At 45.7% G+C, this 287,752-nt stretch overlaps 2 protein-coding genes, 4 long non-coding RNA genes and 1 other non-coding gene across 18 annotated transcripts; 4 read left to right on the forward strand and 3 right to left on the reverse strand.

Annotated features, from left to right (window-relative positions):
- Positions 1–1,164: 1,164 nt before the first annotated feature.
- Positions 1,165–41,725, forward strand: LOC137443478 (uncharacterized). Of its 6 annotated transcripts, XR_010987901.1 has the most exons (7): positions 1,165–4,788; positions 5,571–5,658; positions 6,295–6,469; positions 9,349–9,435; positions 15,316–15,469; positions 37,246–37,467; positions 37,607–41,725. It is a non-coding gene; the product is annotated as an uncharacterized lncRNA (long non-coding RNA). The 6 variants fall into 6 exon arrangements; XR_010987896.1 differs by having other exon boundaries at positions 1,165–5,658; XR_010987902.1 differs by having other exon boundaries at positions 1,165–5,658; positions 38,095–41,725.
- On the reverse strand, positions 7,202–19,717 carry LOC137443470 (uncharacterized). Of its 2 annotated transcripts, none has more exons than XR_010987889.1 (3): positions 18,864–19,717; positions 14,045–14,368; positions 7,202–7,292 (listed from the first exon to the last, which is right to left on the reverse strand). It is a non-coding gene; the product is annotated as an uncharacterized lncRNA (long non-coding RNA). The 2 variants fall into 2 exon arrangements; XR_010987888.1 differs by lacking the exon at positions 7,202–7,292 and adding an exon at positions 9,393–10,424 and having other exon boundaries at positions 18,864–19,716.
- A 3,332-nt stretch (positions 41,726–45,057) lies between the features above and the next one.
- HMGB1 (high mobility group box 1) lies at positions 45,058–52,363 on the forward strand. The gene is made up of 5 exons (XM_068143224.1): positions 45,058–45,166; positions 48,017–48,179; positions 48,497–48,642; positions 49,584–49,758; positions 51,708–52,363. The coding sequence occupies exons 2-5, from the start codon at positions 48,030–48,032 to the stop codon at positions 51,882–51,884; spliced, it is 648 nt and encodes a 215-aa protein (XP_067999325.1). The 5' UTR covers positions 45,058–45,166; positions 48,017–48,029; the 3' UTR covers positions 51,885–52,363.
- Positions 52,364–80,438: 28,075 nt separating this feature from the next.
- On the reverse strand, positions 80,439–156,045 carry LOC137443525 (uncharacterized). Its single transcript, XR_010987910.1, has 4 exons — positions 155,889–156,045; positions 118,232–118,299; positions 94,259–94,386; positions 80,439–81,597 (listed from the first exon to the last, which is right to left on the reverse strand). It is a non-coding gene; the product is annotated as an uncharacterized lncRNA (long non-coding RNA).
- KATNAL1 (katanin catalytic subunit A1 like 1) lies at positions 155,806–204,458 on the forward strand. 6 transcript variants are annotated; one of them, XM_068143268.1, is made up of 13 exons: positions 155,806–155,902; positions 159,887–162,004; positions 164,418–164,501; positions 165,373–165,548; positions 176,773–176,933; positions 179,795–179,963; positions 187,706–187,830; positions 188,310–188,415; positions 194,173–194,331; positions 195,162–195,288; positions 196,245–196,379; positions 199,459–199,585; positions 200,925–204,458. In XM_068143268.1, exons 4-13 carry the CDS (start codon positions 165,387–165,389, stop codon positions 201,121–201,123), a joined length of 1,470 nt encoding a protein of 489 aa, XP_067999369.1. In that variant the 5' UTR covers positions 155,806–155,902; positions 159,887–162,004; positions 164,418–164,501; positions 165,373–165,386; the 3' UTR covers positions 201,124–204,458. The 6 variants fall into 6 exon arrangements, with proteins under 6 accessions (XP_067999369.1, XP_067999377.1, XP_067999386.1 ...); XM_068143261.1 differs by lacking the exon at positions 155,806–155,902 and having other exon boundaries at positions 159,552–161,233; positions 161,904–162,004; XM_068143276.1 differs by lacking the exon at positions 159,887–162,004.
- Positions 204,459–231,804: 27,346 nt separating this feature from the next.
- On the forward strand, positions 231,805–231,961 carry LOC137445190 (U1 spliceosomal RNA). Its single transcript, XR_010988356.1, has one exon. It is a non-coding gene; the product is annotated as a U1 spliceosomal RNA (small nuclear RNA).
- Positions 231,962–248,893: 16,932 nt separating this feature from the next.
- On the reverse strand, positions 248,894–266,852 carry LOC137442855 (uncharacterized). Its single transcript, XR_010987784.1, has 3 exons — positions 266,533–266,852; positions 249,480–249,662; positions 248,894–249,141 (listed from the first exon to the last, which is right to left on the reverse strand). It is a non-coding gene; the product is annotated as an uncharacterized lncRNA (long non-coding RNA).
- Between the last annotated feature and the right edge of the window lie 20,900 nt (positions 266,853–287,752).

Genomic DNA, 287,752 nt, shown 5'->3' on the forward strand with positions numbered 1-287,752 from the left:
CTGTAGTTGTCCTTTTCGGTCAAGGAACGGCTGTAGTTGTCCTTTTCGGTCTGATAGTGCTTTTTACTTATATCAGAGATGTTATTAACTAGTCACACTGGTAATTTTCATATAACCTGTGGTGTGTTAATGCAAATATTTCTGAGGTGCACTGTTGTCACATCATCTGTATACTGTTGTTGTTCTCTGTGTACAATACAGTATCATGGATGCAACTCCTTTCTTTTTGTTTGCATTCTAGTCAAAGCTGTCAGGAAGGTAGTTTCAGGCCTTGGTCAAAATTCAAACCCAGCTGTCTGCTTTTTATACAGCAGCAGCATCTTGAAAAGTTTGATCCTGTCTGCCTGTAATGGTTTAAATCAGAGCAAAATGGGTCAAACAGAACCAGCAGGTAAACCAGTCTGTTTTCCCAACAGAGAAGTGAGGGAAAAGTAACACACAAAAACTCAGGATTGAGACAAAAGGTGAGAGAAGAATGAAGTTTACTGAACAAAATCAGATAGATGTAACACAAAAATGCATAACTAGCTTAGCCTATTTGCAGAAAAAGCACAACACAAAGCCAGCAGCAAGCAGAAGCAAGCAAGCCAAAAGCCCAAGCCAGGAAACTACTCCCTGCTTGTGCCACTGCCCTGCCAGCAGTAAAGCCAAGAGCCCAGAACTCTGAAGCCTCCCATGTTACAATCTGAACTTCAAGCCCCATAATACTTTCCTCCAGCCAGTGCTTTCATTTTTGAAGCTGGCATGAGTGCAGCATGCCATGAATAACAGCATCAGATTCAACTCAGTCTGTGACCCTGTCTTTGCAAGATGCCCCAAGAGCATCTCCTTATAATTTGTTCACATTTCCCTCAGACAAGGTGCCAGGGCAGTGACTTGTTATGTGGTTAACAGGTATTGAGCTTCCTGTCTCAAGTAGAATGCCAAATACTATCCTACTATAAAAGGCTACCACAAACATGGCAATGCAGTTAGGGTTTTTGCAAACCCCAGTAGAAAGTAAAATTTTACTGTCTAAAACACAAAAGCAATATTGTTTGATGTTAAAAGGGAATTTAAATATCTAGTACAATCCATTATAAAATTAATACTTTAACTTTATTAATTTTTAGCTTTATTAATCAGAAAAAAATATTAAAGTTTGTTGACAAAACTATAAAGATATTTAAGGTCAACATTTTGCTGTTGAAAATACTCTGTCAGTTCAGGGATCTGTCTGAACTCTCATTTTTGTAATGAGAATTGCTTGCTTGATTCTTGTTTCTTGCTGCCTCCTACCTGAATCTTTCAACCATGTCCCCTTTTGTGGTCGTGTGTGGTTGATGCATGAGCACTATCATGTGACCTAACTTCTGCCATTTACATACTGGTGGGAAAGTTTGCTGAAAGGTCTAAATATAACTGGATAATGAAGAGTAAAGTTCTTGGAGTACCCTGTACTTTAAGAGCTAGTATATCAGGTCAAATAGGAACAGGCTCCGTATGCAGTCTAACATACAGGAGTGGCTATTAATGAATGCTTGGGGAAGGCATGTAAATAATGACTTGAACTGCAGCATTTGAAAGGTTTTCAGTGTGTTTTTAAAAATACTGGTGTTTAAAAATACCTTTCAGAAAGGCCTAAGACCAAGGTTATCCAAGCTCCTTAAGTTAATTCCTTTCTTTATATATATCCTCACGCTGTTTCTTGTTGCTGTTGTTATCACTTAAATAATAGCATTTTTATGGCTTACAGTAGTGCCCAAACTAAACTAGGAAATCCTAGAAAGTGAAAAAAGTAAATAAAAATATTACCTTCTTTCAGTTGTATTAAACTTCATAATTAAGTTGCATTAATATCTGAAGTTGTTTACAGTATCAAGCAATAAGCATTTAAATAAAATCACTACTCAGGTTACTTTTTCTCCTCTGTTTTGTTAGTGTGACAGAGTTCATGTATCACCACATCACTTAAACTCTTACTGTATTTCAGGCTTCAGAATAGAGGGAAATTACTGCACTAATACAAGACAAATTTCTTTTGAAATTCACAGAATCATTCAGGTTGGAAAAGACCCCTGGGATCATCAAGTCCATCCACTGACCCAACTCTACAAGGCTCACCCCTAAACCTTATCCCCAAGCACCCCATCAAAACGATCTTTAAACACATCAGGGTTGGTGACTCAACCACCTCCCTGGGTAGCACATTCCAATGCCTGACTACTCTGTGTGAGAAAAAAATTCCTAATGTCTGGTCTAAACCCTACCCTGTTGCAGTCTGTCATTCCCTCTTGTTGTATTGCTAATTACCTGTGAGGAGAGACCATCACCAGCCTCTCCACAATGTCCTTTCAGGTAGTTGTAGACAGCAGTGAGGTCTTCCTTTAGCTTCTACTTGTTCATTGATTTATAAGACATTTAAACATTTTTTTTTTCTTTTCATATTTGGATTCAGTGATTTTTATTATTATTATTTAATTAGCAATGCTGTACAATATTAAATTACTACTTCATGCATGAAAGCAAGCTGTAAACTTTAACACAGATACGTTAGCAGAGCAATTCTCCTTACCAGAGCAAAAGTGAAGGAACAAAATGAAAACTAAAGCAGAGATGCACAAACTTACTCTGATAAAGTTTGGTCACTTTCACTGATGACTGAAGGACTGTTGGCTGCTAATAGTGTTAATTTCTTTGGTGTAGGTAGCTCTGAGAGCAGGGCCTCTCTTCTGTTCATCAACCTGTGAAACACACCTGAAAACAACCCAGCTGTTCTTCCTGCCTTGCCTACTCATTTATCACACCATCATACCATCATCACACTTCATACCATCCTATTCTCATACATCCAAATCTACTGATGTACAGCAGACCTACTTCACAAATTGCACACAAACAGCACCTTCTCAAAACCCAAAAATGCTTCAAGTGAAATGAAAGTATGATACTGGTTAGAGGTGTAGCTGGGAAGCACTATAGTGTGTCACGCTTAGCAGTAACGTAGGGCAAGTAACTGGTGCCACAAACCCTTCTGCAGATAAGTAATCCTATCAAAGGCAGTTGAGTGCATTTGATGAAGGATTACATGTGATTAGTGGTTTGCAAGGTTAAGAGTACAATCTGCAGCGTTAATGAGTATTCACATATTAAAGCTGCTTGGAGGAGGCTGAACTGGGTGACCTCTGAGGTCTGTTCAACAAGAATGATTTTATGATTATCACATGTTATGCAAATAGCTATTTCATTATTAATGGAATTAGCTGGGTTGTAGCCCATCATTGCAATTCTATTACCTATTGCATCGTGTTGTAGCATGGAGCTGCAAATTTCAGCCAAGTTTAAGATTTGAACCACTGAGAGATATATGCCCATGCCTTTTTATGTATTGCATCAAATCTTATAGCAGATTGAATTCCTACTACAGGAATTCCTTCCTAGAACACAGCTGACTCAGTTCCAGAACTAGTTCAGAGTACAGTGCCTGAGTATCTGATGCTTTATGTGCAGCTGAGCTGCATGAATGAGCTTAAGCTTACTCTGCTGGCACTGAGACTATGGTAACAAAGCCATCGGTGCAGTTTAGCCATCTGAGAAAGGCTTAAGGCCCTAAAAACTTTCCAAAGCAAGGACTTGGAATGTGAGAGGGCATTCTTGTATTTAAAAAACCATGAAGCCCAACAAAACCCAAACCCAGCACCACCCCAAAAAACCCAAACCAGCAAAACCCTGCATTATTACAATATTCTGTGTAAATTCTGGATATATGTAGGTGCCAAGACACAACTGGTTGAGATAAGTAAATGATACTATTAATATGAACATTCTGTATCATTATTTAAGATGTCAGTATGATCCTTCTTAAGATATGCAGAGAAGTCATACGGATTTTCTTCCTGTGTTTGGATAAAATTTGAAATATTAATACCTCTTTAACTGTTCTCATTTAGATTCCTTACTGTTAAGCAAGATGTTGGTGAGGAAGGAGCAAATCTCAAAATTAACTGGCTATAAAAGGCAAATAATTTTCACATGCATGTGACCAGAAATGTTTGTATGTAACATTTTAAGCTTTCCAAATATTTAACCACAGTAATAGTAATGTTGTCATGTCTTACTGGTAACAGCACACTTCAGGAAAATACTTGGTTGTTTCTATGATTTTGTTTCAAAAAGAAAAGGAGGATGGTAATACAGTATGTAATGTCTTAAGAGAGTTGTTAGCCATTGGAATGGGCTGCCCAGGGAGGTGGTGGAGTCACTGTCCCTGGAGGTGCTCAGGAGGGGATTGGAGGTGGCACTTTGTGCCATGGTGTAGTAGTCATGGGGTCTTGGGTGACAGGTTGGACTTGATGATCATCTTTGAGGTCTTTTCCAACCTTACTGATTCTATGATTCTAAGGACTCGACAGGTCTCCTGGACTTTCAGGGAATATAGAAAGCAATGAAAACGAGTAAGAGGTGCTAGGATAGACCAGAGTCATTTCTTTACGCTACTCTTCACAAAGATGTTGTGAACATTTTATCCTTTTCAAATAATGTTGACAGGACATTATTATCAGATTTATATAATCAAAAATTAAGAGTATTAGAATAAAGTACTAAAGACCCCCAAGTCATGAGGACTTAATGACGTTCATTCAGTGGTCCTAAAGGATGAAGTGGTTGATCTGCTAAGAACACGTATCAATGGGAGATGCTATGCCAGGAGACTGGAAGCTATCAAGTGTTGTACCTATTGTACTTCAAAACTGAACACAAGGAACAGATCTGGAATTTGGCAACCAAGGCCTCACCTTTTAATGCCAAGTAAGCAGATTTGAAAACTAAATGGATTGTCAAGTAGTCCTGTGAGAAACAGGATCTAACAGTACCTAGTTTCTGAGGTACTTGTATCTTGGAGGTAGTAAGAAGTACTAGTTGCAGCTGGTGTACTTGTGTGTCTCTTAGGTGTTTTTTCTCTAACATCATGGGCATATGCTGCAGTCTCCAGTTTAGGCAGTTCATGGCTCAGTGCTATCTCTCATCCTACATGCCTAGTACTTGGAATTCTGTAGTCTCTGAAATCTTACTAAACAGTAAATGACTTCTGAATCTTCCTTGTTGACAAAATTGTTCAAACTCAGGTAGTAGATACAAGTTAGAAAGGGTCAGGCATAACCTAGGCTGGCACATTAAACAGCATTTATCTGTCTTTAGCAGTCTAAGCAGTGATCCAAGTTCTTTCTGCTATTAGTGGAAGAGAGAGGCACCGAGTACATAATCATGTATTTGTGCACTGCGTGTACTTCATCACACCTTAAATTCACAGTGCCTAGTCTCTGGCAGGAAACCATCTCAAACCCAGGCAATTTTGGTTTGGCTCTATAAGCACTCGATCTTGGTGGTTTGTGGGAATGGTGAACTCTTGATGCAGAGATGGAAAGAGAAGTTACAGCAGTCCACGAACACCCTATACTGCTTTCAGTGGCAAAACTATGATCTACCTTGTCATTTAAACTGGGGTGACAAAGGTAATTTGTGAGGTGCTGTCATTTGTGGCTAAAATTAGCTGTGTGCTCATTTCCTCATTTTCCCTCATGTTGTATTAGCACAGTAAGTTGTATTGCATGCAGTGACTTGGATCAGAAAATTGATCCTGCCTTCAAGAGGAATCGATAGCAAGTGGCAATTTTTAAGGTGAGTTAGTTGCCCAATATGTTATAGTGAGTGGGTCCACCAGCAGATACACCTGCACAGATGAGGTGGTGTCACAAGGATGAGAGCAGGAGCATTGTCTCTGAATTGGCACTTTTCCCAAAATAGATATTCATCAAATTATGTGTTTTGAATTATGTGGTTTAGAAAGGATAAATCGTGTCCACAAATAAGCAAAGTAGACTACTGCATTCTATGAAATCAGAGAAAGCTGTGGGGAACTTGAGGGCAATCTTGAAAGGCTGGATATATGTGCCTAACAATGGTAGATGTTACGTGGTGTTTGCCATTACAGAATAATTCACACTGGAAGGAATAACTTGAAACTACTTGAAGGTAATTCTGAATTACAAGTCAGTTTGCTGCAAAAATACCTGTTGCTATAGATGCCCTGGTGGAAGATGGTTTGCAGCATGCCCCCCTAAAAGAATCAGCCCTAAAATTTATTGGCAATGCTGCTCCATAATAGCAGTAAGTAAAAGTTCTCTACCTGGGCCTTTCTGCTCAAATGAACGGTTTTACTTAATTATCAATCACAATATCAATAATTATTTATCAAGTTCTTGAAAACTTCAGTAAGTTTACACAGAATAAAGCCACTGCACTTCTTGCTTTCAGTTCCATTTCTTCAGATTATCTGTAAATTTGCAATCATGGCAATACATCCATTCTGCCATTTGGAGGAGCCTGTGCCCCAGAATAATGATCTGAAGAAAGCTCACTCACTTGCAAGGAAGACTCTTCATTTAGGCAATTGTACCGATGCAGCTAAGAGGCGTTTTGTGAAGTTCAGGTAAGAACTTTCACTTTGTTATTCTTTTAATTACACTCACTTGTTTTTTGTAGGGTGGCATTTTGTTTACATCAGCATACATGCAGTATCATGTTGGAGCCTGGCAGCTTTTGTTTTGGTCATTCGATCCTTAAAGTATGTTGACATGAAAAGGCACGTGCAGCAGCACGCACGCTCTGGAGATGTGTGGAGGAAAACTGTTGTCTGGAAAATGATTTTAGCATAATTTATTATCACTGAAGTAGCTGTTGAGGATGGAGATTATGAAGATTGTAATGACACAATTCCCTTTTGCTCCATTTTTGTTCCGAGGTTGTGTATGTGCTTCTTTATTTTCTGAATTCGGTGTTTTGCTAATCCAGAGTTCCTGTTTGGGAGATGTTAAGAATTGAGTCTCAAATCCCTGACTGGAAATAAAAATTACTTCATGGTCAGGTTTTCACTGCTTGGAATACCTTCACATTTTCTGTTTTAAAAAAAATCAGCTTTTGGTTTTTCTGCCAGTCAGGATTTTTTCCTAAGCCTTGGCATGGATCAGGATTTAATTTTAGATGAATGGTTACTGTACATTACTTTTTCCTAGACATCCAGTTACTTTTATAACATAATAATGACTTCACAGCAGAAGTTGGTTTATAGTCATATTCTGCATGGGATGTGTATCCAATGTACATTCAATAGGAAGTGTTAGTAATATACTAATAATTATGAATATTTAAACAGGTACTGGAATTTCTTTTCCTGGGTTCTCATTTCAAACTGCACAGCTTCTCTTGCTGGTGATAGGTTTGATGTTCCAGCCAGCAGTCAAACACATGATAATCTGAAAAAAAAACCCAGCAACACCAAAATACCAATATTGGGTCACTTGTATATGAAAAAATATGTCTTTATAGATGCATATATAATATGAGAAACCCTAATAATACCATTTAGAATAGAATAGACCAGGTTAGAAGAGACCTTCAAGATCATCACGTCCAACCCACGTAAACAACTAAACCATGGCACCAAGCACCCCATCAAGTCTCCTCCTGAACACCTCCAATGATGGTGAGTCCACCACCTCCCCAGACAGCCCATTCCAATGGCTCTTTTTGTGAAGAACTTCTTCCTAACATCCAACCTAAACCTCCCCTGGTGCAGCCTGAGACTGTGCCCTCTTGTTCGGGTGCTGGCTGCCTGGGAGAAGAGACCAACATCCGCTTGTCTACAACCTCCCTTCAGGTAGTTGTAGACAGCAATAAGGTCTCCCCTGAGTGTCCTCCTCTCCAGGCTAAGCAACCCCAGCTCCTTCAGGCTCTCCTCATAGGGCTTGTGTTCCAAGCCCCTCACCATCGTTGCTCTTCTCTGGACATGCGCCAGCAAGTCAACATCCTTCCTAAACTGAGGGGCCCAGAACTGGACACAGTACTCGAGGTGTGGCCTAACCAGTGCAGTGTACAGGGGCAGAATGACCTCCCTGCTCCTGCTGGCCACACTGTTCCTGATGCAGGCCAGGATGCCATTGGCCCTCTTGGCCGCCTGGGCACACTGCAGGCTCATGTTCAGCCTACCATCGACCAGTACCCCCAGGTCCCTCTCTACCTGGCCACTCTCCAGCCACTCTGACCCCAGCCTGTAGCACTGCCTGGGGTTGTTGTGGCCAATGTGCAGAACCCGGCACTTGGATGTGTTAAATCTCACGACATTGGATTCTGCCCATCTGTCCAGCCTGTCGAGGTCCCTCTGCAAAGCCTCTCTACCCTCCAGCAGATCAAGTCCTGTCCCCAGCTTGGTGTCGTCCGCAAATTTACTGATGGACTCAATGCCCTCATCCAGATCATCAATAAAGACGTTAAAGAGCATTTGCCTTGCTAAAAATCCTACAGAATGAAAAGTTGAATACTATTTTATCTTTAGAATCCAGGGAGGTTTCTGTTCTGCCTGGTTTTGTGCACACACCTAACTTCTTATCAGGGCCATCCTGGTACAGTACTGATGCCAAAGAACTTCAGTGACATGGAACGAACAATACTTCTGAAGTGTAAGCCTTTACTTTAGCCCACTCAGAGAAGACATGAACATACTGTTTTAAATAAATGGTTTATAAATGTAATGGATAATTAAAATCAGAGACAGTTCAGAAAACCGTATGAACTGCTAGGGTACTCCAAAGAGGGACAGCACTAGTGACAAGGAGGCTGTTGCTTCAGGAAAGTTCTGAAAGCTGAAATGCGTTCCAATGAAACCATCAAAAAAGATAATTCATACTTCCTAAATTTTCTGGCCTTATTTTTGCAGTATGAATGCTATGATACCTAGATACCAATTTTAAACTGATTTTTTTAATGAATGCTACAGAATTATAAAAATGAAGGGTTTGATGCATCTGACTTTATTTGTAATATATGTAAAGAGCAATATTCTTAAATTTACTGGGTTTTCCTGTTGGTGGGAATGGATTCTGGTTGCACATAAAGCCAAATTTTTATTGGACAAAGTTCCAAAAAGCCAAAGTAGGGTGAGAGTAAAGCATAAAACAAGTTATCATAGTATCAGTCAGGGTTGGAAGGGGCCACAAGGATCATCTAGTTCCAACCCCCCTGCCATGGGCAGGGACACCCCACAGTAGACCATGCTGGCCAGAGCCTCATCCAGCCTGGGCTTAAACACCTCCAGGGATGGCACCCCAACCACCTCCCTGGCCAACCCATTCCAGGGCTTCACCACTCTCATGGTGAAGAACTTCCTCCTCATATCTAGCCTGAATTTCCCCACCTCCAGCTTCATTCCAATATGTTCATTAAGTTCTGTGTTACCCAGTAATAGCAGTGCTTATGATGTCTATAATTTGGATGTGGAGAGCAGTGAGTTCATTTTTCTTCTCAATCTTTCAGCAGAACTGTTACTGTACTTAGCACAACCTCCTGTGCATGGAAAAACAGTGGGTTTTCCTCAGAGTCCTGTACCTGAAGACTAAGAAGGTAAGGTATTTGAGATGATGTTATTTGAGTGAGCAATTAAAATTGCAGTGACTTGGGACATGCACAAAGTTACTTCATCACGCATCAAGAAATCTCAAATGGGTTGTATCAGTTTGTTTGTTGGAGATTTTTTTTCCTTTTTATCTCATAGTGGAATTTCTGAAAGTATTCAGCATATGCTTTCTCTGAAATCAATTTGCTGAGCAGTAATAAAGGCCGGTTTATCTTTTGTGAGACAAAGGTAAGTCATCATCAAGTGATTTTGAAGTCCCATCCTTGAAATACTAGGTCTTTACATGCAGTGGGCTGAGCATCTCAGAAGACTGACTACTGTGGACTGTCAGGCTACAGTTCAGGTAAATGATTTCTTTGGAGGAACTTAAAGGTTTCTTCTTTTCTAAATCATGACAATTAAGTAGGAAAGGGTGCAACTTAAAACTACAGATATTTCCCACTTGACATTTGCATTTAAAACAGATATGCCTCTATTTGTCAGAGGATTTCTTGGTTACAGTTTGAGCATTATATCTGTATTATAGCTAACATTTCAGCAATATTGTTTCCAGAGAGGACTTCTTCACAAGCACAGAACATGAATGTCTAGTTTAATTCCTAGGCACATTTTTGTCTTGTTTTCCAACATGTAACTGTGGGTGTGCAGCTAGGTCAGCTCCTGCAGTTTCCATTTTGCAAAGACAGAGGTGTCTTTTGGTAATGCGTGCATAATTTAGAAGTAACAGCTTGCTTCTATATAGGAATAAGTGGTAGGGGCTCAGTTTAGATCATGAGATTAACTTGGTTTTGTTTCCTGCTCCAGCTGGTCCCCACTTTCTCCAGGGAAAGGGTAGCTCAGTGTTGCAACAGCTGAATGTAGTTTGTAACGTAGAGCCTTAAAGCCACCCAGAACTGATGCTGCTTTACCGTACTCTGTTCTCGCAAAGTACAGTGGTGCAGCAGGTACTGCTGCCTCAGTAGTGAAAGCAGGAAACCTAGAGAGAAACAGGGTGTGGAACAGAAATAGGAACTGTTATGGCCATTTCCAGTAACCCATCCTAATTTGTCACCCAGAGTCCCCTTTCACTGTTTTGAAGGACAAAGAGGTGCAAAATAGTTACTGCAAATGCAATTGGTAGAAAAAGAAATTCTCCTGTTTGGAATAAATAAAATACATAAATTTCTTCTACATGATGATGTTTCAAAGAGAAAACATTAGAGTTTTGGGGATATTTTTTTTTCCCCCTAAGATTTACCCAATTTCAGTTATAGACTTACTTTCTTGCCTTCCTCAGAAACAAAAAGATACTGTGAAATATCTGTGTGTTGAGATCAGGAATAAAAATTGAGAGCATTTTAAGGAAAAAATACTACAACAAATCACATAAATAATTGCCTTTTAAAAATATGTCACTTCAATGAACCATTAACATCAATGAGATAGTTAGGGGTTCTATGTTCAGTTCTATAGGCAATATGGACTGTGAGAGAAACAGGTGCATCCTAAGTTGGTCATGCGATTTAAGAAAGTAAGCAACTATTCCTGCTAAGCAATTGGTTAAGTACAAGATTTGTCATAGGAGCTCTTTCAATTAAGTAGAAAAAAATATCACATTCTTGTAGTAAGTTGCATATTTCTTCAGGGGCAATGAAGAATACAGATGATCATTTTTTTCCCTAGACAATTTGGTAATTCCTGTAATTCTTCTCATGGATATACTAAACAATTGAGGGCAAACTCTGCACCTCTTGAATTTGTAAAGTTATATAAAATCTGAGCAACAGTTACTAAGATTTCTAGATAATTAAACAAACAAACCAACCAATCAAAACCAAACCCCAGAGCAGACAGCACATCGAGTCTTAAAGAAGTAGCTTTTTTTAAGAGACAGTCCATATCATTGTAGGTAAGTATGCTCCATTGCCACTGGAAATTAAAGCACGGTATCTGAGCAACACATAAGCTGTGCACATGCCTCTTTTTGTGCCTAACACACTGATGTATTATGGAATATCTTTGTTCCATTCCTCTCTAATACAATTAGCTTCCTCTCTCCTGTCACAGTATCACAGTATAGCCAAGGCTGGAAAAGACCTTGAGGATCATCAAGTCCAACCTGTCACCACAGACCTCATAACTAGACCATGGCACCAAGTGCCATGTCCAGTCTCTTCTTGAACACCTCCAGGGATGGTGACTCCACCACCTCCCCGGGCAGCACATTCCAATGACGAACGACTCGCTCAGTGAAGAACTTTCTCCTCACCTCGAGCCTAAACTTCCCCTGGCACAGCTCGAGACTGTGTCCTCTTGTTCTGGTGCTGATTGCCTGGGAGAAGAGACCAACCCCTTCCTGGCTACAACCACCCTTCAGGTAGTTGTAGAGGGCAATGAGGTCGCCCCTGAGCCTCCTCTTCTCCAGGTTAAACAATCCCAGGTCCCTCAGCCTCTCCTCCTGTGATACTGTAATTAGCTTCCTCTCTCCTGTCTCAGAGAACTATCCTACGCTACTCCTGGGGTTTGTGATCCAAGAATGTGCAAGGGTGCTCACTGGCTGTGAGAGCAGATGTGTAGCTTACCTTAGGGTTTAACAGCTATAGCAGGACTGGATACCACCCAGCACACTTTTCTGGTTTTGGTACCCAGCATCATGACATTCTCTGGAGGGCAGGTCCTGAAATTTGTGGTCCTGATCATCAGCATCTATCTTAAATACCATCCTCTTGGATCCCACCATTTTAATGTTGTCATATGGTTACATGGTTAGATGGGTTAGTTGATTAGGTGGTGTTGGATGATAGGTTGGACGCGATGATCTTGAAGGTCTCTTCCAACCTGGTTTATTCTATTCTATTCTATATTGAGCTGGTTGGTTATATTTTTGAAGGAGGCAACTCTTCAGCCTTATCTGCAGTACAGGTAAGGGAGTTTCAGGGTCTTCCAAGAGAGGGTATCTCATTCCTGACATGGTCACCAAAGGTGAATGTGTGTAGCACCTTGTATATTAAATTCATTATCCTACTGTGGAACGGATAATTGTGTATGTTATGGAAGTCCATCTTACAATGCAAGTACTGTACTTGCTCTCAAATGAAGTCTCCAGTTGGGACATCAGAGAGGCACAGTCAGTGACTTGAATTTCATTTTACTGTGAATACAGCAGGCATTTAGAGACTTGGCTTTGGGACTCCAGATACTTCAAAAGGACAGTGGTTCAGTTGAAGACGCTCTTAAATTAAGAAGCAAAGTATTTATTTCAGTTTGTAGATGGATGAAGTGCCCTCTCCTTTGGTTTAGTTACTAAGCCTGAATTTGCAGATGCTGTTTTAAACAACCAACCAAAGTATAAATGGCAGTGGAAGTACTATTGTGCAGCTGAAGTAAAGACATTTTGCTGGATAACTTCTTGTCTGTTATTGTCATTGGCAAGTCAGAGATGATTTCCAAAGCTGGAGCCTGGATGAGGAGGAGTAATTGCTTTTATATGTATTTTTCAAGCCAAAATATGCATTTTGGTTTTAGAAATGTTTTTACTAAGATTCAAAATTATCACAGCACTGTTGCTGAAATGAAAAAAAACAAAAGGAAAAAAAAGGGGGGGGAGAAAGTAATTTAAAAAAACTTCTGAAAAGAAGTGACACTTGAGTGGCACAGAAAATTCTTGTCAGCTGAACTCTTGACAGAATCTAGCAGAAACTCAAAGTGTGGTTTGTGTCTAGTAATTCCATTAACATTTCAAAGGTTGGTGATGTTCTGGGGATTACGCAGGAGGGATTATTTCTTACGTTAAGAATTAGTACTCTAATGCCTTGCCTGTGCTAGGAATATTGCAGCTGGCTTGCAGTAGGTAAATGGACTGTATCTGAAACACTAATTCCTCTATCAGGCATTTTGCTACTTTATCTCTTCTGTCATAATTTAGGGCTGTTCAGTCTGGAGAAGAGAAGGCTCCGAGGTGACCTAATTGTGGCCTTCCAGTATCTGAAGGGGGCCTACAGGAAGGCTGGGGAGGGACTTCTCAGGATCTCAGGTAGTGATAGGACTAGGGGGAATGGAATGAAGCTGGAGGTGGGGAGATTCAGGCTGGATGTGAGGAGGAAGGTCTTCACCATGAGTGGTGAAACCCTGGAATGGGTTGTCCAGGGAGGTGGTCGAGGCCCCGTCCCTGGAGGTGTTTAAGCCCAGGCTGGATGAGGCTCTGTCCAGCCTGATCTAGTGTGGGGTGTCCCTGCCCATGGCAGGGGGGTTGGAACTAGATGATCCTTGTGGTCCCTTCCAACCCTGACTGATACTATGATACTATGATAATTGAAGTCTCAGCCATCTTTCCCCGTAGTGTGAACAGAGCTGTATCAGTATAAAATTATTGGTAGCTTATTTCCACACAAGGAAACAAGCTAGGAGCACTGGCCCCATTCCAGAAAATGTTTTAAATAACACTGCAGTTGCTATGCCCATATAAACTATTTGTATTGGACACCTTGTACCAGAAGAAAGTGACTTTACTCTAGTTTGTTTGCCCTTACCCATAAAGGACCATAAAAAGTTACATCACTTCAGTTCCATAGGTTCAATTTGCCTTTGTGGGCAAACTTGCCCTTTACACCGACTTACCTCCATCTCTGCTGGAAGATAAAAACAATGAGTGTTTTGACAATAAAAATGTATCTTCCTTTCTGATGTAAGGCTCATTGAATCATTTAATCCAAGAACAAGTACAGTTTACTGTGAATGGTTAGAGTATTTCCCTCTAGCTGCATGCACTAGGGCCTATGGAGCAGCTTGTCCCAACCATGATTCCTAGCTTAATGTCTCTGTTGTTTGATGTGGAACGCAATGTTTTATGTACTCTGATCAAACTTGCAGCAGCTGTTTTATAGAGCAGTGTCTTGCCTCACTTTTCTGGTGTGTAGATGAATCTTGTCCAGTATGTGTTACCTAAGAAAGAAATCAGAGTATCAGAACATTGAAAGTTTGCAAATAAGGATGACCTGCATGTGCTTGCTCTAAAACTGGTAATGTTGAGCAGATTCAGGTGATTCTCAATTTAAAGCTCCAGGCAAAGTAAAAATCTTGATGCCATATTGAAAAGGGTGGAGGAGACGATTTGGGGAAAAAGACTGAAAATCAGAACAATCCTCCTCAAATCCTAAGACCAGTAAAGGACCTAGTCAGAGACTAACTAGCAGAAATAGAGCCAAAAGCCCAGGGACCTTTGGCTGTTCAGAGAACGTTCACTAGCTTTAATTAGCTGTTTTCTGTCCTAAGGTCATTGATTCTTTGTTCTATCCTCTTTCTGTCCTTTCTACCTTTTTATTCTGCTTCAGTCTTGCTTACTTTATATGCTTCCCCCCTACTCAATCTGCCCTCCTTACTCTGTATCTCCTTCCATTTTCTTTGCCAGCAGAAACCATCCCCAACATAACACTACTGTTATATTTACTACAATCACGCTGTTTGTGCTGTGTGTGAACTTTTTCCCCCAAGCTGTCTTATATGTTTAGACTGTTGGTTTTCCTATGATCAGAGACCTTTTACTGTTCCGTGTTTGTGAGCTGTCCAGCATGCTGGAACTTCAATTTTCATTTGTCCTTGGAAGGCCTTTAATATGATTCAGAATAATATTCTTCTGTCCTGCTTTTTTATAGGTAATCACTCATAGGCAACTGACTACCCTTAATGAGGTGGGGTGTATGAGATTTAACAGAAAAAGAGGAACCTTGCTCTTGTAACGTGATACTTTTAAATCACTACAACTGTGGTTATATTGCAGTCCAGCATAATATGATAAACACTTCAGAATTAGTTTTATATTGATTATGTTTACATTGCACGCGCAGTGGTTTGCAAATCTGATTTGTTGATTTGTTTCCCATGTTTCACAGCTTTTAAATTTGCTTTCTACAAACCATCTTGGTAGGTGCAGGCTGCTGGTCAGAAATCCATTCTGCAGCTTGAGCACGAAGTGAGCAGGGTACTAATGATGGATATGTTAAGGATAACAATGGATATGGCATCTTCAAAAGCAGTGGCATTCTGGTAAGAATTTGCGCGTTGGTTATTAAACAGTACATGATGCTTCTTGGTAAAATGTAGCTCTGAAAATTTGTCTGTTTAATGAAAAAATTCTTCTAAAATATAGGAAGTTAGGGTTGTGCAGTATCTTAAACTCTGAAACTGTGTTCAGCAACTTTAGTTTACTTAGCAGTGACTTCCTGCATATAAAAACAGTCTAAGTATCTTTTCTAAGAGTTATTTTAGAGTTAGTGGTAAATCATGGTTCATTGTTTGTGGGCCTGTTTCTCTAAATACTTAGAACTGAGTATTTTTGAACAGTCATTTTAAATAATCCTTGTTCACTCACAGCATGTTGTAACTAACCTCTGGTGGCATGTTTCACCACTAAACAAGTCACTGCTCAACAGGCATTACGTCCAGGAAATAGGAAGCATTTAGGTAATTACTGGCAAATTAATTGTGGCTGGAAACTTTTAATCTTTATATAGATTTAAAAAAAAGTATAAAGACAGCATGCTAAGTTACTAAACTGGTACTACTTTGTTGGAAGTTTCACAATTTGGAAATGCATAGAAACACCAGTGGAAGTTTTACCTCAACTACAGGATAGTAGAAGAGGTTCCTTTTAATTTAGTGTTTAGTTAGACCTGAAAAGATTAATGTAAGCAATCTCTTCATTTGAAACTAGATTGATAGGAAGGTGATTAATAGTGGCTTCTATTTCATATCCCTTTCTGCAGCACTCAGCTTTTCATTTTTACTTTCTAGATGGGTGGGAGATAAAATTCTGGCCTTCAAAGTGCTATGCATTCATTCCAGTGCCAAAAATACAACATACAAATCAGGAACTGTAAAGCCATACTAGGTTTCTCTAGCTGCACTGGAAAAGTGGGCATGCTAGATCTATAAGCTTAGGTATCTGCTTAGCAGTTAAAAGAACCTACTTATAGCTTTCAGAATCATAGCTATTGTAGTAACTTGGGATGAGGAAATTAGGCTGCTCACTTGTTGGTTTTTTTTTTATGCCAGGCTAATCCCTTTCACTCTGGTTCATTGAATGGCAAGTGTTTTGTTATTTATTCAATCTGTGTATTTTAAACCAACTTTTGGGGGAAGGAAGGGGTCAGAGGAGAGGTGAGATCTTCATAGTTTTAATCCCTCTCAAATTCTGAGGGTTGTTATCAATCAAGAAAAGCCTTGTTTCCAATTGCCATGTCATAGAAGTATCCAATCTTTGGTTGCAGTAGTTATAAACATGAAGGCTTGAGTGTCGTCTTCTGTTCATCTTTTCTAAGGTGACTACTGACTCAAATAAAAACAGTTAAAAGAAGTGACTGACTTGTAAAAGAACTGACTGTCATCCAGTGTTTAATTCCTCTTTTGCTAAATCATTTTTGTGATGTTAACTTTATTTGTGACACTTTAGTAGGTGGAAGCCTGAGGGGGAGAATGCTGTAATTCTTTCACAGTTCATTAGTTTGTGGATGTTTCTGCTATGCTGTTTCCACGCTGAATGACTCATATGCTAAATGAACACGCCAGCCTAAGGGCATGCCCTCAAAACTGCAGCCCACTGTGAAACTTGATGTCATTACATATTAAAAATTTGGAAGATGCTCATCCCCATTTTAATCCTTGAGAGGTTTTGTGCACATTTGGCATACGTGCTATCAATTACTTACTCAGTGTACTTACTTTCAAAAAGCTGTGCTTCACTATGTCTGACTGCTCTTTATTCACACTGCTGAGTCTTTGTAGGTTACATCTGTCTTGTCAGCCTAAGTTGGAATTGAGGGACAGTGATTGGTTTGGTTTTTGTTTTTTTGATTCTGCTTTTATGAAGTGGCACAGTTTGAGTATACTCATTTCTGGACTCTTTGAGAGTCTGTAGAAGCATTTGCTTTGCACTGCCACCTGTAGGGTTATTTTTTTAACGATTTAAACAGATTCAGAAACGCTTTTATTTGGGAATTTGATAGCACAGATCTAATGCTCTCTCCATATTGTAAAAACATCAATTAGAATGAACCAGTTGGCCTCTGGTTATCTCAACTGTCCTTGAATTTTGGCTTTCTTACCATTTTTTCTTTGCTTTAATAAAAATGTGAAAGACAAAACAGATTTATGTATTGACAACACATTACACAAATTATCACCTCAGCAGGTCCAAAACTGGTCTGGGATTGAGACAGATGTGTACTCAAAGCAGCAAGATGAGAGGAAGGGTTCTGAAAAGTATGTGAACTAAATGCTTTCAGATATTGTTTTGAATCTGTAGGAGGATGTTTCATTTTTTTCATGTGCTATATAGCAGTATTAATTAAAAGTCTGCAGCAATATATACATCTCTTCAGAATTTTTTATCTCTGGATGACAGACCTGTGGTTTTGATAGCAGTAAGACAGATTGCTGTCACAGAATAGATACAACATATCATGAGTCAGGTACTCCAGCTTTTAAATAACAGTCCTGTTCTACCATGCATAATATTTTAGTGGAGGAATTTGTGTCAAAGTGAGCAGCTACACTCATATTAAAGGAGTGGTATTCCCATGAATTTTGCACTTAACAGTACTCACAGCTGTATATTGTGTGTGAGTTTTTCAGTCTGTGTTCTTGATCATTTTCAGCAGAAGGCTGCTGATGCTCACCTAGCTCTAATTCCCCTGGATGTGGAGCTTGTCTGGTTTGGGCTGCAAGACTGTAGACACGTAAACAAAAACTATGTGCAGTCATTAACAAAATTATCACAATTCCCATAGGAAATACTGGAAGACACTTAAAAGTAACCATGTAAGTCCTATTCCTAATTGTAGCACCCTGGACTAAGTCATCTCAGGTCACTTAAGGATGTCTCACTGTCAGAGTATAAGTATAAAGACTTAACAGTACTACTAGTTTCATGTTCAAGTGGTGTTGAAGTATAGGTAAGGAGAGGGAGGAGGCAGGAAAGTGCAAATACATCTGGAATTGCCACTCAGGTCAGGATAATGTGTTTGAGAGACTGAAATGTAGATGCAGAGCCTTCCTGAAGAGCTGCATCTGCTTTTAATAAACCTAAGTAGGAACAGCAAGCCAGACAACTAGGCATGCTGATACATTCCACATCTACAGGTGTAAAAGCTGCCTCACCAGACTGTTCTTCCTGCAGATTCTTCTGTTCTGATTCTGGCTTGTCAAGGTCCTTCCTTCATTTACCAGGACAGATCCTGGAATCTTTTGCTAGCCTGTGCTAGAGTATGTATGGCCTTAGTCCTGCCCTCCCTTTCCCACCTGCTTCTGAGTGGCTTTTTCTTGTATTGTGTGATGAAGATGTGTAGCTCTAAGGTTCAGTTTAGGGGCTGAGTTTTGAGGATCTAATTAGGGTTTCTTATAAGCATAGGCAGGTTTGATGTCAAGTGCTGAAGGTACTGACCTTTTCTGTTGAATCCTTTAGTCCGTTTCTCCTGCGGCAATGGTTTCAGGCGTGGCTTTCTGCAGCTCTGGAACGTACTGGTGTACGTTCAAGTAGCCTTGGGTTCCTCGAGTCAAAAGTTGCCTTGGGCCAGATGGCTGCGCCACCAGAAAACTGTCTTCATAAGGATGATCAGGGCATCGCCGCAGTGATTCCAGCCACCGAAGGCATCTGCAGCAGCACTGCCGGGCAGGAGGTGAGAGGCCCAGCTCCTGCCCGGCGGCACTAGGACCCGGGTGGCTCCGCCTGGCCATAGGGCAGACGCGGCCGCCCGGAGCCAGCCGGGGCCGCAGCTGCTGGGGGACTAGGGGCCGCGGCGGCGCGCGGACTTTTGCCCGCCGCGCCAGCTGCTGCCTGGGGGCGGGTGGTAGGCGCGCCCTCCATTGGTTACCGCCGCCCTGCCCGCCCTCCATTGGCTGCCACCGCCCTGCTCAGTGCCCTGTGCCTCCCTCTCTGTCTCCTCGCTGGGCCTGGAGGTCCTCGTAAGCCTCGCTGCCAGCGCGACGTTTGTCACTGGCACTGCGTCTTCTCTCTCCCGCCTCCCACGTGTCCACTGAAGGGACAGGTCCCGTGGTGCTGCTGCCGCGGTGGCTTTCCGCGCTTCTTAGCAGTGGGTTAGCCGTTCACCGTAGTGCCGTTTGGTTTAGCCGTGAGCTCTTCAGACCTAGCGCTGTCTTTGAACTGTGCTTTCAGTTCACAGGCTCGCGGCTTGTGTTAGGGATGCCCTCGTACTACTGCAACATTGCCAACAATACCGTAGTTGTGCGTTTCCGCAAGGCAGATGAGGGAGCGCTGGGAGCTGCCGGGCGCTGGGAACGTGCTCTACGTAACGCTGGACGTAATGTTAAGAGTAGAGACACGCTCCTGCCTGCAGCTTCTGTGTACCTTGGGGAGAAAACGAGTAAATAGTGAAAGCACTTACAATGACAAGAAATACTTGTGTTCATTTCGGGAAAGTAATGTGCACAACGTACAGAGCAGATGCTAAACGCAATCTGGAAGCTTACTGCGAGTTGAAGTATCGCACTGCAAGGCTGGTGTTCTGTTCCTGCCACAACTACTGTGTATGGTGCTGATCTTTTTAATGTTTAAAACAATGCATTAAGAATAAAAGAATTCTGATCGTTACATTAAAGTGGAGCAGAAGCTGATAAATTATCAGACACTTGGCTTCAGTAGTGCCTTTCAGAAAGTAATGGCTCTCTTAAACTGTGCATTAATCATCAACAAGAAGTTCAGAAATGCCTGTTTCAGTCCAAAAACTTCAATCACCAAATAAGTAGCTTTTATGCTATTGGAACGAGGAAAGAAATGTCTTTAACAAGCAATTTCTTCACATCTAAATGAAGTTAGTTTAAACCTTCTCCCTCATGAGTAGTTTCCCTCTATTTAGAGGGAATAAAATTACATGGGGGGACTTTGCAGGTAAATGTACAGTGAAGTATGTTTCAAATTATGTATATTAGTACATTTTCTCCAACATACAATAGCTTTAGAAAAGGCAAATGTCCATTTTCTTTTAGACAGTGGTATTTGGTCAGTAGTGTGTTATTAAAACAATCATAGGCAAAAAGTAAAAACCCAAAAGGTAAATCAGGCAAAGGACAATTCTTTTACTCACAAAATCACAGCCTGTGTCATCTGCAAAACAAGGTTAAACAAAGGGAATGAATATGTTCCAGTTTCCTGCTGATTAATGGTCTGCTGATTTTAGAACATAAATGAAAGGTGTGTTGCCTTTCAAGCTCAGAAATTGTATATTGCCTTTCTGCAACCTGTTGGCTTGCTTGTATGTCTGACATTTTTTTCTGTTACTGTGGACAGTAAGGTCCTCGACCCAGAGGTGTACATCGACTGAAATTCCCTTCTCTTAACAGGTACCCGTGCTGCGTTTCAAGTGTCACTGCACAAAATTTATGCAGCTGTCTTTCTCTCACCCTGGTACCAGCTGCATTCTCTATCCTGGAATGAGTTCCCAGGGGATCTTTCTCGTTGTCTATATTGTTGACCTTTTCAGTCTTCATTTGCACTCTCTATTGTACTGTGTGATGCTTCAGCCATTTATTTCTGCTGTTTGCTTGAACCAAGCACTGACTAAATCATGAACTCCCATCCATGCATTGGCAGTGCCGGCAGTCTCTCCTGTTGCCTCACTGTTCTCCACTCATGGCCAGTATTATATTCTCTTTACCTTCACAGACCAAGCAGGAAAAGCTGAAACAAAAAATTAAGCCACATAGTTACACTCCCTTTCTTCTTTTTTTCTTTTCTTCCCCCCCCCCCTTGTCTTTCTTAATAAAATTAAGACTTTTCCCTCTTTAAGAGAAATTGCAGAAACTACAATTTTCTGTAAGTCTTTATAATAATTAATACAATAGGGTAATGTGTTTTCTAGTATGTGCTGTGACAATATGCATTTCAAACTGAAGCAGGATGATCTAATCAAGATAACCAAGCAGTGTAATGATGGCATACTACTTCTAATTCCCTTGCTTGTGAATAATCAGTAAGTAGTTGCTTTGAGGGTTTTTTTTAAGCAAGATCTGTGATGAGAATCCTCATTTGTTTGTTTGTTTAAATTGGCAAGGGGAAAGTTCAGATTCAGGTCTTCAAAAAATAGACTTATAAGAAACTGGCTGTGATTAGAAACCAGGAGAAATATATTCTAGGAGAAAATTGGTTTATAATCATGCTGATTTATTTTTTTTCCATGTGTTTGTCTAGTGCATACATAAGACCTTAATGTATTCAAACTTCAGTTGTTTCAGAATCTATGTTTTGTGTTAATCAGCTATTACTAGCATTTTATGCAAACTGCAGGAAAAGTTACTGGGAGATTGTGAATCGATGTCTAATAAAATCAAGTTGATATTCCTTTTAATTATTGTTTGTATTATACTTTAAGCCCATATGATAACTCCTATATAAAGTTTTGTGCTTCACTAGTAAATATATCCCAATGCTTCAGTTGATATTAACTCCAAATAAGTTTCTTCCTGATTTATGTAGTAACCAGTTTGATCTATGCTACAATTGATTATTTACATTAATACCTAAATTACCTTGATAGTCTATATGAACAGATTGCACATAATTTGAAAAAGGTTTCCTCTGATCAGTTTAAAATTTTCCACATTTTGGATGTCTCTGTGTTTTTTTTTCCTTGGGTTGTAAGATAAGTGTAGAAGTGTTTGATCTGACCTTTCCTGGAGCAGCTGTTATTTTACATGTACATGCATAATACTCCTGGTTTTAAATGTCCTAAATTTTTTTCATAGGATATTTTCAATGTTTATCTTGTTCACATTTGAGCCCTTTCTGGCCCTTCCTTTTGGGAAAGAGGTGACCTGTAACTCATGTTTGTTCTTTTTTTCCTGCTAAGATCACAGTGTTGATTTTTAAAATCTTATTATGCTGGCTTTTTTCCTTAGTCTCTTGTTTAAGCATCCTGTTTTATTATTTTTACTTTGACTGTAGTGGCATATTGAGCAGGGATTTTCATGAAACTGCTGAAGTGGTGCCCTGGTTCCTTCCTGAGACTGAAGCATCTGGTGTTCTTTCCTATTATGGCATAACTGATCTAATGAATGACTTCCATTGAACAGAGGCAGTCCTTCCACCTCCCTTGCACCTGACACTGGCATTCAGCTGCCTAGTGATGCAGTCTATGGAAATACACCCTTAAAAAAAGCAATCCTGCCCTTTTGGTTTGTTCCCTGAGCAAGCTTGCCAGTGATGGCTGTGGCTGTTGTTGCAAGAACAGAGGACAGCACAGCAAAAGGCAGAGGAGTTGGAAGCCTGGAGTGTGCCTTTTCTGCAGTGCTCCGCATCAGAGCGGTTTAACTAGCGTAACACTATGCAGAGTTGTAACAGAAGTATAAATGCAGGATGGATGGAAACACGTGTGTAAGCATATGTTGAAAGAGTGAAACAAAGGGTTAAAGAAATGGCCTGTACTGACAATGAAGGACACCGTTTCCAGGACACCATTCCCTGCAGTATCTGTGTGCTACAGCACAGATGACTTGCCAGCGGAAGACCTTGCATCCTAACAGCAGGAGGATGGCAACAAGGTTGTGGTATAGGACATTCACCATTCTTTTCCCTGTTAGCCAGACAGGAGGAGGGACTGCAGGCATACATTTCAGACCTATATTCTGGACAAGGAAAAGCAGACAGCAGGCGGCAACAGGACCTAAGATTTATGGAAGGCCAGGAGACCAAGATACTAAGGCAAAGGACTGTCTTGTCACAGCTGATGATTCCTGAAGGATGTCTTAAAAGATCTGCTCAAAACCATATTTCTTTTAATTGCTAATTATGAGCAGCCCCTGAAATGAGAAAAAGACTTAAAAGCTGATGGCCCTTACCCTCTGTTTTGAGTAAGCTATTCTGGGCAGACCTTCTGGACATCTGAGTTTCAGTGCTTGTAAGTAAGTGAAGATAAGAGTGCGAGTGAATTAGATCTGTGGGACCATGAATGTCAGTGGGTAGAGATTTTGTAGGTAACCATTACTTTGCCTAACACAATGAGTTTTATTACACCAATTTCCATACAGTTGCACCTTTTATTTGAACCCTCAAAAACTTTTTTCTCTTGGATTTGCTTTAGTTTGTTATCTATCATTATTTGGTCTTTATAGGGGTTACTTAGTTTGGTTAGATGAACAGTTTTCCATGATTCTGAGTAACCTAAATAACTGCAGATTTTTATGCCATGGTACTGACCTCAATTTCTGGATGATTAACAACTATTCCATAACATAGGACTAGATCCATTCTTTTGAGACACATTGCAGTTAACTCTTTGCAAGTAATGAAATTCATTGCAACTAAATCGATCATTCAGTCCAATATCTTGCCTTGTTTATTGTCATCAGGTTTTGCTCTATGACTGTGTCTTAGGTTTTGTTTCTTTGCTTCAGGAGGAATTTTCTGCTCACTTTGGGCTTTGAAAGGTCTTTATTTTCTGTGATCTGGATTAATAGATCTGGAGCAAGAACTAGACCATCAGCATAAGCAGTTGTTCCATTCTTTTGTGCATGATGCTAGTATGAGTTTTACTGATTGACTGTATGAGGATTAGATTTCCAAATTCAAGTGAGGCTGCCATTTGGCTAAGTAACTTCTTGAAGCTCATTGTTTTTTCACAATATTTTATTACCTATTTCCCAGAGATAAGCAGGTTTTTGGAGACTCAGGTTGTGAGGCATGAACTTCATATATATAAAGAAACTTCATATATAAAACTCCGTTATATATATATATATAAACTCCTTATATTTCTTCCTTTTACCTTACCAGTCCTGCATTTTACCATTTTCACACTGATTGTTTCAGAAAATAGCTTATGACATCTGTTACACACTTGACAAGGGTTTCCATGGTTTGTTTCCCCCACCCTGCTTCCTCTGCCAAAACTTCTGTATGCATCCTGGATCCACATATACCTTCCCATCAGTCTTACTTTCCCATCTCTTCTCCTGTGTTGAATTGTCTTAAGGATTTGCCCATCATTCAGACTGGGGAGAAAACCAACAGGTGCCAGCCATGGACACATTCCAGCTCTTTGTTATTAAGGAATTCAGAATACAGCAAAGTTAAACTTGATGCATAGTTGTGTATCTTCTCCCTGGCATGTGTGCACAGATAATTACCAGGTAGTGTTTAATAATATACTTAGTGTATTCTTGCAAAACAGTGCTATTTGGACATAGACTTTCCTGTGATGCTAAGCACCACACAAACATGGATTGAACAGATTATCTGCAATCCTAAATGTTTGCAGGGTAAATGTAATACAGGTGAAATGGTAAAATATACACAGAAGAGAAGGAAAACACTAGAGGGGGAACATTCATAGTTAAAGAATCCAACTCATGTGATTGCCTTTAGCTATTTCCATGGCTTATCCAGTGACTCCTTCAGAGGACTGCTAGGGATATTTTAGGAGTTTCTTCATCAAAATAGCTCTCAACAGGAGCCACCCTCCATTTACTGTATGGGAAGATCCATCTCCTACATCCCACACTTTCCTCTTTTAGATAGTTCAACATAGGAGGCATGTATATACATACCTTCTTATCACACATTTTGTTCATAGGAGCTGTAGAGATATCTTAGTACGCTGAATTCCAGAGAAGGCTTTGAAGAACAGCAGTGAAGTATGTTTTCAAATATTTCACAGTATCACAGTATCACTTAGGTTGGAAAGGACCTCGAGGATCATCGAGTCCAACCTGACACCGCAGACCCCATGACTAGACCATGGCACCAAGTGCCACGTCCAATCTCCCCTTGAACGCCTCCAGGGTCGATGACTCAACCACCTCCCTGGGCAACCCATTCCAATGCCGAATGACTCGCTCGGTGAAGAACTTCCTCCTCACCTCGAGTCTGAACCTCCCCTGGCGCAGCTTGAGACTGTGTCCCCTTGTTCTGGTGCTGGTTGCCTGGGAGAAGAGGCCAACTCCCTCCTGGCTACAACCACCCTTCAGGTAGTTGTAGAGGGCAATAAGGTCACCCCTGAGCCTCCTCTTCTCCAGGCTAAACAATCCCAGCTCCCTCAGCCTCTCCTCATAGGGCTTGTGTTCAAGGCCTCTCACCAGCCTTGTTGCCCTTCTCTGGACACGCTCAAGTGTCTCAATGTCCTTCTTAAACTGAGGAGCCCAGAACTGGACACAGTACTCAAGGTGCGGCCTAACCAGAGCAGAGTACAGGGGCACTATGACCTCCCTGCTCCTGCTGGCCACACTATTCCTAATGCAGGCCAGAATGCTATTGGCCCTCCTGGCCACCTGAGCACACTGCTGGCTCATATTCAGGTGGCTGTCGATCAGCACACCCAGGTCCCTCTCTGTCTGGGAGCTCTCCAGCCACTCCGACCCCAGCCTATACCTCTGCATGGGATTGCCATAGCCAAAGTGCAGCACTCGGCACTTGGACTTGTTGAAAGCCATCCCATTGGACTCTGCCCATCTTTCCAGTCGGTCGAGGTCCCTCTGCAGAGCCTTTCTACCCTCTAATTGACTAACATCTGCCCCTAACTTTGTGTCATCTGCAAACTTGCTGATGACTGACTCTACCCCTTCATCCAGATCATCAACGAATATGTTGAAGAGGACAGGGCCCAGCACTGATCCCTGGGGGACACCACTGGTGACTGGCCTCCAGCTGGATGCGGCACCGTTCACGACCACTCTCTGGGCCCGGCCCTCCAGCCAGTTCCTAACCCAGCACAGAGTGTAGTGGTCCAGTCCACAGGCTGACAGCTTAGTCAGCAGTTTGCAATTTAAAGCAGTTTCCCTAAAGTGTAAGGTATAAAACAGGCAAAGGCATAAGGTTTCTTTTAAAATGTGATGTGGGTGAGAGAGGAGCTGAAAGCTGGCCTCTTGACATTAAATGATAGGTGGGAGACAGGAGGGGAAGTATCTCTAAAGGTAAAGGTTGAGTAAAAATTGAGGGGTTTGGAAAGTGTTTTAGCCAAACACAAAATAAACATTTGGACAGTATGATCTAATGATCTTTTCAGCTTTATGTTCCATGAAAATTGGCCTAGCTTCAACTGTGATCAAACCACAGCTGGCTTCCTGTCAATGATAAAGAAAAGAGAGGTGTGGTGGTGATAGGCAAGGAAGGGCCTTGAAAGTGAAGGTAAGTAACAGATATGAGAGAAGTCAGGAAGAGCTGTGGAGACAAGTGATGCGTTCTCCCAGGGAGCCACTAGGAAAAGGGTCAGCAGTTTTCTGAATGAATGTGAGTGAGGCTGCATCTCTCAAAATCACAGAGAAAAACGTTACTGAATCAAAATGTGGTGATGATGACAGTGATAATAACCTGATTGAATGCTTCAGCTGATTGGAAGAATTAGAAAAATACCATTTTGGAAATGCTGCTCTGAAAGTATCTGCAAATTATGAATATCAGTCTTAACATTGGGAGTAAATTGTGGAGCTAGGGTGATGCTAGTTATGTGTCTGAGCATTAGGCAGGATGATGGTGTAGCTGCACAACTTTGTGTGTGTGACCAGCAATGAAGTCACAGGATCACAGGATGTTAGGGGTTGGAAAGGACCTCCAAGTCACAGTATCACAGTAGCACAGTATAACTAAGGTTGGAAGAGACCTCGAGGATCATCATTCATATGAAAATCTCAAATCATTATATGGAGTTCTTCTCCACATAATATTGGTTAGAATATTTCCCACCTGCCACCAAAGACTGGATGCTAATTGTGGAGTTTGATTTGTTTGCTGCAGTGGGGTGGCTAGCATGAAAAACTGTGTGTTTGCATTTCCTGGGAGGACACTGATCTTTTTCTTTAGTTTATAGTAATAGTGAACATGGGGTACAGTCATTTCTTTACAATCAAATTATGAAGTCAAGTCTTCTAACAACTGTGCTCCATAGTACTTCAGTAATACAGTTAACTGAGTCAGTTCTTATTCTCATCCTGCCTGATGATGGGAGAATTCTCCCCAGGAACAGAAAGGTTTCAGTTTGCTTGAGGCTTTTATAGCTTTGTCCCATACCAGCCACAGTCATCCTTTCCTTCCCCCCACCCTTTCAGCGAGTCCCAGAACAGGTTGAGAAGGGGGACTGGAGAGAGGGCTGAGGAAATAACATCTGCTCTTAGCTAATTTTCCACTGGCATATAGTTGTATGGGCATAGTAAGAAACAGTTGGGAATTGGAATTGTTTCTAGGCTTTTCTCACTTAAACCAGAGATGAAGCAGCTTTAATGTCAGGAAGGCACAACACAAAAAGGGAAAAAAAAAAAAAAAAGCTGCTTATTTTCTTTCTTGTTATTTTTACAATAAATACCTTTCCACCAGCTGTCAAAATATAAACTGTAAATGCATCTTTGCAAGAGGAAGAAGAAAGACTTAAATAGGTGTCTAGTAGTGTCCAAATTAAAATATTTAAGTATGCAGTAAGCCTGGGAAAGAGAAACTTTAATACTGCCTTTCCTCAGAAACTTAACTCTTTGGAAAAGAATTTGATATTAATAGCCTCTTGATAGTTCCAGGTTATTCAGAGAAGCAGCAGCAACGACCAGGTAAGTCTGTAAATGACCTTTTACTTGCTAATACTTTGTGAATTCATAAATTTGTGAGCAAACACACTTTGTGGCATGCTGGACCAAAAGGGCAGCGTGTCTGTGAGATCCCAGTGGCAGGATGCTCACAGCCAGTGGGGAGAGATGGAGGTGGGAGGTCAGGCAGCAGCCTGTTCCCTGCTGGCTTACTTGCTCCTTGCCTGGGACCTCTGCCTGCACCCAATGAGGCAGATTCCTGCTGTGGTGTGCCTTCTGTCCCTGCCCCAGTGTGCTGACTGAGTGGTAGCCAGGTTTTAGTCTGTAGCTTTCTTGAGATAAAATAACCAAAATGTGACACTATATTCTAAGTATGGTGTTACAGGTTCTTTCTCATGTATACTACATGCATGGCAGAAAGTCATACAAGTGGGAATTCAACATTAAAATGGGGGTGGGAAGTTTTTTATATCTATGCTGACCTGAGAAGATAAAATCATTACTTTCTCCCACAAATTTTGGAAATCACATCTGTCTTGCATATCCATGAATATCCTCATCTATAAGTAGTCTAAATGAAGTCAGTGTCACATCTCAGCAAACAAGGCATCTCAATGTCCATGGTGAATAGAAAACCTTGTATATAGTGTTTGGGGTTTTCTCTTACCTAGGAATACTAGAATTTTGAGTCCTTACCTCTCCATCAGTGCTATGGACTAACCAAATTCTTTTTCAATGTATTTCACATGTTCATGTCCTCACTTACAATAACTTCAAAACTTCTATTAATACAAAGGATTTTACTGCATCTTAGGCTATCAAGTTGGAGAAGTAAATCAGAGAGAAGCTGATTCTCATCAACATTTTTTTATTATTTTGGGGGGACAGAAAGTGTGTTTATACTGATTGCACAAAATCACAGAAATATTGAGGTTGGAAAAGATCCTCAGGATCACCAAGTCCAACTGATAACCCTATTCTACAACGTTCAGCCCTAAACCATGTCCCCAAGCACCACATCCAAACATCCTTTAAACACACCCAGGGTTGGTGACTCAGCTGCCTCCCTGGGCAGCACATTCTAAGGCCTGACCACTCTTTCTGTGAAAACATTTTTCCTAATGTCCAGTCTAAGCCTACCCAGTGGCAACTTGAAGCCATTCCCTCTTGGTTTATCACCTGCAAGAAAAGACCAGCACCAGCCTCTCCACAGTGTCCTTTCAGGTAGTTGTGGACAGCAAGGAGGTCTCCCGTCAGCCTCCTCTTTTTCAAACTAAATAGCCCCAGCTCCTTCAGTCTCTTTCCATAAGATTATGCTGGTTACATGCTGCTTTTTGTCTGGGTACATGCTGATTTCTGAAGGCAACTCTACAATAGTAAAGGGAAGAACGTTGTATTCCAGGACAGCCTAATACTGTATTTGGTCTGGCTATCTCAAAGAGGTAGTGCCAGTGAAAGTGCAAAGTACACGAGAAGGCACAGACCCCTTCGTGGGATGGATGATATGTGCTGCTGCTGAAATTCAGGTGACACAATACTCCACAATGTAGCCCATGGTTCACTATAAACCTATCCCTGTAATGTCTCCACTGCTGCTGTCACACATTCCTATTGTGTTAAAGCCTGAATTTCAGTAGGCAAACCTCCTTAGAAAGACTTCTTTTAAGATACTACATTTTCTCATTGGCAATTGTGTATGAATCTAGGTGTATGCTACTGTGAGCTTTGATGAGTATGTTAGAGAGCATAAAAAGTTACTTCCTCTAACACACTGCCAAGCTAGAACTTCTCACAACCTTCAGATAAGCATAAAAGTGAATCTTTTAATAGAAATAATACTACTTTCTGTCAGTGTCTTAAAACATGGTAAAATTATCTCAATTTTGGCCACATTACTAAGAGGCTAAAAGAACTATATGCCTAGAACTGAAGAGTTGGTGAAGATAAAACCACCACTTATACTGATTTTTAGACCATTCTCTTGTTTAAATAATAAAACAAAGTATGTAGTAAAGACACCCCAAAAAACTCAAACCAAAACAAAACAGGAACACAGAGGAGGTGAGCAAATGCATTGCAGGTACTTGTGCTTGCCTGAAGGGGAATAAACCGTGATCAATTACTGCCCTATAAATCTCTCAATGTAAGATACCACTGTAACCTTTCCTGTAGCTGCAGTGTTTACTGGTGAAAATCTTGTAATGGTCTAGATTGAGATTATTTTTCTGGGACTAGTTTGCTGTCTCTTTACTTAGAGTTAGGCAGTACGGTATCTGATCACATCCTTTCTCTATTTACATGTTTAGGCCCTAATCCTGCTGCTGGGTTTGTTCAGATGGGACCTGCCGGAGTTAATGGGACTCTGGATGGCTGCAAGTTTCTACTCTGAAGATCTGATTGCAGGCCTGAACTTAAATTTTGAGTTTTATTCCCCTGTCTATTTTCTTCTAATTTGTTGAAAACACTGTTGTCTTTGAGACTCATTCACATCTACTTTAGTAGCATTCAGATGCTGTGCTTGGGATGTTGTCAGGCATCAGTAAAATATTTCTGTTGTGTGATGAGCCAAAAATCTCACGCTTGCCATGATTATTATGCTATATTTTTACATTCAGTGGCTTCCTACCTAGAATGGAGGAGTTCATTACCTTTTTCCCCAGCTGTTGTGGTATTTCTCTTAAATCAGATTTCAGAAGTCAGAGTAACTGTTGAAAATCTATTCAGGTAATTTTCAAAGAAATGTTGGCAAATTTGGTTTTTATTCATTCAACACAAAGTACAACTATTTGTTTTTCAATATAGTGTCTCCTTAGTAGCTTACTGTTACTGACAGCTTTCAATATGATGATAATCTGTGATACAGACTAATAAATAAGTAGGTAAAGGCTCTTCTGTGGCTTTGGTTATGTGACAAATTATACAGCCAGTTACATGCTGATATTATTTAAATGTTTTTTGTAACCCAGAGAATATATTTTGCTTACAGAATGTTGGGGGTTGGACAGGACCTTGAAAGGTCATCTAGTCCAATCCCCTTGCCAAAGCAGGATCACCTAGAGTAGGTCACACAGGAATGCGTCCTGGTGGGTTTTGAATGTCTCCAGTGAAGGAGACTCCACAACCTCTCTGGGCAGCCTGTTCCACTGTTCTGTTACCCTCACAGTGAAAAGGTTTTTCCTTATTTTTACATGGAACCTCCTATGCTTCCGCTGGCACCTACTGCCCTGTGTACTATCATTGGACATCACTGAGAAGAGCCTGACTGTCCTTCTGACACTCACCCTCCACCTGTTTATAAACATTAATGAGGTCACCCCTCAGTATTTTCTTCTCCAGGTTAAAGAGCACCAGCTCCCTCAGTATCTCCTCTTAAGAAAGATGTTCCACTCCCTTAATCATCTTTATGCCTCTGTGCTAGACTCTTTCAAGCAGTTCCCTGTGCTGCTCCCTGTCCTATTTCATATGACCATGTGATAGTTTCACTGAGTACTGACATTAAATAGCCCTGAAAGAAGCTGAAAAGGGCCTTGTGAAATCACATTATTAACAGTTTGAGGGGAAAAATGGGTACAGCCTATCTCAATGCATGTAAGTGTAAAGCAAGTATGTAGCAATATAGGATAATGAATGAATAAAAATATCCAAAACTTTATATGTATGGAATCAGAAATATTTTTTTTACAATGATATTACAATGGTATCCAAGAGCTTCACAATATCTGATGATTCTTTTGCATTGTGAGCAACATCTGGCTCAGTTGGTAGTGCATAAGACCCTTAATGGGAAGGTCATGAGTTCAAGCCTGCAGTGGGCAGTAGTGTCCTCCCTACCCTAGTCATGAGGTCTGTGGTGACAGGTTGGACTTGATGATCTTTGAGGTCTCTTCCAACCTTAGTGATACTGAAATTCTTAGAACAGCAGAACAGCATCATTGTCCTGTTTGACCAAGGAGAAAACCAAGCCACTCATTCAGTCAGTAGGAAAGTCAGTGTTATTAATTGGGTTCTCCTGCCTTTTAACCTTGTGCCTCCAGCTCCATTTTCCCCTCAAAAGCCCAAGCTTCCATTATAATCAGCTGCTTTCCATTTCTGCCTTAAAGGCTCCAGGTGTTTCAGTTTGGACTTCAGAAAAAGAGAGGAAGACAAGGTTGGTGGCCACCTGCCAAGGTGCTTGGTCTGACTTGCTCCTTGTTCACAGACGCCAATGGCAAAGGCAGAAGGCAGAACTGAGTGTTCCTGTGTGGCGTTCAACTGCCTTAACCACATGCCCATTGCACCCTTCCTGTAGTTGTCTGTCTTGTTCTATGCACAACTTCTAGAGCAAACACATATACCAACCTATAAATACTCCAATTTTATACACAACCCTGATTCATTTCCTGAGCAGCGTGTGTCCTGCACACACAGGGCAGCCGTGGCCCTGTGGAAAAATTCAGCAGAGTGAACGAGGCCAAATATTAAGGCTAGGAAGTATGCAAACTTTGCAATGAAACAGCATTCTTTTAATGCAGTTTGTTACAGCTATAGCTTGAAGTATTCTTAACAAGGATCAGCAACAACAAAAAAAAGAATTCTTGTAGAGCTGGTTGTAACTGTTGCCCTGCCTGGCTGTGAAGTGAATATTCAGCTCAGTGAAACACAGAACATCAGCTGGTAGGAGGAGGCCAGCCACCTCCAGGGAGGAAGGGAAGGAAGAAGGCTGGGTAATAAACACCATGGGCATACTTGCTTTACTTTTGAGTCTCAGGGACTATCTGGGCAGAGTTAACCCTTTGCTTTCTCTTCAGCATTCTCAGCCAAAGACATTAGCTCCTCTAGAGTTTCTCAGTGCAATGTTGGGAGTTGCTGTAGTCTGCTAGTAGTGTAAATAAAGACGGAACTCAAAGGTGGGGGGTTTCTCCTATCTGTGTTTTTTATGTCAGAAAATAAGGCAAGATATTCCTCAGGTCTCCTTGTTTTCTCCCAGATTAATTTCAGGGACAATCCATATGTTTTCAAAAACTAGACAGCAAAAGTTTTTATAGTTAAAAACACTGCTCTTGGCTTGCCTCTTTAATCTGCTTCCCAGTCAAACCGTAGTGGCCTGTGGTATTTGTAAACTACCAAGAATGTTGTGTAGGCTCCAGTGCCAGAGCAGTGGTGTTGGGAATCACAAGCTCATGTATTTACTTTTTGTGTTAGACTTGATTAGGATGGTAGGGTTTTTTTAGAGAGATCTTGCCAGACTGTGGGCTAGGCTTCTGGTTGAGTTAATGTTCTATCTTATCCACGCATTACGCTGGAGATTTGGTGGCTGGACTACTGATATGCTATGAGGTAGACAAAGCAATTTCATGCTTTGTTTTTTCATATTGTTCTCTGGGGCTTATGCCAGTCTTTTCCCACAAATAATGCAGCAAGTTCAGATGTCCTGAAAACAGCACTGGAGATGATACTAAGAAATGTAGGTAGGAAGGAAAATTTTGGTCAAGCCATTCACTAAAATTCATAAAAAAACACTTGAGAAAGTGTACTAGTATTTTGTCATAAAGTTATAAAAAAAATGAAACCCCTGCTTTTATATTTAAATATGGATCCATTTTCAAACTCTCACAGCTGTAGAGAAGTTGTGGAAGCAAGAAGAATTATAAAACTCCTTTGTTTGGAAAAGACTTCTAAGATCACCGAGTCCAACCATCAACCTAACACCACCACGGCCATTAAACCATAGCCATGAAATCAGTCTTGATAGGGTAGAGTTCACCTTGAGCCAGTATCTCGGCATTTTGTATCATGAAACCATGGCTCAAATCTGCTTCCTGTCACATCAGATAATATTATAATTGATTTATCATGTTACTTCATTGTATGCATTGTTTGTAACCTTTTGGCTGGGATTGCTCTCTTCTGGGGGGTTGGTTGTGGGAGTTTTGTTGCTGGCTTTTGGAGGCTTTTTTGGGGGGTTGTTGTGTTGGCTTTGGTGTTTATTACTAGCACCTAATATGAGGGAACCCTGATCCATGACTTGGCTTCCAGGTACTAGGATTATACATGTAGTAATCACACCTGCTGCTAAAATTTTTCTGTCTTATTTGCATTTGTTTGCCTTCAGCTTCCAGTCAATGATTCTTGCTATGCCTTTCTCTGATGGATTAAAGAGCTCTTTAGTACTCACTGTTTTCTCCCCAGGAAGGTGCTTTTACCCTGTAATCAAGTTACAACTCAATCTTTTTTCTCTTTTCTTTTTTCCATTTCTTTCCTTTCTTTTTTTTTTTTAAGCTAAACAGATTCAGGGTTGGCTTTTTGTTTTTCATTTGTAGATTATTTTGGGGTCTTTTTTTTTTTTCTTTCTATCACTTCTCTAATGTTTCTATTAAAAAAAACAACAAACAAAACACCAAAAAGAATCCCAACCACCACCAAGACAAAATTGTATTGTATTAATCACATAACACACAAGTAGTGTTCCTTCACTAGTTAGTGCTGTGTTACTATGGTCAGATCTTTGGCTTTGCAAGGTCAAATAAAATAAACAAGGATTTAATAGGTCCTCCACACAGCTAAGTGTGTAATTATTAGTGGACAGAAAAAGATGGATCACTTTAAAAACATTTAAATGCTTCATAAACTTCAGAAGGGATATTAAGTCGGCAAGGGTGGGTGTGCAGGAGGAGCGCTGCAAAAGTATTTATGTTGAGGTTTTTAAGGAGATAGGAGTGAAGTAAAAATAATAGTCTTAATTGTAACATCAAAATGTTAAGTGCTGTGGATAACATAAGGGTGGTGAGACTCTGGAACAGGTTCCCCAAAGAGGTGGTGGAAGCCCCATCCCTGGATGTTTTTAAGGCCCAGCTGGATGGGGCTCTGGGCAACCTGGTCTAGTGGAAAGTGCCCCTGCCCATGGCAGGGGGGTTGGAACTAGATGATCCTTGAGGTCACTTCCAAACCTGACAATTCTGTGAACATGGTAATAAATGCTTGCCAAAAGTTTGTAGGATTGAATGCAAAACCTTTGTTAGTAACAGACTATCCAGGACACTGCAAATAGAGGCCGTGACTGGATGTGAATATATGCAATCCTTACATCCATTTAATCCCATGAATAGCCACTTGTTTATATTTGGAAACCCTAGAACAGTTATGGGATCTGTTATAATAAAAAATTACATAATATAAATAATTTCTTTTGTTATAAAACTTCTTTTCATTAAGTCATGTAACAATTCAAACTATCAGAATCCACAGCTTCAGACTGGCTCTTGACAATTTTACTGCTTTATTTCTTATCAAAGGAGTGGCTATTCATCTTGATTTTTTTTACCCCCATACTTTAGGACAAGTTAAATTTACCCTAAAGAGACTGATTAGATGCCTGCCTGGTCTTTGGCGGACCCAGTGAGTTGTATGCATATCAGCATTAGAATTGAACCCTGTGACAGGATCTGCACTCTTATCCCTCATGGAAACCATCAGATTTTCATTAGATTGAACTACAGACTGTTTCAACTCTCAGTGCTGCAGATTGGTTTAATGCAAGTTTGTCTAACATTGTGTCTTACACAAATCTGAGGTGAGCACATTGACTTTCTGTCTGAGCTGTCCTGCCTTTTGACTAAGAAAAGACTACGCCTTTCTGTTGTGGCAGCATCCCCTCAGTGAAACTTGGGGCATATTCAATAAGGGACTGAATTTGTTTCAGCAAAATTAAAGTTCATGGAAACCTGGAGGTGACTGATGGCAGCCAGCACGGCTTAACCAAGGGCAAATCATGCCTGACAAAGTTGATGGCCTTATATGACAGGATAATAGTGTTCATCAACAAGGGAAGAGCAAATGATGTAAGCTACCTGGACTTATGCAAAGTGTTTAACACTGTCACTTACGATATCCTTGGTCTCTGAACTGGAAAGACATGCATTTTATGGGTGGATTATTCAGTGGACAAGAAATTGACTGATGATCACACTCAAAGAGTAACAGTCAAGGGCTTGATGTCTAAATGGGGACAAGTTTCCCCAAGTTTCTCAGGGGTCAGTACTGGGACCATGGCTGTTTAACATCTCTGTTGGCAGCATGGACCTTGGGAGTGAATGCATCCTCAGCAAGTTTGCCAGTGACACCAACCTGTGTGGTGTAGCTGACATGCTGGAGGGAAGGGCTGCTATCCACCTTGACAAGCTTGAAAGGTGGGCCAATGCCAACCTCATGAAGTGCAGCAAAGCCAAGTGCAAGGTCCTGCACCTGGGTCAGGGCAATCCCAAGCATAAATACAGGCTGAGTGGAGAATGGATAGAGAGCAGTCCTGAGGAGAATGACTTGGGGGTGTTGGTTGATGAGAAGGTCAACATGAGGTGGCAATATGTGCTTGCAGCCCAGAAAGCAAACTGTATCCTGGGCTGTATCAAAAGAAGCATGGTCAGCTAGTTGATTAAGGTGATTCTCACCCCCTATTCCACTCTGTGTGACTCCCAACACTGCCAGCTCTGGAGCCCCCAGCACAGGAAGGACATGGAACTGTTAGAGTGGGCCCAGAGGAGGCCCATAAAGATGATCAGAGGGCTGGAGCACCTCTCTTACATAAACAGGCTGAGAGCGTTGGGGTTGTTCAACCGGGAGAGGAGAAGGCTCCAGGGAGACCTGTATTGGAAGGGGCCTACAGGATAGCTGGAGAGGGACTCGTTACAAAATCATATAGTGATAAGATGAGATATAATGACTTTCAGATGGAAGAAGGTAGATTTAGATGAGACATTAGGAAGAAATTCTTCACCATGAGGGTGGTGAGGAACAAGAACAGGTTGCCCAGAGAAGTTGTGGAGGCTCTAACCCTAGAAGTGTTCAGTGCTAGGCTGGATGGGGCCTTGAGCAACCTGGAGGCACTCAAGGAGGTGTCACTGCCCATGGCAGAGAGGTGGGAACTAGATGATATTTACAGATCTTTCCAACCCAGCCTACTCTATGATTCTAAATAAGGAAGAAATGCAAGTTACCATAATGTAAAAGAAATAAAATCCTCTAAAACTCCTGAAAAAAAGGAGTAAAGGTGAATAAGGACAGAATAGAAAAGCAAATGGGTGGTAATTAAGAAAGCACTAATCTTAAATAGATTTAGACTACAATTGTGTGTTAATGCAGAAGTAAATGCTAAGATTTTGGTGGGACTGTGTGACCTGGTATTGAATTGTTGCCCTGCAATGATGAGTCAACAGAGACCTTTTCAAAACAACTATCTGTTGCTGGAAAGAAATGAGAGAAGTGGGCATTCCCTTGAATGTGTTTTGGTATCACAGGCTTAACTGATATAAACTATGTTATTTCTTACATCCTAGGTTGCTTGGTTTTTTTCTCCTGAGTGTCCTAAGTCCTGGAATAGAACCCTTAAATAATGGGAGATGACAGCACTGGGAAAGAAGATAGAAGAAACAGGATGGTTATGATACAAGCTGAAGACAGTCTCCATAATGACTAGCATGACCTAATTTCTCTGAATGGCCATTTAAGAGGTGGTGATCCTCTTTCCTGAACCAGAATTGGGATGGCTGCATATAATGGTAGGTGTTTGACCAATGCAGCACCCACTGGAGTATAATACATACTGGATAATCATTCTGGGGGTGGGGGAGAGAGAGGTGGTAGCTAGAAAGTTACTTTTCCTTTAAATAATACTACTGACATTTACTTGGTGAGTAGGTACAGCTTCCAGAGTGCATCTTCCAACCTATCTTTGCACAGGAGTATGGGGAAGAGGAGAAAAAGGAGACAGACAAGAGAGATGGAGAAAGCATAACAGTCATTTGAGGCTGCTTTTGCTCTTCCAGGATATGTTCTTTGCCCTCCTGAAGTGATTCACTCTGATAACTTGTAGTACTTGTAATCTTCCTTGACTGCAATATCTCACTGGGCAGTTAACAGAGTTGCTGAATGTGTGGATGATTCTCCAAATGAGTGGGAACCAGTCTGTTGTTTGCCACTACTTGATGACAACCATAGACACTTAGCTTTATTCAGTGAAAAGGCAAGAGTGTCCTGTCAAGCAATGCAAGTTCCTTTCTGAAGCTGTAGGCAAATGGTTATTTCCTCCAGCAGATGCTGTGACTGCTTGTATGCAGAGTGGACATCACAGCAGATCCTGTGTAGTTACCAGATACTGATGTGCGCTGCATCCCCTATTTCTTCAGATATCAACATTAACTACAGCACAGGAGGTTCCACCTCAACATGAGAAGGAACTTCTTCACTGTGAGTATCACAGAGCACTGGAACAAGCCCCTCAGAGAGGTTGTGGAGTCTCCTTCTCTAGAGACTTTGAAGACCCATCTGGATGCATTCCTGTGTGACCTGTGCTAGATTCTATGGTCCTGCTCTGGCTCAATGTTCTCCAGAGGTCCCTCCCAACCCCTAACATCCTGTGATCCTGCCAACATCCTGTGGACTCACATTATTTTCCTGGTTTGTGGAGATAATACTACGCTAGGATTTCTAATATCAGGGACTGTGTGGGTGTGAAGGTGTCTTTTATCTGTTCAGAAGCAGATGGTGTAGCCTGTGTTGCAGATATGGATAGAGTCTTGTATAAAGGATCAAAGCACAGGTCAGAGTGATGTTTGTATATTGTGTATTTTCAGAAAAGGTAAGGAAATAGTAATTCTGTCCCAGCACTATACCCAGCTCAAGAAATCTGTCTAATTTAGCATGTAGCATTCTGTGTGTAGCTGTCTAAAGGACTGCTGTGTGTGAGGGAACATAGCTTGTTGAATCTTCTGGGCTGGATAAAATAGGAAGGAGGGGAATACCCAGTATTTTTCATCACCTCAGGTCTGGTTGAATTCTGCCTGTTGAGGTGCAGAAGTCTAATAGTGGTGTTAGCATGAGAGGCATATCTACCTCTAGACTGCAGTGAGAGAGGCTGAGTACTAATACCCTGAAAGGAGTGCTTGTGAAGGTGGACAGCAGTGTTTTGGCTTTATTAGAAGCAACTGATAAGTGTTAACCTGGTGGTGGACCTGACTGTACAATCACTTAGATGGTCTGGGGATTTTGAAGAGGGATTGAATATCTGATAGAGTGTTTCCAGAAAGTTGACTAGATAAGTGGATGTTGCACTGCATGTTGTTCTCTCAGCAAAGCAAACATCTTAACAGGTCAGTGATTTCAGAAACAGTGCAGTTGTGGAAAAGCATTTCCTGAACCCTTTTTGCTGTTGAAGCTGAAGACAGTTCCCATCTGTCTGAAACTCTGCCTTGAGAGCTTCACAGGGGCCCTTAAAGAAATTGTGTACTTATACATATAGAATAAGATGCTAAAGGAATTACAAGTCATAATAGTAAATAATTTCCATTACTGCTACCATGAAAAGATATTTTCTGTACTTTCTGTGTTGCTGTGAAAAAAAATGTTCATGGTGCAGTGACAAGCTACAGAAAAGTCTATACTGTTGTATCTTCATCAGTTTTGCCCACTTCATGTGCTGAACAAGGTGGGTATACACTTCTGCCATGAAACACATTTTCTTGGATGCTTGTCTACCTGTTAATTCCCCCAAAGGCATACAAATTTGAATGTTATCCATTCATACAACATTTTCATATTCCACAGGATAAAAGCACTGTGTAAGTAGTGACCCTGATTTAAGTACGTATCAGCTCTAGAAGTGATGGAGTTGTCCGCAGGGCTCACATGTCAACAAAAATCAGCTGGTTTGCACATGAAGCATGCAAGGAAATTACTGCAGCAGCACCGGTGCCATCCCTGCCCGCCTTTCCCTTTAGTCAGGGAAGGCTACCTTGTCTGGCTGCTGCCTCTCCTCAGTTACCACTTACTCACACATCTAGAGTAGCTAGCCCCACTGAAAGGACAAATGGCCTTCTGAAACCCTGTTCTCTAGACAATGCTCCCTAATAGAAGACAGCCAGCAATATATGCAGATTACTTGACACAATCCAAGCAAATCCAGCTGGAAAGGTAAAGCAAAGCACATTCCATGCATTGTTTTGTTTGCAGCCATTCTAAGTCTCATTCCTTTGAATGGAGTCTTTCTCTTCCACAAATTATTTTAAGAAAATATTTGGAGTATCTCTTGAAGATTTCAAGCAAGACATCAGAGGGAAAAAAAAAAACCAAAGTGGTTATAAATCTGCACCTGATAAGCAACTGAGAATTGTGTTCATCCAGCCTATGTACAGGCTGGCACTGCAGCCTCAGAGAAAGTGCAGCTATGGCCCAGTGCTCTTTCTACTGGGAATGGCCCATCCTCTGTACAGCTAGAAGTGTTCAAAAGCAACAGTGACAATCTAAATCACCAGCAGCTCCATCATAAAGACGTGTGCCCAGGTGCCTTTTCTCTGCAGATGTTTTGCTCTTGTTTTGAGCAACATTTTTGTTGAGAAAAGCTTTCAAATCTTGCTCAAAATAGCCTAATAGTAGCTTTGGATTTGACTGACAAGCTGGGTTTTATTGTAATACACTTTCACTGTAATGTTCTCTTCATTTTGACCCAAAAAACAATGATCTCATTCCTTAGGAGGGAGGACAGGGTGACAAAATCCGGAGGTCCAGTGGCATCACTGAATTTTTTCATTTAAAGCAAGCTATGACATCATCTGCCTTCCAGCCAAAACCAGCTGGGGAGTAAGCAATATCCATCACAGAGGGCAAAATTTGTAAAATAAGGTGGTAGCGTGGAGCATCAACCTTCTTCCCCCAGGGAATATCTTCTGTCCCACAACAGGTGTCTTCTGAATCTCACAGAATTGATCGAGATCCTTTTCTCACCTCTGTCAGCAACCACAGTGCTCAAGTGGGCAGAGACTTTCTAAGGTCTGGCTCTTCATATACTGTGACTCCCCTGAAAATTCTGCTGTTTTGTTATCCAGGGAGAATGAGATCCCCACTCTGCATCTACCTCTTGGTCAGGCACCACTGCCCACCAGGTGGTGTGTACTTCTTGGGATTCTCCATCTTTGTTATAGAAGTCTTCAGTTACACAGGGGATGATCTGACGTGAGAGGATAGTTTTAAATAGATGAACTAAAACTGGTTTAATTGTTCAGTTGGAACTTTTCCTACTTAGGAACACATTTTTTGTAACAGTTCTGCCTTTGGAAGGGCCTTTCTCTATTATCTCTAAAGAAAACAGGAAACAAAAAAGATGCTTTTTAAAAAGGGTAATAATATGTATAGCTGATGTTTTCACCCAAGTTCAGCTTGCCATGCATGGACAAGAAGCTGAACCAAAAAAAGCTTCTCACAAACACTTGTACTAGCTTTCAAGTAAGTCAATATTCCAATTTTTAAGATATCCTTACCCTGTGAAAACAAATGTCTAAGGAAAATCATAGTGTTACCCTGCAATAGGACATCCAATCTGTGTGACTTTTCCCAGAGTATGCTCTTGTTTGCAAAACAGCAAAATTACTAAACAGGGGTTTTGAAACTTCCTGTGCAGCGCTACACGCGTTGGGCTTTCTTTTTTTCGCCAGAGTCACATTTGAGCTGTTGCAACCCAAATATTCTGGGGGCCGAGCCTCTGTGCGTGAAGTCGACGGTGGCTCGTGTTACCCAAGTGATCTCAGTGACTGCACCTGTCATGTGGAGTATAATTTAAAACAGATTCGGACTTCAATAAGGTTTGCAGAAGGCAGCATGTTTGTAAAGTATCAGAAGGGATGTGGCACAGCATGAACAAGAGAAGAAACACATACTGCTTCCGTAAAATGCACCACTGTCTGCAACTGATGAGTAAATTCTCTTTATTTCTGTCATCAAGGGCTGCAGAAAAAAAAAAACAACACTGGGATATGGAAGCATGTACAGGCCTTAGTATGTAACTAGCAGAGATGAAGGAAAACCTTTAGAGGAATGTGTGGTGTAATCAGAACCTGTTCACTGCTTGCCTTTTACTGAAGTGTTGGCTCTACACAGCGGCTGGTCTGATTTTCACAGAAGAGACTTCAAGGGTGTTCAGTATGTGCAAAGTCACCAGCTACTACACAGCAAAACACGTAAATGCTTGGGCTTTTCACAGTTTTCCTCTGTTCCATCTTCTCTGTAAAGGTTTAAACAGAAAGGAAGAAAAAAGCAACAAAACCAACCAACCAAATAAAACCCACAAACCAAACCAAGACAAAACAAAACACAACAACCCACAAAACCCTTCCTTGAGGCCATGAGTGTTCCTTATTGTTAAGGTATTTTCACAAGTGCAGATAGCAGAACCACTGTTTTCATGTGTCCATCAGCGCTTTTTCACAAGTGAGGCAGTTGTATAATTAGGGTCATTACTCAGAAGGATATTTGACTTCCATAAAGCACCCCACCTCGACAAACAATTGGTAATTGAGAGAGAAGATTTGAAAATTGTTTGCCCTCTCACCAGTAATACCTTGAAAGGAACAGTTTGAGGAGGAAATGATCATAACCAAGTAGCAGCAACAAGCTTGGGCATTGGGTCCGAAATACAAACTACTGGACTCTGGATTAGCTGAGGAGATCAGATGAATACTGATACAAATATTCTCTCAGTAGGTGTGTAAAAGTGTGTATAATTTGTGGGGCTTGTTCCTCGGCCATGAGAGGCCCAGTTAAGTTAGGAAGACTTTGTGGAGATATTAGTGTTTGCTTGGATGAAAGAATTGCCGGAGGACAAAGGTAGAAAGTGTGAATGACACTCAGAAAAAAAGTGCAGGTATAAACTTCTTGAACAATAAAGTTGCCCTGCTGCATATTCAGGTGTTAACCTGGAGGAGGTTTAGATCTTGTGAGGCTGAAGAGCTCTCAGCCCAGTGTATTTTAACATGTGCTGCCAGCTTCCTAAATAAGAATCACAGTTCCTATAGAACCTGTATGTTACTTTCGTGATTCCTAATGGTACTGTGTGCAGAAACATACTGAAAGAAGTAAGCTGGTTTCACATCATTCATTATGATACACTTCAGACCAAGACTTGGAGTGTTGCTGCGCTCCATCTGCTAGCAGATCAGTACCCTTGGCCTCTGCTGTGGGATCTGCTTATTTGAAGCATACTTTGGTCATAACAGTGTTTTACAGACAGCATCTTACAGACATCTTGGAAATACTACTCCACTTAAAGAAGGAAGAATGAGCATAATTTTTTGTCTGAGGATCATCAGACAGTAAGCCAGTGACAAAGCCAATCTCTTGCAGCTGCTTCTGTGGCTTAATTCCTAGCAAGGAACCATATAAAGTGACCACTTGGCTGCATCCTGACAGGATATTATCACAGTTTTTCTATTGATGCAATTAAAATAATTCATCCACCTAATGTGGATGCAAGGAAGTAGAGAATGGAGCCATCCCACCACGAAGGTGTCCACAGTGAATTAATGCTAGTATTTCTTTAAAATCACATTCATATCTAAAGAAATAGCAAGCTAGTTTATTTAGGCCTGGATGCACTGGAAATAGCCACAATTATGACTTTAGGACATGAATTGTTAAAAAATTCAGGTATTTGTACAGCTTTCCATTTGTATAGGCCTAAAGTTAACAGACTAGTATTCTCTAAGTTTCTCGCCTACTAAGCAAGCAGTGTTGGGCTAAATGAAAACATGCATGGTATTACCATTCTTGGATCTACATGCTGGTTTTGTTTGGGACCTTAAGAATGACTTCCTAAGATTGGCTTTTCACTGTAGTTAATTCCAGCTACTGAATGCTATTAGCCATGGTCCTACCAAAGCAGTGACAAGAGACTTCCAAATTGTTTTTTTCAGATTAAATACTTTTAACTTCTATTACTGTTCACAAATAATCATGTGAAAATAGTTTGGGTTTGATGATCTGCACACACCTCCTCCCCCCCTTCCTCTCCCCCCCCCCCCCCTTCAATTATTCTCCTACCCAGTGAAGTTCTAGAAGGGTTTGTGGTCTGGCAAAGATTTATCCTATTTTCACATTTAAGTGGCCTGCAAAACTTGTAAGGATTGCACAGACCACCTCTTAATGTTACCTGCTACTCACACTGCCAATTTTACAGCAGTTGGAAGGTAAGAATGGTTTTTGATATGTACACCCATAGAGATCTCTCTCCATTCAAGTTTCCATTATTTCACTAACTGCACTGATAATGGCTTTCAGGGTACGCCTGTGGGTTTGGATTTATCGCAACCAGTGCTCCTCCCAGGGTCGTTTGCACCAGTAAAGCGAATACAAACAGCAAAGCTTGTGTTAAGGGGCATTCCTTCTGCTTGATAGTCCCCTACAAGTGACAATAAAAAAAGAAGAGTGGCAGCAAAAGGCAGGTGAGATGTGGCCCAGATGGCCACGTTTCCAGCCGCTCAGCCTGCCTCTAGCATTGGGATGCCTGGGCTGGTGCATGGGGCGTCATTCCTAAAGAGCAGAGAGCGAGCGGGGGAAAAGCTGCCTGGCCACTCCGGCCTGCTCCTTGTCGCCCAGTGGGTTACGATGAGAGCCGAGGCATTTCGATTTCTTTCTCACAGATAAATTACGCATTTATGAAAAAAATAAACCCGCCCCAAACTACCACGTAACGCAGCGCGCGTAAGCAGAATGATGTTCGCCGCGGAAGGCAGCGCCCGTGCCGGCTGATGCGCGGCAAGAAAAACCGGAAAACGCGAGCTCGTTTCTCCGCGCCCCGTTGCGCCCCGAGCCCCCGCGCCTCAGTTTCCGTGTCTGTGAAGCGCGGTGGCGCGGCCCGCCAGGGAGGTGCCGCAGGGGCGGGGGGCGGCAGCATCTCGGGAGTGCCCGCGGCGCTGAGCGCCTTGCGCCGTGCATCTCCCCAGGGCGGCAGGGGCCAGGCGTGCGAGGACCCCTAAAGCGGCGAAGAATGGCCCTGAAGGCGAGGGGACCGTGGCAGCAGGCTGTGCTTCTTGCAGACGGCAGTGCAATGCCGAGCTACAGCCTCAGAACTCTACATCCCGCCGCTACCCGACTCCCTCCACTCACTTTTATATTTGCGCGCCCTTTCAATCCTCAGTGACGTGTCCCGCGCCGCGCCCAATAAGCGAAGCTCTCTGGTCAGGACAATGGAAGGGCCTCGGCCAATCGGTGGGGCGGTTGGCTTGGCGGCAGCCAATGGGGATGGGGCTGTGTTGAGAGTAATGTTACCAGCACTGAGAGTGTGAGGAGGCTGCGTATCGATCCCGCTCTCACAGCCATTGCGGTGCACCGGGCTACACAGGGACCCAGGCAGCGCTGGGGCCGGGCGGGTGGCCGGGGTAGCGTCTCTGGGGCTCGGGGCCGAACGAGGGCTGTGTGCCGACTCTGACACGGGTGAGTACGCGCCGGGGGCCGCCGGGCCGGCCGAGCGCGCTCGCCCGCTCGCTCGCAGCCGGGCGGCGAGCCGGCACTACCCGCCACTACCCGCCTTGCTGCCGCCGCTGCCTGGCCGTAGAGTGCGGGGCAGTGCCGGCTCGGGCGCCGGCACACAAAGGCGACCCTGGCTGCGCCCGGGAGACCCTTCCCGGGCGGTAGCCCCCCGGCCGGGGCGGGGCGGGGGCGCCGTAGGCGGCGGGCGACTTGGGGAGCGGAGCGGCAGGCGGGAGGGAGGGAGACGGGATAAGGAAGCCGCCCAGGTGGGGGGGCGAACGACCGGGGGTCGTCCGCCGCGGGGGGTCGGGCCGCGCCATGCCCCACCGTAAGCTGCTTACGGTGCCTCGCCGTAGCTATCGCTGCGGCGGCGGGGCAGCCGACGAGTACAAGCGCGACGAGGCGGCGGCCGTTTCGGACGGGCCATGCCGCGTTGCCGGTCGCCGTCGGGGCCGCGACGGTCTTGGGGGCAGCGGGGGTACCGGCCGGGGAGCTGCTGGCCCCGCGGCCGCCCGGCTGTAACATGGCTGACGGGAGCCGCAAGCGAGAAAACAAGGCGAGCGGCGGCGGAGCAGAGAGGCGCTCGGGCGGGCGGGGGCGCAGTTCGGGGGAACTTTTTTTCTAGCCACTGCTGCTTGCTCAGGCGCGGGGCCCGCCGCCGAGGGGCTGTTACAACTCGACGGGGCGCGGGAGCGAGCGGGGGTCCCCTCCGGGGTTCTGCCCAGTCCGCGGGGCTCAGGCAGGCGCTGAAAGCGCGCTGGGCTTACCCCCAGCCCCCTCCCGCACCCACCCACCTCCCCCTTTCTTCCTCCCGCCCGCCCTCCCCCGGCTGCAATGGCTGAGCGTGTGCGCCAGGGTAGCGGGCGCGCTCACACAAAGGGAAGGGAAGGGAGGAAGAAGCCATGTTCTCTGCGCGGCGGCGAGCGCGGGCGACGCCAGCAGCGGCCATTCCGCGCCGCCCAGCCGCTGTCGCGCCGCGCCCCCACAGACCGAGGGTCGCCGCCCGCCCCCGCCGCTGCCCCTCGGCGGGGGTCCCGCGGCCTGGCCTCCCTGCCCCGCCCGCCGGGCCGCGGGGGGGGGGGTGTGGTGGAGTGGGGGGGGTGGCCCGCTTTCCTCAGCGCACAAAATGGAAGGAGCCTCGGCGGCGGGTGACCTCCTCCGCCAGGAGCCTGCGCCATGGCGGCCGCTCCCGCCACCGCCGCTGCGGCGGCGCAGGCCGCGCCTCGCCGGCCAGGCCTCATGGCGGCGGGGAAATCCTGGGAACGGCGCGCCCCGCCGCGGGGACGGGAGCGGCGACCGGGCGGGCGCTTTGTCCCGAGGCTGTGAGCGGCGGCCGGGACCCGCGATCGCCGTTTGCGGGTAGCCGCAGCCCTGGTGGCTGGCTCCTAGGCATGTGCTTGCAGCCCTGTGAACGCGCAGTAAAACTTGCACAGCTATTCCCTAATAACGGGACTTTTTTTTTTTTCTTCTCCCCTCTTCTCCCTCTTGCCCCCTATTTCTTCCTTCCACCCTTTAACAGGTCTCTTAGGAGACTTCTGAAGTTTTACTCTGCCCCCTCGCATGGGAAACGTCCAAAATGGCGGGAAGGAGGCATTTAAATGCCAGCTCACGGTTGCAGCGCATGGGTCGTGCTGCTTACTCCTTCCCACAATCACTTTAGGCATCTGCACCACTCATACCCCTGGCCCTCACTGCCTTCCACCAACACGCAGCCAGAAGTGCTCTCGCTGCTGGCTGAGCGCTGGGTGCCGGCTGGCTCTGGAAACGTCTCCATGGCAGGCAGGAGCGACTCCTGCTTCTTCAGCCCTCTTGTTTACTTCATAGAAACTTCAAACCGGACGTGTTTAGTCACAGAGCAGAAATCTGTTTTCTGTCTATCCGCCAAGCCGATAGGAAACGCTGCCGCTGTGGCAATACCGACAGGCACTGCCTGCACTCGCTGTTTTTTAAAAACTTTGTTGTTTTTTTTCTGTTGCTCTGCTGAAGAGCAGAGTGTGTGAGGGAGCGAGTGGCTTTTTCCAGGGAGCTATGAAGAAATACTCTGAATGTCTGACTTGGGTGTGAAAGTTCTAGGAAGGTATTTTGCATTCTGTGTCTCGAGACAGGGTCTGATAGTCCCTGCAGCGAGCACAGCTTTGCTAGTCATAGGTAAATGTCACACTTCTAGCGTCCTTGCCTTGGTTGTAACATGTTACACTCAGTGGGCTGTTTCATTCCTGTGTTTCTAGGTATACATATAAAAAGAGAGTAGTTTTTGCAGTGCACTTAAAAGAATTACCTGTCATGCAAAAATAATTAAAGGGAAAAAAAAAATCTTTTGCAAGTGAGCACCCAAGGCCTCTAGGGGAGTGAGATAGAAATACAGGCTTAAGGAAGAAGAAAATTAGCAGCCCATAAATCCAGCTGAGACAAGATACTCATGTGTTTTTTTCCCCTCTTTCTGATATAATTTACTCCTTCCAAGCATAGGATTGATCCAATAGCAGTGATTAAGGAGTTTAGTCTACACTGATGCTTGTACTTGCTTTCAGATTGGCTGGAAGGGATGCTTTTATTAGCATTAGACCAGAACTGCATTTTTGAAGGCCTTTTGAGATTTCAGGTTGCATGTGTCTGGTTCACCTCAAACAGGAATGGCAGAAGTCTTCAGTCAATTTTCCAGAAGAGGAAAACTACTTCCTGTTGTATGATTTCAGAACGCTTCCACTGGGTCTTGTTTGGCATGATCCTTCATCCTGGCTTAATTTCCCAACATTGGTTTGTATGATGTGAAAATTCTAAAGGTGTCTTTTTTTTTTTTTTGCTTTGTTACAGAAAATAATCAAAAATGGGCAAAGGCGATCCTAAGAAGCCGAGAGGTAAAATGTCTTCATATGCCTTCTTTGTGCAAACCTGCCGGGAGGAGCACAAGAAGAAACATCCAGATGCTTCAGTGAACTTCTCAGAGTTCTCAAAAAAATGCTCAGAACGATGGAAGGTAGGAGTGACAGCTTAAGCAAACCACAGAAACCTTAAGTGATTGTTTTGTCTGAAATACTATTGGAGTCGTAAGTTGGTTCAGTAAAAGTCAAAGTTGTAGGTAAATAGGAAGGACAGTTGTAAGATGAGTGGGTGAGTAGGAAGGACAGTTGTAAGGTGAGCGGTAACCATCTGTTATTTTTGAGTTAACTTTTGCTTGAGGGAGGCTAAATTTTGGAGTGGACCTGGATATGCTTTTAAAACCTCAAAATACCTTTTCAATTCTTAAGAGTCCCTTCCAGCTTCATATATTGTGTGATTCTAATTGCGTTCTAGACTATGTCTTCTAAGGAGAAAGGAAAGTTTGAAGATATGGCAAAGGCTGACAAGCTTCGTTATGAAAAAGAAATGAAAAACTATGTACCACCTAAGGGGGAAACGAAAAAGAAGTTCAAGGATCCAAATGCACCGAAGAGGCCTCCGTAAGTAGACTTATGGTTAGGCTGTCTTGTTTGGGGCCATCACACTGGAGTCAATCTATAAAATGATCGTTTTATCCACATTTAGGATCCTCAGAAACACAAGACTCTGGGTTTTCCTGACCAGTGGCTGAGTTACAAGTTTGATTTCAGACTGACCCTCTTTATCTAAACTGAAATAATATCAGCCTTTAAAAGTAGATGCAGAAACGGGCAACATGCAGTTCTGGCTTGAGTTTGCAGTTTCTTCATTCTGGTGCAAAACAGCAGTAAAAACATTTCAGGTCCAGCTCTCCTCGCCTGCTGGCTTGAGCTGAAGTTTTGATTTGCAGTCCATTTAAAATTAAGAGGCTTTTGCACAGAACAGGTGTGAGGGTGGTCTCATACAAAAAAAAGCCAAAAATACTTTGGAGATTTAAATGTCAGCCACTACATAGAAGCATGGACTTCAGTTTCTCCTGGTACTAGACAGTAGTACTTTGTAGCAATACATATTTTTCACGTGTTTCAAACTGAGGCAATGCTGAAAGGAACAGAAAAGTTCCTGTGTGAGTGGTGTTGGTATTTGGGTTGATGCCTTTACCTGGGAATCCTGATTTTCACAGGAAATACTGCGACTTCTCTGCTGTCAACAGTTCTGACGGAACGTTTGCTCCCCTGGCACACTCTCCTCTTCTAAGATTTCCCTCTACAGATGGTACATAAAATTTGCCTTCCTGGGGGTCCTGCCAAAAATGGGCCCAGATGTGTGTCATTGCTTTCGAGAGACAAGGATGTGTTCGGTTTTTCAAATAGTTACATTGAGTTCTGATACCTTCCATTGTAATTCACCTGTGTCCTCTTTCAGGTGCTTTTCCAAAACTCTATTATGAAAGAGTAGCCAAGTCACAGAACTTTATTACAGTAGAGTCCTAAATTCAAATTCTTTTTCTTCCCCTCCATAGTTCGGCTTTTTTCTTGTTTTGCTCTGAGTTTCGTCCAAAAATTAAAGGAGAACATCCTGGTCTGTCCATTGGGGATGTTGCAAAGAAACTGGGAGAGATGTGGAACAACACCGCTGCAGATGACAAACAGCCTTATGAGAAAAAGGCTGCTAAGCTGAAGGAGAAGTATGAAAAGGTAATGTCTACATTTAATGGGATAGCTTGAGGAGGTCAGGTCTCAATTTGGATGTGTTTTTTTTCCTTCTGTACCCTTGATGCCTGATAGTGCAAATTATGGTGTGCTAATGACGAACATCATGATACTTGTTGGAAAATACCCTGTAAGGGAGCATACAGTTCATTACCACAACACAAAATTGCAGTCCTCTGTGTTGAACTATGCATTCATCTGTAATACCAGACTATCAGTGATGGTTTAATAGATGCTGTGGTGTCTGCTGTGTTATTAAAACAATAGGTCACAGCAGTATCAGAGTTAAGATGGTAATACTAAGTAATGCCAGTAAAGAATAAATTGGTTCTCTCTAATTTTGGAGGTACTGATGAGCATCCCTAAATGTTAGAATAATTGACACACGTAGATGTTTTTGAAGAACTCATTCTTGGGATAATGTAAGAACACCAATGAGATACTAGGTACACAAAGAACACACATGGGAAACTGTTTTGTGTCCATCTCATTTTTGCTAGTTAACACAGTTAATACATATGAGGCAGTGTGCCATACAGTTTCTTGAATTATTAAAGCTAAATCCTGATTTCATAATTTGAGCTTCAGAAATGTGTTGTGACAAAAGCAGAGTCCCATCCCAGTACAGGGAAAGTAAGGGAGGAGAGGGGGTGGGCGTGTTAGCCTCCCCTAATGATGCTTTGCAACGGGTCAGTGACCACCTATAGCTAACGTACACCATGTATATCCACTTGTGTGCCTTGACCTTCCTCTGGGTATTTCTTTTGTTGGCAAACAAAACCTCTTCAAAACTGTAGCATTGTAGTGAGTAAGGTGGCCCTTTCTGAGTCTTAATGACATGTCAGAGAGGAACTGCAAGGCTAGAAGTTTTCCCTGTTGTGCTTCCTGTGCAGCTTAAACTCTTTAGCACAACGGTTGTACATATAGCCAAGACAACTTGTAAGAGACTTTTTAAGTGGTTAATCTTTATTCCCAGATATTTTCATCTTCACTGGTGTGTATTTCTTTACAGTACCTTGAAGTTCCATTTGTATTTTCAGTGTTTCAGTGCTTGGTCTTTGACTAAGTGGATATTGTATCTTCTGAAAACTTCATGCTAAGCTGTAAGGGAGTCTGAGGGAGCTGTAAGATTAGTAGTGTAATGTCTGCTGGGTGGGGAATGCTTGAACGTTTGGACTGTCTGCAAAAAGGTGTTGCTGTTTCCCTGTAGCTGGTATGTTTAAGTCCTGTAGATGAACTTTATTATGTAATTGTTTGTGCTACTTTGACACAAAATCAGGAAGTCTTAACCAAAGTTTCTCTGGCTTGTGCTTCCAGGTACAGTTTTGACTTCCCTCTAACAGGAACTAAATTTTGTGCATTATAAACCACTAGAATAAATTTATTGCATGCAGAAGGTGGCACTGTCTACCCTTTAATCAAGCCCTTGTACCTTTTATTTTGTAAACTTGAGTTATGCAGAATGCTGTGTAATTGCTCTTTGCTGAGGCATAACATTGGAAATATTAGGCTGTGTCACTCTAATGCTTTTCAGATGGCTAATTACAATTTTGTGCCCTAAGGATTTCCCTGTGCATTTCTTTAAGGCATTGTAGAAGGTAGGGCTAGAAAGGGACCTTAAGACATCTCTGTACTTAATTTCCTTATGGGATAGGGAGCTCAGCTATGCCTTTACCCATCTGAGGCAGCAGCTTTTCCAACCCGTTCCCACAATCCTAAGAGCAGAGATTGCTCAGCAGCTGTAAGCAGTGCACCAGTGTTAGAGGATTCCTGTTTTCTCTGGCATTGGTTCACCTTGTAACTGAATCTACAGCTCCTGGTCCTACCCTAGTAGATGTGGTGAAGGGGCCAGATACCTGGGTGGCTCTGGTTTCACAAGTTACTCTGAGATCTTCTCTGATTAAATCTGATTCTTCCTGCTTTTCTCCTCCAAGGATATTGCTGCATATCGGGCCAAAGGGAAGGTTGATGCAGGCAAAAAAGTAGTTGCCAAGGCTGAGAAGAGCAAGAAGAAGAAGGAGGAGGAGGAAGATGAGGACGAAGATGAAGAGGATGAAGATGATGAAGAAGAGGAAGAGGAGGAGGAGGAAGATGATGATGACGATGAATAAGTCTCTCTTAGAGCAAATTCTTTCTTGTCTATAAAGCATTTAACCCCCCTGTACACAACTCACTCCTTTTAAAGAAAAAAACAAAAATTGAAATGTAAGGCTGTGTAAGATTTGTTTTTAAACTGTACAGTGTCTCTTTTTTTGTATAGTTAACACACTACCGAATGTGTCTTTAGATAGCCCTGTCCTTAGTGGTATTTCAATGGCCACTAACCTTGCCTGGTACAGTGTGGGGGTTGTAAATTGGCATGGGAGTTTTAAAGCAGGTTCTTGTTGGTGCACAGCACAAATTAGTTATCCATGGGGATGTAGGTCGTTTCTCATCTTCAGTTGTCTCTGATGCATCATAAAAAAACAATTGTTGTTCTGTTAACTGAATACCACTCTGTAATTGCAAAAAGGAGGAAAAAAAAGAGAAAGTTGCAGCTGTTTTGTTGACATTCTGAATGCTTCTAAGTAAATACAATTTTTTTTTATTAGTATTGTTGTCCTTTTAATAGGTGCCCTTGAAAAATCATCTGTTTTCTTTTTTCTTTTCTCTCTGTTTTGTTTTGGTTTTGTTCTTTTTTTTTTCTCTTGAGGGGAACTCATCTTTTGCTTTATTGAATTACCCGTTTGGGATCACAGGAATATTACAGTTTTCATCTTTCATATAACCAGCTGATAAACAAAGCTTTGATCTGCATACCCTGCATAATCATGGTAGGGTAAGAAAAGAAATACATAGAGGCATATGATGAAAGGATATGTTCTTCCGTAACTGGAAAGAAGAGGGAAAATGTTCAATCTCAGCAGACTGATAGCTGTTCAGATTTTTGTGAAATGTAATATTCTGTCGAGTTGCATGAGTTTACCAGTCTTGGAGAGTTGAGAAGTATAGAGTTCAATTTTACAGAAAAGAAGTTAAATACTTTGGGGCAGGGTGTGGGATGGGGGGGTGGGGTGGGGTGGCGTGGGTGTGGGGGTGGGAGGGAACATTAAGTTTCGTCCTAGAAGGACCCATAGGAAGAGTGTATGCCCATCTAGTGTAGAGAAATTTACAGGTGTGAACTCCATTACCATGTAATGGAAGTTGGATTTGTAAATCTCTGAACACTGGCAAGCGATGAGCGTACCTAAAAGATGTGTAAAGTTAAAAAAGCAAAAAGCAAGCATGCAAATTAACCATATTATTTTTTTTGGTGACAGGTCTGGTGATGGCCACGGGCTTTATACCATGAAACTCTTTTCCTGGTAGCGAATGGCCCACAAGGAAAAACAAAAAAATGAATGAATTTTTTTGGGGGGGGGGGGGCTTGTTAGTTTGGTTCTGTTTGGTTTGGTTTTTTTTCCCTCCCCCTTCCTTCCTAAGATTTCTATAAATGGTACCATTATTCTTTGTTAAATCTATGTAAATTCATATTTGTATTCTTGAAATTCTAGTTTTAGCCCTTTGAAGCAAAGTTGTATATTGTCTCAAAAGCGAAAAGCCGAGATAAGATGTATTTTTCCTGTTAGGTTTTCTACCGCACTCTTCGCCGTTTGCCCATTTTTAAGTTAAGAGAAAAAAAAGAAATATAGCTGTGTATGGAAAAGTACATTTTATTAAATTTTGCATTTAAAAAAAAAAAAAACAACAAAAAAAAAGGTTTAAAAAAAAGAAAAGAAAAGGTTAAAATGTTTATGGTATACCAACAATGTCTAATTTGGTCAAATACAGTTCTCTTCCAAAAACCAAAGCTGAGGCGGGGGGATGGGGGAGGGTTGGGTTTATTTTTTCGTGGCATACTCGGTAAAACTTCGAGTGCTGGCAACTGTTAACTCTTTTTCACGATGTACCTGCTTACCAGTCTGGGGGGGGGGGGGGGACAATTTGGCAATTTTGTGGTTACACAATTATGGTTAATGCCAGTGTTTAAAAACAAAACAAAACGAAAAAAGACCAAAAAAAAAAGGAAAAAGGCAAAAAAAACCTAAAAATAAGAAACAACAAAAGCAACCAACCAAACGACGACGACAAAAAAAAAGGCATCCTTGTAATTTTACACGCTTTTGTGATGGGAGTATTGTTTTTGTTATACAATTTTGACTTTCAGATTCTTATTTCAAATTTGCATTTATGTATAACTTCAGGAGAAATATTGAACATCTGAATCCTGGATGATACTAATAAACTAATAATTGCAGAGGTTTTAAATACTCAGTTAAATGGCTCGCTTAATATCCTAAAGGGTTGGGGGTTGGGGTTTGGGGTTTTTTTCCCCCTCTGTGTGTGTTGGTGTTTTCGGAGGTGTACACCCCCTGCTTTCTATTTCAAACAGAAGAATGCTGTGAACAAGGCCTCAAGATAGAAAGCTTAGGGCACATAGAGGTTTTTTTCTTAAATGCCATTACCTATTCAAATGTTCATAACTAATCACAAATAAATTTTCTGTGCTGAAGGGGTTGTTTTGTTTCCCCAGGTCTTCAGAGGAAAGTAGCCGCTGTCTCTTGTTCTTGGAACAACCATGCCTTAATGAGATCCCTGTAATTTTGTGCCTTTGTTCTTGGTGCTTGATGTTGGCAGAAGTAACCTAGAGGATTCCACTGGTCTTAAAAGATGAGTAGCGAGCACTTACCCAGCAGCCAGGCATGGTGTTTGCTTTTTTACCTTTGGGGGTAGCAGGTTGATAACAAGCAGAACATGCCCGAGGCTGAAGAGGGTAGGTAGTACAGTAATTGTAAGTACTACTTTCTGGGAAAAGAAGCCCTGGTACTCTGTAGCAGAGGCTGGTGGTTGGGAGGTGTACCAAAGCCTCCTGAGTGCTCCAGGACAGAGATGGTTTTCATACAAGTAGTTAGTACATGCTTGTAAGTCAGCTGGACTTGCACATAGGTATCAACTCAAGTCTTGATTTGTGTCTTCTAGAAAACTATTTTGAAACAACCAAACTGCTATTTCTGGAGGGGAGTGCCATAGGTAGATGAACTAACAGAAAAGCTGAGAGTTGTAGCTGGAAAGGACTGCTCCATTCCCTAGCTATGCTCCCCTGCAAGCTTCAGTTTAATCCTTTGGGTCAACAGTGGCCTGGTTCTCAGCATTGATAGGTCATGCTTGACTACTTGGTCTCAGGTCAGTTTGTGCTGATGCTTTTGCATGAATCTGCCTCCCCATCATCTTTAGAAGTCAGTGCTTGCTGAGGGATAATGAACAGTGAAACTGCAACTGGCAGTGGTTCCCTACAAGGGAACTGGATAGCCCTGGCACTGGTGTTGAACCAAAAAGTGCTTCCTACAGCTTTAGTGTTCACATAAATGCTTGATGTAGGGAAAAGGGGAAAAGGGCTTTTCCTGTTCTAAACAAACAAAAAAGATCAATTTGGAGAGAACTTTAATGTTACTAAGGTAGTTATGACACATGAAGCCTTACCAAATTTACAATTGTTTATCTCAAGTTGCTCCTGAAAGGAGCTGTAGTTGCAGCCACCTGCTTTCTAGGTATGCTGTGTGATTTTGAGCTCAAATGTATAGGCAGTGTGCATCACTTCTGCTGTGCTTTCAGTAATTGCATCGGTACTGGCAAAAAGTTGAGTTTATTTAACAAAATGCTTCTGTCCAGGCAGATGGGTCCCCAGAAACCTGAAGTAACCAGTATCAAGTGGTTGAAAAGATTTCTGTAGCTTAATTAGGGTGATGCTGGCACTGCTGACAGTGAGACCCTTCACAGCTCCTTTTATCAGTGTAACAAGCCCATAGTGAAGGAGAAAAGGTTGAGTAATAGCTGGCTTCAGGCTTGCTAGAAAGCAGGAACACTGAGTAACTCTGCCAGAAGAGGAGCCAGGCAGACTACAGCCACAGTGTTAGGTCATCTAGATGGGTGACACGCTGAGCTTGAAAAAAGCCTTTCCTAACTCTTGCTAGCTGTAGAGTTATACCCCTAGTTAGAATAAGCATTTCCATTCTGCCTTCCCAGCTATGCCTGACAGGAGATTAAAGGAGTAAAGCCAATGTACTGCACTGGGTTATAATACGTTACTCAAAGAGCGAGTCTGTAACACAGACATGGCAAAACACAAAGGCAGTATTTAATACAGGAGGTGATTAATTGCCACCGTGTCCAGGCTCTACTGCTAGTAGCTGACCAGCTACGGGACACAAACGTCTAATAACAGCAATGTGCCAAGTTACGTTCCTTTGTTGCACTCTGCAGCTTGCCATCACGCTCTACTCGACTACAGACTACGGATCACATCTTGGAGGGGCTGCTGCATCAAAAACTAACTCTGTTTTCCTTCCACAGGCTGTGATAGACGTCGTAGCCCCTGAGGGGTGTTTTGCAAATGAGCTCATCCAATGACGTGCCTAAATGTGGGTGTTTATCAATAAACTCCCCCAGACTTTGCTACTGGATTGCATCCTGCATCCGAAAACTGCTTTGAGATGGTATTAATTTAGCCTAGAATAGGTTCACTTTGAATTAACACCAGCCTTTATTCCAAAGCGATGTATTTGTAGACAAGCTGTCAGACGCTCTTCCAATGTTGGAGTTAAAAAAGCACCAAAACAACAAACCCCCAGGAAAATAAACCTCTCAGAGTTTTGTATCGTTTTGCAGAAGTTGTCTTACATTTCCATTTTGTGTGTGTTGTACCCTGGCTTTTATTTTGACAGTACTTCAAGCAGAAAAACAAAAGATGGATTTTTTTTTCCCTCCCCCCCCCCCCCCCAATGAATTTGTTGGTAAGAACGAAGGTCAGATTGCTCTGAGGGCTGCTTTGCGCTGCTGGAAAGTACAGCGTGGCTTCTGCTTTGGGAGCACCTCATTTTGAAATCCATCTTGCTGAAGCAATTGCTATTAGAGGTGACCCACAAGAGAGACGAGGCTTCCCGTTTGCCACTTTATGATGGAGTAAAAGACTTCAGCTATAAATTAGCTTTGTCTACCTATTTGCTACATCCGAAGCTCAAGCCTTCCCTGCCGCAGGAGCCCTCGAGAGCGAGAGCTAAGCAGTGAGACAGTGGAGCAATGAGCAGCAAGCAAAACGGGCAAGTGTGGGGTTTTTTAGCTAAACCTTTTAAAATCCTGCTTGCATTGTTAAAACGTGTTTGACTTAAATGATGGGCACCTGGCACAAAGGAAGCTCATCCTACTGCTGCTGAGCAGCCTTTCATCATTCAAAGCGGCAAAAGCTCGAATCACAAATTTCTGACCTCCCAAAAGTTCTTCAATAGCAACAGGAAAGACCAAACGCTATAGCCTGAGTGCCTGGCAAGGACCCAGCTCCCTGCACACCTTGCAGCAGCAAGAGGTCACCATTGAAATGCTGTTGGCAAAGCGCTGTTCAAAAAAATCAGGCTCGCGGAGGAGAAACCCCGGCCAGGCGCTGCGACGTTTGGTGAGTCCATTTGTGGCTGGGAATAAAAATAACGTCTTCAAAGAAACGCCTGAGAAGAAAATCCAGCTGGGGTGTAGCATCCCCAGCACCTCTGCTCCTCCCCATGCTGAATTGTAAGAAAGCAAAGCGAATCCTTCTGTGGGAAAATGTCTCCCTTGCCAAAGTGCTGGGGTCCACCGCACTCTTCCTTAGCTCAGCCCAGGGGAACGATGCCTGTCCCCTAAACTAGCCCCAGCCAATGGCACTATAGATGCAGTCTTGAAGTAGTAGTGGGGTACTGATGGCAGCCAGGTGAGCTTCAGCAGCCCTTTCCTTGCTGCTGGCTTGCTGCTGGTACTGGGGAGACAGGCATGAAAGCTGCTGGGAGGAAGCATGGTGTTGAAAGGCTGGCAGGCTCACGGCCACTTTGCAGAGCGTAAATGGTGGGTGGGTCACTCCGGGCTGAGGCCTGGGTTTGAGATGGAGATACAAAGGGAGCAAAGTGGTGGGTTGCAGATAGGGATCACAGGCACCAGCCCTCTGAAGACTCAGCTGTGCAGTAAATCATGGCTCACTTTTACAGAAAACAACTCTGGGGTGTGTGTGGTGAGGATTCCAGAAGAGATAACTGTGTTGCAAAGTGTGCATTAGCAAATGATTGAACAGCAGTGACTCACGGTTTATTATCAGACCTGACTTCGGTGCGGCTCAGCTCGTTCAGTTCCGTTGGCACACTGTTCTACTGACACCTTCCAGTGAGGAAGATGTCCTCAGCAACCCAACCACTGGATTTGCAAACCCAGTGCCAGGAAACACAGGGGAGGACTGATCACAGGCCCAGCTGCTAGGCACAGCAGAAACTTTAAGGGTAAGTTTTGGGGATGGGAGGGTTTGGGTTTGGTATACCAGCCACTGATGGCAAAGTGTTAGTGGGTTTCTGCTCACAAGGTCTGGCAAAGCACAGCACCTCTGTGGGTGTTCTGCAGGACTGACCCCTTGGGTCCTACCTGGGACTGATAACTAGTCCCAGAGCTGCACTTCAGGATGTGCAACTGGCTTCCAGAAGGAAGCTGCCAGTGAACCTGCCTGCAACAGGAACCGGCCTGGCTGCAACTGAACCTCTTTCCAGTGCTGTTTCCTTTGAAGTGGAAGAAGGAAATTATCTATTTTGAGGGAGCAACTGTACCAGACGTTCAGTGATGGCAACATCTCAAGTGCTGCATACTCTGCCTCTGTGCTGGAGCACCCATACTGCCTCTGCTTCTGCCCAGTGGTCACCTGCCAATGCTCCTGCCCAGCATCCACTGGTACCAGCCCTGCTCCAAGGGTAAAGGTGAGTCCACCTATCTTGCAGCTGCTGGGGGTCCGATCTGTGCTCCCCAGATTGGACAGTAGGGTTGTCCTGCTGGCTCACCACTCCCCAGGCAATTGATGCCATTTGTGTGGTGCCAGGGGTGCATGGGGACACCCACCAAAGCACTCCTAATGCTGGAGGGAGCTTCTGCATTCCACAGACCCACAAAATGGGGGGAAGGCACATAATGTCAGTGCTGCCAGAGGGTGCAGCGTCCTTAGGATGTGCTGCTGCCCAGGATCAGTGTCCCTGGTCCACCAGCCTCAATGCTTCTCTGAGTCCTTGGCTTCTACTGACGTGGGTTTTGTTTCCATTGGAATCATTTAATATGACTTTGGAGCACAATGGAGCTGTGATTTTTTTTTTCAAAGACACCAGCCTGCAGGAAACAGAAGGTCTCTGAATAAAAGGGAGGCTCTTGTTACAACTTCCCTCTTATTTACTGTTCCCAGTAGCAGAGAAGTAAAAAGACAATGAATGAAATGGAGGATTAATCACGCGTAGCGCTGAAATATAAACACAGAGACAGCAAGTCCCAGGGCGCTGCTCCCAGGGATGACTTGTGCCCTTGCCCTGCAGAAACCTCACAGTACCAAGACATCCTGGGTTTCATGAGAAAGGGCAAAAGGCAGAGGAGACTCGACAGGCAGTTTTTCAAAGGCAAACATGCAAAATGTGGCTTCTAGGTGGATTTCTCTCTCTTTAGCCCTCTCAGAGTTGGTATCACCAGTGCTTAATCATTGGATTATGACTTTTGAGAAGGAAACTCCCTTCTTTCACATTTGTCTGCATTAATTTGAAAACAATAAGGGTTTGTGACAACTCCAGCATCCCACAGAAGACTTAGAAATGCTTCAGAGAGAAACTACTGTGCTACACAGAACCATAGAATTGTTAGGGTTGGAAGGAACCTCAAGGATCATCTAGTTCCAACCCCCCTGCCATGGGCAGGGACACCTCACACTACCTCAGGTTGCTCAGAGCCACATCCAGCTTGGCCTTAAAAGCCTCCAAGGATGGGGTTTCTACCACCTCTCTGGGCAACCTGTTCCAGTGTCTCACCACCCTTATGGGGAAGAACTTCTTCCTAACATCCAATCTGAATCTATCCATTTCTATGTTTTTCCCCTTCCCCCTAGTCCTATGGCATTAAAAAGTCCATTCCCAGCTTTCTTGTAGGCCCCATTCTGATACTGAAAGGGCACAATTAGGTCACCTCGGAGCCTTCTCTTTTCCAGACTGAACAGTCCCAACTGCCTCAGTCTGTCCTCACACGAGAGGTGCTCCAGCCCTCTGATCATCCTCATGGCCCTTCTCTGGACATGCTACAGCACATCCAGATCCTTCCTGTCATAGGAGCTCTGGAATTGGATGCAGTACTCCAGGTGGAGTCTCACCAGAGCAGAGTAGAGGGGGAGAATGACCTCACTTGACCTGCTGGCTATGCTTCTCTTGATGCAGCCCAGGATCTGATTGGATCTCTGGGCTGCAAGTGCACACTGGTGGCTCATGTTGAGCTTCTCATCTACCAGCACTCCCAGGTTCTTTTCTTCAGGGCTGCTCTCAAGCCAGTCACTGCCCAGCCTGTATTGGTGCTTGGGATTGCCCTGACCCAGATGCAGGACCTTGCACTTGGTCCTGTTGAACCTCATGAGGTTGTCGTGGGCCCCACCTGCATGCTGTGTCGCTTTGCATTGGGGGGCATTAGGCTTGCTCCCTTCTCCTTCTTTTGGGTTGATATCCAAGCACTGATAGATTACGTTCATTACAATCATGTTCCTTAATTATTTTCATTTCTTTAACCAGACATTTACCTGTATTTGATTTCCAGCTGTAGATTTACAGCATTCACACCAGCCTTTGCAAAGGTGTTGAGAACCTCAAGTTAATTGGTAATAAATTAACCTTGGGAGAAGCTGCAACAGAGCCACAGCTTCCAGCAGGTTGTTTGTGTGAGGCAGGTTATGTGCATACAGCTTTGTGAAGGCATTCGATGAAGCAAGACGCAGGAAAGGAGGTTGGTCTCTTCCCTCTGGTATCAGGTGATAGGATGAGGGGAAATGGGCTGAAATTGTGCCAGGGAAGGTTTAGATTGGATATTAGGGAAAATGTCTTTATGGAAAGAGAGGACAGGCATTGGAGCAGGCTGTAGAGGGAGGTGGTGGAGTCACTGTCCCTGGAGGTTTTCAAGAAACTTGTGGTCATGGCACGCTTCAGGATGTGGCTCAATGGCCATGGTGGTGTTAGGTCGATGGTGGGTCTCAGTGATCTTACAGGTCTTTTCCAACCAAAACAATTCTATGATTCTATGAATTCAAATTGCCTGAAATGTCTTTAATAGAAAGTTGTATCGAGTATATGAGTATCAGGTAAGTACTGCTCATTTCTCTGGCCTTTGGATGTTGCACTAAATCTGCAGGTTGAGGCAAAATGGAGAACATAAACGTGAAACTGATAGGGAAGTTGCTCCCAGTTACTATTCAGAAACTCAGATGCAGCTCTAACCTATTGCTCCTGTAGTTCTCTTTAGAAAACATACACCAAAAAGGTAATGAAAATATATTTGAGCCACTTGGAGTAATAAAATTGAAGTGACCTAAGTCTGAAAAGATCATGACAGGCCTGTAAGTGAATATAAGAAGATGGAGCATGTGATATAATTTAGCTAAAAAACAAACCAAAGTGCATTAATACAAGACTTGGAGCATTAGGTGACAGAAACCTAGGAAAGCTGTGGTGCTGCTTAACTAAGCCCTCCTATTAACCCTGCTGCTGAGCCTTTGCCTGGACCTGGGACCCTAGGGCTGGCAGCAGGCAGGCAGCAGCCCTACTGAAGGCTCTCCCTGCCTTGCCTTCTCCCTGCTTGGTTGGGGATTTTACAGATTGCATGTCTGGATTTATTTCACTTTCTGCTGTGCTGGACAGAGTTGTGGCTACCTCTCTCAGTTATTCATACTGTGTGCATGGAAATAAGGCTCTGAGGTGACCTAATTGTGGCCTTCCAGTATCTGAAGGGGGCCTACAGGAAGGCTGGGGAGGGACTTCTCAGGATCTCAGGTAGTGATAGGACTAGGGGGAATGGAATGAAGCTGGAGGTGGGGAGATTCAGGCTGGATGTGAGGAGGAAGTTCTTCACCATGAGAGTGGTGAAGCCCTGGAATGGGTTGTCCATGGAGGTGGTTGAGGCCTCGTCCCTGGAGGTGTTTAAGACCAGGCTGGATGAGGCTCTGAGCAGCCTGATCTAGTGTGGGGTGTCCCTGCCCATGGCAGGGGGGTTGGAACTAGATGATCTTTGTGGTCCCTTCCAACCCTGACTGATACTATGATACTATGAAATATTCTTTTTAATATTAGAAGATTTTTCTTTCCATACTCCTTCTAAATCCATGTTAGTTCTGCATTAAATTAGTGATATCCTTTTGAATGTTTTTCCTAAATAGCTTCTTAAAAGAGACAAGTGCATTTGCCTCTCTCTGCAGCTTGCAAGGTTAAACTTGGCAAAAGCAACAGCACCCTGAAGCAGCTGAGTGCCCCCAGCCAGATGGGGGAGTGTGACCCCATGGGTCCCACTGTCCCAAGTGACCAGCACTCACATGAACCTCTGGTTGACTTGCTTCCAGAAGCCAAATTTTCCAGTGATTCTCTCGGTGAGGAAAAAGAGTTGGGAATAGCTGCATGGGGTCTGCAGTCACAGAATCATAGAATGGCTTTGGTTGGAAGGGACCTCAGAGATCTATTCCAACTCTCCTGCCATGGGCAGGGACACCTCTCAACTAGATTTGAGTGCCCAAGGCCTCACCCAGTCTGGCTTTAAACACCTGCAGGGAGGGGGCATCCACAACCACTCAGGGCAACCTCTTCCAGTCTCACCAGCCTCATACTGAGAAACTTCTTCCTAAAACCCAGTCTAAACCTACTCTCCCTCAGCTCAAAGTCATTCCCTGTAGTGCTGTCACTAGACATCCTTATGAAAAGTCCTTCTCCAGCTTTCCTGTAGGCCCTCTTCAGGTACTGGAAGGCAGCTATAAGGTTCCCCTGGAGTCTTCCCTGGATGGAACAACCTGAGCTCCCTCAGCCTATCCTCATAGCAGAGGTGCTCTAGCCCTTCAATCATGGTGTGGCAGACAGTTCCTTCACTGCTTGCCTTGGATGTAATTTGGGTTTGGGTAATTAATATCAGAGAGCTCCTGAACAACCCAAATTTGGACAGTCTTTGGAGATCCAGATAATAACATTGGGAAGAGTCTTTTGTTCCTCCACCTGCTACAGCAGATGTTAGAGGATCTTGAGTAAGGATAGGAGTTTGCCACTGTGGCCTTCTAGGTCCCTTCTCTGACCATGATGGTGTGGCATCATCCCCTGGGCTGGGGAGACTGGTCCTGTCACAGTGTTATCCCAAAAATATGCACATGACAATGGCCTTGGGAGGTCAGGAGAGCTGCAAGGCACTGAGCAAGCAGCTGAACTATGTGCTGCCAACGCAGTGGCTGTTAAAAGCATGTTTTTACCTGGAAGCCGCACTTGTTTGAGGCAGTGCAACACTTAGACTGACGAAATCTTTCATCCCTATGAAAATCAAAGCCCTCCACCCCTCCAAGAAGACTTACATTCTACCAAAAATATTTTCATCACCTGCCAGTGAATCACTGCCTTCAGGAGGGTTGTGATGAAACCACCTGGAAGTGGGTGCTCTGGGCCTGGCACAATGTCACCTAAACCGGTGACACTGCTGGGAGGATTGGAGCACTGCATGGAGTTTTTGTACTGCAAGTGGGATGGAAGTCCCTTAGTTCCATGTTTTGTGGCTGTAACCAAGCTGCCAGATTTAACTTATTCTGTCTCTTGGGGGTTGATGAAAACTGCTGTGGAATGCTTGTGGTGCTAGATACCGAAGGAATTCCATGTGAGATGACCTGATTCCTGGGCCTTGCCACCCCACATCCCTGCTGTCCCCATGGCCATACCATCCCCATGTGTCCATCCACACATCCACTCCTGTAGGTAACTCAGAGTACACCACCTGCCCACCCACTGCCCATCCTAGCGTTACGATTTCACGGCAGGCTTGTCATATTCCACCACTAGGAAATACTGCTGGGTCCCATGGTGTTGGACCTCCTAGATGGACATCCCAGGGCTGTTACAGGCATTTGCCCTGGGGCTGCTTAAATTCCTGAGAATCAGGGGATGTTAAATAGCTCTGGATATGAACTGAAGTACTTCCATAAGATGCTAATAAAGAAAGTGTGCTGGAGGTTTTTTCCCCCATCTGCCCTCATCTTCCTAGTTTCAGCACACTGCTGGCAGAAACTCGATGAATAGTCATGATAAGAAGATTCCCAAAGTGTATAGGCCTTTGCCTGTTATTGGACTCAGTCATGACTGCTCCAGCAAATCACCTGGAAGTTCATGGAATCACCATAATAGAAGAGGTTTAAACAAAACCCAACAGATTATATCTTGTTATAAGGTTGGAGGGTCTGTCCCTGCCAAGGTCCTCGCAGGCTTTAGTCTCTCTGCCAAGGCTGCTGGATGCAAGACCCTGGCCATGAGCCTTAAACCTTACTCCTCAAACTTAAGGGGAATTTCTAAAAGGGAAAGTGAATGCTCAGTGTTTCGTCCAGCTGATGCAAGGAGGAGCACAGTGAGGGGGCACAGGTTGCTGGACCCTTGTGGCAACTGCCCAGCACCCTGCCTTTCTCCTGCCCTGTCCTCTGGGACGGGACAAACAATACAAGCTGCACACAGCAGTGATGGCTCCCCGGCATTCCGGGTGTTTGATCCAAGGAAATTGTCAGTGAGCCAGGAAATGTCAAGATTACATCACAGGCAGAATTTTTTTAGAGGCCTGAAAAAGAGCTTGTTAAAGCCTGTTTCTCTGCAGTGTGATCCCAGCTGCTTTCGTTTTTGCTTCACATTTCAACTTTACGGGAACAGGCAGGAAAATCCTCCCTCTGCTTTCCTCTCCCTTTGATTTACAGTGCTTTTGTTTGTCACAGTCTCTGCACTTGCTGGGGCTGGAGGAGCAAGACTTCACTTTGCTGGGCCTCTTCTGAAGGGAAGATGTGTAGCATGCCTATGGACTACATCCTGCAGTTGGTGCATCCCATTTCCCTGGCACCCAAAGCTCCCGTCTGAGCACAGTCACTGTGCCCATGAAGATGCTGGTTGGAGGACAATTTACCCACACTGGAACGAGACAGAGGAGCCATGGGAGCAAAGCCTTTCCCCAAGCATTTTCTTGTGTTCCGGGTGGGCGCCCCAGGCAGTACCAAAACTTCATAACAGAACTACACCTCGTTACTCCAATCATCCTGCAATACTGCTAAGGAGCATCCAGCAGAATATGTGACCCACACATGTTTAATTTCATTTGCAGTCTCTGTTTTGATATATGCTGGATGTGTTTCTATAAAATGAAGATTTATTGGAACCTGGAATTTTACAGCTTCAAGGTTCAATTGAGTCCAGATTTTGAGTTTCTCCTTTTGGAAGAGGAGAAGGTTTAAGAGAGCCCAAAGAAGCATGTTCTGCCTGTAGCTCTTGTGAAACTCTAGGCCAAGGCTGCCACCTTTTCCCTTAACTAATACTATAATGTCAAAGCAAAAATTTACCATCAAACACTATGTCTTCCATATGTGATGCCTGGCTGCAGATACATATTGTGGTAATTGTGTTGCTCTTCTTTCTTTAAAGTCATTATCCACACCAGAGGGAAGCCAGGGCTCAGCGCAGGAGCCAAGTAAGAGCAGCAAGTCAGCGCAAACCCAAACCATGTATAATTAATGTTAATGTGTCTTTACTTAAAAACATGGTGCTTGGCTTTTGATTTTTCTTGTAAAAGCACAGCACTGCCTTTGCTGGCCACAGTGCTCAGGGAAGCAGAGTATTTTTAAAACACATTTAAAGCTGCAGGAGTGTCTGTTAAACACATTCCATGTATTTATATAACACTAAGCACAAACCAAAGTATTCTCTTGGATGCTAAACATAGTTCAGTAAAGAATAACATCGGTTCAGATGAAAACTCAGGTCCTGTTCTGTACCAGTGAAAACCCCAAGTTTGCTCTGAGGATCTGCCCAAGAGGCGATAGAAGCTCCATCCCTGGAAACATTCAAGGTCAGACTGGGCTAGGCTCTGAGCAACCTGGTCTAGTTAAAGTTGTTCCTGCTCATTGCAGGGGCTTAGAGTATTGACCTTTAAAGTTCCCCTCCAACCCAAAGCATTCTGTTATTCTGTGAAGTAACTCCATTATCTCCTGTAATTTTGCCTATGTATCAGGCCAGGTGTAAGCAGGGCTGGGAGCCCTTGTGCCGTGGGGTCTGGGTAAGAGAAGGTCTTATGGCCAACCGCTCAGCAGCCTGCAGAAGCGGAAGTGTTCAGCATCCACGAGCAACATGGCAAGAAAATAATGAAATGCTGTTTTTCTGCCTCATTACCTGTGTCAAATGGTCTGTCGTGGTTTAACGAAACCAGGACACGGCCTGGAGTGCTCTGGCAGGAAGCAACCAGCATCTGAGGAAGCAGAGCCCGAGTCCAGCTCTCCGGTTACCAGGACGTAAGTAAACAAACAAGTTTATCACAGGCGATGGGGGCATGGTGCCAGTTTCAGTTATAATAATGAAACAAAAAAACCCTCAACCCCAAACCAACAAATTATTGCACCACAAGGAAAGTCCTGAATGGAAATGATCGTTCATGCAAACGCCAGAAATATATCTTGTCAAACTCAGGCCTCCACATCTGCTTCACCACCAGAGCATTCTTTATAAACAGCCTCTTTAATTTTATCTAACAGCCTGTTCGCAGACATGCAGTCCAAAAATACATCTCCTTTTCCTCCTCTCACTATCCTGAGCTTGGCAGGGCACCAAACATGAGGTTCAGCTCCTAGTTCAAAAAAGCCCTTCTTTAAGCATTGACTCTGAACTTGATTTAATACAAACTCTGTCCAGCTTTCTCAAGGCAGCCCTAATGGGATGCAGAGCCCTGCACCTCTCAGGGGCTGCTCTGCAGTGGGCAGAAAGATCATTTTGCAGTGAAGCAAAATTGCTCAGTGATGGAGCTGGGGAATGAGCTAGTGTTTCCCAGAGTGTCTTCTCCGAGGGATGCAGAGCTTTGCTTTCAGCTATGCTACCCAACAAAAATGGGAGAGAGCAGGCAGCACAGGAAAAGCAGAGCAGGAGCCACAGCAAGCAATGCCTCAAAGGATGCACCAATGCCATTGGCACCCAGACCCCCTCTGCTGACCCTGCCTCCCAGGGGAATGAGAGGAAAAGCTTCTTGTAGATGCTCCTGAACGAAAGACCAGCCATTCACCAACACACAGGAGATGTTACACTGGGGCTTGTTCCCAAAGAGTCCCCCCAACACCAGCAGCAGCACAGCCACCTTCACACCTCCTAACAGTGATGTTCCCAAGCATAACACTGATTTTCTGGCTATGTATTGCCTAGGAAAGCTGGAAGGGGTACCGGCTGCCTTTTAAACCTAGGGCAAAATTACGTGATGCCACTCTGGAAGATGAAGTGCTTCCCTGCTGTGAGGGCTGCACCAAATTATGGGCCCTCACTTCCAAAGAAATCAGTGCAAGAAACACCATGTAGCATAGCATTCACCACAATGCTGAAATCAGGACTAATTAGCTGGCTAATTGAAAACATGTAAGAATTATCCCATGTGACACACTGAGGAGTGGATTTGAAGCACTGCAATTTGCAGAGATAAAGCACTATGAATGGCCTGGCTCATCTTGATGTCCAGTGGAAGAGGATGCCTAACAGTTACTCCTTATGGCTCAGGTGTGTATTTAAATTACTTGGAAGCTAACCCAGCAGTAAACATAACCTGTGCTGTTGTGGGGTGTGTCTGTGTGTGTGTGTGTGTAATAGTCAAATTTTATTTAGCATTGCAGCAAAAGATGAAATGGAGTAAAATAAAGGTCAGGAGAGTTTCCCAAGCGTTCAGCAAGGCAGGTCCCATTGCCAAGACATGGAGGAGAATTAGGAGAAATCCCCTAGAACCCTTCAAGTCATTTGGTTCCCCTAACAGAGGAAAATTCACAGCACAGGTGTGAATAAAAGGGAACTGCTACTTTTGACAAAGGCTGCTGCAGGTCTGTATTGATGGCAGGTCTCTCTCAGCTGGTGTGGGAGAGGCTGGTGGCACACTAGGGTTTGCTGTCACCTTCAAGGAGGGACTTTCCAACTGGCCCTCGCAGTCGTGCCAGGGTAGCTCGACAGCTTTGTGTTCCTCACCTGCTGATGCCCTGCAACAGGGAGGTAACTAAGGTTTGCTGGAGGCGACCTGTGTCGTAGAGTCACAGAATGGATTGTGTTGGAAGGGACCTCTAGAGGCCATTCAGTCCAACCCCAGCGTATCCCCCCTCCAGGCAGGTACCAAATTTCACTTTACAAGGAGGGCCAGAATTCACCCCGTGATGCTCTACTGGTCTGAGCTTGGCTGATGCCTTTCATCTGAATTTTGGCTGAATATTTAGGAGAAACAAATTGAAGATGGTTAATTGAAAAGGAGAAGCAGATTTAGCTGACATGCTGCTCAGCTGTGAGCTGCAGTACACTGATCCTTCCTTTAATGTCCTACAGCAGGAATGTAATTCAGTTGGAAATTAGGTGGAGTATATTGGAAATCTTGCTGGTTTGTAAACCACATTTCAGAAGGTATTGTATTTATATGAGCATCCTCTCATTAGCTGTATCAAAATGCTAATGGCACCCATCTGTGCTCTGCAGGAGTTCCTGACATAACTGTATTTCACATCTCCATAGCAGGGATTTAGATAACACCATCTTGGGGGTACACAGGGAACTTCCTGGCATCCCTTTTTTTTTTGGCTAGCCCCATGGCCAGTGAGGCTGCATGGCAAAAAAAAAAAACAAACATTTTTGAGTGAAGAGGTTTAGAGGGGAGCAGGATGCAGGTGCACACAGGCACCACTGCCTAGGGGGATGGTGGATCTACTGTCTTTGGGGAGTTCCCAAAGCTGCCTGGATGAGGCCTTGGAAAGCCCCATCCTCCTCTAACGCCCTTTCAATCTCAGTTACTCCACCTGGAGCTTGCACACAGTGACAATCTGTCCATGAGCATCCCAGCTCTCACAATATGGAATGCCCCTCAAAAATCCCTCAGGCAGAGATGCTAAAAGCCTTCTCCCAGCAAAGCCCAGAGGAGCTGGCTAGATTGTGGTAGGAAGGAGGGTGGGAAGGAGGCTTGGAAAAGTCATGCCAAGGCTGCAATTTCCAAACCAGAGTGAGAGAACTGGATGCCTTAACAGCCTCCATCTTAAACACTTGATCTTGGCTGTTCAGGGAGTATGCCACAGATTTGGCATTTCCTTTACCTAATCAAGGAGAAATCGAGGATGGGTCCTGTTAATACCTAGGGAAAAAGGTTTTGTCAGCAGCGGCAATTCTTTCCCATGGTTTGCTGGTGGAAAACAGCAGCTTGTGGGCAATCTAAGACTACCTGTCCATCACAGGGTGTTAGGGGTTGGAAGGGACCTCAGGAGATCATGAGAGGATCAGGAGCAGGGAGGTCATTCTGCCCCTGTACACAGGGCCACACCTCGAGTACTGTGTCCAGTTCTGGGCCCCTCAGTTTAGGAAGGATGTTGACTTGCTGGAGTGTGTCCAGAGAAGGGCAACAAAGTTGGTGAGGGGTTTGGAACACAAGCCCTATGAGGAGAGGCTGAGGGAGCTGGGGCTGATTAGCCTGGAGAGGAGGAGACTCAGGGGTGACCTTATTGCTCTCTACAACTACCTGAAGGGGAGTTGTAGACAGGCAGAGGTTGGTCTCTTCTCCCAGGCAGCCAGCACCAGAACAAGAGGACACAGTCTCAGGCTGCACCAGGGGAGGTTCAGGCTGGAGGTCAGGAGGAAGTTTTACACAGAGAGAGTGATTGCCCATTGGAATGGACTGCCCGGGGAGGTGGTGGAGTCGCCATCGCTGGAGGTGTTCAGGAGGAGACTTGATGGGGTGCTTGGTGCCATGGTTTAGTTGGCTGGGTGGTGTTGGATGCGATGATCTTGAAGGTCTCTTCCAACCTGGTCTGGTCTGGTCTGGTCTGGTCTGGTCTATTCTATTCTATTCTATTCTATTCTATTCTAGATCATGAAGTCCAACCCCCCTGCCAGAGCAGGACCATAGAATCCAGCAATAGAGGAAGGCAGAGGAAGGGAGACAATATGTCAGGTGAAGCTGAGACAGTAAACAGAGAAATAACAGCTCTGAGATGTCTGTAGATCTCCTGGATTCATTTCCCTCCTTTCCAGCATTTTATTGAGCACTACAGGATTCAAATCATTATTATTTTAAGAAGATTTTTGGCTTTTCTGCCTGCAAAACAGTCATCACTTGTAAATTGAAGACATCACTGTCTCATCTGGCCTGCAGCCAGAGGGGATGGAAGCAATAGAAGAAGTGTGAACTTTCTCCTTCATCTCAGAGAACATTAACTTCAAAGCCCGTCCGTAAACTTTCAGATGTAATGACTATTTGTCCAAAGGAGAAACACATCAGCTTGATCAGTGACTGAAAGGTATAAACCACAGAGGTTACATTTGCTAAACACTTGTGAGATATACATGGTTACAGTTGTGGGCATGAGGGGGTAAATTATTATTGAATTATTTGAGCAGGGAGGCCCCAGAGGCAGAGTCGAGGATGTTGTGGCTTGTCGTAGGTCCAGCACGGAGTGGTTTCTGTCCCTGAGGAGGCTGTGCCGCAGTGTCAGAGCATTCCCCACCACGCCTTTAGGTGCAGACCCTCATCACCCAGAGGGAACCTTACAACTATCTTGGAAGCTGCACTGCTCTGACGCTTTTCCAAATCAGCTGTGGGAGAAAACATCTCTTTTAGCTGCTCGGGCAGCTTGAGGACCACCAGCACCTTCTAGTGTGCTCTCACTTGAGCTGTGTGAGCACAGACCGGAGGAAAAGCCCTCCTGGGTGCAGCTGCCTTGGCCCTGGCGTTGCAGACAATTTTGGTAAGATTCCCCACATATTTTTAAATTTTTTTTAACATACTTTCCCTTTCTCTGTGCAAACTTCCCTGGAAAAACAGAGAGTAAGGATGTCTTTTTGTTTTGTTTTGAGATCTGAGGGGAAGAAAAATCATATGATGTTACTTGCCCCCCACCTCCCCCAACCCAGGATAACCACTGTACGTGTTCTTCCTGAGAACATCCCTCTTCCCTCACCTGTTAGGGCTTGTGTGAGGAGCCCAGACCTTGTCTCTTACTGGGTGGTGTGTGTATGGTCCTTGTGCCCAGCACACAATGCTTGGGATTAATCAACTATTTGGTGGAAGTGTTTTTAAAAGAAGTAATGGGGAGGACTTGCTGCACTGGGTCCTGTTTTCTGGGGTTCTGGGGCCAGGGGGTGACATCCAGACCTGTGCGATTCCTGCCCAAAGACACAGAAGGAAGTACCAGTGTATGAAGAGAGGTTTTGAAAGGTCCATAACATCTTCTGCCAACATTTCTTTTCAGTCAGCTCCATGTGAACAAGCAAGAGCCTGGGAGAGCTGTGTCAACCTTGCAGGATAACATGGTCAGCAGGGAGTGGGAGACAGAGTGGGCAAGATAGGGTGGGGGGACTGTTGGCTGCTTGGTGCATGCCTGTCCCCTCAACCCTCTGCAGGGTGTCTAAATGTACTGATAGGAAGCCAAGGAGCAAATCTAAGCCCTCCTTGCTCACTACACATGCTTAAGACTCCAGATCCCTTCTGGAGTAGATGAAGTTGGAGCAGTGACCCCAGGTCCCTTGCTGTGCTGGCGCTGGAAGGAGATAATGGCTCAGCAGCTGAAGACTTTACTCACCCCTGGATGTGCTCTGGCCTCTAAGAGGTGAGTTATCAGGTGGCCTTCTCCAGGCCATGCTCTCTCTGGTGACCTAAACCAAGCTTCTCCCAGCACCCTGGGGAACAATCCACAGGCATGGCCATGAAGGGCTAGAGCTGGGGGTGGCAATGGGGGTTGAGGTGATATTTTGTAAATGCAAAGCACAACTGCCATTTGGTCACCCTCCTCCTCATGGCACATGGCCTTCTGCCCCCAACCTTGGTCCCAGTGGAGACTCCGGGGACAAGAACAGCTAATAGTGGGTAGTGGCATGGCAAGAGAAGCAACAGAGGGTCAGCTGAGTGATTTCTTTTAAGAGGCAGCTGGTTTTACCCAGATAAAACTAGTGCAATACCAGCAGGTCCCACATTCAGAAGATTCCCAAGGGTGTTGTTGGAGCAGTGCTCAGCTTCCCTGCTAATGCCAAGGGAGGGCAGCTGGCTCGGCTGCTTTTCCCCCCTGTAAAGCCATACCTGTGTTTTGTAGGTGTGTTGTGTATTTAAGTCTGGTCTTTGAAAAGGGATCCACCATAGCAATCCCTTTCTTGTGCCTGGAGTCCCATTTTCTACCACCACTGGATGAGGTCCTGGGCTTCAAAGCAGACGGGGAGCAGTGACCTGTTTTATTACATGGTCATAAAGCAATGGCCCTTCTCTGTTTCCATATAAATAATAAATAGTAGTTATGCTTGTAAATGGAGGCCTGCCAGAGACTTTTGAGTATGAGACATGAGGTTTTCCCTGGAAAAGGAAGAAGAAAGCAAGAATCCTGACAGCTTTCTACCCGGCTGTGCAGCTGTGCCGAGAAAGGCGCCCCGCAGATCAAAGGGAAGCCGCTCTTGTTCTCCCCAGGTGCCGCCATGCTTCGCCTATTAGGGCAGAGATTACTTATCAGGCAGCAATGCTATGAACAGCACAAATGTGCACTTTACTCTTCCAGTGCTATGAAAGCCAGAAGGATGTCAGATTAGATTTAGGAAAGCACATATGGATGCGTTGCCTTCTCCAGCCTTGCACCGTTCCTTCAAATCCTCTGTTGCTCTGGATGAAGACAGGCAGCAGGGCTGTGGACAGTCACAGCTGCAGAAGCATAATTGCAATTGCTGTCTGAGAGCTGCTTAGTGCTCCTGATAATCCTTGAAACCTCCAGTGAGTGACTGCAGTGCCAATGGAAAGTATTCTGGGGCAAGGATACAGAACATGAACAACTCTGAAGCAGGACTGAAAACCCCCACACCCCTACCCTTTCCATGCTTACGTTTCACTGAGGGTGATGGCACTCTGAGGCACAAGCATGAGATTACACTGATGTCCAGATTCCCCACTCCATGATTTTTGGTTCTTGGAAAACCTTCCTGAGGCAAAGTCCTATATATCATGGCTTACCCTGAAAGGCTGAGATGCCACCATAGGTCAGCTCTCAACCAAGTCACTGGCCAGAATTACACCAGCAGCTCACTGACAGCAAGTCCCACCAGTTCTCTTCATCTGTTCAAAGGAGGGGCAACAGGAAGGTAACAGCAGACAAGTCTCATGTCAGTGTCAGGAGCAAATGTGTTTCAGCAAAACCTCCTTCTAAACCCCATGCACTACACAGCAGATGGTACATCTGTTTCCATTTCCAGTATGATCTCACTAATCACTTTTTAAAGAATCTAGCATTCAGGGTTAATCAACATGAGCTGAATTACAGTAAAGGGAATGCAGCAATGGGAAAATCCTGTGCAATTCCCTTTCCCCAAGTTATCCTGTTGGATAGTGAGGTTTATCCTCTGTCTGAGTTCTGCTCAAAGCCCCATGATCCTTGCAAAGCCAGGGCCTCTCTCCAAAGAGGTTCTACCTCTTTTGTGTCTTTGTCTATCTGACAAGGCAGATCTGCTAATAGTTGATTTTTCTGTTCAGTAGTCCACCTAAAAGCTCAACAATCATGATATAGGTCAACCCCAAAATTCTCACAGGAATCAAAGGGCAGATTCCCAAGGAGTCCTTCTCTTCAGCCTCAAGGCTTATGAAGAAAAGCTATAGTCCACTATAATCCACTTCCTATGACACAGACTCAAAGCACATATGGCACAAGTTCAAAACCCTTCTGTTTCTGATACACAAAAAGAAGCAGTATCACAGCCAGTGTGCCAGGCAGCACCAGGGACACACTGGGGCAGGAGACTTGGCTTAGCCTGGTCGTGCCTCCACCACTCAATGAAAGCAGGCCAGGGCATAGTGACACTGCTGGGCTGGGCTCACAGGCATTGAACCCAGCGCTTGCTCCCTGAGGGGAGTTTGCAATGATCCAAGCTCGAGCCTCAGAGTTAGCAGAATCCAACAGAGAATGAGCAGAAGTCCTGAGCTGGAGTCCATCCCCTCTTTGCTGGAAACATAGACATACCTGACAAATGTGCCTGTGCTGCCAGAAACAATTCCCCACCTGCCTCATGGGTTCTTGTCCTTGATTGTCCCTATCACATCATTTCATGCATGCCTGTGCTCTGCTCTGGACTAGGAGAGACAGTTCCAACCAACCACCAAAAGCTGCACTGCTCTGAACATAATTACTCCTGGGACAGCTTTTAAGAGTGGCATGGATAAGCTCTGTCTCCCCTCATGATGCTCCTCCAGCATGGTCCCACCAGCCTCTCCTGAATGTTCTCATGCCTCAGTTCAGGGCATGCAACACACCCTGACTGTTTTACACTATGGAAATCCAACACTGGTAAGCTACACCATTATCTTCATTATCCTGGTCATTTTGAGCCAGGGTGAAACTCCCTAAAAGTACAAAACATGAATTCTGTCTTAGGTCCATAGGCACAACACTCAAGGCCAAGGTGAGACGGAGTCAAGTGCCCTGTCGTGCAGGCTGGCCCTGAACAGTGTGGACGCAACTGCTCCCAACCACTACCTCCTTGTTCCCAGGCCAGGTCTTTGGGGCAGGCAATTTAGCTTTGTAGATACTTCTGCTCTGTCTGGTCCAATGTAAATAGTTTATACAACATTATATCCTGAGCAGGAGGATTAAGGGAGTCCTGTTGCAGGCTGTCCCACAGCCTGTGGCTTGGACATTGCCTTGAGGACGTCAGTAAAATCCTTGCTCTAGCTGAAGCAGAGAGGGTCTTCAAACCTCTGTTCCCAGTGAGCTTTCCTGTGAGATCAACTTTAAAAACATGATTAAAAAATCAGAGCAAACCATTCTGAAGTTTCTAATTGTGTGGGTTAAATCTGAGGAATGGATTGCACACCAGCTGGCAGATAGCTTGGGTCAAGCAGAACACATGCACTTTTCAGTGAATAAACTGATCTTCAGAAATCATTTGCTCTACCTGCACCTCCCTTCCCACTCCCACAAGAGAGGGCAGGGACTTTGTAGGTGGATATGGATCAGCTCTGCTCTGGGTCCAATGTAGCCATGAGCAGGACTCACCCTCTGCCAGCCCTTCTGCTTGGAGCCACTGAGGATCTTCTGTAGTCTCCATCTCCTGCTGTGAGTAGCTTCTTCCTTAGCTGCACCTCTCCTGCTGCTGTCAGAATGGCCAAGTAAAGAGTTGGTTACTGAACTTAATTTCCATATTGGGGCTTTTTAGCTACTACCATTGGTGGGTTTATGTCCTTGCTTTCAGGGCTGTGGTAGTTTTAGGTTATGCCTTTAAATTTTTTTCACAGATCTTGAACAGAAAGTGGTAAAATAGAAATAAATCATTACTGGGTGTAAAGAGGAAAATAATGATAGTTCTAAACAGTCCCATTGCAGAGTTAGCTACCATAAGAGTTAGTTTGGTAAATAATCTCTCTCCTCACTTCCTCAGGCTGGGAGATACTAACTTGCTGCTTCTTGAGCTTGGCTGCACTGCTTTTGTTGTGACTGGTATTAACTTCTCTGCTTCTGTCTCTTGTCCTTTTTGTACAGGAGGGGAAGGGGAAGGCAGGGAGGGAGAAGCTAGTAGCTTCCCCTGGTCCTTGGCCAGGGTAGTTCTTGTGCTGTGTATTAATTGTAAATATCTGTCAATACTGTAAACACTGTATATTTTATACATATTCATTGCATTGCTTTCCATTGTAGACTGTAGTTTAGCTTGTAAATACAGCTTTCATTTGCTTCCAGCTGAGCTGGTCTGGCAAATTTAATGCTGGGGGGGGGGGAAAATTTCAACCCACCACGAGGTCACAAACCTTCAGGTTATGCCATCTCTTGTCTGTTGTATTTTCAACACCTCTGTAGGGACAGGTACAAACACAGCAAAGCTAGTTTTTGTTATCAGAACACACCACCAGCCTGGAGAAGTTATTTGAGGGCTGGGCAAAAGTGAGGGTCACTTGGAGTGTAATCTCAATTTCTCACACATGGCCAGGGAGTGATGCAGCTTACCAGGGATCCTTTCTGCTGCAGGGCTGCTTGGTGAGTGCAGTGCCTGTCTTGTAGGCTGGTGCAGAGCAGCACCCACCTCACATCACTGATAGCAGCCAAGGTGGACAAGACCAATCAGCTGGTGAGTTTAGAGAAGGTGGACTTCAGCAAGGCCTTTGTCACCGTCCCCCACAGCAAACTCCTGGCCAAGCTGGCAGCCCATGGCTTGGACAGCAGCACTCTGTGCTGGGTTAGGAACTGGCTGGAGGCTGAGCCCAGAGAGTGGTGGTGAATGGTGCCACATCCAGCTGGCAGCCAGTCAGTAGTGGTGTCCTCCAGGGAGGAGTGCTGGGCCCAATCCTGTTCAATATCTGTATTGATGATCTGGACGAGGATGATTTGATAGAGGGTGGGAGAGCTCTGCAGAGGGACCTTGCCAGGCTGGACAGATCGGCAGAGTCCAAGGGCATGAGATTTAACACATCTAAGTGCCAGGTTCTGCACATTGGCCACAATAACCCCATGCAGTGCTACAGGCTGGGGTCAGAGTGGCTGGAGAGCAGCCAGGCAGAAAGGGACCTGGGGGTGCTGGCTGATAGTAGACTGAACATGAGCCAGCAGTGTGCCCAGGTGGCCAAGAAGGTCAGTGGCATCCTGGCCTGGATCAGGAATAGTGTGGGCAGCAGGAGCAGGGAGGTCATTCTACCCCAGAACTCAGCACTGGTCAGGCCACACCTTGAGTCCTGTGTCCAGTTCTGGGCCCCTCAGTTTAGGGAAGATGTTGAGTTGCTGGAACATGTCCAGAGAAGGGCAACAAAGCTGGGGAGGGGTTTGTAGCACAAGCCCTATGAGGAGAGACTGAGGGAGTTGGGGTTGCTTAGCCTGCAGAAGAAAAGGCACAGGGGAGACCTTATTGCTCTCTAAAACTACCAGAAGGGAGGTTGTAGCCAGGTGGGGGTTGGTCTCTTCTCCCAGGCACCCAGCACCAGAACAAGAGGACACAGTCTCAAGCTGAGCAGGGGGAAGTTTAGGCTTGATCTTAGAAAGAAGTTCTTCACAGAAAGAGTGATTGGCCATTGGGCTGCCCAGGGCAGTGGTGGAGTCACCATCACTGGAGGTGTTTAAGAAAAGTCTGGGTGAGGCTCTTAGCGCCATGGACTTGATGATCTTGGAGGTCACTTCCAACCTGGTTGATTCTGTGAGTCTGTGATTCAGTACAGCCCTTTTCTTCTTCCATGGAGGCTGTTGCTGCCCTTCCTGCAGGACATATCCTCCCCCACTACTCTGTGGCAGGAGAGATCTGAGCCCCTGGAACCCCTCCTTCTCAGATGATGCCTCTCCCATTTGTTGGATGGTGAAGAGAACAACGCTGAGAGGGTCCATGAGGGTTTGTCCTGAGGTTTTCCTCCAAGGCACTTTGCTTTGTTTTTGCTTGGCAGAAGGCAGGACTCGCAGGAGGATGAGGAGCCTGCCCTGCCCTTTTACACAATGGAGTACCTCAGCTGCTGCAGAGGTGCCCAGGCCATCAGGCTCTTGTGTCAGGAGATCTCTCTTCATCTGGCCTCTGACAGCTCTCTGCAGCCAGGACAGAACACTGCCCCAGCTCATCCAAGTAAGCAAGCCTGGCCATGGGGTTCCCAACCTGCTGACTCCTCTGGAGACATGGTGACCCCAGCACAAGGACCTTCTCCATGCACCCAACTCCAGCTACCCCTCCAAGCTCATCACAGTTTTCCCTGACAATACTATTGAATAGAAGGTCTGCCAGGCTTTTTGCAAGAAAAGCAAAAGTAAAAACCAATGTGTGAAGAGACAGGCAACCAGACAGGAATAGGAAAAAGCTGCAAACACAACTGCCAGGGAGGGGAAACTAAGGAAGTCCAAGCAGGCAAGAAGAACAAGAAGCCCAGGTGTAAGGCAGAATTTGGTGTCCATCTTTTGAAGCTCTGAGCAGTGTTCTGTGTATTGGAAATATATCCAAGTGTAGAGATGGTGTCAGACAGGAGACATGCACCTGTGTGTCAGGAGACACACACCACTCCAACTCTGGCAGTTTTCCCTTTGCACTTCTTGAAACTCTGCTTGTGCCAGGCTCAGAAGACACAGCAGCAAGGCCACAAGACTCACAGTTTTGAACTCTTTGACCTGCCACCCACAAAAAGAAGCAAAATCCCACTTTTCTGTTCCTGTCAGCTGGCAATCTGAGCACCAGCTTGTGCTATCTGAATCCTAAAGACACAGCAAGGAGTTGTTCCAAATAGCAATAGACACTGATACTGGCACTTCCTAAAAAGCTCACATTTCACCTGAGGTAACTGAGGGGACTGTAAAGCAGCCAGCCAATAAAAAAGAAGCATGCTTTGCCTTCAAACCTGAACTTCTAGCAAGGGACAATGAGGGATGCTGCTTCCTGGGTTTTGGAAAGACCCACATCACAGATCCCTGGGGGCTTCCTGCTGAGCCCTACTGCCTGGCAACGAGGCACTGCACATTTGTCACCTTGCCGTTGTCTGAGGGTATTGCACGTGTTGAGGAGGGGCCAAAGCAACACTGTAGTCACTGCCAGGAAGGGTTCTGTCTCCCATGCTAGGAGTGACTCCTTTTTCATTGGAATTCCTGGAAGACAAGCAGCCCGTGAGCCAGAAATATGCCCTCGTCATCCAGCAGGCCAAGAGCCTCCTTGGCTGCGTTAGGGAGCGTCACTAGCAGGTCAGAGGAGGTGATCCTTCCCATCTGCTCGGCTCTGGTGAGGTGCATCCGGAGTGCTGTGTCTAGTTCTGGGCTCCCCAGTACAAGGGAGACATGAATGCACTGGAATGAGTCCCTTGAAGACGATTAAGTGATTGGGGCAGCTGACATATGAGGAAAGGCTCAGAGAGCTGGGGTTGTTGACCCTTGAGAAAAGAAGGCTCAGGGAGGATCTTATCAGTGTGTTTAAATACCTGATGTTGGGAGAGAATATAGAAGACGGAGCCAGGCTCTTCTCAGTGGTGCCCAATAGCATGGCAAGAGGCAATGAGTGTAAACTGAAATACTTTTTACTGTGAGGGTGGTTGAACAACAAAAGAGGTTGCCCAGAGAGGTTATGAAGTCTCTGTCCTTGGAGATACTCAAAACCAGACTAGGCACAGTCCTGTTGTGGCTGACCCTGCTTGAGCAGGTGGGCTGGCCTAGGCAATCTCCAGAGGTCCCTTCCAACCTCAACCATGCTCTGTGTGATTCTGTGAGATTTGTTTACATCCCCAGAATAAAGCACAGTTATTTTCAAGTGTTCCATCAGTTTTCAAGCACAAGAACACATTGAACCTTTACCAGACCTGTGATAGAGGAGTTCCAGGAGACTGTTAACAACCTAGCAGACCAAGGAAGCAGAAAATGTGCCATGCAAGTCAGAGGTTTCCTCTGAAACAACCATGTGCTGAAAAGTGTCTCAAGCCAAGCCATTTGCTGTCAGGACAGAGTGGAGCCAAGTCAGTGTGATTCAAGTTTTTAGAGTCAATTTTGTAAAATGTCAGAAGGAGTTACTTAGTGCCACCCAGTGTTGGCAGCTAGAAAAAAAGGAAGGTTAAATATGGTTACAGATGGGTGTAGCCTAATGAAACAGGGGGGGAAAAAATCCCTGCTCTTGCTTTCTTTATGAGGCATGAGTAATTCCAAAGAAGCTGTGTAGCACTGAGGGCCAGGAGATAGCTGCCTAGCAGTCAAAATGCGGCTTAGCTGTCTTGTTAAAGAAAACCTGGGACCTTTTATGTTCCATTTTCAATGCAGGTAACCAGTTTGAGATGCAGATGGCCTCTTCTATCTCAATATTTCAGTCTAACATCAGTCCAGAGAGAAAGCTGTGCTGACTTTTCTGGTTAGGTGTTCAGAAACAGCTGTAGAAGGTGTATCTCTTTCCTAGGGTAAGGAGAGGACAGTTAAAATGTCACCTTCCTCCCCCCCCCGCCTTCATCTCAGATGATGCCTATTGTCTACCTTCTCCTTGATTCAGAGTCATAGAATCATTTTGGTTGGAAGAGATGTTAAAGGTCATCAGGTCTGTTAACCTAGAACTGCCAAGTCCACCACAAACTCATGTCCCTCAGCATCACATCTCTATGTCTTTTAAGCACCTCCAGGGATGGTGACTCAACCAGTTCTCTGGGCACTCTGTTCCAGTGCCTCACAACCCTTGCAGTGAAGAAATTTTTCCTATTATCCAATCTAGACCTCCCCTGGCACAATTTCAGGCCACTTGGAAGCTTTTTAAGTTACACAGAATCCCACACATATCAAACATGGAAATAAATACTCTCTCAATTGTGACCTTTGGATGACTGAATAGTTGCACTCACCCTTTGGTTGTTCAAAGGACTGTACAAAGCTGGTTAGGTGTCATGGTCTCAATTGACAGGCATGGATAGTGAGGTGCAGAACTGGGTCCTGACCAGGAGGGGATGGAGGGGACTCAGAGCCCAGAACCCAATAAAGAGGGGAAGAAGAAAGCAAGATAGTGAAATGTCTCAAAGCCACCAGATGTTGAAGGGATGAGGGAAGCCCAGGATTGTGGTTTCACCTGTAGTGGCCATGGCAGAGAAATCCCTCTATCATTTTAGACTCCTTTTACTCTTCCCTGAAGTAGTCTCATTGCTCAGAGAAAACAAAACAACAGCGGTCTGAAGAGTTCTCTGATGGTTCTTTATTTCATCCACCTGAAGACAGAGGGCCAAGGAGTGACTGAGGCAGTTTATTTCAGACCAGTACAACAAAAGGACAATATTAAAGCAAAAGCTGGCTGCTCTCTGAAGCAACCTCACCTCCATGAAGTACCACTCTGGTGTTCCTGGGTGGGAGATGTTCCTACTGGCACTTGTACTTTTTTCTCCCACCCACAGAGCCATCTCCCAGTCACACAACTGATCCCTTGGATTTGTGCCTGCTGACAACAAGCTTCCTTTCTCACTTACCTTTCACCGAGTGCTGGGAAACAGGCCAGGCAGTGTGGCCACAGGTCACATGCTGAAAGCTCCTCTTCTAGGGCCAACACACTCAGGGAGGGTTTTTCTTTTCATGCCAGTCCTGTGAGGTTCCTGGAGGACCTGGATGCTGGGCTGGCTCTGCTGGCTCCCATAGGAGGGCCTCCATAGTCCTCCTTAATTAATTTGCATGTCTCAGTAGGGACTCACAGGTCCTAGGTGCTGTCCACAGCTATGAGATTCCCAGTCCTGCTCTCACAGAGCTCACAGTTAAAACCCAAGGCAGAAAATCACTAATTCCTGTGATGACTGCTCAGCTCCTGCCTCAGGAATATACCACAAAGAGAGTTTTCCCAAAGAGAAGCCACAGGACACAGCGAGCACAGAAAGAGCTGGGTGGAGGAGAAAGCATTCATGGAGAAAACCCACGTGCATCCCCCTTCCTAGGAAGGTTTACAATGTAGGTTACAATGAGAGACAGTCCTTGCTCCAGAGCTTTTAAAGTGCCAGTGATTCGGATGAAACAGCGGGAAGGGGAAAGGCAAAAGCAGGAGACCTGGGAGTCCCTGATTTACACAGAGCAGCTCTGCTCAGTTTGCAGGTCCGAGGCATTTTTAAGCCTATAAATAACCCGGGGATGTTAATGATGCCATTAATCTCGGCTGGCTGCTGTCCCAGCTCTTTTCCGTGGCGAGGTTACCTTGCCTCTCCCAGCATTAGCAGGTCTGGAGAGGAGGGGTCGGGTGAGCGGTGGGGATGGATGCTGTGTGCCCAGGGCTGGGCGATGCCACCTTCAGCGGGAGGACACTGCCGCCGTCCTTGGCAGCACACCAGGAGGAGGTGTCCCAAGTGCCAGCCCTCCTGGCTCCCGGCCTGGAGGGAAACACATGAGAACAGACGTCAGGTAATAAATGACGGGGAAAGGCAGAGTGCTGCCGGCTGCAAAGGGAAGCGCATGACTGCTCCTGCCTGCAGCCCGAGTGGTGGAGACACCTTCTTCATCTCCTCCAGCAAAATATCCCCGATGGAGACCTTCTCCTCCTCTGGACCCCTTGGGAGCCTGCTCCCCCACCTCTGCCTTTCTATGAACAGCAAATGGCAGGGGACAGAGCAACAGGAAAGCAAGAAGCCTGGGAGGGGTCAAACCAGAGGGTCCCAGCACATTAGCCCAAGGCAGGGAGTGACTGGGATGCAGGTCCCTGGGGAGAACAAGTTCTGCCCTGGAAGAGCTTCTCACCTATTACATCAGTAGTCAGTGCTTCCCTCAGGGGTAGAGAGAGATAGCAAAGGGGTCCTTTTCTTTTCCAACCAGGGGGAGCAGGAATGTTATAAACTCTGACAGTAACAGGTGCTTTTCCTCCTTCCCACAAACACCAGGGAGGGGAAAAAAAAAGGAAAGAAACTAAAAACAAAGGAGAAAAAAGAAAGGCAGTGGATGCATGTACCTCTGTCATTCTTGCATGAAGCTGATCTGAGGTAGGCCAATATATAGGTGGCAGAACACATCCTTGGTTTCTGGTGTGCAGTATGACACAGGAAAAGCTCTGTCTGCTCTTTACTAAGATTTTAGTATGGGATCCTCCTGTGAGGACACCACACCTGACAGGGTAAGAGTGGACCAACACAAAACCATAAATTTTGGGGGGGCTCAGAATGGAGCTTAAAGATCATTTAGTTCCAGTCCCCCTGCAAGGGGCAAGGACACCTTCCACTAGACCAGGCTGCTCAAAGCCCCATCTAACCTGGCTTTGAACAGTTCCAAGGATGGGCCATCCACAACTGCTCTGGGCAGCCTGTTCCAGTGTCTCACCACTCTCCCCACAGTAAATCCGCCTTCAGTGCTCACACTGCACCCAGAAGTGGTTTGGCTGTACACAGCACAGTCCCGAGGATCACCTCACAAAGGTACCATGCTTCTCTTTATTTTATGATTTCTGTCACAGTATGTCAGGAAAAATGAATCTCTCAAAGAAATTCAGGCTCACACTTACTGGCAATAGGTGCCTTTGAAAAGCAGCTATACACACTGCTTTCCTTTGACCTGCCTGCTCAGATCCCACCACATGTGCTTGCAAAAATAAATGTCCCTGTACCAGCTGATAACAATGGTGGCCAACTTTTTCATTTATCTTCCTCACTGAGCTCAAGAAGTTGAGACATATGCTAAGGAATATCACAAAGACTTGCTCACAGCCTGGTCCTAGGTGACATCTGCCTACTTATGCCCCTGACTCGGCTTCTGTCTTCTCAGAAAGTATCTGCTGGTTTTTGTTCTTTATGTGCTGAGTGTTGTTTCCCAAATTCTTAACACCTATACTGGCCTGGATGGATATTTGTAAAGTATCAACTAGGAACATTTGAAAGAACTTTGGATGTTTGTCTTATCTTAACAATGGCATTTTTGAGTCAGTGTCAGCAATTTTTCTGTGGAAGACCCAGTCCTCTTGGCCTGGCTTGGAGCTCATAAACAGTTTGACCTGTTCTCCCTCAGGAACTCCTATGAAATGTGTTTAATTATGTCCACTGGGCAATCTGAAAGTATTGTTAATGCTATAGCTCCCATCCTGCAACTGCTCTTTACCCTCTTTTAGGGGTCATGCAGAATACAGTCATTTGAATGCCTCTGGGGGCCTGTGCAGCATGTGCATGGCATAAGGAGACAAGGTTTGGGGCTGTGTATAGCCACTTTGGTAAGCAGAGACATAACTGTGCATTGGATCTGTGAAGGCAAGCTGTGGAGTCACATGCTGACAGTAAGATCTGAGGCACCAACCCCAGTATATCCTACTGTGCAACAGCAAGGAAGTCACTTTAATAAGCCTGCATAGTGTTAAGCCACTTTTGCAATGCTTCTGCAAAGGCTCTGGTCTCCACTGCCATTAATCAGTACTTTGGGAGCCTGTCAGCCTCACTGCTCACCCAGGATGCTGCCCTTCTGGACCTGCTGATGCAGTGTATCAGGGAGCAGGCACTGCAACAATTCTTTGACTCCACAGAGGCTTCTGTTATTCACATCTCCAGCAGTTTTGGCAGACTTGGTGCAGTTATTCTTAACTACTACTTCCTACTTGTGTGCTTTGCTGAGAGGTTGCCAGGATGGGAATTTTCTTTATCAATAGACTTTCATCATCTGGGTTTGCTTTCCATGCATTAGTTTGTCATATTTAGAGATCTAGCCACCTAAATCCTATTGGTACAAACTGGAACAACATCAATCTTGGTAGGGAAGTGTGGAGGGAAAAGCCCCTCAAAATCTGAGAATCACAGAATCACAGAATTAACCAGGTTGGAAAAGACCTTTGAGATCATTGAGTCCAACCTATCACCCAATACCATCTTATTATTTAAACCATGGCACTGAGTGCCTCATCCAGTCTCTTTTTAAACACTTTCAGGGATGGTGACTCCACCACCTCCCTGGGCAGTACATTCCAATGGCCAATCTCTCTTTCTGGGAAGAATTCCTTCCTAACATCCAGCCTAAACTTCAAAATTGTCTTAGAATCATAGAATTGTTGAGGGTGGAGGGGACCTCAAGGATCACCCAGTTCCAACCACCCTGCCATGGGCAGAGACACCTCACACTAGATCAGGTTGCCCAGTGCCACATCCAGCCTGGTCTTAAAAACTCCCAGGGATGAGGTTCCCACCACCTTCCTGGGCAACCTGTTCCAGTGTCTCACCACCCACATGGGGAAGAACTTCTTCCTAACATCCAGTCTGAATCTACCCATTTCTGGTTTTTTCCCATTCCCCCCAGTCCTATCATTTCCTGACACCCTAAAACCCACTCACCAACCCCATTTTCCCCCTTTTTCCCCTCAAATCCCAGAGCACCTGGGCTCTATTGGAGTCTCCTCCCACCCCAGGTGTGGCCACTTTGCCCTCCCTGCACACTCCCCTATTTAATCCCCCCAGGAAAGGCAGAAGCCCTAAGCTGAGCCCATCTGGGCTGAGGATCCTCCTCTCATCTCTGGTGAGTGCCCATGGTGCACACTGGGTGATGGTGGTGGTGACAACAAAGGCCGGGGGGCCTGGTGGCCCCCCGGTTGTTAGGGCAATGATTGATGACTACTCCAATATCATCCACGGGTGCTGGCTGGGTCTCCTTACTGGGGCTGAGCTCCTCTGTGGGGTATCTTGGCTGGTGAGGGTCTTGCCCCCAGCTCTGGGATGGGTGCAGAAATGGTGGTGGTGGTGGAGCAGGAGCTGTTTAGTCAGATAATATTATGCCAATTATACTTTATTTTACCTGGAGGCCCCTTGAATCTGCTCTCATCATTCAATAAATCTCTGCTTTTGTGCCTCATTTACAGACCATTTCTTCCCCCTCACTGCTTCTTTTCAGAAATAAGGAAGGAAGGAAAGGAGGAAAAAAAGCAATAAAGAATATCTGGAAAATGCATTCACCTATCAGTCAACTTTGAACAGGAAGCCCTCAGGAAGAGGGGCAGGGTGGGAAGTGAGAATCACTACTTACGAATCACAAGATAAATGTTGTAAAGAACAGACAGGACAAGACTGCATCTCAGTTTTAGTCCTGATACTCTTCACCTGAAGAAAGAGCACATCCAATGAGTCCTGTGTCCAGTTCTGGGCCCCTCAGTTTAGGAAAGATGTTGACTTGCTGGAATGTGCCCAGAGAAGGGCAACAAAGCTGGTGAGGGGTTTGGAGCACAAGCCCTATGATGAGAGGCTGAGGGAGCTGGGGTTGCTTAGTCTGGAGAAGAGCAGACTCTGGGGAGACCTTATTGCTGTCTACAACTACCTGAAGGGAAGTTGTAGACAGGTGGGGGGCTGGTCTCTTCTCCCAGGCAACCAGCACCAGAACAAGAGGACACAGTCTCAAGCTGCACCAGGGGAGGTTGAGGCTGGATGTTAGGAAGAAATTCTTCATAGAGAGAGTGATTGCCCATTGGAATGGGCTGCCCAGGGAGGTGGAGGAGTTGCCATCACTGGAGGTGTTTAAGAAGAGACTTGATGGGGTGCTTGGTGCCATGGTTTAGTTCATTAGGTAGTGTTGGACAATAGGTTGGACACAATGATCTCAAAGATCTATTCTATTCTAGTTTGCAGTTGCAATCTGGCACAAGACATACAGACATACTCCAGACAGACCTAACACTCACCTTGGGAGAGTGAGCAGCTTGTCAAGCAAAGGAAGTCATCATGGCCAGAGTGGCGATGGAAGGCAACTAATACTATCCATCTGCAGCATTAGGCAATTAAGGATTTAAAATATTACATGAAAGGAGAACTGAAATGTTGAGAAGAAAACTTACAGACAGAAGTGGAGACATAAGCCAGAAAAAAAAAATGCCAGAAATGTTTCATATTGGCCCCAAATGAGTAACAGCCTCAGATGAAGTGGTTAAAGTTTGTTGCATATGGTAAAAATACAAACTAAGCCAAGCAAATGATCTCAGGCTAGTAGCACAGGAGAAGTTATCTCCCTAGAGCAAAAAAAGGCATCTGTTTGTTTATCTCAGCTATGAAAATGTCCTTGTCAGATGTTAGCAGTGCTGAGCTCTCTCTGGGCAGGTCACTTACTACCTCCCAGCTCCAGGGGAGACTACTAAACTACTGCCTTGCAATACAAGATGCACCTACCCACCCTGAGCAGTCATCCCCACCCTTTGCATGAGTGCTGAGCATCCTGAGTGGTCTCAGAAGGCAGAGCCCTCCCCATGCCTGGAAAATCCTGCTATGGAAAAACGTGGCTGCTAGTAACAGCAGCACTGAAAGAGATCTGTGTGCTCCCCTGAAGCCTCACCTGAATAGAATCACTCTGTGGGGACAGGGTTACATAAAAACTGCATTTAATGGCAGTGTCAGATGATGTAATTCCTTCCTCCTGACCCCATTGCCCACTCATCCCAGAGCATGGCTCCTGTCAGTGCAGCCCTTCCTGGCATCAAGATGGGAGCAGTGAGGACCAGGGCCCAGAACTGCCTAGTTTTAAATAAAACCCAGGGGGAAAATAATAATAAAGATATTGCTCTTGGAATTACACCAAACAAAGAAAAAAATCCCTAACCTGAGGAGTCCCCTGCTCAGTATACCAATGAGGAGATGATGCGCTGCAGCTCAGAAGTAGGAGGGAGCAGCTAGCATGGGGATGGGCAATGCTGCAAAAGGTTACTCTCTAACTATGGTCAGTGTTTCCATCCTTCTGAAAGGAGGGAGAACAGGATGACAGTGTCTCAGATGGGTAATAGCTGGAGTGAGGTCAGCGAGCCCTTTGAATGAAGCATGGCCAGCAGGTTGAGAGGAATGATTCTCCTCCTCATTTAACAAGTCCAAGTGCCAGGTACTGCACATTGGCCACAACAACCCCATGCAGAGCTACAGGCTGGGGTCAGAGTGGCTGGAGAACAGCCAAACAGAAAGGGACCTGGGGGTGCTGATCGACAGCTGGATGAACATGAGCCAGCAGTGTGTCCAGGTGGCCAAGAAAGCCAATGGCATCCTGGCCTGTGTCAGGAACAGCGTGGCCAGCAGGAGCAGGGAAGTCATTGTGCCCCTGTACTCAGCACTGGTTAAGCCACACCTTGAGTGCTGTGTCCAGTTCTGGGCCCCTCAATTTAAGAATGATATTGAGACTCTTGAACATGTCCAGAGAAGGGCAACAAGGCTGGCGAGAGGCCTTGAGCACAAGCCCTAAGAGGAGAGGCTGAGGGAGCTGGGATTGTTTAGCCTGGAGAAGAGGAGGCTCAGGGGAGACCTCATTGCTCTCTACAGCTACCAGAAGGGAGGTTGTAGCCAGGAGGGGGTTGGTCTCTTCTCCCAGGTAACCAGCACCAGAACAAGAAGACATAGTCTCAAGCTGCACCAGGGGAAGTTTAGGCTCGAGGTGAGGAGAAAGTTCTTCACAGAGAGAGTTGTTAGCCATTGGAATGTGCTGCCCAGGGGGGTGGTGGAGTCCCCATCCCTGGAGGTGTTCAAGAGGGGATTGGACATGGCACTTGGTGCCATGGTCTAGTCATGAGGTCTGTGGTGACAGGTTGGGCTTGATGATCTTTGAGGTCTCTTCCAACCTTATTGATTCTATGATTCTATACTCGTGGCATACTATCTGGAGTACTGTGTCCAGCTCTAGAGCTTCCAACATAAGATGGAGATGGAATTGTTGGAATGGGTCCAGAGGAGGGCCATGAAGATGATCAGAAGACTGGAGCACCACTCCTATGAAGACAGGCTGAGAGGAGAATTTGGATTGTTCAGCCTGGAGAAGGGAAGGCTCTGGGAAGACCTTATAGCAGCCTTCCAGTACTTGAAAGGGACTTACAGGTTAGATGAAGAGGGACTTTTTATAGACATGTCGTGATGGCTCATATATTAGCCTGGGATAATGGGTCCTGGTGCCTTTCCTCCAGGATGCTCAGGTACACAGCAGTGGGAGCCCTTTGCTGCCTTCTGTAGGACCAGGATCATGCTGTGCTGGCCAGGTAAAAAAAATGGAGCTGCTCTCCTGATCCTAAGTGAGCACTGAACAGACTACAGGATTTAAGAACACTGGAAATGATCACAGCTATATAAATCTGGCACGTCAGGGTGCCCCAGAAGAACTGGAGCCTCGTACTGCTACTCACAGTCCACTGGATGACAGCTTTGACTTTCTCTTTCAGGCCTTTTCAGCTGATGTTTCTTTTCAGCTGCTTCACACTTGTTTGGACAAACTCATCTAGCAATATTTACAGAAACTAATGAATTCAGTCACAGCTGGACTGGGTGCTAGTCTCTTCAGTCCAGCACTGTTTTAAAACTTGGTTAGCTTATTTGATTTTTAAATCTCCCAGAGCTGCTAAACCCAAGCTGTTTTGTCACACACCATGATTGGAAGAAGATTCCTGTTTACACAGAGCTGCAGCTGTTGGGGGCGGGGGGTGGGGAGTACTCCATCTCTCCAGCAGGTAGCAAACCAACATATTATCCAGAGGAAGTAGTTCAGTTCACAGGCAAAGGGGCAAAGTTATCTGGACAGCTGGAAAAGAACAAGTCTTACTAATACAAAATGATGCAATGCAACATACACCACATTTCACAAGCATCTTGCACAAGTGTTATTACACAAATGCACCTTTCTCCACATTTTTGCAGATCCTCTTTCTGTTTCTAGCCTCAGAGCACGTCCTTAGCAGTCCAGAGTTGCAAATTAGGATCCTTATTTGAGCTCCTACATAAAATTAGTCTGATTTGTATAGATTCTGCCCTTTCAAGTCCCAAGATACTTGCAGGTTCTGCAGGTGTTCAACTGCTGTGACAATCAGGTCATTTTTTAGTTTGGCAGCTAATTGTGGGTTTAGGCAGATAATTTGCAGCAAGTTGATTTCCTGTCCTAAAATTTTGGCCTGAAGGTAGGCAGAAAATTGGACTTTGTAGCCCAGAACCTGGGAACACAGTAGTCATATGTTTACCTAAGTGCAGGCTGAGAAGCCAACACAGATGCAGGCACTTCACTTGTCAGAAGACTTACAACAAAACAGGAAGTTATTAATATCAGAGCCTGAACTGACTTGAGAGTCAGACAATATCAGACAGGTGTCTCCCTTTTTTCCTGTTTATCTCGTGCCTATTTTAGAAGCCAGGGGAGACAAAGAGTTTCTCAATTTGGTGCTGCAAGGCAGTGAAATAGAACTGGCAGACTGTGCATCATCACAGTAAAGATGCAGCTTTTCTCTGCTCAGAGCTTTAAAGCTTTTGCTGTACTTCTTTGGCAAACTCTTTGGTAAGGATGGGGTGGAACATGACAACACAATGCAGTGCACTGGCGTGCAGGAGTTTAGACACAGTGAACAATAAATGAAACTACAGGGGAGGGTAATAAGCTGGTTTAGGATAATTACCATAGGAAAGCATTGGAACTAAAGAATTTTCTCCTGAGAAAGTGTCATTTCATTTTTAATTAACACACATCATTAGGATTAGAGTTCCATGTTGTGTCTGGGTGATGGTTTATCAAAGCAGGATCGAATTACTGGCAGAATCCTGGGAGGAAGCTCTAGGGCAAAGTTAAAATATCATGCACGCTGGCTTACCACTACACAGTATAGAAGTGAGAAAAACCTGCTGGACTCATGGCCCAGCCTCATCAGCTCAGCACACGCCAGAGACTGCTTAGCACTCTGTTTTCCTTGCTGCTGAATGTGGTATTTTCTTTCAATTGCCTTTTCTGAAAGGGAACTGGGGGCAGTCCCTTCTTGAAAGGCAAGACTTGAGCAGGAAACCCTGTTCTGAGAGCAGAGACAGAGAGCCAGCCTGTGGGTCTCAGAGCTCATCAGCTGTTGGAACTCTTCTGTGTTTCCTCATCTGCCATGGAGGTGATGGGGCCAGGGAGCTCTCTTCCCAGCCCTGAAATTTCTCATGGCATTTCACAGGAGACCCATGTTGGACTCAGGAAAACTGGCACTGGACAGGAAATTAAAACCAAAACCAAGCCTATTTCCACTTAGAAGTGGGCAGATGAGACTTCCTAGTGTAACTTGACTTTTCTATAAAACCCAAAATGCAGAATGCTTAACACTGGCTGTAGATACATCAGCTCCCTTGGAGAGGTTTTCATTTCCTGAGGGAAGCAAGAGGTGTGAGGATTTGCTTGCTGGGCTCTTTCACTCTGTCAGAGTTATTTGGAGGTTTGTGCCTGTTTCTTTCTTCCCATCCTATCTTGTTGAGCCACTCACAGCCACCATATGAAATAAATTCCCAGAAGCAGATTACTCTCACAGAACCCCCTGCCTCTCAATTTATGTGAGGAAAACACAGCTTCTACCTGCTGAAGAAATAAATAAATAAATGAGGTGCCTTTTCTTTTCTGTCCTTGATAGGGCTTCAGCTGCACACACTAGGGAAGAGTCACACTGTTTTCTTTCTGCTGGGGTTGCAGATGTCTTAACAAAACCATCATGGATTTCATCACTATCTCAGGGAAATCTGGTGTAAATTGTTTGCAGAGTCCAGCACCTCTGACAAGATTTGCTACCTACAGCATTGATGCAAGCAGTATATTCTTCACAGGAAGGCACAGCAGTCAGTTAGCCCCTAAAACATTGTCTTTTCTCCCACGTGGACCACTTTGGGAGGGGTTAAGTAAAGAGGGGTATGGCATGCAGCTGCCAGGCTCCTAGCCAGGCACTTTTGTGATCATTGCTTCAGTCCATAGTAGACTCTTTCATCGTCCCAAGCTTCATCCCTACAAGGGAAGAAAAAAACTTGTTCTCTCTTAACAAGAGGGCACAGGAGCACAAGATGACAAAACGGCTGGCAGATGTAGTTTTGTGTTACAGCTGAGTCAGGCTAACAGCTTCTTGCTGGAGACAAGGACGGGCTCCTCTCTGGCACTGATCCCATGTTCCCACTCTTGCCTTTGCCACTTTGCTGACTCCCACCCTAAAGACACCATTTCAGGAATCTAAAGGAAAGAAAACTAACTTTGTAAACCTCCTAGATCTCCTGAGTCCTATGTTAATATCTTAGCTTCTAGACCTTCTTTCTTGTGAGAAAAGAAAAAAAGGTAGGAGAGGGCCTCTGCCACCTTTATTGAATTGACAGTGATCCTATACTTTTCCCCTCACTTCTCTCTCCAGCTATCCCTCCAGCAAGCTCCTGTTTTGCACCACTGCTCTTCTTGGAGGTCTGTCTCATCAAGGAGTCAAGCTTCTCTCCACCAATTAGCTCAGCACACCCTGTCCTGTCCTGCCCTGCATGTGCACAGTGCAGATGGAACCACTCACCCCAGCCTCACCAGGGCACTGAGCAGGTTGTAGGAGCTGGGAAGCACTCCCTGCTCTCAGCATGTACCTGTGGCCAGGCATGGCTGGTCACTCCTCATTGCAAAGGGTCTGCAAATCCTGGGATTTGTCTGCCTGCACAGTCCTAGCAGGTACCCCTGTGATGGGTGGCTCCTGCCTGAGATCATGGATGAGGAGGAGGAAGAAGTGTTTCAGACAAAGTGGAATGAGGTGAGACAAAAGAGTGGTTGCTAGGAAAAGAAAATGAATGATATAAAAATAGATACAAATTGTTTTCATGTTTTAAGTAAAAATTGCAAGAGACAGGTGAAATGAGGCAAAGCATTCTGCAGAGTGAATTAGAGAGATGTACAGCAGAACATTAGTTCCCTGTGTAGCTCAGGTCAAACGCTGCTTTGCATTTGAAAGTCAGCCACACTGAGTGCTCTGAAGGATTCCTTTTGCTGTCCAAGGTGTACAGTCAAAAGGTAACATGGAGTGAATCATTCCAGGGCATGATAGAACTCTCATACCATACATGAATGCTTTACAGGCTTTGAAGTACTAGTCTCATACACCTTGGGGGTATGGAAGTGCTGTTCTTCCTCGCAGAACGAGTGTCAAAAGGCAGAGGGGATGGGAACAGTTTATCCACAGGAGTCGCTGGCAAGGCAGTAATCTGTACACAGATCATCGAAGTTCCAAGCTAGCACCTGAACTTCCAGACACACCCTCTTCTCCCTCAAAACGTGAGAAAAGAAAAAACAAAACCAAAGCCACACCACAGTGGTTTAAGTCGTTTGAGAGCCCTGCCTGCAACCTCCCACACAGCAATCACCTCACAATCCTGTCTGGTTTCACCACTACCATCTTTCCTTTCCCCTCTCAGCTTTTCTGTTGCATTTTGACATAAATTGGGAGCTGCCTGAGGCAGAGACTGTTTAACTTTCTCTATTACTTTGCATGTGGATGGGGTAAAAAGCTCTTGAGATTTTTACTCCCAGAGTCAAACTATTTCATACTACTTGTGTCTGCATTCTGAGGCCTTTCCATCACTGTGCGCAGCTAAGAGAAGTAAAACTTGTCAGCAAGAGCCAGATACACATGCCACTCAAGTTTTACCATCTCTGCTCATTCTGAGACTCTTGATATTAGGGAGATTATTCAAGTTGCAGGCAACAGCTCTTGAGAGTGCCAAGAATCTGACTCATGCGTCAAAACAAGCCTAAAAGATCTGCACACAGCAGAGATTGCTTTATAGGAATGAGGCCCTGCAAATGAATTGTCTATGAAAACTCTGATATACAAACCGCTGCTGTGAAGGATTAAGCAACAGAGATCTGAGTATGTGTTCCTGCTGCACTACTGACTATTCTATGTACGTCCTCTTTCCCTGCCCTTCAAGGCTTTGCTCTGATTGTAGTAAAGCATAAGGATCCAGAGGGTGAAGACTTGCTTCAAAGGAGATCTGCAAACATCTGTTTGTACTTATGGCACAAATATTCAGCACACTACAGCACAAAGCTGCCTGTAGCTTCAAGGCAAACACAAATGCTAAGAGGTACTAAATGCTCATAAACATAAACAAAATAGTTAGGGGGAGGAATAGGTGGAGAAAGGCTCATTGCATATTTAAGACCCAGTCTTTTTCCCACTGATTTTGTTCCATGTCAGTAACAGGTCAGGGAGAGGAAAACTCTTGCGTGTTTTAGCCTGGCAGTTTGCTCAGAGCAGAGTCAGTCCTGACTCGCTCCTGCAGTGCCTCCTGCTTGCTGTGGTGTCAGGGTGCAAGAGCAGTCTCTCCTTAGACACTGTCTGAGCCAGGAGAGGAAGAAGGCAACCGCTAATGCCAGCATTATTTCTGACAGCAGTGTCACCTACTACAGCATGTTATTCCTATAGCAGAATGGAGATCACAATTGAAGAGCAAGGATAATTTCCCTGGCTGCAGAGGCCTTGATGCTTGGCCATACAGGAGCATCACAGGGAGCCTCTGGCCTCAGAAGAGCATTTGGTTAGAAAAAGATAAACAGATGAAGACATTAGCACCTGCTGTTGCTTGATACCACTCTACTACCAAAGGGCAGAGTGGAGCTGAGATACTGGAAAGAGCCTTGTACCATTGTCTGAGAAAGAGGTATCATGATGAAGCTGATAGATAGTGTTTTTGTCCCCTACACCCCCTCCAGGTGAACGAGGAGATCACCTGGCTGGTTGAAGTCTTCTGTTAGAAGCAGACAACCGCTAGTTCTGGTGCAAAGAGGGGTCAGAAACATGGTGCAGAAGCAGCAAGGACATGAGGCATGGCAGCAGCGCTGGTTTTCATGGGCATAAATTGTTATGGACAACATCTGGACTGAACATTTCAGTATCTCCAGTTCAAACTTCTGTCTAGTTTAATCCCACCTCCTTGGAGATTTCAACTGAAATGCCTTTTGGAGAAGCTCTGCCCTGGACATATGTTGTCTCCTGCCAGCTCTGCTGCAGGGACAGTAATCTTTGCCAGTGGAGCAGCAATAAACATCTGGGTGGGTCACCTCTTCAGTGACCTCAGCATCGATTGTTAGAGCTCGTTTCTCAGAGCTCTAAATCACAGTGCAAACACTAAAAATCAGCCCAGAGTGGCTATGTCTAAACCACAAAACCTGCAAGTTCCCTGAAAACATGCCATCTAGCCCAAAAAACAGTGCCTTCCCCAGAAGAGCTGCTTTTAGTTCTCCAAGCAAAACAGTGTCAACAAGAGAAACAGTTTTACACTGATATTTCTGGCAGTATGGAAACATCCCTGTATATTTCACAGTACTTACTACACGGGCAGAAGTTTCCAGTGTAGATCTGCACTCACTTCTGTGTTTCTGGAGGTGGAGAGTGCTTCTCAGTCATGTTGAGCTAATGCAACTGAGCCAACAGGAATTAAAGCTATGCTCTTTTCTGCCTGTTGAGACATGGGGAGAGAAAGCAGCCACTTTAAATCAAAGGCTCCAGATTCAGGGAGTTGCTCTAGCTGAAATCAGAAGGCACAGATACTTTGATAACTTGATCTTTTATCATTCCACGGGCCCCCAAGATCAGTTGGTGAGGGCTGGGTATTTGAAGGCAAAGCCAATCTCCATTTGATTCCCAACAGGCAAGCCCAGGCAGCTATAGCATGTTACAAAAAGAGGAGATTAAATGGAAGTTTTGCAGTGCTACTGTCTGAAAAGATACAATCGGCTCCATCATTAGCAGCTTAGGAGCCGGGACTTCAAATCTGATGTGGGCAGCTTTGTAGCACCAGTTTTGTCAAGAATATCCCATGTTTTGTCCTATCTTGAAAACTGAATTGTGTAGCTATTAAAAGAGATTAATGTAATCTCTGTGTCTACAAAATTGGATTTTTGAAGCTGCTTGCTCGCTGTGCCGTCTCCAGCGAGTGAATGAAACCTCTGCTCCTATTCACACTGCTACAAATTGTAGGACACACCTTGTTTGAGCCCAGTGTGTGCTGACATCACCAACGGGACAAAGTGCCTGGCAGGCTGCAGGAGGAAGCACATAGCCATCAGAGTGAGGTAAGCTGTTGTTACCTGGGGGGCACTGGTGACGTACAGCATTGTTTTTGACTCCTCAGTGCAAGCAGGCCCAGCAAGAGGGTACTGAGATGCTTAGGGTAGAGTGCATGAGCTAGGCTGAGGCAGCTAGGTGGGTTTAGCCCAGACACAGACATATTGAGGGGTGATCTAACAGGACCTTATTGCAAATCGTGCTTCCCTCAGTGGGAGTTATAAGAGAGCCCAATGCCTCCTGCAAGTGGCAGGTGGAAAAATGAGAGGCAAAAAAGTCCATGCTGGAGCTTGGGAGATAAAAATGGACCTTAGGGAAAACATCTTCCAGAGAGGGGGACTCTGCTTTGGAGGATTTCAAAACTCAGCTAGGCAACACCAAGGTTGACCTGATCTAGTGTGATAGTCCTGTGTTAAGTGGGAGCCTAGACAAGCTTGGGGCTCCAGAGACCCCATCTAGCCAACATTTCTGTTCCTATGTTTTTCCTAGAGAAGGCTGGTAAGAGGTCTTGAGCACAAGCCCTATGAGGAGAGGTTGAGGGAGTTGGGGTTGCTTAGCCTGGAGAAGAGGAGGCTCAGGGGAGATCTTATTGCTGTCTACAACTACCTGAAGGGAGGTTGTAGCCAGGTGGGGCTTGGTCTCTTCTCCCAGGCAACCAGCACCAGAACAAGAGGACACAGTCTCAAGCTGTGCCATGGGTGGTTTAGGCTGGATGTTAGGAAGAAATTCTTCACAGAAAGGGTAACTGGCCATTGGAATGTGCTGCCCAGGGAGGTGGTGGAGTCACCATCCCTGTTCATAAAGGATTGGACATGGCATTTGAAGCCATGGTTCAGTTGTCATGAGGTGTTAGGTATTGGGTAATAGGTTGGACTTGATGATCTCTGAGGTCTTTACCAACCTGGTTGATTCTATGTTCCTGTGATTCTATTCAGCTCCACAGATCCATGTCCTTTCATGCTAACTAAGGATCTGGCACTGCAGTCTGAAAATCCTGAAACCATGTTTAGAAATCATTTGAGAAAATTGGTTTGGAAACCTTCTTTCTTCTGCTTACGCATGGTCTATGACAGAAAGCTCTACAAATAGAAATTGTCTCAAGCATATGGCTTTGCAAAAAACACCAAGAAAAAAAGCAAGTGCAGCAGTTATCTCAGCTGTGAACCAAGCTCTCAGGCACACAGGACTGCACAGAACCTCCCATTTGGGGCAGTACCTGTTCTCAGAGAAAATCCCTCACAAAATGTGGGACCACAGTAGCTAGAATTTCAAACTACAGCAGGACAGCCTGGACTGCAGGAAGACAAACATAGTTACACAGGAGATGCACATGGGCACAAGCTGAAGTTCCATACATCCTCTTAGAGCAAGAGGTTCTTGTAGCCTCAAGGCTTCCCTTGAGGAACCGTACACTGAAGACTCTCCTTGAATTGACAGTAGAAGGACCGAAATGTAACCAAAGCTCAAGTGTACAAGCTAGGTGAGAAGCAGCACTGAGTCAAAGGGGCTCTGGCAGTTGTATCACTACATTATAGTTTCATAGTTTCATTCAGGGTTGGAAGGGACCACAAGGATCATCTAGTTCCAACCCCCCTGCCATGGGCAGGGACACCCCACACTAGATCAGGCTGGACAGAGCCTCATCCAGCCTGCTCTTAAACACCCCCAGGGACGGGGCCTCGACCACCTCCCTGGACAACACATTCCAGGGTTTCTCCACTCTCATGGTGAAGAACCTCCTCCTCACATCCAGCCTGAATCTCCCCACCTCCAGCTTCATTCCATTCCCCCTAGTCCTATCACTACCTGAGATCCTGAGAAGTCCTTCCCCAGCCTTCCTGTAGGCCCCCTTCAGATACTGGAAGGATCACATTGTCCCATGGCACAAATGTTCTCCACCATCTTCTGTTCCTTCCACAGGATAAAATGTGCTATCAGAAGTGGTGACAACAACCCACTCCATCCTCATTATGGTCTCCTTGCAAGGTATGCCCTAGGATCCCCAAACCAGCAATTCTGAGCTCTGTGCTGAGGAGGATGCTAGGACACAAGTTAGAAGTATGAAGAAGACTGATGACCCTACACCTGCCTTTGACAACTGGGATACTCGGAAAAGCTGCCTGTGAAATCTGTGAAACCAAAGCTGAGGCTGGTTCTAGTGAATCAGGGGCAGCACAGACAGGCAAAGCAGCTCGGTCAAGTGCTGCATGCTTCACCTCGTGCTCCTCCACCACATGTTTTCCTATTCTTGGCATACTGCCCTACCTTTCTAAGGAGGACAAATGAAAATGGGTCTCATTATCCATTCACAGAGGGGGAAAAAAAAGCAAGCAAAGTTTGCTTTGTTGGTTTAATAAGCTGGGAGGTTCCAAGAAAGTAATAGTCAAGATAAGAAACCTGAGTCTCTTCCAGCCCACTGCTGCCCTGGAAATGTGGCTTGTGGTCCTGTGAACATCATCTAGCCATGAGTGCTGGCAGTCCAGTCGCTTCACTCACAGGTAAATGGTAGGAGAAGAGATACCCCAGGACAGGAGGCAATTGTGGCAGGGATTTCTAATTGTTGCCAACTAACCATCCATCCTCACAGTAGCTTCTATCCACCACAGATTGACAGGTTGCTTTGGGTTGGAAGGGACCCTCAAAGGTCATCTTGTCCAACCCCCCTGCAGTGACCAGGGACACCTCCAACTAGATCAGGCTGCCCAGGGCCACATGAAGTCTCATCTTGAATGCCTCCAGGGACAGGGCTTCAACCACATCCCTGGGCAACCTGTTCCAGTATTTTACTGCTCTCATTGTAAAGAACTTCCTCTTTATGTTCAACCTAAACCTACCCTGCTCTGGTTTAAGACCAATGCCCCTCATCCTATCACTACAAGCCCTTCTAAACAGTGTTTTCCAGCCTTCTTGTTGGTCCCCTTCAGATATTGAAATGTAGCTATAAGGGTCTCCTCAGAGCCTTCTCTTCTCCAGGCTGAACAGCTCCAGTTCTTTCAGCCTGTCTTCATAGGAGAAGTGTTCCAGCCCTCTGATCATCTTTATGGCTCTGTCCTTCTTGTGTTGAGGGCCCCATAGACTAACACAGTACTCCAGGTGAGGTCTCACCAGAGCAGAGTAGTGGCAGAATCACTTCTGTCCCTCTGCTGGCCATGCTTGTTTTGATGCAGCCCAGGTTGCGATGGCTGCTGCAAGTGTGCATTTTTGGATCATGTCCCTCTTGTCATCCATCAGTACCCCCAAGCACTGTTCTGCAGGGCTGTTCTCAATTCCATTATTCCCCAGCCTGTATTGATACTGAGGATTGCCCCTACCTAGGTGCAGGACCTTGTGCTTTGCCTTATTGAACCCCATGAGATTCTCCTCAGCCTGCCTTTCTAGCCTGTCCAGGTCCCTGTGGATGGCATCCTGTCCTTCAGTCTTATCAACCACACCACTCAGCTTGGTATCAGTTGCAAACTTGCCGAGGGTGCACTCAGTCTCGCTGCCTGTGTCACTGATGAAGATATTGAACAGCACTGGTCCTTGAGGGGCACCACTTGACACCTTTCTCCTGGACACTGAGCCATTGAGTGCAACCCTTTCTATGCCATCATCCAACCAATTCCCTATCCACTGCACAGTCCACCCTTCATATCTCTCCATTTTGGAGGGAAGGATTTTGTGGGGGACTGTGTCAAAGGCTTCACAAAAGTCCAGATGGATAACGTCCATTGGTCTCCCCTTGTCCACTGGTGTAGTTACACCATTGTAGAAAGCCACTAGGTTGGACTTGCCTTTGGTGAAGCCATCCTGGCTGTCTTGAATGCCTTCCCTGTCCTCCACATGCTTTAGTACTTCTTGTAGAAGGATCTATTCCATGATCTTCCCAGGCAGAGACGAGGCTGACAGGTCACAGTATCACAGTATCACAGTATAACTTAGGTTGGAAAGGACCTCCAGGATCATTGAGTCCAACCCATCAACACAGACCTCATGACTAGACCATGGCACCAAGTGCCACGTCCAATCTCCTCTTGAATGCCTCCAGGGACAGTGACTCAACCACCTCCCTGGGCAACCCGTTCCAATGATGAACGACTCGCTCGGTGAAGAACTTCCTCCTCACCTCAAGTCTAAACCTCCCCTGGCGCAGCTTGAGACTGTGTCCTCTTGTTCTGGTGCTGGTTGCCTGGGAGAAGAGACCAACCCCTTTTTTTTTAAACTGATTAAAACAAGTTTTATTTATCAAATTATATTAAGAATACAGACTAAGTTATCACACAATGAAACTTCCCTTTGTAAAATACAGGAGGGCCACCTAAAATAAATATAAAATGTAGTAACATTCAATAAGATTAATGCACAGTAAATTCACTTTCAATAACCCAACGAAAATGCATAGCATCTTAGAAAAAAACCAACACTTTGCAACTGCATAAACGATTTCTCTCTTCCATTTGCACGATGACATCGACAACTCTTGCTGTTAGGAAATCGCTTCACAACAAACGACCAGAATATCCCAACTGTTTGGTTGCCCTGTGTTGAATGAATCGAGCAGCACCTTACTGAGCTTTCTCCCGAGCAGAGGAGCACCCTCCCTGCTGCCAGGCTGCCAGAGGTTTACGGCTCAGGGTAAGCAAGGCCGACACCGCTCGGCTGTCCCGCTGCCGGGGGCGGCTCCTGTCTGCCTGCCAAGGCTCGAAGGCTGAGGTAATTATCTGAACGCAGCCAGACCTGCCTGCCCTTCAGCAGGACTGTAATTTCCAGGGTCCTCTTTCTTATCCTTTTAAAATATGGGGGTGATGTTTTCCTTCTTCCACGTTCCTGGCTATAGTGACTTTACTACTGCTTCCATCCATGCACACCATTGCACAGGCACTTCAGCAGGCTCCTCTTCAGCTAACAGAAGCATCCTCTGTCTATCTGAAGCATTTTCTCTCTCTACCCAGAGACCAGCGACTCCATGCCCAGTCTTTGTAACATTTGCTAGTCCCATGCATCCTCTGAATGTCCTCTGTCAGGCATCCCTCTTTTGGGAAAAAGAGGCCTATTTGCTGAGTAAACTTATTGTGGCAGCACTGGCTGCAGCTTCTGACAAGCCATCCCTCTACACTGCTGTCCTGGGTGGGTAGTGGGTAGAAATAACCCCAGCATTTTAAAATGGCTGTTCTTTCCTTTTTGCAGCAGCTGAAAATATAACTTGTTTTCTGTCTTGCCCAGAAGTTTCCTTGGCTGCAGTGGCTTGAGAAGAACCCTGGCTGTAGCAAGGCTGCTGTTAATGACTGATTACAGAATACAGAATTAACCAGGTTGGAAAAGACCTCAGAGTTCATCAAGTCCAACCTATCACCCAACACCATCTAATCAACTAAACCATGGCAATAAGTGCCTCATCCAGTCTCTGTTTTAAACACTTCCAGTGATGGTGACTCCACCACCTCCCTGGGCAGCCCATTCCAATGGCAAATCACTCTTTCTGTAAAGAATTTCTTCCTAACATCCAGCCTAAAGGACACAGTCTCAAGCTGCGCCAGGGGAAGTTTAGGCTCGAGGTGAGGAGAAAGTTCTTCACTGAGAGAGTCATTCGCCATTGGAATGTGCTGCCCAGGGAGGTGGTGGAGTCACCATCCCTGGAGGTGTTCAAAAGGGGGATTGGATGTGGCACTTGCTGCCATGGTCTAGTAGTCATGAGGTGTTGGGTGGCAGGTTGGACTTGATGATCTTTGAGGTCTTTTCCAACCTTGTGGATTCTATGATTCTATACATCCTCTGGCACAGCTTGAGACTGTGTCCTCTTGTTCTGTCACAAACATTGCTCAAGGGCAGTGGACAATTTGGTGCTCCTGATACAGGGAGGTGGGCAGAAGAAAAAGAAGTCACATGAGTGAGTGCCTGTAGTTGTTCTGCTTCCCCTGATACATCTGGCAGACACAGCAGAGACGGCTAGATGACGAACTGAACTGCTTGTATAACACAGAGAGCTCCACACCCCGAAGCACCACAGGCACAGACCATGTCACCACCAACAGCAAGCTGTCCAACACTGGGCAAAGGGACAATGAACTAGTGCCTGTGTCCTCTGCTTTCAGGAAGGGGGAGAAAAAAGCCACAACAAACTTTTGCATTTTCTCTTTCTTTTGGGTTTTGTAAACAGCTTAAGAGGCTGTTTATACACAACTTGTTTTGCCTGGTTGGATACATCTGGGTTACTTGTTCCGTCTGTCTGTTCTCTCCAGTTTTAAATCCTTCCCCACTAATGTGCTTTCTTGATGAAAAGCTTTACTTTTGCCTTCTGAATTCCATATTGAACTGACAGCACATGAATACACAGCTCAAATACCACCTTCAATGAGTCTCTGGGCTCTGAGACGCCCTCAAGGCCAGATTCAAAGCTCAAAGTAAAGGCATGGCACAAAAGTGATGCCTCAGGGCTTCTCTCCTCCCAGGAGCATGCCAGCAGCCCAAGTGCCTCTACTAGCCTTCTCATCCCAGTGATGACCTTCTCCTGACAGCTGCATTTGTTCTCTTCTGGCAGAGAGCAGCCCCACAGCCTCTGCTCACTGTGCCAGGCACATTCACAGCGCCAGTCATTCTGGGAAGCTCTTTGCAGCAGTGGTCTTGGGGAAGCCATGATGGTCATAATCAAAACAGGCTGAATGGAGACAAAAGGGATGGCAGAGATGGCATCACAGAAGGGTAACACAAACAACTACAGTTTCCTCAGTGCTGTACAAGCACCAAATACTGCACCTTGCTGGAATGTGCTGCCATTAGACTGTCCACCTGCATGTACCACATTTTCAGGTGGCAGAAAGGCTGGTATGAGGGCTGGGGGTAAGTTGCAACACATACTGGGTTGCATGTATGCTTTGGAGCTGGAGGAGTACCCAGTCAGTGCTAGGAACCAAGAACATTTTATATGTACACACAGCTTTGCATAGTCTTACTGGTATCTGGACATCTGCTGCTCCTGAAAACACAGCATAGTCCTGACTTACCTACAGAGAAAATCTTGAGACCATTTTAAAGCAGTGGGCAGGTCAGAATCCAATGCTACTAGGAAAAAGCCTAAGTGAGCACTGCATGCTACATTTAGCTCTACCTGCTGCTGGTGTCACAATCCTGCCCATATCCACCCATTTTTTTCTTACAGTCAGCTCCTGTGGAGCATGTGTGTTTTGGTCTTGTACAGAGCCCAATGCAGCATGATTCTGGCTATGAATATTGGTTCCTGGGGACTGCAGCATTAACAAAGTTGGTAGAATCGCTCTGACAAAATACTTAGTGACATCATTGACGAAAGCAATCCACATATCTATCAAAGCACCACTTAATGCTGCTCTCTCTTCTGCTAGTATAGTGTAAGTAGGATATAATGCTAGGCTGCTACGGATAAGGCTTCCAGAGCGAAGAGTTAAATTGTATTTGCCATCAGCAATGTGGTGTTGAATGCATGAGCTCAAAACTCAATAGCCACCAGCCAACGACATTGTCTAAGCACCACAAAACATGGACAAGTTCTTTGACTGTGGCCCAACAGGGCTGTCACTTAGATATTTTTGAAATTTAATTGAGCAAATGCCATCATGCCTAACACAAACCATCTTGCGGTGAGCATGCCTTTGAATGCTCAGAGCAAAGCAGAAAGGAGCGCTGGAACCCTGAGGAGTTAGGAATTATTCCCATATTAGGTGCTATTTCCACAATGAGCTGCATTCCCAGGGTACCCATTTTCATTATGCAAATTCATTGCATGTTATGTAGTAGGGACATGTGTGTGTTTGAATTAAAACCTCGTTATTGTAGGTGCTGCATGGACAAGCCATGAGACAATTCCTGCTCCTGCAGACTCCAATGTAGCATCACAGTGACCTGAAAGCAGAGAAAAGGAGGCTCAGGGGAGACCTTATTGCTGTCTACAACTACCTGAAGGGTGGTTGCAGCCAGGAGGGGGTTGGTCTCATCTCCCAGGCAACCAGCACCAGAACAAGAGGACACAGTCTCAAGCTGCACCAGGGGAGGTTGAGACTCAAGGTGAGGAGGAAGTTCTTCACCGTGCGAGTTGTTCATCATTGGAATGGGCTGCCCAGGGAGATGGTGGAGTCACCATCCCTGGAGGTGTTCAAGAGGAGATTGGACGTGGCACTTGGTGCCATGGTCTAGTCATGAGGTCTGTGGTGACAGGTTGGACTTGATGATCTTTGAGGTCTCTTCCAACCTTGGTGATTCTGTGATTCTGTGATAAAGGATATGGACAGTGGGGAGAAGGTGCAAATTAATGTGCCCCGCAAAAAAAGCACAGTAGGCAAAATCTTGCTTTTTGGGACAAAATTTGTAAGGCATGAAAGTGCACATGAGCCATGCAGACATCTCATTTATATTTAAAGGTGGATGTAGTGTTTATGAAATGATACAGACAAATAGACAAAAAATTTCAGTCCTCTCCATCCAGGGAACAAATCCATCAGGTGGCCATGTTCCACCATGGACACCTGCTAAGCCTGAATTTAAGATTACCTGGGAAGGAGAGGACAGTTCAGGCTGTGTATCCATTCCAGCCTGAGCTGTCAGTTCCCACTGCCACTAGCTGCAGTGACTTCATGACAGCAAGCAGTCTCTCCATCCTCTGAAAATGGGGTTAGCAAACTAACACTTGCAGACCTCAGATGTGACAATAAACTCCCCATTGGCTCTCATGTCCTGCATTTTCCAAAGAGATTTAGGCATGGAGAAGCATGAATACAGAATAAACCAGGTTGGAAAAGAACTCAGAGTTCATCAAGTCCAACCTATCACCCAACACCATCTAATCAACTAAACAATGGCACCAAGTGCCTCATCCAGTTTCTTTTTAAACACTTCCAGTGATGGTGACTCCACCACCTCCCTGGGCAGCACATTCCAATGGCCAATCACTCTTTCTGTGAAGAATTCCTTCCTAACATCCAGTCTAAACCTCCCCTGGTGCAACTTGAGTCTGTGTCCTCTTGTTCCGTTACTGGTCACCTGAATGTCCCTATAAGCATGTGGAAGTCTCAAGTAAATGATTCTGCTCTGAAAATGGGGCCAAGCTATAAAGCCATGAAGGTGCTCAGGGTATACCTACACCACAACAAAGTGAAGGTGACCTACAGAGCCCAAGCTGCCCCTGGACCTAAGATCAGCATAGCCAGATCAGTCAAAGACTGACTGAACAATCTTTGCTCTTGTGCTGCTGGTCCTAATGCAAATATACTCCCCTTCCTACCCTCATCAGCACTGCTGTGTGGCCCTGCACAGGAGCACATGGTGATACCAGCTGGAAACAGCTGCTATGTTGCACAGTGTGGCATATCTGCAGGTGCTTACATCACCTCGTCTCTTCTGAGACCTTGCTCAGTCCTTACTTCACAGAGGTGGTCGAGGATCCATTTTGAAGGAGCTGGTAGAGCCTCAGGGGGCAGGTGAGCCAGAAAAATGATTCAGGAAGTGGAACATCTCCCTTAGGAGAGACTGAGGGAGCTGGGGCTCTTTAGCTTGGAGAGGAGGAGACTAAGGGGTGACCTCATCAATGTTTATAAATATGTAAAGGGTGAGTGCCAAGAGGATGGAGCCAGGCTCTTCTCAGTGATGCCCAATGACAGGACAAGGGGCAGTGGGTGGAAGTTGAGGAATAGGAAGTTCTGTGGAAACATGAGGAAAAATGTTTTCAGTGTGAGGGTGACAGAACACTGGAACAGGCTGCCCAGGGAGGTTGTAGAGTCTCCCTTCCTGGAGATACTCAAAATCCACCTGGATGTGTTCCTGTGTGATGTGGTATAGGTGATCCTGCTCTGGCAGAGGGGTTGGACTGGATGATTATTTGAGGTCCCTTCCAGCCCCTAACATTCTGTGATTCTGTGAAAATAGCATTAAATCCAGTGAAGGGAAGAAGGCAGCTAAGATAGCAAGCAGAGATGAGATCAGACACTGGAATCTGACAGTATAAAGCAACAAATTGTTAATGAAGGGACTTCTTTAAGTGTCTTGGTAATGTGGCAATGAGAAACCTCTTCTTAATGCTTCAGCAAACAGTACATCTGTAACATGGCATTGTGAAATCTTGGCATCTTTGTACACAAATACAGTTAGGAGAAGAATGTGATAAAAGGAAAACTTGGCCATCTGTCTTGATATACTCTCCTCTTCAGGAAATAGTGCTGACACAGCCAGCACAGGCCTGCTACATCCAACTTTTATGTCCTCATTCCTATGGTTTAATAATCATAACGAACTATGAGGGGAACGTAAATAGTCTTCATTCCACATCTCCAAGGATAACAAGAAGAAGGAAGAGATTTCAAACATTGGTAATGACTTATAGAGCTGCACATTGCTTAAAACATTGACCAGGAGCCAAGAAATACCCCTCAAGGCTGCAATCAAAAACAGTTTTTGGCTCTGCATTGTGAACATAAATTTAATTTGATCAACAGAGTTGTTGCAACAGACTTGCAGCTTAGAGGCTGGAATTTTGTCTCTAAACTGGCACCCTTCACTGCAGCTAAAGCCTCCTGCACAGCAAAGCTTCGGGTTTATGAAATGCAGCTCTGGCTACCAGCTTCAGGTTCACTGTGATGATGAATAAGGAGTGTCTTTGATGTATCTCCCTTGGCTAGCTTAGAAGTCTATGTAACTTTTCATGCAGAAGTAGGAAAGATCTGAGAGTGGCATAAATATTCCTCTCTCTTTTTGTGAGTAGATGATGCTTTGAGGGAATGAAATCAGCTGAACTGGGTTTTGTTTATGTGTGTGAAGAGGTTCAAGCTCCTGCTCTCAGTGGCTGTGCAAGTATAGAGGTAATCCCTGGACCATGGGCCTTGCAGACTGAGAAGACCAACAGACATATATATGTCCTCCACTGCCAGAATAAAACACGTGCCTGGCAGAAAATACTGGCAGGGAGAACAGAGAGGAACTAAATGTATATATATATACACACACACACACACTTTAAATTAGTTTCTTATAAAATTAGAGACCTTCTTAAAATATTTTAGGCATTTTTTGTTGACATGTAAAAAGCACACAAAATTTAAGTTGAAATTTGGAAAACTGAGGGTCAGTTATTCATATATATGTATATATGCCATCATAAATGTGATTCCTGTAGGTATTACTAAAGAGAAAGAAATGATTTTGAGAAGAGAGAGAGCTATTCTATTCTATTATATTCTATTCTGCTCTGCTCTACTCTGCTCTGCTCTGTTCTGTTCTGTTCTATTCTTAAGAGCACAAAGTAAATTTTAAACAAACAACAACAAGCTGTAATGATCTGCATTTCAATATCTGAAAGAGACCTAAAGGAAGGATAGGGAAAGACTGCTTAGAAGGGCCTGTAGTGATAGGATGAATGGCAATGGTTCTAAACTGGAGCAGGGCAGGTTTAGGCTGGACATGAGGAGGAAGATCTTCACAATGAGAGTAATAAAATCCTGGAACAGGTGGCCCAGGGATGTTGTTGAGGCCCTGTCCCTGGAGACATTCAAGATCAGACTTGATGTGGCCCTGGGCAGCCTGATCTAGTTAGAGGTGTCCCTGCTGACTGCAGTGGGGGTTGGACAAAATGAGCTTTGTGGGTCCTTTCCAACCCAATCTAACCTATGAATCTGTACGAAAACCAAAGAATGACCCTGGCTGCTCCTGAATACCACACACTGAATCTTACACACTGACAGTTTGGTGACACAGCAACACAGAACCTTCTCCAACCACGGGAGTAAGATTTATAAAAATATAATCACAGGTTCCTGTTCAGCAAGAAGAAGCCAATGAAGCACAGAGAGCCCTTACCCATGTCTGAGACACAAGAGCTCCACATGAACTGCCTGAAATCTTCAGGAGAGAATCAGGATCTTCAGACAAACATGCCATAAAAGAGAGTTGGGTCCTCACGCAAGCCGTGAGCAAAAGTGCCAGGATACAGCAAAGCTAAACAAGTTAGAAATAGACATATTCTGGGAGTGTGATGTACCCTGAATGTCACCTCAACACTGGAATTGGTTGCTCAGAGAAGTTGTGGATGCCCCATCACTGGAAGTCAGGTTGGATGATCCAGTGAAAGATCATAGTATCACAGTATCAGTCAGGGTTGGAAGGGACCACAAGGATCATCTAGTTCCAACCCCCCTGCCATGGGCAGGGACACCCCACACTAGAGCAGGGTGGCCAGAGCCCAGAGCATGGGGTGTGGATTAGATGATCTTTGAAGGTGTCTTCCAACCCAAAATATTCTGTAATTCTCTGATAACCACCAGCCACCAAAATGAGCTGGTTCTGACAGTGTGAATTACTATTCAAAGCAATGTGACTTTTCCAAGTATCATCTCTGATTTTTGTTTTAGTATTATTATCTTTTAAATAGAAAAGCACTAACACTGCATTTTTTGGGGGGTTTGTTTGTTGGTTGTTTTGATGGTTTTTTTTTGTGGTTTGTTTTTTGACAAAGAATGGGACAGCTCAAGGAGTTTGCAGTGAGTTTTAGAGTCTGTGACTTTCTTATTCAAATCCAGGCAGTATGAAAAGAGGTGATGATAAACTGTTCTGGTCAAAGATTTACTGTTCTAAGAAGAGGGAAGACAGAGTGGCAAAGTACACAAGTGGTGAAGGGGGAGGAGGAAAAGCAAGTACTTTGTCCACTATTGTCTCCAGGACTTTCTGTCTGACAGAAACAAACCAAACCACCTATAGGGAAATACTATGTTTATTTCCAGTGAGAAATACACAGTTTAACAAGCCAGCTAAAGCCACGTGGCAGTGGGAGAGTACAACAGTTTGTATGGGGTCAGAGTGGCTGGAGAGCTGCCAAGCAGAGAGGGACCTGGGGGTGCTGATCGACAGCCACCTGAATATGAGCCAGCAGTGTGCCCAGGTGGCCAAGAGGGCCAATGGCATCCTGGCCTGCATTAGGAATAGTGTGGCCAGCAGGAGCAGGGAAGTCATTGTGCCCCTGTACTCTGCTTTGGTTAGGCCGCACCTTGAGTACTGTGTCCAGTTCTGGGCCCCTCAGTTTAAGAAGGACATCGAGACACTTGAACGTGTCCAGAGAGGGGCAACAAGGCTGGGGAGAGGCCTTGAGCACAAACCCTATGAGGAGAGGCTGAGGGAGCTGGGATTGTTTAGCCTGGAGAAGAGGAGGCTCAGGGGTGACCTCATTGCCCTCTACAACTACCTGAAAGGTGGTTGTAGCCAGGAAGGGGTTGGTCTCTTCTCCCAGGCAACCAGCACCAGAACAAGGGGACACAGTCTCAAGCTGCACCAGGGGAGGTTTAGACTCGAGGTGAGGAGGAAGCTCTTCACCAAGCGAGTCGTTCGTCATTGGAATGTGCTGCCCAGGGAGGTGGTGGAGTCACCGTCCCTGGAGGTGTTCAAGAGGAGATTGGACATGGCACTTGGTGCCATGGTCTAGTCATGGGGTCTGTGTTGATAGGTTGGACTCGATGATCCTCAAGGTCCTTTCCAACCTAAGTTATACTGTGATACTGTGATACTGTATCACTGTCATATGGCCAATGTGCACATTTGCTTACTGAAGAGTGGCCCCCAGATGGACAGAGAAACATTTTTTTTGTACAGGGGAGATAGAGATCACAATCACGGTACCAGTTACACTCATTCCTTACTTCACAAACTGTGTCAGATCTCCATGGCGTGGCGGTGTCTGCAGGTACAGGCTAAGAGCATTGAACCCTGGAGAAAGAGTGGAGGGGTTACTTCAGGCTGCTAGGAACAACTGCATGAGTAGTTAAAGCCCATGAGAGAGGATGGCACCTACTACTGTGAACAAAAAGGTTGATTGTAGTTTAAGTCAAATCCCAGGCAAGGTTTGTGTTGCATCACTTAGTAGCACATCCAGATTCAGGGCAGACTGGGGACATTGGTAGCTCTGACAATGTATCTTTCCTCTTCTGCCTTAAAAAGTCACAAAGGTGCTAATTGGTAATTACCACCAGGGAAACTCAGACATTTTGCATCTCCTGAGCTTCCTCCATCGTGCTAAGGACAAACAGTGCAGCATTGATTCCCAGTAGTACTTCTGTGTAACCATGCACCTATGGCTGAGCTCCAGGGTCATAAATACTTCATCTGAGATCAGGTGCTGACCTGGTTCCAGGCCAACTCTAGCAGCAGAGAATAGTGAAAGCATCTCAAATGTTTGCCCCTTATAGAATATAGGATACAGAATTAAATGGCTTGGAAGAGAGCTCCAAGATCATCAAGTCCATCTGATCACCCAACCCTAACTAATCAACTAGACCATGGCACTAAGAGCCCCACCCAGGCTTTTCTTGAACACCTCCAGTGATGGTGACTCCACCACTGCCCTGGGCAGCCCAATGGCCAGTCACTCTTTCTGTGAAGAACTTCTTTCTAAGTTCAAGCCTAAACTTCCCCCTTCACAGCTTGAGACTGTGTCCTCTTGTTCTGGTGCTGGGTGCCTGGGAGAAGAGACCAACCCCCACCTGGCTACAACCTCCCTTCAGGTAGTTGTAGACAGCAATAAGGTCTCCCCTGAGCCTCCTCTTCTCCAGGCTAAGCAACCCCAACTCCTTCAGCCTCTCCTCATAGGGCTTGTGCTCCAAACGCCTCACCAGCTTTGTTGCCCATCTCTGGACACACTCCAGCATCTTAACATCTTTCCTAAACTGAGGGGCCCAGAACTGGACACAGTACTCAAGGTGTGGCCTGACCAGTGCTGAGTACAGGGGGAGAATGACCTCCCTGCTCCTGCTGGCCGTACCATTCCTGATACAGGCCAGGATGCCTTGGCCTTCTTGGCCAACTGGGCACACTACTGGCTCATGTTCATCCTACTGTCAAGCAGTACCCCCAGGTCCTTTTCCGCCTTCATTTGTAGAAAAGTCAGTCACTGCCACGGGGGCTCCCGCCATTATCCACCGAGACCTGAGAAAACCTCTTGACCTCTTTTATTGACCTCTGTTGAGACCTGAAAAACAGTTGGGACTTCATGGTTTAGTAGTCATGAGGTCTTGGGTGACAGGTTGGGCTTGATGATCTTTGAGGTCTTTTCCAACCTTACTGATTCTATGATTCTATGACTTGGTCCAATACTACGCACACTGGTCACAAGACAGCCCTACACGTAGGGCCACCGTTATTCCTGTGCTTTAAGTAGAAGGGTGTCCCCTTGCTAAGACCTGCCTTCCTAAAAAGGCTCTGCATCGTCCCTTCCATCCCCTGGAGTACCTGCCTGCCACAGATAGAAGAGACCTGGTTACAACATGGTGGTTCCCCGTGGCTCAGGAGAGCTGAGAACAAACAGCAGCGCTGAAGCAAAGAGCCCCGTCCAGCTGAGCCGCGCAACATGACTAAACAGATCTGCACAGGCACAGCCCTGCAGACTGCCAGCGGAAATCAATCCCAGTGCACACTGCAGGTTGGCAAGCACGCTCTGAGGCTGGATTGGGTTTTTTTTCGAGTTGAGGCTCATCGTTCCTGTTTATTTAAGCCCCTGTCCCAATGGAGAGAAAAGCAGGAAGAAACTACTGCCTCGTCAAGGGGGTCTTTCGTCAAGCTCCACGGTGCAGCTGGGAGGAATTCCGCCTGCTTTGCTAAGGACGAGCACAGCCCATGCCTTTGCAGAAGGACAGAGAGGAGGAGCCACGTGTGAAGGGAGAAGGCAGAGATAGGTAGGATGCCCTGGGGCAGGGAGAAGCTCCCCAGCTTGTGTAACTCGCCAGGGTAGAAAATTGCTCTGACAAGTTACGCAGGCTTCTGCAGCAGCCATGAATTTGATCCTATAAAACAAAGCAAACCAAAACCACCCAAGTATCAACAACTTAATACATGCCTAGGTCACATGGCAGCAAGAGCAGTACCGAGCAAGGAACCCTGATTTTATTTATTTATTTATTGGTTGGTTTTGATTGTTTTTTATAATGGAGTGGAAGCGAGGAGTGAAACTTGGGTGGGGCTTTCTACTACTCACTGAGAGGAAAAATAAGGTCTCTTTGCAACAGCTCTTGCCATGTTTTTGCTCTCCCACAAGAGCACCAGGCTCCCAGGGCTCTGCCAAGGTTGCTAATGCCACAGTTTTTCCAAGACTCCAGTCCCCAGTTTGTTCCCCAAACCAGACCAGCTTTGATACTGTATCACCAAGTCTGTTTGACTGAGAGGAGTGGGCTGAGGGCAGGAGCTTTGGCTTGGTGCCTGGTAAGACCATCCCTGCCAGGCAGCAGTACTTAGCAGGGGTGTGTTCAGGGAAAAAAAGATAAAGGTATCAGGAATGGAAAGTGAGGAGGAAGGCTGAGAGGAAAATCGTGCAGGACAGCTACGTGACTGTGAACCTGAGTCATGCCAATGCAAAACATCTGTGCAGTGGCGCAGCCCCCTTAGCCTCACTGCAGCCAGGAGTATAGGCTTGCTGAGGTGGCATGCAGCTGAAAGAACTCCTATAAGGACCTACCTGTTTCTAGCAGTGGTGTAAAGGAGATGCTGGCTGGTGCATGCATCCTGCAGCCAGTGATGAGGTAAGCCTCCCTGGAGTGGGAGGTTTCACTGGCAGCTCTGTGTCAAAACCAGAGCACTTGCTGCCTGGTCAGATTTTACTGGTCTCAGTTATTTTTTTCCCAAAGACATATGTCAAAATCATCTTGCATGAAAGTGTCTCAAAGTGAAACAGTTTGGTTTAACTCACAGAAACCTCTGGGGTTTGTACTGTGCTGTCTTCACCTCTCTTCATTCTCTTTGGTGGCAGAGACTCCAAAGACAATTCATCAACAAACCACTTTGTAGTTCTGACAATTTTCAAAGCACAACTCTGTCCTTTCTTTACCCACTTCTCTCATGCTATATCTCGTTATACATCTGCAGATCTTACCCTGCAGCCCGTTTTCAATACCCTTGTTCATATCAGACAGATTGTCACAACAGGCCAAAATAACATGTCAGCCAATGGTCTCCTTGCCTGTTTCATCACAAGGAGTGCAGCAAACCAGCCCTCCAGAACACAACCAAAGCTCTGCTGTCTTACACTATGAGGTCCTCATGTAGATACAGCTTTTCCTGGCAATGCTAAGTTTTACTGATGAATCTTATGTGCCCACAGGTAAAACTGCCTAAGTGTGCATACCTGAAGCTGAAAGTGGTTCATGGGGCCAGGCTCCTGCCTCCTCACACATGGCTCAGCCAGGAGGCGGCTGCAGTACACACTTGACTCAGCTCTTTTCTTTAAGCCTCTCTGGTGCAGTTAAAGAAGCACAGTCTCAAATGCAGCTGCACTGACGCTGCTATAAAAATACAGGAAAGGAAACCAGATTTGACAGAGTGTGGCACCTTCATACTAGCATAACTGTTCACACTGGTACTCGTACCAGCACCACTCTTGTTGTGGAAATACACATTTTCTCCCTGGTTGATAGTCCTCTATGAGCAGAAGCACTGTGGGGAGATGAGGTCCCTGTGCTACTTGGCAGGAGCAGTTTATGTCTTGCAAAGTATCCTTCTGTTTTAGAGGAACCAGAAACATAAAGGAGAATAATTGTTTTCCTTTGAAAAGTAGCATGTTCTAAGGAAGGGCTTTTTCAACTGCAAAAGGGTACAAGATGGAAGTGATACAGGACCTAATAACCCACCTGGAAATACTTCGTATGGAAAAGCAGCTCAGTGAATATGGGGATTGTGCCAAAGAATTATCAAAAAGGCCTTGCTAGATATGATTTGGGTTTGTGGGAAGCTTTTACAGCCCAGCAGGGTTTCCCAAAGCTGAGGTGCTTCTAAGCTGCCTGGCCTTTATTGCAGTCCTGGCTGTTGGCCAAAGCGATTCTATTTGTGAGAGTGAACAAGTTATGACTTGGAAGAAGCTCAATTCTTGCACACTGAGGACCCTGGAGACACAGAATGGGACAAAAACTGCTGAGAAATGTATCAGAACGTGGGAGCCAGTAAGAAGATGGCATGCTCCTGCAACTTCCAGATATTTAGGACGTGGTCTGCAGGCTATGAGACCACTCACATGCAGAAGTAGGTGAACCTGGATGCAGGAGAGTAAGATGCTTCCTGCAAGACCTGTGCTTAGCGCCCACTCCAAAGAGATTGCACATCAGTACATCTTTGTTCTGACCATAGAGTGGTGGATTCCAGTGGCTTCTCCACAGCTGTGACTCTGCACCTCACCCTTCATGGTCACAAGTGACAGGAGCAACAGCACAGTGTTTAAAAACATGAGAATTTTCAGAAGTCTATAGCAGAGCCTCCATTGTGCTCTCTTCAAGAGAAGGGAAAAACAGTTCAATCAAAAAGTAAAGACTGGGACACCCCCAGATGAAAAAGCACCACAAAAGTAACTATCCAACCTCCTACAGGACAGTTGAACTCTGATACCCATGGGGCCCCTAGGTAGCATTTCCAAACAAAAAATTATTGGGAGAGTGGGGGATACGGAAGGCAGAGGGGTAGGGGCAGAGGAAAATGGAGCAAAGAAGGAGAAAACTTCCATGGAAAGCTGCCATTCTTCATTGAATCAAACATAGAACTTCTTGGAAGTTTACCAACCAGGAATTTTTGTGTGGAAAACGCTAACTGTAGGTTGGGCACTGTCCAAGGAAAAACACACACCAGTTTTGGACAGGAACAGAGTTAGGGGTCTAGATGTGTTCACTCTAAAACACCTGCCAAACAGTCCCTGCTATGGCAGGATGTCAGACCCTTGCAACTCCTGGTTTGTTTTTTTTCCATAGCACATTATAGGTCTGTCTTTGGGTCTCTGACTGTGCAGCCACAGAGGTTTTGGGCCATGTTGGTGAGTTCTGGAGAGCAGCTTCTCCATTACAGTCAGCAGTGCTCCAGAGTCTCAGGAGCTTTTTTTCTGAGTTTGACCCCTGTACTTGGCCAGAAGCCTTGTGCCTCACACCACACTGCAGTGAGGGCGCTGAAGGGGAGGGATGTCAGGCTGTGGCTTTTCAGGGGTGGTAACATGACTTTTGTTTAGTCCAAGTGTCTTTTTCTGAAGACAAAAATCCATGTTTAGCATAAGGCAAGGCATAGAAGGAGCAGGAAACAAGCTGGGAAACTGACTATTCCCTGGTTTCTGATAGGACTTGACATTCGCTTGAATTTGGGGATTGCTAAATTGACATCCACCAAGGCTGGTGTTTCACACTTGATATTGCAACTTGCCAGGAGGGCAGTGGATGAAGATGGGAAATGGAGGCACATTTTCTAACATGGGGGCTTTCCTCCTCTCACTGAAAAATGCCCTTGATCTATATTCCATCTCATGCATGATAAGGAGAAATTTGATTTTTTCCCTAGCCCTCTTCAAACTCTCCTTCTTTATTCAATGCTTGTCACAGCAGTATTGGAGCACCCACCTTTTCCACCTGCTTATCTGCATACACCAGCCCATGCAGTTCCTTTCCCCTGCGTTTCACCTTGTGCTTAATGTGATTCTGTTCTCAGTGAGTCAAATCCAATGAGGCATCAAGATGACCTAACTTTCACCTATGGAAGGCACAGTGCTGAAACTCCTCTTTGGTTCTGCACCATAAGCAAACCCTTTGTCCGGATGGAGTTATGTTTCCTTGCTCTACCTGTCCCCAGTCTCACATTGTTGCCCTTGGAGCCACGGACTGTATGGACCTCCAGCAAGCAGGGCCTTCCACCTGGGGCTGCACTGAGAATACCTTATTGTTTCACTTTCGTTTGGAGGGAGAAGTTTGTTCCTATTCTCACCTGGGGTGCAGCACAGCTCTTGAGCAGGACTAGTATTTCTGGTTTCTTCACAATGCCAACTTTATCAGCCAGAAGAAAGCTGAACTCAAGAGTTTTCTCTGAGTGCTCAGAGATGGGACTGAACACGGCCACTGGTGCAAGCAATCTCTCTCAATCAGAGCACATAGAGCAGCTCAATATCCTCCATTTCTTGTACTTTCATGCTCCAGTTGTTCAGAGGATGACAGATCTTGGACAAGATTCAGTAGAGCAAATATATATATGTCCATATGTGCATATATGTATGTGTGTATCTGTTCATGAAAGGTAGGCTAAATGCAGTTCTTGCTTTTGGATAGTTGAAAGCTAGCATTTTTCCTGGTAAAGAGAAGGCACAGCACATCTGACCCCACATGGTGTCATCACTGACATAGCAGGAGAGTTGGCCTCAATAATACCTTTATCAGCTCAAAGCTGCCTTCCCTGGTGGAAGTCAAGTAAAAGGTTATGTGCCTGTTTGGCATCCTGTCACTTAGATAGGAATAAGCTCAAGAAAGACTGATCCAGAAGCTGATGACAAGGAGGAGACTGGGAATGTACTGAAAAATGCTCTGAGACAGGAGGAAGAGGGCATAGAGGAGCCAAGCCTGTCCAAGTGTTGAAACATTCAAGTTTGCAGGGACAGAGAGTCAAGTGATCTGTGCAGGGTGCAGGCACCTCCTCTGCAGAGAGAACAGATGCTGCACTAGGTCAGGACATCGTATGGAGAGAGGCTGAGTGCAGGCAAGAAGGATGAGAGGCTTCCAAGGAGCAGTACAATCAGTAGCTCTGAGGGGCTGGGACTGGCAGGAAGGTGTGAGCAGAGTGGGATTTTAGTTGCTCTGAAGAGGTAGAACATAATGATTGAGAAGAAAAATTAAACTAAGTGTTTTTTACTGAGAAAGCATTGGAAGGTGGTAGCTGACCCTTAGGAATAGGGTGAGTGAACCAGAAAGGAGTTGTGATAAGGGTGTGGAGGTGCAACTAATGTATTCTGTCACGGCTTGGCGTGTGCTTCCTCATGTCTGGGTGTCTTAAAGCTTAAGGAGCTGATTCTCTCTTCCCTTTTTAGGCTGGTAACTTATTCTGGTGTAGGCAGGCCTGTGTCAATGTTGTGGCAAAGGCAGAGGAGTTTTGGGCAAAATGGGGAGTAGGAAGAAGGTTTGTGAAGCAGTAAATGCATTTCTGAGGTGTGAGGATCGGCAAGAGTCAGCTGGGAATAGGTGACTTGGCTTCTTCCCTTTAGCCAGGGGCAGTAGGCACAGCTGAGCTGCTTACATCAGAAATGTTGCTATTGGTCTCTCCAGGCATAGAAGAAACAGGATGTCTGCCACCCTCAGGAGGTAGCTTCAGCTATGCCTTGAGTCAATTCTGGGTGCAGGAAAGGGAGACCTGCCTTTGGGAGCTCCAGCTGGGGCTCTTCCTTTGGCCACAAAGGCATGGTCATACTTGTGAAAGCTACTGAGATACTAAACACTCCTCCTTGTGCAGAGGACCCTGAGGGTCAGCAGGCTGTGGCAGGAGCTGTACAAAAGCTGTAGATATGACTGCCTTACCTCCAAAATGCCTGACATCCAGGAACACAGCAACTGAAGTACACCACCATAGGACAGTACAGGTCTGCTCCAAAGAGACATGTTAATTCTAGGATCTCAGCTGGGATCCACCAGCCACAAGGGGGGCATGCCTGCAGCAGGGCTAATAGCGCTTTTGCTGTTACCTGCTGGTGGAAAGGGCTGCTGCTGCCTGCCTGTCAGCCTCTCACCGGCATGGGGATGTCTATGCAAAGTGATCTTGCAACACTGCAGGGGCAGAGATATCCAAGCAACATGAGATAGGTATGGCATAACAGGATAGTGGTAAGACTGTCTAGTACATGCCTACACAGCCCTCAAAACCAGCATACTCTATACCAAATAGATTTACTATGGCTCAAAGGAGAATTATTTACTAAGACCACCTTTTTCTTCTTCTTTTTTCTTTTTTTTTCCCCTTTTTTTCCCTTTTTAGAGGAAAAAGTGGTGCCTCATCAAAAGAGTAGGGCAACTGAACTCAACACAGTAAAGCCACAAACCCACATTCCATCAGAACTAACCCATTTGCAGCTTTACATCCAAAAACATTAGTCCGTTTATTGCTCATTAAAAATTCCCTTTGTCTCCCCTCAGTTGTGGTGCATGCTCGAGACGTTAAAGCTGGCATTGTCAGTCTTCAACGCAGTGTTTGAGATCTATTGACTCATTAAATTCTAAACGCAGGGCACTTTCAAAACCTTTTCCTAAGGGCATCCTTGTGTTCTGTTTGAGAGAGTTACTGTTGTTTTCCCTCCTACCCTGAAGGGCTGTTTACTGTAGCATCTTTCCCTTTTAATCCTCTTTTCCTTTCATGTCTAACAGTGTTAAACCCAACACAGGGGTAAAAGGCAGATCTTGCACATCATAATTGCCCATAGTTAACTGAAGAAAAATGTTTCACAATTAGGGGTCACATGTCAGAAATTAGCACTCAAGAAGCTTTTCCCTACGTGTTTTCCAGATAAAACCTCTGTTCTTCCACGTCTTAGGTTTGTATGGATAGACTTCGAGAACTGATCCCGTGAGCTGATGTGCACTCTGTACAGTGACTGGGCTGCCACAGAAAGGACTTTTCTTAGGAGACCCTCCACAGAAAAATGTCTTGAGATGTACCCACTGGAATGTGGGCAGTACTGAGATGCTGAACTATGGCAGAGAATATCACGTTTCAAAACTGGCCACTGTTTCTGCTGTTTGGTGGTTGATTTTTTTTACAGGGTGTCATGATTTCTCTAGCCCTTTTTGCCCTATATCTGAGAACTTGAGGACTGTGAATATATTTATCTTCATGACTTTTCTGTAGGGTGGTGTGGGGCTCCACATTGTACAGATCTGAGAGGGTGTCACTTATTAGAGAATAGAATAGAATAGAATAGAATAGAATAGAATAGAATAGAATAGAATAGAATAGAATAGAATAGAATAGAATAGAATAGAATAGAATAGAATAGAATTAACCAGGTTGGAAAAGACCATTGAGATCATCGAGTTCAACCTATCATCCAAAACTATCTAATCAACTAAACCATGGCACCAAGCACCCAATCCAGTCTCTGCCTAAACACCTCCAGTGATGGTGACTCCACCACCTCCCCAGACAGCCCATTCCAATGGGCAATCATTTTTTCTGTCAAGAACTTCTTCCTAACATCCAGCCTAAACTTCCCCTTGGTGCAGCTTGGGATGTGTCCTCTTGTTCTGTTGGTGGTTGCCTGGGAGAAGAGCCCAACCCCCACCTGTCTACAACCTCCCTTCAGATAGTTGTAGACAGCAATAAGGTCACCCCTGAGTGTCCTCTTCTCCAGGCTAAACAACCCCAGCTCCCTCGGCCTCTCCTCATTAGGTCTGTGCTCCAAACCCCTCACCAGCTTTGCTGCCGAGCACTTCTTTCTGCAGCAGGGCCAACATAAGCATCCCCTGCTTTCCCCTTCCCCTCTCCCACCACTGACTCACCTCTCAGCTGCACCAGTTTCAGTGCTGTGTGGGAAACAAATCGCAGAACGCATCCAGGTTAAAAATAGCTGAGAAAAAGAGAGGGAGAGAAATTAATTCCAGAATCTGGACTGCTACATGTACATCCGAGGCCAATGCCCCAGAACTTTTATAGCTCAGGTTCAATCAGTCTGTCTGGCTCCATCAGTAATTTTTACCTGATTTCACGTAGGACAGAAAGGTAGAATTTTTGAAAGCTATCGACTTCCTTTCTAAATTGGGTGTGAATTGATGGCTGGATGAGGGGTAGAGATCTTAATTAGAGGAATGCAGCCAGCAGCCAACTGGGTAGTGAGTGTGTGCACACTCTTACTGACCCTATGCATGCATTGGCTGGTCAGACAATATATATGTACCTGACTGCTGCTTAATGAGGAGTTTTACAGCATACAGGGAGAGAAGGTTTGGGCTTGTTGCAGCTATTTCACTTTAGGAGGAGGGGAGAGAAGGGAAGCAACTATGAAGCAAGGATCGCAGACCCACAGGAAAATAAAAGCCATTAGTTCCCCCACTTAAAAAGGAATTCATTAAACAAACAAACAAACAAACAAAAACCCCACCAAAAAAAAACCCATCCCAAAATTCTACAAAATAAGATCTCTTCTGCCAGTGAGTTTGTGAATCAAGTGAATAATTTCTCATCCAATTTGGGTGAGAGCTGAGCCTCAAATTCCTGTCCAGACTCCAGTAACTACTTCTGCTTTTAGCACTCTAAACACCAATGGAAAGCGTGGACACTGATTTCTTTCCCATACTCAAATGTCACTTAAAGCTCTTGTTTTTCTTGAGTATCTCTTTTAAGCACTTGCTTGATGTCTGTTCCTACATGCCTTCTTTCTGCAATGGCTTGCCAAGAGCTCCATTCTCTTCTTTTGTATCCATCATGCCTCCTCGCTAACCAGTTAATGGTCTCCAACTTTGGGATAAGGGGCAATGGATATAAACCACAGCACAGAAAATTCCACCTCAACAGGAGGAGGAACTTCTTTATTGTAAGGGTCATGGAACACTGGAAGAGGCTCCCCAGAAAGGTTGTGGAGTCTCCTCTGGAGACTTTCAAGACCCATCTGGATGCATTCCTGTGTGACCTGCACTAGATTATATGGTTATGTGATCTGGCAGGGGGGTTGGACTCGATGATCTCTGGAGGTCCCTTCCAACCCGTAACATCCTGTGATCCTGAGATCCTGTAGTACAGGGTGGTAAACAAAATATTTGTCTTTGAATACTTTGGTGTGAACAAAAGTTGGCTCTTCCTGCCTGCATCTTCTTACGGAAAGGGGACCTTGTGTCTCCTTACCACTTCTGCTAACCTGCAGAGGGGACTGGGTGAGAAGGGAGCCATGAAGTGGAATGAGACACATGAGCTGTAGCCCACAGACAGAAGTGGAAGGGTCTGTATGTTGCTGTGTTCATGTAATCTTTTCAGCAGCCCTCCCAAATGAGGCTCTTGTCATCAGGTCTCCAGTGCTTTAGAGTGTGTGCCTGCTGCCATGCTCAGGAGACAAACTGCCAAGCATGCAGCATCTGCCTGCACGTGAGGGATGCAAGCTGAGCTGTGTGGCTGCTTGCCTCTTGTCTTGGAAAGGGAATAGCAGACTCTGTGTCAGAGACAGACACTGTCTTTTGTAGGGAAAGCTTTCATCAGAATAAGTCTCTGATAGAAACTGGGTCTGTTTCAACCACTCGTGGGCTTCTATAACCTTTGTTTTCTCCAGTAACAGAAATTATCATCACTATAGGCTGGTCTCTAGGTGGGAAACCAGAGATCTGGGGCAGGTGGGGATTTTCCTGTTGCAGGAAATCCCTGGGTAGCAATAACCCAGTGTAGTGGCCTCTGTGCCATCCCTGCTGCAGACATCCAGGAACATTACTGGGAGTTGCATCCAATGTGATTTGTTTGCAGATACTCCAATCTCACCACAGGAATGGAGGAGACTCCTGGGGGATATGCTTCTGTCAGTTCCCTTGTCATTACATAGCTCTGGGTCTGCTCCAGTCTGTGCACTGGGATAGCTGCTAGACATCAGCTCAGCTCCTGCAAGGAAAGTATCTTTATAGACCTTCCTAGCACTGACTTCACTTCCAGAACTAGTTTCTGTAAGCATTTCCCACTCCCTCCCACCCCCCAATAGAAGTATGTAGCTATGATGCAAAGGTGCCACTAGGGACCTGTGAAGGAGATCTGAAGCAGGAACTAAGGATGCCTTATTGGAAAGCAGTGCTAGACGGTCCCATCCACTCACCTCACCAGAGAGAGGAGCTTACGAGGTGCTGGTGCATCCTTACCAAGATGGAGTAACTTCATGCAGGGCACAGCAGACCTTACATTGCTGTAAGTGATATTAGGATCTGGATTTATCCTCAGGCAACTACAGAATTTGGGTGAGTGGTGGCAGTGCAGAATGATCACAAAGCTGGCAGAAATTGTGTAATTGCTTTATCAAAGGCCCTTCTCCTCTCCTCCAGTCATATTTTAACAGTACCCTGGTTTATTCCAGATGTCAGTAGACAACACAATCATTACTGATCAAACTTGCCTTAAGCAAGAAGATGCATGTGAACAACAAAGCACTAAGCCACACTTTCCAAAGCGTGTGTGCAGAAATGCCTCTTGTACAACAAATAAGCAGCATGTGGTCTGGATGTGGCAAGCAGCAACAGGAGAGGGAAAGGGGAGCAGATGGAACCTGTACATGAGTGACAAGAATGGATGTAGGCTCAGATCGAGTTTTGTAGTGTGCAAAGGCTAAGCTTTTGAAAAGCCTTAAATAATAACCACATCTTAAGGAGGACTGCATCAATGGGCAGGCAAATAAATGTGCTGAATGGTGAAACTGCAGAGGACACAGCAGTGGAGACAGTGATAGATACAGAGCATATGAAAAGTTCAGTCTGACACCCAGGCCATGAGTACTACCAAAGGTGTGCACATTGTGGAAATATCAGCCTCCCTGAAACCTCAACGACTTAGCAATAAAACATCAGGAAATGATAAGTCTGGGTCAGAAAGGTCTGAGAATTCCACACAGCTGAAATAAAGATTGAGCAGGAGAAATTAGCGTCAAGAAATGAGATTCAGATGTTTAAAGCTGATCGTCTGAACCAAGTTAATATGGTGCACCATGTTTCACTTCAAAATGTTTGGATCATGCAGCTGGATAGAGCTTCCCACGACTGTGAAATGCAGCAGCTCTCTGGATCTGAGAAGGATGGGGTAGATGCATCTGCCTGGATATGAGCAGGCTATAAATGATGAATGTGGATTACAGCCTTTACCACCCCAGCCCAGTTTTACCAATTCCCTGGATCAATAGCACAGAAAACAAGCCCAGCAGCAAGGCTGTATGAAGCTCCTATCTTCACATATTCTGGACTTGCACTCCCTCTCTCTATCCGTCTCTCCATGGACTGAAAATGCTCTCTATCTTGACTGTGAAACACTCTAATGATCAGCATCCCTTACTCTCTTACTTTCAGCATGTTTTAGTGAATACTTATCCAGCTCTCCAGCCATTCCAAGGGAAATTATCCTCAGTTTAGTGTTGGAGGTGAAGGCTCTAGAGAATTCTATTTACAGCCCTGCAATGGCATGTATGGGACAATTGCATCTTCACTTGTCATCACATATGCATAGAAGGAAGCCTTTATCCATATTAATGCAGTCCAGCACCATGACCACCAAAACCTGCACACTTTCAGTGCTAAACTTTTTATTCAGGCACATTTCAGATGGGTTCATATTGACTTGCAGATACACATTTTGTGTATTGTGTAAACTGCTTCAGCCTAGCAAAGTAATCTGAGAGTCCAAAAGCAGCCACCTGAAAGCCACACCCCCAGGAAATGAAAATCCCATGGGCATGAGGGGTTTGCAGGCTGGCAACTCGTTTCGTTCAGAGCTCTGATAAATTACACTGCTGGTGGGAGTAACTCTTTCCTGGAATGAGATAACACAATCAGTAGTCCTTGGGTGAGAAACTAATTAACTGGAGACAAGTGTAGATTCCCTAACAATACTCCTCCATGCTCATGGTGACCACTTCTTGATTGGGGTGATGGTGTACAGAAGGATGAGACAGTGCAGATACTAAGCTCTTGTATCATTCTTTGCTCTATTTACATGTGTTTTCATTGCAGCTAGACATGCAGAGTTACAGGCCAAAACTCTCTGGGCCATCCTTAGGGAAGCTAAATTCAAATTTGACACTATGATTTATGCTGTGAACAAAACAGACTGGGGTGTGTTCTCTTGCCTGTCAGCAAGCTCCACAGGAGAGCTCTTATGTATATGGCAAGTTCCCCTCCCACAGCCATCTCCCAAACAAGAAAGGGAGTTACTCTTCCAGGAGGAAGAGCATCTCAGGGAGGGCTCTGAGGTGAAGCTGTGCCAGGGGATGCTTGAACCTGGGCCTGAGCCTGTCCCCTCTCCTAGGGCAGATACAGCCAGGATACAATCACTTCTTTCATAGGGCCTCCTGCACTTGCTGATTTCAGTAGACTGCATGGAAAGCTCAGCATCTCCTATCACTTGAAGCTGAAGTGCAGGGCCCAGGTTTTACTCCCATGCTACAGGAAGCTGCTATTTCTGATGGCTTGAAATTTTCATTTGCATCTCTTCCCCATTCCTTTTTAAGACATACGTCATAAAGACCCAGAGAGGCTGCACAAATCTACCAAAATGGCGAGAACAGAGGACATTTGTTACCACAATGAATCTTTTAATGTACCTAGACAACAGCAAAGCAGCAGAGGTTGACCTGAGCAAGCACTCTCCAACATTCTGTCAGGTCCTGTAGATACAAACCTTGGTGCTGATAGCTACCTGAAGTCCACGCCCAGAGCAGTCATCCCTCCTGGTATGCCAGCTGGTGTACTCAGACATCAGCACCTAGGGGATGGGATGCATGCTGGGGCATTTTTTAATTGAAAATTTGCAGCATCACTGCTGCCTCACAGAGAACTGGGTCACTTACTTGTTATGGTGAAAGGGACTGTGTGTGTCCTCATATGTCTCCAACATGGGATGAGACCTTTGGGAGAGATCATGTGGATATATGCTAAACACATCCCTGATATAAACAGGTCTACTCCCATACTCTTCATGTGTGGGCCATGTGGGAAGACAGGACATGCTGCTTGGAGCCCATACTTCCCCACAAGCCTCAGTCCTGAGACATCCTAGCCATATGGTACCCAATGGTACCTGGCAGAGAGCTGGTGAAGCCTGTGGCACTGTCCCATTTTGGTGCAGCTATCACAACAGCTTTAGTTGTCTCCAGTAGCTCCTCTCACCCCACCATATTGGCACAGAGAGTGAGTGGTGCCAACCACATTGTAGAGGAACAGAGATGAGATATCTAAAACAAGGGAGAGAATTCACCACCACCCCCTTTGCTTCCCCCTTGCTCCTCCTGATTGCACCTGCCACTAGAATTACCAAAATGATCCAGTAACATCACTCACTGAAAAGTTCTTGCCAAAATCACCTGAGGAAACAGGCTTGTCCCAATGCTTAGAAGAACATCCCTGTCAAGTCACTTCTCTCCCAGGCCTGTGATTCACTCCCAAATCAGCCAGCACTGGCTGACCACTTCAGATACCTTGGGATAAGAATTAGAGTAGAGTAGAGTAGAGTAGAGTAGAGTAGAGTAGAATAGAATAGAATAGAATAGAATAGAATAGAATAGAATAGAATAGAATAGAATAGAATAGAATAGAATAGAATAGAATTAACCAGGTTGGAAAAGACCTTTGAGATCATTGAGTCCAACCTATCAACCAACACTATCTAATCAACTAAACCATGGCACCAAACAGCCCATCAAGTCTCCTCCTAAACACTTCCAGTGATGGTGACTCCACCACCTCCCTGGGCAGCCCATTCCAATGGCAAATCACTCTCTGTATGAAGAATTTCTTCCTAACATCCAGCCTAAACCTCCCCTAGCACAGCTTGAGACTGTGTCCTCTTGTTCTGGTGCTGGGGTTATTGTGTTATTCTTTCCTGTCCCTGGCTTGTCACAGTTAAAATCATCACTAATTTTGTGGGGGATTCATTTTCATGCACTTTCTTAGTAGGGGGCTTCAGTGGGGTCCACCCAAACCACTGAAGTAAGAACACAAAGAAATCAATAAACACCTTTGATGTGATGCTTTCCTTGCCCAAATTTGCATCAAGCTTTTTCACACCCAGTGGGCCAGAAGAAAAGCTTCATTTACAACACATGCTGTAGCATTGCTTGCTTCAATTTTAGTACTCAGCAACTTTGATAAATTCTTGATGCAGCTTGCAGACATAGTTAAGGATGTCTCTACCGCCTACCGCAGGAAGCTGGTCATTGTATCAAAGATCAAAGTTGCTCACACCAAGGCAGGAAGGTTATATACAAGCAATAAGGAACTACAAATGCTTGTATTTGGATGTAGGTTTGCCACTGTCCATGTATTGGTCTCTGAATTTGACCAAAGCCCACTTGAATCAATCCAGGGAAAAAACTCAACCAAATAACCACCAATTGCTGCACCACCACCCAGATTACTCACAGGCTAATCCTCCTGTTGCAGAGGGAAGATACTCCTTTATCAAGATGTTTGATATGACTTTGAAAAGATGGATTTGCTGAAAACCGTATTAGACACTTACATAGAATGTGATGACCTTAAGTAGCTGTGCTTTAAAAAAGGCTAACAAAAGAGTAAGTATTAGAATTAGAATTAGCATTAGAATTAGAATTAACCAGGTTGGAAGAGACTTTATCCAAGGCTGGGGAGGGACTTCTCAGGATCTCAGGTAGTGATAGGACTAGGGGGAATGGAATGAAGCTGAAGGTGGGGAGATTCAGGCTGGATGTGAGGAGGAGGTTCTTCACCATGAGAGTGGTGAAACCCTGGAATGGGTTGTCCAGGGAGGTGGTTGAGGCCCCGTCCCTGGAGGTGTTTAAGACCAGGCTGGATGAGGCTCTGGCCAGCCTGATGTAGTGTGGGGTGTCCCTGCCCATGGCAGGGGGGTTGGAACTAGATGATCCTTGTGGTCCTTTCCAGCCCTGACTGATACTATGAATACTATCTAATCAACTAAACCATGGCACCAAGCACCCCATCAAGTCTCTTTCTAAACACCTCCAGTGATGGTGACTCCGCCACCTCCCTGGGCAGCCCATTCTAGTGGCCAATAACTCTCTCTAAGTACCCTGCAATAGGCATATCTCACAGGGCTGTGTGTATGCTACACATACAGCACCTGCAGAACAGGTAAATGTGGAGCAGAAACTGAAGCTCATTGAATCCGTTAATTGTATCACAGCAATAAACTAAGAGATGGCTTTTTATACATCTTCAAAAAATCACAAAGGTAGGTAGGATGCTTTTGGAAGTTTTTCCTTAAATCAGGGTTCTCTGGGATAAAACATAGCTAGGAATTGCTGTTAAGCAACTTCTGTTGGGCTCTGGCAGTTTTCATGTAAACCTAACTGCTGCTGGAGTCACATGTGCAAACGCTGCAGGACTGCCACTGGAGGAAAGACCAGCAGGGGAATACAACCGAGTGTGTCCCTCCTCACTTCTTTCTCTGCCCCTCCACTGCAGGATAGGAAACCTGAGAAAAGACAGATAAACCAGAGTTTAAGACTGATCTAGTGGCTCTATCAGGGTTTTGCACACAAACAGGATTCACAAGCATTTTGGGTTGATTTCCTCTCATTTCTGATGTTTCTGCATCCCTGCTCTGTTCTGGTTTACTATTCTTCGGCTCCCTGTACAAACAGGATCTTTCTTCAACAATGTTCTGCCACATCATCTTCCTTCCTTTGTATACAGGCTGATACTGCATGTTACACACCATGCAGCTTCCTAAGGCACCTCATTTCTCAACACTGGCAAAAACAGGAACCAAAAGCAAAGCAGCAATCAAACACTAAATTCTCAGTGTAGTTCAGAACTGAACCCTGGAAAGTTTCTGATTCAAGATGACTTCCGAGCTAACGGATTTTTTCTGGTTTAGTGCTTTGGGTGCCACGCTGCAGAATATGTGCAAATGAGGGACTTACACTTGCTACCAGATTCAGCTGCCTCTCCAGAGAGGTCTGCAACACTGACCCAGGCTTTTCCTCCTTTTTTTTTTTTTCCTTTTCTGTTAAAAGTGAAGCTAGCTGAGCAAAGTGCACACTGCTTCATTGTTCACCTCTTTCCTCCTGTCTCATAAGGTTTGCTGTCTGATTTTTGTGCTCTGAGGAGATTAGATAGCATGTCCTCAGGGAAAGGAGAAAACCACAGGGTGCATTGCACATTGCACAAATGCTCTCATTACTCTGAGGCCTGAAGAAACAAGGAAGGAAGCTTGAGGCCGGTGGTTTGGCAGGTGTGGGGCCTTTTTTTTACACAGACATCTGTTTTAAGTGGTAGCTCTGGGTTCAGAGATGAGCAGGGAACGCCCGCCACCCCCACACACATGGCACAAGGGGGTTTGGGGTCCCAAAGAAGCAATGTCATCCATTTGCCCAAGCTGTGCTTCAGGACTCTGCTCTCTCTATTTGTGGGGCAGGGCTGCAAAAGGAGATTGTTCCTCCTTGTAAACTGGCAACTGGGTAGTGCAGCTGCTCCCCTGCTGCCAGAGACAGAGGTGCTGCTGCTGCTATACCAGCATGCACAAAATGGATGGGGTTAGAGTACAAAATGGCAGCCTTCCAGTATCTGAAAGGGGCTTACAAGAAGGATGAAGAGATACTGTTTACAAAGGCCTGTAGTGATAGGACAAGGGGCAATGGCTTCAAACTATAGAAGGGCAGGTTTAGATTGGAGATCAGGAAGACTTTCTTCAGTATGAGGGTGGTGGAACACTGGAACAGGTTGCCCAGGGAGGTGGTTGAGGCCCCTTCCTTGGAGATGGAGATGTGAAGCTCGACAAGACCCTGGACAGCCTGATCTAGTTGGGGATGTCCCTCAGTGGGGATTGGGGATGTTGGACTAGATGACCTTTGGAGGTTCCTTCTTGCCTGGACCATTCTGTGATTCTAAATACACTAAGCTTGATGCAAAGACCTGATGAAAACAGTTTGGGTGCTAAAATGTACACCACATCAAAATCAACTTGTAAAATTCCACTAGATTATTTCTAGCGGTTTGGGTAACACTGCTAGTGATCCCATTACAGTTTTGAATGAGCTGCTTCCTTTGGCAGGATGTTATGGCACACTCTCCACTAAGCCCTGCATCGCCTCTGAAGGAATTCATTAGTGCTTGACAGTTAATTATCCGTGGAATAACACATCTGGAATCCCCACCTTAGAAACAATCTAGAAAGGAACTGCAGCATTTAGGGCCGAATCCTGCTCTGCTAAAACACAGGTGGGGAGGAAAAAGGGGTTTGCATAATATCCTCTCCAGTGGGGATTCTCTGGGGCAAGTAAGCATTGAGCCACATTGTTATTTTAAATGACAGTTAAGTTCTTTCTCCTGTTGTTCACTGCTGACTTTAATGAACATTTAGCGACTTAATTATCTTTCAGACTGCTACTCCTCTGCTACAGATTGCTGAAATTGGTCAGTGAATTCAGAAGTTATTGGGGGAAGGGCAGACATGCAGAAAAGCACAGACTGAGACTGCCCATGCAATTGCAGACCCTCATTTCCATAAGAAATAAAGCTAAAGTAATTTCAAGGTGAGGGATAGTTGTTAATGCTTCCCAGCACACTCATCAATACATCCCAAAATGCGTTCTAACACATTGCCTTGCCACTGACAAGAAGACTTAGTCAAGGGCTCCTTTAGGTTGGGTAGGAGAGGAGCTACAGTTTCTGAATGGGCTTCGTGGGGACTGCTGGGCTTTATGGTTTCTGTGCTGTGCTGGCTGAGCTGGACTGGGAGAATCAGCTCCCAGGACAGAAAACAACCCTGTTGATGTCCACATCAGAATAGGGAAAAACCTGGCAAAATGAAGGGCTAGGCAGTATTTTGCTATTCTTAGCAGCAAAGACAGAATTTCTCACACAAAGCATCCTGCTGCCATGTTTAACATGGTCTCTAGAGCCACCCTGCCACTTGTGTTGGTCACCTGTGAGAAGTACCACGGCAGTGCTTACAGAGGTCTAATTTAATCTAAACTTTGGAGTTGGAGTCCAAACTAAAATTGTTTTGCTCTCAGGATTAAAAGCAAAGCTAAGAGAAGAAAGACACAAGGAAGCCTGATGTTCCAGCTTTGGTATCTTTTGTTTGGTTTTTTTTTTCCCTCTTTTTTCCCCATATCTGACAAGTATCAGTGTGACATCAAAGAGAACCTTCCCAGTTTACCTGGTGGCACAGCTTAAGTGGTGAATAGACGCTCTGCACTGGCGCGGGCCTAAAGTCTACAATTAACATGTGGTTATAGTCAGAGAACACATTCAGTGGGAAATGGCACCTTGTTACTTCCCAGATTATCTGCTCCCTATGGGGTAAATATTTTAAACATCATGCAGCGTTTCAGCAGCAACATTCCTATTAAAGTAAATGGGACTTGAGTGAGGGTAAACGCAAGTGTGCAACGCCGGAACGTTATACCAATAAATCTTCCGTGTCTTACGCTCGCTGCTTTATTCGCTGACACAAGACAAGTGTTTGCTGCCGTTGCAAGGTTCATAAAGCACAAAGGGAGGGGGTGTGTTCAGCATTGCTTCCTGCAGCACCGGCTGCAGCTACAGTGCAACAGCCCGAAGCAGGAAGGACTTGGAAGGGTTCCTCATCTCCTCTGCACACGCCGCAGCCTTACCAGTGGGAGGATTCTTACAGGGAAAGGCTGAGAGACCTGGGGCTCTTTAGTCTGGAGAGGAGAAGACTGAGGGGGGATCTAATACATGTATATAAATATATGAGGGCGGGGTGTCAAGAAGGAAGGGACAGCCTCTTCCATTTGTGCCCTGCGATAGGACAAGGGGCAATGGATGTACAGGAAGCACAGGAAGTTCCACCTCAATGCGAGGAAAAACTTACTGTAAGGGTCATAGAGCACTGGAACAGGCTGCCCAGAGAGGTTGTGGAGTCTTCTTCTCTGGAGACTTTCAAGACTCATCTGGACGTGTTCCTGTGTGGCCTATGATAGATTCTATGGTCCTGCTCTGGCAGGGGGGTTGGACTCGATGATCTCCAGAGGTCCCTTCCAACCCCTAACATCCTCTGTTCTGGTGCAAGGTGTTCAGTTAGCTTGTGTTTGCAGTTACACAGTGATAAAGGTACTTTCATAACCACAGTTACCTTTAGCCTTTCTTGAAGATGGACATCTTAAAATGAGTAACTGGAGTTTGAGAAAAATCACCTGCTCTCCAGTAGGCATCATTTCATGGCTTAATACAATAAATGTAACCTACATATGCATGGTATGTCAGGCAGTGTTCTTTGTTACTTCACTAGATGGCATGTGGACGTGCCTGGCAGTGGGGAGAGAAGGGAGAAGAAATAATCCAGTGTGCACAGCACTCCTGCCTCTGAGGTGCCTTTAACAACATGGATCTATGAGTTAACACCTCAGCGGTGAGAATGGAATTCCCAGGATGCCCAACTGAAAACAGCTTTGTTTTTTATTATTAGAATAACTTTATTATTAGAATAAACCAAACCAGGTTGGAAGAGACCTTCAAGATCATCGTGTCCAACCCATCAATCAATCCAACACACCTAAACAACTAACCCATGGCACCAAGCACCCCATCAAGTCTCCTCCTGAGCACCTTCAATGACGGCAACTCCACCACCTCCCCGGGCAGCCCATTCCAATGGGCAATCACTCTTTCTGTATAGAACTTCTTCCTAACATCCAACCTGAACCTCCCCTGGCGCAGCCTGAGACTGTGTCCTCTTGTTCTGGTGCTGGCTGCCTGGGAGAAGAGACCAACCTCTGCCTGTCTACAACCTCCCTTCAGGTAGTTGTAGAGAGTGATAAGGTCACCCCTGAGTCTCCTCTTCTCCAGCCTAAGCAGCCCCAGCTCCCTCAGCCTCTCCTCATAGGGCTTGTGTTCCAAACCCCTCACCAACTTCGTTGCCCTTCTCTGGACTCGTTCCAGCAAGTCAACATCCTTCCTAAACTGAGGGGCCCAGAACTGGACACAGTACTCGAGACACGGCCTAACCAGTGCAGTGTACAGGGGCAGAATGACCTCCCTGCTCCTGCTGGCCACACTGTTCCTGATGCAGGCCAGGATGCCATTGGCCCTCTTGGCTGCCTGGGCACACTGCAGGCTCATGTTCAGCCTACCATTAGCTGTTTTAAAACAGCTGAAATGTTTGCCTGAAAAGTACCCTTCAATCAGCAGTGGGGCAAGATGGCTGGAAAAGACGTTTATGATACCAACCTATTTCCCAGGCAAAACATGCTTTCAGAGATGTAAGCTCTTCAAATCTGAAACAGGCTTGAAAGGCTTATGGGTCTGTAAGGGTGTCTGCTGGTTTAGTAAAAGACCTTATCTCTTCCTATAATTCTGCCTTGCTTTATAACCTGACATCATCACCGCTGCAACGCTACCGAAACAAGGTCCAAAACTTTGTGTCGTTCTCCAAAAGGCAAGCCGTAAGGTTAATTTGTATTCTCACCTCCCCCGTTGTAAACTGTGGCATAGCTGTCCTCTTTTGTTCCTCTGTTAACTGTTTATACCTCCCGATTTGGAGGAGAACAAGACCCAGCCCTGCCCCGAGGCATTTACTCTCAGAGAACATTAAATCACCCTCACAGGGCATTTGCACCGCACAAGCCTTAAGAATCTGCTCCCTTCTTGCTTTGGAAAATGAGGATTAACTCTTCAAGGTCTCACACAGGAACTGCAGAAGTTCCTGGATCCGATAAAGGTGTCACTGGTTCCCTAGCAAACACAGCGACAGTGAAGCTTGCCACGGCAGCGCCTGGAGGGGCTGGCTGGCTCTGCGGCTGGTGAGGAGCATTCCAGCTCTCTCAGCAGCTCTGGGCCGGAGTGAATCTGCAGTTTCACAACTGGCCTAAGCTGACCGAGAGCTGGGCTCCTGCCAAAAGGCAGCTCTCTTCCCTCTGCTGACAGTTTTGCTCCTCTTGCTGTAGGATCACCAGGGCCTGATTGGTCTTGGTACAATTCTCCCCTCTATTTTTTTTTTTAACCCTTTAGGTAAAGTTAGTTTTTGGTTTCCTGAACTGGTTGGCCAGCTGGCCAGGCAAGTGATGGCACAAGGCGATGGTGGGGGTTGCTGAGACAGAAAATGCATGACTAGTCTTTCTGACAGCAGTGTGGACTCCAGCTGGCAGGAGTCAAGAGTCCATGAGGGCTGTGCACCAGAGTGGGCTTCTGCAAAGCTCCCCAGATGCTATGGGGGGCCAGGGCAGGCAGCTGCCTTGGGATAGGATGCAAACATTCCTCTGCTCCTTTGAACACAGAGAAAAGGGGTTTAACAACCATCTGTTGAAGAATGGTGCCACGAGGAAAACATAACTAATATACATGTATAAGTGAGGGATTTTCCTGTGGTATTTAGGCCTAAGGTGTTTGCTCTTTTAGCATCCAGCTACACACTGAGCCTTCAAGTGTGTTCAGTGTAACATGTGTGCTAGATTTAATTACCTACTCCATCATGGTTATAGAAACAAGAGCGGCTCATACCCTGGCTTTATCAACACCCAGTGCCACGACACTGGCAACACTCCAAGGTACAAAATTATGCCCAAGTGGCTTTCCTTGTAGTTTATGGCTGATGGCTGTTCCTGATAGGAGAGTATCTGTGGTAGGTGCCTGGCTTGGGGGAGAGTGTCTGGTGAAGTACCAGTGCTGCAGCTGTATGGGAAGCTGTGGAGAAGAGGACCTAGTGCTCACTGTGATATGGGAAAATGGGGGCAAACACCAGGAACCAGCTGAACAAGAGGCCCCGAGGCATTCCCTGAAACAAGAGCTTATTCCTCCCTTGTGTGTCAGGTTTGTGTGGCCACTCTAGGATTAAACTACATGGTAAGACATGTTCTGCCGAGTTTAACCCACAGCAGCCTTTCCACTAGCCTTCCCCTGAAGCAAAGGAGGATTATAGACAAGAAGTTAATGGGAGAGGAAAATCATGGGAGAGGGTCATAGCATGGCTTATAATCAGTTCTGTAGGAGAGGCAGGTTGCTATCTAACTTTCTTATAGATTTCCATGAAATGCATCTTCATGTGTTTGATCAGCTACCTTGGCCTTCAAGTGCAGTTGTCTCAGCTAACTCATTTGGTTCCCATTTCCCTATGCCATCACTCAAATTTAGTAAGTTGAAACATCTGGATGAACCAAGAAAGAGCTGCAGTGATATCTTTACTGTATCTATTCCAAACAGCCTGTGCTTTGAAAATCACTGTATATACAACACTCCTCTCACCTAGCCACTGGTTCCCCTCAGCCAGTCTCCTGGTTCTGGGTCCCACTCTGCTCTTCTCCCATTTGGTCACTACTGAGCTCAGAGGGTTTAAGCCTATCTTACTGTCAGTATTATTTTGTCTGAATTCCAAAATTGTTCATATACTTCTCACCCCTAGGAAACTTACAGCAATGAGTAAAGATCCCATTAAGAAAGAATTGTTTGGGCTGTAGAGAAATGCTGCCAACTACTGTAACAGGAAAACATTACAGCTCCCTTTTGTCCAAAAATAACATTTTCTTGCTGTGGGTACATAGCTATTCCAGTTCTTCTGGGAACAATAATCAGGGTCCTCTCTCTCTACAAAGGGATCATGCAGTCCTCCATCCCAGAGAGAAGCTCACTTCTACAAGGTGTGTCAGGATGGCATTGGTCTCTGCCCAGGAACTGGAGGAGCAGAGGCTGGGGAGACTGGCAGAGAGGAGGCCAATACGGATGCTCAGAGGAAGTTGGTCCTTCAAGAGGATCACATGACAGAAGCTAAAAAATTGTTCCCCACCAGAATGGCACTGAGAATAGTTTGCCTGGGGTCCTCTTGGCCTTGGAAGAGATCTTACTTGGTTTCTTCTCCCTCTAATCCATGCCATGAAACCTGTAATTCTGAAAGCAAGTCTATGTTGATGGATGTCAGCAGAGAAATGGTGTCTGGGGATCCACAGACCAGGGCTGTGTTTCATGTGGTGCCATCTCATTTCTGCATCTTGAGGCAACTCTCCTTGCTTTGCCATCTCCTTGCCTAGGTTTACTGCATGGGCTGGTCAGGAATGTTACACTGTGACTTCCACTGTTCTCAGAGCACCCAATAAACAATAGGTTCATTTCAGCTGGGCTTTCCAGGTACAAAATAATATAACTATAAATAAAAAAGGAAGTAATGCTATTTATTAAACCCAGTTATACCATGAACAGTAGATAAATAGGCACTATATTGAGAAACTAGTCCTTCAGTTACAGTCTGGTTTCAGTTGTGTGAGTTTTGCCCACAGGAGTCTCTTTCCTCCCTACAATGGGCAGGTCTTGACCTTCCTGAATTTATTGAGGTGTCAACCTGTAGTAATTTCAAAGCAGCTACTCAAGTTCCATTAGTATCAATCTGCTTTGAGATAACATTGGCCTCATTAGGCTTTGCTTCCTGCCCCAATGTTCATCAGCTAAGGGATGGCTGAGATAACACCTGAGAAACAATGCTGGTGCTTAGAGCAAGAAATCAAGACAAGTGAATCCAGTTACGGCTCTGCCGCCACTGATGAGAAACAAATCCTTGCCCCTTTTGTTTTCCATTTTCCTGTCTGTAATTAGAGTGGTTCTGATATCTCTTAGGGCAGAGTCATGACTGCTACTTCAATTTGTAGAACACTTTGAGATGGTCAAAGCACATCTCAACTAAAGCACAAAGCACTACTGGTGTTTCTAAAGCTTGTCCTGAACTAACCCTTTCTAACCTGACAATGCACATCTGGTTTCCTACCACATCTCCACTATAAAATAAACTGTGTATTGGGAGAACTATTAGAATAGAATAGAATAGAATTAACCAGGTTGGAATAGACCTTCGGGATCATCAAGTCCAACCTATCACCCAACACCAGCTAATCAACTAAACCATGGCACCAAGTGCCTTGTCCAGTTTCTTCTTACACCTCTCCAGGGATGGTGACTCTACCACCTCTCTGGGCAGCCCATTCCAGTGGCCAATCGCTTTTTCTGTGAAGAATTTCTTCCTAAGATCTAGCCTAAACCTCCCCTGGCACAGCTTGAGACTGTGTCCTTTCATTCTGACACAGGTTGTCTGAGAGAAGATACCAACTCCCACCCGGCTAAAACCTCCCATCAAGTAGTCAAGGTGTGGCCTAACCAGTGCTGAGTACAGGGGCAGAATGACTTCCCTGCTCCTGCTGGCCACACTATTCCTGATACAGGCCAGGATGCCACTGGCCTTCTTGGCCACCTGGGCACACTGCTGGCTCATGTTCAGCCAGCTGTCAACCAGTACCCCCAGGTCCCTTTCTGCCTGGCTGCTCTCCAGCCACTCTGACCCCAGCCTGTAGCACTGCATGGGGTTGCTGTGGCCATTGTGCAGAACCCGGCACTTGGATGTGTTAAATCTCATGCCGTTGGACTCTGCCCATCTGTCCAGCCTGTCGAGGTCCCTCTGCAGAGCCTCACCTACCCTCTATCCGATCAACACCTGCCCCCAGCTTGGTGTCATCTGCAAATGTACTGATGATGGACTCAATCCCCTCATTCTGATCATCAATAAAGGTATTGAACAGGATGGGGCCCAGCACTGATCCCTGGGGGACACTACTAGTGACTGGCTGCCAGCTGGATGTGGCACCATTCACCACCACTCTCTGGGCTCAGCCCTCCAGCCAGTTCCTAATCCAGCACAGAGTGCTGCTGTCCAAGCCATGGGCTGCCAGCTTGGCCAGGAGTTTGCTATGGGGGACATTGTCAAAGGCCTTGCTGAAGTCCAGGTAGACTACACCCACAACCTTCCCCACATCCACCAGGCGGGTCACCTGTACCGTGCAACTCTAGAATAATAAGAAAAAGCTTTCAAATGGGAATCTGCTTGGTTTAAAACCACTGCCTACTACAGATTTGGGCTAATTGAAAACACCAAATTATGGCCACAAACGGAGTTCGTGGAAGACTCTCTGACCTTTCATGCTTAGTGCAATATAGCCTAGATCCTTAGTGCTTCCAAAGACCAAGAAGCTGTGTAAGGTCTCTTGTCAGAAAAACTACTCATAACTCATGACAACAGCATGAACAAACGGGTTACATAACTGATCAGCTGGTCACATGTACCAGACATAAAACCATTTATTTTCTCGTTACCTAGAAATACAACTACAGATTATACCTGCTTCTTTCAAGTCTTGCTGCAAAATGTGCTTTGTCTGTGGATGCTATGGTGTCAGGTAATGGTAGCACTAGGGGGAATAGAAAAAAAATAGGAATGAGTAGATTCAGATTGGAGGATAGGAGGAAGTTCTTCCCCTTGAGGGTGGTGAGGCACTGGAACAGGTTGCCCAGGGACGTGCTAGAAGTCCCATTCCTGGAGGTTTTCAAGTCCAGGTTGGATGTGGCTCTGAGCAACCTGATCTAGTGTGAGGTGTCCTGTCCATGGCAGGGGGGTTGGAACTAAATGATCCTTGAGGTTCCTTCCAGCCCTAACAATTCTATGGTTCTATGTTCTTCCAGCAACACAGGGTATATTGTAGAATAGCACATGGCTCTGGATTCCTGCCATAAGGCCCTGGCTGGGGCTGCAGATTGCCACTGCCAGCTCAAAACAGGCTGTGCATTCCCACATGCTGCTGAACCAGACCACCATACGCTTTCTCATCTGCATCACCTTAGCAAAGCAACAGAATCTCCAGCTCCAAGCAGGTTAACCAGTCAAGTCCAGAATGGGTGTATTTGAGCAGGTCCTCATCACTGTCCTCTCTTCAGCATCACAGGGTGCTGTGCAGTGTGCATTGTTCCTCATCTCTGACAGCAGCATCTGGGGGGAGCTTCCATGGTGGGCCTGGGCACAAGGCCTGATTCCCCTTCTGCAGACTGCATTTACCTTAGGTCTTTTGGACATACAGAATGCATGTATCATGTTCCTAGCAGACGCTGCTGAAGCAGGAAATGCCTTGAGTATGCATCTGGCCTTGCACCATGCAATACTAGAGGCAGGGTCATCTGCAGCACACCAAGATACATATGTGCTCTGCTTATCCAGAACTGCTCCACCTTGTCTGTGCACATCACAGCTCTGCCTCTCCAGGGAACGCTGAGTTCCTTGTTACATTTGCCCACCAGCCAGAGCTTTGTTTTCTGCTCTGTGAATGGTGTATCCAGAAACTGGCTGCTATGCTTCAGAGAGCATAATTCTGTCCTTTCCCCTGCTGTTTCTTGTTTACTAGAGGTGCCTAATTTCTGACAAACAAAAGAGTTGGAGTCTGGGCAATTTAGGAATAATCAAGAGCAGGATGATCAAGATGGCTATACAATATGTACAGCAATGTGTGTAGGGCTGAACAAAGGCCACAATTCTGGGCAGCTTGTGGACACCAGGCCCTTAAGTTGCTGCAGAAATGATAACAGCAATGAATTTTGACTGCCCTGCAAGCTGCAGCCAGAGAGTGTAGAAACCTACAAACTAGCAACAGAACCACCAAATGGAAAGCTTATGGCATTAAATGCTTGAAAGAAAAGCCTTGTGACTAAGAGAAGGAACTGTGTACATTCAGCACAGAATGGATACTCCTCAGGGGACTATTCAAAGATCATTGACTAGTTTTGCCTGCTAGTGCAGCTCTGTCAAAGTCAACAGAGACATCAAAAGTTTGTGCAGATGAAATTTACACAGCTACACAAGAGCAGAGTAAGTCTTCACTTTGCTCAGTCACCTGGCTCTGCCCCTCGGTGCAGAAACCTTTCAGAGATCTCTTGGGGATGCTTTTGTCAGTTGATGGACTTGCCTCTGACAGAGGAAATCATGGCAGTGGAACTGTTCAACTGAGGTAGGGTGGTAATACTAGGCAGTTAGGATGTGTGTACTTGTGTAAACTTTTGTGACAGAGCCATAATACATGATGTGTTCCCTACCTGCAGTGCAGCCCCAGGTGCTCATGCTCCAAGACCCAGGCGGAGAACCCAGGTGATCTATCGGCTGCATTACACACTCATAGCTCAGAACTGCAAACAGCACTGCCCTGCAGTTGCTGGAGATACAGACCAGGCTGCTGTTACTTACCACAGCACATAAAGCATCCTGGCTCTCCCTCCCTCTGCATGCTTCTATCCCTCCATCAGCCTCCTCTGCTCCCATTCCGTGGTGTCCCATTTTGTGGTGTCCCACATCCCTCCCTCCTTCACAGATAGCCACCACTCAGCCTCCAACTCTGGCTGTAGCAGTGATGTGGACAGGGTTGTCAGCATAATGCACAGCCATGGTGGCAAGAAAAGGAAGATGATACAATAAGGTAAATACTCTGCACTCTCTAGCCCTCTTGCTACTATGGGGAGATAAGCTAAGCTGTTTCAACTAAATTGTCTTAGTCCTAGATACAGGGTGTATGAAGGCATAGCCTGAACACTGCAGAGAAACCTCTAATAAATAGTCTGCACTGGCATAGGGTGCTTGGTTGCATGGTTTAGTTGATTAGGTGGTGTTGGATGATAGGTTGGACGTGATGATCTTGAAGGTCTCTTCCAACCTGTTCTGTTCTGTTCTGTTCTATTCTATTCTATTCTATTCTATTCTATTCTATTCTATTCTATTCTATTCTATAAAGCTAATTCTGGAAGGCTGAGTTCATTGAGCAAATGTAGATGTTTAAACTGTAGGTGTCCATTTGTGAGTTAGTCACCTTAGGATGGTGTTTTAAGTCAGAGAGAAATAGACAGTTTTAGCATATGGTAGAAATTTACACTCAGCTGAGCTAAATTGTGCCTTGTAAGTTCTTGCTGCTCCCCACTGACAATACAGGGAATCAGGCATGACTAGCTCACAGGTAAAGGTCTGTATGACACACACCAAATGACAGATGAGATAAATCACATATCCTAAGGCCTTGTTTTGACATAGGGATGCTTCCCATTAGGGGGCTGCTAGGAGGGGGCTTCATAGGGTGCCCAGTGGGGCATGCTCTTGGCACTTAACAGCAAAAGCCAGGGAACCAGACTCGGAGGACAAACAGAGACTCAATGACAGACACAGCAAACCCCTTTGGGAACATAGCTGCTGAAGCAACCATGACTTCATTAGGCTTGCTCAAGATGCCCTCTAGCCCAGACCTTTCACCTCATTTAATGGTTTCTTGGCCTCAGTCCCTTATAATTCTGAAATGAAAAAAAAAGCCAACACACACCTCTTTTTGACTCTTATTTTCAAGCCAGGGCTGTTTGATTTGGAACACTGCATTGAAGTCTGTGCTACTGATTGATTTCAGGTTTATTATATTTCCCCCCTTTGAAACATGCTACAGTAAAAAAAAAAGAAAGAAAGAAAAAAATCTGTACACTTTGTCGTTTTTCATGTAACCCCCTTCCCCTCCCTCCCTCCCCCTTTTTTTTCCCCCCAATCTTAGCAAATGCTCAGTCTTTTCCACTTCAATAGCTTGAAATTCTCCCCTGGGAGCCCTAAGCTCTTTAAATATTTTTAGGTTGCCAGATTTCTTATGTTCTCTCTCCAGGAAGCCAATTTTGTTTCTAAGCTCTTGAGAGTAGTCCAGCTTCATCTTTTGCGCACTCGCTGCATCACAATAAAATGCTGCCTAATTGCTGCCTCAGCTGAGTCCCAAAGGTGCTGGAGTTTGTCTCTAGGCTACAGTTGTGGACAATAAACTCTTCTCAGGCTGGAGTTAAGCCTTTTTATTATTTAAAATCTGAGTCATGTAAAATTAGTTTACTAGCAAATAACCCACAAAGATCTAGTACAGAAAGAAACTCCCACATACTGTTTTCCAACACGAGGAGAGAATGATCAGATATAAGGATTTGCAAGGAGCTCGTAATACAGGATGTAATAGAAAGGTCAAGATTTAATTCAGCCAAAAAGATGTGAGAATGTTTCTGAAAGCCTAGGACTTGCTCTTAGATCTCATCTGTTTGGTGTTCTTCAGCTTGAAATTAAAACTGGAAGTACTAAAAACTCTGATTTTTCCCTTTAGTTCATCCAGAACCTGCAATACCTATGAAAAAGGAAAGGCAGCTGTAGATAACAAATTCCAGGCGAACCAGATCCTTCTGTTCTCAGTCTAACACAACAACCAGGCGAGTCAGGTTTCATTATAACATCACTAAGAATACGCCAAGACTGGGTGGCTGCACCTTCAACAAGCTTGAGAGGACCCCTGCAGCAAGGCACAAATGGACAGTACAGGGAGTGAAAATGAACAAACCTTTTTCCTCACCAGGACCATATTCAGCCACCTTCAGCAGCAGAAGACATCCTTACACTGCGTGCGCAGGCATTTTCATGTTTTGTTTTGAATCTGTATTTGAAAGTGTTCATATTTCTGTTGTAAAATATGGCTTGTGATGATAGTGCATACTCCATGGACGTTATAGTAGAAAGATTTACTGATAATCTTGTCAGACTCTAGTCCCTTAAGACAACAACTACTTTGGGTGCATTTGGTGCTGTGTGCCCAAACCCAGTTAGGCAAAATTTAAGCTGGAAGAGACCTTTAGATCTTCTCAAAGTGTTGAGATTGCCCTGTAATTGAAAAAGGTCAGACATGATAGTAGAGACCCAACAGAAGTCTGCAGTGGTGCTGGCAGCACATTTGCAGCCTGGGACACTCCTGAGGAAGAACAGCACACATCCACGTCAAGGCAAGCCAAATCAAACAGCTCTTCATATGGCTCCTTTCGTCAGCAGAGAGTGCATGCGTAACAGGCAGATGGATCCATCTGCACTAACTGCAAGGAGACGGTTAACCACACACCATACACTCATTGTGCAGAGACCCCTCCTGTTGCTGGGGTCTCCTGAATAAGGTTTGTCTTGATCACTTCTTGAGAATGCAATGGCAGACACCGTGTGCACTGCAGAACCTTCATGACTAATGATCACGCATGAGACAGGAAGGATGCACAGGTCTGAAGCTGATTTTGGCAGGCAGCAGGTAGAAAAGCTAGGATGCAATTTCAGCCTTATTCACATCAATAGGAATTTTGCCACTGATGTCAGTAGGACGAAGACTTTGCTCCACATGTCTGCCTGTAATCAGAGAACATGTATTCTGCAAGTCCTGGAGACTCAGTGAAAATGGGACCCCACAGAGTTCACCTTAGATTCACTGCTTGAAATACAACTATGTGGATTCTTTGTGCTCTTTTTATAGTTACCTGTAAACCAAGTATGATAATGCTTTGAGTGCTAAACAATACAAGGTGTGTAGGAAGACACAGTATCTTTTATTAGACCAACTGAAATAGTTGGGGAAAACCAGATGAGCTCTCAGGCTTGTCTGAAATGCTTTGAGATGCTCTGATGAAAGGTGTTTGAGCTGTGCAAGGGATCATTAAATTACATTCTTCCTCTCTCTGGAAATCATTTAGTGATATTTCAAAGCAAAGATGCCATACTGAAATAACTGATTTCTATTGCAAGCGCTGTCTGGAGCTAAATATCTTCCTTCCCCTCTCTTTATGAACTAATCTAAAGAAAAAGATGGTTTAAATTACCATGTGAAGAGTAATTTTGTGGTATACTGTATAATCCTGTGAAATGTTCTGCATTAAGGGCAACTCAGAATATCCCTTAAACATTATTTCATTATACAGAAACAAAAATGTCTGGACTTCTGCTTAAGGTGTTATGGCAATTCTGAAGGTATTGTTGTAAAGAAATTAGCAAGCATGGAAGCTCTGTGAAAATGGCAAGTGAAAAAGAAGAAAGGCAGACAGGAGTAAAACGTTACGTTATGCTTGTAAACACTGCCTAACAAGCTCCCACATTTTCACTATTGAGTGTGGGCATCGTGCCTTTGAAAGCTGTGAACCAGTTCATGTCCATAAAAGAATGCCAGAAACAGCAAACACTTAATCCCCTCTTCTCCCTGATTTACCAAGGTCAGAACAAACTGAGAGTTCTCACTTAAAGTTAGCCAGGGCTGACAGGCTAACAGTATTATGATATTGCAACTGTAAGGGCAACAAGATATATCGGTGCCATCACAGAGTCAGTAGACCACAGAGGTTACTGGGGGCCATGATGGGATGGGTGAGGGAAGGTTTAACTGTACATAAATCCTAGTAGTATCATTTTACTAGTAGCTTACTTCCTTGTCAAGACACAAACGGCATCAACAACAGAGAAAACTGTGGGAAGAATCCTTAAGTATATAAAAAAGTTGTTGTGAAGAAAGATGCAATAAAGTGCTGTCTGTGCCTATTAGAACAACAACCAGAGGGGATAAATTGCAGCAAAGGAGGTTTACATGAAACCACTAGAAAATCATTCAGAATTAAGGCAAAGTAAGCATTGGTGAAACTTTTATCATTGGAACACGTCAAAAGTGGCTTAAACAAACATCATCAAGTATCATTGCTGATGATCATCCACTGGAGTGGATAGCAGTCTTGGAGATTAACTTGAGATAGGTTACAATATGTGATGAGGTTTTTCCTGGATGTAGTGTCTCTTTATCAGTAAATTTGCGGAAGACACCAAGCTGGGGGCAGGAGTTGATCTGCTGGAGGGTAGGAGAGGCTCTGCAGAGGGACCTCGACAGGCTGGACAGATGGGCAGAGTCCAACAGCATGAGATTTAACACATCTAAGTGCCGGGTTCTGCACATTGGCCACAACAACCCCATGCAGTGCTACAGGCTGGGGTCAGAGTGGCTGGAGAGCGGCCAGGCAGAGAGGGACCTGGGGGTACTGGTCAATGGTAGGCTGAACATGAGCCTGCAGTGTGCCCAGGCAGCCAGGAGGGCCAATGGCATCCTGGCCAGCATCAGGAACAGTGTGGCCAGCAGGAGCAGGGAGATCATTCTGCCCCTGTACACTGCACTGGTTAGACCACACCTCGAGTACTGTGTCCAGTACTCCTCAGTTTAGGAAGGATGTTGACTTGCTGGAACGAGTCCAGAGAAGGGCAACAAAGTTGGTGAGGGGCTTGGAACACAAGCCCTATGAGGAGAGGCTGAGGGAGCTGGGGTTGCTTAGCCTGGAGAGGAGACTCAGGGGTGACCTTATCACTCTCTACAATTACCTGAAGGGAGGTTGTAGACAGGCAGAGGTTGGTCTCTTCTCCCAGGCAGCCAGCACCAGAACAAGAGGACACAGTCTCAGGCTGCACCAGGGGAGGTTCAGGCTGGATGTTAGGAAGAAGTTCTATACAGAGAGAGTGATTGCCCATTGGAACGGGCTGCCTGGGGAGGTGGTGGAGTCGCCATCGCTGGAGGTGTTCAGGAGGAGACTTGATGGGGTGCTTGGTGCCATGGGTTAGTTGTTTAGGTGGGCTGGATTGGTTGATGGGTTGGACGCGATGATCTTGAGGGTCTCTTCCAACCTGGTCTGGTCTGGTCTGGTCTGGTCTGGTCTATTCTATTCTATTCTATTCTATTCTATTCTATTCTATTCTGTTCTACTCTACTCTACTGTACTCTACTCTATTCTATTTTCCTTCTTCCTTTTTTTTTTTTTTTTGCCCCTTGGAAGATGTTGTTGAAGATTTTGTGTTTGTGTGATGATTTGTGATACATTCCTCTGAAAATATTTGCCTAAGATTGGAGAGGCCATTTAACTTCTGAAGTGCCTGTTCCTTACCACTGATCGCAGCAGCAGTTACAAATGACTGTCTTGGTGTGGACACCTACTTACTGAATCCATAAAGTCAGATGAGACCATTACCATCCTTAATGACAAATTGCATCCTTCCTGATATATTTCTGAACATAACACTAAAATCTCCATTCTTCATTCCAACTATAATTACTTCTTGTGCACATGTGAGGTGGCACCCATAACACATAACCATAATGTTACTTATTGTCCTGTATTAGTAATTTTATCACATTATATTTAGATGCCATGTTTTGTGATGAGTATCACCACAGAATCACAGAAACATTCAGGTTGGAAAAGTCTAACTGATAACCCTACTCTACAAGGTTCACCCCTAAACCATATCCCCAAGCATCACATCCAAATGAGCTTTAAACATATCCAGAATTGGTGACTCAACCACCTTCCTGGGCAGCCCATTCCAGTATCTGACCACTCTTTCTGTGAAAAACTGTTTCCTAATGTCACATCTCAACCTACCCAGTCTCAGTTTGAGGCTGCTGCCTCTTGTTCTATCACTCATTACCTAGGAGACCAGCTCCAGCCTCTCCACAACATCCTTTCAGGTAGTTGTAGAGAGCTTCCTGGTCAGAGAAGGTTTTCTGGGCAGGTGTCTGAAAGCTTCTAGATAACAATTAATAAAATCTACTCCACTTCTGCATTCCTTTCCCACTGAGACTATCACTGAAGTGCATGGCATTGCAGGAAGGAAAATGTTATTTGTAGATCTAAGAGCCAGGCAAAGCTCAGCCAAGTTGAAGGTGTAACTGCAAATGTAAACAGCTTCATTTGAGCAGCATGTATCAAAGAACCCCCCACCCCTGGAAGTTTGTAAGGCCAGGCTGGATGTGGTTGTGAGCAACCTGATCTAGTGTACCAATCCTATGGCACTGGAGTTGGAACTGGATGATCTTTGAGGTCCCTTCCAACCCTGACAGTTCTATTTTGTGAAACACTTCAAGTGCTTCTGATGTGTGGTATTAACCACGTTTTCAGTCTGTATACAATTACCATATGTACTCAGCTGATCTGGATGAACCTATGTGGCTATATTGGACACTGGACACAGCCCATTGGAATGGGCTGCCCAGGGAGGTGGTGGAGTCCCCATCCCTGGAGGGGTTCAAGAGGGGATTGGACGTGGCACTTGGTGCCATGGTGTAGTCATGAGGTCTGTGGCAACAGGTTGGACTTGATGGTCTTTGAGGTCTCTTCCAACCTTGGTGGTACTGTGATATATTGTACTCATCCCATTACAGGACTAAAATTGAGCACTTTAAGATGTCTACACTATGTCCTACATAGAGGCCAAGGGAAAAAGCCTGAGCACCCAGTGGTCCCTTCTGTTTGTCAGCCTTCTCCTTGGGGACCTATTTAAGTACATCCAATGCATGCAAGATAAGGCACAGACTTTGGGTACTCACTCTTGAGATTCGCCCAAATGGCAATAAGGCCAAGAATGGTTTGGTTCCTTCAGAGCCATGTTGTCTTTCAACACTATTCCTGCAGCTTACACCTTCTAGAAAGTGTAGGGGGAAAGGACACCACAAGGTGCACGTATGGATCCAGGGCTACATGGCACGGACGGAGCATTTTGTAGCAACACTAAGCAGCCTGGGTGGGAGTCAGCACATACCACTGAGCCTTGGGATGGAAAACTCTTCTCTTTCTTCTGTGGAGACACTTTGGGGTGGCATGGGGAGTCTGTCCATCTAGGCTGGCACTGCACAGACCAGTAGTGCTAGAAGGTTTTTCACAATGCAGGAAGGCTGCAAAGTTTGCTTCAGTAGGAGGGGGATTTTGGGGTATCTCATCGAAATGGAAATCCAGAATACGAATGGCAAAAGTGACCAAGAGAAACAGCAGAGGTTTACCTTCTCCATACTGAGAAAGCTACAGAACACTTTTGCTGCTGTGGTTTAGGAAGGGTTTTTTAAATAATTTCTGCTTTACTTTTGTCACCTGTAATTATGGAAACCCTAATCTTGTATCTTGTTATGCACAAGCACTCTCATCATACATGTATTTCTCCACTGTTGAAACGATGTGAAGCATTTAGGCTCTGTACTGGGTTTGGATGGGACAGAGTGAATTTTCTTCACAGACACTTGCAAGGGGCTGTTTTGGATTTGTGATGGAAACAGTGTTGATAACGCAGGGATGTCTGTGCTGAGCAGGGCTTGCACAGAGCCAAGGCTTTTTTCCTTCTCACAGCACCCACTCACCACTGGGCTGGGGATGCTCAAGAAGTTGAGAAGACACAGCTGGGACATGTGATCCCAGCTAACCAAAAGGATATTCTTACAATATGATGTCATGCTCAGCAATAAAACCAGGGGAAGAAGGAGGGAAGGAGGTGGTTCGGAGTGATGGCATTTGTCTTCCCAAGGAACTATCATGAGTGATGGAGCCCTGCTTTCCTGGAGATGGCTGAACACATGCTGGCTGATAGCGGTGAATAAATTCCTTATCTTCCTTTGCTTGCATGTACAGCTTTTGCTTTACCTATTAAACTGTCTTTTAAAATGCATCTAGCATGAAAATTAAATGCAACACTCCCCCTCTCCCTTTTAAAAAGAAATTATGGGGATACAAAATATTTTAATGAGGAAATGCACACAAGAAAACAGCAGCAAATACAGGTTTAGCCCAAGCTTAGTATATAGAAATTCAGCTTCAGTTATGCTTCTTTGTTGATATTAGCTTCTTCCTTACTTGGGGGTCAGAGTGGCTGGAGAGCGGCCAGGCAGAGAGGGACCTGGGGGTGCTGGTTGATGGTAGGCTGAACATGAGCCTGCAGTGTGCCCAGGCAGCCAGGAGGGCCAATGGCATCCTGGCCAGTATCAGGAACAGTGTGGCCAGCAGGAGCAGGGAGGTCATTCTGCCCCTGTACACTGCACTGGTTAGGCCACACCTCGAGTCCTGTGTCCATTTCTGGGCCCCTCAGTTTAGGAAGGATGTTGACTCGCTGGAGCATGTCCAGAGAAGGGCAACAAAGTTGGTGAGGGGTTTGGAACACAAGCCCTGTGAGGAGAGGCTGAGGGAGCTGGGGCTGCTTAGCCTGGAGAAGAGGAGACTCAGGGGTGACCTTATTGCTGTCTACAACTACCTGAAGGGAGGTTGTAGACAGGCAGAGGTTGGTCTCTTCTCCCAGGCAGCCAGCACCAGAACAAGAGGACACAGTCTCAGGCTGTACTAGGGGAGATTCAGGCTGGAGGTCAGGAGGAAGTTTTACACAGAGAGAGTGATTGGTCATTGGAATGGGCTGCCTGGGGAGGTGGTGGAGTCACCATCGCTGGAGGTGTTCAGGAGGAGACTTGATGGGGTGCTTGGTGCCATGGTTTAGTTGGTTGGGTGGTGTTGGATGATAGGTTGGAGACGATGATCTTGAAGGTCTCTTCTGGTCTGGTCTGGTCTGGTCTGGTCTATTCTATTCTATTCTATTCTATTCTATTCTATTCTATTCTATTCTATTCTATTCTATTCTATTCTATTCCTTAGGAAAGTTTTCTTTCTTGATTTCATGGAGAAGGACCAGAAAGAGGTGAGTATTTAGTCTAAAAGAAGCAATTAGCCAGGTTGATCTAAGGTCACAGATAAATACAATTGAACAATCTCTTCAAATGTCATTAAGAACTCTATCTGATGACTACTGTACTTCGAATATCAGCACAAGATGCTGTGTAAAAATTAATAACCATTAAAAATTATTAATGGCCATAACCATTAAAAATTATTAATGGCTCTCTCACTTCATTGAGTTTGTGGCCACTATTCCTAATACTTGCTTGTTTTAAAAGAACACTCTTCTGAAACAGGACAGCAAGTTCTGAAGTGATGTGAAATATCTTAACTGCCAGACACTGGAAAAGTGTCCTCATGGCAGTCGCTAGTGGCACCAAATCTCTCTGAACTGGCATGGCTGTCAATGATCAGAAAATGAATTTTTAGCTCATCACATGAGCTGAGTGTCAGTAGTTTCACCGGTTAGTACACTGTGGTAGGTTGAAATTCCCCACCCCCAAACATTAACTTTGCCAGACCAGCTCAGTTGGAAGCAAATGAAAGGTGTATTTACAGGCAAAACTACACTCTACAATGGAATGCAACGAATATGTATAAAAAATACAGGATTTACAATATTGACAGGAATTTACAATTGACAAACAACATGAGAACCCCTGGTCGAGAAGACCAAGGAAGCTGTCTCTCCCCACCACAAGGGAGAAAGAAGCAGAGAAAAGTTGTTGTCCTTAACCAAAACAATGCAGCCAAGGTCAAGCAGAAGCAGGTTAGTATCCCCTCCAGAGCAACGAAGCAAGAAGGGAAGAGATGAGAGGCCCCAAATTGTTTTGGTACAACCAGACTCATGGTAGATATCTCTCCAATGAAATAGTTATAGAATTATCTTTGTTTTCCTTTTTTACACTCAATAGTGATTTATTTACATTTTTCTACTTTTCTGCTCAGGATCTGTGAAAAATTTTTAAAGGCATAGCCTAACACTACCACATACACAAGGCAGCTGAACCTAGCCACTTGTAGCCTGCATTTCTCATTCTACAAGGAGCAGCCACGGAAGCTGGGGGTGGGATTCAGCTGGCCAAATGCAAATATTTCATATCTAAAATGAGTATTTCATGCAGTTCATGTGAAGCACCATCTCAAAGGTTAGATTTTCCCAACAATCTTGAAAAGAATCTAAGGCAAGGAGTTCATGTGCACTGCAAACCATTCGAGGGGGATAAACTGCATCTAGTGTGTCTGTTGAAACATTAACAGCTCGTGGTGAGGAACTTCTTAAGCTACTTGATGGCATTTGCTCTATGTCAGTGCTGTTTTTATAAAGTGTGGTATACCTTTTCATGGTACATTTTTAAATCCTAGAAGTTATATTGTTTAAATTATGCCCGTTTTCACATGGGTATCAGAGATATAAGGCTAGATTCTCTCTTACAGTGATGCAAACCATAATAAGCTTCCATCGTATTTGTGAAACTAACATTACAAGTATCGTGTATTTGAACTGCACGAGGATTAGATAAAAGACTCAGTCTTTTACTCAGTCTTTTACTCAGTCTTTCTTCTTCTTACACCTGCACCCCAAAGCTGAATCTACCTTTTTCATGGTGGCACACTTGGCAAACAGGTCCCTGAGTTCAGTTCCTGTGTCTCTAGCTACAGTTCATCACTTCCTCAGGCATGCAGGTTTAACTGTTTGCAAAGTCATGCGATAAACCAGATCAGAGGTGTGATCTAGGTTCAAAGTAACGCCTTTTTCGCAGTTCCTTTTAAGCCAGATGATTCACCAACCTAGCTGATAGTGCCACCACTAGCTGTGTCAACACTACTGTCAACAGCTGAGACAGAGTGATACTTAGGGCAGAGGGCAAGAGCAAGCATGGAGGGGTGGCGACCAGTTAAGTCAGTTTTGATGCCAAGGAAAAGATGCAAAGAATAGCACAGAACAGCATTCAAAGTTGAAGAAGCTCCTCCAGATGATAATTCAGAGCAGAAGCTTAACTAAGACAGTCTGAATTGCTCTCTGGAGGAGCCTCTCACTCCTTCAACTATGCAAGGCATCTAGGGAGACAAGGCTCCTAATTTAGGCATCTAAGTTAGATGTTCAAACATAGGCAGCGAATGTTCCCCCTGGGAATGTGAATGGGATGTTAAAATAATTTCAAATATGTTTAACTAAAGCTGGGATACCAATGGCTGTTCTTTTGTGAGAGACTCTCCTTTGTGCCACCAACCCTCTTCTGACACAACCATGTTTGTCATTTATTAGATAAGTGAACAACAGTAACAGAAGCGTGCCTTGTCCAAACACAGTCCAAATTCTGAAGTTAAAAAAAGATTGCCAATTTTATTCTTCAAATGTGAACCAGATTAAGTTGTTCACATGGAAACCACTGAATGTTCCCTGTAGTAATCACATTAAAGGACCAGAAAGGAAAAAGGAGATTCTTTGCAATGTTCAGCAGCATGTCTTATTTAACTTTCTTGCTCTCCTTACACATATTTTTGTTTAAGTTCTCAGTTAGGAACTTCGGCTAAACTTTCATCTATAATTACATCTTGACATTTAGTACACTGCTCCTACCTACTCAGAACTTTTTACACAGTCAGTGGATTAGAATCATAGAATGGTCTGAGTTGGAAGGGACCTCCAAAGGTTACAACCTACCCTGCAGCAAGCAGGGGCCTCATCTTGAATACCTCTAGGGGCAGAGCCCCAACCACCTCCCCAGGCAACCTGTTCCATTGTTCCACTACCCTAATGGCAAAGAACCTCTTCCTAACATCCAATCTACTCTTCTCTAGTTTGAAGCCATTGCCCCTCATCCTATCACTACAGGCCTTTGTAAACAGTCTCTCTCCATCCCTCTTGTAGGCTTCCTTCAGATACTGAAAGGCCACTATTAGATCTCCCCAGAGCCTTCTCCTCTCCAGACTGAACAACCCCAGCTCCCTCAGCCTGTCTTTGTAGCAGAGGTGTTCCAACTCCCTGATCAATTTTGTGCACCTCCTCTGGGCCTGCTCCATCAAGTCTATGTCCTTCCTATAAGGAAGGCTCCAAACCTTGATGCAGTACTCCAGGTGAGGTCTCACCAGAGCAAAGTGTCAGAATCACCTCTTTGGATCTGTTGGACACACATCTTTTGATACAGCCCAGGATGTGATTTGCCTTCTGGGCTGCAAGTGCACACTGTCTGTTCATGTCTAGCTTCTCATCCATCAGCACCCCCAAGTCCTTTTCCACAGGGCTGCTTTCTATCACCTCATCCCCTCAGTCCGTATTAAGTGAAGATTCTTCTGGTCCAGATGCAGAATCCTGCACTTGCTCTTGTTGAACCTCATGCAGTTGACTTGAGCCCACCTGAGATGGGGGTTTAAGAAGTTACTGACACATGACAGAAGTTCTCCAATGAATGCCCTCCAGTGTATTTACCTCCTGCCCTGGCACACACCAGAATACAAACTTTAAGTGCATCTTTCTCCAACATAACCACCTTCATCACAACACTACTCAAAGGACTGTTCAAGACACTCCTGGAAAGGGTTACCAATACATTAAAGAATGCTCTTTACATGCAACTAACTTCTCTTTTGGATGAATGTGCTTATAGGAGTGGATTGTTAAAGCAAATTCCTCTTGGAGTATCTCATACTGCAGAACTCGAACTAACATGCCTAAGAAACCAAAAATGCTGGGCAAGCCATTAATTTGGATTAGACTGTGCTTTGTTTATTCTAGTGGTCTGGGCATCCAGTGCGTGCAAAAAAGCTTCTCAACAGCTCCCTTATTTGACACTGCCACTTTTAACTCAGAGAAATATCTACAGGAGAAGGAGAGTATGTACCGATATCACTTACAATTAATGGCTATGCCTGAGTTAACAAACTCAACTGATTTGTTTGGTTAGAACTATGAAAACCTAGTATCCTGTGGTTTCGTATCCATTTCCACACAGCCCTCATCACTTCAACAAAACTGCCTGTGGGTCATGCACAGCATTGCAACTGAGGACAGAAGTGGGTGCAGGAAGCACAAGGCTGTTGGTCATTTTATGCACGTAGATTGGACAGTTTGTAGCCAGATTACATCCCGAACAGCTAAATTCTGCCTACCTTGTGCTCAGCAGGGACACCAGCTGAGTCAGTATTTTCTACCATGCTATTTACTATGAAACTAAAAGGAACTCAGCATTAAGACCTCCACCCTTTTGCAAATGTGGCTCCAACTCCCCAGTAAGGCTCAAAATGACTGCAGTCACAGTCAGCGTGCAACTCCAGAAGTGTCACATCTTTAGCAAACCAGCCTGAAATTCACACCCTACCATGAAAACATTGTACTGCCTGGCTTATTTTTTGCTTAATTGTGCACCACAGGAGATTTCTTCTCAGTTGTTCACCCTAGCAGGCAAATTAAGGGAACTTTCGGCCACAGGACTAAGATGATGTGAATAAACTTTTCTTTTCCTGTCCTGTTTTTCACTTAACACACAACTCCCTGGGCTTGACTCATATTTTCTGTAAGACTTCTGTCCAAATCTTCCTCTCTGTTTTGATTACTGTAAGCTACTTTCTTATTCATTCTCCAAAGAGCAACACTCCAACATATACAAAATGCTTTTGCATGTTAAGTATACACAGAAGAGAAACACAATTATCCTAGTTCCTGTTAATTCTTCTAATTTCTGTCCACAGATTCATAGCAGTACTGTGGGGTTTTTTTCAACCTACAGTAGACTTTCTTCAGCTCATCTCAAAAATGTGTCTTCTTTTCTACCTGTATTTTCCATCACCCTGGCACTGGCATGTTCTTCACCATTTTAATCAACCTAGTCATAACTGCCCTAACAGTTTTCTCTCCCTATGGCTCTAATAATGCAACAAACACATTAGGTGGGTCTTCTCTTATCTACCTTTAGGCATCTAAAGAGGCCTACAATAAACCCAGGAAGGGGCTTTTTTACAAGTGCTTGTAAAAAAAGGGAATGGCTATAAGCTTGAAGAGGGTAGATTTAGACTGGGTATTATTAGGAAGAAATTCTTTATAGTGAGGGTGGTGAAACACTGGGACAGGTTGCCCAGGGAGGTTGTGGGTGTCCCCTCCCTCAAGGTGTTCCAAGGCTGGGCTGGATGAGGGCATGAGCAGCCTGGTCTAGTAGAAGGTGTCCCTGCTCATGGCAGAGCAACTGGAACTAAATGGTCTTTAAGGCCCCTTCCAGCCCAAACCATTCTTTGAATCTATGAATCTGTGGTGCAAACACTTAATGTTTATGCTGATCAGCTGAGTCTGCTATAAGCACTGAAAAAAATAAACACATTCAGGGAACAGTCCACCTTAGAATCATAGAATCATAGAATCAACAAGGTTGGAAAATATCTCAGAGATCATCAAGTCCAACCTATCACCCAACACCTCCTGACTAACTAAACCATGGCTTCAAGAGCCACATCCAATCCCCCTTTGAACACCTCCAGGGACACTGACTCCACCACCTTCCTGAGCAGCATATGCCAATGGCCAATAACCTTGGTCAAAGCACAAATTGTATTCCCAAACTGTTTCTCTACCATAAAAAACATAGAAGAAAGCTAACTCAGAGACAAAGGTCTACAAGACAGAGGTTTACGTTTGAGCAGATAAATGCAAACACCCATGTCCATTCCTACTTTATCTCTCTTAACTGAAATTTCATTTGAAAATCAGCTGCTTTCCCTTGAACTGTTCTCTGTTAATAACGCACCACAGCATTTTGAGATGTAGCTTTTGTGAAAGGTGTTGGCTAAATCCTTCTGTGTTGCTGCTCCACAATTTCTCAGGGTTCAGGCTCTGAGGCGCACGCTGAGGAGAGAAACTGGTGGATGTATCACACTGATAAATATAATACCATAAAGATATCTATGCAGCAGAAAAATTACTCTGCGTGTAAGAAAATGAACAGCGTGCCTACTGATGCCTTCACTGAGTTGTGCATAACTTCCTTTGGAAGGTTACTGCTCATGAATATGTAACATGCACCTTCTTCTTCTCTATTGCTTCCATTTTGTTTTGCAGCTTCCATTATTACAGCACTTCTGAATGTAGCCTAAGACCTCTGGTAAAGAGTTATGCTTGCACGTGAGCATTAAATATTCTTATGAAGGCACAATAATTCCTGTAGTCTGGTTAAATATAATTGCAAGGGGAAAGGAAGGCAAAAGCAAAGGGCAGTTCATAATTCATAGCTATCTTGTATGTTTTCAAGCCTCTCCTGCAGAAGTTTGTGTGTGGGAGGAGGTTACAAATGAAGCTGCTGCTTTGTGCTGAAAGCCTGTGCCAGCCATCCAAGTTAGAGTCTGTGGGATTTATGTAATGATAACCAAATCAATTCAGAAAACAAGTTTTGTTAATCTGACACAGACCCCAAGATTGAGTAGCCTTAAACTTAGCTGGCAGTGTCTGCAATTACTCTAGCTGAAGAGACACTTTTGAACCAAGTCTAATGTTCACAGCAAAAGAGTCATGTTAATTTATATCCGCTTCTGATTGAACTGACTAGAATAAATCAGAGAGAGAGGGCACACAATCAGCTCTGCTGGCAGATTTGCAGATCACTGGGAAGGGGCATGGTAAGTCTCTGGGGCCTGGCTGTGAGTAATGCTCTCCTCCAAAACGCCTAAGCGCAGCCACTGACACCCACCAACATCACGATGTCTTACCCAGAACTGCTTGGTTTATAGCCTCTATCAAGTAATTAAAAGATGTAAGCCATGAGAACAGACTCACACTACAACAAGTTTCAGTGGCTTAGAGTGTCACACCCTCTCCCCGCAATTTTCTACCTTCTCTTTCACAGAGATAACTGCCTAACAGCAGGCAGTGGAATGAGACACAGGAACCAGTCCCAGCTGCTTAAATACAATCTCCAACAAATTAGCTTAAACTCTTGATAAAGATGACTTTAATGCCATCATTTGTATTAAATGCATTAGAAGATCAGTGTTTTCCAATTCAGGGGCTGTTGTGGAGACAGGAACTTTCAGAAAGGAGGCAGAATAAAATGGTCAAGGAAGCAGTACTTTTTGCATCACTTGAGTCAGATTTTCTATATTTCATCTGACTGCAGCAGCAGGGAAGGCCATGAAATTTCACACTCATGGCTACCACGCTTTTGCCTTAAGTTTACAAATTTCTGATTATCTGGCTGGACTAGATAACCACCTGAGGTCTCTTCCAATATGAATTATCCTATGACCCTTACATATATCTAGTATGCAGGGCCAGGAATCTGGAGATGTAGTTCTCTTCCTGCCAACTCAGTCACTTAGCAGACCTTGGCAAACTATGCAGACCAACACGAACCAAACTTTTCCTGAGAGCTCCAGCTTGGGTGATACTGGTATTGCTCTGGTGTTGGGCAACTACTTTCCAAAGGGGGGTCAGTGGTAGTATGGTACCCTCTGCCATGAGGAAGCAGCCCAACTTGACTCTAAATATTACTGAAAAAAAGGGATGGGGAAAAAAGATCTCAAAACAAACAAACAGAGACTAAGTAACCATCCTTCTCCGTGTTGCCATTTCCCAGCCTGGGATATGATCCTCAGACAATGCAGTTGCCTAATGTGATAAGAAGTACATAGTCTTGTGGGAAGGGATATATGGTGGTGCTGGGAGCAAGCTGCTTGTGATCTGCTATCTCCAAGAACTCTTTGGTGCTGTAAGGTCTGCACAGCATCTATGCTTTTGGGTACGTGAAAAACCAGCAGGAACTGAAGTCATGGGCATGCAACTCTGAAGAAATCTAGGAAAAGAGGAAGCCAGAGTTGCAGCTAGTATGAATTCATCATGATTTTGGCTCTAGCTCCAAAATACTCACAAAGGCGTAAGGATCTCCACGATTTTGAAGGAAGCAAGAGCTGCAGATATATGAATGACACATTCACACATGCTGTATTGTTTAAGAGCCTAGCTTTTAGTTTCAGTCTCTGCTCTTTCACTTGTGTCTGTTAATATTTCTGAGAACCTTATTGTGAGATACAACCTCATGCTGCTGCCTTCAGGTAACGAGAATGGACGTTTTCTGAAGAAATCATATCATTATTGGGAGTGATCACAGTATCATCAGTGGGCCACTCTCAGAGCTGTCATAAAGCAGTCTCAGCAGTAAGGAGTCACTGCAGTGGTGCAGACACAGAAACACAGCTTGGATCAGCCGGGCTCTCAATGCATCTGTATCTCCTCTGCCTTTTGTGCTTACAGCAGCTCTGCAGGGTCAGCTAGTTCAGGAACTTGATCCAGCCGAATATGGGTAATTTGTGGAGGGGCATAACTGACTTTCCAACAGATCAGATCCCAGGCATACCTTGCCAGATGGTAAAATAAGCCTTATTGCCATGCAAATAACAAACGGGGAGGCATAGCCATGATCAGAGAGGAAGCCAAGGCTGTCCCTTTTCGTGGCAATACAAACACAAGCTGGTTCGCATTAGCTGCGAAACGACGTCCTTAGAGAGGTTTCTAACTACGATGTTCCGCTCGCAGGGACCACAATGTTCGTAGGAACTGTGAGATACACGGTTTAGAAATGCTAGGTAGCATTCGCCCTGAGCAGAGGATACAAACTGGGTGGTGCCGTCCTGTGGGGCTGCCTGTGACCAGCAGGCATCACTTCATTCGAAAGAACAGACAAATTCCCAAATCTGTTCCTTTGCTGTTAAAGTAATAATTCCTGCTAGCAAAGATGGGTGTCAAGTACTCTGCCGTGTGCCCATGCAGGACAAATGCACATTTTCCCTTTCCTAGCCACTCCCTCAGCTGAAGTGGAAGCAGGTGAGGTTTGTATTCTGAGCGTGTTCATCCACTAAAAACTCAGTACAGCTGAAGCAGGCACAGAAGCTACAACCGGCACTCGGCAGCCATCTGGGGCGTCCTGGCGCTTGGCTCCTGCCCTCGTACCCTCCTTCTTCGCCAGGGACTGCGGCACTTCAGCGCCAGGCGCAATGGGCTGAGAGGGGCAGGCTCGCTGCCTGCCTCCTGCCGGGATGTTCTATACAGAGATCATCCAAGGCCTACGAAACACAGGCTTGGCGACAGGGATACGCAGCACCCACAACCATTCCCAGCGATGCAGCGGGACTTTTCCTTTGCTTTAAGGTCGCCGGGAAAACAATACCCTTTCCTCCCGGCCAGGGCAAGGCGAGTCCGCTGCCTGACCGGAGCGGACGGGCCCCGCCCGGGGCCGCGCGGCGGGGGCGGGGTAGCGGGATGCCGCGTTGTCCCCTCCCCGCGCCCCGCCGCCATAGCAACCGCCCGTTGTCGTCGCGCGCGCGCGCACCCCCTCCCCCGCCCGTCACCCCCCACATCCCCCGCGGCTCAACCCCCCTCCCCGGTATGACAGAGCAGAAAGGCTGTGCCCCCCTCCCCGCGCCGCTCCCGTCTGCGGACACGCACCCCGGCTCTCCCAGGTAACGGCAGGGCCTGGCTACAGGGCGGCCCCTCATGGCGCTGCCCGGGGCGGGCGGCGGCTCAGATCTCGGCCCATCAACCGCCCTCCCTCGGCGGCGCGGCTGCCCATCCCGCCGAGCTGAAGGAAGCGGCGGCGGCGGGGAAGGTGTGTGGGGGGAGGGCTAGCGGCGGGAGCAGCCGGCGGAGGGGAGCCCGCTCTCCGCGGAGCCTGCTGGGAAGTGTAGTCCCCGCCCCCCGCCGCGCGCAGGGCGGTGAGACGAGAGGCCGCTTGTGAGAACTACAAACCCCAGCGCGCTCGGCTGGGGAGGGGGAAAGATCGGTGCCGAGGATTTGCCCCTGTGGAGGAGACCGTTGTGTGGAGGGGGAGGTTCGCTGAGGCGACTCAGTTCTCGGAGCCGCCTCTGAAGGGATGGTGGGCTCGAAGGGCTGTGGACGGGGACAAGGGTCCCCATTTATCGCTGTCCGGAGCGGGAGGGGGCTGGAGGGAGGGGCAGTGTGGAAGGCGAGCACGATGTCTTGGGGGGAGGAGGATGGGCGCAGGGGCGGGTGTGTGGCACACTAGAGGGTAGATGGGTGGACCGGCGGGCAGGCAGGAAGGAGGGAAGGGAGGGCTGTGCCCTCAAGGAGGGGTGTGCGGCAGGCCGGACTCAGGGGCGTGGGGAGGTGGCTGCAGAAGGGGAGGCGCCTTGCAGGATGAGTGAGTGCAGGAGTGAGGGTGTGAGAGAGAAACGCGGGTGGGGGGGATGCAGTGGCTGAGCAGAGAGATGCGAGGAGGGAGCTAGAAGAAGCAACCGATTGAAGGCCGCGTAAATGAATGGGGAGGAGGCACCGGTCAAAGAAAACCAGGAGCTGGTGGCCCTGAAAAGTTTTCCTGAGTAGTTTATAGTTTGCAGTTTCATGTAACTTACCACACTTGGCTCTGTTGAGCTTGTTGGCACTAGGTGATCTTTTACACGAGCAGACACAATTTTGCTCCATTTCAATTGTGCCCACGTTTCTGTAGCGGTGTCAGTATTGGCATTTGTCTTTTCCCCCCCTCTCTTTCCTCTGATGGCAATTGTGGTGTTATCCTTTATCTTGTATTCTCCAAGAGGCATGAGGGGGAATAAAATTACAGTTCCTGTTCTATATCGTTTATACATATTTATGATTGGTATATTGGAGGGAGTTATTTTTCCTGGAAATCTGTATTTTAAAAGCATTGGTGCATTAGTACTCCCTTGTTTATGAATATTTAATGTCTATTCCTAATACAGTTTCAAATGCCACAGAGATGGGTTTCTTTCCTGTGGATGTTTGATGTTTATTGCAGTTGAAGGGTTTGGGGCAGTTTCTTTTTATCCTTTCCTCCATCCCCAATGTCAGACACACGCTAGGCAGGCTTAGGCATCTTGCAGCTCCTGGTGCTTACCTGACTGCAAGAAGTGAACATGGCTGTTGCAGCATGCTCCCGGGGTGCTTTGGTCTCGGAGACTTCTGAGCAGGCAGTGCAGAGGAATGGATCCCGCCCTGAGCTAATCACACTCTCAAGATAGAAAGCTAAAAGGAAGACAACGAAATAACAATAGGCCTTTATTTGGTTTTCTGTGTAAATAATTGCAAAAGAACCCCAAACAAGTTGATTCTTCTGAGGATGAGCTGAGAAATCTGAAGACTTGATGTCTGCAGCATGAACAGCGGCATGGCTGTAAATGTGTGCTTTAAAGAATATATACTATTCTTTAGCAATTCAAAAAAACGAATGCATTCCTAGTTTTAAAGAGACAATTATTTGGAATTCAGAGGGGAATTCAAAAGATGGAAAAGTATTCAGCCCTAAATTCTGACCTTATGAGTCAGGGTTATAAACACATGTGTGAGTCCATTAAGCCTGCAATTATTCATGGAAAGTTTATCTGGGTTGCAGATTGGCTGCGCTAGGAATGTAGCAGCACCAGAACTGAAGCTTTGTGGAGCTGACTGTGGTCTGGCAGTGCTCATGAGCTGCAGCGCTGTGGGAATGTGGATATGCTGTATCCAGGGCCAGGTGCAGGAGCAGTTTAACTGCCTTACTTGGCACAGTGCCCAGCCTAAGAAACACCTTTAACCCGAGCTGGCACTGCTCAGGCCCATCTTGTGAGCCTTTGGTGACATGTTTGCTCTACCAGAAGTGCTTACACATGTCATGTGCAGAGAAGCAAGTGGCTTCACAAAGGCCAGGGGAGTTACTGATTTGGGCCAAGCCATTTTGTTGAGCTTCCTACAGGCCCTGCAGAATCCTTCAGATACCTGAGCTATACATTCTGTCAGAGGAGGGATAGAACAGCTCAGGACTCTTGCCACCTGAACACTGTCCTTGGTTTGGTACTGCTAGAAGCCTTGGAGACTGTGGTGGAGAGAAGAGGCATGTGTGGAGCCAGCCTCGGTCCAGCTAGCAAGCCTCTCACTTCCTAGACTGGAGTTACACTCTCTAGAGTGCCCCATAGCATTTGCATTGGCTGTTTTCATTTTGGTTACCCAGCCTAGCTGATGAATGCCATAACCCTGATTAATGGTGATGTGACCGTATGGATACGCTTGAAGCTGGTAGATGAAGGCATCTGGAGAAGGGTATGTTTTGCAGTCAATTTTAGGAATAGCACAGCCACCTCTGATTCTCCTCTTTGTAATCCTTCAGAAAATCATAGTTCAAAGGCTTTGCAAATGGCCATTTCATTCTCCAGGGTGCTTTCTGCCTGGTGCAGAAGTATATTTTCTCTACTTAAAACGCTGATCAACCGTTTAGTGGTTTCTTAGGTATTTGTGTTTATTGTTAACTTGTGGTATCTTTATTTCATCTGAAGATTCTTCTTATTTTGTTTTCACTTGTTTTTAAAGTAACATTCAACTCTTCTGTTTCAAGTTAGCTCTCATAAGGTCCCCTACAAAAATAGTTTGAAGCCTGTGTGCATGCTGCTTCTTCCCATTTCCATACACATTGCTCCATTAACTCCATGTCTGTTATTTCAAAAGAAATTTCAGAGCAGAGAAGCCAACACACAGTTATAACAGCAGTTAAGTGAGCTGGAAGGTCCCTTGGTGCTGGGTTTCCTGAACCATGGTGTGTGTATGTTTTATCTGGCATGTGGGCTGCTTTGAAGTAACATGTCCAACGGGAAGTGAACACTAATGATGTTACCTGCTGCAACCCTGAGTGCCGCTGCTGCAGTTGTGGCCATTCTTGTCACTGCTGATACACACAGCAAAAGAGCACTGGTATAGCACACTTCTTGTCTTTGATTCAAGAGGGCATGGTAGGATGAACATGAGCCTGCAGTGTGCCCAGGTGGCCAGGAGGGCCAATGGCATCCTGGCCTGCATTAAGAACAGTGTGGCCAGCAGGAGCAGGGAGGTCATTCTGCCCCTGTACACTGCACTGGTTAGGCCACACCTCGAGTACTGTGTCCAGTTCTGGGCCCCTCAGTTTAGGAAGGATGTTGACTTGCTGGAACGAGTCTAGAGAAGGGCAACGAAGTTAGTGAGGGGCTTGGAACACAAGCCCTATGAGGAGAGGCTGAGGGAGCTGGGGATGCTTAGCCTGGAGAGGAAGAGACTCAGGGGTGACCTTATCACGCTCTACAACTACCTGAAGGGGGGTTGTAAACAGGCAGAGGTTGGTCTCTTCTCCCAGGCAGCCAGCACCAGAACAAGAGGACACAGTCTCAGGCTGCGCTAGGGAAGTTCAGGCTGGAGGTCAGGAGGAAGTTTTACACAGAGAGAGTGATTGCCCATTGGAATGGACTGCCCAGGGAGGTGGTGGAGTCGCCGTCACTGGAGGTGTTCAGGAGGAGACTTGACAGGGTGCTTGGTTGCATGGGTTAGTTGATTAGGTGGTGTTGGGTGATAGGTTGGACGCGATGATCTTGAAGGTCTCTTCCATCCTGGTTTATTCTATTCTATAAATGTAGTTTAAAAGCAAATCTGCTGGAACTGAACAACATTCTTAATTATTTATATTTTTTTAGCAGGAGTTGTGATCCTGTCAGGCAATGATTGTTAGCTTCTGCACCAGTGTGTGGGACCACAGCTGCAAGTTCAAAGACAAGTTAACAGAGAAAGGCTTGCCAAGTTCCACAGTCAAATCTCTCTCTTACTTGTTTGTATTTTATCTGTCAGTGATCTGTTAAAATGTTGGTTTTGTCATGTGAGCATAATGCCTGACAATTGTCTGCAGCATCAGTGATTGCTTCTGAACAGGGATAGTTAATTATTAGAAATGAAGACCAGTTGTTCTGTACTCAAGTCCAAAAATAAAAAGGGACAATCTTTCTAATAAAGCAGGCAAGACTTATTTAATTATATTTGAATAATTGCATTTTTAATAACTTACTCTTTAAAAAGAATCACCTAAAACACATTGAGCATATGAAAAAGAAATACAATCTGTATTTCAGTCAGAAAAGCTTCTAGTGGGAACTGCATGTCAAGCAGGGGGGGAAAAGTTTTTTCTTCCTCTGATAATGTTCCATTTAGGGTTGCAGTTTATGCTTTTCCAGGTTAAGATATTGCCATATTGTTATATGTCTCGATTTTGACAAGTTTAACTTTGACAAGAAGATGAGAAGTAGGATCATTGTACTACTTTAAGTGAAAATGTAATCAAAGGAGAGGAAGCTGTTTGAAACTGGTCAAATCTGGCTTATAGAAACAATATGGCCATAAGCTAAGAAAGGCAGATTTAGATTAATTGTAAGGAAAAGCTTCCAAGCAGTAAGAATTTGAGAAAAGAACACCTCCAGTTCATTGCTTAGACTCTGGTAACAGCAATGAGTGCACACAAAAATCAAAACCTCTTACACCGGAATCAGCTTCCTTGCTTTGTGTGGCAGTCGACCTCTTCAGGGGTTGTGTAGCAGCAGAGGGACAGCCTGGCTCTATTTTGTCTAAGTGGAAAACATAGTCATACCTCAGCACTGAATTTCAGCAGGTGGTGCCTAGCATTGTGGCTATCTGTCTTATGACATTAGTTGGGTCTCTTACGTTGCATGGTTGATTTACGTAAAATGAGAAACAGAGTTAGGAATCAATCTTCATCTGTGTATGTCCAGGCCTTTCCAGATGTTCATCTGCCTGGTCAGCAATACTACACAGCTGCTATGACATGAGACCATATGTCCAGCAGTCCTGGGGAGCTGTGGAAAATTTGTGGTCTATCTGGTTAACATTTCGACCGGGGAAAGGCACATGTCCATAAAAAGCCCAGATATTGCACTATCAGTGAGGAACTAACAACTGGTTTGGAGAAAAGTCTGATTAGGAGACGGTGACTAAGGCTCAATGTGACTATTGAAACAATGAGAGTAAAGCAAGAAGTAAGTAACTGCTGATGTAATGAATGTCATCCCTCCTGTGCAAGAGTTGAGAGCTGATGGAGAAAATGGGACACAGTTGTGTAACTGACTGTCAGAACACATAGGCACAAAAGACACATGTAAAGATAACAGAGGTGCCTTTCATTGTGGCACTTACAGAGCTGAATGTTCAGTATTAAGCAATAGCAAACCCACTGCTCCAGATCCCATCTACAGGGGAGGATGTTTGTTGCCTTTGTTAGCAACTCACTGTGCTGAGGTTAAGTGGGAGATAAGCTGAAGGGGGGCAGTTGTCCAGCGTTCCCACTGGTGTTGCACACAAGTTTGGAATAGTGTGCTAAACAAGCTGTCCCCTCTTTACCCACCATTCACTGTATCTGCCTGTGGATATGGCTCTGTGTGTATAATGCTTTAATGTTAAAATAGAGACTGTCTTTTGGATCTTGCTCAATTGTGTATTGCTTTAGTTCTGGGAGAAAAAATTCTTTTGTAACCTCAGATAGGGATCAGCTCAGCTTATGCTTCAAAGAATTGAGATTAATATCCCCTGTGACCTTTTAGCCTGTCTGCTGCAGGGTTTTTAACAAGTGGGTTTAAGACCCCATGTGTGGCAGCTATGCCAACATGAATGTCTGTAATACCTCTTCTTGTCAATGATCTGTGAACTAAGGAATCTCCAAGGATATCTTGACATGCCATGGAGCTGTTATGGTCTAGTGCAGGAAAGAACCACGCAGCGATAGAATGAAAAGCTGGTGTCACCAGGAATGCGTAAGTTGTTCTAGATGTACCTGACAACAATTGTCCCTGGCTGTGTATTTACTTAAAAGATATGGCTGCAATATGGCAGGAAAACAAATACTTAAACAAAACCCCCAAGCAACAAAAGCACTATTTATAACTTCTGTATTTCTGGTTCCTTGGATGTTTTCAGTGTTGTATGAACTCTATAATATAATGTAGAATAGATAATAAAAACCAAAACCATTAAATAGCTCCCACTTAGTTCTAGCTACTTCTTCCTCCCCAGCCCTGGTGCCAAAGAATGGAGCTGTCCAGAAGACAATCAAGGAAGGAATTCCCTACTTAAAATATTTTTCCTTAAATTTGGGCATACTTGTTTTGACTTGCTTTAGCAATTCTGAACTAATGTTACCATCACAGATGTGCATAAAAGGTTTGTAGTTTACTGAAATAATTTTAATCCATTACTTTAAAATAGCCACTGCTCCTTTTGCAGTAGGACCTCTGACAACTTTCTGAGTGTCAGGGGGAAGCACTAATTTAGGACTGAAGTCTACATTTGCAGTTTTAAATGTGGTTCAGGTGTATGTGTGATGTTATACTTACCATTTCAAGCCATATTACCCACTTTGGTGTCTAGGGTAGGTGATAAGTAAAAATAGAACCACCTGAATCCAGAAACCTCTGGAGGCATCATCTGTGCATTAGGTGCATATGTGTACATCCACCAGCCTCCCTGTGTGTTCTGAGTTTCAGTGCCTGTTGATGTTTAGAAGCTCTGCAGTGTGATGCAGTGGACATGAAGCTCTTGTTAAGCTTTGGTGTAACCAATAAGAGGCTGGAAGCTCCCAAACTCTAGGTTGCTGGAGGAAAGGGGAGACTCCCATTTGGGTTCCCCATGCACCATGACCATGTAAATTTCCCTGTCTCTCACTTCCCACCTTCCTGTACTAACCACTCTTCTGATGTAAGGGTTTTTTTTTGCTGTGCCTTGCCTCCCGCCCATGGGTTGGCCCAGATTTCACTGGAGATGGGGAGGCTGTCTTCTGTGGTTAGCAGGGCACTCTTTTGCAATTAATGGTAGCTGGATGCAAATGTCAGCCTTTTTAAGGCAAAAGGGAGTTAAACACATGCCTGCAGGGTGGGAACCAGCTGCAAACACCTACAAACTGTAGTTAGCTAATAAACAGATACAAGAGATTGCTAAAGTACTCTGTTCTGCTTAATGCATTTCCAGGGTTTGAATGCAGCAGTTCCTTTTTTCTTTTTCTTTTGATACATGTGGAGAAAACCTCCAGAGAGGACTGTTTCCCTTGTGTGGACAAGCTGGTTATGTGTCAGACCCTAACATGTATGTGTTTGAAGACAAGGCAATGGATTCTGCCCCAGGTGGTGTTCATTTATAAGTTGATTCATCAGAACTGAATGGGTTGTAAGCTATATTCAGTTCTATCTTTTTATCCATTTCCAGGGCAATGCAAGAGAAATTACTTTTTCCCATAGGTTATCATTGGTATTTTAGAATTAAATGTTCTTAATTGCCATGGAGCTTAATTGCTACATGTATGGCAGATGTATTCTGCCCTTCCACAGCACCAAGAGAAAACAAAATTAAGGTTGTCACCCATTCCACCTTAATTCTGCTCCCATCCAGAAGTTTCTACCAGCCCATGGGAATGATCTGCAAGCTGAAATGCATGGCACAGCACGAGGATAAATAAGCCCCTATGTGTCTTCCTGTGCTCAGTGGTGAGGCAGCAGTGTTCCTGCTCCTTCAAAAGTCTTCAGCTACGTGCAAGCTGTGTGGTCTGTGGGTTTAAGTGAAGGTAGCAGGGTTCCATGGCTTAGTTGCAGGGAGCAGGAGTGAAGAGGTGATGGAGCAGACCTGGTGTGCAGCTGCAGGCAGCAATAAGAGCTACCACTTTGGCACTGTTGAGAGGAAGAGCACATGTTTGCTATAGACAGCATTCAAGCAGGGCAGAATGAAGGTCATGTGGATATATGTTTAACTTCTTGCCAAAGGTTTGAATATTGCTAAGCACCAGAGAAAATAAAGGCATAAGATACATCCTCCTTAATGCCATCTTGATCTTGTCTGGTCTGTTCTATAAAAACTATTAACATTTTTATAACCTACTAGGCTGTAAAAGGATGTTACTCCCTGTTCTGGTTTCTCTCTGCTACCACCTGCTTCTGCTGTGTGCATCCCCATACCACAAGGCTGCCTTCAGCTGTGCAACCTGGTCTGTGTGCTGCATTGGGCACCACTCCCTGCTCTCTCCCCTGCTGTGGCTGTATCCCTCCTTCCCTGCTTCTTCACTAACTTGGTGTCACCAGCCCCTCAGTGCAGCAAGTGGACAACCTTACTGAGCTGGCCTCCTCCCCCTTGGTCAATGCATTGCATTGCTGTGAATTTTATTGTTAACATTTTTATTTCCAGAAGTTTAGATCTGAGGGAATGTGAGGGACCGCACCCATTCTGAGTCAGAGGACAAGGGAAAGAAGCTTAAGCTCTTTTTCTGTGGTAAGGAACTAGGCTATGGGTCATGTAGAATTTATAAATAAAGGGACAGGCTCTGCTTCAGTCTTGAACTTAAATACAAACCTGGCTGGTACAACATAGCTTAGTTTTGAAAGTGTCGTTTACTCCTGCTTGCTTGAATGGTTACTGGGAGAAGTTGGACCCTGGGTTTGTGGTTTATTACTTGTATAAATAAATCAGTAAACTCTGTGAATCTTCAGTTCTTTTGAGGACTAGAGGAAAGTTGTACTTTGGGAGACACTGTTTTAAGAAATCTTAACTTGGGAGTGCTAACTCTACCATAAATCCCAAAGCAACATGTTAATGACAAAAAAAATCCAAGCTGGCACGTCAGTGCTAGAGAACTTTGAAAAAATATTTAAATAGGATGAGGCTCTTGACTTTGTCTTTTGTAGAGCTATCATTCAACCATATCATAGTCTCATTAAGGTTAAGGCTCTTTAAAGTGCTGATGCTGGTTGGCACATTCAGGCTCGTATGTAATACAGCGGTATGAAAAGCAATTTAATGCCTCGTGTCATTTGTGATTCATGGGCTGATGGCTAATAATATATTGTGGGGATCTACAGATTAAAGTTTGGCTTGTTAGGTTCTGCATGGGCAGGACATTTAATTCTCCTGCATTAGTTGAGCAGGATTGGTACCAATGGCAGCAAAGAAGTTGTGATGTTATGATTCATGACCTCAAATCTTAGACTGGTTAAAGAGGTCCTGCGGGATGGGAACGGGAGGCGACGAGGCACAATTCAGTTAAGAGTTAAAAAGAAACAAACCACAAAACTAAAGTGTCACAGTCTGCATTTATTCCACAAGAAGTAAAATTAGTTTTTCTAATGGTTATGTTCTCTTTTAGATTTCAGAGAGAAGATGAATTTAGCAGAGATTTGCGATAATGCCAAAAAAGGAAGAGAATATGCACTCCTTGGGAATTACGACTCTTCTATGGTATATTACCAAGGTGTCATCCAGCAAATCCAAAGACATTGCCAGTCAATCAGAGATCCAGCAATTAAGGGCAAATGGCAACAGGTAGGGTAAAATAAGGTTGCCTTTATTCTATTACTTCATAGTATCATAGTATCAGTCAGGGTTGGAAGGGACCACAAGAATCATCTAGTTCCAACCCCCCTGCCATGGGCAGGGACACCCCACACTAGATCAGGCTGGACAGAGCCTCATCCAGCCTGGTCTTAAACACCTCCAGGGACGGGGCCTTGACCACCTCCCTGGACAACCCATTCCAGGGTTTCACCACTCTCATGGTGAAGAACCTCCTCCTCACCTCCAGCCTGAATCTCCCCACCTCCAGCTTCATTCCATTCCCCCTAGTCCTATCACTACCTGAGATCCTGAGAAGTCCTTCCCCAGCCTTCCTGTAGGCCCACTTCAGATACTGGAAGGTCACAATTAGGTCACCTCGGAGCCTTCTCTTCTGCAGACTGTACAGCCCCAACTCCTTCAGTCTGTCCTCATAGCAGAGGTGCTCCAGCCCTCTGATCATCCTCATGGCCCTTCTCTGGACACGTTCCAGCACCTCCACATCCCTCTTGTAATAGGGGCTCCAGAACTGGACGCAGTACTCCAGGTGGGGTCTCACCAGGGCTGAGTAGAGGGGGAGGATCACCTTCCTTGACCTGCTGGCCACACTTCTCCTGATGCAGCCCAGGATCTGATTGGCTTTGCGGGCTGCAAGTGCACACTGAGAGCTCATGTTGAGCTTCTTGTCCACCAGCACCCCCAAGTCTCTCTCCTCAGGGCTACTTTCCAGCCAGTCATTGCCCAGCCTGTATTTGTGCCTGGGATTGCCTTGACCCAGATGCAGGACCCTGCACTTGCTCTTATTGAACCTCATGAGGTTGTCTTGTGCCCACCTCTGCAGCTTGTCAAGGTCCCTCTGGATGGCCTCCCTTGCCATTTAAAACAAACCCACTATACTTCCCCAAACGTTTAGATGTAAAGAATGTATATTTCAGTTAATTTTACAGCTATCTTTAAATATTTTGTTGATATTTGTGGGAAAGTAACTTTTGTGGCATGTTCAAGAGGGATTCTTTTGTTCTAATAGGATAATTTTTGTTGTTGTTTTCACTTAAGATGTCTATCACTGGTCTTTTTGTGTTTGATTGAATACTTTGGAAAAGTGAGGACTTCTTTTGCTGTTCTACCTATTGACCATCTAATGTCTACTGAACTAAGTTGTGAGGGGATGGGTTGGTGTCACTGGCATGGTTGTCCAAGTGACAGTTAACTGTCATGCTATAGTGTTTCTAAAGCTCCAGTGGTCTTAGTCTGATTCTTGCACACAGCCATCTCCCCGTTGAGCTAGAGTGCTCTTGGAGGCAAAAAGTAATCCACAGCTGAAATGTAAGAACCTTCTGTTAGCAATTTCAGTATTTAAATCTTTCTTAAAATTTTTGTAATCACATTTTTCATTCTACAAAGCATGTTCCATACAAAAAAACTTGGAGGGTAAACAAATAGAAGTGTATTCTAGAATAAAGAATTCATGTTGCTTAAATGTTATATTTGGAAAGGAGAACATAGTTCCTGCAAAAGATATGATTTTGCAGTAGGTAGCTGAAGAGATGATTTCAAGAAGAGGTTTTCCTTTTTAGTGCAGCAGGTTCTTCGGTTAGACTTTTGTGTTTGAGACAACTTGACACGGACATGGAGTATTTTGTGTACAGAGAGATAGCTACAACACTGTTAGCAGTCATTTTGCAATGACAGTACTATTCACAGATGTTTATCATAGAGCTGTAGAAGTCTGTCTGCTTATTAAGAGCTTGCCTGTAAAGCATGCACATGTCCAAGCAGCAGTGGTAATGCCTAGCTTTCCTGGGGATGTAATATGTTGAATGTTCTATAGGAGATACTCACATTCAAGCATCTTTCTTCAAGCTCTTCCCCACCTCAGGGCACGCTGATACAAGGTGTTCATGCCCCATGCGTGCCCTTAGTTCCTGCTGAACTTGTAGCTGACATAAAGATAGAGCATGAGCCTTTTTCCTTGTTCTCCAGCTGCATCACTGCATTGCCTTCAGTGCAATTTTGTGTTTCCTCCAGGGGCATTGATTCTTCCATTAAACTTTTAACAGATCTTTCCTTGTGAAGGTTAATTCAAGTCTCATGATGTTGTGTGTTGTTTGAACTGCTGCAGAGGCCCATGCACCGTGGAAAGTGGAGAAAAACCTCAAGTAAATGAGGACCATTAACATGGTTTCCAGGCTTATTTCCTGGGGAAAGCAGCTGGCTCTTTAGCAGAGGATCTGAAATTTGCACCTTCTCAGAAATTACTCCTTTTAGTTTACCACGAGTCTCCTTACTTCAACCAGAATGGCCTCTGATAGTGTCCCATAAATACTTAATAGAGAGCCATCCCCAGAAAGATCAACAGCAGGTGGGGCCACGTCTGTCATGCCGTGCGCTTGAGTGAATTCTGAAACTTCCCAACACAGTGGTGGCAGCTGAGCTTTGTCAGGATATCATTTTGCCACTGCTGGGGCCAGTCTCAGCTTGGGGACAAACAAGAAATAAGAAATGCAACTGAAAAAAAGTCAGAAGTGTTTCATCCTCAGGCTTTTTGCCTTCTCATGCAATTGTGGAACTGGCACTGGGAACAAAACAATATAGCCCTGAGATCAAATGATGCAGCCCTGTAATCGCTACCTTTTCCATACCTTCACCTGAGTGTTTTGGTGTGACCTGCCAAGATAGACCTGGTCTGCTACCCCCACCCTTGATAGATAATTGTTATGCTTTCTCACTCCTTGAGACAGCCTAAGAGGGAGTCTGACGCTCTGGATGTTAGCACTGCTTCCCAGTCCAAACAGCAGCTACATCCAAACCGTCAGCCACATTCAGCAGCTGTCTTGACAGCCTGTTCTGAAAGAAAAATTAAACCAAAACACTGCATCACAGGAAACTCCTGTTCACAACATTAAAATAGTATTTAGGTATTCTTTTTAGCTCACACTCATGAAAGAGTTATGCCATATGCACTATATGTTTAGCAAAGCTGAGGTCTAACCCACTTGGTACCACTGATGTGCAGTAGCTAAAGATTCCTATACCTGCAGAAGAAGCAAAGCAATCCTTAGGTCATAGTTAAGGGGATGAATGCAATGAATTTTTGTTTGAAATTCTGTCTTCTGACATATGAAACTAGCCCTTTCTTTACATTCTTCAGTTTCTCCACCCTGTGAGGAATATGAAGAGGATAAAACCACTGGCACCTTTCGGAGGGGAGTTTATCTCTAGCACACACTGGGTAGGGAGAGCCTTCAGGAGGAAGTTTTACAGAGAGAGAGTGATTGCCCACTGGAATGGGCTGCCCGGGGAGGTGGTGGAATCGCCATCACTGGAGATGTTCAGGAGGAGACTTGACAGGGTGCTTGGCTGCATGGGTTAGTTGATTAGGTGGTGTTGGATGATAGGTTGGACACGATGATCTTGAAGGTCTATTCTATTCTATTCTATGCTATTCTATTCTATGTTGGGATAGGTCCACGGCATGAATGCCTGTATATCAGTGCTTGAAGGAGAGGACTATTACTTAAACTAGTTCTTTGAGATCTGCTGTCTGCATGCACATTCACAATCTTGAACCTCCTGAAGGATTCCTGAGACACTGATGTGGCAGGGATGTGGCAGCATCAAGCATGCCCTTCTTTTCTGTATGTTTAGTGGACAAGCTGGGTGTTTGTTCCACTTGTACTTCTGAGGTAGTGAACTGTGACCATTTTAGGCTGTGCCCTTAAGAAAGGGACATTTGCTGGAACACTCTGGCTGAATGTTTTGGTGTAGAATGAAAAACAAAGATAAAGTCTAAACGAATTTCATTGGTAGATAGGTAGAATGCAACTTGAAGTTTTAGTTCAGTTGGAATCTGTCTCAGTTCCAGTCTGTTCTGTCTCTTCAGCCTGTCTGCTTCTGAGCAGGGACCTGTTAACCTAGAGATAAGAAAACTAATCCTTGCATGTGCTTTGAAGCCTAACAAGAATTTTCTCCTTCCTTTTCTCTCTCTCTAACCCTTTTTGGATAAAAAAGGGAGGTAGGGGGAGAGAGGGGGTACAGGGGAGAAACCCTCCTCTGTCTGGAGGAGGGAGTTTTGTTCTGTATTACTTTCTTTGCTGTGTATTTCTGTATCTGTTGTAAATACTCTATATATTGTGTATACATTCACTGCATTTCATCCTGCTTGTAAACATAGCATATCCTTTGCTTCTCCGACTGAGTCAGCCGGGGTTTGTTTCTTTGTGAGGGAGGGAGAACTGAACCTTCTCTCACCACCACATGAACTCAGTTCAAGTATTTGTGTACATGTTCCCTTGTAAGATAATAATAATGTTCACCTGACTAACATCTCAAAGAATAGTTCCAGCCATGACGTTGCAGTTGACCAACTCATACTGGTTACATGAACCATTGTTCTCCCTGTCTGGTCACTCCTCTACAATGGGTGCTCCATCCTGAGTAAATACTTCAGGATTTTCCCAGCAATTTATTGAGCAATGGAGAGCATAGGTAAACCATAGAGTCATAGAATGGTCTGGGTTGGGAGGGACCTCCAAAAGTCATCTAGTCCAACCCCCTCTACAGTAAGCAGGGGCATCCTCAAACAGAAGTAGTTGGAATTTTGGGTCAGACTCCCAACCACTCTTTGCTGAGGAGTTGTTGTTTTAAAATTTCTACAGGTTGGTTTGGACAGAGTTAAATTCTGTGCAAATATTTGGTGGCTTGGATTTCATGTTGCACAGACAGCTTCAACTTTGCAACCGGGTACCCTGATTTCAAGGGCTGCTTGTGCTTGGAGCAGGAGGAGGAATGTGAACACAGTATCATAGTATCAGTCAGGGTTGGAAGGGACCACAAGGATCATCTAGTTCCAACCCCCCTGCCATGGGCAGGGACACCCCACACTAGATCAGGCTGGCCAGAGCCTCATCCAGCCTGGTCTTAAACACCTCCAGGGTCGGCGCCCCAACCACCTCCCTGGACAACCCATTCCAGGGCTTCACCACTCTCATGGTGAAGAACTTCCTCCTCACATCCAACCTGAAGCTCCCCACCTCCAGCATGTATTACCTGCTCCCCTGGGAACAACTGACTGGCTCAGTTCCACCTGATGCAGTACTGCTTCTGGAATATCAAAATCAGCACTGACCTGGGAAGAGGGATTGTGTTATTAGTCTGGCACAACCTGCAGAACTTTGAAAGGTCAAAAAATACACCAAAGTAGTGGTGTGAGAACATAAGAATTCCTCTAACCTTTTGGAAAATACATTGCCATTGATTGTCTGATAGCTAGATTGGCTTGGGGATATCAAAAGTGACCTGCTATTGAGACCTTTATTTGTTTTGCATCCAGGCAGCTGTAGTATTGTGTAGGCTGAATGTAGTTCCATTCTTATTCTCACTCCTAGGCCACTGAGCTCATTTGGAAAAGTTACTACTTTGTGGTGCTTTGAGGTTTGTCAGACATGTAGGCATATTCATCTATGTAAATACAGGCTGGGACTGGAAAGATTCAATATCAGGAGCAACTCAGGGGTTTTTTCCCTATTTTAACAACATTATAAGATAGGTTTACCCCCATGACCGCTGCTGTGAACTTTACTTGCCTTGACATTCTCCCTGTTTATTCTGAGAGAGTTTCTTGGCTTTAGCAGTCTTTTTACTAGACAGCTGGCTTGTAGGAAAGAGCTGCTCCAGTGACAGTTCAGCAGCTGCAGGATGACAGTAGAATGTGCCCCTGGGAGGTAGTCCTGGCTTACAACAAGGCCAGCAGCTGTCGAGCAAAACCTGCTGCATGTTACGACCCTGTGCTCTGTGTTGCACAATATCTGAGAGCACAGGAGCCTCAGACCGAGCTGGGGCAGGAGTTTAATGCTTCCCAGGGCACTGGGAGCAGCCTTTAAGGCACCTTTACTGACCATGGTCGCTGGAGCAAGTGATTAGGTGCACTGTATTCTTGCTTAAAGAATAAAGGATGATTTTAACCTTTATTTATTATTTTAAATACATCTCAGTCAATATGTGCTTGTGTTGGTTTTGCTCCATTATTAACACTTCATGAGTAATTAAGGAATATTCTGCAGGTAGCTCACAAAGAACCACGATTGCAAGAGCTGTACTTTCACTCCATGGGATTGAATTGGGTTACAGGATGTCTGTTCTGGGTATGGTTTAAGGAATTTTTATTTTCACTTCTTCAAAAATGGAGCCTGTTGGGTAACTAACAATAATTGCAGGTGGCAATTGCAGGTTTGGAAAGTACTTTTACAGAAACTTGCTTTTGTTCCAGCATGATATAAATTGAAAAACCCACCTGGTGTCATTTGTATTTACCGAGGTACAAATACCCATGCTTACTGCTAAGGGAAGCTTAAGCTTTAGCACAGCAAATAAAACCTGATGATGCCAATGGTACAACAGTTGCCAGGTTGTAAAATAACAGTGGAAGCCCCTGGAATGGTTTTTGGAACTACCACTAAGAAAGAGTGAATGCAGCTCTTGGTTACTGTGTTTTATACTCAGATGTTAGGATATGTTTTCTGCTTGGTTAAATCCTTAAGGCTGAAATGTCAAAACAAAGCTGTGGGCCCACCTCTTGGACTGAAAAGTTTTTCATTTGGCTTTCCAACATCACTCAGTGTCCATGATGCTGCTTTTGTGGAGGCAGTGATGTGGGTTGCAGGAGTGTCTGGTGCAATAGGGTGTTGCTGTAGGGAGCAGGCAGTTTCAGTAACTGAATCCAGTTAATATCCTGCCTTGGCCAGAGAGGCCAAGCTCTTCCCCCACGAGTCCAGAGAAGGGCAACGAAGCTGGTGAGGGGCTTGGAACACAAGCCCTATGAGGAGAGGCTGAGGGAGCTGGGGCTGCTTAGCCTGGAGAGGAGGAGACTCAGGGGTGACCTTATTGCTCTCTACAACTACCTGAAGGGGGGATGTAGACAGGCAGAGGTTGGTCTCTTCTCCCAGGCAGCCAGCACCAGAACAAGAGGACACAGTCTCAGGCTGCGCCAGGGGAGGTTCAGGCTGGAGGTCAGGAGGAAGTTTTACACAGAGAGAGTGATTGCCCATTGGAATGGGCTGCCTGGGGAGGTGGTGGAGTCGCCATCACTGGAGGTGTTCAGGAGGAGACTTGATGGGGTGTGTGGTTGCATGGGTTAGTTGCTTAGGTGGTGTTGGATGATAGTTTGGATGCGATGATCTTGAAGGTCTCTTCCAACCTGGTTTATTCTATTATTCTAGCCTTCACTCAACATGCACCAGTTTTTCTCCCTCTTCTGCACTTTGCCATTTTTTGTCCTGGGATTCACCTGATCACAAGATAGTGAGCCAGTGCACCCTGCTAACCTTTATCAAGACTCTGGCCTTTATTTTCTTTTTACCATCTTTGGCTAATTTTCTGCCATTTTACCAGGGTAGGCTTCTGTATTGAAGTGCCAGAATGGAATCCAGAAGAGCACTGGCAGAGTATGGTTGGGGTGAAGTGAGGGGAAACGAGATCTTCCTGTTTGATAGCAGTGAGCTGCTAACTAGGCCCATGCTATCTCCTGAAGCTACTTGAATATAAATAATCTAAAAGCTTCCTCCAGGTTCTCTGCAGCCTGAGCTGGAGCCCCCAAGAAGGCTTCAGCACCCAAGGGAAGAGTGTGACACGGGCAAAGGGACTGGGTGAGTCTAGACCAGTGATAGTCCTTGTTACAGCCTTCAAGGTTACTTCAGAGTAGCACTGATCACTCAAAGACACTGCCCAAAGACCTCTGTAATTATGGCATATCCCTTCTTGGCTCACACCTGGGTTATTGACATCTCAGCTGCACTTGTTTCATCTGTTTTGGTTTCTTTAAGGCCTATAGGAATTTATTAACTGTTTTTCCTTTGTGGTCCTGTTGTTTGAGTACATTGCAGGTGGTTTTTAGCTGGTTGTTTTGCCAAGTACTGATAAAGCATTAAAGGTGTGCGTTTCAGTTTGGACTGCTCAGGTCTGGATAAGAGATGGCCAGCAGTTGTTAGTCTGTTTTCAGCTTCCAAGCCATCAAAGGCTCACTTTCTCTCAGGTTTCAGATACCACCCTCCTTGCCGGTCCAGAAAGCTGAATGGCAGCACTTCTAGCCCTCTGTGCTAGCCAGTTGTTTTCCACCACCTTTTCTGTGTGCTCCAGAGCACTGGAGTAGGACGTGGGCGTCTCTTGTGGAGTGGTGCCCTGAAGGATTTATGCTGTATCATTCCTTTGTGCCTCACAGCTGGATTTATTTTTGGAAAGGAGGGATACGTGTTAGTGTGAAGGAGTCAAGTTAGTAATCAATCACATTTGTAACTCGGCTGGAAGCTCTTGCACTGGGAGATCTCTCTTCTGATTGTGTGATGAGAAAACAAAGAAAGCAAAGCCAGGACATGGGGCGGGTGTCATGTCAAGCACTGACTGTCTTTACCAGAGCAATCCTGCCTGAGCCGGATGTCCTGTGTCTTTGAAAAGATACAGCTACCCCATCTGGAACAAACAAGAAGGCTGCTTTGCCCTGTGAGATGATCAAGTTCTTCCTGTACCTAAGGCTTCTTTTGTACAGACACGTGCAGATCTCCTGGTGAAGTAAATGCAGAGTCGCAAAAGCTGTGCGGGGCCTTGGGGGTTTACCCTTTGCCTCTGTCCTTCTTGATAGCTTATTCTTATACACAGTTTAAGTCTGAAACCAGAAAATAATTTCTCTGTGCTGCTGAAATCTCCTATTTTGTCCTTGTGGTGAGAAAATTCCTGGAAAATAATACAGAGCTGAACAAAACATTGCTATGGGGTGTACCTGGTAGTGTTTTAGATCTGCAGCTTCCAGAGAAAGGTGTGATGTATGCTTGTTACTGAGTGCTGACCATTTAATCATTCAGTCTTTTATACACCATTCTCAGAAAACAGCTATGTCAGATAGTGTCTTCTGTCATGAAGTTGCCCCACCAAAAGTGGGGGTTGCTGCTGTTTTGAATATGTAGAGCAGAGTGGGTAAGGAAAGATGCTGTTTTGAGAGGGAAAATGAGAGCGCAAGAGAGAAACAGGAGGAGCAGGTGAAAATCAGTCTGGAAGAGGCATGATTCTGAATGTGTGCTGACAAGACCTTGCACCCTGTATGTATTCATCATGGTTCCTTTCCAAGCACACAGGGAAACAGGAATATATCAGGCTAGTGGCTACAGCTTTTCACCAGTAAGCACCATTAGAAAGAGCAATCATGATGTGATGCTGTTTAGTAGCTCCTGATCTGCTGCTGCCTTCCAGTATTTGAAGGGAGACTACAGGGTAGCTGGAGAGGGACATTTTACAAAGGCATGTAGTGACAGCATGAGGAATAAGCTATTACAGAGGAAGATAGATTTAGATTAGACATTAGGAAGATACTCCTCACCATGAGGGTGGTGAAGCACTGGAACAGGTTGCCTAGAGAACTGTGGAGGCTGCAATCCTGGAAGTGTTCAAATCCGGGTTGGATGAGGCCTTGAGCAACCTGGTTTAGTAGGAGGTGTCCCTAGCCATGGTAAGGGGGTTGGATCTTCAAGTTCCCTTCCAACCCAAACCATTCTATGCTTCATTTCCATATTTACAGCCTCAGCAGACAGCCTGCATATGCAGACTTCCATTCTCCTGATTGTCTTGATTACCCAGCATCTGCTCAGGATGTGCACAGCAAAGAGTCTTGGTTTCAGGCAAAATCACTGATATCTGTTGATACTGTCCTGAGTTGCCTTTCTCTGTTGGCCACACAATGAAGCCTGGTTGCAGCATCCCCAGGCAATACTTTTCCCCACTCGTTTTCATGTGGATGAATGACATGAGCGCAGCTGGGGGCCTGGTGTCTTTCTTTGGGTTTCTTGTAAGTTGCTTTCAGATCCTTGCTTTTTGATTAAGCCTTGCAATATATGCTAGTTGTAGCCTCACTCAGTAGTGTGCCTAGGGGCAGTCTGCAATAATCCTCACCATAGTGTTTCTTCACCAGAGCTGTTAAAGTCTATATGCCTTTCCAGTGGGTAGAAAGGGCCAAGAAGTCTCTGCAGCTCCAGCTGCAGTCTGTAACTGGCAAGATTCACACTGCCCTCAGGTAATCTTAGCTGCAGAGTGCCCATACTGGTTTCTAGCTATGCACAGCAATGCATGGATTAATTTTAGCTGTGCACCAGCACTTCAGTGAAGAGGTGATGTCTGGATGTGATGACCCTCAAGCAGGTAAAAACCAGAGAAAGCGTGGAGATTGATCCTGCAGGATGGAAAGCATCACTGAGCGATATGTGGTCAGATGCAGTACAAGTGCACACAGGTGAATCCTGGCACATCTTAAGCTAATGCGCTGAAAGCTTTTGCTCCTGAGCAAACAATGCCGTTTTGGGCTTCTGGTGTGTACTGAAAAACAGTGACCTTGCTGTACAATATTTGAGCTTGCAACGAGCCATATCTCTTAAAACTTAGGAAATTTCTACCCAGCTTTTATTTTTCCTAGGCTTCATAGAAGAAAATCCAAAGGAACAAAGGTCAGATAAGTAATCTTGAAATTGTCACACAGTAGTTCTCGTTCCCTGACTAGTGACAATAGAACTCAGCTGCATAATTCTGCAACATGATTTCTTTTTGAGACTCAATTTCCGCTCCTATTTTACTTACTTATCATTTGAACTTATGCCATGAAGTATTGAAGTTCCCCTTTTCTCTTCTAATCTTTGCAATCCACCAAAGAATTGCTTTATGCTTTGACTGTGTGATGATGTTGTGCCCCTCACAAAGTTAATTTTGTAATATTATATTTGAATGATCTTACCACTTTTATAAATAGAACCTTGCAGACTGTAATTGGGGAAGTTCTTTTATGCCAGAAGAGGAGCAAATACATTAAGGATCTGCCAGGAGTACCCTTACTAGTATGAAAGCTTGCCCATGCCTGCATACATGCCAGCATGCACACATAAATCTAAGCATCAGCACATGTTATGGAGGAGTGATCCCTGTGTTAGCAATCATGTCAGGTCATGACTTTGACAGACAGGAAGATGAACTCAACAGATTCGATTGTTTAGGCTGTTGTTAAAGATCTAGTGTCAGACTGACAGGTTTGGGGTTTGTGAGTGGAATGGCTTGGGAATCCTCACTTTTGAGGGTAGCATATGTTTTGAAGCACGTTTCTGTTTGTTTGTTGATGTTTAAATTTGAATTGTAACAAGTTTTAATTACATAATAACTTCTTTAATTAAATAATAATGTCTGTCTTCAGGTCCGACAAGAATTAGTTGAAGAATATGAACAAGTGAAGAGCATTGTCAGCACTTTAGAGAGTTTTAAAATGGACAGACCTGCAGACATCCCTGTATCCTGTCAGGATGAGCCTTTCAGAGATCCTGCTGTTTGGCCCCCTCCTGTTCCAGCTGAACACAGGTAACAAGAGGTTCAAGCAGAGGGAGTGGAATAAAGCTGGGTTGCTGTTAATGTTCTTTTTTTGAATGCATTTGTAACATGAAAATCACATTTCATTTACCCCTTAGTCCTTTGTAATAAAGCACAGTCTCAGGAACAAGAGGACACAGTCCCAGGCTGCATCAGGGGAAGTTCAGGCTGGAGGTCAGGAGGAAGTTTTACACAGAGAGAGTGATTGCCCGTTGGAATGGGCTGCCCGGGGAGGTGGTGGAGTCACCATCGCTGGAGGTGTTCAGGAGGAGATTTGACAGGGTGCTTGGTTGCATGGTTTAGTTGGTTGGGTGGTGTTGGATGATAGGTTGGACACAGTGATCTTGAAGGTCTCTTCCAACCTGGTCTGGTCTATTCTATTCTATATATAACTCATTGGGGGGAAAAAGGTAATTAAACTGCAGTTCAGACTTACTGCTGAAGCTCTAAAAAAGTCACTTTACTCTGGTAGGAATGTATCTAAGTGCCAGGAACTAGAAGAACTGGAGAAGTAAGTGGGCTTTTGGTGACAGTTGCCATTCTCATGTGTGGGGAGAAAACTTTGCCATTTCAGTTGATTTAAGCAGTTGATTTCATTGATGGCTGAGGAGTCAGTAAGGAGCTGGAACTGAAAGATCTTGAAAGCACATGGTGGTTCGTAGTCTCTTCCTAGCTACAAATAATATAATTTGTGTTTAGTCCAGTGGTTAGTTTCTCTTCTGTAACCACCTTCAGGGTAACTTTAGTTAACTAGTGCTTGTGGATTTTCTGAAATCTCTTTTTTCATCCTACTAGAACTTGACACAGATTGCTAGAAACAACAAATCCAATTTAAAACCAGCAATGTTTATCGTGACAATGTGTTTCTAACGTTATAATAGCAAAGAATTTTAATGTGTGTATACTTGCACAAGCAAAGGAACAAATCATAGAATCAATAAGGTTGGAAGAGACCTCAAAGATCAAGTCCAACCTATCACCCAAGATCTCATGACTACTAAACCATGGCACCAAGTGCCATGTCCAATCTCCTCTTGAACACCTCCAGGGATGGTGACTCCACCACCTCCCTGGGCAACCTATTTTAATGGCTAACAACTCTCTCTGTGAAGAACTTTCTCCTCAACAAAGTAAGACGAGAGATGTTGGTTAACAGAAAGAAATGACAAGTTTACTTGCAAATTGATGTGCTTTATCAAACAAATGAATCTTTGCTTTCAAAACACCCCTAAGGATGTAAGTGTAAAATAATGTTAACATTGATTACTTCTGTGAGTGACAGAAATCATCATCTGAATTTTTGTGGTAATGTTATGTGAAGTGTAAGATGTATTTATTCTTATATCTTTGTTAGAGGTAAAGGCCCAAGAGTTCATTCACTTTTTTCATGATGAAATTTAAGTGTTGTGCAAATAAATACAGAACATTAGCCACTCTTCTATGCTGTTAAGTATGATGAAAATGTATACAAAGCAGAGTGTAGCAGTTGTACACAGAAGTGTGTTTAAAGCCATATTCCAGGAAACTGCTGCTGGAGTTTGCAGATGTTGAGATAACTCAGAACAAGAATCAGTAGATTTAATAGTCAGGTGACACTCCTGCCCATTTATTTTTAGTTCTGTGTTTCAAATCCAATCCCTACAGCAAAATGCCTGTGACTCCTCGTCTTAAAACCAAATTCTTTGTCCTTGTGGCATTGCTGTGTGTTCTCTGACATTGTGGGTAATACACACAAGTTTAGCCATATTCCAGGAAGCTGCTGCTGGAGTTTGCAGATGTTAAGATACTCAGAACAAGAATCAGTAGACTTAATATTTAGGTGACACTTCTAGCCATTTATTTTTAGTTCTATATTTCAAATTCAATCCCTACAGCAAAATGCCTGTGACTCCTCATCTTAAAACCAAATTCTTTGTCCTTGTGGCATTGCTGTGTTCTCTGACGTTGTGGGTAATACACACAAGTTTAGCTATATTCCAGGAAGCTGCTGCTGAAGTTTGCAGATGTTGCAGAACAAGAAACTGCTGCTGGAGTTTGCAGATGCTGAGATACTCAGACAAAGAATCAGTAGATTTAATAGTTAGGTGATACTCCTGGCCATTTGTTTTAGTTCTGTGTTTCAAATCCAGTCCCTACAGCAAAATGCCTGTGACTCCTCGTCTTAAAACCAAATTCTTTGTCCTTCTGGCATTGCTGTGTGTTCTCTGACGCTGTGGGTAATACACACAAGTTTAGGGAGTTGCAGTTTGGTTCTGCTTGTTTTTGCTTTCAAGGCAATTTCTACATTTCAATGTTTTTACACAGCGGGGTGAAATCAGAGGTAGGAGGATTGCTTGCAAATTCTCCCTCCTTTGTTTTGGTGCTTGTCAAAGCCATTGGCCAGTTTCTGGCTTTTTGTTTGGTTTGCTGTGGGGTTTTTTTGGGGGTTGCCTATTTTTTTTTAAACCAGGATTGTGATCTGATTGAGTAGAACTTGTGCATATGAATGTAGCCTGATACAATCCCCTGGTGTGGAGTCAGAGGCAACTACAACATAAAGACTTCAACTAAATAGTTTCCTCTTTATTACACACATGCAGGTTTGCTGTAAGATTGGCTAGGAGTACTGATCTAATGGTGTTGTTCATTTTCCTTTTTTTCCACTCCTGAAACATTTCTCCTTTTGTATTTTTTTCCTTAACTTTAAGCATCATACAGAACTAGATATAGAGAGGATAAGACTTAAGGGCATCTCATCTGTAGTAATTATGCACTGAGGGAACTAATGAAATCTTAGTGTCTTTCCTCCTTAATGGTGCCTTCTTTTTTTTTGCTGTTTTTAGCATGTTTTTGTTGTGCTTGCTTATTATTAGGGCTCCACCTCAGATAAAACGTCCCAGCCGAGAAGTAAAACCTTTGAGGAAAGAATCACCAGGGCTGCAGCCCCGTGGGCCTGTGGGCAGAGCACACGCGTTGTCCAAGGGCGAGAAGTCTGCAGGCAGCCGTGAAAGGGAATCTAGAGCTAGAGGAAGAGATGACAAGGTAAGAAGTGGGAAAGAATGTGGAGAGGAGCAGTTATGAAGAAGTGGGAAAGAATGTGGAGAGGCACAGTTACGATGCGGCAGGTGGCAAAGGGAAGCGTTCTTATTTAATACAGTTAATAACAAAAGGCCACAATACTCCAGTGGGGAAAAAATCCTTGGTGCCTGCCTCTTGCCTGATGGACAAAGCCTGTGATGGAGATACATAGTAGCAATGGCACCGAATTAGGGAGAATTCTTTCTCCTTTATTCTGTCATGTTTCTAAAAGATCTTTTTGAGAGGGAAGAAGCATGGTGGCTTGTTGCTGGGGGTTTTTCACTATCTCAACCTGTGGGCTTGACTAATCTGTCAGTGTCAATCAGGTGTAAAGTCCCCTCTCCTTCCCATTGTTTCTGTTTCATTTTAAAGGAATCTGATTCCATTCTGTTGTAAAGATTTCCATGTAAAAAGTGCAAAGGTGAGACCAGTGCCCTATTCTAGACTTCTAAGCATTATGGGTGGAGTTCCACAGTGCCATTGCCTCTTGTAGTTGTGCCTAGAAGTCCAGAAGTTCTGTAAATGCACTCATGCTAGGTAAATCTATGCCAAGTTAATTGAAATCTGAAGGGGGCCTACAGGAAGGCTGGGGAAGGACTTCTCAGGATCTCAGGTAGTGATAGGACTAGGGGGAATGGAATGAAGCTGGAGGTGGGGAGATTTAGGCTAGATGTGAGGAGGAGGTTCTTCACCATGAGAGTGGTGAAACCCTGGAATGGGTTGCTCAGGGAGGTGGTCGAGGCCCCGTCCCTGGAGGTGTTTAAGACCAGGCTGGATGAGGCTCTGGCCAGCCTGATCTAGTGTGGGGTGTCCCTGCCTGTGGCAGGGGGGTTGGAAGTAGATGATCCTTGTGGTCCCTTCCAACCCTGAATGATACTATGATACTATGATACTTTGAAATTAGATGTTTGAAAATTATGTCAGGGAGATGTAATAAAAGTAAACTCTTAGCAGCTTTAATTGTCTTTAGTTTATGAAAAGGGCTTTGCATTTATTGTAGTATTTAGGCAGATGCTTCTCAGAAAGGCTTTGTTTTAAAAACAAAACCAGCAAAACAAATCAGAATAAGTTGGAGATTCTTTCCTCTGAAGACCAGTGAAAAGAAGCAGTGCTTAAATGAAAGAAAAATAAAAACAGTGATTCACTATCAAGTAGTGATGTCAAAGGCAGGAGTGTTATTGTGGTTGAAAAAATGTCTGTGTGCACATAGCTAATTCTGAAAGGCTTGTATTTTTTAACTGAACTGTGGAGTCAGTGCCAGGAACCCAGGGAATCTGTGGTATAAGTGCTACAAGTCAGAAGTGTACTGAAGTGGCTTTACTTTCATGACAGAGATAGGAGAAACCCCTTCCTATGGGGGCATACAGTGTATAGATCTTGAGAGATGACTAAGAATACTTAAGCCAGTTTTCTTCCAAATTAATTTAGTTAGCCACTTTGTGGCCTCTCTGTTAGAGGTTGCTTCTTCATAGTGCGGAAAGAACTCAAGATAGGTTTTTCACATCACAAATTGCTTTCCTGATGCACAGGAGAAGTATTAAGCAATCCCAGCCCTATTACCATCAATAGGTAGGGCCAAGCACACTTTCAGCAGTGCTGCTGAGTGACTGCACAGATCAAGTTTAATCATTTCAGAAATCTCTCTATGCTGGATCAGTAAGATTAAAAATAACAAGTGTGCATCCTGCAAGATACAAAAACCTTGTGAAGATCTGTGAAACTATTTACAGCTCTGATAGCTATGCAGGGAGTTGGAGTCACGGTGTGTGACAGGTTCACCAGTTGTGCTGGTATAAGGCAGCCTTCAAAGTCTTAGCACTAATGAGAGTGAACTCTGCTCTCAAAGCTTTCCAGTGATGAGCATTATAGGGCTTTATTATAAGCAGCCCACAACAACATGACTTTTACAATACTTGTCTCTGGGAGTAATGAGATTAACAACACTACTGCTGTCAGATAGAGGAATAGTCATGAAGGTGTTCCATTTAATGTGGTAGCACATTTAAAACACTAATCTGAATAAATAGATCACATTTAGTTACAAAAAAATGAGGCAAACCAGAAAGTTCAAACTAAGTACCCAGGTATCTCTTCTCTCAGAGTAAATGTGTCAGCTCTAGGGTGCTTCACTTGGACTACTAAGAACATGTAATGAACTTGGATGCCATACCCATTTCCCAAGATGTTTGTTGCAGTGTCAATGTAATATGCATGTTTATTAGTGATATTCTTTAACGTCCCTTCCAACCCAAACCATTCTATGATCCAATAAAGATAAATAGAGGTATAGTATGTATGCTTCAGAAGTGTTTTGCCTCACTTGAGTCAAATGCCTTCTTTCACTGTTTCTCCTCCCCCAGACCATATAATCTCTTCATTCTGACAGTAACTGTCTTGGGATAAGGAGTTTTAACCTGACTGTGCCTGTAAAATGACCTTTTGTAGTGCTATATAAAATAATCTTGAACTGCCAGCCACTGGATGTTTATCCACTAAACCCTTACATTTATGTGTTGCTTTTTCTGAAATACTGCTTTTTCCTCCTTAGTTCCACTGGAAATTATTAGGCTTGTTCTCAGGGAACCTTCTGCCAAATCATTTCCAAGAAATTTGCCTTCTGTTCAATAGTTCCTCTTAAAGAGGCAGCTTGAATTCTACTTGGTTTAGAAATTACATGATACTATTTGTAAGCAGTAGAACACCTTTTAGGAGTATTTGTTAGATTATTTCAGATTGTCAGAGGATGAGGATGGTGCACATTGCAAAGCCATGGGCTGTGCTGCCCTATCTGTGAAGTGAATGTTAAAAATCAGTGAAGACTTTAAAAATGTAATGTTTTTTTCCTTGATAATTCTGATGTGCATCATCATCAGATTTGAGATGAGGTGCCTGTATTTAGGTGGAAGCATAGACCTCCATGCATTGTGACTAGAAGGCTGCATAATCTTAACCCAAGAATGCTGAAGGAACTGGTAGGTGAAATTGCAGGGTTAGGAGCAGAGGTTTCCCTTAGAAGTTATGGTGTCTGGTTGTCCCATGTGAATATTAATGAGTAGTACTGAAAGAAAATATGTCAGTCACCTGGTGAATCATTTGTGGACTTCCTCAAGACTCGAGACAAACTCTTGTCTTCTATTTGAATTAGTGAACTTGGCGCCAAGAAAAAGAGGCATGTAGTAATTAAATTTGCTGATGACACTGAGCTGGGAAGCATCAGCACCAAAAGAGGAGAATGAGGCTGCTCTCCAGCAGGGATTGGATGATTCTGTGCTGGAGTCATTCAGTTGAGTGGGATAAAGTTCAGTGGTGCAGACATGTACTTAGAGACAAGAATTTCTTCTAGAGGCTGTGAGCTCAGGAGTGAAGGAGAAGGCAGGCATATCACACAGTCACAGCAGTATGATATACTCGTGGAAATTAACATAAATTAAAGCTCAGGCTTAGTTTGTTGAGATGTTATTAGCAAAGAGACACCCATTATTAGGAGGCTGCAGTGAGACAACAACATGACTCTGTTGTATGCATTTTAACAGGCGTGCTCAAGAAAGAGCTGTTAAAATTGGAAGAAAGAATATTTAAAAACAATGGTTTGCCAAAGTGAACAGGTAGTTGTATTCAGCTTATGTTCCAAGAGGAGACTTAACTTGGTTTGGTAAAAGATGGAAAAGAAAGGTCAGATAGAGGAACCTGGAAACTACAGGCCAGTCAGCCTGACCTCAGTGCCAGGGAAAGTGATGGAGCAGATTATCCTGGCGGCAATAACTGCGCACCTGAAGGATGGCCAAGGGCTCAGGTCCAGCCAACATGGATTTCGGAAGGGCAGATCCTGCCTCTCCAACCTGATCTCTTTCTATGATCAGGTGACCCGTCTGGTGGATGTGGGGAGGCCTGTGGATGTGGTCTACCTGGACTTCAGCAAGGCCTTTGACACCATCCCTCACAGCAAACTGCTGTCTAAGCTGTCAGCTCGTGGCTTGGACCACTACACTCTGTGCTGGGTTAGGAACTGGCTGGAGGGCCGAGCCCAGAGAGTGGTGGTGAATGGTGCCACATCCAGCTGGCAGCCAGTCACCAGTGGCGTCCCCCAGGGATCAGTGCTGGGCCCCATCCTCTTTAACATCTTCATCAATGATCTGGATGATGGGGTCGAGTCAGTCATCAGCAAGTTTGCAGATGACACCAAGTTAGGAGCAGTTGTTAGTCAGTTAGAAAGGCTCTGCAGAGGGACCTCGACTGACTGGACAGATGGGCAGAATCCAATGGGATGGCATTTAACAAGTCCAAGTGCCGAGTGCTGCACTGTGGCTACGGCAATCCCATGCAGAGCTACAGGCTGGGGTCAGAGTGGCTGGAGAGCTCCCAAACAGAGAGGGACCTGGGGGTACTGATCGACAGCTGCCTGAATATGAGCCAGCAGTGTGCCCAGGTGGCCAAGAGGGCCAATGGCATCCTGGCCTACATTAGGAATAGTGTGGCCAGCAGGAGCAGGGAAGTCATTGTGCCCCTGTACACTGCTTTGGTTAGGCTGCACCTTGAGTACTGTGTCCAGTTCTGGGCCCCTCAGTTTAAGAAGGACATCGAAACACTTGAGCGTGTCCAGAGAAGGGCAACAAGGCTGGGGAGAGGCCTTGAGCACAAGCCCTATGAGAAGAGGCTGAGGGAGCTGGGATTGTTTAGCCTGGAGAAGAGGAGGCTCAGGGGTTGACCTCATTGCCTTCTACAACTACCTGAGGGGTGGTTGTAGCCAGGAAGGGGTTGGTCTCTTCTCCCAGGCAACCAGCACCAGAACAAGGGGACACAGTCTCAAGCTGCGCCAGGGGAGGTTTAGACTCGAGGTGAGGAGAAAGTTCTTCACCGAGCGAGTCATTCGTCATTGGAATGTGCTGCCCAGGGAGGTGGTGGAGTCACTGTCCCTGGAGGTGTTCAAGAGGAGATTGGACATGGCACTTGGTGCCATGGTCTAGTCACGGGGTCTGTGTTGATAGGTTGGACTCGATGATCCTCGAGGTCATTTCCAACCTTAGTTATACTGTGATACTATGAACATCTGTGCTGCCAAGTACATCAGGATGATGGACCCAGCAGTGAGACAACTGCAGAAGCTAATTAATGCAGGGTTTAGTACAGGTGTAGAAATGGATGAATTTTGAAAATCAGACGTTTGCTGCAGTGGAGTGGTGCAGGTCTGATGCCCCTTCCTGACTGAAACCCAGCAAAGTTGTAAAATGTTTTTAAATCAGAGCTTGGTTGGCTGAGGAGAAGGTTAAGTGATGAGATTGCCAAGGGTAGGAACTCAGCTGTATACCTGCCTTTCAGCATATGCTGATGGAGAGAAGCCATCACAGCAGCCTTATTTAAAGCTGTTTCGGGAAAGTAGTTCCACAAGAGATGAGGCTGTGACTGGAAAATTAAGCTTATTCCTGCTGTGTGGATTCAGGTGACACTTTAAAAGATGTATTTTTTTTTAAGTCACTGCTCACTTACTGAGGATTGCATGTTGGACCAGTTTGGCTCCAACATAAATAACATTATTACATGTGAAAAGTGTAACTATTTTAAATCTCATGTTAGTCCTTGAACTTAAAAATTGGAAGCATTCACTGTCACTAAAATGACAGCCAAGGCGATGCCAGCGGCCGCCGTGTTCTCTGTCAGGGAGCCGGAGGAACAACGACTCCCGGGAAGCGTCAGCCCCGCGGGCCCCGGCGGCGAGGGTTTGGGGTTCGGCCCCGGATGCAGCGTGCGGGAGGCGGCCGGGCGGGGGGAGCCGCCGCCGCCCCTCCCGCTGCCCACCGCGCTGCCGCCCGGCCCTACTGCCGCCCCGTGGCTGCCGCAGCCTGCCTTGCCGCCGGGCCTTTCTTTCCCCTTTTGCTTCGATTCTTTTAAAAATGCTTCTTTGAGCAGCGTCACAGCCGCGCCCAGTGTCGCCTGCGCTGCCCGACCCGCGCGTTCACCGCCGCTCTGCTGCAGCAAACGGGCTGCGCGCAGCTCTGCCCGCCGGGCTCCGGAGCGGCTTGAGCAGCGGCCTCAGCCTCTGCCACAGTGCCTGCAGCCATCCGCCCGGCCCTCTCCTCTTTTTCAGCTCTGCTTTAACTCTCTTTCGCCCAGAAAAAAAAACAACCAAAACCAAATCAACAAAACACCCGATGTGTTTTTTAGACGTGGAGAAAAATTATTTTACTAGGAAAACCAGTTCATTGCAGAGAAACAAAAGTGTGTAACAACAGACAGCAAATACCTTTCATTTCATTGTCTTTATTCTTTTCCCTCTTTTCATTTTTTTTATGGTTACACTTGAATTCCATTTTCTCTTTTTTGAAAGCTGCCCAACTCTGCAGGGCTGTTTTCCTGTTTTGCTTTCATGCCAGACCATTACATTTTTGACACCAGCTTTTTGTCTAAACACAACTTTCAGCTTGTTTTCCATTGAAAACAAAAATTAAAAGGCAACCTGAACTGGCAGTACTGAACAACACAACGACACTTGGAAGCAAATAAAAATAGTGGGAAGATAAACTGCTCCCTCACAGGCCTTGCGAGCAAAAGGCCAGTAGAAGGGGTGCAATCGCTACCTTTTTCTACTGCGAGGTTATTCGTGTGTCTCCAGCTGCTTCTCAGCCTGCCTTTCTTTGCCTAGCAGCTTTTGTCCTGCCAGCTGGGATCCTTTAACTAGCTGCTGATAGTGTTTAGAAGCTGAGTTAAGAGTCCGAAAGTAGCTCCCCGCACAGTCTCCTTCCTTAAACCAGAGCAGCTGCTTTTCAGGCACACGCTGCCGCTGGGTTGGGAGAAGTGGTTTCCTTCTGTAGTAGGAAAGGAGGATCTGAGCCCTGATGCTTCAAGGGGAAAATGTTACCTCACCCTGATAAGCTTAACGGCGCTGCGGAAGTGTTAAACTGTGGGCCGTTTGGGGGCAGAGGCAGCATGTGGCTTGGTTGCGAACGAGCATTACATTACCGTGCTGCAGAAAGCGTTGTCAAAATCCCCTGAAGTCTCTGAATGACTGGGGAGCTCCTTCAGGGGTTTTGGTGCGGCTCTTAAGTAAGTATGGCCTTTAAACTGTTTATGGAGTTAGCCTGTGAATGCGAGACGGGAAATAGTTTGCAGGTGAGGAAAGGGCAGAAAGGCTTTCATTAAACAAGGAGAGAGAATCTTCTTGGGTTTCATCCATCAAAGACAATGGGTTTAACAGCTTTTGTATTCCTTTTCATTGATTATGGGGTGTCAGTTCTTCAGCTGCTAAAACTGTAGCATCTTCAAAATACACTTTAGATACTCTGGTCCTCAGCGTTAAGTTATGATGCAAGCCTGCTTTGTGAGGCTGCTTCTGCATTTGTGCCTTTGGCTGGCCAGGAAGTGTGCCACTTATCTCTAGCACTGTTAAGAGCGTCTAGTTTGCTGCTTTAAAACCAACCAACCATCCCACTCCACCCACTGTGGTATGTAACGAGCTCTGGTGAGGTTTATCACTGTGAGCTGCACCTATGAAGGAAGTGTGGTGCTGTTGTAGAGGCAACTACAGGTGTTTGGAGACTTGTTATGAAATGTTTGTTTTGCTGACCATCACGGTTCTGAGATAGCTGTCTTGAAGCTTGATGTCTTCCTCTGGCTTCTACAGAGGTGATCCAGGCAGCATTGCTCCATATTGTTAGTAAAGAATATGTTGAAAGTGTAATGTCCTTATGAGCCTGTATGCCTTTCACTTCTAGGGAAAGAAGATGCCTCAGGAAGTTGGTGATGGGGAAATTCCAAAATTTGATGGAGCGGGTTACGACAAAGACTTGGTCGAAGCTCTTGAAAGGGACATTGTATCAAGGAATCCAAGCATTCATTGGTAGGAGGACTTTCTCAGTTCAAGTGGTTTTGATGGTGTGGTGACTCTTACAACAGGTAGCCATGATAATTTCCCACAGATAAGCAAAATAAGGCCCTTTTGTTTTTAACAGTTTGTTACTTTGATTCCAGTTAAGCTTTTGTTGCTAACTGCTGTTATGTGCAGTACATCAGCTACCGGTACTGCTGAAATCAAAGTACAGTCTAGAGAATGTTAAAGCTACCTCTTAGGTGTTCACATTGTCCAAAACATTTTTTAATTAAGCAGCTCTGGGTAACTTGAGTTGCAAATATATTATTTTTTTCCCCTGCTTTCCAGAAGTGGTTGCAGTTTTAGGTCACAAGAGGAAAGGAGTGCTCTCATGAGGCATATACTGGCATGCTAAGTACTAAGTGAAAAGCTTTTCTATTTTTCTTGTGTAAAAATAGAAGAAATACTGTTGTATGGGAATCTTATTCCAGTTTCTTCATCTTGCACAGGGATGACATAGCAGATTTGGAAGAAGCCAAGAAATTACTAAGGGAAGCTGTTGTTCTTCCAATGTGGATGCCTGATTTTTTCAGAGGGATCAGAAGACCTTGGAAGGTGGGAACTTACTTGGTGTTTGGCTAAATGGCAAGCTGTAGTTATGTTGCTGTAATTCGTGTGGATTGCTGTAGCAGAAGGCTAAACAAGCAAATGGGACAGATCAGGAATTGGTTCATTAAATCCTCTCATAACGATTCGTGTGGAATGCACTGAAAGAACAGCTGGAAGTGTGTGTGGGCTTTACAGTAAATAATCTTTCTTTTGTATTTACTTAGTCATAGCTGGTTGACAAGCTGATACTTTCTGTGTATGGGCCTGTACATGTGAACGAGCATACAGAAGCAGAACTGCTTAATGGACGGCTCTGCTTAGGATTATAATGGCTGCTCTTCAGTGCTTTATGGAGGAAAGCAGTCCTTGGACTACTTTATACTGCATGTACCAACTGTCTCTCAGACTGCAGGCTGGATGGTGCAGGGAGAGAGAAGCCTAATCTGAGTGATGACTTAGCTTTGCAGTTAGACTGAGCATAGTTATGCTGGAGTGAGAGAAATTTAAAGTGGAAGAAGGAAGGACACAGGTATCAGACAGAGCTGGCCCGGCCGATGGACCAGAGGTGAACTCAGTCTGAGCCTTACTGAGAACTAGAAACAAAGAGGAGGGAGGAGTTTGCTGAGCATTTCTATGCATAGAAAATAAAATTACCTTGGTGGTGGTTGTTTTTTTTGGGGTGGTGGTCGTTTGTTTTTTTTTTTTAGCTGAATTAACACTTGTTTGGGGAGTAAGTAATCACAATTGAAGGAGTTTTTGGTTACTGGGAAGGATTACTGGGCAAAAGAGACTGTTGCAAGTTGTTATTCTGAGTCTGGGAGGCAATGACATGTGTAAGGAGTGCTGTGCCACGTGAGTGGTTTCCGTGGCTTAGTGTGCTGGCTCAGCAGCATATGTCAGGTCTTGTGTAACCAATGCTTGCCCAGTCTTTTCCTGCTTGGTTACTTGACTTCTCTGGCTTATACTGAGGTCTGACCCTCAAAACTGTCCTTCTCCAGCTGAATTTACAAAGCAAAGCCATGGAAGAGTTGTCATTATTTGGGCTTGTGCCTACAGTCAGTAAAAAGGGGAAGCCAAAGAATGGGAGCTAGGAGATTGCTGCTGGAGGGCTGGTCATGATGATTTTAGTGAGTTTCAGGGGGCAGCGCAAACCTAGAGGCAGGCCAAATTTAGCACCAAGCTTTTGGGGTTTAGAGTATTTGTGGTCAATAGCAGTGACTTTGAGGTTGACCTTAAGGTTAACCAAGCTTGAACAGAGGCTAGATATCATGGATTGAAAGTGTAGAGTGAGATTTTTAGTGTCTTTTGAATGGCTGAATCTTTCTCTTCCTTTTGGCACAAAGGAAGTCAATCAGTACCCTTATTATAGGCTGCAGGGACCTTGTCTGTCCGGTCTTCAACAACTTTTAAAGAAGTGAAGAGCTGCTGTGCTTTTTTTCCCCCACCTATCAACATGCCTGGAGGATGTAGTGGCCAGCTGCCTTGAAGACCAGTATCCCAGCAGACTGCAGAGAATGGGAAGAGTACCACTGGCCTTGTCTCCAAGTGCTGTGGCAGTGGATAATGAAAAAACAGGATGATCTTTTAAAGAGTTAAAGTCTCCATCTCTTTGTGTGAGATTATCTTTGCCTACTGAGCAGTATTGCCTTTGAAAACTAGGTGGTAGCTAACGTGAAAAAAATATTCCAATACTATTTCCTCTCTTCAGTCTGAAATGCAAATTGATTTCTGACAAGTCTATGAAGAGTCTTCATTGTTAGCCTTTTCCCTGGTGACTTGTGAAGCTGTAACTCTCCTGAATTTATTTTTCACACAGAACAGCATGTATTTTCCCTACTGTTGACCTCTGACTGTGCTACAAGGATGATAAGTTCTGAAGGGAAGGCTGTTTCTTGCAGTAATCGGCATAGCAGCAGGCATTTGTTGAGCCTAGGCATTCAGGACAATAATTCAGGGAAAAGGCAGCCAAATCTGGTTTTGGATGTTCATGCTCTCCTGAGAACAATTCCCAAGACAGCCCTCTCAGTTTGTGCCTGCATTCAGAGGGCAGTGCCTTGTATGAAGGAGCCAGCTGTCTTCCCTGATTCAACACAGGTGCTCTGTAGTTGCAGCCACGGGTTTCTGAGTGTCCCCAGGCTTACTCTTTCTTTTTCTCTGAACTGTTTTGTGCCAAGCAGGCCTGGTTGCTCGCTGTGCTTCCCACTGCTCTGCTAGTGATTGTTACAACAACAAGAAGTAACCCTGCAGTGATTTCATCAAAACACTTACTCCCTGTGGTGCATTTCAGCTTCTTATTGGAATACTTTGGATTAACAGAGCCTTAGAGAAAGAATAAAGAAGTCTTTGTGTTTGTCAAGGATTTTAGCTAGCAAGTAAGTGGCAGCCTCCTAGTTTTCAGAGAGAAAGAGCAACCTGATCCTACGTGTTTCTGATTGCAACCATGCACATCTTGTTTTGCTGAGAGCTCCAGTTCTTGATTTTTTTCCTGTTGTTTTGGGGTTGGATATTTTTGTTTGGTTGGTTTTTAACTGATATTTCTATTGTCTTTATCCCCAGAGAGGTGTTTTTCCCCTGGCTTTACAGCTGGTGTGGCTGCTTTGCAGCTGTGTTATACACATATATGCTGCTACTAGTATCACATGCAAGGCAAGGCTCACTGTGGTAGTTACACAGGAGGTGCAAAGCGATGGGATTTGATTTCATCAGTGATCAGCATGCATAACTGAAGCCAGAATCTGACCTTCCATCCAGAATAATGGAGGACCAGAGCAATATCCAAAAAATTACATTAGTCCCTTGTATCACCAGATCCTGCAGAAAACACCAGGGTCAACTTTGATTTGAATTGAGGTGCGGCTTGTTTTAAAACAGTGAATAAATATGTTTGAAATTCAGAGAGAACAGTAAGTCATCCCTGAACTCCATATCACAGGCTGAGTGATTTTCATCCAGTCCTCCAGGGCTGTACTTTGCCATATTATAATGTGCAGCAGCTGAAATTACAGTATATGTCTGAATGGTGATGGGGGGAAAAAAGAGTCCATTTACTTTTTATGTCTGCTGCTCTGCGTCTTAGGAAACCTTGGGCAGCCTGAGGAGTGACATTGGGCTGTGGGCTGTATGGATGGCGTGTGAACATTCCTGGCTTAATTTACCGATGAATGTATGTGGAGCTTGCATTAGCTAAGTGTTAAATGGCAATAAAGGTATTAAGAGTTAATGGAAAATGGAGTACAGAGAGACTATTGCTTTTGAGTAGTGCATTTTTGAATAATTGCATTCCCGGTTGATTTGTTTTTATAGATCTCTTCCATGTCATTCTTTGTGCATTGTGAAGTCAAATTTTTTTGTGTGTGGGGAACAGATGAAATCTAATTTGCTGTGTGGCTGGCATTTAACAGAGATTTTATTGCTGCATAACTTTATGTAAGTTATTAATTGCGATGCACGTTATGATGTGCTATGCTAATTCGAGCTAATTTGATTACCCTTGCAGCACAGTACAACTTCTTCAGGAAACTCTTGTTAGCATGTAATAAGATCTTGCAGTTAGGAGGGGGAAAAAAAAAGCCAAGCTGCTTGAGCACTGCATTTTCACAGTCCCACGCTTAAAATGACAATGCTCTGTTCTACTGCTGTGTAGCATGGAACAATGTATTGCCCCTCTCCAGCACTGCTGCTGAAAGGGTTGAAAAGACTGTCCATAAGAAGTATATTTAGAAATATTATCAAGAGTGGTTAACCAGGCTCAATACTACAGTCTTAACATGGGTCCTGAGCCCACTGTGTGTCCAGCTAAAAACCTGCTTGTGCAATGATGGGTGAACGGGCTGAGCTGCAGAGATATGTCTCTCTTAAGAGAGTCTCTTTAAGAGCAACAAAGTTGGTGAGGGGTTTGGAGCACAAGCCCTATGAGGAAAGACTGAGGGAGCTGGGGTTGCTCAGCCTGGAGAAGAGGAGACTCAGGGGTGACCTTATCACTCTCTACAACTACCTGAAGGGAGGTCGTAGACAGGTGGATGATGGTCTCTTCTCCCAGGCAGCCAGTACCAGAACAAGAGGACACAGTCTCAGGCTGTGCCAGGGGAGGTTTAGGCTGGATGTTAGGAAGAAGTTCTATACAGAGAGAGTGATTGCCCATTGGAATGGGCTGCCCAGGGAGGTGGTGGAGTCACCATCACTGGAGGTGTTCAGGAGGAGACTTGATGGGGTGCTTGGTGCCATGGGTTAGCTATTTGGGTGGGTTGAATTGGTTGATGAGTTGGACGTGATGATCTTGAAGGTCTCTTCCAACCTGGTTTGGTTTATTCTAAGTAAAGTTTTTTCTTTGAGGTAGACCACAGGTGGAAAGACACACATTATGGGTTTGTCAATGTTAAGTTTGCAGTTGGACTCAGTAGTCTTTAAAGATTTTTTCCAACCTAAATGATTTTGTAAGTCAATGATGCAGGTGCCAACTTGGGACTTAACAATTATAGTTTAGTGTTCTGGTTTAAATCTGATTAATCACTGGGGTTCATAGTAGGCTTTTGTGAGACTGAGATGTTGTCTACCTGAGCTACAGTTGCTTATCTGTAAAAAAAACCAACCAAAATAAATAAACTAGCAAGACTCTTGTGACATGAAAAAGTATGGTGAGGATGGTGCTTCATCCAGTACTTAAGATGCAGTAGTATGGCTGCAGAAGTTCTGAGATGCAGAGATTAAACAGTATGAAGAACCATTGTATTCAGTGAATGTTCCTGTGCTTATTTAAGTGTAAAAATCAAGCAGACTGATATGTACACATCAGCAGGACTTCTGGCAAAATGTTTTTTTCTACATAAAAATGCTCTAGTGAGGGAGCAACTTTCTGCAAAAGCATTTTGGTTTTTGTGCAGCTTTCTTTGTGAAGAGGCCATTGTTCCAAAAAAAAACACTGTCTTCATCTGCCTGTGCATCCCTGCATGAGAAGGCCTAAATTTATGTCCAGGTTCTGTCTGATTCAGAGCAAGGTTGTAAATCTGTTGCCTGTTTCCCAGGTGCAGCAACACTTAACTGGCTTTTGTGATTCAGACTCGGGTGAGGTGGTAAAACCAAACCACATTCTTCCACGCTGTTCTTGACAGCAGGATTCTTTTTTGTTTTCCATTGATGACCATTAAGTTGTCAAATGATTTAAATACATATCTTGTATCAAATTGAGATGCAATATAGAGCACTGTTGTGGGTTGAAATTTCCCCCACCACCACCATTAACTTTGCCAGACCAACTCAGTTGGAAGCAAATGGAAGCTGTATTTACAAGCAAAACTACATTCTACAATGGAATGCAATGAATATGTACAGAATATACAGTATTTACAATTAACAAACAACACAACCCCCCTGGTCAGAGATCAGGGAAACTGTCCCTCTGTCCCCTCATCCCTCTCTTCTCCAAGGGAGAAAGGAGCAGCGAGAAAAGTAGCGGTTAGACTTAACCGAAATAATGCAGCCAAGGTCAGCCAAAAGCAAGTTAATCTCTCCCGAGTGAAACAAGCAGAGAAGAGATCAGAAAAGAGAATTGTTTTAGTACAGTCTTGTAGCAGATATTTCTCCAATGAAATAGTTTAGAATGATCTTTAGTTTTTCTTTTTACCCCCAGTAGTGATTCATTTGTGTTTTTCTACTTTTCCGCTCAAAATCTGTAATGAAATTTTAAAGGCATAGCCTAAAACTACCACAAGCACCCATTGCAAAGTTTCTTTGTTGGTGTTGCTCACCTTTTTTTCCACCTTTCAGGGCGTGCTGATGGTCGGTCCTCCTGGCACTGGCAAAACAATGCTAGCGAAAGCTGTTGCTACAGAATGTGGAACAACGTTCTTCAATGTGTCTTCCTCTACCCTGACATCTAAGTACAGGGGCGAGTCTGAGAAGCTGGTCCGCCTCTTGTTTGAAATGGTATGTCCTCGATGATGTGATCTGAGGATCACTAAGGTGAGAAAGGACATCTCTTTTGGTTTCCTGCCCCTTCAGTAGCATGTTGGAAGCACGGAGTTCATTGAATTCACACTTCTTCAGCCAGTTAGGAAGATGCACTCTCTATGTTTCCATCCTTTGCTGATTGTTGAGGATTAAGAAGAAAGCGGTTGATCACCCATGTTTAGAAGAGCATTTTCCAGACTAACTGTAGAATGGTGTCCTTGACAAAAGTTCTTATTTGGTTGTGGGATAACAAGCCCAGAGGAAGTAGATTTGGAAGTGGAAGGGATTTGGAACTGTTGCTCTAGAAGCAGTGCGTGTTTTAATTGTTTCTGTTCCAAATGATGGACACAAGCCTCTCAGTGAAGTTGTGGGTGTGATCTGTCATGAGAGGTATGTGAAGAACATGCCTATGTGTACCTGTATGAGGAGTCATTCACCTCTTTGCACTGCTACAATACTCTGTTTAAACCTGTCATGCTGAGCTCCTTTCTGTCCTCTGTGCTTACCCCTCTGTAGCACAAAAACTTGGACGTGAAATCTGTCTGTATTTTGTGTTCCTTTTCCCCTTTGCAAGACCGGTTGCTGAGGAGAGCCAACCAGCAACACCTCTGATTTAAGGAGCACAATTTAAAGTGTATAAACGTCAGCATTTGCCAGACAGTTAGCAAATCAAGACTTTGAATTACATTCTTGGGGCAGGCAGGGAAAATATGTATGTAGTATGCCTGGTGGGACTGGGTCATGGTCTGATGAGGGCCTGTGCTTGTGGGTGCAGCCTTAATAGCAGTGTTTCCATTTGAATCAAGGCAAGGTTTTACGCTCCAACAACAATCTTCATTGACGAGATAGATTCCATGTGCAGCCGCAGAGGCACGTCGGACGAACACGAGGCGAGTCGCAGAGTCAAGTCAGAGCTGCTTGTGCAAATGGATGGTAACAAGTGTTTAGATCTGAGTCTGGGGCTGGGATGTTGTTACTTTACAGATGGGAATGTAAGAACTTGAGCAATCTAGCAATTCTGGCTTTGTGGATAGGGCAAGACTACTGCAGGACTTGAGAGAGGTAGTGTATTTTTGGAGTTTCCAAAGGCAGATAACTGTGAGGAGTGTCCTGCTTTGTTTTTGTCTGAAATGGCCATTTCACTGGTAAGTTGGAAATTGATATTTAAGAGACATTCTAGGAGAAGCAGATAATGGCGATTTGTGTAGTTTAATGCAGGTCTTTAATTGTGATCCACTTCAAACAACTTTCTCCCCTTCACTAGAGTCTCCAGCTCAGGGACTCCATTGTGAGGTGTGATTTTGCTGTGCTCTCTGGTGGCAGCTAGCTAGTACCATTTTAGCCAGATTTAGTATCTCTTCTCTTGTTATATAGCAGTGGTGACCATCTGAGGAATCAATATTGCATGGTGTGGTGGGGTTTGATAACCACCTCTGTACTGCAGATGCTGTTTAACTACTCTTTATAATGTCCTCTATCATGCAGGTTCATTGTCCTAAACTCAGGGTAGACAGCTTTTTGCCCCCAAATGATAATTTCTTTGCAGTCCTCATTTGGGAGGCCAAGGAGTGATTTCTGTGTCTTCGAGAGCCAGGATTGACAGAGATGCCCCTTTTGGTGGGACTGGTAGCGCTGCACTTACATAATGACTGTTACTAGCACCGTCAAAGAAATCCATCCTCTGACTCAACAAAAAAACTGACTGTCCCCCTCTCTGTGACAATGATGGCCTTGTCATACCTAAGCTATGGGAAGTTTGGAAAGGGACACTAGGGCTTTATAGTGCTGTTGCTTAGCTTTCTCCAGGCTTTTGCAATGCTTTTTCTTGGCAAGCATCTCGATCAATAAGAGGGGCGCATTGAAATTGCTCTGAACTGTTGTGCTTGCAGGGGTAGGTGGTGCTTTGGAAAATGATGACCCTTCCAAGATGGTTATGGTATTAGCTGCTACAAATTTTCCCTGGGATATTGATGAAGCTCTCCGACGGAGGCTGGAGAAGAGGATTTATATACCTTTGCCCACAGGTATGTTTGCTCTGAGCATTTTCCTTTAAAATGGCCTTTGCAGAGGCAAGCTTAGAATTACTGCAGGACTGCTGAGTTTTGAAGGAATCTTAATGTTTTTGTGATGAGCAGTGAAATTCAGGGGTTAATCATTTGGCTGGGTCACATTATTTTTAAAGAAAGTGAGAGAAAGGAGAAAAAAAAAAACCACCATAACAAAACCAACTACTAGCTTGAGGGCTTAAAAACAAAGAGCTGTGACATTTCATTGCAAGGCCATTGATGGCTGCTTACAATTGGAAAGAGAGTTAGTTTTAATGAGCCTAGCGTTATTTCAAATGTTTAACAGTCAGTCCTTGAGCGATCATCAAAGGCAGCCGTTGGACATGTTCAGAAATACTGCAACTGCACTCTCTGCCCTTGCAGACAAATGCAAAGAAGTGGATCCGTGAATTTTCACTCACAGGCTTAGTTCATTGTAAATCAGGGCTTGCTTGCCTTTGTGACTGTGCTTCCAGTCACTCAGAATGCAGCAGGCTGATTGCTTTCCTGCCCTACAACGTCTCAGCTTGCATTGTCTTCCCCAGCTGTCATTCACCTGTCCTATTAATTTTGAGATTCCTATCACTTGAAGTTTGCATAGCTTCCTTTCTTCTTGGTACAGTGGATGCCTCATCTCCCTGCATGAGCACTCAAGATAACAAGATGCGTGTTCATGGTGACAGCAGTGGTGATTGAATTTAGCAGGTATAAGGACACTTAATAGTTCTACAGCTTGTCTTTGCAGCTTACAGCTGGAAACAGCTCCTAACAGGATGCCTGTCTTTATGACCAATTAGTTTAAAATCCTATCAGCTCTTGCTCTTGTTTCCAATTAAACCAGGTTGTTTTTTGACACAGTGTGTTACACACTGGACAACATACAAGCTGGGCTCCAGTTTAATTTTCAGGATTATGGTTCTGTTCCATCTGTTCTGTAAATAAGAATATTAGGCTGTTCTGGGCATGTCTAAATGATACATTCTTAACTGTGCTGTGTGATTTGATATGGTTAGGCATGTTAATGGAGATATATGTCATATACCTGTGTATTGTGGAATTTGATGCAAGCATATATTACATCAATTCCTAGCACTGACATAGGCTGGGCAGCAACTGGCTTGAGAGCAGCCCTGAAGAAAAGGCCTTGGGGGTGCTGGTGGATGGGAAGCTCAACATGAGCTGCCAGTGTGCACTTGCAGCCCAGAAAGCCAATCACGTCCTGGGCTGCAGCAAGAGAAGCATAGCCAGCAGGTTGAGGAAAGTGATTCTCCCCCTCTACTCCACTCTGGTGAGACCCCACCTGGAATACTGCATCCAGTTCTGGAGCCCCTGTAACAAGGAGGATCTGGACCTGCTGGAATGTTTCCAGAGAAGGGCCATGAGGATGATCAAAGGGCTGGAGCACCTCTACTATGGAGACAGACTGAGAGAGTTGGGACTGTTCAGTGCAGAGAGGAGAAGGCTTTGAGAAGACCTTCTTGTGGCCTTCCAGTCTCTGAAGAGGGTCTACAAGAAAGCTGGTGAGGGACTTTTTAGGGTGTTGGGTAGTGATAGGACTAGGGGGAATGGAGCAAAATTTGAAGTGGGTAGAGTCGTGTTGGATGTTAGGAAGAAGTTCTTCCCCATGAGGGTGGTGAGACACTGGAATAGTTTGCCCAGGGAGGTTGTAGAAGCCACATCCCTGGAAGTTTTTAAGGCCAGGCTGGATGTGGCTCTGAGCAACTTGATCTAGTGTGGGGTGTCCCTGCCGATGGCAGAGGGGTTGGAACTAGATGATCCTTGAGGTCCCTTCCAGCCCTGACAATTCTATGATTCTATGATTATTCTATGTTTCATTTTCAAAATACTGCAATGACTTCCTTAGCCTCATAGCAATGATTAGAAGAAAGTTTTCTGATACAGGATGTTCCCAGCAGGTGTGCTGTGTGTACAGTGTGTTCTGTAAATAGTAAATCCCCATTTTATAGCTAGTGCCAACTGTGTGTGATTGATAACTCCATATTCTTGACAGTTCTGCAAAGCACACAAACCCAGCAGCTTTATACAAGCTTTATAATTTCTTTTGTATTTCTCCTCCCCCAAAAATTAAAGGAAAAAAAAGGGGTGAGGATTATCAATAAATAAAACATAACTGTGAACACTTCCTTAGGACTTTTAGCCTTTTCTACTACTGCTTAGGATTGTCCTCTTTTCTAGGTCATAAGAAATGGTCACTGTGGAAATAAAGATGCTGAGTTGATAGATTTTTTTGGTGCAGTGGAAGCCAGGGAAGCATTCAACCCCTGCTTGAACATCCCTGTGTAGAGTAACACTGAAGCTTAAGCTGTCAAATGTGAATTCCCTTTTTATAAGCCTAGGCTGCTGAACACATGCTGTCCCTGAATGCACAAATGCAGGTGCCCTCTACAAGAGCCGTGGCTAATGAGCTGTGTAAGTGCTCATTTACACAACTGGCTATCACTGTGTGTGCGTGCTGCATCCAGGTCTGAAAGTGGGATACCAGCAGATTTTGTGTTATAAATATATTAATATATATTTATTCTATGAATGTATCTGTTTTCTATCAGGCTGCAGCAGCTTTCTTGGGTCCCAACTGAGTAAAATGCTTAAACATATGCTTAAAGTTCAGCCTATTATTAAGGGGGTTGCGCTGTCTGAAGCTCTGTTAATAGAATCCTCCTTGCGGTCCTCATGAAACTGCGCAGTGAGTGAATCCAAAGGGATGGGAGAAGAAGCAGACATTTGTAAGACTGTGCTTTTGTGCCCTTGGGTAGTATGTGACCAAATGCTTTGTCACCTGAGACATAACCGGCATTTTTAATGACCTATGACTTTGAAATGTGTCTCTGGAGCATGCTGTCTTAACATGCAGCTTTTAACCATATACTTCATTGTATTTGATTGCGCAATTTACTGTGATGTATTCTGTCTCTTTTCTTATGTTAAATCCTGTTGTTTATATTTTTCACTGAAACATCTAAGTTGTGTTTGTATGTTTGGTTGGGTTTTTTTTAATGTTACCCTTCTAAGTCTTCAAACAACTCCTTTTGTGTTGTAGCAAAAGGCAGAGCAGAACTACTTAAGATTAATCTTCGGGAAGTAGAACTGGATCCTGATATCAGCCTTGAAGAAATTGCAGAGAAGATTGAAGGCTATTCTGGTGCTGACATCACTAATGTTTGCAGGTAGCTCATTGTCCTTAATTTGCAAATAAAACTGCAATGAAGTCATTGTTTGCATCCCATGATGAAAGGCAATACCCGCTACAGCTGAAACCATGCTGAGAGTGTTGAGGCTCAAATCTGTTTTACTGGAACCATGTTACTGCATTACTGTCACTGTGGAGTGGTCTAAAGATGATAGAGTCTCTCTGTGAGATGTGGTTTTCTTGGATCTGAAGAGGAAATAAAGAATTTTCTGAGCAAATTTCTTGTTCTGTATTCACTGAATTTGTCTGCACTGGTTAATGAAGTGCAAACCAGGTTTGGATTATTCCTTCATTTTTCAGATCCAATGAGTTTTAAGAGCTAGAATTTTGTGATGCAAAGGAACCTTTCATAGAATAATTCTTCAGGACTTCTGTATGCTCTGTGCTTGGTCAGCCCCCAGTCCCTTTCAGTGTCAGGGTCTCTGCCAAGAGAAATTGATCCTTTAAGAACATAGCTTGGGATTTACTTATTTTTTTTCCTCCCCCTGCTGCTTTGCTGAAATTATGAAACGACTCCATGGTTTTCAAAACTTAGTGTGTGTCACGCAGTGCAGTGGTTAAATTACCTGTTCTCCCCGAGGCTTCTGTTATCTCTTGCTGGGAAAAACCTGGGGAAAGAAGAAAAAAAATGTAATGTCAGACTGCATGTGGGCTGTGGTGTGAGAAATGAGCAGTGTTTTCCATGCCAGTGGGCCATGCTGGCAGCATCTGAGCCGAGGAGGAGTCACGAAGCAGGTAGAGCATGAGGAGCCACAGGCACTGGTGACCTCAGCCCTGCAGGACCATGTGATGCTAGTGTCTGATGCCTCCTGCTCTACAGATTCAGGTGCTTTGTGCAAGCAGGCAACAGAGCTGTGCTGCATTCCAGGCACTTGCTGACTGTCCTTTTGGGCTACACGGAGCAGAGAAGGCTGACATCTAAGAGGAACAGTGTGCAATAGCCAGGCTACCTTAAAAAGGAATAAATATTTGAGTGCAGTTCCTCTCCCACCCTGCCTGTTCCTGCACTGAGACTGTAACATTTAATCTCTATGAATCATTGTAAAAGGTTTTCAGTTTTATATTCTTAATTATCTCTGCACATTTATTGTATGCTCAAATGGATTTTGTTGCCAGTGCTTTCTGTATGTTGAATTAATGTAGTGATCTGGGAATATGGAAGCTAAGGAAGATGTGAACTGCATCTTCTAGGGTAAATAAATGCTCTCTTAAGTGTTCCTGCAAGTGGTTTCTAGCGAGAGAATACAGTCAAAATTCATAGGCTTACAGCACATGCTGCTAGCTATTAATTCTCTGCTATTGTCCTCTGTTTCCAGGGATGCCTCTTTAATGGCAATGAGACGACGTATTAACGGCTTAACTCCAGAAGAGATTCGTGCACTTTCTAAAGAGGAGCTTCAGATGCCAGTTACCAAAGGGGACTTTGAGCTGGCTCTGAAGAAAATCTCCAAATCTGTTTCTGCTGCAGACCTGGAGAAGTATGAAAAATGGATGGCGGAGTTCGGGTCTGCTTAATCTCAGCGACAGCTCCTTTGCTAGGGTTCTATGGCTTTTGTTGTTTTCACTTGCAGAATGAGTTAGAAGTCTTTTTCAAGGTTTAAGAAAAGGTCTGTCTGTGCTCCCATCTCACTCTTTTCTGATGACAAGATCTTTTAAACTCCAAGAAAGCTAATATTGTAAAAGATGTTTTATCTCCGAAATAGCAAAATAAGGCAAACAGGAAGGGAAAGTCATACTTGTGAGGATAATCTTTTTCCCATGAAGAGCAGTGTTACTTAACTCCTGCTGCAATCAATAAATCAGCTGGAGGATGTGACTCCAGAGGAGTTAACAAGGGTTTGCTGTACCCCCTTCTCTTAAGTGCTACTCTTCTGTTGAGCTCCTGACTCTGCCTCTCTTGAATGTGTCATCGAAGTTACTTACTGCTCTCTCTCTGCTGGGATACTCGGAGCAAAGCCTGCGGGTCGGTTGGCATTGCACAGAAGAAATGAGGATCAGTTTTCCATCAAGACGTGGGCTTGGCTGTCCTCTTATATACATCCATTTGGAACTGATGCCTCTTCAGACTGTACTGATGTTACTTGTGATGACTTCTGATGGAAACAAGAGGAAGAAAAAAAGGCCTTGCTTGCTTTCAGTCCACAGTTATGCTTGATTTCTGAACATAATTTGTACCTGTTTGACCAGCAGGCACTTTGACTTAAGTTGCATCTTGCACTTTTTTGCTTATGTACCATCCTGTACTTTGTCTGGATAACATTATTTAACAACCAAGAGCGTAGTACAGGAGAGACACTAATGTGAAGGCTGCCTTTAAAACGTAAGGCTGTCCATAAGACGTGTGGTTGTGGACTTCCACTTCTTCTGATTACACATGAACTGTTTCCTGGCTTTACTAGGCAATGGAATTTGCACCTGTTTGTGTTACAGAACTGTTCATGCTTAATTTTTTTTATGAAGATTTTTTTTTAAATGTATAAATGTTACTGATTTAGGGGAGAATAATCTGTACAATCTCTCTTACTTGTTTCTTCCCTTCCCGCATACAAGTGTAGGGATGAGAAGGGTTGGGTTAGAAACTAGCAGGAGAAATCCTCTCTTTAGAGTGTAACTGTCACACTGACTGTCCAGCTTTTCACAGACTCAGGCTGTGAGTCTGACATATGAAGGTTTCCCATGGTAGGAATGAGAAGAGGTCAAATTTACAGAGGAATATGTGAGCTCTCAACTTTTTGGTGTTTTGTTTTTGAGCTGAGCCTGAAGTATCTTGGTGGATGTGAGCTGCTGTGCGGTTCGGTAGATATTCTGCTCTTTGGCTCTCTGCTGAGGATCCTAGTGGTGTAGCCAGATGTGGCAGACTGCTGGAGTAGGAAACATATAACACCTCCCCTTGAATGGGAACGTGTCCTTATTTGCTCCTTTTTACTAGTACTTGGAAGTTCCCAATAATGTCAATAATTCCTCTCATTGGTCTCTTGGACCGTGATATGTGAACCACTAAGGCAAGTGCTGCTCAAGCATGTTTAACTGTTCAGTAGCAAGGACTGTCAGAGTGCATGCTTGGCAGCTCTGCAGCATCTCTCTGATCACAGGAGTGACTTTCATTGCTGCTTTCTCTGACAGTATTCGTTTTTTTCTTTGTATGTGAAGACCACATCTGAGATTGACCCTATCATTATAAAGGGCTGTCCAATTTGCATGGGGAAACACCATGGAGGTTCTGCCAGTCTTAGATCTGACATGAAGTTCAGTCAGGGCTTTATAGTGTCTTTCCATGGGTATGCCAGAATCTTCTGGGGCCTCTAGGCTGGTTGAAACACATCTGCTGTTTAATACCTTTCCAAGAATAGAGAATCTCTGCTGCCTTGCATTAGACCCTGTTCTACTCTGGGTCAGGGAAGGTACTGCAGAAAGATACCAGCTTGTACCCTCTTTGCCTACAGGGAGAATAACTGCTTCTTTCCTGACCAGTTTGTACTGACTGCACAGTAGATAGAGTCCTTGGGATTCACAGAACCTGTGGCTGTCAGACTAACAGGAACAAGTTCTCTCTGCATTGAAAGATGAGCAGGGTGAAACCATGTTGAATCTTTATACAGGGCTAGTCTGTGCCTCCCAGGGAGTAACTGTACTTTACAGAGAGAAAACTCTGCAGACATTGCTACAGTCTATTATTTCTTCCTTTGAAAGTTGTAGGATACAGCCCTTACTCATTTGTTTTACTGCAGTGGAAATTAGTAAAGCAATGTAAATCTTTTGTGGCCAGTGCCAGATTAGCACTTCATGCTCTCTCACTTGCGAGGCCTTTACTGCCCAGGGAGCTTAGTCTAGGCAGGCAAGATCTGGAAGGTAGTGGACACAAATACCACTAACTTGCAATGTTCATCTGCCCAGGAGCAGTGCTGAGACACAGCAGTTGCTGTTTAGAAGGATCTAAGTACCGCCCTGCTCAGTTTCGTATTGCACGCAGCAGTGCTCTTCCTCCTGTCGACAGCACAGCCTTTAGCAGCAGTGTTGTCATTTAGCTCTTTCAGAAACCTTCTGCTTTAAGTTATTAAACTTCCCTCTTGGATTTAAGCAAAATTCTCTGTACTGGGCATTAAGAAGAATTCTTCAGGTGCTGCAATCTTTAAAGGTCATGATTTGTATCCCAAATATTTTTCCTATACAGATCCGTTCATCCCTTCAGTGCTGCAGAGCAGAATAGTGAAAGTTTCCAGGCTCTAGATGTTTATAAGTTCAGTGGTTGTGCCCAAGCATTTATGCCTGTGATTTGGGCCCTGGTAGACCAGGCACCCTGCAAGACAGAACGTATCCCTTCCCTGCTGAGGCTTTTCAGTGTGGGGATGTGACTGTATGCTGACCCTTACGTGTTTAGCAGGTCATGCTGGTGCGCTCACCTAGGTGGGCTTGGAGATTGGGTTATTGACTCAAGGGGATAGCTAGCAGCGGTGTGCAGCAAGGAGCAACCAGGGAAGAAAGACTAGACCAAGAGTGGCAGCAGCTCAAGGCAGGATGAGTGTATGGCTCAGTCCATTTGTGTCTCAGTGATGGAAATACTCGTCTAGGGATGTTGGATTCCTCAGCCTGCTGTGACAATTTGTTCAGTCTGTGTGTGTATGATGTGTGGAGCTACATGCACACGAGCGTGCATGTGTATACATAGGCACACGACATGTGGTGCTTCAGTAGTTTCTGTCTCAGTTACATTAAACCCCGTATTTTAAAGCTGTGTTTACGTCACTCTTTCAGAACATCTGTGAAGGCCCTCTTGGGTGGCACTGTTCATTTTTGTACAATAAGCAATCTGGTTGTATGAAGTAATAAATGTACGTGCAGAGTCTGTTTCACTCGGGCTGGGCTGTCAATGCTTTGCTGCTAACTGCTTCCAAAGGCTGCCATACAATGCAGATCATTTCAGCATGTCACAGTGGTGTTGGACTCACCAAAGTCCTGGACAGAGAGCAGTTAAAGCAGAGTCTGGGGCTTTTTGGAAAGCGCTGTCAGCATTGCTTTGCCTCTTAAATTTGCCTTCCGTTGCTACAAGCTATAAAGTGGAGAATGCTCCAGTGCCCAGCACATGAAAGGAGGGTGGGGGAGAGGAGAGCAGAGGCCCCAGCAGATGTTCAGTGTTAGCACCTGATTCAGACCTCACAGAGCTGGGCAGGATTTTTTTTATTGCTTGCCCTTGGGCTGGAAGTAAAATCAGGCTGCAGAGAAGCTGTATCAGCAGCTGCCTGCTAACCAGAAGATTTTCAAGAGCGAAACTTCTGTTAGGAAAGAGCTTTCAAACTTAGAAAGAGACCCCAAGTCTCCTGGGATTGAGTTGATTATTTGAATTTTCTCACTAACATCCTTATGAAAAGAATGTGTAGTCTCCAGTGTTTCATAATGCCTCAAACATGAAAGACCAAGCAAGGGAAATTGCTGATCAAGGGATTTCAGGAGAGGTCAAGTCTTTGTGTAGAAAGTTCAGCTCACCCCAGTTTAAAAGACTGTGAAATAGCAAAGGTTCACTGACTTGTTCTGATCATGATAAAGATGAAAGTGTTTGTGTGCTGTAAAGAAGTCCTCCATCAAGCAAGCAGAGACTTTGATGCACAATCAGGCATGAGGAGATGGAAGCAGCAGAGGAAATAGTGAAAACATTTCTATGTCTGTTTTTGGGATAAGCCACCCTGAATCTGATTGTGGAGTGCATTTTTTGTTGGGTTTTTTGGTTGCTGTTTTGTTTGTGGGGGGTGGGGGTGGGGTGTTGTGTGTGTGTATGTTTTGGGGTTCTGTGGGGTTTTTGTTGGATCTGCAGTGATGAACTTGCAGGTGACACTGTGCTGTCAGGGAGCAAGCAGCAAGCCTGGGAGTGCCAGAGCGGCGCGCTGTGAAAAGTGGGTGGCAGGACCAGGCTGCGATCAACGCTGTAGGTGCAGGCTGCCGCCAAGCCGGGTGGAAGTAGTCTCAGTAGCCCCCTGATGGAAAAAAGACTGTGCAAAGCCATCCATGTTGGTGATAGCAAAGGCATAGAGATGCTGCAGTTCAGAGAATGTGTCACACAGTCTTCTTCCCCTGCTCGTGGAAAGTGTTTCCTGAGAGCACTGTGTGAAAGCTCGGCCATGGCTGTGCATGCCTCGGTCACTGGTCTTTCAGAGCTTGCCATCCTCACTAACCCTAGCTAATGGAGCTGCAGCTGCAAGTGGTGTTCCCACCTCCTACAGCACGAGGGCATTTGACCTTCTCTGCCTTCTAAGTCAGCCTGGTTTTGTCTACTGGTTGTGACCTGTTCTTCTGACCCACTTACCACACACAGGGTTCTTCAGTACCTATAACAGAGGAGCTCCTTTTGAGCAAAACAGAGCTGTCTTTTGATCAGCTAGAGTACTGTGCTCCTATGTGTCCGCACCTAGGTGTCTTGGAAAGATTCCAGGCAATTATTCCTCATCTCTATAAGGCCCAAACTAGCATTAAAAGCTTATGGGATGAGATGTCTTGGCTAATCTGGTTGCCCAATGAAAGAACACTTACCTCAAGAGCCAAGTAAGTGCCACAAGGAAAATTCTGGCATTGTTCTGAAGAGACAAAGTGTGGGGGGTATTTTCCTATTCCCATGGCATGGGCAGAGCTAGGGTTATATCCTTTCCAAGCTCTATTTTCTGGGTTTTGTGTATTTGTAACTTCTTGGAGTTAGGGAGAAGCCATGGGCTTTTTGTTCTGTGTCTAGGTTAGAGTTTGGGAGATCTCATCATCTGGTTGATATATAAAGCTGCCCAGCCCATTCTCAGCATGCTTAATTTTGGAGGAAGGTATCATGCATACAGTAAGCAGTATTGCATACAGTAAGCAGTATTGCTTTGTGCAATGCTGCTCCACTGTAATACTTACAGTGTTTGTCTGCCAAAGAGAGAAATGCTTACCACCAGTTTACAGCTGTGTTGCTCCCATTTGTGAGCAGTCTCTTGCTTGAGTTGTTGATTTAAACTGTCTTGGAAGTCGAAGTTTTTCTGAACTTGATTTTAGAGAGCAGGAAAGGTAGAAAAATACTTGCTCAGAGGACAATGCAAGACATTGAAAGCTGAAATGTCTTCCTTTTGTGGCTTCCCTTCTCGTCTAGAAGTTGCGCTGCTGGCCTGCGCTTTCTGGTTCTAATTTGCTTTGAAATAATTACCATTGTTCATCCATCTCTCGGACAGCCCTTGCAGATGAATTGGTTCCACAGAGCCCTCTTTTGCTTGGCAGTTGGTGTTCTTGCGCAGCATGTTGTGTGACATCTAATTGAACGGGCTGATGGCATGAGATCTTCCTTGTGAAGTAAAGGTCACCTGAATGGTAAAGGTGAGAGGAACTGCACTGAATACCAATTGGACTGGTGGTAGCAGAAACCATAGCAACTCTGCACAGGATTCATAAATATAACTGAGAAGAAAAAGGGAATAACCTTGAGGAGCTGCTGACAACACTGCAATATGCATGTTGATAAAAAGGTGGTCTTTGCATCTTTGCCAGTGAGGAGAACATATGTAAGAGGGTGGAAGTAGCTCGGTGAACAAAGGAAGCCAACTGCAGGCATTGTCAACAGGTTTTGTTGCCTAGCCTTGCTGCTTCAAAACATGCCAATCTCCAGGGCCAGCTTGTGATGGCCACTAAAAACCCTGTCTTTTAGGTGACCAAATTGGGCTTCCTGCCATCTTGAAATGCCTTTGGCTTCCCATCTTGAAATGTCTTCAAACTTCAGGATGTGCTGGGAATAGAGGGCTAAGAGAACAAGGGCATGTTAATGTTTTGGGGTCGGTGTTGACAAGTTGGACTCGATGATCCTCGAGATCCTTTCCAACCTAAGTTATACTGTGATACTGTGATAATAGTGGTTTGTGTCTGGAGGATCCTGGGGCTTCCTTGTGCTAGGTACGTTTTGGGTGCACAAGAGAAGATGTTGCTCATGCTTATTGAGAGATGAGTTGACAGAAGGATGAGGAGAGGTGCAAGTGAAGTCACTCGCCCAAGATCCTGGGATCCACAGAGGGTACAAAAGTGTCCCTTTGACTCCCAGTCCTGATCCTAAAGCATACAAGAGTGTTTTCCAGTTGCTTTTGATTTGCAGCCCTCTAGCACTTTTTCTGCTGAGGCTGAAGATCCCTGTCTTGTGAATTAAACACCATAAGTTTGTTTATCTGAAATACCTTCTCAGGCCCTTAACATAGCCTGTGGTGCTCCTGGGGGCTGTAGATGATAGTTTGAAAAGCGCTGGCCCGTGTCATCCTAAGCTTGCCTGAGTTTCTTATGGAAGAGAGTCTGTAATGGATGATGTTGATTTTATTTGCTGTTTGTTAGCTTGCTCAGAAGCATGATGCTCCCTGAATATGTGGTGCTTCTGGGGAGTTTATTTACAGTGTGGTTTTTTTCACACTGTAAATGCAGATTAGTATTTATCAGCATATGGCACAGCCATTTAAAATAAATATTTGGCTTTCCTTAATTTATGCTTGTGTAGAAAGGTCCCTGAGTATGCATATCTATCCCTCTGTTGTATCTAATTAGGTGTTTCTACCGTGGTGCTGGGGAACCAGGCTTCTTCCCCCTCACCCAGGAGCTGAGAACTCTGATTCATGCACTCCTCCCCTGCAGGACAGATCCAGGTCTCAGCTCAGGGGGAGCAGGGCAGGCAGCCCACCCCTCTGCTGCTGGGACTGCCAACAGCACACCAGCAGCACTGCTGGGCCAGCCTCCCTCTCTAGAGCCGGAGAATTTACATAGAATTACATAGAATAAACCAGGTTGGAAGAGACCTTCAAGATCATCGCATCCAACCCATCAACCAATCCAACCCACCTAAACAACTAACCATGGCACCAAGCACCCCATCAAGTCTTCTCCTGAAAATCTCCAATGACAGTGACTCCACCACCTCCCCAGGCAGCCCATTCCATTCCATTCCATTCCATTCCATTCCATTCCATTCCATTCCATTCCATTCCATTCCATTCCATTCCATTCCATTTAGCTTGATTAAAACTGGGAGCCTGCTTAAGCAAATGTGTGGTGCCTCTGCCACCCTCATCTCCTTCACCTGTCCAGGCAGCTGCGCTATTGCAACCCCAAGCGAAGCCTGCAGGGGCAAACAGCTTTGGCTGGGGAGGAGCATGAGGAAGAAGTCAGGCAGTGGTGGGGTTAAGGTAGCATGTTGTACTGTCCCTGTATGCCCATCGGGTCTGGGCACGGGCCACAATGATGATGAGAGGTAAAAATACTCCTTCAGGTCTGCAGTATGGATTCGGATGGGAGAAGAGCAGAAGTTATTTTAAGACAAAGGAACAAATCAAAAACTAATCAGTTCTAAGATGGAGTGAAGCCCACTGCAGCCAGTGACCCAGGAGGCCTTTTCCAGCTCCATGGCATATCCAGATGTTTTGTGTTCTCACAGATGATTTGGAAACTGTCTACTAGTTTCCAATCTAAGTTAAGTTCACACTTGATTTGTGTCCATCTGGTCTTCTGCTAACGTCATCTTCTGACAAATAGTTCTTGCTCCCTGACAGGTATCCTACATCCCTGAGTGTATTTATAGAAGCATCATATAAAGCAACACCTTCTGCTTTGTGAGACTGTACAAGCTCCCTCAGTCTTTTACAAAACAAAGCCTCTTCAGCAACCTGTCTTTCCACCTAAGCCTATTTGGGCTTTTAAACACAGATCACCAGAAGTGTGCTTGAGGGGTCCATACGTCGCACACAGCAAGTGACCCAGTAAGGCAAGGCAAAAAGAGATTGCCATCATAGTATGTTGCTGTAATCAAGCAAAGAAACCAAGTATTTGCTTGTTCAACCTAGGCCATGGCAGAAGGCTTTACTGTATTGTTGCACAGCAGCTCTGGCTCATGAGAAAGCTGAGGTGATGGTAGGCAGTGGGATACACAGGGAAGGGAGGAAAGGTGCAGGAAGTCTCAAGGCAATGGCAAGAGAAAAGATTTGGGTATCCTGTTCACAGGGGATGCAGCAAGGAGCACCCACACAGTTTGAGACCACAGCATTTTGGGGATACTTTAGAACCAGCTAATGAGCTCCTGGGGTAACATGCCCACCAGTAGCCAGGGATGAGTGTGAATGTGGAGTGGCAGTATGGATCACATCTGCAGTCTGCCAGTCTCTTCCTTTCTTCTGTGTATGTACAGAGAGCAGCCAGGCCTCAGTTACCCTGATGCTCGCACACAGGTCCCCACTGCCCTGAGTACCCAGATGCTGTGTGCAGGATTCTGTTGGTACGCAGTTCTCCAGCTCCTTCTCCTTTCTCTCAAGCTGTCCAGAAGGAAAATCAAACTGCAGCCTTTGAAAGGGAACTGTTAGGCATTTGGCACCAGAAACCCTGTTATGTAAAAAACAAAACCCACTTTGATTGAGTGTGTGCAGTAGATTCCCTGGTGGTCATTACAGCCAAGGTGGGAATAAAGCTCTTGTGCTTCTATTCTTCAGTGGCAAGGACTGTTTGTGGTTTTATGGTGATGCTCTTCTGGGTCTGTGTCTCGGTGTGCCAGCAGGCTGCAGTGGCTGTGTGTAGACACCCATTGCTTTTCTGCAAAAGTTTGGAGGCCCCAAGAACATGAAGGCTTCATCTCCTCTTTAAAGACCCAGCAACTCTGCTTCTCAAAGACTTCAGGGCAGTTTCAAGAAGACAAAAGGCTCTTTCACACTTGAAAAATCTGCCTGGACAGATTTGGGCAAGGATGGGAACAAGCCTGTGTCTGAGCACACAGGACAGAGGGCACCACATGCCTTCCCAAAAAGGGTCACACTTACTTGAAATGGTGTTGGACGTGATCAAGGAAGGACTGTGGGACAGGATGAAAAAGAAATTGGTGGTGGGAGTTCCTGCTGCTGGAGCTAGTTCTGGGATGATGATGCAACTGCCTAAGTTAGGATCCATGGCTGCTTTAACAGGGTGAGTTTGGAGCTCCTTTTGCCCAGCTGCAGATACTTAAGTGTGAGCTTGTCACCCAGACTCCCTGTACACTGGGTAGCAAGAAATGGTCCAGCTTAGAATAAGAGGATCAGATGAGCAGTATCTCTAGGGTGTTACTTATTATATAAGGGGTAAAGGAGAAGCAGTTTATATGATGAATTTGGGGTGGGAAGAACCTCTCTGTGTTGGTCTCTGTTTCCTCAGTTCCTCTTGCCCTCACTATTGCACCAGTGCTGCAGCTTAGTGGTTACTTACCATCAGAGGTTTCATAGTCCCTCAGTGTCTTGGGTGCAGACATAACACTTACACCTTTGACCACCATGGTATCTAAGTCAATCTCAAGCTGTGTCTTAGTGTGGTACTCCTTTGCAGACAGTTAAAACCCCTCCTCATGCCCTGGAGATCTCCCAGGGCCCAGCCTGGACAAGGGGGATTGGCACACTCAGAGCAGTGAGGCTGAACTGGTAGCATGGAAATGTCAAGGCAGTGCATCTTCATCCTGGCCCCTCCTGGCAAACACCATGAGTTGGGACAGAACACAAACATTTGTCCAGGGGAGCTGTATATGCAGGAGGCAGCAGAGGGAATTCTTCCTTTAGCAGGAGAGAGGAGGGCATGAGAAATTTGGGAGTTCTGAGGGGACTAGTGAGTGCTGAACATCCAGAGCTCAAGACTGTTGTATTGATGCTTCCTCCTGTAAGGTCTGTGTCATCTGTCCCTCAGATGACAGCACACCTTGGGTGCTGAAACAGAGTCATCTTTCCCTCCTGCCCAACAGTTGCCAGTGGACGTGCTGTGTGGATCCACCGGGCAGTGAGAAGGGTGGGGTACTGCCTGGCTTTCACTGTGCCTCTGAGTGATGCCACTTCACTGTACTCTGGTGAGACCTCACCTGGGGTACTGCATCCAGCTCTGCAGCCCTCAACACAGGAAGGACATGGACCTGATGGAGTGGGTCCAGCAGAGAGCCATGAAAATGATCAGGGGGTTGGAGCACCTCTGCTACAAAGACAGGCTCAGGGAGCTGGGGTTGTTCAGCCTGGAGAAGAGAATGCTCTGGGGTGGTACAATAATGACCTTCCTGAAGGGGGCCTATAAGAAGGAGAGAGACTGAGGCCTGCAGTGATAGGATGAGGGGTAATGGTTTCAAGCTAGGGAAGAATAGATTTAGATTGGATGTTAGGAACATCTTCACTGTTCTTTACTATGAGAACAGTAGAACACTGGAACAGGTTGCCCTGGGAGGTAGTTGAGGCCCCATCCCTGGAGATACTCAAAAGTGAGACTTGACAAGGCTCTGGGCAACCTGATCTAGTTGAGGATGTCCCTGCATACTGCAAAAAGGATTGGACTAGATGACCTTTGGAAGTCCCTTTCAACCCAAACCATTCCATCATTCTATGATTCTACACATGTAATATGGTCATGGTCCAGCCAGGGTCTGCAAGCAGCTTTCTGACAATACCCTGCAGTGCAATTGCTAAGCTAGGAGAGATGGTGAGAGATGGACACTGCCCATGCCTGCTCATTATTTGTATTTTCCCAGGTCATCTCTTCTAGCTCACTGTGAAACCTTGAACACCAGGGCTGTTGCTCACAAGACCCATGCTTACACCAAATGTACAGTGTAAAAGGGAAGGCTGAAGCCGAGGGAGGAATTAGCTACACATGGCAGGGAGCTTGAGTGGGAGACCCTGGGGAGGAGTGCCTTTACTATGTCACTCAAGCCCACGTCAGGGACAGGAAGAGCAGAAGTCTGTCATCTGCTTTGTCACACAAGGGCTGTGTCTGCTCCTTGCCACATGGCACACGCTTTGAGGAGAAAGGGGAGCACAGAGGAGATGCTGATGCTGTTAGATAACAGGCAGTTGGAGACATGAGAGAGATGGGAAAATGGCACTTGCTGGGGATCAACAATCTTTCAGACTCGCCTCCTGGACTGCATGTTTCTTGTGAGGCTGCCTGTTCCCACCCATCTGCCCTGCAGTAAGAGAAGGCACAAACCCACCAACCTCACTTTTCTCAAGGGAGGGGGGCAGAGTGTCCCATTACAGGGGTGTTGCTAAGAAAAGTGGTCTTCCTGTAGGCACAGCATCTCCTCAGACACCTGTGGCCTAGGAGCGGCCCAGTTGTGTGAGGTGCTGGGCAGGCATGCAGTGAATGACCACTCCAGCCTCAATGAGAAACCCAGGACACTAGTGAGACGAGCCGAGATGAGCAAAGAAGCAAGGGCAGTGATGGGGGATCCATGATGGATGCAGCCAGGGTGTAATGATGGTTGGCTGCTGTCCCTGATGCTTGTTACCAGACTTTTTGGATGGGGTTCTCCAAGAGTCCAAGATCAAACACAACCTTTTCTGAAGGAAGGTACCCCGAACACTGCCATGGGTTGGCTTGTGGCTTGGCCGGGCAGCTGCCAGAGCCAACAAGGTACTGTGGGGTGCAAGGCAGCTGGGCAGGGCTTTGTCTGCTTTTTGTGAAGACAAGTCTGGGACCATTTCCATTTGCTCTCAAAGAGAAATGACAACATGTCTCCTGGCTCAGCTTCCTGAAGGGTTTCTGCTCCTACCAGGATTTTTCAGCTGGTTTTGCTAATTGCACGAAGCTGGACCACCTATGCCTCCAGGAAGCTCTGCTTCCCACCTTCGGTTTTACCTTGAGACAAATTAATTTTTTCCTGAAGAGTGAGTTTAGCACACTATGAAACAAATGCTTCAGTACCTTCTCCAGTCTCTCAGGGCTCATTATGAATTTGCATTTAAGCCTTGTTTTTTTTTATTTAAGCTTCAGAGTTTTCTGTGTAATATTCCTGTGCAGAAAGGAATATGCAGATGGGTGTGCAGGACCTGCTTGCTCAGCCAGCACAAATCCTTCAAATGCAGCTTTATGTGCTGTGCATGCAGAGCTCCTAACCCCTTGGATTTGGGATTCCTTGGGATATGATGCTCAGACCAGATTGGTAAATATTGACAGTTCTTGAGCTGCACAGAAGCTGCAGAGCAGGAGAGATCAGCTGGAAGGGATTCAAAGGGCTGCTGAGTTCTGAATTCTTGAAGACCACTTGACACCTAGAGCCAACGGGAAGTTCATGAACACAGCCATCTGCAGGAGTATGTCCTTAAGACAGCAAGAAGCCATTGGGGAAAGAAAGGGTTCAAACTGCTTTTGAGATTTGTTAGAAGTTCTAAGAGCGAGAGTAGCTTAATAGTTGCTTTTCATGCCCAGCCGCTTTGTGTTGGTGAGTCTAGGAGCTCTAGCTGGGGGCTGGCAGCAGTTCCCAGCCTAGGGGCTGGGCTCAGGGCACGCAGCCCTTGCTCAGAGCAGCTTTAGCTTTCAAGCCACTGCAGAAGGTTGTGTGCAAAGTGCTGACTGCAAACATCCACCCCGAGAAAAACCAAGAGGAAAGTGTGTGTGTGTGTGCCAGGCTTGTTTAGAAACCGCAGATGATTTACAAAGTGAGCTTAATTGGAAGTTTCTCTTTGTGGCTTTCTGACGTGTCGTTTTTCTGATGCAGACGTGTAGGAGCCATTTAAAAGGTCTGTGTTTACTAATAAGGAGCTGTGTAGTTGGGGTATATTTATTAACTGTCCATGTGTGGGATGGGGAAATGAGCAGCAGTGCAGGGAAGGGTCTATCTGTCTCAGGTCATCTACAACTAGGTGTGAGCGGCTTGTGCCTGGCTCTCCTGGTGGAAGAAAGGGCTTTCTGTCCTCATCCCCTCTGCATCTGTCTTAAAGAGGACACGGGGGATCTGAAGGCCTTCACAGAAAGGCAGTAAGAAGCAAAAGAGCTGCAGAGAAACACCTCTAATGTGATCCTCTAGACCTTCCCCCAGCACTAAATGATCCTCTGGATCTAGTCCTGATGACTTTTGCCATGATTTTGGCAACCTTTATCCACTTCTGTATGCCAAAGACATGAGTACAAAGCCGCTTCATGGAGCTGCTGCTGGCACTCACTAGCAGAGGCAGTGGGAAAATTCAGTTTCAGGAGCCTGATGGCATTTTTCTCACCAGGCTGGATGAGCATCTCTGTGTATGATCATGCTAGCTAGAGCATTGCTGTATGGTGCTGGCATTCACCCCCCAGCTCTACAATCCTAAAGCTGTTCACATGGGAGCAGGCTTACAGCATGTATCCTCATAACCCCATGAATAGAATAGAATAGAATAGAATGGAATAGAATAGAATAGAATAGACCAGGTTGGAAGAGACCTTTAAGATCGTGTCCAACCTATCAACCAATCCAACCCACCTAATCAACTAAACCATGGCACCAAGCACCCCATCAAGTCTCCTCCTGAATACCTCCAATGATAGTGACTCCACCACCTCCCTAGGCAACCCATTCCAATGGGCAATCACTCTCTCTATATAGAACTTCTTCCTAACATCCAGCCTAAACCTCCCCTGGTGCAGCCTGAGACTGTGTCCTCTTGTTCTGGTACTGGCTGCCTGGGAGAAGAGACCAACCTCTGCCTGTCTACAACCTCCCTTCAGGTAGTTGTAGACAGCAATAAGGTCATCCCTGAGTCTCCTCTTCTCCAGGCTAAGCAGCCCCAGCTCCCTCAGTCTTTCCTCATAGGGCTTGTGTTCCAAACCCCTCACCAACTTCATTGCCCTTCTCTGGACACATTCCAGCAAGTCAACATCCTTCCTAAACTGAGGGGCCCAGAACTGGACACAGGACTCGAGGTGTGGCCTAACCAGTGCAGTGTACAGGGGCAGAATGACCTCCCTGCTCCTGCTGGCCACACTGTTCCTGATGCAGGCCAGGATGCCATTGGCCCTCTTGGCTGCCTGGGCACACTACAGGCTCATGTTCAGCCTACCATCAACCAGCACCCCCAGGTCCCTCTCTGCCTGGCTGCTCTCCAGCCACTCTGACCCCAGCCTGTAGCTCTGCATGGGGTTGTTGTGGCCGATGTGCAGAACCCGGCACTTGGATGTGTTCAATCTCATGCTGTTGGACTCTGCCCATCTGTCCAGCCTGTCGAGGTCCCTCTGCAGAGCCTCTCTACCCTCCAGTAGATCAACTCCTGCCCCCAGCTTGGTGTCATCCACAAATTTACTGATGTTGGACTGAATGCCCTCATCCAGATCATCAATAAAGATGTTAAAGAGCACGGGGCCCAGCACTGATCCTTGGGGCACACCACTAGTGACTGGCCGCCAGCTGGATGTGGCACCATTCACCACCACTCTCTGGGCTCTGAAAGCCCCAGTTCTCCCTCCCCAGCCTTAAAAGTGACCACTTAGCTTGCTAACAGTTTATTAATACACTGGGGGAGTGAGTTGCCTGCCAGAAGATTTTTGTCTAAGAACGCGATGAGCAACTGTTAAAAAGGGTACATGAAATGAAATGTGGAATTTCTTTTTTCCTGTGAAGCTGGATTCTGTCACCTCCTAGCTTGTACTCAGGCAAATTCACCTCGATTTCCATCCCCTGGGACTGCCTGCCTCTATCCTGGCGTGCAGATTTAGCATCCAAACTCGTCTCGAGCACATCAAGAGATGCAGCACCCATGACTCGCTTTGCAATGTTCTCCTGAGGGTTAACATCCTTATGGTTAAAAGGTATGCCTGATTGCTAATTCAGCTCAGTGTGTCCTCCGCTGCCCATCGCTCTCCATCTGTGTGCTCTCCTCAGACTAAATTTTTAGTACCCCCTTAGCATCCCGTATTTTCTCTCCACACATGTACTTACGCACATCATCAAATCACTTCTCAGTTTTCTTTCTGACAAGTTACAGAGTATGACCTCTAGAAGTCACTCCCTGTAAGTGGTTTTCTTCAGCTCTCAAACCATTTTTTATGGCTCTTTTCTTCACCCGCTCCAGGTTTTTGATGTCCTCTTTAAAATATGGCACCTCAGCAGGATGCAGTATTCTCGTGTCAATCTGACCAAGGACGTACACAGAGATAAAATCGCCTTCTATTCCACTTCACAGTCCTGTTGCTAATACACAGAAGGACCAAATTAGCTCTTTCTGCTACAGCAGACAGAAAAATAGGTCCCGCATTTAAGAACCAGAAGGCTAGATGGTGGTATTAAAAGGAGAAAAATGGATCCAACATGAAAGCAGAATTACAAACCAGGGCAGCATTAATAGCACAGTGTGATACTAGTCTGAACACATTAGTTGAAATGAAATGCTGAGAAAACAGTTTCTTCCACCTCAGAGCCTATTGCAAGTCTATGCTGCCCTGATGGCTACTATGTAGTGGGCAGGCTGTGCACTGGGGCTCCTGTCCATCTCCTGGGGCAGCTGGGGGTGCAGCGGGGAAGGTGAGTTACTCCTGTATTTCGTGGCTGCACTCAGAAGACCCTTGCTAAATTGTGCCACCAGGCTCTGTGGAGGTGTGAGGCAGCCTCTGATCATAGCTGGTGTCAGCCCACAGCTGGGTGTTGATAAATCAGCCCTGCAAAATGTATGGTGACATCAGAGCTCATCACACGCTCATCATTCCCCCAGCCACTTATCCTCTCAGTCTTCTGTATACAAATCTTTCACAAGTAGGGAAGTTTAATTCCTGTGCCTGCTGACACTTGCTGAATGTGGTCACTGTGTCATTTGCAGATGCATTTCCAGTACTTGTCCTCAGCACAAGCCTCGTCTTCCTATACTAGAGACAGTGACCTGACCACGTTTGCTCTGAAACCAAGGGATTCCCCAACGCAGCTCAAGGGTAGTACACCCTGTGCCCAGCAGGCAAATGTTCTTGTCTTTGAAGACTTTCTCTGAGTCAGTTCCTTAGTTGTCTTCTTCATTTCTAAAGCTGTGAAATAGGCCTAACAGTTCTGGGGGCTGCCAAGATGCTCAGATCCCATCCTGAGTTTTCCTGTCCAGGTGGCAGTTTGTGCCATTGCAAACCCTGCCGTACTGCTTCTGCTCTCACAAGAAGGGTAGCAAAAGCATCTCTTTCCTCCCTACTAACCTGCTGGTGCAACACTGAGTTTTGACCACTGATATTTGGGCACTCTGGCAAACTGGGGCACTCTCAGTCCTGTGCTTGCTGTGCATGCTTCTCTCTGGACCCATGTGGAACAGTGTCCTTCCCTCAGGGAATAAATGAAAGCCAAGTGAGAGACAAGTGTTGGAGAAATGATGGACTAGAGAGAGCCTGGTGGAGGGTCACCAAGGTGGCTGAAGGATGTGAAGTACCAGGTGATGGTGAGGGAGATGAGTTTATTCATAGGAGAAGGCAAAGGAAAGATTGGATTTTTGCCTACAACCACCCTGTGGAAGATAATAGACACTATGCAGTCAGACCTTTCTGGGAGGTGCATGGTGAAAGGAAGAGAGGAATTTCATTTGATTTAGATAGAAGGCATTAAGTTTGGCACTACCAGTGTGGTCAAACAGTGGTGTAGATTGTCCAGAGAGAGAGTAATCCATGGAAGAGTTTCTGTCCTTGAAGGTGTTCACAGAATCACAGTATCACCAAGGTTGGAAGAGACCTCAAAGATCATTGAGTCCAGCCTGTCACCACAGACCTCATGACTAAACCATGGCACCAAGTGCCACATCCAATCCCCTCTTGAACACCTCCAGGGATGGTGACTCCACCACCTCCCTGGGCAGACTCATCATGTCCCTGACTAGCTTGCTGTAACAGGACTTTCTTTGAGCCGTGGTGGTATCTTATGACGTCCAGAGGTCCCTTCCAACCTCAGTTATTCTGTCATTCTCAGACATGTTTGAAATAACCTGTAGGGCAATGGCAGAAGGGGGCAACAGCCATGATCTCTTTAACTCCAGGCTATGAAGGTGGTTTTTTGTCATTGGAATAGAATAAAATCTCATTCTCTTACAGTGTCACTTTTCTTAAAGAAAGCAGTGTAATCTCAGTCCATCAAGCAGTATTTCACCTTGGACAAGGTCAATGCATGAAGGAGCCAAAGAGTAGCTCTGCTGCTGATGGCTCTTTGTCCAGAGATGCTCTAGATGCTGCATGAGCACTGCTGAGAGCTCTTGTAAAGGCAGCAGCTGCACCAAGACCCTGTAGTTAAACCTGGATATTGATGCTCCATTGTTGTGACTTCTTGGCCTGTGATCCTTATTAATGCTCAAGTCACTGACAGTGTTGAATGGAAGATTAGTGAGCATTATTAGGCAAGACTGGGATAATGTGAGGCAGTTTATGAAATGGGAGCCATCTCACCTATCTTCAGCTCTCAGAAGCAGGGCATCCAGCCTAGCAGGATGACTGAGCTCTCCCTGTCATCAGCAGAAGATGGTGTACTCCCCTGGGATGATTCAGCTCATCTCAAAGAGTGCATCTAAGATTGACAAATTTATAGTGTTGATGGAGTTTACTGTTTTTCTTTACTGACTACAGAGTGGAAATACTCTGGGCAAAACAACCAGCTTAGACTTGACCAGTAGAAACCACCTGTTGTGGAGTAGGATACAGGTGTGTCTTATGAAGGTGTGTGGCTCCACAGCACTGTGGAGGGACCCAGTCCCTGTGAGTGCCAGGCTCAGCACCAAGCCCATGCCTTGTCTTTGTGGGATTGGGAATCAGAGTTTTGATTGGCTAGAACTAGGGAAGAAAATTAGGAATGTAGAGCTAGGAATGCAATATGACACTGTCCTGGACTTCTGATATTCATCATTTTGTTTGCTGACCTTACTTCCTGTGTTGGAAGACACTTTGTCTCCCTCTCCAAGCACAGCTAACACTTTACGTACTCCAGAGACAGCCTCATGAGGCTTCAGAAAGGCTTTCCCTTCCATTCAAAGACAGAAGATCATATCTCAAAAGCAACTTATGTTTGGGTCAAGAAAATAACTACTCTGGCCTATCAGTGCAGTAAAACCAAGAATAAAGTCAAGAATGCTGGGCTACACCTAAAAACATGATGTGCTTTCTCAGCACAAACCTGACAGATTTTGTATCTGGAAATCTCAGAACAATGTTTTGGAGGATACCTACAACTGTACAAACAAACCACTGCGCAGCAGTAGGCTGCTTCCAGAGGAGGCTCCATCTCCCTCAGCACTAGCAAAGCAGCAACACTGGTGCACTTGGCTCCCAACACACTCTGATTCATTGTAAAATCACACTGGTAGAAGAGCAAACTTGAACTTGTCCGTGGAGTACATGAAATGGTATGTTACATGCAGAAATGGTGTGTTATGTGCAGCACCAGAACAAGAGGACACAGTCTCAAGCTGTGCCAGGGGAAGTTCAGGCTCGAGGTGAAGAGAAAGTTCTTCACTGAGAGAGTCATTCGTCATTGGAATGTGCTGCCCAGGGAGGTGGTGGAGTCACTGTCCCTGGAGGTGTTCAAGAGGGGATTGGACGTGGCACTTGGTGCCATGGTTTAGTCATGAGGTCTGTGGTGACAGGTTGGACTTGATGATCTTTGAGATCTCTTCCAACCTTGGTGATTTTGTGATTCTGTGAAATTGTTCCACCAGTGCAGAGCCATTCCTGGATGTTAAATTTGTGACAATGCACCTCCAGCCCTGCACAATGTCATGAAGAATGGCAACACTTCATCTCTTTTTTGGTTTCCCACATCTTTGTAAAGAGGCAGTCTTTTGTTTGTAGGGCACAGGGATGGAGCCAGTGTCCTCTACCCACGAGACTGCTTGAAGGAGGGCAGAGGTTAGTTCATTTAGTTCAGTTACCAGTCTGTCTTCACCAAGACTTTATGCTCTCCCCCATGGTCCCCCTGAATTGCCACTTGATAGCACTTCAGCCCTAGGGCTTCTGCTCCATACCAATCTCCTAACTAAGCTGCAAGACTGGAGAACTGCATGTGTTGTGCTCCAGACAGCAAACTGCCAGTCAGTTCTGTCAGCAGCCTGTGCGTGGGTCTGGCAGGTCCTGAAGCCATAGGTCACATGGGGAATATTGACTGCCGGAGCCCAGGAACTGCTCCAGAGGTGGTGTCTCAAAAGTGGAGCCTAATGAAAAACCTCTCTTCTTGCTACCATAGAAACAGAACAGACTTAACAATGACTTGCTACTTCTCTCATCTCCAGCAGCTCAGCATCTGAAGTGATTTGACCTATGAAGATATTTGCATTAAGCATCACCTGATAGCTGGAGAAATGGAACTGAGGGAAAATGGAATTGAGTTAAAAAGGAAACTCCCAAAACTCTTGTGAAAGCCACTGGGTGAAGGGGAGGACTGCTGAGAAGTGGAGGCCTTTCTCTGGGATGAGAAACAAGGGAACAGAGAGACCAAGTCGAGTTTGTTGGCCAAGAGGAGTTCACCATGGATGTGGATGAATCACGGGAAGCAGAGTGGCTCTGAGCTTTGTTGTGACTCAGCAAGCTGCAGGACTGGCAGAGATTCAGGCTTCATAGGTGCATTGCTCCTGGACAGCTTTATCCACCCACCACTCCCTTTCTTTCTGACAGCCACAGCAGTGTGAATCTCCCTTCCCTGGTGAGCAGTGGCTGCTGCTGGAGTCTCACCTTGCAAAGAACATGTGGGATCTGAGGGTGTTTAGTCCCTTTCATACTAGTCACTGCCACCATTCCCAACACCTGCAAGAAGATCAAGCTAGCCACAGTGAGGAAGGGCTTTGAAAGGGAGTCAGCACTTCTGTGAGCTGAAATGCCTCCATCATTCAGCACAACCCCCTGCTGCTTATGCTTCCAGGAAAATTAAAATACCATTGAACCATAGAATGACTTGAGTTGGAAGAGACCTTAAAGATCATCTAGTTCCAACCCCCTTGACATGGGCAGACCATCTTGCTCAAAGCCTCAACCTAAATTTGTGGCCACACAGAATAAAGTGGCATCTAAAACTAGTGTTTGATCAGCAGCTGCTCCAGCACAATGTCTTTTCTCTTGGTGTCTGCTTGCCTTTTCCTATCTCAGTGCAGGTTCAGGGTGAAAAGGACAGCTGTGGCCACTGCTACCAGTGCCAGATGTAAGATACTGCCATGGGTAGTGCTTGGTTTGCAGAGTTGTGTTGCCTGCCTCCTTGCACTGGTGAGTAGTGAGGAGTACTGAGGAAAAGCCAAGACACTGCTGAGGGTTAAGCTCTGTGATAGCCAGTAGGAAGAAGGGACATAACCTGATTTGCTGGTGACATGCCACACACCCACAAGCCACCTGAGGTTCACCAAGTGAGGTTCAGGTAATTGCACCTGTTTCTTCCAGCCTTTGTGTTGATACCTTGAAGAGCAGGGATCAGCAGGAGTGGCTTGAACCCACAGGGATCCCCAAACCCAGAGAGTGCACAACCACCCCTGTGTTATGGGATGTGCAACTTGGTCATTGTAAAAGAATACAGAATACAGAATTAACCAGGTTGGAAAAGAACTTCAAGATCATCAACTCATCAACCTATCACTCACCACCATCTAATCAATTAAACCATGGCACTAAGTGCCTCATCCAGTCTCTTCAAACACTTCCAGTGATGGTGACTCCACCACTTCCCTGGGCAGCCCATTTCAATGGCCAATCACTCTTTCTGTGAAGAATTTCTTCCTAACATCCAGCCTAAACCTCCTCTGGCACAGTATTGTGCCACCATACTGGGAATACCACAGCAGCAGCACTGGCAGGCAGTAGTGTGCCCACAATCTGTGCTGTGGGCTGGACAGGAGGAGGTGGTGGTGGTGGTGATGGCAGTGACAGAAGATGGAAGAAGGTCTGAAGACACTTAGGTTCAACATTATACAGCAGCAGAGGTGGCTGTAGCAGGATATTGGGGGGTTGGGGGCTTGGTAGGGACTGTGCACTGCAGGGAGGCTGCCCATTGGCATGGTGTGAGTGAGTGCCTGTAACACTGAGAATGACCTGGAGAAGGGCAGAGATGCAGCTGCCATGGTGCTGGCATGGGCCTCATGTTTGTGAGCTGTGGGTGTTGCTCTATTTTTGGTTGGAAGAGCTCTCACAGTGAGATGCCTGACAGTGCTGGAGTAACCTCCAGCATTCACTGCAGCTCTTGCAGGATGCTGCAATGGCTCAGCTTCCCCTGGGAGACATTATAAAACAATGAGTTGTTGGTTTATATGTTTAATGTGGTAGTAAATTAGATGAGGAGCTCAGCATTTAATTGTGAATTTCAGAAAGCCAGATATTGTCCACAAGCCCTGACATCTTCCCAGAGATATTTTGCAACCCTGTGGCACAGGCTGGTCAGAGCCATTCTCTTTCCTCCCAACACATCTTTCCCATAATCAGAGATGATGTCCTGGTGCCAGCAGCTAAGCCCCCTGGAATAAACCTTCCCACCATGCCCATCTGACACCAGACCCCACCTCCCTCTGGCTCTTCCCACTCTGCTGTGGCTTTTTGCAGCAGGCACTGCTCAGGGCTCAGACGCATGGTGCCTGCTGGAGGCTGGCAGCATCCCTGAGAACTGCTGCGTCTCAGCACACTGATGACAGCCTGCAGAGCAGTCCAGAGGGGGCAGTTGTGCTTGAAACTTGCAGGGCTCTGAGCATCCCCACTTGTTCTTTAATGTTTTACTGTTTGCCCCACCTGTGCTCACCCACCCATGCCCTAAGTGAGGCTGGCCAGGCTGGAGCAGGCTGGATCCAGAGGCCTGATGAAGCAAGGTCACTTATATGGCTGAAGAAATTGCTCAGATGGGAGCCTTCTGCCACAGCAGCATCGCTGCATGCAAGTCCTGTCTTTTTGCTAAAGGCCCAAGACTACACAGCAGAGCAGAGCTGGTTTGGGTGGGACAGTGCAGGCAAGTGGGAATTACTGAGATACACAGGGCATCTTCAACAGGGCCACTTTACTGTGGCTGTCAGCTTTCCCCTTTGCAGGTCTCACCCTGCCTCCTTGAAAGAACACAGTCAAAAGCAGTGAACTCCAGGAGTGCCTTGAAATGTAGGCATCATAGAATTGGAGAATTGTGAGGGTTGGAAGGCACCTCAAGGATCATCTAGTTCCAACCCCCCTGCCATGGGCAGGGACACCTCACACTAGATCAGATTGCTCAGAGCCACATCCAGCCTGGACTGAAAAACCTCCAGGGATGGGGCCTCTACCCTCTACCCCTGGGCAACCCGTTGCAGTGTCTCACCATCCTCACTCCTTTCCCTCCCTGTGTTGTCATATGAATTTGGCCAGCAGCCCTGCTGCAGCAGGTGCTGGGGGGCTCAGCTGTGATGCCCTGGTTCAGTATCATGCTCCTGGACCTGCTCCAGCAGATTTTGGGATTTGATTCTGTGGTGTTTCGTGGGGAATTGTTAATTTTTGTTTTGCTTTGGATTTTATGTTTGGAGGTTTGTTTGGTTTAGTTTTCCTTCCTCCATCCTAGGGTGTATTTTAATCTCACTTTGAACTTGTTGGCACCTGTCCACAGCAGGCTGGGCATACCTGTAACAGAATAACCTCCTCCCAAGCTACTCCCACATGCAGTCTCTCTTCTGAAGCAAAATGATTTAATCCTGAATAAATAGGTTTTGGACAAAAACTGTTTTAACTCTGCCTATTCAGCCTGCCACTCTGAAACCACTCCAGTGGTGGTTGTCTGAGTCCAGTTTTCTGGGAAGATATTGGATGTGCAGTTTACTGAAGAATGGTGCTGGCACCACTCCTCCAGTCTCCTTCAGAGAGTTCATTTTTGCCCAGCAAATATGTAGGGTCTCCCACAACAGCGACTCCCAAGAGAGTGTCTCCCAAGCATTAGAATAGAATAGAATAGAATAGAATAGAATAGAATAGAATAGAATAGAATAGAATAGAATAGAATAGAATAGAATAGAATAGAATAGAATAGAATAGAATAGACCGGGTTGGAAGAGACCTTCGAGATCATTGCGTCCAACCTATCACCCAACACTATCTAATCAACTAACCCATGGCACCAAGCACCCCATCAAGTCTCCTCCTAAACACCTCCAATGATGGTGACTCCACCACCTCCCTGGGTGCTTGGGAGACCCCTGTCTTCTAGCTGGACCATGCTAGGAGTGTAACTGTAAGTGATTGTATTGTTGCTGGTTGGTGTCTTTCTTTTGGATCAAACATTAGAGGTTTGAGGCGTGTTTTTGGCATAGCAATAGCACTTCATAAGGGGACACAGATGACAGCTCTTTCCCTGTGTTGGCTTTGGCATGGGTCAGTCTTCCTCACAAAATACCCTCTTAAATTAAGCTAATGGGATTTCAAGCTAGCCAGGCTATCATGGCATGGAGCGGAGGGAAGGCAGAGGAGGATGTGACCCGCTGGCCATACTCAGTGGTGAAGAGGAGTGCATAGCAAACAGCTATACCAGCACACCACAATTACAGGCGAAATAATCAAGCCCAAGTCGTCCCTGCCAAGACCCCATCATGGCATTCTCTCCAAAGCTCCTGGGCTGGCATGATTATGTGGGAAAGGTTGTAGACATCCCACTGTTTTCAATCAGAGACCCTGCAGGGATCTGAAAGCAAGTGGGGAAATCCCCAGAAAAGGATGGGAGGTGGCAAATACAGCCCAAACCTCTACTTCTCTTTGCAGGGAGCTAACATCAGCCCACTGGGGGAAAATGCTGGGATGCAGAGCCAAAACCTGCAGCTGGTTGCTCATGTAATGCTTGGCATGTCATGGCTGCCATCTGAGGAGTGGTCCATGTGAAGTACCACAGCCCTGACACAGAGGATCATGCAGTATGACATGCTGGGCTTCACACATGCTTGTTTTGGGGGTCTTCAGGATATAGGACTGTGGAAGGGGAGAAATAGAGCAGCTTTAGAGGGCACCTGGCATCCACCAGGGTCAACCCACTGTAAGGACATGACAGTTGACTCTGTAGTAGTGACCAGAAGGTGCCCTGTGCTGTTCTCTGGCTCTGTAGCAGCTAGGCTAGAGTGGCTAAGCTCTCCAAAACAGAGTGGCTGCACTCAGGCTATTTACTAGGAAAGGTCCTTGTCTCATGGAAACTCCCACAGTGTCCTCAGGACAGACTTGGAGAATTGTGGTCAGCATGGATCACCTGTGCTGGGCCACTGAGGTCTAGATCTGAGGAATGCTGCCTGGCACACTTGTGATGCTACCAGGGGTGTAGCTAAATGAGTATCAGTATTTGAAGCAATACCCCAAATCTCTGTTCAGCATAGGTGCATTTTCACTTGTTTTTGTGACAACCATGACAAATACCAATGTGTGCTTGCAGAAGAGGTGCAAAGTGTGGATGGATTTGTCCCGGTGTGGTAGTTTTAGGCTGTGCCTAGGAAAAGTTTCCACAGATCTTGAACAGAAAGTGGTAGAATGTAAATAAATCACTCTTGGATGTCAAAAGGAAAACAATGATAAGGTCTAAATAACCCCATTGGACAGATTACCAACATAAGATAGTTGTGTATACTAACTCTCTCTTTTTGGCTTCCTTCACCCTAGCAGATACTAGCTCTGGCTCCTGCTGGCTTTGCTGACCTTGGCTGCATTGCTTTGTGGTGGCTGAGTGTTAACAAACAACTCTCTGCTCTTCTTTCTCTTGTCCCACGTGTACAGGGGGGTAGGGAAGGAAGCAAGGAGGGGGAAGCTATTAGTAGCCCCCTGCTATGTCCAGGGGGGTCCTTGTGTTGTATATAAAGTGTACATATAAGTGAATATTGTATATTTTGTACACATCCATTGCACTTCATTTCTAGATTGTAGTTTTGCTTGTAAATACAGTTTCATTTGCTTTCCCACTGAGCTGGTCTGGCAATTTTGTGTTGGGGGCAATTTTCAACCCACCACACCTGGCACCACAGATGCTGGGAGGTGCTGCTGGAGGGAGCAGAGCTCTGGCTGTATGCTAGAAAAGCAGCTCTGCTTTGTCTCAAACTCGGCAGAATCAGCCCCCAGCAGACTGTTACCATTACATGATAGGGAATTGGCCATCTGAGCAAACCACCCATCATCCTGTGAAGCACATCATCCTGCCAAGTATCCTTGAAGGCAGCTGAGTCAGCCCCTATCAAGTGAGTGATGCCTGAATCCAAATCCGCTGCATGTACCACAATGGTACCGTCATGCCACATGCAATTTTTTCCTGGAAAGCACCGTGGACTGCTGCCTGCCCTGTGCCCTGCCAGCACACAGCTTGGGAGGGCAGCAAGGGATGGGCACTGGCAGGGGCTGAGGTTACAAGTGTGCTAATTAATTTGTGGCAAATTAATTAGGGAAGAGAGGAAGACTGTAAGGGGCAAGTGATTGTGCCCATCACTCTGCCCTACCTCCTGGCAGATCTTTGAGTGCCTGGGAAGGGCTGAGCTCAGGCTGCTTCATTCAAGGTGTCCCCACAGCATCACACTTATTTAAAATCAAACCAGACAGACAGCAGAAGTGCTCCAGCAGAAACTCCCAGTGCACATAACAAAGCTCAGGAGCCGCTAAGTTCCACATGCCACCAGATGAGCAGACGAATAAAGAGCCCCATGGTGCTGGTGACTGGAACGCTACTTTTTCATGGCTGGAAAACATTCTAATGAGTGAACATTCACTCTACACTTGAGACCTAAAAGCTTCCTTTTCCCACCTTCTGTTGGAGATGTATCTACCTCCCTCCAGCATGTCACCAAGAACAAGCTGCCTCACGGGGGAGAGGAGCTTAATGACTCATGGAGATCTGCTTTTTGCTCAGCCTGTGGGCTGTAATGTCCATACAGAACAGTGCACACTTGCAGCCCAGAAGGCAAATCACATCTGGGCTGCATCAGAAAAACATGGCCAGAAGATGGAGAGAGGAGTCCATATCTAGGACTCTCAACACAAGAAGGGCATGGAACTGATGGTGTGGGTACAGAAGAGGGTCACAAAAATGATCAGAAGTCTGGAGCACTTCTCCTGTGAAGACAGGCTGAGAGGATTGGGGTTGTTCAGCCTGGAGAAAAGAAGGCTTCAGGGTGCACCATGGCCAGGACAGCATCACTGGGGACTTTTGTTTGGATTCAAAGATGCATAAGGATGCTCTGAGAGGCTCCAGATCTTCCCTCACCTCAGGGATGACATTGCAACATATCAGCCAACCTCCACATTCCCATCCCCAGGCTTGTTTGGTGAGTGCCTGGTCATCAGTTTTGGTCCTTTCCAAAAACATGCCTGACTTTAGGATTTCTGGTTGCCCCAGCTGCCCCACAACAGTCACCTCAGTTGGGCACCATCTGGGATATGGAGACAAGCACAGCAGACCCTTAGCTACAGGGGTATCTTCTCAGCAGCCAAGGGGAAAGGACATCTTCAGTGGGTCCATCTGCCAGGTAGGACCCCAGCTTCCCTTTTTGTTTTACTTTCTGAGTTAACTACAATGTGTGCAATACCACATGAGACATCCTGACAGCACTGCTCAGCAGAAGCCAGCCCATGGTACTGTACCCAAAGACCCTTTGTCCCAAAGTAGGAGGTGATGGGAAACAGGAAACTCCATCTGAACATCAGGAAACACTTGTGTGGGTGACTGGGCACTGGCATAGATTGTCCACTCTTGGAGATACAAGCCATCTGAACATGGTCCCAGGCAACCAGCTGTAGACAGCCCTGCTTGAGTAAGGAGGTTGGACCAGATGGCCTCCACTTTGACATGGACCCATTGAAGGCTGCACCTAAAGGGTGACTGTCAATGGCTCCATGTCCCAGTGGAGGCCAGTGACAAGCAGAGTCCCTCAGGGAGCAGTCCTGGGACCTGTCTTGTTCAACATCTTTGTGGGTGACATGGACAGTGGCATTGAATGCACCCTCAGCAGGTTTGCTGATGACACCAAGCTGTGTGGTGCAGCAGACATGCTGGAGGGAAGGGATGGCATCCAGAGGGACCTTGATAGGCTGGAGAGGTGAGCCCATGACATCTACATAAGGTTCAACAAAACCAAGTGCAAGGTCCTGCATCTGGGTTGGAGCAATCCCAAGTACCAATACAGGCTGAGCAGTGACTGGCTTGAGAGCAGCCCTGACATGGGGATGCTGGTGGATGAGAAGCTCAACATGAGCTCTCAATGTGCACTTGCAGCCCAGAAAGCCAATCACATCCTGGGCTGCAACAAGAGAAGCATAGCCAGCAGGTTGAGGGAGGTGATTCTCCCCCACTACTGTGCTATGGTGAGACCCCACCTGGAATACAGAGGAGTTGGAACTGGATGATCCTTGGTGTCCCTTCCAACCCTGACAATTCTGTGATTCTGTGACATCCAGTGGTTCCTTCCCACCTCAACTCCTTTATGACTCTAAGACAAGCTGCCTTGAGTTTACCAGAGACTGGATTGTCTCAGGGGCACACTGAGCTGGCATTGTTCATCCTCACTTGCACTTTCACAGCAGAGAGCTTGCCCACAGCCATGCTGCCACACCATCCTTGTCTAGCCTCACTGTAAACCAGGTAGGAACCTGCCATTACCTTGTGCTAACAGATGCAGCCTGATGCCTATTCCCTCTGAAACAGAAGACTCCACATTTTCATGTGAGCTGTCAGCACTGGGCAGACTGCAGCAGGGTGCAGAAGGTTGGTGATCCCCACCAGGAGGCTAGGCGACACCATGCACTGGAAGGCTGCAGAGATCTGCCCCAGTGAAGTGAAGGTCCTTGGTTTTCAGTGCTTCCCCAATACCGCTGGCTTGCATTGCTGCACAAACACACAGCCTGGCTTTTAAACATGGCACTGGTCTCTGTTAGGAAAAGCCACGTTGCAGCTGCCAGGTGCCTGTGCCACCGGAGCTGGCCCAGCGTTGTTGCAGCTGAGCAAGCTCCTCACACTGTGCTGTACCTGGGCTCGCTCCTGGCCGTGCTGCTGTGCCACAGCCTGGCCCATCCTCACCAGGTGTGTGACCTGCCCCTGGTCCCGCTGGTATGGATGACACCTCTGGAATGTGTAGTATTTTCCTCCCTCGTGTTTTCTCACAAACACAGTGGAGAAGCAGTGCGATGAGCTGCAGGTGTTTTTCTGTCCCGGAGGTGCAAAACAGCAATGGAAGCTGCCAAATTAATTCTCATAGTTAATTATTTTTCTCAGTTTAAACCTGCTTCAAGGGACCTCCTCCCTGCTGACTTATCAGAGTGCAGGCATGGGCTGTCTCCACTCGCACAGGGGAGTCAGGCTGCACGTTGCAGATGAAATGTGATGGTTGTGGTCACTGTTTGTTGTCTGATTGCTTCTAGAGTAAAACCCTCCTGGGAAGTATTGCACTTGCAGATAAAGCATGATGAAAGCCAGGAGTTCAATTCTGAAATGGACCTCAGGAGAGAGGAGAAAGAACACACCTGCAACAGAAGATGAACCCCAGCAGTAGATGCCTACCTTTGCCTTTGGGAAGGTAACAAAATTACTGCTGAAGCCAGTCTAAGTTTGTTTGCCACACGTGGGTGCTCATCACCTAACTAATTGTCTGGGTTCTGGGCACTGGGTGGAGAAAAAAAAAAGCTACAAATAATTTCTGGGCTAAGATTCCTACCACTGAGCTTCTTCACTGATGTTTCTGTAAGTCAGGACTCCTCTGATCTATTTACTGAGGAATGATTTGCAGCAAATTCCTCTAACAAGGTGTGCCCTTTCTTGTGGCTCTGTGATGCATGAGGAGATCCTCTTCCAGCTGACCACTTCAACCTGGCAGTGCATGTTTCTATGAGTCTGTGTTTTCAGCATGGGGCTGGATGACACCAGGGCAATCTTCACTGACTAGGGAGTTGAGCTTACCACACAAGGGAACATAGAATCATAGAATCAGTAAGGTTGGAAAAGACCTCAAAGATCATCGAGTCCAACCTGTCACCCAAGACCCCATGAAGGGCATTCACCTCATGGGTGAAGGGCATTCACCCAGCTTTTAGCATGACCTGCATGGACTTTTTTCAGGCAGTGTTCAAACTGTCCCCTTCAGGGGCAGGATGAGGCCAGCATCCCTGCTGCCCCAACGTCCACCCTTGGGGCTGGAACATCACATGAGCACAGGAGGGTAACATGTGCCCAGTCTATCCTTTCTTGCAGAGAGGCATCCCAAGGACCAGCTCAAGCCCTCACCAGGCAGCTGATCCCTACTGAGTCTCCAGCAGTCCAGGAAAACACCCTAGACTCCAGGACTCTTGTCACTCAGATCGAGAGGGCAGGCAGGCTCCACACTGCAAAGAAGCACGGAGGATGGGGAAGAAGGGCAAAAGACAGTGTCTGCTACTATATTCCCTGCGTCTTTTATGATCCCAGTGTGCAGGACTATCTGCCTCACCTTTGCACACAGCGTGTAAACAGCTTGTACTAGCAAGCAGCCTTTCCTGCGTTAAGCAGGGTGGAGCTGCCCTCTACCGTCTCCCTGCCATACGACTGCTGCTTGGTTATTCCTTGGCACGGATACGCTGCTCCGCAGTGAACAGGGCTCCTTGGGAACGTGCCAGGCCTCCCTGCCATGCCACATCTGCTTGTGGAAGTGTTCAGAAATGGCATTTCTGCTGTCTGGCAGCATCCCCAGGTTCAGTTGTCCATTGTGCAGTGAACGAGAAAGCAAAACTGGAGCCCTAAGTGCTGGGGCACCAGTGCTGCACAGAGACGAGGAGGACAGAGGTGCTTGGTGCTGATTCTCAGATGCTTCAGTGTCCCTGGATGCTACTTATGCTTCTGGATTTTCTGATGTTCTTGTGTCATCCCTGGCCACTTCTGCTCCCTGCAGAGGAGATCTGACAGAGAGCTGGTTTAGCTGGGTATAAATCCAAAGTCTCTGGATTAGAATTTAAAAACCACATGTAAATACTAGTTTAAGTAAATCTTTTGTCACAGAGAAGAATTGATGGATTCATGCTGATGTGTCCAGCAGTCAGTGTTGCATTGCAGGTTGTCTACATTTAGACCATCTCTGGGGCTAAACTATAGCAGCTGCTCTTTAGCCCGATGAGCCCTCTGGAGCAGAGAAGGGAGTCAGGAAAAGGAGACGAGACCATGGATTGAAATTAAACAAGATTGAATGAAACAGCAAAACTGACACCCTATTGCTCTCTACAACTACCTGAAGGGAGGTTGTAGACAGACAGGGGTTGGTCTCTTCTCCTAGGCAACCAGCACCAGAACAAGAGGACACAGTCTCAAGCTGCACCAGGGGAGGTTTAGGCTGGATGTTAGGAAGAAATTCTTCATAGAGAGAGTGATTGGCCATTGGAATGGGCTGCCCAGGGAGGTGGTGGAGTCACCATCACTGGAGGTGTTTCAGAGGAGACTTGATAGGGTGCTTGCTTGCATGGTTTAGTTGATTAGATGGTGTTGGATGATAGGTTGGACACAATGATCTCGAAGGTCTCTTCCAACCTGGTTTATTCTATTGGAATGATTCTAAAATTATGCTCAAGCCAGCAATCATAATAAACAGGATGGCAATACTTACCTGGCAGGGGAGACACCATGCTCAGGCAGGTGGTTTTCCCAGGGTGAGGCTCATCCTTTGCACTCCAGGTGTGCTGACCCCTGTGATTTCCCCAGATGCGGGAGACTCGGCTGCATCATTTGTGGTAGTGGGGTTTGGTTTTTTTTCTGGGGTCAGAGTGGCTGGAGAGCAGCCAGACAGAAAGGGACCTGGGATACTGATTGACAGCTGGCTGAACATGAGCCAGCAGTGTGCCCAGGTGGCCAAGAAAGCCAGTGGCATCCTAGCCTGCATTAGGAATAGTGTGGCCAGCAGGAGCAGGAAAGTCATTGTGCCCCTGTACTCTGCTTTGGTTAGGCCACACCTTGAGTACTGTGTCCAGTTCTGGGCCCCTTAGTTTAAGAAGGACATCGAAACACTTGAGCGTGTCCAGAGAAGGGCAATGAGGCTGGGGAGAGGCCTTGAGCACAAGCCCTATGAGGAGAGGCTGAGGGAGCTGGGATTGTTCAGCCTGGAGAAGAGGAGGCTCAGGGGAGATCATATTGCTGTCTACAACTACCTGAAGGGTGGCTGTAGCCAGGAGGGAGTTGGTCTCTTCTCCCAGGCAACCAGCACCATATACAAGGGGACACAGTCTCAAGCTGTGCCAGGGGAAGTTTAGGCTTGAGGTGAGGAGAAAGTTCTTCACTGAGTTGTTAGCCATTGGAATGGGCTGCCCAGGGAGGTGGTGGAGTCACCATCCCTGGAGGTGTTCAAGAGGGGATTGGATGTGGCACTTGGTGCCATGGTCTAGTCATGAGGTCTGTGGTGACAGGTTGGACTTGGTGATCTTTGAGGTCTCTTCCAACCTTGGTGATTCTGTGATTTAAAACCGCGCTGTTCCCCTCATGCTTTCTAACTTAGTGTGATTGATGGTAATTTGTCTGGACAGCTGCAATTCTCACAAATTCTTTGGTGTCATTTTGTGGAATGGGAAAAAAGTGTTATGTTGATTTGAGCCACAGAATGACAAGAGGCCACTGAAGTGCACAAATAAAAATAACACTTCCAGGGCAGTTTGGGATTGGAATAAGTAAAGGTGGCAGTGGTTGTAGAAATTGTAGCTGGAGTGATTTAATGTCAAGTATTTTAAACACAACTAGCAATTCAACAATGTTTTAATTAAAAGTGTCCAGAAGGAATCAATTATTTTAACAGTTCCAGTGGGACATAAAAATGAGGTTCTCACCCTTTTGTAAATCACCATACTATGCTGTGATAAGCAGGAGGCTGTTAAGGGATGGTCTTTTTTTCTGGAGAATTGAAGAATTATTCTGGGCCTAAAATGAGTGCCCCCTTCAGCTCCTAGGCTATGAGGCCAAGGTGTCCCAGTCTGGCAGTTTTGTGAGATGCTGCAGATCCAATATCTCCATGGTTGCAGCCCTTTGCTACAGGAGCAGCGACAGGAGAACCCTGGCAAGGAGACCCAAGAACCAGGTCTGGTCCAGAGACATGTATCAGCATCCTTCACTGCTGAAAATACATCTTCAGGACAAAATCCTTTTGAGGAGAAAGAATTACTGTCCTCTCCTGCCTGGTGAGTCTCCATCAACTCCTGATAGCCTATGGGTTTAGCGGCTGGCGGTAGCCTGCATGGGGTCTTGCCATCATCGTGAACCATAGGCCCTCTGATTTTACTGTTGCTGGAACCTGGCTGAAGCTGAGCATCTGCCTAAATGCAGCACTGTCCACATGAGAGCTGGAGATTTGCTTCACTCTTCAGACCTCACAGAGACTCAGCCTTCTCTGTAGTTATTGTGGCGAGTTGAAATTCCTCCCCTGCCCCCAACCACCTCAACATTAACTTTGCCAGACCAGCTCAGCTGGGAGCAAATTAAAGCTGTATTTACAGGCAAAACTACACTCTACAATGGAATGCAATTAATATGCACAAAATATACAGTATTTACAGTATTAACAGGTATTTACCATTAATAAACAGCACAAGAAACCCCCTGGTCAAAGACCTGGGGAAGCTACTAGCTTCTCCCTCTCTGCCTCCCCTTGCCCCCCTGCACAAAAGCGAAGAGAGAAAGGAGGAGAGAAATGTTAGACTTAACCAAAACAATGCAGCCAAGGTCAAACAGAAGCAAGTTACTATCTCTGCCAGAGCAAAGAAGTGAGAAGAAAAACAATTGTTTTGGTACAACCCGTTTAAGTTCCTTATCTGTCCAATGGGATTGTTTAGCATTATCTTTATTTTCCCTTTCCACACCCAACAGTGATTTATTTACAATCTTACTACTTTCTGCTCAAGTTCTGTGAAAAATTGTAAAGGCATAGCCTAAAACTACCACAGTTTAATAGAAAGTAACTCTGCATGGGGTTGTATATCCACCTAAATCTGGCAGTGGTTGCTGCTCTGTAAGAATGGATGCTGGAAAAGAGTCCTCATCCAAGCTGCGTTTCCCATCCCAGAGAGAACCATAACTCTCTGACACCATCTCTGCCTGGATAGCAACACAGCAAAAGCAGAAATGATGGGAGAGGGAACAAATATGCTATTATTGACGCATTTGTTACCCAACTCTTGTTTACAGAAGTGGGTATTTGTAGTCACTTCTCAGCAGCCCTCCATAAGGAGGCACCAATACACATCGCATGAGGCTCTCTCCACATGCCAAGTTCCTCACTCAGCTGCGCTCTTGCAAAGCCTCCTTCTTTTGGCTCTTTGCTGGTGCTGGCGGCTATGTGTAATGCACTATGTGCATAATTACCAACACAGATGCCTGTGCCAATGTAGCAAATTGCAGGACAGATAGCACATGACAGCCTCTAATTGCACTGTCAGCCTGGGCACCAGCGCCAAGGGTTTCTTGCATTCAGTGCTTGTATTGTTGCTGAAGAAGATGACTGTGGGGACAGGAAAATGAGGAAGGCTTTGATCCCCATTTTCATTTTCTAATGAGTTTGTTTGGCTTTGAAGAGGGCCAAAAGAAGAGTTGGGTGAGAGATGGTAAACTGCTGGCTAGGCAAGCACATGCTCGAGTTTCACTGCTGCAGCACAGCTGATCCTGTGTGAGCCTCAATGGGCTGCAGGAGCAGCTGAAAGGCTACAGCAGTAAATAAAAGTGTTCCATTCTTTTGTTCAAGGACTTGTGAGCTGTCATGCATTCTCAGCCAGGCAGTGAGCTGCAGGACAGAGAAGTGTTCCCCCTCCCCGTGGAAACCCCACCCTGAGCACCAAGATGTGCAGCCTGCTCCCCACCCCTAGCAAGGGCAAGTGGCAAGCAGTGGACTAGTCTAGTCTGGGGGGTAACCCAGCTGGCAGGGGCATGCCCACAGGGGGCTCAGAAAAGGTGGGAGAGGTGGGGAGGGGGTAAAGCTATGCAACACACTCCCTCATTCACTGGGGATCAGGAGCCAGGGAAGGAAATAGGGCGTTTTGGTTGGAGTTGGGGGAGCTGCTTCTGCAGGACTCTTCCTGCTACCGCTCCATCTCAGCCAGCTGATGGTGTGGGCAAAGAGCTGTGTGAACACACTCTGCTCATCCTGCTGTGTCAGTGAGATTTTTTCAGACATTCAGCCTACATTTCTACTTTCTTAATTCCATTCTTAATGCTCTTTGCTTAAGCCCTCAGGGCAGTAAATAGGAGGCAGGTTAGCAGGAATAGCTAAGTAGCTGTAATGAGATTTCTCTCAGGATGGTCTTGCCTCCGTGTTCATCTGCATCAAGCCTGAGTCAGCATCCCCCAGAGACATGCCACTTGCTGAGGTCTTCCCCCAGGGTTTATTTTTAGTTCTTTCAAATCAGAACCAATTTGCTCTGTATGCCTCTCCCTCTGTTCCCGTGTTTCACCTATGGCTGCTGCAGGTTGTTCAGCTCCTCGGAAGAACTGGACACCATAGGTCCTTCCCAGCTCGATTCTGCCCATCCTCAGTTACAGCCCCTCCTCATGGTGGTGTGATTTTCTGCAGTGTTTCCAAGTGTAGGAGGAGGGACACTGAGGTATTTGTTGGCTTTGGCATCAGCTTCTCAAGGACACGGGAGAGCTTTTGTCTGTCTCGAGCTTGTTTTCTGCTGTAAGAGTCACTCTGTCCTCTTTCTTTCCAAGATTTACAAGAGTCCTTTAAGACTCCAACGATTACTGCTTTCCAGTGACTTTATTTACTTTTCACTTTCGTCCTACCTCATTCTTTCTTATTTTGCAATTAACTTCTCTGCAATTAACCAGCTGCTCCTCCTCCCCTTTCAGGCTTCCTTTGTTCCTCCCAGGACTGAGGTGTTCACTGGAGTGGGTCAGCTTCTGCAAAGGTCCATGGAGACTGGAAATTATTTTAAGCCCTAAAATGTAATCCTAAATGAGAGCTAACATCCTGGTGGCCTCAGTTTCACCCAGCTGATGGGAAATTTCCCTCCTGAGCCTGCTCCAATCAGCCCACATTTTGCTATGCCATGTCAAAATTGATCCTCCAGCACTGTATTCCTGCAGCCCTTCTGCCCTCCGTGCCCCACAAAGGCCTTTTGCTGCACCCCAAGGCATGCAAAACACACCCTTGGCACCCACTGCTATGAGAAGGCACCACTCTAGCAGGCTGTGATGTGGATCTTCTTTTTAATTTCAGGCACTTTGAACTGGAAAACCACAGAAAACCAACAATTGCTCTTGATGATTGTGGGGACATGGTGCAAGGGCCAGCTCTGAGAGGCCAGGCCACCTCCCCATGGGTTGAGCACAGGCCAGCCTCCACCTGTAGGGATGCTCTCCCTATCACAAGGAGGAGGTCCAAGTGGCTGCTATCAGACGGTGAGGTGCCTGCATTTAAGAGCTCAGTCATGCTAAGTGATGCCATCAATATGGGCCTGAGCATCAAGAGCAGAAAGTCTCCTGACCCCATGGGGTGCTAAGATGTGCTGCCCTAGTTGGCTGACCTCACCTGAACCAGGTTCTCCTGCAATCTGCAGAGCCCTCCCAGGTAGCCACTGCTCCTGGAGAGCAGACAGAGGTATGGAGGGGCTGGGCTGGCAGCATAGCAGCAGGGAGGTTTGCTCTGCATACAGTGATGAGTACTAATGGGTGTGGTGTCATCCACTTCTCTGGCACTGGGTGACCTTCTCCTCACCTGCCACTACCTGAGTGCTGAGCACCCAGCTGAGGAGCAGGATGGGTTTGTTGAAAGGGGCTGTGGAGGGCAATGTTAATTATTTCTACTTCAACATATTGTTCTGGAACCCTCAGTTCAAGAAGGACAGGGAACTGCTTGAAAGAGTCCATCACAGAGCCACAAAGATGATTAAGGGAGTGGAACATCTTCCTTGTGAGGAAAGGCTGAGGGAGCTGGGGTCCTCAGCGTGGAGAAAAGGAGACTGCAGGGTGACCTCATTAATATTTATAAATATGTGAAGGGAAAGTGTCAAGAAGCCAGACCCAGGCTCTTCTCAGTGATGTCCAATGATAGGGCAAGGGACAATGGGTGCAAGCTGGAGCACAGAAGCTTCCATGTGAACATAAGGAAAACCCTTTTCACTGTGAGGGTGACAAAACACTGGAACAAGCTGCCCAGGGGGGCTGTGGAGTCTCCTCTCTGGAGATATTCAAAACCTGCCTGGATGCATTCCTGTGTGACCTTCTCTAGGTGGTGGCAGGGGCATTGGACTAGATCATTTGAGGTCCCTTCCAATCCCCAATGTTCTGTGATTTTCCTTGCTATTGCATGAGGTTTTGACACAATGGTGTGTTTAGCACAGTCTAGCTTTGAGGGCTTGGTTTTTTTGCTAGAGGTCTGAAGTTTGTTATAGGATGCTGGAAGCTTTTTATAGCCTGTGGGGTGTGAGGACATGCGAATAGGCTACCCTGGGGGTCTCTGTGTACTACCTCTGATGCATGTTGTCCCTTACAGGTCCATGCCTTTGCCATTGTGTTTTCAGCCTCAGGCCTCCTCCCATACTGTTTATCACCTCTGAAAACACCCACAGCATTTGAATCAGCCTGTTTGGGAGGTAATTGATGTTATCAGAAGTGTGTGTCAGTTGGAATTTGTCCCTGGAGCAATTAGGTTAGCTGGTTGTCTTTCATGGGATCTGTCTTGATTTATATAAATTGCAGTAAATATAGGCTTGGCCTCCTGTTAGTCAGGCTGCAACTGGTCTGACCAGGATGATTAAAAGCTCCTGGGTTTAATGTCTCTATGTGTTTTCTTGTAGGTGAGTTCCTGTATTTGCTGCCTGCATGTGTGCACAGGTGGTCACGGATGGTCCTGTCTGAGCCCAGCAAGTGGCGGCCGCACACTGCAGCGTGGAGCAAAGCAGTTTCACATCGCCCCTGAGCCATCGCATAGAGCCACAATGGACAGGCTTGGTTCAAATTCCTCCTCAGAGCAGCTGGCATGAGATGTCCTCTTTGGCTCTTCCTGCTGTGCTGCAAATTGGTGCTTAAGTAGTAAGTGATGCAAAATGATGCCCTTCCTGTGACAGCCACGGAAGAAGGCAGCCCTTGTCACATGCAAACAGGCCCTGATCCAGGCACTTCAGCCTTTGAGTCAGCTTATTGATGTACTTCAGATTTATCATCTGTGTTAAGTGCTTGGCTGGGTCAAACCCTGAGGAAATGCCTGGCGGTCCTAGGAGACAAAACAGCCTAGGATGTGCTGGGGCAGTGACCTGGGGAAAAACTTGCCCCGGGGCAAGATTGTGTACTGCAGCCCCATTTAATCCACCAAAATAGCTCCCGTGGATCCCAGGTCTGGAGGCCCTCCCCTTGCAATGCCTCTGCTCTGGGGGAGCAGGGAAGTCATGTCTCCAGTCACAGGGCAGAGCAAGACATCACTCCTCCAGGGAGTGCTTCTGGAAGAGCTGAAATCCTGCTAATCCAGAGCTAGCAAAGCCACTTTGCCCTCATCAGCCAGACCTCAGACCTGACCCATCTTTTTGCAAGCAGGCAGATCCCCTCAAACACTCCTTCTGTTGAGGTGCCTCCTGATGGTGACAGCCACCCCCTCCCATGTGGGAGACCCTACTTGCAGGTTCTCAAAGAGGTGAGCTGAGGTCTTCAAGTCTGTTTCTGCCATCCCAATGGCTTGAAGAAACACGAAGCAGGCAAAAAATGAAGCAGTGCTAAGGGACCTGGCTGCAGAGCCTGGGACAGCTCCAGGGGATGCACAGTGTCCCAGAACAGACCTACTTCCACCCCAACAGCCATTGTGATGAGACACCTCCTCCTTTAATTGTTTTCTTCTGCTGTGCCCTTCCTCATTACCCCTGTCCTCCCTTGTTATCCCTCCTCCCCTGGCCCACATACACAGCTTATGATGCCCACTGGCTCAGAGACAGCTTCAGGGGTGGGTGAGCTTGCTCCTCAGGACCAGGGTTTTTTGCACGGCCCATTTGCAGCGTGGAGGCCAATTGGCATTTCCACGCTCATGCCCTTCTTCTCTTCCTCCTGCCACTTTGTCACTCGTGGGTGCTCCCCACCAAAAGCCATGCCATTGCCACCAGATTAAACCTGGTGGCACTGATGTGCACGCATGCCCTTGGCTTGCCTGCTCGCAGCAGAAAACATTTCCATTTAAAGCGATCTGACAAACGCGCTCACACTGAGTTGGTGCAGCGCAGCTGACAGGTACAAATAACTTCCTGAGGTGCTGCCATCTGAAACACACTGGATTCCTTACTCAGGATGAAGAATTATAGCCTGCCCCAAAATAGAAATCTTGGCCACGGTCAAGTGACGCTGTAGGTGCCTCAGCGAGCATTGCTGATGGTGCTGCTCACATATCCTACTGCATCAGAAGATAATCTTTAAATGCCTAAGAGGTTGCATAAATAGATTTTTCCAGGCAATATTCATGCCTCACATGCAAACACAACTGTTAATCAACAAACAGCAGGTGAGTAAAGAGAGGGAGATGCCTGATTGCTGTCCTAAAGGACACTGGAGCTGCAGAGCAAACTGTTTTCCTCTGGTTTTGGCTCGAGGCAGGTCTTTGATTTTCATTTCCAGATTTCATGCATTCCTCTAAGGTAAAGGTCCTGAGTCAGGTGCTCCTTGCTCTGGGGCCAGCTAGAGACAGCAGAACAAATCCCTGGGTTTTTTTTTCTTGCTGTGACTATTGCTTGTGGGTATTTACCATTTGGTGTTTAATCAAACAGGAACATGCATAAATGTAATTATAGCAATAAGGATAAAACCCCAAACCCAAACGACAGAGCACAAGAAGGCACCAAATTAGTCTAAAATTAGTCAGACTGTCAAAAATGAGAAAAATGCTAGATGTCAGTGGAGCCTTAACTCCCACCCACCTCGGGCTGACACAGGTTGAGAGTCTGTAATTGCACTGTGACACACCAGCCTATTTGCAAGGCGGAGATGAAGGGTTTGGGGAAGAGGAAGGTATCAAAAGAGCAGAGACAAGCTTCCCAGTGTGGCACTGCCAAGCTTTGCCAGCAGCAGTGGTCACCCCAGGTCCCAGCTCCAGCTGAGCATCCTCACCTGCATCAGTCATGGGACTGTCTGGCATCTTCACCTCCTTCACTTACCTCCTTTCTGCCTTTACTGTTCAGCCCCAATGTGTGGCTTGGTTATGTGTACCCAGATAATCCCTGCACAGGCTTTAATCATAAAATGATTGGTTTCCTCACAGGTGCTTCTGCAGTACTGCCATACTGGCAGCAATCTGCAGCCAATAATGGTGGTGTCTCCTCTGTCCCCTTGCAGGCAATATTCCCCTCTTGGATTTGCAGCAGAGGAGCTGAGTTCAGTCTGCTTGTCCATCTGGGATGCTCAGGACGGGATATTTTCAGTGTGCAGAGCAGATTCCAGTGCAGTTGTGTTTGGATAGCTCTCCTCAAAATCATCCATCCCTTTCACTGCTCGCTGGGTGTCAGAGAGAGGGGGAGGGCAGGCCTCATTTGGGCTGATGGGCTGGTCACACAGCTTAAAAACATAGACTCATGTTAGGGTTGGAAGGGACCTCAAGGATCATCTAGTTCCAACCCCCTGCCATGGGCAGGGACACTTCAAAAAGTCCCTCACCAGCTTTCTTGTCCCCTTCAGATACCGGAAGTCTACAATAAGGTCTCCTCGGAGCCTTCTCTTCACCAGACTGAACAGCCCCAACCCCCTCAGCCTGTCCTCACATGAGAGGTGCTCCAGCCCTCTGATCATCCTCGTAGCCCTCGTAGCTCTGGACACACTCCAGCACATCCAGATCCTTCCTGTAATAGGAGCTCCAGAACTGGACGCAGTACTCCAGGTGGGGTCTCACCAGAGTGGAGTAGAAGGGGAGAATCACCTTCCTCGACCTGCTGGCTATGCTTCTCTTGATGCAGCCCAGGATGTGATTGGCTCTCTGGGCTGCCAGTGCACACTGGTCACAAGTTCAGCAAGGCAGAACCCCCATTCTGTGGCAGAGCCATCAGCTCCTTTAACCAGTCAGTTTAGCCAGTCGCTGCCCCTCTTCCCTTTCAGTCCTTTTCTTTCCAACTGCATCACACATGCAGGGATCCTGCAGGCAGGAGCCTTTCTTGTGCACAGTTCAGACACGTTGCTTCCTGTCACACATGGGAGCAAGGGTCCCAGATGATCCACTGTGTGACATGTAATTAATTTTCCTAACACACAGGTTAATTGAAAGCCACACAAGCAACTTTACTTGAATGCTGCTCAGGTACAGTTAAGCAAGAGTGAGAATGTATGTACTTGTGTACCTTAGACCAGGTATTTGTTATATCATATACCATACTGGTAGAAACATGTTCTGGAGGATGAAACACGTTCTCAAGGATAACTCTAGTGGTTTAAAATGCTGACATGTCAGTTTTTCTCAGTGCTTTGATTACTTTTCAGTTTCTGTTTGCACAGCACCACCTAAATCCAGGTTTCCCTCAGGTCTTAAACTGTAAAAACTGCAAACAAGCCCCACTATAAAGGGAGATCCAACCCTTCAAAATGTTCTTCAAAAAATGCAGTTGCCATGGGAGAAAGATTCTACAACTACCTGAAAGGAGGTTGTAGCCAGGTGGGGGTTGGTCTCTTCTCCCAGGCAACCAGCACCAGATCAAGAGGACACAGTCTCAAGCTGTGCCAGTGGAAGTTTAGGCTGGATGTTAGGAAGAAGTTCTTCACAGAAAGAGTTATTGGCCATTGGAATGGGCTGCCCAGGGAGGTGGTGGAGTCACCATCACTGGAGGTGTTTAAGAAGAGACTGGATGAGGCACTTGGTGCCATGGTTTAGTTGATTATATGGTGTTGCGTAATGGGATGGACTTGATGATCTCGAAGGTCTTTTCCAACCTGGTCTGGTCTGGTCTGGTCTGGTCTATTCTATTCTATTCTATTCTATTCTATTCTATTCTATTCTATTCTATTCCATTCCATTCCATTCCATTCCATTCCATTCCATTCCATTTCCTATCCTATCCTATCCTATCCTATCCTATCCTATCCTATCCTATCCTATCCTATCCTATCCTATCCTATCCTATCCTATCCTAGGTGACCCTCACCATCCAAGCAACAGTGCTGACCTTCATTAGTCCTTCCAAAGTAAGTAGAAACACTTCAACATCTTCCCCATCTCCAGCTCTTCCATGGTGGTGATTTCATTGTACAGCTCAGTAAACCATAAATTTAGCAGGAGAATTATCCACTGTGTAATGACACCTTCCAGACTGGTGACAGGAATCTTTCTGCACTTTCTTGTAGTGGTGTAAAAGCCACAGACAAGTCAATGGGATGTAGTTTTTTGAAAGTTTACTCATCAGGGTAAGCTCCTGATGAAAGGCAGCAGACCTTGTCTGCCAGAGCTGTAGGCCACCCTGTCAGTTCATGCCTGGATGGGGATCCTGGTATGAGCCTGGGTGGAGACAGGCACTGTGTGAGTGTAAATGTATGTAGGACAAACATGAAATTACTTTGTAGTGGGGACAAGTGAATAGAATTTAAAGAAAACCTTGTTGCTATCTGCCTACACTTAGGTCAGACCCAAGGAGCCTCTGTCGCTCAGTATGCTCCAGCTGACCACCTTCTGGTGGTCCAGCCAACCTGTCCTGCAGACCCAGCACTGTAGCCATGGATGAAAGGGTGCTTGGAGCTTAAAACTGCCCCTAGAAACAAATCCACCCCTTAGTCACAGGAGACAATCCCCCTCTCCTTCCTTCCTCACAGTGTCACTGATTCTCAGATTACACAGGGAGCAGTTTTTCATATTCCTGCAGCACCTCGTTGGCAACATTTGTAAGGGAGGCTGGGCACAGTCATCCCCTGAGCTGACAGTAAACAGTACCCTTAGCAACCTCTTCAGTTAAGACTCCTGAGAGTCTTAACATACCAATGGCCAAAGCTTCAGTGCAGCAACACCTTAATCCAGTGAGAGGGATCCTCATGATGAGTCAGACTCAAATGCTGTGGCCGCTCTGATGCACAATATTTGGGATAAATTCACTGATGGAGCTCTGTGTGGTCCAGACAGTGATTGCCAGGCTTCCTTGCCTTGTTCCCATGCCAGTGTGTCCCCTGCACTGTACTGCAGAGCTTCTCCATACATTACATTTTTGGATGAGCAGGTAAACTTGAGCCATTCTTTATTTGCAAACATACAGCTGGAGCCCAGCTGAGCCCGTGATGGTAACGGCCCACACGAGTATGACAGAGGCATTGGAGTGACTGTCCTCCAACCCTGGAATTCAGGGGATACCAACTGTGGTAGTTTTAGTCGATGCCTTCAAAATTTTCCACAGATCTTGAGCAGAAAAGTAGTAAGAATGTAAATAAATCACTATTGGGTGTAAAAAGGAAAATAGAGATAATTCCAAACAATCCCATTGGAGAGATAAGGAACTCAAACTGCTTGTACCAAAACAATGTCTTCATCTCTTCTTGCTTCTTTGCTCTGGAGAGATACTAACTTGCTCAGTTCAGCCATTTAGAGGGAATAGTCTCAGTTCAGATAGCAGCACATTTGGCTTCCATGGGGGTGTGGCAGGTCACACAGAGGCAGAGCTGGTGTCATCACCCCTTCCCTCAGCCACACAGGCAAATACTTAGAAACAGGCAATTGTGAGAGCTCAGTGTAGCTCCAAGGCATTTCTTCACTTGCTTTGCAGTAGTGAGCACTCATGTTTGACATGACAATCTCTTTGGATAGTTTTGCCTTTTTTTAGCAGCAAACCTTTAGTTTTTCCTAAGGGCCTTGGAAACACTATTCCTAACATCCCAGGTTCAGCTACCACCCACCAGACCTCAGTGATGGGAACAGTGGATAGTTGTAGGTGGCACATACCCTTGCTCTTCAGTCTAAAGGAATGGAGCTTGAAAGTGTGCCTGGGTAATGCACTGGCCCTTACATCCTGAGAGGGGTACATGGGGGTGTAGAGCACTTCATGCAGAGATGTCTCACTAGTCCAGTGCAAAAGCCAGGCCAATTTCCAGCCTGCCACCTGGCCAAGAATCCAACGTATCCACCATATTGCCTATTTTGGCTTCCCTCATTTGCAGCACTTGCTTCCATCCCTGAAATGCTGGTTTGTTTCTGTCAGGCACCAAGAACTGGCTCCTTCATTCCAAGCTGACTAATGAGTCACTGTTTAATTTGATGTGGGACACAGGGGAGCTGAGCATGGTGGAACCAGGGAATTCTGACCCTGTCAAGACTGCACACATAGAGCAGAGCCTACAGCAACTTTCTCTAGGTGAGAGGAGCATAGTGGAAGGGTAGAATGCATGAAAGGGCAAAAAGCAGCAGAGGAAAGCAACCTGGCACCATACAGTAGCTGTCCATGCTCCTAGCATCACTCTGTTAAGATAGTAAGAGTCAAAATTATTCTTAATAAATGGAGCAAGTTGATGGAGCTGCCAGCAGAGCTGGAGCTCAAGTGTGGTCTACCTTGTCTTGCCTGACTGGTGCATGGCTCCTGGGCAGCTTGTGCCACAACAAAGTCTTCCATCAGTGCATGGTGGGCTCTCAGCCCCATCTGGGATGTTTCTGGAAAGGGAATAGTGGGTTTATTGGAAGGAGAGGAGGCATGCTGGGGACTGTCCCTATACACTGTGATGTGGCTTCTCCCACATGCTTCACCATCTGGCCTGGAGCCAACTACCCCAGTGCTTTCCTGACTCACCTGCCCAAACCACCCCTTCCTGCCCTGCTCCTGCGAGGAAGCTGCAGTGTGAGGATGCAGGTTTAGCAGAGGTGTGATGCTAATAATGAGGCACAGAGCAATGTAAACAGGAAATCCTGCCACGAGACACCTTGGGCACATAATCAGGCTTTCAGAGCCAACCATTACCCCAAAGAGAGGGAGCAGCCCTATATCCACTTGTAGTGCTGGGTAGGAATGACGGCAGGGTGACAGAGCACAGTGCCTGACCCAACTGCTCTGCCTTTGGCAACTGCACCCTCCCAAAAGCGAATGCACGGAGGAGTCAGATGTCTGGCAAACCCAAAGGAGAAAGGTTGACTTGTCAGAACTATTTAGTCTGCTCAAGAAAGAGTTATAGATGCTTGTCTGAGTTGTGTCTACTATTAGTGGACCTGTTCCAGGCTGGTAGGAGATGTGATAGGGAAAAAAAGCTCTTCCATTTTAATAACTAATTAAACAGGCTAACTCAGCCAGGGACCTCTGCCGTGGAACTGCATCCAAAACTTCAGAGAAACAGTGGTAGCTATTGCCAGAAGCCTTACCAGTGAATGAGCGATAGAGCAAAAACATCTGTCCCTTGGAAGGAGGTCAGAAAAGGCCGATAGTCCTCTTCCAAATGGAGAAAAACCTCTCTAGTCTGGGAAATAAAATTGCTCCTGTTGGACTCGTGCCCCTCAGTCCTTCACAAGCCAGCCAGCATGGTGACAGATGCTCTGTCTGCTGCTGGGCTTCAGGCATATGGCTCTGTGTGGGCTGCGATGGTCAGGGGTTGTGGCTGTGCTGCTGTGAGAGTGGCCAGGCTGCTTCAGCCTGGACCTAGTCCTTCTCGTGGTGCTTCAGGTTTATTAAATCATTGGCTGAGTTGACAGCTCCCCGGCACCCTCACGGCTTTGCCTGCCAAGATGGCTTAATTCCTGGCCTCGGAACAGGCTGTGAGCATGGCGTGTGAGCATGTGCGGTGCTCAGTACATTCACTGGGGGAATCCTGCCCTTTCCCATGTGTGTTTGGGTCATTGCAGCCTCCCTCATCTGCCCTAGGGATCACACTCACCTAGGTTTCCTGAAGTTCCATTGACAACAGCTTTGTGATAGCTTTAGGCTATGCCTTTAAATTTTTTTCACAGATCTTGAACAGCAAAGTAGTAAAACGCAAATAAATCACTACTGGGTGTAAAAAGGAAAATAAAGATAATTCTAAACAATCCCAGTGGAAGAGATAAGGGACTAAAACTAGTTGTACCAAAACAATCTTGCTCTCTTCTTGCTTCTTCGCTCTGGGAGAGACACTAACTTGCTTCTGCTTGACCTTGGCTGCACTGTCGCGGCTGGTATTAACTTCTCTGCTTCTGTCTCTTCTCCCTTTTGCACAGGGTGGGTAAAGAGGGAGGCAGAGAGGGAGAAGCTAGTAGTTTCCCCCTGGTCAAAGACCAGGGGGCTTCTTGTGCTGTTTGTTAATTGTAAAGATTGTAAATACTGTATATTTTATACATATTGCATTGCATTGTAGAGTGTAGTTTTGCTTGTAAATACAGCTTTCATTTGCTTCCAGCTGAGCTGGTCTGGCAAATCTAATGTTGGGGGGGAATTTTCAACCCACCACAAACTTGTAGTGCAGTGCTCCCCAGGGAAGAGAGCATCCCATCTTCCTTGGGTGGCTGTTTTTACTGAATTCATACAAACATGGTTTGCTGGGTCACCTTTGCCTCGCCACTACATTTGACTGCAGTTGGGAGTAAGGTCAAAAATTACTCCAGAGAAGAGCAGAAAGGCAGGAACAGATGCTCATGTGTATGCATGCCCACAGGAAAGCAGGCTGGAAGTGCAAAGAGCAGTGCCAGGGTGCTGGAGTATCAGAATTCTGGGGTGCTGGGGTGCATCTGCTGGCATTAAGGGGGCACCAGGCCTGGGGGACCTGACAGCAGCAGCTACCAAGGGACAGGCAGAGAGCTCATCCCACCCGGTTTTGCATCCAGAGCTGTGCAGCCAAATCAGGTGGAAAAAAATTGCCTCAGCAGGTGCATTTGACAGCAAAATCCTTTTATTTTTTTCTTTTTCTTTAACAGGTTCCTGAGGCAAATCTGGAACAACTCAGAAAGGATGAGCTGACTGCAGTTTATGCTTAAAGTGGGCAGTCATCTCTTCAGTGATAGTGTCTTATTTCTCTCTGCGGGCACAGCTGCCAAGCAGAGCAATAAATCTTTCAGATGGAAGTATTTGGCATGGACCTAAATTTACTTTCCTTTCTGCAACTCTCTCAGCTGTGCAGCAGCAGCTCCTGACATTGCTCTAAGCCCAGTTACCTGAGCATAGACCCTTTTCAGGATGCTAAAATCTGGCGGCCTTGGGTCATGTTTAATGCTGTTAGTTTGTGATAAGGCAGAAAAAAAGGGAGTCTTCCTGCAGGAGTCTGGGCTGGGTTATTTGAGAAGGCCATGGTGCAGTGGCTGGGCTGTGCTCTTCTGCATGAGGGATTTGCGGTGTATTTGACTTGTGGATGCACATGGAGCAGCCCTGGCACAGCCCTGCTGCCGTGGGAGACTGGAACCACCTGGCAAAGATGCTGGGAAGCAATGCATCTCTGGGTGCAGTGCATAAGTGTTTGTTCCAAAACAATCCACAAGGTTGTGGTACTTTGGGACCTTGGAGCTGGGGTTTGCTCAGATGCCTCTTCTCCTGACCTCTGGGCTGCCAGGATAACAGCTTCTCTCCTCTTATCTCAGCTGATGGTATCACTCGTTCCTCCCATGCCTGCAGACACAATTTGTGTGGTAAAACCTCCCTCCAAGAGAAGCTGCTTTCCCAGCCTGCCATGATCCTTCAGCTTGGAGCAGGGAGGGAAGAGGTCAGAAATAGATGCTTCTCTCCCTTCTAAAGCATCTTTGATCCAAAAAAGCCTGCCCAGTGTCCTGCTTTTTGATCTCTGTATGAGAGCTGGTGAAGGAAGATTTCAGCTTAAATCCCTCCTAGTGCAGAGCGTGACACCAGACTGTAAATCTGAATCATTCCTGCTGCCAGCTCCCGTGTGAGGCTGGGCAAGCCTCACCCCAGCATCACCTTGGGGTATGGGGACAAGGGCAGTGGTGGCCCTGCAAATAGTGCTTTTCTTTCTTTCCAGTCCCTGCCTTTTGCTGTGTGGACAGAGACTGATTCTGTGAAAGCCACATGCTTGGGAAGCTGGTCTCTGGACTGGAGCTGGATATCCAGGTCATTGCCTCTTTTGCCACAGAAACAAGTCCCTGATTATTGTACAGATGTGCCCGCATGCACACCCCACACCCCCCCCCCCCCCCCCCTTTCATGTGCTCTCCTTCGCCAGTGGCACTTAGGGTTTTTCCTTAGACATTGGTATTTTGCTGAACTCAAAGAGCCCTGACAGAGAGAGCCTTGGCAGCATCATGCCCAAAGGGACACAGAGCCAGCAGCTGGCACCAAGGAGGGAGAAATGGCAGCAGAGCTTTCTGCTGGCCAAAAAGATGAGTGATTTGGGCTCTTCCACTCTCTGCTTTTTCAAATACAGTAGTGAGTAAGCCCTGTAATAACCAGCTCAAAAGACAACTCTGCAGTTAAAACAACAAAAACAAACAAACAAAACCCCCCTGAACAGTAGACAGCAGATTTCCTGTATATACTTCTTGCTGCTGTTTTCCTGTGTGCCATAATCACTGGGTGTATGTGTCCAAGACAAGCAGGGGGATGGAAGGTGAGCAGAATCACTCCTCATTACCCACCTAGTGGACAGTAAAGTCTCCAAAGATGCTGAAGCAATGCTCAAACATCCCAAGCAGATGGCCTGAGTGGCTTTTCTGTGCAATAGGATTTTAGAGGCTCCTGTAACACACAGGTGAGATCCAGGGCTGAGCACCAGCCTCTTGATTATAAAGGACACAACATCCCAGAGGGTTTAGGTGAAGGCCCAATGATGGCAGGGCTGAGCCTGGAGAAAAAGAGAAGGCACATTCCAAGCCTTGTGTAACCAACCCTCCTGGCTCTTCTTCAGCAGCCTGGTTAGGGGCTGTGCCAGTAGCCAAGGCTGCAACTGGTGGGAGCAGGACCACCACAGATGATCTTCTTGTACTGCAGGCTGACAGCCACCTGTAGAGAAATCTCCTGGGGTTGAGTTTCTCTCTCTCCCATGTGATGCATGGATCCCTCTTGGTTTTCTCACCAGCACATCACTTGGAGAGATGTGGGTTGCATTCCTTTGGTCCTGACTTTGTTCTCAATTTGACAGGGCTAAAAATAGTAGAAGAGGAAGAAAGGGAGTATGTGGGAATCATCTCCTTTTTATGGCACATCCCCCTCAGCACAGAGGTTCAAAGCAAACGCTAAAGAGCCCAGGACCAGGAGTCACTTGTGAGGTGAGCCCTTTGCAAAGAGACACCAACACAGAGGAGCTGCCAGGGCCCTGGAGCTGGAGGCAGCAGTTCCGTTTGTGCCTCCAGTCTGCCCATGCCCAGCTAGGGCTGTCAGGTGAGGCACACAAACCTTTCACTCCCCGCCCCACTGTGACTCACAAGGTGCCTACTCTGCCCAAGCTGCTGTAACTGTTTCAACACACACTGTAGTCTGACCTGTTTCTCAGGCAGGTGTCCCCTTGTCGGGTCTGTGGTGGTCCAGTGTCCCTTGCAGAGCCCCCTGCGCAGCATCGACAGCCGTTTGTGGACCAGCGCAATGCTCCTCCTAATGCCCTGTGTCAGCCCTTGTTCCTGAGCTCCATGGGGATGCTCTGTGAGCAGCTATGAAAGATACACCACCTGAATGGCACAGAAACAGAGCACAGGTATTGCAGAGATACCTCTCTGATTGCCCTGAAAACTGCCCTTCCAAATTCACAATCATCCTCTGACCTGTCCGGGCAATCGTGATCCTATTTTTGCCTTATTTGGATCTGTGCTGCAATGTGCGTCATATGAACACAGCTTGGCATCATGATAACTCTCTTCCTTTCTGATCCCTTGTCACTATGGATGGTCATGCACAAGACACTGACTCCTTTCCTGTGATGGGGAAGTGTCATACCTAAAGGCTTAGTTTCTGATAACCCATGGGAGATTCTTCCTAGCAGACGAGTTCCCTCCTCTTACACTTTCTGTCCTGAAACACACTGTTTTGGCTCCCTGCTCTCACACAGAAGAGACTTCCAGGCTCCTACTTTACTTTCTCTGCTACTCTCAGGACATTTGGTTGCTGAAATTATGCAGGAGTTTGCAGGAGCTACTCATCACTTCAGTGAAGCAGGGGACAGCTCCTGGCAGCAGAGACTAGCTAAGGGGAGCTATCATGAGAGGTGCCCAGAGGCATTATGTGAAGCACCCATGGCATGGGGCAGCTGAGCTCTCTGTGTTATCTCGCTGTCTCAAACATCTGAAGAGATCCACACTGTGGGATCTGCTGGGAAGTGGTTGGGGCGGGGGGGGTTCAGTCACCCCAGGCTCCTCACCATCTTAAACAGCTGATCACTCAGAAGGCTGTAAGGCACTGCAGGTATTCACACCATGCCTGTGCCTACATCTTCAGTGTGGCTGCTGAGGCACATGGTATTAGGAGAATCACAAACTGGTGGGACAGAAAGGACTTCCTGGGTTTGCACTTGCCAAGAGGCTGAGTGGAACTCCGGGACTTCTTCCAACACATCAGAAATGCCATAGCCCCCTGATAGAAAACGTTTGTCTAGAATAAAAATGCTCTGCTGGTGAGAACTTGTTTGTTTGAAAGCTCATGGATTAACTCTGTGTCACTTCACAGACCATCTGTCCCCCTGCAGCTGGTGCAACCCTGTACCACCTCCTTGGCTAGACTGGCAGAAATGCACCCTTGTACGAGCCTGTGCCTAACCTGCTGTGCCTAATGTGCTCAAATGGGTAATTTTGTTGAATTTAATGGTGACAGAGCCACAGGCTGGGATAGTCCACTCTTGGGAGCACATCTGATCCCTGCAAGATTTCATATGTTCTGCTTGAGAAACCTTTGGGTTTTCAAAGAGACAAGAGCAGCCAGAAACACTACCTTCTAGAGAAATGAGGGGTCAATAACCTTTTGGGAGAGAGGAACGCTTGAATCTGAATCACATCCCTGAGAGACTTCAAGAAAGAAAAGGATTATAAAGGCTGCTGTGAGTGAAGTTTCCTCCCTCTGAAGGCAGCCCGAGGACCTGGGGCACACAAAGGCACCAGGGGAGTTTGCAGCAGAGCAGTGGGAATAAAATAGCTTATTTGTAGGGGGCAATGCCCTTGGCTCCCTCTGCAAAAAAGACCTCACAGAGGGTAGGTGTGGGGCCTTTTTTCTGCATATAGGTTTGCAGTGGTAAGGCTGTGGTTCTTGAGAACACCCAAGATCAAGCATGAAAATCGAAAGGAGGCTTTATTGCAGTTCCAGGACAGAAGCAAATGAAACGCCACAACGAGCGAGCATTATCAGCTTCAAACCAGGTAGCTCAGGCTCTGAGCTTTCACAAAGAAAAGCAAAATCTATATTTGATATGTGTGAAGTTGGGGGGGCAGGGGGAGCAGAAGCACCCAGTGAGAATTTGAAAACTCATGAGGGGAAAAAAGTGCATCTGGTGTTAGGTCTAGAACAAACAATGCTTAGCTACATTTTGCAGGGTTTGTTGTTCTCAGGCACAGCAAGCAGCATGCTCATCAGACAGAATCATTTCAGAGCTGTGCTCAGGACTGCTGCTTTATCTTATTGCTGTCTGCAACTACCTGAAGGGAGGCTGTAGCCAGGTGGGGGCTGGTCTTTTCACCCAGGCAACCACCAACAGAACAAGAGGACAGTCTCAACAGTCTCAAGCTGCGCCAGGGGAGGTTTAGACTGGATGTTAGGAAGAAATTCTTCATAGAGAGAATGATTGGCCATTGGAATGGGCTGGCCAGGGAGGTGGTGGAGTTGCCATCACTGGAGGTGTTTAGGAGGAGACTTGATGGGGTGCTTGGTGCCATGGGTTAGTTGATTAGATGGTGTTGGATGATAGGTTGGACGTGATGGTCTTGAAGGTCCCTTCCAACCTGGTCTGGTCTGGTCTGGTCTGGTCTGGTCTATTCTATTCTATTCTATTCTATTCTATTCTATTCTATCCTAGTCTTTATCTTTGTGACCGTTTAGGCTGTGCCTTTAAGAGAAAGATAGCTGCAGAATTCTCTAGCTGAACAGTTGGGTATAAAAAGGAAAATAAAGATTAATTCTAAACTAATTTCATTGGTCAGATGTGTGAGGTACCCTAGCAAATATCTCTCCCATTCCTTTCTCTCAGGCACTCCAGCTTCTGTCTTTCTCTCGGCATGCATGTTGCCCTTGGACAGAGAGGGAGGGCTCTCATCTAGCGAACCTTCAGATAAGCAAAACTAACTTCTAGCAATGCTCTGAGCTAACTGAAATTCTCCTAACATATTCTGCTTTTCTCTTTTTCTTCTAATTAACTAGAGGGAAAAGGGGAGGGAGAGAGGTTGGGGGGAACCCAAGGTGGAAACCTCCTCCCAAGGAGGATTTCTGTGTTGTTTCCTGTTTGTAAAGTCTAGTGTAATATTGTAACTACTGTATATTTTGCATATATTCATTGCATTCCATTATTGCTTGTAAAATACAGCATCATTTGCTTCTCTGGCTGGGCTCAGCTGAGCTTTTTGTTGGTGTGGGTGGGCTAAACCGTCACACTACAACAATCTTTTAGTTTTACTATCAGTATTTTTTAAATAGACAACATTTACTCTCATTTTCACTTTTAAAATAGCTTTAACGTGAATAATAGATCTTCAGAGTTACAGAATGATTTTATTGGGAAGGAACCCAAGGCAGGGCTGGCTCCTAAGCTAGGCCTGGTCCTCAGGCCTTCAGTTCTGAGTTTCTCCAAGGACAGACATCACATCTTCTCTTTAGGCAGTGGTTGACCACTCTCATGGTGAGATACTTTCCTTGTATCAAATTAGAATCTCCCTTGTCACAACTTCTGACCATTGCCCTGGTCATTTCGGTGTGCATTTCTGGGAAGAGCCTGCTTCTGTCTTCCCTGTGTAATCCCTTTTAGGCAATGGACAGAAGCACTAGGTTCCCCTGCCCTGCAGACAGCAGTTAGCACACAGCCCTCAGACTCCCTGCTCCCAGTATGTCCATGTCTCCCTCGTACTGGGGAGCCCAAGACTGGACACAGCACTCCAGATGCAACCTCATGGGTACTGTGTAGATGGGAATTATGATTTCCCTCTATGTACTGGGTATGCTCTCACTCTAAACAAACAACAATGCATTAATTGCAGAGTTTGGAGGGGAAATGCCACCACTGAAGATTTCCTTAAGTATTTTACTTCTTAAGAAGCCTCAAACCTGTATTTGCTTAGAATAAGACTTAGAAGATGACTTGAGAAATGAAAAGAAGGAAAGGGACATAATCTAGTAAAGATATTCAGTCTTGGTGAAATGTATGGACAAATATTTATTGGGGGTATTAAACAAGTTTATTTTCCACTGAAGCCAAGTTTCTCCTACAGCCTAAGTGGAAAAAAACTAGTTCAGCCAAGAGGAGAGGCAGACCTACATGCCATTGCCCCAAAGTCCAGCCTGCTGCCCCTTGGAGCCCTGAAAGACCCAGGCTGAGACATATGCCTTCCTTTCCTCTCCTGTCCCTCAAAGCATTACTGTCCTGCAGGAAGCTGGGCCAGCCTCCCTTTCTGCAGGCTGCCCAAATCCCCAAACACCTCAGCACATACAGGAAATCTCAGCCTGACTTCTGGGCTCACTGCCAGCGTGCTTGTAGCAGAAAGTCTTAGGCTGCATCAGTCTTCCTGACAACTCATCCCAGCAAAAACATCTCTCTTCCTTGTGCTGTCTCTTAGTTTTCGTCTGTGCTCCAAATGTATGTAACCAGCTAGGCTTTTGGTCCACACGTGACTCTGTGACTAGCCAGTGATGGTAGGGCTGCTACACAGACTAGAGGGAGTTTGAAGGCCCATCATGCAGAGCACCTTGGAAGCACTCCCTCTTCTTCCTTCACACCACACCATTGTCATCACCTTCATTGCTCTGACACCACTAGAAATCTGGATGGGCTAGAGTGGCCATGGCTTGTGCTGGCTGAGTGGGGCACAGCCTTTACAAGCAGCTGGTGGATATCCCAACCAGCCAGTTCACAAACACACCCCTTTTTGTTCTTTGAGTCTTCCTCAAGCTACAGCAAACCCGTGACTGCTGACACGGCTTCTTGCTGACAGCTAATCTCCCATGCATCCTCCTCTCCCCTCACAGCTTGGACCAAAACTGCAGAGAGCGAGGCAGGGAAGGTAAGGCACATTTGGTCCCTGCTTGATTACAGGAAAGCACTAGTACAGAAAAGCCTGCATCTCCTATCACCCCTTCCCTTCCTTGCTAGATCCCTCACATCATCTCAGACTTAGTGTATGCTCCCCAGTGCTTCACTAAGTCACTTGAAAGCCTTCTGACAGCATATGCTCGTTCACCTAATGGGAGTATGTGGCTGCCTTGCCATCATGTGCTGTGCATCGTGACTCATGCCTGACTGCCCTCTCACAGAGGCATCAAAATGCCCCAAGGGGGTTCAATGTTGGCCCTCTAATTCCTGTGCCTTGTTCTTAGGGTGGCTGGACAGATTTTCAGCACTGTTTTCAGGTGTCATAGAATCATAGAATCAATAAGGTTGGAAAAGACTTCAAAGATCATCAAGTCCAACCTGTTACCCAACACCTCATGACTACTAAACCATGGCACCAAGTGCCACGTCCAATCCTCTCTTGAACACCTCCAATCTAGTTAGAAGTGGAGGCTGTCAGGAGAGTGTCATTGCTGAGCTATGTCCATGACTATGGAAATCTAGGACACATAAATCTGACTGATAACCGTTTTTCCCCACCCTTTCTTTTTGCATCAGGCAAAGGAAAATGCACACCTCGACCTGCTTTTCTAAGGAGCTGGACTGACAAATCTTGGCTGTCATGTAGCAGCTTCAGATATTGCTGCTGTGGGTAGCCATGTGCATGCTGATAGACAAGGGAAATAAATGCTCAGGGAACAGCTGCTTCAGAATGGGCGACAGAGACAAGCTGGAGAAGGCTTTTGCTTAGCTCGGACCTTATACTGCTGCTGGTGACACAAGACGGAAGTGAGGTCAGATCCTGGGTCTACTGCACCTTTTCTCCACCCCCAAAATAGGTGATCTTGCAACAGCAGAAATATTCCTTCCTAATTAACGATCTACCTTTGTGCCTACAAAGCTCTGCCAGGTATTTCACAACAAATACCGTTTGCACTTTGCAGCGTGCTATGATACAAGTTTTAAGTGTATAAACTTGATTTCCTCTTACAGGTCCTGGATAAAAGCAGTATGAGGCCTCGTTCACCTTCAGAGATGCCAACTGCTTCACAAATGCCACTGATTTGTAAGTATTACTCTTACAAAATACTCATACTTGTAAGTATGCAAGTATTACTCTCACTGCAGTTGTGTTTTTAACACACCCGTTTCTTTTGCATTGAAAGAGAGAGATCAGGGCACAAATAATGACGTGGCAAAGAAATAACCATTCAAACATTTAACCACAGACCATAAGAGAAGTGCTTAGGAAAGGGTTGAAGGTTTAAGAGTTTAAAGAAATGGCACTTTGTGCCACAGCCAGAATTTGGCTGCATGATGTCCTCTCAAAACAGAGCCTTGGCCAAACCTACTGGTTGTTGTAATGTGAGCCACAGCTGAAACATCCAAGGCAAGGAACCCTTCTGCCTTTCTGAAAATGTTGCTATTTGTTACACAAGTCCATGGTATCATAGTACAGTTTGGGTTGGAAGAGGCCTTTAATGGTCATCTAGTTCAATCTCCCTGAAGTTAGTGAGGACATCTTTAGCTAGATCAGGTTGCTTAGGGCCCAAACAAGCCTGAGCTTGAATGTTTCCAGCAATGGGACATCTACTGTTTCTCTGGGCCACCAAGCTCAGAAGCCATCCACTGGCTTACCTTGGTGAGTCCTCGCTCATGTGAGTGCCGCTTTGAATGTCAGAGGAAATGAGTACATGCCCAGCAGCATGGGAAAGCTTTGCACAACCAGGCCTAAATAGAAACTGGACATGAGAGATAAAGTCTCCAGTAATTATAATTGTGATGGCTTGGGGCCCCAGCCAGCTCATGTTAATGTCAAGGGGTACTGGTTCCCTGGCCATCTCCTGGCTTCACCTCAAATCAAACATACTTGAAATTCAGCCCATGGCTAAAACCCTTTTTTGGGGGTGTTGTTTTTTTTTTTGGAGTGGGGGCAAATTAAAAGCATTCTCAAGATATCCTCTAAAAACTGGTGTTTCAGAAGTGCTATGGAATAAGATATTGAGCAGCATGGCTCCTCCTCATATTTAGCAGCCAAGGCTGTCTTCCTATACACGTAGCAGTCAGGACTTTTATTGCAGCAGCCCACTGTGCCATCCAGCCTGATGTCTGGCAGCTGGTGGGATGCTCTGGCACCAGAGCTCGTACCTGTGTCACGTCCATCCAGTGTGCTGGGCCCCATTTGGAGAGCTGAAATTCAGCTAATTACCTCCCTGAGAGCAGGTTTCCAGAGCATGTAATTGAGCTCAAATTAAATTGCTCATCCACAGGTAATCAGCTGGTCCGCTTCATTTGATAAGTCATCGCTGATGATTTCCTGTGCCTATGTTTTGTTCTTTGACATGTTGCAGAATTTAAGGTCAAGGTGGGCAGCACTGACTGGCCTGTCCTGCATGCCAAAGCCTGGCTTCAAACTCCAGCCTCCAAATACCTTGAAATTACTTTAGGTTGGAGGGTTCATATACACATCATGGGTAAGATTGCTCTGGCACGCTCTTTTTCTGACACCTGTAGGAGACATTGCTTCCCAGACAGCTTTTTGAGCATCCCAGCTGCTGATCTGGCACAGTGTGATCATTTTTAAATACACCAGTGTCTGCAGTGATGGTGCTCAGGCTTTCATGCATGGCACTTGAAGGGTATAAACCTATGGCATTAAAGGATGGATCTAATCCTATGAGATGCTGTGGCTGTCTGATGGTGTGCTGATGCTCTCACTTACTCCTGGTGACTTCAGGAGAGGCTCCACATCTTTGTGGCATACAGGCAGCTAGCCAGGCTCTTAAAAACAACCCCAAACCCAAGCATTAAAACAATGTGCTAGTGTGTGGCCTGAGTTTCCAGAGGATTTTTAGGACCTTTTGCACTGGTTTCAGCGAGAGAAATATCATCTCACAGGGTAGCGGTTTGCAGGAAAAGCAGCATGGCTTGCCTGTGCATCCAGGCAGGGTTTCCGAAGCAATGCAGATCAAAGAAAAAGGCTTCAGACAAAGCCACAGCACCAGGCATGTTAATAATTTAGAAACAGTCAAATGCAAGAATAGTCAAATGCAGGCACTGAAGGAGTCACAGGGCTTTTGAGGTGAGTACAGCCCAAGGCAGAAGATGGGTACTAGTGCAGAGCAAAGAGCTCTTGCTGCCTGGCTTTTCCTGCCTCCTCACCAAGGGAACTGATGGATGGTCCTCCCCCTCTTGAGAAAACTTGGAAGCACGACATATACAGGTGAGCACTTCCTTGGGATAAAACCCTCTGCTTTTCACTGGATGTGTGCACAGAACCTTTAGAAAGTCTCATGTGCACAGACTGTGTCCCACTGCTATTTGTTTTGTGTGCAAGTGTGACCTGCCCCTGAGGATGCTGAGTGTGCCCACCTGATAAAAAGGCATTTTCTGGATGATGATGAAGGATCAGGGGGATGAACTGTTTCTTGGGAAATAAAGGATTTTTAATCAAGTTTTGCCTACCATGTGCCACAGGTCTTCTTTAAACTCAAAATAATGATTTTTCAGTGTGAATTTTATTCTTAGGTGATTAATGGGATATTGGAAAACTCACCTGGTGATTTTTGGGGATGAGTGAGAGAGGGTGTAAAAAAGCCTGCCAGAAAAGTGCTTATAATCATGCAGCACTGGCTGCACAAAGAGATGAAAATGGAGATCTGAAGTGGAGCTCCTTTGCAAACTCATCTCACAATATTAAGGTATGAGTTTTAGAGGCAGCCCACATAATGACTTTCAGCTCCAAGTCACGTGCATGATCCATTTTTAATGTCACTATTTTTGCTGTGGCACTTCTGACAAATGGTCAGAGAAATGTCAGCCTTGGCAGTCCATAAAATTAGCACAATCCTCCTAATAAAACTAAAAGTGGGAGCCACTTTCCAAATCTGTAAGGGCCAGAGCAGCCATGGGTATGTGGCATGGCTCAGGTTTCCCATTGCTGTAGGGATGGCTTTCTGTGGCACAGGAGAATCTCTCCAGGTCCTTGTGCCACTGCTCTTGCTCTTGCTCTTACTGAATGTGCACATCCTGATGCTCAGACCAAATGTACTCTCTTTCAGCTTAAAACCATTAACCCTTATTCTGTCCTTGGTAAAAAGTCTCTCTCCATCTTTCCTTTATGCCCCCTTTAAGTATGGAAAGGCTGCTATAAGGTCTCCCCCAGATCTTCTCTAGGCTGAACAACCCAAACTCTCTTAGCCTGTCTTCACAGGAGATGTGCTCCAGCCCTCTGATCATTTTTGTGGCCCTGCTCTGGACCTGCTCCAACAGGTCTATGTCTTTCTTATATTGGGGATCCCAGAGCTGAACACAGCACTGCAGGTGAACTCTCACTAGATCAGAGCAGAGGGGGAGAATTACCTGTCTTGACCTGCTGACCACACTGCTTTTGATACAGCCTATGGTACAGTGGGCCTTCTGGGCTGTGAGTGCACATCACCATCTCATGTCCAGTTTTCATCCACCAGTATCCTCAAGTCCTTCTCCACAGGTCTGCTTTCAATTTCTTCATCCCCGACCTTGTATTGATTATGGGGGCTTCTCTGACCCCAGTGCAGTACCTTGCACTTGGCCTTGTTGAATCTCATGAGGTCCTACTTCTCAAGCCTGTTGAGGTCCCACTCTTCAAGCCTTTCAAGTTCACACTGGATGCCATATCTTCTCTCCAGTATATCAACCGCACCACTTAGCTTGGTGTTGTGGTGCTATCTGCAAACTTGGTGAGGGTGTCCTCAATGCCACTGTCATTGGTGATGAGATTAAATAGTATTGGTCCCAGTAGAGATCCTTGAGGGACATCACTTGTTATTGGTTCCATTTGGGTATTCTATCATTGACTATAACTTGTTGGACATAGCCATCCAAACAATTCCTTAGGCATCTAACAGTCCATTCATCAAACCCACACCTCTCCAAATTAGTGGCAAGAATGTTGTGTGGGATTGTGTCAAAGGCCTTAAAGAAGTCCAGGTAGATGACATCTGCAGCTCTTCTCTTGACCACTGGTGTAAGTTACTCCATTGTAGAAGGCCACTGGATTAGTCATGATTTGCCCTTGGTGAAGTCACAGAAGGTGTCTGTGCCCACAGAGTACAGCAAACACTTATAGACTGAGAGTTTCCCTTAGACTAGCTGCAGCAGAGCAGGACACGACACCTGGGGGTAAGGTTTTGAAGAGTCCCAGACCAATGAGGCAGTGGACATTGAAGCTTCTTGATACAACTGGCTGCTCCATGTCACAGAGAGGTCCCTCATGGCCTCCTTGCACCTGAGCTGGGACTCGCTTTGCCCATGCAGTCTTGTAACCCCATACTTAATGCTGGTTTTCCCCCTCAACCACCAAAAGGACACTGGCATGTCTGAAATGACCTGCTGGAGACCCTGCCCTAGCTGCAAGGCATGCACAGTGGAAATGTGCCATCAGTCCTGGGCTGAGCCTGGGGGCCAGCAGCCTACGCAAGGCACTGTGCATCACCATGCTGGGTGCAGAATCAGCCTTCAAAGAGGAGGACCAGGCTGGGGGCGATGGAGGGAAATGCTTACTCAGCACACAATCAGGCCTTTTAGTTCAGGAGTTCCTTAAAGTACATGCCTACACCCACATATACTTATATATACACACATACTTTTATGGATCTCAGATCCAGAGTTGAAGTGCAAAGGCTTTAAAAAGCTTTAAAGGATTTAAAGACTTCTGCTAGGAGTAATGCTGACGTGGAAGAGGAGAGAAAATAAAGGTTGGCACTGTCTGGAAGAGCAAAAATGCAAAATGGTTGTCATGGGGAAACCCAGCATCAGCTTCTTGTCCTTTCTCATTTTTTTGTCTGCACACGCTGTGGTCAGTGGCTGTGAAATGGGAGGCACTCAGCCTCTTCACCACCGTGGTTCCTCGTGTCCCCTGCTCGCAGGCTGCCCCTCGGTGCACAGCACAGTGGCAATCCTGCTCCCTCACACTGCTGTGATAAAAATAACATGAAATAGCAGAAAATGGAGCTTGGGTCAATAGCTGCTGACTGGAGGGGAAGGGAAGGAAGTTTGGAGTGGGCTGGTATTGCACAACATAACCGAGAGCTGATGTTTCAGGAAGCTTTCACCAGGGAACATGGTGTTTGGTTTTGTGTCTTATTTTCTTTTTCTCTGGCTCTTTTCTTTTATTGATCTGCAAGAGAAGGGAATTCTGTGGCTGCGATATCTGAGAGCTTGTGGTGGTATCTTATGCCTTTACCCACAGCCCTTGTCTCCCTGTTTGTTTCTGGCTTCCTTTATACTGCACCTTGAGTTTGAGTTTTCTCTGTGAGGCCTTTCAGGTGTCTGAAGTTCAAGTTTCTTCATCATCCCCTCACCTGAGCTCCCTGCTTCCACTACTAACCAACATTTTTCTTAGCATCCTGAATCAATTCAGTATTTTCATTGGAAGCCAGGTGCTTCAGATGGAAAAAACCCACACTGGTGGTGAGGCTCTTCAATGCTCCCTTCAGCCTCAAGCCCTCCTTCTCCTCACTCAGCCCACGGGAGTCTGGTTCCATTCTCCCATGTCCTTCCCCAGCACAAGATGCAGGAGCAATGCTGCAGCCTTGCATTTCCCTCATTTCAATGGTGTTTTAGAGCCAGGAAAGCACTCACACCCCACCCCCCCACACCCCTTATTTCCTTACACTAATTTTTCTAGGGAAGTGTTTCCATATCAGTATCTGTGTGCTTGGAGCACAGGAGGGGAAAGTGATGCCCTGCTCCTCACACCATCTCCCCTCCTCTCTGAGCCTCTCTGTCTAGCCAGTGTGGGCTCACGACAGATGGCCGCTCAGTTTGCATCAGCGTTCAAGCCCAGAGACACCGACATTTCCCAGGCAGAGTGGAAAGTGGACGTAGGGATTACTCTGGCATATCTCCATGCTCAAATGAAGATCCCCTAATTAGGGAAATTACCTACAATGACACTTCAGACTGATCCTCCCCCTCAATTCAGGAACTTCTCCTGCACAGTATGACAAATTGAGCCACAAGCTAAATGTGAGGCTTATCCCTGAGTCCCCAACTGCTCCCACCTCTTCTGCGGTGCCCACTTCATATGCCCTTTTACCCCCTCTTTTCTCACCAGATGAGGCTCACTTTTTCACCTGGAGATATGCACACTCCTCTTCCCCCACCTCTCATCACCATGTGCTAGTTTTAGGCTATGCCTTTAAATTTTTTCACAGCTCTTGAGCAGAAAAGTAGTAAAATGTGAAAAAAATCACTATTGGGTGTAAAAAGGAAAACAAAGATATTGCTAAACAATCCCATTGGAGAGATATCTACCATAAGCTCTTGCTCCCAAAACAATCTCTCTTCTCTTCTTGCTTCTTTGCTCTGTGAAGAGATACTAACTTGCTTCTGCTTGACCTTGAGTGCATTGTTTTGGTATTAACTTCTCTGCTCCTTTCTCTTGTCCCTTCTTTTGTACAGGGGGGGTCAGGGGGAGGCAGGGAAGGAGAAGCTGGTAGTTTCCCCTGGTCCTTGGCCAGGGGGGGTTCCTGTGCTGTTTATTAATTGTAAATACCTGTCAATATTGTGAACACTTGAACATATTCATTGCATTCCTTTGTAGAGTATAGTTCTGCTTGTAAATACAGCTTCCATTTGCTTCCAGCTGAGCTGGTCTGGCAAAGTTAATGGCGGGGGGTAAATTTCAACCCACCATACATGAAAACCATGACTCTACACCTAAACTTTTTATTATCTACCACCCCTTGCTCTAATCCTACTGGAATCTCTACCAGGCCAACTCATACTAAAACCTTCCCTACTTTCCTTTGCTAAACTTCCATGATTTTTAGGAGACTTTATAGAAGAACACCTTAAGGCGGTTGCATGTGTACCTATTATCACAGAATCACAGAATCACTAAGGTTGGAAGAGACCTCAAAGGTCATCAAGTCCAACCTGTCACCACAGACCTCATGACTAAACCATGGCACCAAGTGCCACATCCAATCCCCTCTTGAACACCTCCAGGGATGGCGACTCCACCACCTCCCTGGGCAGCCCATTCCAATGGCTAACAACTCTCTCTGTGAAGAACTTTCTCCTCACCTTGAGCCTAAACTTCCCCTGCTGCAGCTCAAAAGGGACTCTTCTGGGATATGGTGAAGCCTCTATGCTCTGAGACAAATTAATCCTGGGAAGAAAAATAAAAGAAAGCAAACCAAATCAAGCTTGTTAAGTTTTACAGTAAACCACTGCAAATCTGAGGCATGATGTAATAGCTGGGGCTTTCAAAGGGCCCCAAGGGATGTGGACCTCGGGCTGACACTGAATTTAATTTGCTCTGTGCTAAAGGAGGCAGCTTTGAAGAAATGCCCATATGCTTACAGATTTCTCAAACAGACATTTTACCAGGTTTAGCAAGAATTGTGTGCTCCAGAGCAGCCAGGGAGTCCTCATACTGGATGGAGAGCAGCATCCAGAGAAAGGGTCCCTGCTCTGCAGTTTAAGGGTCCCTGCTCCACAGTTTAACTTTTAATAGAGAGATTGTTTTTTTCTTGGGACATATAATGGAGATTTCTCAGTGTACAGAAACAAGATAAAACATTTTATGGAACAGAAAAGAATAAAAATAAAAAGCCAACCCTCCACAAATTGCAGATTAAATCTATGTAAGAACAGGAAATGAATTTTCTGTGAATAATCCTCAAGGTTAACAAGGTCCTAAGAGCCAGAGGGTGAGAACGCTGCCCAGCTCTGACAGCTGCACGCCAAAGCACTTATTTATTTTGTGGCATTTTGTAATTGAATGGATTTCTCCTTTTTTTTGTGTGGCCAGCAGGAGCAGGGAGGTCATTCTGTCCCTGTACTCAGCGCTGGTTAGGTCACACCTTGAGTACTGTGCCCAGTTCTGGGCCCCTCAATTTAAGATGGACATTGAGACTCTTGAACGTGTCCAGAGAAGGGCAACGAGGCTGGGGAGAGGCCTCAAGCACAAGCCCTACGAGGAGAGGCTGAGGGAGCTGGGATTGTTTAGCCTGGAGAAGAGGAGGCTCAGGAGAGACCTTCTTGCTGTCTACAACTACCTGAAGGGTTGTTGCAGCCAAGAGGGGGTTGGTCTCTTCTCCCAGTGAACCAGCACCAGAACAAGAGGACACAGTCTCAAGCTGTGCCAGGGAAAGTTTAGGCTTGAGGTGAGGAGAAAGTTCTTCACAGAGGGAGTTGTTAGCCATTGGAATGTGCTGCCCAGGGAGGTGGTGGAGTCACCATCCCTGGAGGTGTTCAAGAGGGGATTGGACGTGGCACTAAGTCTAGTAGTCAAGAGGTCTTGGGTGACAGGTTGGACTTGATGATCTTTGAGGTCTTTTCCAACCTTGTTGATTCTATGATTCTATATGATTCTATGAATTGCAGGTGATGCTTTGGATGGCATAAGAAGCACTAAGCAAAACCAAACTGTAATTGAAAGAGAAGTGAGGGGAAAGTGCAAGACAACTTCCCTCTTTTGAGAAGCTTTCTTTTTAATGTGGGAAGACACAAACCAAACAGGAGGAGTTCACTCCAAAGGAAAAAAAATACCAAACCTAATTCAACTCCTGGCTTTAAAGCCTGGTTCCTTATCTATGCAGCAGGAATTTGTCATCATAACCATAGTCTTACAGAGAGTAATAGAATAATAGGAGTGCAAATGTATTTAGTGTTTCTAATACAATATTGTCATTTGAATGATTTCATCTTGAATCCCAGTGTCTGGAGCTTTTGTTAAGGATCAAGCTGCTGCAGTCATTCAGCTTTAGCAGCGTTGCCACTTTTTGTTGCAGCTTCTGTCTCTCCTGGATATGGGGGATGAAAGCTTGAAACCTCAAGTCCCAAAGATCAGGTTCCAAAAAACTTGTGAAAGATGTCTAGCTGCTGTGGTTTTAAAGCCTCAGTGTTCACAAGCATGATGAAGATTTTGAGGCCAACTAGGCAAGCGTCTAGGGCTGATTAACATGAGACATGAAGAAGCATTTGGGGAGGTGAAGCATCTTCATTCCCCTTTAACATGGAGAAGGCACAGAGTGGTCATGGGGCCATGCTGCAGGAGTGACATTCTGAGGATACATGCTCTTCTTCATGGCCTTGCTGGTTCTGCCTGTGGCTACTGTCCATTTTCTCTGCCTTTGAGGAGCAAAGCCACTGTGATCCTCTTTCTCCAGGGATCTAGCCCCAGGCTCCTGCCCAAGTAGGGAGGGCATGCATGCTGCCACGGGGGGCAAGCAGGACTGGGGCCCCATGCCCCCTGCATATAATGAAATTTGGAGTTTTGCACAGGCTCATTAAGAAAGCATCACAACATACTGGAGCTCAGAAGGTCCCTGTGCCTCTCAGTGAGCCTGAGTCAGCTTGGACTTTTGCTGTGCCTCCACATGGATTCCTTGCCTACAGGCTAGCAGAGCATCTCGGTTTCACACCAACTTTTGGTTCATGGTTTCAGGAGAAGAGTGAGATCATGCACTGTAACCAAAAAAAAACCCAACCCCACAATAAAGGGAGTGTCATGCAGGTGATTTTTTTCAAACAGCAGGGTTTTATACCAGCTTCATGATGGGCATAAAATGGCTGGATATTGGCAGATGACAATCCTGCCTTTACCCAGATTTGTCCTAAAACCAGGGTGACATGAATGTGCTGGAGTGGATAAGGTTTTGCCTCCATGCTGGAAGGGTGGGGGTTAGGTATCTGTCTTGCCTGAGGCAGAACTTTTCTTCTCCATTAACATCCAGATGCTGTTTGGGGGGCTACCATATTGTCTCTCTCAGGTAGTGATATCTCTCTCAGGTAGTGATGTCTCTCCACAACCAGGCAGGGCTTGTGAGCTGTCCTTGCCTCCCCCCTGCCAAGTAGCTTTGCCTGGGTTTGCTTTGTGATTGGATCTTTAACTAGGGGGCAGGACTTAATTTCATTCTAAATTTGCTTGGAAATGAATCCTTTTCATCGAAGCACCAGCTATTTGCAAAGAAATAACAATGTCCCAGGTTAGAGTAACTCTGGGGCCAGTGATTAGGCCACCAGCCCTCCCTCTTGCTTTGCAGGACACGCGATGAACACCACATTCTAATGTCAATATACACGGCAGAGCTTTCAAACCCACTGAGTAAACACTGGCTGAGAGCACACTGCAGATAGCCTTGCTTGCCAAGGGCTGTTGCCCCTTTTCTTCCTTAGCTGTGTTTAGCCACTACGTGGCTTTGTTTGAACAGAACAACACATTAAGAGGCACTTCATCTTTGAGAGCTCCTGTGAATGCTGCCTGCATTCCTGGCCAAGATGTTCACCGTACATTAAGCCACTGCATCTGTAGGACCCTCTGCTAAAAATACCAGCAGGCCAGCAGTGCTGCTTGGAGTAATTGAGGTGACTACTTGACTAAGAAAAGGCCACTTGTGTTCAGTTTTTTATTGTGCTTCTTTTTCCTTGGGTTTCATGTCCATTCTCCCATAGTCCATGTGCTTCCCATAGAGCCTCCAGTGGCCACAGCTAAGGCATCTGGGTTAAAATCCACAGTCACAGTTTTCAGGTGTGACTCCCGGGGTTGGGCTTGGGTTCCTTTAGCTTGCACCATGTGGTAGCTGATGTCAGCCTCAGCTGGACATCTGGATTTCATGTACAGTCAGGATCAGTGCCTGGTCAACAAGCTGGCATTCTCCCCATGCCCATTTTTCTGTGCTGACTGTGGACGGACACAGGATGCCTTACGGGGGAAGGAACGATGCTACATGAGGTGAACCCCAGCTATAAGGTTGCTCTGTTTTCAGATGTTTAAATTGAGAGGGGTCAGGGTGCCTGGCTTTTGCAGGAGGAGCACCAGAAGAAAAAGGGGGGGAAAAAAAGACCAAAAAATTACCTTAAATTGTATTGATTTTGAGCAAAGACACTCCTCATCAGGCCAGAGCCTCATCCTGATTAAGTGTATAGTGGAAACTTAGTTTGATGCTCTTCTGCTCAATGAGGTAATACAGATTTACAGCAGTGCAAGGCTTGCCCAGAAGTGAAAATTTACAGATGTAGCTGTTCCAGAAGAATTACACCAAACTGTCGCTCCAAAACCACATTACTCCATGATGTTCTGAAACAGACACTTTGGCTGCATGTAAGAGGCTGTCTCCTTAAGTTACTGAATTTGAGTCCCCAAACATCAGATCCACAGCCCCACAAATATCTCAGTCTGCAAAGGTGACAGCAAAGCTTCTTTCATTGCCTGCCAAACATGTCCTGGAAAGGGCTTCTGTCTGCTCCATCTTCCCCTCCAGAAAACCCTTTGCCCTCAGCCCAGTAATCACCAATGGTCGTGGACTTACTTGTTACTAAGTGAAATCCTTCCAAGAGCTCCCACTGTGAATGCTATGGAGAGGATCTCACACAATTCCCTCTGAGTTTAGGTACTGAGGGTAATGCACATGTCCCATCTGTAAAGAAAATAGAAACCAGAAGAAAACACAGCCACACATTCTTTCTAACCTCCCTTTCTTTTTGTGATCCCAGTTCTGGGATAATCCTCTCAAGCAATCATGGTTTCCATCTCCACCCAATGCTCTTCCATTCAGTCTGTGACACTTCTCACCTTCAATCACACCTTTTTCTAGTGATGAAAAAAAATATTTCCCTGTTGTATAAAAGGGAGGTTACTTTGTCTCCTTTTTAGAATAGAATAGAATATTTATTTAGAATAGAATAAACCAAACCAGGTTGGAAGAGACCTTCAAGATCATCGTGTCCAACCCATCAACCAATCCAACCCACCCAAACAGCTAACCCATGGCACCAAGCACCCCATCAAGTCTCCTTCTGAACACCTCCAGTGACGGCGACTCCACCACCTCCCTGGGCAGCCCATTCCAATGGGCAATCACTCTCTCTGTATAGAACTTCTTCCTAACATCCAACCTGAATCTCCCCTGGTGCAGCCTGAGACTGTCCTCTTGCTCTGGTGCTGGCTGCCTGGGAGAAGAGACCAACATCAGCCTGTCTACAACCTCCCTTCAGGTAGCTGTAGAGAGTGATAAGGTCACCCCTGAGTCTCCTCTTCTCCAGGCTGAGCAACCCCAGCTCCCTCAGTCTTTCCTCATAGGGCTTGTGTTCCAAACCCCTCACCAACTTTGTCCCCTTTGCAGGAGATGAGGGTGTTGAAGTGACTTTCCATGAGATGAGCTATACCCAGTGTTAAAGTTAACAACCACTTTTGTTGGTACCACAGCTTCTGCCCAGCAGGATGGGTTGCAGATGCCAGAGATGTCCTCCCTCCATCCAAAGCTAATGTGGTTCCTCATGAGACATCACAGATTCAAGGATTTAAGAGTCTTGCAAGAAAACTACATTGTGCCTCAAGACTTTCTCTTAATGTCCACAATGTACAAGGCACCTTGAACTAAAGGGGGAGGAGAAAAGGGCACCAGGCCTAGAGATAAGCATGCCCATATTTACACCAAAATAAATACTTTTAATAACAGAACTTGTCCTGGAGAAGGTGTAGAACAATTTGCTGGGCACGTTTCCAAAAGGAGACAAATCAGGCCAGCAAAATATATTTCCACTTATTTTTAGCAGAAGTGTAGGGAAAGACTTTGGAAATGAAGAAGCATCTATTTGCTTGTCCTGGAAAGATAAATATTTAATGGCTAGTGGCTCTGATTGTCAGCACCTCACCTGAAAGACTGCACAGGGCCCCATTTGCCAGGAATAGCATCTGAGTCACAGGATTATGACTTTGCCATGGGTTAAGACTGGCCTGGCCACTAAACAGATGATAAATGCTCTCTATCAAACCCTCTTCCCTCCCAGAAGGGGAAGAGAACGAGAAGAAGGGAGACAGGCTTATGGGTTAGAACACACCCCTAAACCAGCTTTAATGAATCAGTAACAATAAAGAGATAGTAACATTTGTAACAATGAAATATATACAGATATATACCAAACCAATATCAAAGAGTCCAGGCTGGACTTGGTGGCAGATGAGAACTGGATTCAGGAACTGGATTCAGGAACTAGATTCAGGAAGTCACAGATTGAGATCAAAGGCAGAAGAAGAGAGTCCTCATCAGATGCCAGCCACAGATTAAGAAAGCTTAACCCATATGATCCCTCAGCTTTATACTGCCTGTGATATACATGGAATGGAATACTTCATTTTGCAGGTGTGTGCCACCTGTCCTGTCCACTCCTCCCCACTGGTGTGACCTTTTTATTTCCTTATGACCATTTTACATGGTATACAAGATCTAGCAGTGACCTTGGTTTCTATAGGAGCAAGATGAGCAAGAGCCTTTCCGCACAGCAGTCCTTAGCAGCAACTGTAAACATCAAGCTTTATAACTTCTAGAAGGAGACACTCTTTGAAAAAATAAGCTCTTATCTTCGGCAAGTGCAGTCACTTAGGAGAGACTGAGCTGAAAAGTAAAATCACTGAAAGGAAAATTGGCTCTGCTCTAGCTCAAAGCAGGACAGAGTCTCCCCTGCCCATGAGAAAGACAAGCAAGCAAGGTGGTACTCTATGGCATCTTTCTGTATGCCCGCACAGATCCGGGCAGTGCTTTAGTACTACACAAACACTGCTGTTAGTTACAAAAGCAAAGTGCCCCACAAAGAACCAGTACTGGGCAAACCAGTTGGCCAAGGAAATGGAGGTTGTTGTAAGGAAAAACTTTGGTGTACCCAAAGAAAAGCCAAGAGGATCTGTCCCTGCCCTCTGCAAATGCCTGAGAGAGGAGGAAAAGCTATTTAAGGTAAACACTGGCATCAGAAGAAAAATAAATTATAACCTGTCTCCACAACTCAGGCTGCAGAGGAAAGATCTGTCACCATCAGAGTGTCCTGATGTCCTGTGAAGTCACTGATCTCCTCAGGGAAGTCTTGATGGCCGGGAACCTTTTGGTGAGCTTCAGCCTGGAGCTGCCGGTACGTGGCAGTCACTGCCGGGCAGGGGCTGGCACGTTATCACAGCGCTCCCTCCAATGAGCAGAGCAGCAGCTGCTTATGGCAGCAAACAATCAACCATTCTCCTGGAGCTGGCAGCCTGTGGGCATCCTCGAGATAAGCTGCTGGCTGAAACTGGATCCTGGACACTGATGATGTCTGCAACATCCATCAGACAATAAAATCAATTTATCTCTTTCTCGTGGAGGGGAAAATACCCAGAAGGATTAGGCCTGGGAATTGCCTCCCAGTGACATCTCAGAAAAGAGTCTTGTGGGCAAAAATAATGTAGCCCAGGCAGAGCTGTCCAGTGTGCAACACTAGAAGCCATTCTGGTCTCATTAACAAGGAGGAGCGAGTGAGAACCCAGAAGAGGCAGTGACCAGAGACGTTGCATCTGGCAAACCTCAGTGAGTCATGCAGCCCCTGAAGGTGCTGAGGAAGTGGGTAGAGAAATAGCAGCAAGTGATGCAGCAAAGGTTACCCCCAGAAACTACCCCCCACACCCTAGGATGCCTGGAGGCCTGATTTGGGCTGGTGGCTGCCTCCTGGCCATCAGCTTCCCGGGCAGATGAGCCTCCAGCCCACGCACAGGATCTTTCCTCTAACTTTCCTCCGTTTAAATCCAGTTTTATACTCTACAAACAGGCCTGGTAGCCTGCAGTCACGTCCTGGCCTTAAGATTTCTGGTGCTCCAGATACAGCTGTCGGAGGAGATTGCAGTGACCCTGGTTATTCCCTGGTTAGCTGTAGTAAAAATGGTATGTCCATGTCTACTCAGCTATACCTTTTTCTGCTGATGATTTTTCTTGCTGGAGAAATCTAAGCATGCATTTCTTCTTCCTACTCATGAGGGGTTGCCTAGTGCCGGGATAGTCTTACTGATGTCCATGGAGTGACAGATGGATTAGAAAAGTAAGAGTTCCAAGGACTCTTAGCCCTGCCAGGGTTCTCCACATCCTCCACCTCTTTTTCTTTTTTCCTGGCTGTACAGCATTGCTGGGGTTCACTCAGGCCTTCAAGGGCTGCTCTCTCTTGCAGGGAGCATGGCAGCAACCGTTGGGAGATAAGCAGAGCTCCGCCAGGAAAGATCCTGATGGGGCTGTGGGAGCTCATCTGCCAGAGCTCACCAGGCTCTACTCAGGTGGAAGGATACTCCAGGTGCCAGAGCAGCTAGTGCCTCCTCCAAGCACTGCTGTTCACCAGGACCTGGATTAGCCTGAGTAACACCTTTTATAGAGGACCAGCGGAGGTGCTTCATCAGACCACAGAGTGTCTAATGTATTTTTTGTCCATGTACACTCACATAATTATTGTACAGCCCAAGAGTGATGGAGTCAGGGTCCTGACCAGGAACTGAACCCACTTTTTCTAAAAGTAATGTGTTATGTGCATGCAGAGTGATGGCATACAGCACCACCAGAAATATTTATAAACTGAGTAAAGGACTGTGTTTTCTTTTAAATGAACTCAGCTAATAAGCAGAGGGATCTAACATTAATCAAAAGGAATTAAGTCCTTTCAGACAGTCATTTAGACAAAGTAAGGAGAGGGTAATGAAGGAGAGAGTAGCTGTTGAAACACTGAGGGCTTAAATTGGTGGGAACTAAGTAATAATGGAAATCTGATTTCTTTTTTTTCAACAGCCAACTTTTCTTTAGCAAAGAAACATAGCCTAGCCTCTGAGAAGTGATGAAGTAGGTCATCAGGATTTGTGGGATTATGTTTCTGGAGCTCCTGAATCCAGAGTCAGATTTTTTTGGGTCTCTGATGCTGCAACAAGGAATTACTTGATATAAATAGCTGTACAAAACAAAACATTTCAAGGGCAGTGAGGTTCTGAGGTTCTGATTGCCTTGCTCAGCTGAGGCTGGCAGACATTGCAAAAGACCTCACCACTGCTTTGTTATTATACATAGAATACATAGAATAAACCAGGTTGGAAGAGACCTTCAAGATCATCGCGTCCAACCCATCAACCAATCCAACCCACCTAAACAACTAACCCATGGCACCAAGCACCCCATCAGGTCTCCTCCTGATCACCTCCAATGATGGTGACTCCACCACCTCCCTGGGCAGCCCATTCCAATGGCCAATCACTCTCTCTGGATAGAACTTCTTCCTAACATCCAACCTAAACCTCCCCTGGTGCAGCCTGAGACTGTGTCCTCTTGTTCTGGTGCTGGCTGCCTGGGAGAAGAGACCAGCCTCTGCCTGTCTACAACCCTCCTTCAGGTAGTTGTAGAGAGCAATAAGGTCACCCCTGAGTCTCCTCTTCTCCAGGCTAAGCAACCCCAGCTCCCTCAGCCTCTTCTCAAAGGGCTTGTGTTCCAAACCCCTCACCAACTTTGTTGCCCTTCTCTGGACTCGTTCCAGCAAGTCAACATCCTTCCTAAACTGAGGGGCCCAGAACTGGACACAGTACTCAAGGTGTGGCCTAACCAGTGCAGTGTACAGGGGCAGAACGACCTCCCTGCTCCTGCTGGCCACACTGTTCTTGATGCAGGCCAGGATGCCATTGGCCCTCTTGGCTGCCTGGGCACACTGCAGGCTCATGTTCAGCCTATTGTCAACCAGTACCCCCAGGTGCCTCTCTACCTGGCCACTCTCCAGTCGCTCTGACCCCAGCCTGTATCTCTGCATGGGGTTGCTGTGGCCAGTGTGCAGAACCCAGCACTTGGATATTAGTGGGACTGCAGCAGTCAAATGCATAGGATGAGCCTGGAAGTTTTGAAAAACCTGTCTGCTCTTCCTGAGTAGGGCACCATGGAGCACAGAGGTGAAGGGACTTGCCCAGAATCAGAGAGCAGGTTATAAGGCAACTTGGGCAGTGAGATCAGATCCTCTCATGGCCACATGTTCCTGTTGCATACACAGATAGGCAGGGCTCTTTAGGGCTTTTAGACATTGCATACCTTTTTGGCCTGGTTACTGCAGACTTAAGCCTCGACTTCCATCAGCGCCATGCTTCCCTCCCAAATGGGAGACTCTTCCTTTCACTTCTTCTTTCCCCAGCTGCACATAGCCCTGAGGCAAACCACCAAGAAGGCAAGTTCTTCTTTGCAGCTTCCTCAGCAGAGTTATGAAAGCAATTAAATAGTTTACGTGCCTGCCTCCTTCCAGATTTTACCTCTTAAGACTTTATGTAGGGTGCATTTCTACCAAAATTAACAGCTAACTACATTGACAGTGGCCTCTGGATCTGCTGACCCACCCTCCTAGCTCCAGTGTGTACACACACTGTGCTGGGGCAGCATGGCTGTCACCACCCTTCAATCAACACAGGTCTTTGCAGAAGTCAGAATCAACATACCAATGTTTCACAGAATCACAGGATGACAGAGCTATCAGGGTTGGAAGGGACCTCAAATATCATCTAGTTCCAACCCCCCTCCCATGTGCAGGGGCACCTCACACTAGATCAGGTTGCTCAGAGCCCCATTCAGCCTGGCCTTAAAAACTTCCAGGGATGCAGATTCCACCACCTCCCTGGGCAACCTGTTCTAGTGTCTCGCCACCTTCATGGGGAAGAACTTCCTAACACCCCATCTGAATTTACCCACTTCTAGTTTTGCTCCATTCCCCCTAGTCCTATCACTACCTGGCATCCTAAAAAGTCCCTCACAACTTTCCTGTAGCCCTCCTTCAGATACTGGAAATCCACAATAAGGTCTCCTTGGAACCATCTGTTTTCCAGACCAAATAACCCCAACTCTCTCAGTCTATGCCCACAGGAGAGGAGCTCCAGCCCTCTGATCATCCTCATGGCTCTTCTCTGGACACGCTCCAGCATGTCCATGGGAAGCTGAAGTAGCTGCCTTCACTGAGTGCCCTGGAGGATGCTGTCTCTGCTGGACACATTCCTTGCTGTTTTGAGCAGCTATTCCAGCTTCCAGGTAGGAGCCTGTTGACATTAATCAAAGCCACACATATGACAAGGGGCAGTCAGAAATTATTTGAGGATATTTTAAAACTGCAATTAGTTTTTAGTGCTTTCTCTTGAGATCAGCCAGTCTCTGCCCAGGCATGAAGCAGCTGTTCTCACTTCCCCCTGTGCCACCCTGGTCCCAGGAGGGGGCTGGGCACTCAGCTCCCAGGGATCCAGGAGATCAGGATGCTCAGCTTCCCCAGCACACTTGTATAAAGAAGCAGGGCAGTGGGCAGGGGCACACACTACAACACCTGGCACAGCATGCAGGAGTCCCTTGGTGGGTGCCTGCCCTTCATCATGCACTGCAGTCTCATGGTGATGCCTTATCCTCCAGACCCTTGCTGATACACACAGGTGATTTGACACGCAGTGAGGGAACATGGGGGCATTACAACAACCACATGCATGGGGCCATCTCCTCCTCTGTCTCTGCCATCCACCTGAGTCCCTCCTTCCCTCCCTACCTCTCATTTAGCTCTGTAGGGCTCAGTTCAAAGCACTCCTTCAGGGTGAAGATGCCTTCCAGTAAGTCTGCAGGAATGACCCATGAATTCTTCAGCACCCCTCATAGATGGGGACCCCTGTATAACCCTCTCAAGTTCCTAGACTTGATGGAGGGGTGGCAGCTCATCTACAGAAGATTTTCTATATGCACTTTACCATTTGATATTTCTTTCAGAAGCCTTTACTCTGAATGAGAAGCTGCCTGTGTTTACTGTGCCTGAGCACGTCTCGCCCACAGGCTACACCTCAGAGCTCTCACAGTGCATCCATCTCATAGTCTCTGGGAAGACTGTAGTTAATAAAGTGCATTGCAAACTGAAGAGGGTCACAACTTCCCTAACACTGGAATTACTGAATTTGTCTCCTTAAGCTTATTTCTTCAGCTTCCTCCCTGTTTATAACAAAATAGTCTTACCAAATCACTAGGGATCACAGGATGTTAGGGGTTGGAAAGGACCTCTGAAGATCATTGAGTCCAGCCACCCTGTCAGAGCAGGACCATAGAATCTAGCACAGGTTGCTCAGCAATGCATGCAGATGGGTCTTGGCAGTCTCCAGAGGAGACTCCACAACTCCTCTGGGGAGCCTGTTCCAGTGCTCTGTGACCCTCAGTGAAGAAATTCCTCCTCATGTTGAGGTGGAATCTCCTGTGCTGTAGTTCAGATCCATTACCCCTTTTCCTATCACAGGGTGCAACTGAAAAGAGCCTCTCTCCTCCCTCTTGACACCCACCCCTCAGATATTTAAAAACATTTATTAAATCCTTTCTCAGTCTTCTCTTCTCCAGACTAAGCAGCCCCAGGGCTCTCAGCCTCTCCTCACAGGCCAGGTGCTCCAGTACCTTAATCATCCTGGTAGCCCTCCGTTGGACTCTCTCCAGTAGATCCCTGTCCCTCTTGAACTGGGGAGCTCAAAACTGGATGCAATATTCCAGATGTGGCCTCACTAGGGCAGGGAGGGGCAGCTAAGCTTTCCAAGAGCAAGTTGAGAGAAAAGGCAGGCATATGTTCCACCTCAGCTCTGTTCCTGGCTCCATGTGTGGGTTTGGGCAAGCCATGCATGGGTAAGATGCACATAAAGTCCTAGGCAGCACTGTCTGCCTCTGGCCAAAAACAATCTGATAGCCACAGGGTATGTTGTGTGATTCCTGTGGTCTTAGGTGTTCTGGGAGAGAAGGTGTGCCCATTGTGCACTGGGACACGAAGGGCCTTGGGACTGAAGTACTGCTCACCTTCCCTTCCCAGCATGGCTGTTGCAGCTGCTCAGGAATAAGAAGCTTTACAGCTCTTGGGAGCAACTTAAAGACATTCCCTATCTGCTCAGACATGTCCTGCAAGCTAAAAGTGAGCCTGGAAGGGACTGTATGGCTGTTGAAATTTCTTACCTCTAAGACAATCAGGCACAGGAGAGAGAAGAGAAGCGAAGCCTGACTATGCTGCTGAGCAGGCAGCAGACCAGGCAGGGCAGAGAATTTGCAGTCCCTGTTTCTGGGCTTGTTTCTGAGTTTCTCTTTGTATTTTCTCTTGTGAGTTTGTGAATTACCAAGGGAGACTTCTGCTGCTACCCACATAAAGCCCTGTGTCAGGGGCTCAGAGGAGGCCTGTGGCAGAGGGGGAAATTTTAGATAGGTCCTCTCAATGCCCATGGAGCTGTCTGAGCAGCATCTGAGTGTCCTCCAGCCCAGCATCCTCCGTTTTCACCCCAAACCCACCTGCACAGTATTCCCCCTCATGCTTTCTGACAACATGTGTATGGACCTCTGCTCCCCAAGGGGTTAGTTCCTGCCGTTGGGGTGACCGGTGACACAGCCACCTGCACTTTGGCTCCCACCCACGCACCCCATTTGCTCAGCCTGGGACACCCACTCACTGCCACAGCTCTGCACCCTGGTGCTAAAAATCACAGTAGTGAAACCAAAGATTGTGCGGTACAGGGTGCAGAGCTGTGTGCGGGGCGAGAGGCAGGGAGGGGACCAGGCTGGCTGTGGCCAGCAGGTGGCATTGCCACGCTCACCGCCCTGGACCGGGAAAGCAGGGAAACAGTCTTGTCTTGTCTTTTCTTTTCTTTTCTTTTCTTTTCTTTTCTTTTCTTTTCTTTTCTTTTCTTTTCTTTTCTTTTCTTTTCTTTTCTTTTCTTTTCTTTTCTTTTCTTTTCTTTTCTTTTCTTTTCTTTTCTTTTCTTTTCTTTTCTTTTCTTTTCTTTTCTTTTCTTTTCTTTTCTTTTCTTTTCTCTTCTCTTCTCTTCTCTTCTCTTCTCTTCTCTTCTCTTCTCTTCTCTTCTCTTCTCTTCTCTTCTCTTCTCTTCTCTTCTCTTCTCTTCTCTTCTCTTCTCTTCTTCTCTTTTCATTTTCTTTTTATTTCCTTTTTTCTTTTTATTTCCTTTTTTCTTTTCTTTCCTTTTTTCTTTTTCTTTTCTTCTCTTTTTTCTTTTTCTTTTCTTCTCTCTTCTTCTCTTTTCTTTCCCTTTTCTTTCTTTATTCTTTTTCTTTTCTTTCTTTATTATTTTTTTCTTTCTTTTTTCCCCTCTTCTCTTCCTCTTCCCTTTCCCTTCCCCTTTCCTTCCCCTTCTCTTTCCCTTCCCTTCCCTTCCCTTCCCTTCCCTTCCCTTCCCTTCCCTTCCCTTCCCTTCCCTTCCCTTCCCTTCCCTTCCCTTCCCTTCCCTTCCCTTCCCTTCCCTTCCCTTCCCTTCCCTTCCCTTCCCTTCCCTTCCCTTCCCTTCCCTTCCCTTCCCTTCCCTTCCCTTCCCTTCCCTTCCCTTCCCTTCCCTTCCCTTCCCTTCCCAAAATAAGCATATAAACCATGCAAACCCTAAAGAAGGAACGCTGCCCTGTTTAATTCCAGAAAACAAAGGGCTGGGTGTGCAATATGCCAAGCATTATTACATCTTCCTAACCTGAGGAGCTGAGGGTACTCAGTGCCCTGGGTAAGGCCCCAAGAGGGCCACATATCTCTTGTGCAGCATCTCAGAGTGCCTGTGAGGTGACAAAGAATTGTGCTGGATGCTGAGCACAGCCTGCTTGCCTGCCAAGCTCCTACATTTCACCCTGTGTCGCCGAAGCCCTGCCTGAGCAAAGCACTGCTCAGGGAAGACAAACTGTGCCTTCAAAAGCAAGTGAGTCAGCAAAATAAGGCTGACTAAGCATTTCCCTGTTAGATGCCGGACATCCAGAACAAAGCATCAATGACTTTGCATTTATTAGGAGAATTACTGGGAAGGCTACAAGCTGGAAGCCTTGAAGAACCCCCACACTCTCTTTCAAATGTAACAACTAGGTTCAAGTGATAAAGATTTCAATTCCTTCCCTCCCAGAGAGAGGCAGATTTGTCCTGGAGAAGCTTAAAACATTATAGTCTGTCATCTCTTAAATACTATTCCAACATGTCACAGAGTCAAGCATGTTATATTTCACACATACCATTTATGATTAACTGCTGTCTGTAGATGAACTTGTTTATTCCTTGGCTTTAAAAGCAGAGACCTTGAAAGATGAAATGGGAAATCAGCCTGGGGTTGGCTCCAGTGGGTGTTTATGACAATAGCTTTGCTGGTACAGAAGATTAGAAGGCATTTGAAATGTCAGGCTTTTGGATTGTTTTGTTTTGTTTTGTTTTGTTTTGTTTTGCTTGGTGTTTTTGTTTTGGTTTAGTTTCTTTTAAGTTTGTTTTTTTTGATTGCTTATTTTTGGGGGGGGTTGGGGGTTTTTGCTGATCTGTTCCTGGTAGGTTCAAAAATGGTTAGAAAAGCATGGGAGAGAAAAAAAAACCAAACAGGTTTGTGGTTGAGGCACATAATTTCCTGGTGTGGTCATCACCTCTATGTGACTTTGAACAGATCCCTCAGAGAGAAAAGTGAGAATGGAGCATCCATGACTCCTCTTTCTAAGCCAAGTTTAACTCCCAGTGACAGAAAACCTTGAGTCAGGGTCTTCCCCTGATTTCTGGGGGCAGGTCACCAACTGGCTGGAGGGCCAGGCCCAGAGAGTGGTGGTGAATGGTGCCACAACCAGCTGGCAGCCAGTCAAGAGAGGTTGTAGCCAGGTGGGGGTCAGTCTGTTCTCCCAGGCAACCAGCACCAGAACAAGAGGACACAGTCTCAAGTTGTGCCAGGGGAAGTTCAGGCTGGATATTAGGAAGAAGTTCTTCACAGAGAGAGTGATTTGCCATTGGAATGAGCTGCCCAGGGAGGTGGTGAGTTGCCGTCCCTGGAGATCTTCAAGAAAAGACTGGATGAGGCACTTAGTGCCATGGTCTAGTTGATTGGATAGGGCTGGGTGATAGGTTGGACTGGATGATCTTGGAGGTCTCTTCCAACCTGGTTGATTCTATGATTCTATGAAATACCCTGGACTTCCCTGAAGGTGGTTGTGTAGGTTCTCCTTACAGCTGATGAAGGGTGACTAATCCTACCTCCTTTGGGATAGGATGAAGTGTTCTTTGGGAGAACCTGCTAAAAAGAACATTTTGGAAGAGAGATTGTTGACTTAGCTTAGCTGCCTAATTTTGAGATGGCTGAAGATGGCTAGCATGAGTCCTAGCTTTAATGTTCCCAGGATCTTGCCTTTGAATTAGGAATAACTATCCCTCCTCCTGTCTCATCCCTTTGTATATTAAGATAGTCCCAGAAGGGATCAATTCCTACAGTACAGTAGAAGCCTCCAGCATGCTTGTGTGCCCGCTCATGCACACACATGGCAGAGCTCTACAGGCATCTCTAGCAGCTCTTGGCTGCATCAAGCCTTTTGGTACATGCCTTGTGGGATCACAAAGGTTTGGTCAGCTCTGCTCCAGGCACTGTGTGAATGTGGGAATATGTAGTTACAGTGATGGCAAGAGCACGGCGACGCTGGTTTGCAGGCATGTACCTCAGCTAGATGACATGAGACACCTTATTGTTGACTCCTACCTTGGTGGCCAGTGTTGGACAACACATTTACTGGCAGCCCATGAGCACTCTGTGCCAGGGCTGAGAGTGCCTGTGCAGGAAGCTGGTTGCTGGGTGCAGCTCTGCCATAGCTGTAGAAATCCCCTCAAAATGGACATCAAAAGGACCACAGAAAGAAACATCTCCCAAGAGAATCATAGAACAGTTTGGGTTGGAAGGGACCTTTAAAGGTCACCTAGTCCAACTTGTCTGCAATGAGCAGGGTGGAAAAGGACTTGGGGATACTGGTGGATCCTCAGAAGGCTGATTACATCTCAGGCTGCATGAAAAGAAGCATAGCCAGCAGATCAAGAGAGGTGATTCAGCCACTCTAGTCTAGTGAGATCTCAGTGGTTTGTGTTCAGCGCTCAGGCCCTCAACACAAGAAAGACTTGATGGAACAAGTCCAGAGGAGTGTCACAAAAATGATCAGAGGGCAGTAACACCCATCCTATGAAGACAGAGAGAGCTGGGGTTGTTCAGCCTGGATAAGATAAGGCTCTGAGGAGACCTTATACCAGTCTTCTAGTAACTGAATGGTCCTACAGGAAAGCTGGGAGGGACTGTTTACAAAGGCATGTAAGACTAGGACAAGGGGCAATGGTTTAAAACTAGAGAAGGGTAGATAGAGATTGGACATTGGGAAGAATTTCTTTATTATGAGGGTCATAGAACAGCAGAACAGGTTTCCCTGGGAGGTGGTGGAGGCCCCATCACTGGAGATGTTCAAAGTCAGGTTTGATGTGGCTCTGAGCAACCTGATACAATTGGGGATGTCCCTGCTTAGTGCAGGGGGGTGTGTGTGTGACAAGATGACCTCTGGATGTCCTTTCCAACCAGTGCATTCTATGATTCTATGATTCTGTGATTCTATGGTTCTATGATCTTCAGCTTGATCGGGTTGTTCAGAGCCACATTTAACCTGACTTTGAATGTTGCCAAAGATGGAGCATCAACTACCTCTCTGGGCAGGAGGTCCTACCTCTCCACAGCTCAGCTTTCACATAAATATACCCTGAAGATAGAAAAAAAATAAATAAAAGTAGCTATGACCAAATTATGGTTTCAAAGACAGTCTCTGGTCATTGAGGGAGAGCTGGAAGTACAAATATAGAGTCACAGAGCAGTCAGTTAGTGTGCACAGAGACTGTATTGATGGACATGTTAAAAATATCTGGATGGCTGTAAGCCATAAACCATTTTGTGTCTAAAATGGGATTTCATTTCCTTTCCTTTTGTTTTGGTTCCAGTTTTTATGAGGGACTCTTTCCATTATTACCTATGTCAATGCTTTACATTTCAGCTGTCATGAGGTAGGGAGGATTTTTTATCTGCTAAGGTGCACACAGTGACATTTTAAATGGTATGATACAGACAAACTTGCAGGTACAGCACAAGCCCTATGAGGAGAGGCTGAGGGAGCTGGGATTGTTTAGCCTGGAGAAGAGGAGGCTCAGGGGTGACCTCATTGCTCTCTACAACTACCTGAAAGGTGGTTGTAGCTGGGAAAGGGTTGGTCTCTTCTCCCAGGCAACCAGCACCAGAACAAGGGGACACAGTCTCAAGCTGCACCAGGGGAAGTTTAGGCTTGAGGTGAGGAGAAAATTCTTCACACAGAGAGTCGTTCGTCATTGGAATGTGCTGCCCAGGGAGGTGGTGGAGTCACCGTCCCTGGAGGTGTTCAAGAGGGGATTGGACGTGGCACTTGGTGCCATGGTCTAGTCATGAGGTCTGTGGTGACAGGTTGGACTCGATGATCTTTGAGGTCACTTCCAACCTTAGTGATACTGTGATACTATGATACTGTGGTTCATTGCTGCAGAGTTGCAGAGTCTACTGCACTGAAGAGCAGAAAGCTCAACACATCACCTCTCCCTCCAGCTCTGCAGGGAGCTGGTCTGTCCTGGGGAAGAGCAAAGGGTTAAAAATCATAATGTCCTAGAAAAGGTCAGGTTGGAAGGAGCTTCTGGAGATTACCTGGTGTGACTTTCCCTTGAAAGCAGGAACTTAGATTGGATCTTCTAACTTGCCAAGCACTGTAGCAGCCATCCACTTTTCCTCAGAGGTTGCTCAGAGCCCTATCAAAGTGTCTTTTGAACTGGGAGCATCAAAACTGGATCAGGCCTATGAACTGTGTAGAGTAGTGCTGCAGGGGCATGCTGCTGACTTAGATTTGGGAAGCTGCATTTCTCCTTCTCAGAAACACTTTGGAAGGCTGATTTCAGGGGACAGGTACATAGTAATATGTGTGGATCTGTTTGGGAGCAAATAATTGATATACACTGGATATGTGTATCCAATAAAGGATAATCTGTTGGATGCAACAAGACTATTGCAAAAGAAGCAGGAGAATATAAAAGTCTTCTGACCAGGAGCTACAAGTCTTTTAAGTGATCATCCAATGAGTTAAACCTTTCCTTCAAAGCAGCCAGTTGTATTTCAGCATATAAATGCAGTGCATTCCTCAAAATGAATGTAAGAATCAGGAAGCTTCTACCAAAGGTCCCCAATTAGCTTCTGGACAGAGTTTCACATTGCAAAATTCCAAGACATTGTGTGAAGAGAGCAGGTAGATCTTCTCTAGCGTAATGGTGGTCCTTTGTGAGACGTGACAGCTAACTTCCTAATTAATCTTTGAAATGTCAGAGCCTGCTGGAAGTAATTGGGCCTGACAGTTCAAGGGCTAATTAACTTCAAACTTTGCATTTTCTCTTGCTTCCTCCACAGTTCTAGGTCACTTGTTTACTTAAAAAAAAATCTTAAACACAGTTTGTAATGTTCTAGAGTGTGTTCATATCTGCTCTTCTGGACATGAAGTTTAAGACTGAAGGTGCTAGGTTGTGTGTGTGGCACCTTTTGAATCCTCCTGGAGTATCTTGACTTCACAGGAGAAGAAAGCTGCTATAATCAGAGGGCTGGTCCCTGGGGAGCAGCTCATTGCACAGGATGCTGGCTACAGCCTCTTGGGGCCTCCTGTTTGCTAGGAGGTGTCAGCAGTACCTAGGAGCAGGGATCAGGTTGTATTCCTGAGGCCCGGCATCCTATTGAGTGCAGCCGGTGTCAGTCATCATCATTCCCATCCCAGCGAGGCAGCAGAGAGCAGTTTCCAGGGGCTTGTAGCTCTGCAGTTGCACAGCTCAACTTCATGTGAGCAGCGTTATGTGTGCTACGACCTGCTGTCTCGGCAAGCCTCCGCTGGCCTCCTGCATCAGGTCTCCTGGGGCTAGTGTCCCATTTGTCTTTCTCTCTCTGCAGTCTTGTTTGACCCTTGGCTGAAAAAAGATGAAGGACTTTTGCAGCAAATCCCATCTCCTGCTGGCTGTGCCCATGCTGAATGACCTTGTGGCTATTACTAGCAATGCATGAAAAGCCTTTTTTCTGGTTGACAGGCTCAGTCTCTGCTAGCACACGGATGCAGAGCATGACTTTGTGAAAGCAGTGTGTGTAGACTGCTGAGCTGACCCCTGCATCTCTTTGCTTCCACATGGCAAATTTACAAGGATGAGCGAGGCAAAGAGCTACTTGGGAGGCATTTCCCATAGGCACACCTGCACCAGGAGCCAAGGGGCTGCCTGCAGGCTCTCTGGCAGGAGAAGCCCAGCAGTGGAGCAAGGTCCTTCGCCAGCTGCTGACCTCTGCCAGCACTGCCTGGGTCCCTGCTGGGGCATGAGCACAGAGCAGCAGCAGCCCTCTGCTACCTCCTGCTCACAGGGATGGAAGTCACAAGGGCCAAATTAATTCAGTCTCTTTTTGCCTCAGGCCTAGCTGTCGTGACTATATTTGCCCTCAGTGTAAAAGAGTATGAAGAATGGGAAGGAAAACCTATTAGACTGCAAACTATTTGGGAGGAAGAGATAGTTTCCATCTGCCCAGGTCTGAGCAGAACAAAGCTCCAATTTGTGTCTCTAAGTGACTGAAGTTAAATCACAGCAGCAGGAATCTCCCATTTAGCCATTAGCCTCAGAGATACACAGCTCATACCTGAGCAGAAGGATCATCTGCTCTGGAGAGCAGGGGCAGGAAAAGCTGTATCTGATTTCTTTGCTCTGTTTTTTAATCCTCACTTCCTCTCAGCTAGGGCTGCTGTGTAACACTCTCCAGACAATATCTAAGCTGTCTGTCACAAGCGTATCAAGATGTCCCTTGAGTGTGGTACCTAGTGGTGACTGACAACTGTCATTAAGTGCTACTCCTCAAATGACAAGGCTCATTTCGTTAACAGGATTGCAGAGATTCAGCCTGCAATCTCAGAAGAGGGGGAGAAAAAAAGCCATATGTTCACCATCCCTGTCATTTGGTATCTCAACAAAATGAAAAACACATGATGATACTAAGCATATATTTGACATATATCTTTGTGGCTTACTTTTAAGGGCTCTGTCAAATAAATGGAAGCTTGATCTTACTCAGGTTGTTTCCCTTGACCAAATGTTGCCCAAGTCACAGTAAGTTGTCAGAGCCAATGAAATAGAGGTGAAACATTAATGGAGAAGATGTGTCTGAAAAGCCACTACCTTACGGTAAAGCAGTAGTGGTGGCAGAAAGCAAATACAATGAACCAGAGAGCAAATAGCAGTATGAATCCTTTCCATACAGACATTGCAAGACTTCCTCTGCAGTTATGGCTTTTTTTTTCCTTCACACTCTTCTAGGAAAGCAATATGAAAGCACTATTATTTTCAGTTTTTCCTGGTCACCTTTCTATCCTGTGTTGAATGATGCCATGGTGACAACACTTCAACACCACCAACTGAAATCAGCCCTGCTATGAATTGAACTACTTGTTAGAGAAGTCAGGGGCTCATCAGACACAGGAATCCAATATCAGAAGTAATAAGTCTTTTGTTCATGCTAGAAAGCTTCCAGAAGTGTAAGGAAATCAACTCTGCCAGCTTCCCTTCCTCAGTACTGCAAACAAGGCACATGGTGGCACAGCAGGAGCTGGCGATGCTGAAGGAGGGGGAATGACTTTGAGCAAAGACCCCTGAGTTTCTTGCCTCTGTTTGCATGGATGAGGTATTTATCCTTGCTTCAGTCTGAAAATGCTCCACCACTTGCCCCGGCTACTCTGACTGGCTACTCTGCCTGGCTCTGGCAGCCAGGAGAACATGGAGGTTCCCTTCTGTGAATAATGGAGTGACCCCACCTTGGGTGCTCTCATACAGCACCACAGTACATTGATGCTCTTCTGTCCTTTGTGTCTGAGCACAAACTTTACCACATACAAAGATAGAGGTGAGATGAGGACCATTTCTCTGTGAAGATGTTGGTATTGGGGCAGGATGCTCCAGGAGTGAAAAGATCATTTGTTTTCCTTAGTGAGGTCCAGCTGCAATCAAAGCAGGGAGACACTCCTAAACATGTAGGTGCTTCCAGGAGCTGAGATTGCTGCCCAAGGAATTTCGTAGGCTTATTTTCTTCTTGACTTCGCATGAAATACTGCCTGCATTAAAACAACACAACTAGAAACACTACTTGAAAGATCCCAGCACAGAGACACAAGGATGATTAAGGGAATGGAACATCTCCCATACGAGGAGAAACTGAGGGAGCTGGAGCTCTTGAGCTTAGAGCAGAGGAGACTAAGAGGTGACCTCATCAATGTTTATAAATATGTAAAGGGTGAGTGCCAAGAGGACGGAGCCAGGCTCTTCTCGGTGGTGCCCAACGACAGGACAAGGGGCAATGGGTGGAAGTTGAGGCATAGGAAGTTTCACATAAATGAGGAAAAATCTTTTCACTATGAGGGTGACAGAGCAGTGGAACAGGCTGCCCAGCGGGGTTGTGGAGTCTCCCTCTCTGGACATATTGAAAACTTGCCTGGATACGTTCCTGTGTAATATGCTGGAGGTGATCCTGCTCTGGCAGTGGGGTTGGACTAGACGATCTTTCGAGGTCCCTTCCAGCCCCTGAAATTCTGTGATACTGTGTAACATTCAAATTTGGGTTTAGCCCAATTCTTCTTCTGAATGTAGCTGTTTCTTCCCTCCTTGTCACTGATGTATTGGCAGGAAACAGGGGAAAGATTAGGGTATCTGGGTTCCTGACCTCAAGCGTGAAGCCAGGCACGCCAGTAAGTCCATCCAGATAGAGATAACCATTCTTTGAGCTGTCTGTCAACAAATCAAACAAACCACTGGTGTTTTCTCATGAGAGAACTTTGTGTGGTCTGGAAATAACCGAGGAGAAGAGCAGATACTTGTGATTATGACTCTAGCAAGCATTGTGATCTCAGGGGTCTATACCTGGGTACTGCTACTTCTTTTTTTCTTCACTCTCCACCAAATCTGTGGCTTTTATTGCATCTACAAGCAGAGCCAGATGATTTTCATTGTGCTTCAAAAGCTGGAGCAGAGCAGTAGTGTGCAGCAGTGAGTGGAACTGATAGTATTTACTTGGACCACTGCTGCCTTCTCTGTTTTATAGAGCATTGCTGGAGGAGTGTAGGAATGGCAGTGGACATCCTGTTGCTGTCTCCAGAGACAGGAATGGTTTTGCAGGCATTTACATTTTGGCAGATGGAAACCCCAGTGTCACGTATAGTGCTGTGCACTCACTTTCTAGCAAGGTGCTCAGGCACTGGGCTTTCTCCTGATGCTAACATAGATTTGTCCATCCTTTCTCCTCTTGCACTGAAGGACAAGTCTGAAGGTAATCAAAGAAGGCTTTCTCCTCTCCAAGCCAGAAGGCATTCGGGGATGGTGCTGGGAGCCAAAGCCAGCATGTGCCTTTCTGGGTGTGAAATGTGGAGCCAAACAGTGGAGAGAAAATCCTCATGGGTTCCTGCATCTGGCTGTCATTACAAAATTAAGTGATTGCATTTTCTGCTTTGTGTGTCTTTAGATTGTTTAAAGGCACAAGCACTTTCTGGTTTCAAATTGAGAAGCAGTAAATACGCTGGAACAGAAGTGGCTTTTGAGTGTTTCTGTTGTCTTTATTCTCCAGCTCCTGCACGAGGAGAGACTGCCAGATTTTGCTTTATGGGATGGATGCACAAGCTACCTGGGGCTCTGTGCTATTGCCTTTCTCTGACTTCACTGTGTGTAGGTGAGACCATCATTTCCATAATGTACAAGCAAAAGCTCATCGGTAGCACAGGCGTTTCCAGTGATTAATGCTGGAAAGGTTAGGCATAGATCCCTTTTTCAGATATCACTGTGCACTAGCAAGAATTGCTTTGCTACTGTGCACAAGTGGTTTGTTGTTTTAAGAACAGTAAAGTGTTTTGTTGCTCTAAAATTATGAAGTTGTTTTATTCCAAAGTACTGGCCCAAATCCCTTGAGCACTCCGTTGTTCTCAGCCCAAGGCTGCTTGCTGCAGCCGGAGGGGGTGTTTTTCCTTTTCTACGTATCAGCAGAGCAGGAATGCTCTAGCAGCAGGAATGCTACAGTACCACATCTCAGCTGAGAGGCAGCCACTTTTTAAAGTTGATCTGGCATGACATGAAGTGCTTGGGTTCTTTGGAAAAGGAACAACAGACTCTGTAGGGGGACCCACAGCCACTCAGTTTGTCTTAAGATTAAAAAATTAAGGTTAGGGTTTCTATCACTCAAATTTAGCTTTTCAGGAGTCAGATATCTAATCTAAGACTGCCTCTTTGGTCAGAAGAGAGATGGGTTGCCAAATATGGTTCATCCCTCCAAAGACAGGTGCCCGTGTGGATGGGATACTGTGGAGGTTTAGACTTGAGGTGAGGAGAAAGTTCTTCATCAAGCGAGTTGTTCGTCATTGGAATGTGCTGCCCAGGGAGGTGGTGGAGTCACCATCCCTGGAGGTGTTCAAGAGGAGATTAGAAATGGCACTTGGTGCCATGGTCTAGTCATGAGGTCTGTGGAGACAGGTTGGACTCTATGATCCTCGAAGTCTCTTCCAACCTTAGTGATACTGTGATATTGTGGATGATTTGCCCACTGCTCTTGCTTTTCTTTGTTGGTCATTTGAATCTTAAGGTAAACATCAACATTTCAGATGGCTTTGAGAGGAATCTACTTCTAAATGTTCAAAGCTTCTCTAGAAGACTTCTCTCTGAACTGGGCAACTGATATTTTCTCCATGAGACTCTGTTGTTGGAGTGTTTTTTTCTGAAGCAGCATGTTTGCAGCAAATGTGAAACCTGGTAAGAAATTAACAGAGGGGGGTTTCTTCTGGCTTGGTTTGTGGGTTTGGTTGTTTTTTGGGGAGTTGTTTTGGTTTTATTAGCCCCGCCCCGCCACCCCTCCCCCCAGTCTATGTCAGTGTTTTCCAAGGGAGATATTTGATCTGAGACAGGCTCATGTGAGGAATGGGTTGTATAGATCCCCTCAGAAAAAAGAATTCTGGTTCCCCCTTAGGGGAGAGAAGGTGGTCACAGAGCTGAGAGGAGGATAAAAGAACAGGACTCTTGGCATTTCCTCTCCCATTTGCTAGCAAAACAAGCCTACCCAATATTTAATTTGGTAGATTAACAAAAGAAGCCATCCCTGCAGAGCTAGAAACAAGCTTCATTATGCCACATCTTTAAAATTGCCAACAAGTCTCTACAGGACCTAATTTAACACATTCATTTGCTCACAAAAGTGCTTGAAGAACAACAAACTTGTCCTGTACAAGGACAAAGAAACTCTCTATTCCCATACTTTGCCAAGCTGCACCAATCATAACAGTAACTGTAGCCTCCTCTGCTTTATTTGCACGTGTACAGCATTCTGCACAACAAGTGAGAACACCCACAAAACATCCATGGGGCCACAGAGTGTTTTGGACTCTTAACTAAAACGTGCCAAATGCCCTTCACTAGCAGACCCCATCAAATATGTCAGTCTGCAACAATCCAAAACACCCAGAGGACCAAATACCAGGTAACAGCACTTGAAGACAGGGCATTTTGGTTAAAATAAGCAACCAGTTTACTCATGTACACACACATGTAGGTCTTTTAAAATACATATATATTTTTATAACTGGTTGGTTGGTTGGTTTGGGTTTGGTTTGGGGTTTAGTTTTCTTTGTTGATTTATCTGATTAGTACTTTTCCTTGGCTTCTCCAAGAACTGCTGTTCACTGGTAGGAATACCTGGACTCTCTCAGGAGAAATTAGCTGATTGATACATAACACATCCATCAACAGCAACCATCAGCATCCATCACACATTGCTCTTACACAAATTCCCTGACAATGAGCCAAGGTAAGAGTGAGAAGAGACCGTTCCCATGGCACTTCTGACAGATCTGGTCACCTACTTCGTGAAAAAAGAGCAAGGAATGATTCAGA

This window comes from Melanerpes formicivorus, unplaced genomic scaffold (assembly GCF_026170545.1).
Source record: "Melanerpes formicivorus ecotype bairdi unplaced genomic scaffold, bMelFor1.0.p_v2 SCAF_1, whole genome shotgun sequence".
Classification (NCBI taxonomy): Eukaryota; Metazoa; Chordata; class Aves; order Piciformes; family Picidae; genus Melanerpes; species Melanerpes formicivorus.

Coding starts and splice junctions, on each gene's coding strand:
- HMGB1 (XM_068143224.1), top strand. CDS start 48,030: ATGGGCAAAGGCGATCCTAAGAAGCCGAGAGGTAAAATGTCTTCATAT. Junction 48,180..48,496: donor AATGCTCAGAACGATGGAAG/GTAGGAGTGACA, acceptor ATTGCGTTCTAG/ACTATGTCTTCTAAGGAGAA. Junction 48,643..49,583: donor AATGCACCGAAGAGGCCTCC/GTAAGTAGACTT, acceptor TCCCCTCCATAG/TTCGGCTTTTTTCTTGTTTT.
- KATNAL1 (XM_068143268.1), top strand. CDS start 165,387: ATGAATTTAGCAGAGATTTGCGATAATGCCAAAAAAGGAAGAGAATAT. Junction 188,416..194,172: donor GGATCAGAAGACCTTGGAAG/GTGGGAACTTAC, acceptor TCCACCTTTCAG/GGCGTGCTGATGGTCGGTCC. Junction 194,332..195,161: donor TCCGCCTCTTGTTTGAAATG/GTATGTCCTCGA, acceptor ATTTGAATCAAG/GCAAGGTTTTACGCTCCAAC.